The sequence below is a fragment of the Triturus cristatus genome, chromosome 4_2 (assembly GCF_964204655.1).
Source record: "Triturus cristatus chromosome 4_2, aTriCri1.1, whole genome shotgun sequence".
Taxonomy (NCBI): Eukaryota; Metazoa; Chordata; class Amphibia; order Caudata; family Salamandridae; genus Triturus; species Triturus cristatus.
In genome coordinates this window covers 531370861-531659218 of record NC_140586.1, presented here as the reverse complement: position 1 = coordinate 531659218, position 288358 = coordinate 531370861, and the positions used below count along the sequence as shown (strand labels likewise).

General features: G+C 45.1%; 1 protein-coding gene across 1 annotated transcript; it reads right to left on the bottom strand.

Moving 5' to 3' along the window:
• Positions 1-51036: 51036 nt before the first annotated feature.
• LOC146834661 (volume-regulated anion channel subunit LRRC8C) lies at positions 51037-285372 on the bottom strand. Its single transcript, XM_085602147.1, has 3 exons — positions 285140-285372; positions 109283-109424; positions 51037-58862 (listed from the first exon to the last, which is right to left on the bottom strand). Exons 2-3 carry the CDS (start codon positions 109418-109420, stop codon positions 56592-56594), a joined length of 2409 nt encoding a protein of 802 aa, XP_085458273.1. The 5' UTR covers positions 109421-109424; positions 285140-285372; the 3' UTR covers positions 51037-56591.
• Between the last annotated feature and the right edge of the window lie 2986 nt (positions 285373-288358).

The window sequence follows — 288358 nt, the reverse complement described above, 5'->3', positions numbered from 1 at the left end:
GATTGAGAAAGGATTTGAAAGCCAGCCCTAGAGTCTGGGTCCAGGTCTAGGCAGCTGACTTGTCTTATAAATCCACCGTTAAATCTAGGAAGGAAATTCTACATAAGAGAGACTGGAAACCTTTGGGGCTTGCGGTGTAAGGGAGTAATAGTAAGGTCTTTTGAGACACCGTTCAGAAAATCAGACTAAGGAATGCACCAGAAAACCCTCTCCTGCACTATTACATCCTAGGGTCTGACTAGGTTGCGCATTTCAGTACCATATACCACATTGAGGAGAATGGAGATAGGGTCAATTCTCTGCAAAAATAATTATAGCATTCGCCGCCCCTTTTTGTGTCTTTGTCTGAAGTGGAGTCAGCAATACATCAGAGCTCTGGTGGGAAAGCCCAAGGACCAGACGGGGTACCAATCAACGTAATTGTGTCATTGATTTGTGGGGTCCTTTGATCACTAATGTCTTCAATCACTCCCCGAACACAAATATCCCCCACTCTTGGGTTAGATCCACCATCTTACCTATCTTTGAAAATGAAGGCCGCACGTTCCCAAAATGCTACAGACCAATTTCACTCATCGACAGTGCAGGTAAAATCATAGGCAGGGTGGTCTTTAATCCTCTCGCCACGTGGGTCTAAGAAAACAACATCCTCTCTCCCTTCCAGTTTGATTTTTGTCCTGGGCTACATACGGCGGAGCAATGCCTAAATCTGAACTTGATAGTTAACAAATATATCTTTGTTGGGCATTGCTCACTGTACTTTGCCTTCATGGACCAATCCACAGCCTTTTATTGAGTTAATAGGACCAAGCTTTCGCTAATGCAATTGGACCTTGGGGTGGACCCATTTTTAGTGAATTTCCTGCACTCTCTGCATGTTGACCTAGCAGCGAAAGTACGCTTGAGCATTAACAGCCAAGGTTGCATTTTGGCTCTGTTTCTTCCTATCATCTATATAAATGGCCTGAGTTCCCATTTGACTTTATCTCCTGTAGACACTCCTAGGATCACCCATACCTAGGTGTCCGTACTTTTATATGTCAACAACGTGGTCCTACTGGTGTACGCTCTTAATGCCCTATAGGCGCTCATGGACTTCTTTGTCTACTTTATGAGCAGTCTTGACTTGGTTACAAACTTTGGAAAGTCACATAGTATGTTGTGCATCTCCAGGCTTTCTATTAAGGGTCAGTCACTTAGGGGGTCATTAGCATGGCGGGCGGATCGTCACCACCCGACCGGCGGTGGCGATCCGCCTGCCAAAACACCCCGCCAGACTACCTGTTACCCCCGCCACATTAGCATGGCGGGGTTACCGCGGTGGACGGAAAGACTGTTCTCCGCTTTTCCGCCGGTAGGCAATCTTCACGATTGCCTACCGGGCGGAAAAGGCCCACAATATGGTGGCGGTGCCTTGCAGGCACCATCATCCATATTAGGATGTTGGCGGTTTCATGCCTTTCCAAGGCAGAGACTCCTCCATGGAAAGGCATGCAGGAATCGCGTTGGGGCCCGTTGTGGCCCTACATTGGCATCCACAAGGTGGCAGGCACCACGCGGTGCCTGTCACGTTGTGCATGCCAATGCACAACATGCATTTACAACATTGTGGCGGGTGCTGCTCACAGCACCGCCCGCCGCAATGTTGTATATGTGGGAAGCGATTGTCACGGTGGTGGTTGCATCCTAATTGGTGGTGCAGGACCGCCGCACCACTGGCGGCCGGTCCCAGCACCGCTAGGGTGGCGGGATCCCAATGGACCCCTTTGTAGTTTGTGCAATTTCAGGTATTTAGGAGCAATTTTACACTCCACAGGTTCTTGGTGATGACAATTAAAGAGCTCACAACTCAAGCTCAGTAGACTGACCAGAGCAGTCTTTAATTTACCAAGAGCCATGGGGAAAGGGAAATACTCCCCTCTTTTAAACGTTTACAATGCCCACTGCCTCCTTGCTGCTACATATGAGGCTGGGATCATAACATTTCCCTCCTCCAAGTTGTGTAAAACCATGTATGTCGGACGTTTATGTATCTTCCCCCATCTAGCTGCACCTTTATTATGCATTCTGAGCTAAATTTGCAATACATAAAAGATAAAGTCAACTCGGCCCCCTTGTTTGTGTATGACTTAACACAGAGGTGTCTCTATGTAGAGATATTATTACAGATTGCTTCAATTTGGACATGGGACATACAATCCCTTGGCTAGATTTTATCTCAAAAACGTTATGCGCACTGGGACTATCCACCCTGCTCACTACCCCTATGAACATAAAAAAAATTATAGGGGTCAAGCACCATTCCTTAGAGTTTCGCACAACAAGAAGACTGAACCTTGAATTGTCAAAATGCTTTGTACTGACTTTTTATAGGTCCTTTGCATCTGCTGAACGAGCCCTATATCTGTCTTTTGACTTCACAGACTTCTCACCCCTTTTTCTGAAAATGGACGGTTTGGAGGCTGCTCCATCCTGCCCTTGCGATGGGTTAGCAGAACAAACTGTGCTGCATTTTTGTAAATTTTACTCCTTGTTTCAACACTTTCTCAAACAATTATTAAATCATTTGGGTCACCATAAATGCAGAAAAGCATTATTCCACTTGCATCTGTTGAACAGCCATTACATATGCTTGAGGGTTAGCTCATTTCTCAAAGCGGCAGTGAGATAGAGATAATCAATAAAAGATTAGCTTTCCAGTGCTACTCACCCTTACCTGTTGTCATAAACAAGGAATCTACCTTAATTAGCGTTTTTTTGGTAGCACCCTGTTACCATCACGCTAAACATGAAATCCTTGCTGCTTTGTTAACCAAAATGCACTTTATATATTTTCTGTTGATCTTGTATTTTCTTACATCAACTGTATCTATCTTTTGATTGTTGTTTTAAATTTACAAAACTACTTTTATTGTGAAGCTCAGGGAAGGATCACTGATAGAATATCGACCACAAAAATATAGATGTAAAAAATATCGAGCTAAAAATATAGAATGCAAAAATATCAAAAAATATTGTTTACAATAATATAGTTGTATTAAATATTGATTTTAAAATATATATATATTTTAAAATATTAAAATAAACGAAAATTAAATACTAACTTAAATTTATAAAAGAATATATATAATTAACTGTATATTTTAACAAATTCAACAAAAATACTTATTTTTAAACATGTAAACACACACACATATATATAATTGTACATAAAATGAATACATATATACACAAATATAAACTAATATTTTAATTAATAATATATTTATATATTTAAATATACCAAAAAACATAGCATATTAAAAAGGGAATCAATGTAATTTAAAATACAAATTAAACAACACAGATATTTTACAATTTAATTAAAAACGAGTTACAAAGAAAAAATATTGCAAATTATAATATTATTATAATAAATCAAACACATAATTATATAAGTTACATCATAAAATAAATTATTACTAATTAAAATAAATACGTATACATTTCCCACCACATTAAAAAGAAAACACATTTTACTGAATAAACATAAAAATAATTACTTCCACCTAAAACAACAAAACAGTTACAACATATTTTTGAAACCGGTCCCAGGGAAGACATGACTTGGCAGTTCGGGCTGGACTGTTCCCACGAGGCACAGGGTCAAGACTGATTTGCATATAGCTGTGTCTGAACTGGGGTGGCAAGGTGAGCTAAAGAAAGATGATGGATTCAACCCAGATCTGTGACTGGGGGTGAGAGTTTGGAAACCGGTCCCAGGATGCTTGTTTCCGGTCCAGGGAAGACATGGCTTGGCAGTTCGGGCTGGACTGATGCCATGAGGCACAGGGTCAAGACTGATTTGCATATAGCTGTGTTTGAACTGGGGTGGCAAGGTGAGCTAAAGAAAGATGATGGATTCAACTCAGATCTGTGACTGGGGGTGAGTGTTTGAAAAGTTTCAGCACTCCATCATCTCCTTGTGTTTGATTTACAAAATATTTTAGACAACACAAAAATAAGATTTACTATTCTAACTGCAACAAATATAAAAGTACATAAAATGTAACATTACAAAATACTACAATTTACTATTCCCACTACACTTAACACAACAATAGAAATTATAATTAACAAAAAAAAGCAGTTTTCACTCCAGTCAGAGCAACAGTAGGGAAAGTGTTGGTTAGCGGAGGGGTAAAAATTAGTATTCCCACTCCAATTAGTGCAACAGTGGGGAAAGTGTTGGGCAGCGCAGGGGTAAAAATTACTATTCCCACTCCAGTGATTGCAACAGTATGAAAAATGTTGGATAGCGGAGGGAAAAAAATTACTATTCCCACTCCAAAGAGTGTAACAGTAGGGAAAATATGGACAATGGAGGGGTAAAAATTACTATTTCCACTCCAGTGAGTGCAACAGTATGAACATTTTGGATAGCGGAGGGGAAAAAAATACTATTCCCACTCCAATGAGTGTAACAGTAGGGAAAATATGGACTACGGAGGGGTAAAAATTACTATTTCCACTCCAGTGAGTGCAACAGTAGGAAAGTGTTGGATAGCGGAGGGATAACATGAATTATTCCCAATCCAGTCAGTGCAACTGTAGGGAAAGTGTTGGATAGCAGATGGGTAAAAATTACTATTCCCACTCCAATGGGTGCAACGGTAGGGAACGTGTTGGATAGCAGAGGGGTACAAATTACTATTCCCACTGTATTGAGTGCAACAGTAGGGAAAGTGTTGGATAGGGGAGGGATAACATTTACTATTCCCACTCCAGTGAGTGCAACAGTAGGGAAAGTGTTGGATTGCGGAGGGGTAAAATTAACTATTTCATTACAAGATGGAGGCTACATTATGCATTATTCTTTTAATGCAGTCTCTAAGCAGCCGCATACATCACAATATTAAAAGGTTCCAGAACAGAACTTTAGAAACACATAAAAGGCATGAGCCATCAACAATCTGCCTCTTTTTTAAATGCAGCTCTGAGCAGATTAGTTGACTTTTCTATTCCTATTTACCTTTATTATTTTTTCCATTTTTAGGTATTTAATGTGGCTTAACCCCACCCCTGCCTCTATACCGGTCTCCAATTTATGGTGATCCCTCCTTTTCAGAATTTCAATCCCTAGATATTCGTAAGGTATTCCCTTCTCCAATTTCTCACGTTGTTGTACCTTTCGTAATTCCCAATGTAGTGTTTTCTCAGGCACATACCTGGTAAGTATTTTATTTCCTATTTTATTGTCTATATCATATTTCATTTTATTCATAATGTCGCGCTTCTATTGTTCCCACTTTTCTACTCACTCTCGCTCCTGGCGATGTAATCAACTCCATCGCTAATATTTCACTCATCGCGAGCGATTTATGCATTTTTAACCCTCCCTTTACAATACCGAGAGGTTCACAGCTTGCCTTCCTTTCCGATGCGGGCCGCGAGCTCTGGCACGACCCTGCATTGTGTTACACCTTAGAGCAGTGGTTCCCAAACTTTTCACTCCTGAGGACCCCCATTGAGTCACTACTGGAAGCCGGGGACCCCAAGCAATTTGTGTGATTTAAATCACAAACATTAAAATTGTAATTCAAAGGAAAAAACACACATGTGTGCACATCAAACAAAGACGACTTGAATTACTAAAGATTTTATTATTTTTATATTACAAATATTTGCAAAAATTGAAAAATCCTAGTGGGAAGGTTGGTGCTGCATCTCGCGACTAACTTTTCATTTATTTCACAGCCCGAGGCTCCTGCTCCTGCCAAGGCTGGACTGGACACCTAAAGCTGCTCTGGCAAATGTTGTCAGACCAGTCCCCGTACAGTGCACACCAAGTGCAGCGAGTGAGCCTGACCACTGCAAAAGGGGCTTTGGAGGGCTCTCCACCTAAACAATTGGGGAGAAAGGGTGCATTTTACAACAAATTTGTCGTTATATATTAAATTTTATTAGCTTTCTAAGCATAGTAAACAATGACCTTACTATGTACCAGGATACAACCATCTTTTGTCAATCTTCACTGGTTGACAATCTTCAGTGATTCCCTCATTACTACCCTCCAACAGTGCCTCTCATCTCTCCATAGCCCCACTGTCACATGTATTTAATTTGTTTTATAGCACCTCTCATACCACTGTAGGCTGTCAGAGCACTTTACATCACAAACATACAGAGACAATTAATCATATGTGTCTAAATCAGTGAATAGAAAATGTTACATAAGGCAAAGGGGACTACAAGGTGTAGGATTCATGTCATTCATACTGGTAGGCATTTTTTAACATATTCGCTGCGGCGCAAATTCCGCCACAGCGCTCCCGCGGTGCTGACATTCCAATCGCGGGCGTGGTCATGACGTCTCCCGGCCGTCGTCCGCACACGCCCATCGTGACTCATGACGGCCGGGAGACGTCATGAGCACGGAAGAGGTTAAGAGTGCTTGGTCTGGAGAAGCAAAAACTCAGGATTCAGAACAAAACATGGGGGTTAGCGTTGACTTTAATAATAAGGATTTATTTCTACCCTAACAAACCTTTTTAGCAGCATCGGGATAATGAAAGACTGGAAAAAAGCTAGACCTACTAACTTGCACCTTGCAGTTTGAATGCAGCTCCTTGATGGCAGTTCATAGCTCACTGTGCTAGACTACGATTGGAACTTGTGAACTGCTCAGTAACACAAGAATCTCTGTGGCAAAAGCAGGAACCCACTGAGTTATGCACAAAACAAAATACTGTTTTAAAAGAAATGCGTGGTGGACATTCTTTGCAGCAGGCATATTAACCAGCAGCTCTTCCTAAGATGAGTTAAAGCTGCCACTGGACAAAACCCCCATCTCTCTACAGCAGGTACATTAATCACTGGATTTATCATGACACTTTTATTGATGCCCCAAAACTGCTGATCATACAAGAAGCGTTGCAGTGCTTTTCAACCTGCTGCATGTGGACCCCCTAGGAACGTGTCAAGGACCCCTGGGGATCCACGGACCCCAGTTTGGCAACTACTGCTTTAATGTGTTCTCACTTTGTATTTTAGGGAGAATTGTAGTGTTGCTCTAGTGATGCAGTTGGAGTGACCGGGATTTGCTCCACAATGCCCCGAGGTCAGGGTGTGTGTGTGTGCCCCTGCAGGCATAGCGTTGTTTGGTTTGTTCTGCACTATGTGGTGCACAAGAAATAAATACTACCCCGGCCGGCGTGGTCTAGGAGAGAACCCGGACTGAGGCAAAACACACATTACTCCGTGAATCTGTGTCATACATTATCAGGCTGCAGGGCCTTTGAGAATTTTGCATCTCCTTCATCTGATTGAGGCCCCGGGCCTGTACACCTGGGATGCAACACAACAGTCCCCTCGACCACCGTCTCCTCCCTTGGAGACTCACCACCAGTGTTCACAAAGCGGAAGCTGTCCCACCAGAACAGCTTCTACTTTGCGAATCGAATTAACTCTTCCAGTCGGTTGGCAGTATCCTTCCGGGTGTGTGTGTCGGCAATCAGGGTTAGACCGGCCAATCAGGCAATCTGGCAGTGCTTGAAGGGCTGGCCTCATAGGCAGCTGCGGCCCTTGCAGGTAAAAGTGGTGGGACCGGATAGGGGGGAGGGGGGATTTCGACGAACAATGACAAGAGAAAATTAATTATTTATTTCATTTTCCATCGTCCGTCGAAGTCCTCCCCCACTGGGCCCCACCGCTCTTACCTGCATGGGCCGGGCTGCTAATAGGCCAGTGTGTTGGCCGATTTTCTGGCTGCTTGAGGGGCTGTTCTGTGGTCTAGAGGAAGGGACCTTGGCAATGGGAGCGCTACTTCCTCCCGTTGCCAGGTACCTTTCTTCCTCCACATTCATTCCCGGCATTTTTCAAGAGCGCTTACAAGATCGTGCTCCTTACCATGGTTACGGGCAGCTGCTGATATGCTCGAGCAATCCTATGTCAGTTGTTCAGCTCCCGTTAGCGATCAGCTGGTGCCCTCAATGCGATTCAAAGTGCAAGTACGATTTTAACAACCAAATACTGCAACAACAAAAAAGGGGTGAAACCTTCATTTGATGTGAAGGCTTAATTTGATAAACTTGTACCATCTGAAGCCTTAATGTGTTAAACTTTTACCATCTAATGGTATTATTATAAAAAAAATACAAAAAAAAGAGATAGTGACAACAGATATCTCATTTAATTTATTTATAAATCATAAACCAGTTCACCCCCCCTTTTTTACTAAATATTCCTAATCCACCTATCTGCGCCATGTCTGACACTGATTCAGATGAAGCTTCCGCCCCTTCAATATTGATAATGAAGCACTTAAAAAAATGCTACATAAGGAGATGAGGTCCTGCATGATTAAGACCTTGACTCACATCCCACTGACCAAGACGAGTTCACAGAAATTTTGAACACTCAATATCCTGACGATACCACTGATTTAAGAGGCAAAAGATTGAAAAAAGTAAAAATGTTGATCAAGTGAACCCTAAGAGCACTACGTGAGGTCCTAGCACCTAAGCAAATCTGTGAGGTCTTAGCACTTCATCTTTTAATGGAGGCACCTCGAACTCCCTGGGTGTCCCTAACGGCACGACTTACTCGGGTGTCCTTGGCGGTACAAAACCTCTGGGTGTCCCTTGCGACACAAATTACCACAGTGCTCACTACAACCTGGGAGACAATGAGTTTAATGATGATGAGTCCTCAGACATACCTGACGAGTATGTCCTAGATCTTAATGAGGACGATCAAGAATTTTACAGTCCAGATGAGGAACTACCATCATCCTCAAGGGACAATATCCCTGACCCCTTCGGGGAAGAAATGTTTTCCCCTTTAAACATCAAACATCCCAAAAGTTCTGAGTAGTCCCCACAAGACCACGTTGCTAAGTTTATTAAAAAATGGGTAAGAAACCTCTTAGAGAGAGACACTCGAAAAATTCTTAGAGCCGGATGCTCTAGACCTTCTATCGAAGACAAGACCTGCCAAACCCCCAACTTGGACCCCGAGCTGATTAAATTCCTCTTCAAGCTCAGACGAGACCCAAGGAAAGGGATGGAAAGATCCCTGAAAGGTTGTCAAGAATGTCTTCTCGACGTACTGGGCCCTTTAGCCAGAATCATAGATTCCGCAGAAGAAAGCCATATTAATGGCACACCTGTTAACACCGATCTGATCAGAGGTTGGAGCCAGAGGGCACTGATACTCCTAAGTAATGCAAACGCAAGCCTCAACGCAGAAATACGAAGAGTCGTTCTAACCAAAATAAATCCCAAACTCAGTGATATGGCGGGCAAAGAACCCTCACAAAACCTAAAAGGATTACTCTTTGGGGAAGATCTCATTAAATCTTTGGGCAAGTACCTTTCTACTTTCACTGCCTTGGACAAGGCACAACAAAACATGTGTGTTTAATCCTAACCTTTTTGGCAGGGCCAGAAGAAGGGGCCTCTCTTCCAGCCGCTTTAATCAAAGGCCCTATTCAAGATCTCGTGGTTACGGAAGAGGCTACCAGCAGCACAACGTACCTCAATTCTTTCCCCAGAGAGGGAGAGGACAACGCGGCAGAGGAATTAGATCCCGCAGAACTTTCAACTCCAACGTCCCTTCAAGTGAGTACTCTCCCCCCTCTCCCTTTCCCTTCTTTTCCCCAAAAAGTGGGTGGCAGACTGAAATACTTTCTTCACAATTGGAGCTTGATCACTCAAGACAATTGGGTTTTAAACACCGTCAAGGAATTCATGATAGATTTTACTCATATACCTACACAAACCACCTTCCCGAGAGACATGCCTCTCTCTCTAGATCAACATAAAATAATAGAGGAGGGGATCTCCTCCATGCTTCAGAAAGGAGCGATAATAGAGGTTCCCTTAGAAGCGTTAAGATTTATAAGCACTCTCTTTCTTGTACAAAAAAGGAAAAGGGTTGGAGACCTGTCATAAACCTAAGAGAACTAAACAAATATCTGGTCTACAGGCATTTCAAGATGGAGGGCATCCACTTCCTGAGAGATCTACTTTTACAGGGAGACTGGCTAGTCAAACTGGACCTAAAGGATGCTTACTTCACCATCCCCATGGCCGAAACCCACCAGCCCTTTCTTCAATTTGTGTGGAAAAAACATCTATACCAATTTCAGGCACTCCCCATCGGACTCTCTTCTGCCCCTTGGTGTTTCACCAAGGTCATGAGAACTGTCGGCTCACCCCTAAGAGTAAGGGGCATTCGTCTAATCATATACTTAAACGACATTCTTATAATGTCGCAAGACCTTTCACAAATAGTCAAAGATCTGAAGACTGTGATGGATCTCCTAGAAAGCTTAGGATTCATCATAAACAAAGAAAAATCAATTCTGACCCCTTCCAGAACTCTGGAACTCTTAGGTTTCACAGTAGACACATTAAGATGTCTCCTTTTACTCCCTTCCAAAAAAAATTACCAAAATCAGGAAGGAAATAAGACACGCCCTGAAACAACAAGATTTATCTCTGAGGGAGCTAGCCAGCCTACTGGGTCTCCTCTCCTCTTTCATCCAAGCCATCTTTCCACGGTCCCCTCAACTATCGGGCCCTCCAAAGGGTTAAAGCGAGAGCCCTAAGATCTGGCCTCTGGTACGGAGACCGGATTCATCTGGATCAGGAAGCCCAATCGAAACTAGCCTGGTGGCTCGAGAAAATAGACGCATGGAACGGAAAAACGATCTTTGGATCAAAACCAGAGTTTGTTTTAGAATCAGATGTGAGCCTTCATGGCTGGGGAGCTTGCCTTCTCAGTGAAAACACTGGCGGTTTCTGGTCGCAAGAAGAATTCTCTCACCACATAAATTATTTAGAACTAACAGCTGGCCTTTACGCCTTGATGAGCTTCAAACACTCTCTCCAAGGGAGGTCAGTCATTCTAAAGATGGACAACATGTCCACGGTAGCCTATATAAATCGTCTGGGAGGCACCAAATCTGCGGACCTCTCGAATTTAGCCAAGAAACTATGGATTTTCTGTCTGGAACACAAGATCGCTCTCATAGCGGAATACCTCCAAATCGAACATCTCTGCAGACTGGAACTGAAGATTCCTGTTAGATCACAGTGATTGGAAAATCAATATTTCCATGTTCAGTACCCTGAACAAGATCTGGGGTCCACTAGAGATAGACTTATTTGCGAGCATACTAACTTTTCAATTGGAGAATTACTTCAGCTGGATGCCTGACACGGGTGCTCTGGCAGTCAACGCCTTCCTACAGTCTTGGAAAGGAGTCAAAGCGTACGCCTTTCCCCCCTTTGCCATGCTTCAGAGAGTTCTTCAGAAAGTGAGACGGGACCAGTGCATCCTTATCCTAATAACTCCCTTTTGGCCATCTCAGGCCTGGTTCCCCACCACTCTAGAACTAGCTTGCAATCACCCCTTCTTAATTCCTTCCCAGAGAATCTTCTAACATATGTAAATGGAGGAGATCACCCCTAATTCAGAGCAGAAATGTATCCCTTCTTGCCTGGAGAGTGTCAGGAGATCCAATGAAATCTCAGGGCTTCGACAACAGCTGCAACTCTCCTCAGAGAGTCTTGGGCCCCAGGCACTCACTACAGATATAACAACATATGGAGAATCTGGGTATGTTTGTGCCTGGAAAGGAACATGGATTCCTTGGAGGCACCTATTGTTGACATAATTAACTTCCTTGTTGAACAATTTGAAAGAGGTCTCAGTTATAGAACTATCAACTGCTATAGATCGGCTATCTTTGCTGGCCATGTCCTTGTTAACGGTAAAACGGTAGGTAAAAATGTCATTATTTGCAGACTGATGAAAAGCATTAGTTTAAGAAGGCCTCCTAAACCTAAATAAGAAAGTCTCTGGGACGTCAAATTAACCCTTGATCTTTCCAATAACTGGCCTGATAATACTCTCCTAAATAGGAAAGACCTTTCCATTAAGCATGCTACTCTCCTATGCCTAATTTCATGCAAAAGGGTCTCCAATGTCAAAGCACTGGCGATTACTAATAGATCATATAACATGTTTGGTGTCAATTTCGAGATTTATAGAAGAACTAAGACTATGTCTGATTCAATTTTCTACCCACGTTTTGATTTATACCCAAAACTTAGCGTTGTGAGCTGCATGAGAGAGTATGATAGCAGACATTTTGCTCTTCGGCCCCAGGGTGTGAACCAATTACTTATATCCTTTGTTAAACCCCATAAAGGTATAACTTCAACCTCTATTGCTAGATGGGTTAAAACCGTTATGAGTTTGGCTGGTATTGATTTAAAGAAATTTCAAGCTCACCCCTTTAGAGGTGCTATGGCCAGTAAATCTCTTTGGTCTGGAGGTAAGTTGGATGACATTCTCAAAGCGGCTGACTGGTCGAACGCTAGCACCTTTGCACGTCACTATTGCAAACCTATTGAACATATGTCTGATGTAGTTTTACAAAGCTACCAAATGCATAATGTAGCCTACGTTCTCGTAATTAAATTGCGATTCTCCTATTACTATGACTAGAGAATCTGGACTTCATTAAAGACACGGAGGCTCACATTATCCCACCCATCCCACCCCTTGGTGGTATTACAATGAATTAATGTTCTTTATTAACAGTACTTGTATTATCTCTTACCTCTTCTTTTAACTTGTTAAGTTATATACTATTTGTTACATTCAGGAGGTATTTACTTCTCTCTCTTTTCAGGTAGCCCTTCTTAACTGCGAGTCGTCTGGCCTTTGGATTCTCTCTCGTTCTTCCTTCTCTTTCATTTTGTTCATCATAGGATCGTTTTGAAGTTTAAAAGTTTCAAGTTTCATAGACTTATTATTCTCCACATTTAAAAGAGGCAGATTGTTGATGGCTCATGCCTTTTATGTGTTGCTAATGTTCTCTTCTGGAACCTTTTAATATTGTGATGAACGCGGCTGCTTGGAGACCACATTAAAAGAATAATGCATAATGTGAGCCTCCATGTCTTTAACCCCTTCAATTGGGCTGTGCTCATGATGGAACCGCTCCGTCATGAGCACAACCCCTGGGGGAAGCGCTGGAGCTTCCCCCCTGGGGTATCGATCTTGCCCCCACAGAGGGGGGTGGCAGCGGAAGAGTTTCCGATGCCACCCCGACCCCCCCACATTCCCCCATGATGTCAGCGCGCACAGCGCGCGCCGACGTCATCAGGAAGTGCTGGGACGCCTGGAAGCCATTTGCTTCCAGGCATCCCAGCAGGAGGAGGTAGGTTTTGGTCTCCTGTGGGGCCGCGGGGGATTTTTTTAAGTATTGAGGCATCGGGGGAGAGGAAAGAGTATTTCCTCTCCCCTGATGTCTCAATACAGGGCATTCCTGCAGCACGATCGTGCACAGCGTCGCAATCGTGCTGCAGGAATGCCCCCACTAGGCACCAGGGACGCTTTCTTCGTTAAAAGGAAGCGACCCCCTTGGGCAAGGGTCGCTTCCTTAAGGGGGCAAATATTTTAAAGACTTTTCTGCCCCCCCCCTGGGACCAGATCGCCTCGGTTTTTTGGCGTTTCTGGCCCGGGGGGGGGGAGGGGGGGCAGAAAAGCCCGATAGAGCCAGGGATGTTTATTTTTATAAAAACGGAAGCGACCCCTTGGGGAAGGGTCGCTTCCAGCCCTTTCATTTAAATGAAATGTGTACGTTGCCCCCCCTGGCAGATCAGCTCGTTTTTTGGGCCTGGGGGCAGAATACCCCACTAAACACCAGGGAGTCCTTTTTTTAGCTAAAGGAAGCGACCCCTTGGGCAAGGGTCGCTTCCTTATGGGGCAAATTTTTAAAAAGTCTTTTTTGCCCCCCCCCCCCTGGGGACTGTTTTTGGCGTTTCTGGCCCGGGAAGTGGCAGAAAAGCCCACTAAAGCCAGGGATTTTCTATTTATGAAAACAGAAGCGACCCCTTGGGGAAGGGTCACTTCCAGGACCCTCATTTCTTTTAAATGTGTACTCTGCCCCCCCCGGGGGCATATCAGCCCATGTATTTGGCTTTTCTGCCCCAAGTGGGGGCAGAATACCCCACTAGACACCAGGGAATCCTTTTATTATATAAAGGAAGTGACCCCTTGGGCAAGGGTCGCTTCCTTAAGGGGTACATTTTTTAAAAGTCTTTTCTGCCCCCTGGGGACTGTTTGCCTTGGACAGAAAAGCCCACTAGAGCCAGGCATCTTTTTTTTAAAAAATGGAAGCGACCCCTTGCGGAAGGGTCGCATCCAGGGGCCTCATTTTTCTTTTTATGTGTATTCTGCCCCCCCGGGTCTGATCGGCCCGTGTATTTGGCTTCTGCCCCCGGGGGAAGGGGGGGCAGAATACCCCACTAGACACCAGGGACGTATTTGAAATTAAAATGGAAGCGGCCCCTTGGGCAACGGTCGCTCCCAGGGGGCAGATTTTTTAAATAAATTTGGTTATTTTTATTTATGTCCCTCCTGTGGACAGATCTGCCCCTTTTTTTGTAGCCTTTTTGCCCTAGGCGGTAGGGGGGGGGGCAGAAACCCTACTAGGCACCAGGGATTTATTTCTTTTGCAAGGGGGGCATATTTCTGTCTGCTGTTTTCTGCCCCGCCCTCAGACAAGCTCACCCGATCCCTTGGGCAAGTTCACCCCCATTTTTGCACAGCCCTATTAGAAGGCCCATCTGGCAGATTGACCAATTGGGTAGTGACAGTGTGTTATAATGTTAATTCTTTTATTTTTTGTGAATTTCAATTGTAATGCTTTTTTTCTCCCTTTTTGTTCTAGTTGAAAGCTTTTGCTCTTTAAACTGTTCCAGGTTGCGGTTTTGTTACTTTTGGTTCTGCTGTTTGTGTAGTTACTTGTGTTTGGTAAGAGACTGTTTTTTTGTACAATGTAAATCTTTTTCATTTCTCTGCATGAATGTGTTTTTTGCTAATGATGTAAGAATTGCAGTATGTTTGGCTTCTGTGTCAAAAACGTTTTGCATTTGTGCTCGATGTGTATTTTGTGGTGTTGTGAGTAATTGTTTTTTTTTCTTCTTTCTAGTGGGATATCGTTTTTGCTGTCTCTCTGCAGAGTAGGTGCTGGTGAGTGTAGAGGTCTTTTGCAAGTGAATCGTATAGTTTTTGAGTATATTGACCTTTGTGATAAAGGCACACATTTTTTTACTTACTTATTTTGCAGTGTTGGTTGTTGTTGACTTGTTTGTGCAGTTTCCTTTCTTAGTAAGGATAATGGCTAGCCCCAGAATTACTGCTCAGCAGGTTGTTGGTATGCTTTTTGAGTCTGCCTCTGACCATGGTCCAGAGACTGACTCTGATTCTGAGGCAGAGGTGGGAGGGGAAGATTCAGGCAGTGAGTTTTCTCTCCACATGGCATCATCGGATGATGAAGCTACTCTCAGTGCGGATGAAGCTACTCTTAGTGCGGATGAAGTGCCTGCGTTAGAGGAGGACATTGATGTGCCAATAGTGCGGCAAGAGGCATCTGGGCTACAGCCTGGGGCTGTAAGACTTCCCGTTGGTGTAGTGCGGCAAGAGGCATGTGGGCTGCAGCCTGGGGCTGCAAGGATTCCTGTTGGTGTAGTGCGGCAAGAAGGATCTGGGGCTGCAAGGCTTCCTGTTGGTATAGTGGGGCAAGAGGCATCTGGACTGCAGCCTGGGGCTGCAAGGCTTCCAGTTGAAAGTGCTGACGTCTGGGTTGCCCCAGGGATGGCGCAGCCAGCATTGCCAGACTTTACTGGTGTTCCAGGGTGTAGAGTGAATACTGAAAACCTTTTGCCGATAAAGTTTTTTCAGTTGTTTATGGATGATGTATTTTTGGCAGAGATTGTTGAGCAGACTAATTTGTATGCCAAACAGTTTTTGAGGGCCAACAGTGCCAGCCTTAAGCCCCACTCTAGAGCTACCCAGTGGACTCCCACAAATCTGGATGAGATGAAGAAGTTCTTGGGTTTAACTTTTTTGATGGGCTTGCTAAGGAAGCCATCAATGTCTTCATATTGGTCTACTAGTCCCTTGATGGCAACTGCTATATTTCCGGCAGTCATTATTCGTGATCGGTATTTGCTTCTGCTTCGGATGATTTTGTCGATAATGGTTTAGCATTACCACGAGATCACTCTGATTGTGACCGTCTGTTTAAGATTCGGCCTGTCCTTGATCACTTTGTTGATCGATTTTCAGAGATCTATGCTCCAGGGAAAGAAATAGCAGTGGATGAGTCCTTGGTGTTGTTCAAGGGCCGCTTGTTTTTTAGGCAATACATTTCTAGTAAGAGGGCACGCTATGGAATTAAGCTGTATATGCTGTGTGACAGTAGGACTGGATATGTATCTAATTTCAGGGTGTACACCAGTAAGAAATCCAGGATTAACCCCCCTGGTTGTCCGTCCACTTTTGGAGTGACTGAGAAAATTGTGTGCAAACTTGGTAGAGGATTTTTTAATATAGGCCACCATTTATTTGTAGATAACTTCTACACTGGTGTGTGGTTGTTCAGGGAATTGGCCAAAGTGGACACTGTTGCTTGTGGCACAATCCGCTCTAACCGTAAAGGTTTCCCAAGAGAACTTGTTTGTCAAAAGCTTGTGCGGGGACAGTGCAGTGCGTTGCGTTGTGAGGAGCTTCTAGCTGTAAAGTTTTCAGACAGGAAAGATGTCTACATGCTGACTACCATCCATGATGAAAGCACTTCACCTGTGACTGTTTGGGGTCAGGTTGCTGAAGTGCACAAACCTGTGTACATTTTAGACTATAATAGGCACATGGGTGGTGTTGACAGAGTAGATCAGAGGTTGGAACCTTACGCTGCTCTTCGTAAGGCTTACATTTGGTACAAGAAGTTGGCTATCCATCTTTTCCACTTGGCAACCTTTAATGCTTTTGTTGTGTTCCAGGATTCTTGTCCTGAGTCAAAGATTACTTTTGCTAAGTTTCAGGAGTCTGTAATAGGCAGCCTTGTTTTGGTGGAACAGGCAAGTGTTCCTAGAGTTGGAGTGGTGGAGGATGTTGCTAGATTGAAAGATTGCCACTTTCCTGATCACATTTCTCCCACACCCTCAAAAGACTTTCCCAGTAGGAGATGTAGAGTCTGTTAGCGAAGAGGTATGCAGAAGGAGACTCGTATGTACTGCCTCGAGTGTCCTTCTAAGCCTTGGCTGTGTGTGCCTGCTTGTTTTAGAATGTACCACACGTAAAATAATTTTTGGGAGCATCCATGATTGGTAAAGTGACCTGCCTGGCCTCTATTGTTTAATATTTTTTGTTCAGTTTCAAGGTTGGCATTTGTGTAGGGTATTTAGTTTCAGTTTTTGTGTTAGTAGATTTGTATCTATTTGCAATTTGTTTGTGTTTTCTCATTTATATAAAACAAATTCCTAAATGTGATGGCGGTGTGCGTGGACTGGCGCTTGGCTGGCGGTGTGGTGTGCATGGACTGGCGCATCGCTGACGGTGTGGTGTGCGTGGACTGGCGCTTGGCTGGCGGTGTGCATGGACTGGTGCTTGGCTGGCGGTGTGTGTGGACTGGCGCTTGGCTGGCGGTGTGTTTGTACTGGCGCTTGGCTGACGGTGTGTTTGTACTGGTGCTTGGCTGGCGGTGTGCGTGGACTGGCGCTTGCCTGGCGCTGTGGTGTGCATGACCTGGCGCTTGGCTGGCGGTGTGCATGGACTGGCGCATGACTGACAGTGTGGAGTGCGTGGACTGGCGCTTGGCTTGAGGTATGCGTGGACTGACGTTTGGCTGGCGGTGTCCGTGGACTGGCGCTTGGCTGGCGGTGTGTTTTTGTACTGGCACTTGGCTGGCGGTGTGTTTGGACTGGTGCTTGGCTGGCGGTGTGCGTGGACTGGCGCTCGGCTGGCGGTGTGTGAGTAGTGACTAGCTGCGGGTCACTACACACACTGCTAGCCAAACGCCACTCAACGCAATCCGTGAGCTGGTGTGGTTGCTGTGTCAGGAATGTGGGCGTGTGAAAGTGATGGGCTCTTGAATGGCGCTGTCTGCTGGTGTGGGTGTTGTAATGTGCTGGGCCCGCGGCTGGCGTTGTGAATGGTTTTGTATGTATCCCACATATGAAAGGTGTATAAATGGCCTGTAAAGAGGCTGGTGCCTTGTCGTGGCTTTACAGTAACCCTGGGTGTAGTTCGCGAAGTAGCACTTCGCGAAGCTACGCAAAGTGCAGTTCGCACTACGCGAGCTACGCGTTGCACTTCGCAAACTGCGTAGTACCTTGTTCGCACTGTGCCAGATGTTGTTTTCAATGATTGCACAGTGCGGACAAGCAACCGGCACTGTGCAATCATTGACAATGGCATCTTGCACAGTGCGAGATATAGTTTTCTGCTGCTCGAGTAGATTTTTACTCGAGCGGCAGCTTTCTCAACGCGAACTGGTAGTTTCTCATCGCGAGCGGTCGCGAGCATACGCGACCACTCGCAATGAGAAACCTGACCTCCTCGCGTTGGGAATCTCACCGGGAGGTTTATTTTCCATTCTTGCGATCGCCAACTTGATGATGCTGATCGCAAACAAGGAAAAAGTCTCGCCGGGATGTCATTTTGCTTGCTCGCGGTCGCCAACTTGACGTTGAGGACCGCGAGCAAGCAAAAAATGACCGCAGCACTACGCAACACTACGCTACGCGTGTTCGCACTGTGCTACGTGCAGTTCGCGTAGTGCGAAGTAGCGCGAACTTCGCAAACTACGCGAGCGTAGCGTAGTGCTTTGCCCAGGCTTACTTTACAGCTCACGATCTGTGAGTCAATGGTTCAGTTTCTCGTCCTTTCAATTAACAGTGCATTTCATTTTTGTGAAATCTCTGGTTAATACAACTGTATATACTGACCCTTCACTCACCCTCGTGCCAAATCCAACCAGTATGTATGTGTGCTTGAGGAATTGGTGGTTGTGCATAAAAATTTGTCTTTTCTGTTTTCTTTTCTGTTTTTGTCAAGCAGGGTGTACCGCGACAGGCAAGGGCTCAAAACATTTTTTGATAGGCAATGTTGATGTTGCCTCACTACGATTTGGGCCCTTGCCGGTCTCGGGTACTTGGGCCTCCCACACAAGTGGGGCACCATTTTTATCAGGAGACCTGGGGGAACGCTGGGTGGTGGGAAATTTGTGTGAGCCCGGTGATGCCACAACTTTCCCACACAAAAATGTTTAAAAAAAGTGATTTTTTCAGCTAAAATGGAGGTTTGAGGGGATTCTGGGTAAGGAAACATTGGGGGATCCATGCAAGCCATACCTCCCTGGAAGCCCCCGGGTGTCTAGTTTTCAGAAATGTGTGGGTTTGGTAGGTTTCCCTAGGTGCCGGCAGAGCTAGGGTTCACAAACTACAGCTAGGCACTTTGCCAAAAAAGGGTCATTTTTCACTGCGAAATTGATGTGTGACCACGTTGCGTTTTGCACCGTTACCAGTCACGGGCACTAGGCCGACCCACACAAGTGAGGTACCATTTTTCTCGTAAGACTTTGGGGAACGCGTGGTGGGTGGGAAATTGTGCATCCATGCAGATTCCAGAACTTTCTACCACAGAAATAAGGGGAAATGTGTTCTTTTTGACAATGTTGTAGGTTTGCAAGGGATTCTGGGTAACAGAACCTGGTGGGAGGCAGTCAAATCTCCCCATCCTGGATTCCCCTGGGTGTCTAGTGTTAAAAAATGTATAGGTTTGCTAGGTTTCTGTAGGTGCCGGCAGAGCTAAGGTTAAAAAACTAAAGCTAGGCACTTTGACAAAAAAGGGTAATTTTCCCTGCGAAATTGAGGTATGACCACTTTGCGTTTTACACCGTTTCCTGTTGCGGGCACTAGGCCGAACCCCACAAGTGAGGTACCATTTTTCTCGGAAGACTTTGGGGAACGAGGTGTGGGTGGAAAATTGTGGATCCACGCAGATTCCAGAACTATCCACCACAGAAATGTGGGGAAAATTTGTTTTTTTTGACAATTCTTTAGGTTTGCAAGGGATTCTGGGTAACAGAACCTGGTGGGAGGCAGTCAAGTCACCACATCCTGGATTCCTCTGGGTGTCTAGTTTTCAAAAATGTATAGGTTTGCTAGGTTTCCCTAGGTGCCAGCAGAGCTAGGGTTCATAAACTACAGCTAAGCACTTTGCCAAAAAAGGGTAATTTTTCACTGCGAAATTAAGGTGTGTCCACGTCGCTTTTTGCGCCATTTCCTGTCGCGGGCACTAGGCCGACCCACACAAGTGAGGTACCATTTTTCTCGCTAGACTTTGGGGAACGCGAGGTGGGTGGAAATATGTGGATCCACGCAGATTCCAGAACTTTCCACCACAGAAATGAGGGGAAAATTTTTTTTTGGGGACAATTTTTTAGGTTTGCAAGGGATTCTGGGTAACAGAACCTGGTGGGAGGCAGTCAAGTCACCCCATCTTGGATTCCCCTGGGTGTCTAGTTTTCACAAATGTATAGGTTTGCTAGGTTTCCCTAGTTGGCGGCAGAGCTAGTGTTCAAAAACTACAGCTAGACACTTCACAAAAAAAGGGTACATTTTCCTTGTGAAAATGTGGTGTGTTCATGTTGGGTTTTGAGCCATTTCCATTTCCTATCGTGGGCACTATGCCTACCCACACAAGTGAGGTACCATTTTTATCGGGAGACTTAGGGTAATTCAGATTTGCAAAGCAATTGCTATTACCTATTGATTTTTGATGCATTTCTGCCTTCCAAATTAAAGACATTGTGTAAAAAAGAAGTCATTTTGAAAAATGACCGATAATTCTCATGCTTGTATGAGTATTCCCAATTTCGAAAATGTGCAAATATGTACTGTACTGTTTCTAAACTCTATAATTTGTTCCCATTTCATAAATTGATAGGTGTCTTTCATACCACTTTTTCCATGTATACATTTTCCCACAATAATTGCTATATACCCGGAAAATAATAAAAAACCATTGCAAATTGCTGCTCAGCTTTTTGACTCTGGGTTCGTCGGGTTCTTGGTGAACCTACAAGTCCTATATATCCCCACAACCAGGAAGGTCCAGCGGATGTAACGGTATATTGCTTTCAAAGAGCTGTCATAATTAGAAGAAGTTACAGGTGAAAACGTTGACACAAAAGGCTGTTTTTTTCAACTAATTTTCAATTTTTCCTATATTTACTGTTAGTTTCTATATAGAAACCTTGGTGGATCTACGCAAATGACCCCTTGCTGAATTCAGAACTTGGTCTACTTTTCTAAAATGTATAGCTTTCCAGGATCCATTATTACTTTCATACCCATTTCTACCATTAACTGGAAGGAGGTTGAAAGCACAAAAACTAGCAAAAATAGGCTATGTCCCAGAAAAATGCCAAAACTGTGTAAAAAATATTAGTTTCCTGACAAAAGTCTGTAATTCCCTAAAAGCTGGGAAAATGGTGATTTCAGCCCCACAAACCCTTTTTGGATAACATTTGCAGGGAAAAACCCAGACACTTTAATTTGCAGCCCGTTTTCCCATTTTTCAAAAAAAAATGTTGCCGTATTTTCGCTAATTTCTGGGACCCCTCCAGGGGAATCAACAAACCCTGGGTACCTTTAGAATCCCCATGATGTTGGAAGAAAAGGACGCAAATTTGGCATGGATACCTTATGTGGTCAAAATGTTACAGGGGCCTAAGCGAGCACTACCCCAAATAGCCAAAAAAAGGCTTAGCACAGGGGGGGGAAAGGCCTAGCAGCGAAGGGGTTAATAAAATCCAGATTCTCTAGTCATGGTAATAGGAGAATCGCAATTTTCACTCCAGTCAGTTCAAGTAAATCCCCAAAAATATAAATATGTTACAAATAAAAATATATTTAATAGAAAAATATATTCTAAAAATAGACTAACATATTAAATTAAATAAACAAATAATTTTCAAACTAATTAATACATATTTTTGTTTAGAAAACAATTAAACAATTACCCTAATTAATTATCAATTTATTAATTAATAATAATTCCCAACTAAGGGGTCGATTCCGATCCTGGAATTGTTTTTCCTGGACGACTCGTATCCGTATTTTTTTCCGTACGAATCGTACAAGTCACGTCCGACCCGTGAAGTACGATCCATACGGGAAAAAGTACATATGGATTGGGCCGATCCGTACAAATCGTAGTGGGAAAATTAGTACGAGATGGACCCGGACACTTCTCCGTACAAATCGTAAAAATTAAGTCCGACCGTACTAGTACGATCCGGACCGGCGTTACAATTTACGATTCGTACGGAAAACGTCCCGTACACGGGGAATGACTTTGCCCGCCATGAAGCGAAGTTTGTACGTACCGTACCACCAGCGCAAATGTATGGTGCGTACCCCCAGTGCGTAGGAACGCACCGTACCCCCCCAGTGCGAATGTACGGTGCGTACCCCCAGCACGTATGTATGCACCGTACCCCATTGCGAATGTACGGTGCGTACCTTTCCCAGTAACATTACCCCTCCTCAACTGAAAGCAGATTCAACCAGCTCCAATACGGATAAGGTCTTTTCCAAATTTGAGGCGATCTCCTTAGAACAGTCTCTGGCAGAATTACTCAAGTGCAAATCTGGCTCCCCCCTCGACCCGTGGCCAGCGAAGCAGTATAAATCCCTTGCTCCTCTGCTCAATCCTTTACTGAACGAAATCTGGAATGACTCTCTTCTGTCAGGTATCTTTCCAGACTCTTGGAAACATGCTAGACTGGTTCCAATCATCAAAAAGGCTACCGCAGACCCCTCTGAACCAGCGAACTATCGCCCCATCTCCTTGCTTCCTGCCCCAGCCAAAGTGCTGGAGAAACTTGTACATGGCCAATTGGCTGGTTTCTTTGAGAGGAGCGGCGCCTTCCACATCTCCCAGCATGGTTTCAGGTAGGGTCATAGCACCGAATCTGCCCTCCTGGAGATGGCGGACGCCATCAGGTGGAAAGTTGACGAGGGCTCTAGAGCGGTGTTGGTGCTGCTAGACTTGTCTGCAGCATTCGACACCGTCTCTCACCCTATCCTCCTCGACCGATTACAGGCAAAAGGTGTTCAGGGCAAGGCCTTGGAATGGCTTGCCTCCTTTTTGTCTAATCGGACTCAGGCTGTATTCACTCCCCCCTTTACTTCATGCAGTCGTCCCCTTAAGTGGGGCGTCCCTCAGGGCTCTTCATTAAGCCCTCTTTTGTTTAACGTATATTTTTCCCCGCTGGCCGAGATCATCTTCCAATCTGGAATACAGGCCACATCGTATGCGGATGATATACAGCTTCTTTTCTGGTATGATTCCCCGTCTGAGTCTACCTTTGACCCACTAAAAAACTGCCTTCGGAACATTGCCAACTGGATGGATAACAACTGCCTCCGGCTTAATGCTGGCAAAACCGAAGTAATATTTTTTCACCAGCCCTCTCCACTGGATTTTACTCTATGGTGGCCTCTAGACTTGAGTGCCCCTCCTTTGCCTAAGGACTCCGTCAAAAACTTAGGAGTCATTTGGGATAGTGATCTCTCTTTCAAGAAGCAGATTCAATCTGTATCTGTGGCCTGCTTTTCTAAAATGAGGATGATGAAAAAATTCATCAACTTCATCCCTAACCAAACCAGAAAAACATTTGTGCAGGCGCTAATCACCTCCCATCTTGACTATGCCAATGGCCTCTATCTGGGACTATCCAAAGGTCTCCAGAGGCGTCTGCAATCAGTTCAAAATGCCGCAGTCCGCCTGGTTTGTGGTCTCCCCCTTAGAGAACACATTACCCCCCACCGCCTTAGGCTGCATTGGCTCCCAGTACATAAAAGGTCGGAATTTAAGGCCCTCACCCTTGCCCACCGTGCTATCAACGGGAAGGGTTCTGCTCATCTGTCCTCATGTCTCCGCCCTTACAGTAACGCTCGCTCACTCCGATCGAGCTCTCAACATCTTCTTTTTACCCCGAGGGCTAAAAAGGCTCGATCTGGGGGGAAAACGTTCCAAGTTTGCACTGCCTCCCACTGGAACAACCTACCCTTGTACATTAGGAGCATTCGAGACGAACCTCCCTTTCGGAGAGCCCTGAAAACTTTTCTATTCTGCTAAATTTTCACTTTACAGCTAGCATTGTACACGTTCTCACACAAGCGCCGGGACACCCCGTTGGGGTATCTGTGCGCTATACAAGCTAAATAAATAAATAAATAAATGTCGCGTATGTACGGTGGATGTTGGGGGTACGCGATGTTGCAGGTACGCACCGCACATACGCGATGGCGGTCTACGCACCCGCACCGTACAGAAGCAATGGGGTGTACGCACCGTACATAGCAATGTCCGTGTACGCGCCGTACATACACTACGCATGGGGGTGTGTGGCTGTACGACTTGTACCCCTGTACCGTACTGAACCACGGACACTGTAAAACAGCACAAGGAGGGCCTATTCAACTCGCACAACACCACAAAACACGTCTACACTGCACAAAAAATGAAAAGGACTGACCTGGACACATCCAAACAGGCAAATAGAGGGGCAACCTCACAACCACCCCTTATAACACACCCACCAAAAATTCAAACTGAGGCCCACCCACAAATGGACCAATAAAGGGGACCACACACACAAACCATGAGCCTTTGCAACAGACTCGCCACTGCTACAGAGCACACACAAAACACTGCACCCATCCACCTAAACATATACACCTACACACACACCCCTTCACACATACCCCCTCTCCACATTCACACACACACCGTCACATTCAGACCCACACACCCACAACCATCCACACCCTCACCCCACACCATGCCCACCGACAAGAATCCAAAGTTCACAAGGGAGGAGCTGGACATCCTTGTCAACGAAGTCATCAGAATCGAGCCACAGCTGTTTGGAACATTGGTCAGACAGACCAGCATAGCTGAAAAATCACGCCTGTGGCAGAGGATCGTCGAGAGGGTGAATGCTGTCGCACCCATCAGAAGGACCAGGAATGAATGCCAAGCCAGGTGGTACGATCTGCGGAGGGCGGTCAAGAGAAAAATGAATGAAGAGCACGCCCAGACCAACATCACTGGAGGTGGCGCGCCCCACAGACCAGTACATTACCATCCCTGGGAGGAGAAGGTGATGGCCATGCTTCCGCCGGTGGGAGTACATGGACTCCAAGGACCTCCAGAGCCTGGTGAGTACACAAACCACTTACGTAACATGGGGGTAATGGCATCCACACCCCAACTACACCTAATGCACTCAACTACCCCCAAGCCCTCACCCGCCAGAACCACAGTCACAAACAACGTGAATGCCAATAACATGTGTATGCCCCATTGAGAAAGCAAGGCCATGCCATGTCCCATGCTACACAAAGCACCAACCCAAGAATGGATGTCCCGTATGCTGGGAGGGTGGGCGCACCAAAACACATGTTTGAATTCCAAATCAGACACAATTGCCCTCATCCCGTATGGCCCAGCTACATACCCATGCACCATGCGCAATGCCCAGGGATTGAGAAAGTACTGACAAGATAGCTCACACTTGGCCCTGGTGTAGGCAGCACAAGGCCCTCCTGTGACCAGTGCAAACACAAACACCAACACAACAAGGTCAGATATCTGGGATAGGAACTCACACTCACTGTCATGGCAGCATGCTCCATGGGGGGACAGCTATATCACCTGGGAGCCCCAGTGCCAAATGACACTACACCCACTACACCCACCAACAGGCCCTGTCACACACACCCCTTACACAAGCACACACCACCAGGACAGGCAATGGATTTACCCACTGCCACAATGGACATGTAAGACAACAACACCAATACATAGCCGTAGAAGCATCCAAGCCACAAATGGACATGTCAAAGACTCAGGCAAACATATCAATCTGTCCCCCGCAACATACCCATACACAAGTGAACATTGAGGAGAATGCTAGGCACATACAACTACCTAGAGGAACTGTGCCAACTTGAATGTGTATGAAACATGCATGTTACATTAAACAGCTTTAACATTGTCTCTCTTTCACACACAGGGCAACGTGATGAACATCCCCCCAACAATGGGGGGGGAAGAATCACAGTCACAGGCTCGGGAGGAACCGGATCCCACCAGCAGCGACGCCTCTCAACACTCCGCGGCTGGTTCAGGAACATCTGTGCCAACCACCACCCCCATTCCTGCCACATCACAGGAGACATCCAGGAGCCCTGCCCGCAGTGAACAGAGCCAGTCTGACCAGGAGGGACAAGGTGCAGCGGGCACCCAGGAGGAGGCAGACAACACCGCCACTGCCATCCCTTAGGGGTCCCATCGACCCGATGTGCCCACAACGGCAGGCCCAGCTCGTGTGGGCAGGGGTGGCGGGAGTGGAGGCAGGCGGAGGCGAGAACCTGACCAGCCAGCTGAAGGGAACGGTATGTCACACATCCACATCATGGCGTGACACCAGGGAGATCAGCCAGGTAGTAGGGACCCTCACAGAGATCAAAAACCAGCAGGCCGAGCAACACGCCAGTCAACAAAAACACCAAGGATGGATGGAGGCAAGACTGGCTGAGCTCCTGGCGGTGCAAAGGGACATAAGACATTCACTCCGTCGGATCGCCGACAACATGGGCAACCCTCCCTGTGACACCAGGCGCAGACCAGCACCAGCCACAGGGAGGTAGGAGGAGGAGGATTCGTCCGACGGAGCGTCCCAAACATCGTCAAGGCCTGCATCTGAGGGTCCCCGGAGGAAGGTTGGTCGTCCACGGAAAAGACCGTGAGAGGCAGCGGGCCATCCACATCTCCCAGGTCACCTGGCCAGGCACCTGGCCTTCATGTGCGACAGCATCACCCCATTGACTGACATCATCTGCCACATGGACTTGCTGGTCACAGTCTGACCAATGATGCCAAACACTGTGGGCTGGACTCTGATGACTTCCAATGCCAAGGATCCCATCTCCCCCTGTGAACTTTGGATTCTATGTTCCCTGCATTTCCCCATTTTCTGTGCACAAATCACGCCCCAGAGCTCGAAATTAAAAAATGTACAAAAGAAATTTCATGTTGCAGTCATTTAGCATGAGTCCACAACCTACGTGTGGGGATATGTTAAAGTATGCCTGAGTGTGGAACTAACTCCAGCCATCCATACACTTGGATCTGAGTCCGGTCGAGGACAGACATGGCTCACAATGTATCACAAAATACAGACATGGAGCCTAACACTCACCCGTGATGGCCTCAAGCTGCTGAGGGGGGGCTTTCTATATTGCTCTGACAGACCAATTTGGTAGAGTTACAAGAAGGTGTAGAGGTCATGGGTCATGTTGATGTGCCCGGGGAGGGAGTACCAGATCTGTTTTGCGAGGTGGGAGAACTATCTCCTGCATGCAGAGGTTATGTGGATGTGATGAATGTTGGCCAGGGCAAGGTGGGCTGCATGGAGTAGGGCCAACACGTCCAAGGTCTGTTTGGGTCTGGGGTTTTGGACTGCCTCCTGAGTGTGGTTGAGGAGTCTGAAGGTGATCCTGCAGCACACAGTGAGCCTCTGTACCTCTCTCAGGTGGACGGTGATGTGGCTGGGGCGGGGGATGTTGCAGATGAGGTGTGCGGATGCACCCTGGATGTGGATAAGTTCTCCTGCATGTGTGCTGTTGTCCTCTGTAGAGGTGCTGTATTTGAGCCGGCTGGTGTCCTGGACCAGGGGGACGGTCTGTCTTGCCTTGGAGTGGATCTATCTGGGGGTCATCAGCAGCATGTGGAGGGTGTTGCAGCATGAGGTTCAGATGTTGGTGAGTTGCATGTTAATTGTGAGCGATGGGTCCATGATGAAGACCAGCTTGCCTGCGTGGCCACTGGTTGCTGGTGCAGTGCACAGACCAGTGGGACGCAAGGAGTTGACCCAGCCATAAGGGGACAATCCTCAGATGATGACCTCTGTCCCGTCCAAGTCCTGCCTCAGATGTCTGATGTTAAGCCATCCATCAACGGATCTCATGCCTTGAAATTTGGATCTGGCAATGGCTGGCTCTTTGGTGAGTTTGAGGAGCAGCTGGGTGTCAATGGCATACCAGATGAAGATGAGGTTGTGTGCGCATGTGATGGTGGAGAGGGGGGTCATGGAGACATTGAAGATCGTCACGCTGAGTGAAGAGCCCTGTGACATGGGCCAGATGACCCCAGTGTACTACATGTTGCAGGGTGGAGGCAGACTCCCTGGGCCTTGCCGGTGAGCTACTTCCTGATTGAATCCTGGGCCCTCCTCTGGATACCAGTGTTGGAGATGTGTGAGCTGAGAGTGTGGTAGCACATGGTGTAGAATGGCGTTGAGAGGTCAAGGGTGGTGGACTCACCATTGTTAAGCAGGGCAAAGTAGTCATTGGTGTTGGCAATGATGAAGGTTGCAGTGGTGTGATTACTGTGTAAAACGGTCTGGTGCCAGTTGGCTGGAGCTGGTTGTATGTAGGAAATTGGTCAGTTGCTAGTTGAGTGTCTTCCTGGTGACATTTGCTGGGTAGGGAAGTAGGCTGATGTACCAGGAGATCCTGCGGTACTGCCGTCCGTTTAAGAAGGGCCTGGGCTCTGCATGCCTCCTGCAGCCATGGAATGTGGCTAACTCAAAGGAGACATTCATGACGCGCAGGACGTGGGCTTCAAGGATGGCGAATGATGTGGTTGAGATGTTGTGTGGGAAGGGGCCTGATGGAGAGCCAGAGTGGATGGTGCACATGATCCCGGTTGTGTACTTGCTGCTGACGGGAGTCCATGACCTGAGGGGGGTTTGTCCAGCGGATAATAGTGCTGTCTGCCTCTGTGTGCCAAGGCTGTTGTGTATGGCCATGAGCTTGCAGTGGTACAAAGTAGCATGGGATGGGATCTGCCTTGCATGGGTGGGGTGTCTTGGATGGAGATCTGCTGTCAGTTCACTCACAATGCTGATGAGCTACTTGATGTCGTGTGTTTGGGTGTCTCGGCACTATCTGAAGGATCTCCACTTGGCCTTCCTGATGATATGGTGATGGCTGTGTATGGTGTTTTCCAGGGCTGTAAGGAAAATGATGTCTCTTTGTGTTGCAAGGTTTGCACAAGTGTCCGGCTAGGTCTGTAGGAGTCCAGTAGGTCTGCCTTGTGCCAGGTGCCTTAACTGTTGTTGTGCTTCACAGGAAAGTCCGTCAATGTGGCAAGATTGATGGATCAGTTGCTGATCCAGTGTGTGAGTTTGCAGGGTGTGGCGGTGGTGTTGTTTTGAGTGTCCCACACAGCTTGTCTGTGGCGACTTACATCAGGCATCTTTGAGGGATCGGTAGCGGGGTGAGTGGCACTGTGTTGCTTGTTGGAGACGTGGATTCAAATGTTGCTGGACCAATGATGGATGGTGGTGTGTGTCCCCTCCAGCAAGAAGTTACTGGCCCCCAGCCACATGTAGCCTGTGGAGGTGAGGGCCTGCGTGCAGATGTACGTGTTGATGGCTTAGCGGAATTGTGGATGTAGGCCTGCAGATCTGTAGATGAGTGTTACTCCGACGGTTGCTAGGGAGTTGCTGCGAACCCGGACTTGTGACTCTGAGAGTGTACTTGTGAATAATTACCAATTCAGCCCCCGGGAGTGGTGTTGGCGTCCCTGCGGGTGATCTTGGATCCGTCTGAGATGGCAATGAAGACGTCATGTGCTGAGGATGCTTTTGTCCAGGTTACTGTCATGAAGGTGATGTGTGGGGCTGTAGTGTTGAGGAGGTAACAGAGTCCAATGGCGTGCTGGTGGATGGAGCGGGTGTGGAGTAGGAGGCATATAACCTGGTTGGAATTACAGGGTCTGGTAGGCTGGGCAGCACTGTGTTGGCAGTTGGAGTAGCACACTCAGCATGCGAAGGTGTCGTGTGTGTGCTTAGGTACATGTACGTGTACAACTAGTGCGTACACGTACGTGTACAAGTATGTGTATGCCCTGGTAGTACACGTATGTGTAGGCACTGGTAGTACATGTACGTGTACAACTAGTGCCTACACGTGTGTGTACAGGTACGTGTAGGCACATGATGCTCTAAATTTGAACGATGCAAATGCTGTCACTGGTGTATGTTTAAAGGGATTGGAGTAAACGTAAGATTTGAATGATTCAGACCAATCACTATGTACTCCTCAAAATGAATGGCCCTCAGCAAGACAGATATAAGGCAGCCAGAAGCCATGAGAGGGCACTTGCCTGCACAACTTTCCTGTCGACAACATTGCTGCTGTCTCTGCTTCCCTGCACCATGTCTCGTGCTGTGGAGAGGGCCCAGCCATTCACCCTGGCGGAAAATCAGACCCTGCTGGACGTCCTCCTCCCACAGTACACCAGCCTGTATGGGAGACCAGGGGAGCAGGTGAGTGCTGAGTCCACTACCTTTGCCTATGCACCTGTTGTGTGACTGTCAATATTGTGTCCAGGTGGGACTGACATGCAATGTTGTTCAGAGTGTGTCCCGTGGGGGGGCATGCTTATGTCACTCATGCAGTGCATCATGTAGTTCCTGTGTGCACTCCTCACTTGCATGGTGCTTACAGTGACTTTCACTGCATAGTGCATGAGACATTCAGCCTGGCTAATCCTTGGGGGCTTTTATTCATGTTGTCCTGAGGTGATTCAGTGGTCCCCCCGGTGTGACAGGTGACTGTACCCACAGATGTGTATGAATTGGGTGGACCTGTGGTGAGAGTGTCCAAATGACGTGTATGACCTCATGGACATTGATGTGTGTGAATGTTCCTTGTCATGTGGGTGAGTGTCTATGTGAAGTGTTGCACCACAGCTGCATGTTGAAGGCTACTGATCTAACCATCTGATGTGACAGTGAGCCGTGCTTTGTGTCTGACTTGCAGAGCTGGCCCGACACCTGTGACTCCCCCCTGGCAAATGGCACATGTGCAGAGTGAGGGTTGTATCCGCTGTAGTCAATGACAGGCCAGTGATCAGTGGCTGGGTGTGTCTGTCTAGTCTGCTGAGGGTGCGTCAGTGGAGTGGGACATGTGACTGCATGGCACGTGCTGCCCATCAGCCTGCTGTTGCATGTGCTGCACAGTGTGTGGCATGTTTATTGAGTGTTTTGCACCCCTCATGCCACCTGTAGACTTTCAATGCCATGTACTGCATTGGCGCTTGCACACAGGCCACTTGCATGTTGTGAATGAGGCTATTCCTGTCAGCATCCTATGCCCTGTTCAACATTTCAAAGATGTTCTGATGTGTGTCTCTGGGACATGGAGCAGGTGTATTGATGTTGTGTCACTTTGTCATCCTGACAGGTAACTGCCTACGAGAAGGGGGTCATCTGGACCAACGTCGTCAGGGCCGTGAGGACTGCGGGGGGGTGATCGGCAGCTGGCCCAGGTCTGCAAGAGGTGGCAGGACACCCGGTGCTGGACCCGGCGCATCGCCCGTGTCCAGCTCAAGCTCTCTCCACCTCGCCGCCACGGCGGGCGCCGACACCTGACCCACCACATGAAATGTGTCCTGGCGGTGGTCTTCCCTGACCTCGATAGGCAGTTAGAAGAGAGACTGCAGCAAGGATGGGGTAGGTACATGGCTTTTTTGTTGTGTTATGTGTTGCCAGCTTTAGGAAGTGCTATTTTGCATGAATACACTCCCAGAGTTCATATGTGCAGTGCATTTTCTGTTTCCAAATGTCACCTGGGGATATTTTGCATCCCTTCCTCTCCATGACATGTGTCCCCTGGTGTGTGTGTAATCCCATTTGCACATGGTCATCTAGGGTAACAGTACATATAAGTGCACATTGCTTTCTGCATCATGTGGGAGGGTGGTCTGTGACTTGTGTTGGTACCTTGCCTGTGCCATGACCTGTTCACTATGTAGGGGGTCTATAGTTGTTGTCACTGATGCTGATTCTCAACATAGGAGTGTGAGCTTTCAACTGGACACCCTTGCAGCATGCATGTGCAATGTTGTGGCCTCAGACATGATGTGCATGAGTGTGAGCTATGCATAGTGCCATGACGGTTGTACTTGGTAGAGTCAGCTCAATGTGCCCATTACAGTCCCCTGAGACACCCTGGCCTCCTAATCATGTGTGTCATCCACCACTGTGCACATTCTCTGTGTGTGCTGCATAGGTCTGCCTCTGTGGCATTGTTCCCTGGCATAGTTTTATTTGGTTAATGTGTGCTACATGTATCCATTGGACAGGGATACAACATTTTGCTTGTGCATACTCACACTGGGCAGTGCCTGTGTGGCTATTCACAACAATCTGTTGATGGTTGTTTGTCACAAATATGGGTTGTCAGCCCCACGAGGTGATGTGGTGTCAATGAAGCAATTTTGCAAGCACAGTTGTTGTAACCCTGAATAAGAGGTGTCACTTCTTGATCTATATAAATCACATAGACTCAGGTATTGGGGGAGGGGGGTGCGGGAGAGGCATACATGTGCAACTCTGATTTTTCAGTGCCAGGTCTGACTTGTGTGTGAGAATTGCCTGGACTAAAATACACTGGGCAGTGCCCCTGTGATGCTGGCCAGTGCTTAATGTACGTGCTTTGCAGCCTGTGTCATTTTTTTACCAACAATAATCCTACTCATACATTTTTGGCATGTGTGTGGTTCAGATGCAACGTAGTTTGCACTGTGTGTGCTGACATCTGTGTGTACATTCAGGCTTGCCATGAGGGTGTCCCCACAGTACAGCTGGTCTTTTTTACCACCCAATTGCAGGCCCATTAGCTTATGCATTGTCCTGGGTGTGGACATGTGTGCCACTCCAGATGACAGGCAGTAGGTCATATGTGTAGCCAACTGTGTAATCAGGTGACGGATGGCCTGGTGACAACTGACATGATTCAAGTTGTTACTCTTCATGATTTGTACCTTGGCACTCACAGCACTTGTCAACAGTTGTTCATGTTTCACATGTGGAAATTTGTTGATTCGTGTTAAGAACACTAATGTGCCTACATGCAATAAGTCGCACAAGGCAGTGCACACAAAAGTACATTGACGCTGTCATGGAATGAGCTGGCACCTTTTCAATGAAGCCACTGTTATAAATAAATGTTGTCGCAGATTCTCCATATACATGTTCCCACGGTGGTCTTGATTTTGTGAGACTCATTAGTTGTCGGTGATACAAACTAACGAGTGTCAAGACGTCCAGACCTCCGTGGGCCCATGTATATGTACTTTCTGAAACACCATCTATTTCTAACAGTGGCTCCTCCGAAAAGGTGCCAGCTTCTTCAATGACAGTGTCAATGTACTTTTGTGTGCACTGCCTTGTGCAAAATCTTGCATGCAGGCACATCAGTGTTCTTTTTGCAAAATGGCCAATTGGCACATCCCAAACATGTAGATTGGTTAAAGTTGTGTAAGTCCCAAGGTACCAACATTTGTTCGTTTTGTGTTCCAGGGGACTTACAGGTCTCTGAGTGTGGTGACACCTTGAGTATTGAGGTGTGTTAGTTAACCTTGAGTGCACCACTCCTGTTTCTTTCAGGGTAAACAAGAGGTGTCATGACTTCATTGTATTGCTGTGCTCACCGGTTCACAGACATTAGCTTCTCAGTGTATTGCTCATTCAAGTTGTGGCCTTTTGTGTATTGAGTTTCCTGGTGTCAAAGTGGAATTGTGGGTCTACCAACTGGGCAGTACAGGGCTTACATATGTGCAGAGTAATCCAGCTGTTACTCATGATGCATTGCCTGATATGCACTGTGACCAATTGTTCTTGTGTTCATGTGTCAGATGTATACAGGTGACTGATGCTTTCTGGTTTCTTCTCCTTGCCCACAGCATCATCATCCACACGCGAGGGAGACACCGGCATGGACCTTGAGGAGGGACCCAGCAACAGTGCCACCAGTGCTGTGGAGTCAGCAGGAGACAGTGGCACGGAGGGCGAGGGGAGTCAGTCGGAGCAGAGAGCATGTACGACACCGACGAGTCCCAGGCTGACATCCTTGAGGAGGCGGAGGATGCAACAACATCTGGCAGCATCCCACCATCTGTACCCGCCTCCTCCATTGCCATCTCCGCCCTCCCAGTTGCTCCCGTCCCTTCTGTCCGTGCATGGACCCACCGTGTCTCCTTCAGACCAGGCACCGCAGCCCCTGCCCCTGTCACCCCTGCTGCCCTCAGTGAAGAGTCTGTGGACACACTACACCAGTTTCAGGTGGGTCAGGCATCGATGCTGCATGTCCTCCATGAACACACTAGACTGCTCACACAGTTGGTGTCGTTCGTGGAGGGCATGTCATCAACGATGAATGAGCAATGCAGGTTTCTACGGTCCATGGACTCTTCACTGACGTTAGCAGTGTCTCTCCTGCGGCGCTCCATACCCCCCTACCCCGGACCCATCCACACTGCCCTCTCCCATGCCTGTCCAAAGCACACACAGGCAGTCACAGGCACACACCACAACAGACACATCCATCACACCCCCAACTAAGGCACAGCGCACACCTCCTGGCACGCACACTCAGGGGGATGTAGTCATACCCACAGGGTCTGGGGGCAAATGGCAGACACGCAGCCACAGTCAGAGTCTGCAGTCCTCATGACCCACTTCCTCCAAATCCACTCCCCATAGCTCCCCTGCCAAGACATCACCCAAAGTGACCTACATGGCTAGTCTGTCCCTCAGCCCCACTGTCACACCACCCCGCAAGCGGTTGAGGAAGTCTCCGGCCAGGGGAGTTGAGTCCCCCCCCCATGTCCACCACCTCCCCCGAGAGCACTGCACCCCATCCCTCGGACCCCCCCCTCCGTTGGCCCTGGTGTTCGTTCCGGTGCAGGGGTTCCTCTGGACGCCCTGGCAGCAGTGTGCAGCGAGCTGCTCACCACCACCTTTGGTACTGCACCACCCCCTGTAGTGGATACGTCCAGCCCTGCACCCACCACACCTACCCAACCCACTCCTGTCCCTGCGGTGCCTGGTACTCCCACTGATGACGCCCCCCCGGTCGACAGACCTTGAGGTGACTTTGTGCAGGCAAAGTAGGGGTGGACACAGTCGCATACGTCCACCCTTGGACTCAAACTATGGACTGGCCATTGGCCTTTGTAAATAGTGTATTATAACAGTTTTGTTTTTTGTGTGCTGAATAAAGCCTATTCTTTTAGTTTCTACACTATTGCATTTCAGGTACTTGATGTTGGTGATGAGGCCCATGAAGTTGGTGTTCTGGTAATGTGTTAGGGTTCTGAGAAATGTTTTAGTATGATGGTCATGAGGTGGACCATGGTATCTGTGTGCCATCACAATGTCTGTGAAAATATTAATTGGTAGTGTGTGTTCCTTTGGATTGTGAGACATTGTCCCAGGAAGTGTTCCTTCCTCTGTGGCACCTGACATGTTCCCTGCAAACAGTTGCACAATTGTTGTGCTGACCTGTGTCAACATATCCTTTGTTGGTGACGGATCCCTTCAACAATGGCCATGCATGCTCACCGATGTCTCCTGCTGAATCGTCTGTGCCATCCTTGCCAGTCACTGTACTTGTGTTTTGTGTATGTAGGAATGGCATCAGGGACCAATTGCCCCTTTTCAGCACCATGCATGTGTGTAATCACGGCCTAACACACAAATGGCACGTGTAATGCAGGGTATTTGGGCACCTGAATCACAATTGTGGGCATTGTATCTAGTCGCAGTGAACCCTATTCCTTACATGAGAGACAACATCTGGGTGGCTGGACCAGCACTTGGACATTCCTATCACTCCTGTGATGTGTGTGACAGTGTGTGTTCCCCTTGGCTAACTTATTCTAGTATGCATTTCCATGACTATACAGTTTGTTGGCATTAAATCCGGGTGTGTATTGTGGGGCATCCGTCATGGGTGGGTATGCATGTGTTGTATGTCCTCACACCCACATGTGGTGTGTCATGCAGTGTGTGAATCGTTACAACAAACAAATGATGGACGGAATGCTGACAATGCAGACATTCTTCCCCAGTCAAGAGATCTGGGTTAAATCCATCGTTCTTTTGCCCACTACGCCACCCCAGTTCAGACATGGCCATATGCAAATCAGTCTTGACCCTGTGCCTCATTGGAACAGTCCAGTCCGAACTGCCAAGCCATGTCTTCCCTGGACTGGAATCAAGCATCCTAGGACCGGTTTCTGGCTATCAGCCGTCATCAGCCAAGATAGCTTGACTCCAGTGGCGTAGTGAGCACGGGTCCCACGTCTGGGGTTACCCATCCCACTTAGGGCGAAACGCGTTACAACAAACAAATGATGGATGGAATGCTGACAATGCAGACATTCTCCCCCAGTCAAGAGATCTGGATTAAATCCATCGTTCTTTTGCCCACTACGCCACCCCAGTTCAGACATGGCCATATGCAAATCAGTCTTGACCCTGTGCCTCATGGGAACAGTCCAGCCCGAACTGCCAAGCCATGTCTTCCCTGGACCGGAATCAAGCATCCTAGGACCGGTTTCTGGCTATCAGCCGTCTTCAGCCAGGATAGCTTGACTCCAGTGGCGTAGTGAGCACGGGTCCCACGTCTGGGAATACCCATCCCACTTAGGGCGAAAAGCGTTACAACAAACAAATGATGGATGGAATGCTGACAATGCAGACATTCTCCCCCAGTCAAGAGATCTGGGTTAAATCCATCGTTCTTTTGCCCACTACGCCACCCCAGTTCAGACATGGCCATATACAAATCAGTCTTGACCCTGTGCCTCATGGGAACAGTCCAGCCCGAACTGCCAAGCCATGTCTTTCCTGGACCGGAATCAAGCATCCTAGGACCGGTTTCTGGCTATGAGCCGTCATCAGCCAGGATAGCTTGACTCCAGTGGCGTAGTGAGCACGGGTCCCATGTCTGGGAATACCCATCCCACTTAGGGCGAAAAGCGTTACAACAAACAAATGATGGACGGAATGCTGACAATGCAGACATTCTCCCCCAGTCAAGAGATCTGGGTTAAATCCATCGCTCTTTTGGCCACTACGCCACCCCAGTTCAGACATGGCCATATGCAAATCAGTCTTGACCCTGTGCCTCATGGGAAGAGTCCAGCCCGAACTGCCAAGCCATGTCTTCCCTGGACCGGAATCAAGCATCCTAGGACCGGTTTCTGGCTATCAGCCGTCATCAGCCAGGATAGATTGACTCCAGTGGCGTAGTGAGCACGGGTCCCACGTCTGGGAATACCCATCCCACTTAGGGCGAAAAGCGTTACAACAAACAAATGATGGACGGAATGCTGGCAATGCAGACATTCTCCCCCAGTCAAGAGATCTGCGTTAAATCCATCGTTCTTTTGCCCACTACGCCACCCCAGTTCAGACATGGCCATATGCAAATCAGTCTTGTTCGCTTTTCGCCCTAAGTGGGATGGGTATTCCCAGACGTGGGACCCGTGCTCACTACGCCACTGGAGTCAAGCTATCCTGGCTGATGACGGCTGATAGCCAGAAACCGGTCCTAGGATGCTTGATTCCGGTCCAGGGAAGACATGGCTTGGCAGTTCGGGCTGGACTGTTCCCATGAGGCACAGGGTCAAGACTGATTTGCATATGGCCATGTCTGAACTGGGGTGGCGTAGTGGGCAAAAGAACGATGGATTTAACCCAGATCTCTTGACTGGGGGAGAATGTCTGCATTGTCAGCATTCCATCCATCATTTGTTTGTTGTAACGCTTTTCGCCCTAAGTGGGATGGGTATCCCCAGACGTGGGAGTCCTCTGCACCCACCCCTCATATGTCTGTCCACTGCTGGGAGTCCTCTGCACCCACCCCTCATATGTCTGGGCACTGCTGGGAGTCCTTTGCACCCACCCCATATGTCTGTCCACTGCTGGTAGTGATATGCACCCACCCCTCATATGTCTGTCCACTGCTGGGAGTCCTCTGCACCCACCCCTCATATGTCTGGGCACTGCTGGGAGTCCTCTGTACCCACCCCCATATGTCTGTCCACTGCTGGGAGTCCTCTGCACGCACCCCTCATATCTCTGTCCACTGCTGGGAGTCCTCTGCACCCACCCCTCATATGTCTGGGCACTGCTGGGAGTCCTCTGCACCCACCCCCATATCTCTGTCCACTGCTGGTAGTGATATGCACCCACCCCTCATATGTCTGGACACTGCTGGGAGTCCTCTGCACCCACCCCTCATATGTCTGTCCACTGCTGGGAGTCCTCTGCACCCACCCCTCATATGTCTGGGCACTGCTGGGAGTCCTCTGCACCCACCCCTCATATGTCTGTCCACTGCTGGGAGTCCTCCGCACCCACCCCATATGTCTGTCCACTGCTGGTAGTGATATACACCCACCCCTGATATGTCTGGGCACTGCTGGGAGTCCTCTGCACCCACCCCTCATATGTCGGTCCACTGCTGGTAGTGATATACACCCACCCCTCATATGTCTGTCAACTGCTGGGAGTCCTCTGCACCCACCCCTCATATGTCTGGACACTGCTGGGAGTCCTCTGCACCCACCCCTCATATGTCTGGGCACTGCTGGGAGTCCTCTGCACCCACCCCTCATATGTATAGGCACTGCTGGTAGTGATATGCACCCACCCCTCATATGTCTGTCCACTGCTGGGAGTCCTCTGCACCCACCCCTCATATGTCTGTCCACTGCTGGGAGTCCTCTGCACCCACCCCTCATATGTCTGGGCACTGCTGGGAGTCCTCTGCACCCACCCCCATATGTCTGTCCACTGCTGGTAGTGATATACACCCACCCCTCATATGTCTGTGCACTGCTGGGAGTCCTCTGCACCCACCCCCTCATATGTCAGTCCACTGCTGGGAGTCCTCTGCACCCACCCCTCATATGTCTGGGCACTGCTGGGAGTCCTCTGCTGCCACCCCCATATGTCTGTCCACTGCTGGTAGTGATATACACCCACCCCTCATATGTCTGGGCACTGCTGGGAGTGCTATGAAGCCACCCCTCATATGTCTGGACACTGCTGGTAGTGATATGCACCCACCCCTCATATGTCTGGGCACTGCTGGGAGTCCTCTGCATCCACCCCTCATATGTCTGTCCACTGCTGGGAGGCCTATGCACCCACCCACGCACCCACTTGGAGCTGTACACTGCTGGCCAGGACCTACACACACAACAATTTGGAGGTAACATGCTGGGCTAGTCCTCTATGCCCACATTCCTGGCGTGTGTACGCCTCGTATCCACATTTTTCTGCTGCCGTAACGGGGTACGTGTGGTATGGACCGTACCCACGCATGTAAGCGTGGGTACAGTCCGTACCTGATTAATCATGGGGCCGTAGGGGTACGCACCGTACCCACGCATGTATGCGTGGGTTCGGTCCGTACCTGAGTACTCATGGAGCCGTAGGGGTACGCACCGTACCCACGTATTCATGCGTGGGTACGGTCCGTACCACTGTTGTCATGTCAACCGTAGGGGTACGTGTGGTACGCACCGTACCCACGCATGTTGTTCTCACCTTCTGCGGCGTGTGCGTCGGGTGCGGTGCACCAGGTCGTAGGCCAAGAGGACCAGGATGACACGTACAATGGGGTTCATGGCTGTACGTCGTGTACCGGGGCTCCGTGGCGTTGCGGTTCAAGTCGGACTCTGCTTTTCTGGCTGTGTTTGGCTCCCGTAAACAAAGAGCCGTACGGAGTGACGTCGGTACGCTCCGTACGACTATTCGTAGGGCCTTTTTACAGGATCGGAATCGACCCCTAAATATTAATTACAAATAAATTACTTCCCAGCCTTTACCCCCAAAAACCCCACAATCCGCAACTAAAATTAATTACACAATTTCAATATTTAATTGTCAATTAATTAATTAATATTAATTACCAACTAATTATTAACTAATTAAAAATAAATTAATTTCCACCCTTTGCCCCTATAAACTCCACAACCTACACCAAAAATGTACCCCCAAAAATTAAAAACAATTAACATTATAAAATCTCAATTAAATAAATATTAATAAATAACAAATGTTAATTAATTTATTATAATTAAATTACTTCCCATCCTATTCCCTATAAACCCAAAACCCACAACGGGACTAAAAAATGCAAAATTTAATTAAAATAATATTAATAACTACTAAAACGTTATCACATATATTAAAGAACATAAACAATTCTTATACAAAAAAAATTAATCACATCCATTTCAAATACATACTAAAATACATAACACTAATTAAAAAATCGATATTTCTTACCTTAAAGTCGATATTCTTCACCACGATATTCTTGCTGTCGGTATTTCTGTGTCACGATATATTTGATAGTCAATATGAGTGTAGATCAACAGTTCCAACTTGATATTTTGACTGAATACCCTCAGGGTTCAATCAGTTAGCTGTTCATTACTTCATGTGCTTACCTGATTAATAATGCTGCTACACTAACTGACTACACCTCGTGGCTCTTACATGATTTATAGTATTTATTTGCACTACTTGCATGTTTTTGCCATGCCATGTATTCTCTTTCATGGCCATATATGGCAGAGTAAAGATCTTTTTACTTGCATATTATTCAGTAAGTGTAATAAAAATAACTGAAAATAAATTGAGTGGAGCCCCAATCAATATCCTAAGAACAGGCTTTCTCTGTATTCCTGGCATTGATTTTGCCACCTGTGAGGCCAAGGGTCACACTCGCAGTGCCTGGGACTAGAAGGGGTAAGATAGGGGACTTAGCCACCCCTAAATAATGCCCTTGCAACACACACCGAGATTTGACTAGAAAGTTCAAAACTGCGTGAAGAATCTTAGTTAGTTCAGGGGAATAAAGGAACTATCTTTGACTTTAACACCAGATAGATTTCTATCCCTTTATTTTCCTACAGTTTTAAACTGTACTGTTTTATGCATTGATTCCCCACTTTTCAATGTGAGCAACTATTAAGGAACTTGGTAGTTCTCACATAGCTACGTATGTAAACCTGATTTTCGGCATTTTTTAAGGAGATGTACAGTATATTAGAACATTGGAATGTTGGGAGCGCCGTTGAAAACAATGGAGTGCTCCGGGCTTATAATGGCTGGTATAAGCCTGGAGCACCAATATTCCAATGTGTCTTTGTTCACAGCTCTGGCTGTGAACAAAGACTTCAGGGAGCCTGAGGGGATTTCAATCCCCCCGCGCTCCCTGAAGGCTTTGTTTTGTTAGAACATTCTGCCCTCTAGTGGCAGAATGTTCTAATATCCTTATAGCCCTTCGTAGCAGGACTATACCGGCTTTTAAAGTCCCTCTGCTTTGTTAAAGTCCCTTGTCTTCGGCTCGGGCCTTTAACGCTGCAGCGAGCCTTTAACAGCCAGTATAGCCCGCTACGGCGGGCTATAAAGCTATATTGTAAAAAAAAATTAATGCTGTTTTTTTCCTACAGGTAACTGATAGATGACCCCGCTCTCATTTTCACTGCCTTTAACCTGACTGCTGCATCCCTGTTTAAATATTTCCTTCACCTACCCAACACTAACTTTTCAATGCACTCCTGCCCCCTATCATTCCAATTTCCACTGCATACACATTGGCCTATTTAGAAATTGTCTCATTATTAACCATGATGGTATATTACCCCTACTACTGTTCATCTACAAATAAATAATCTTAAGTACCTTCACTTCATTTAAAAGACAATCTTTTGTGCACCCTAAAATTCCAAATATCCTTCTAATTTACCCAACAAGAAGTCCCTTACTTTGACCATAATAAACGTTTCGGTGGTGCATTAATTAGTTTGTTAAAAAAAAGCTCCTATAAATGTTAAACATCTTGAAAGCTAAACATGCCCCACTTGGTCCAAAAAAACTTCTTAATGTGGCAGATTAAATCAGTAATAATTTTCTGTCTATTGCCCTTTCTCTCAGTGCCTCCACATACAATTCCACCCTCTTTCCTTTTCCCTCCTCACTCTAGATGGTACGACATTGTAAACTGGGATACCAACAGAGCCTGCTACTGACTGCATTGTTTCAGTGAAAGGCTCTATAATAAAATGTTGCTGTGCCGGGTCCACAGCCCTGCCATGGATATTTCCTGCGTTCAGCTTAGAAGCAGATACCTATTCTAGTTTATCCCAAATTAAACTTAAACACTTGGACAACAAGCTGGCCTGTCGTCTCCTCAACACAAGGTCACTCACGAAGAGCAAACACAAATTCACAGACCTCATGGAGCTAGAAAATCCTGATGTCTTGGATACATGGACAGATTTGGCATCTCACCCTCATTTTAACACAGCCATTCCTGAAGGTTATGACCTAATCAGGGTTGATTGAGTGTATAAGTGAGGAGGCGAAATAGTGATCATTGATTGCAACCACCTCAAAGTCACTTTCAAGCCCCTCTTGCATCTTAACTATGAAGCCCTTATGTTCAATAAAAAAAAACCACAATACCTATTCCTTTAACGGTCTCCCAATTTATTGCCCCCCAAGTCCTAGGGAAACTTTTACCCAATCACTGCTACGATTCAATTTTACAATTCTTGGGTGATTTAACTATCATTTAGAATATGTACATGGCGAGGATACAGAGCATTTGATGGATAGCCTACAGAGCTTTGAACTCTTACAAATGGTGAAACTTCCAACCCATGAAGCCAATCATACACTTGAAGGCATTTTCACAAATAATCCCGATCAAGTGGTTAGGAAAATTGTGTAGCGGGCTTGAACAAACCTTAGGGCCATTGTCTTCCAATTAGTTATTCACACGATAAAGGCCTCTACTTGCAAGGTTTAGGCAGTGATACAATAAAACCCCTGGAAGAAAATTAACAGTCTGAATCTTAATAATCTGCTGTGTAAATCTAAGCCCATCATTAAGGCAGACACTGACATTGAGCAAGCAGTTACCTCCTCTAAAAACAAGGCCAACCGATAGGTCAACGCCTTCAGTGCCGTGGTATTCTCAGGAGCTTAAAAAACTGAAACAAACATGTAGGCGACAGGAGCCACTCTGGATGGTGTAACCAAAACAATTTTTGTATGGAGAAAATAAAAACAACCAGCAATTCCACTAAGGAGATCTGTAATGCAGTAAAGTCACTATCCAGCTTCTGTAATAAACACACAATCACTCCAGATCAACAACATAGTGACAAAATAGCAGATTTCTTCAGGACTAAAGTAGATAATATGTTCTTTTTACGTCAATTTCGGAAAACTCAGAGGGGCAGATTTATGTTAGACTGGCACCACTTTTACGCCGCCGTTGTGTCACTTTTGTGACGCAGCGGTGGCGTAAACCATGCCCCATGTTTCGCCTTATTTACAACGTGACGCATCTAGGGAGATGCGTCACATTGTAAAGCCCTGCGCTACATTAAACCTGCGTCAGGTTTAATGTATGCAGGGTGGGCGTTCCATCGGAAAAAGCCTCGGAAAAGTGACGCAGTGAAATCTACAAGATTTCACTCAGTCACTTTTCCGACGCTGCTGCGTCAAAACCTTGCGCCTGCTTGAAGCAGGCGTAAGGCATGACGCAGCATGTTAGATATGGGCAGCCCCTAAACATTGCTGGAGTTGCGTCGTGCTTGCGATGCGACTCCAGCAATGTGCCGCCCTTACGCCATCAGATGCGTCACGCATCTGTTCATCCTTGCGCCACGATGCGCTGCATTGTAAATGCGGCGCATCTGTGGTGGCGCAAGGGTAAACTTGCGTGACGCATCTTTCCTGGCGCATCCCTTCTGATTTGCAGGGATGCGCCAGGAAACATAAATCTGCCCCTACGTCTCCACTAATGACAGAGATGGTTGAGGGAACCAACACCGGTGAGTCAAGTCTATGTTCCTCCACTTTGATAACCTTTAAACCAGTTACTTAAAAAAAGTAGCTATCCTCATTGAAGCCTCTAAATCAGGTGCCCCCTCGGACCCCTGCCCTCCTCACGTTCTCCACCAGGTATCCAGGACCAGTTTACTTCATCTTACTGTGCTCCATAATAGGAAATTTACTTCTGGCTGCTTTCCAGCCATGCGGAAAGAGGCATCCATCCTACCCCTTTTAAGGAAACCCTCTCTTGGCCCACTTGATGTGAAGAATTACATGCCAATTTCACGCCTCCCCCTAAAGTACTCCTGTTTTCTCACCGTAAAAATATTTTAAAACTTTATTCTCGTCCTCCCAACAGAGTTAAGAAAATCAGTTATAATAGTTCTAGTAGTCTCTAAACTAGACTATTGCAATGCCTTGTATGTAGGCTCTCAATCTCTCACACAAAATAAATTGCAGACTCTTCAGAACACATCAGCTCGAGTTCTGATGAACCCGCGAAAGTTTTGCTCAGGCACCCAATCCATTAAGGAAATGCATTGACTACCAATCAGGGCCCAAATCAAGTGCAAAGCCTTATGTTGGTCATATAAGGCCCTGCAGTAGGTTGGCCCACTATTTTTCCAAAAAGTCTTTAAATGGTATCTACCTACATGGACCCTGTGGTCCTGCGCAGTGAGACAGGTAATCACTCCCAGAATTTAAAAAAGCGCACTGGGGAGAAAGAAGTTTCTCCTACTCTACTTGCAAATAGTGGAACTCTATGCCAGACCATCTCAGAGCACAACCTCATCATCTGAAATTTAGGAAACAACTAAAAACTTAGCTCTTCTGCTCATCCTTTTGAATTTCCTTTCCCGCCAGTTCAATGACAATCCGATCAGACACTTGCGCCAAGACACCTATTTGGTATTTGCTCACTATAGAAAATTATTAACATAACAATTATTAACATGACAGGGTGAGGCGTTTTATAAAAACTCCCCAGGAGGCACTATGCATTTCTGACCTGTGTTTGCCTAGAAGGACAATAGGATAAAGACTCTCGTTTCCCTGAAGCACCCGGAAAAGAGCAACTCCGGTAACATTCTAAACACACACAGCTAACTAAGTAGAGGCATCTCTGAGATAGTTTCAGATTTTGAACTGGTCTTTAGGTACCCAAGTGGAGAAACTATATAGTTGCAGAGATTGAGAGAGGTGGAAATGATGCAAAAAAAAGTGCAATTGGTGAGAGGTGCATGGTCTGGATCCCTAGGAACTAGCTAATGAAAAGAGAGGAGGAACCAACAGAGAATGCGTGTCATACATAAACATTTTAAAGGAAAATACATAAAGGGTTTATCATCTGTTGTACCTTTAGTTATTATAAGGGGTCTGCTCTTATGTACTTGAAAAAGTAATAGGATCAACAGCCTTTTTACAGTCTGGTCAGGACAGGAGATATTATGGATTATACATAGGCTATACATAAGTGACCATAAAACAAAAATAGAGTTGAATATCACATTTTAGTGGTTCTATGGCATAATGCATTCTAAAACTCGCTTGAGGAGCTTAGCATAAAACTCTTGATTTAATTCATTTTTTAAAGTGTTTGTTTCTATTTAATCTAATTACTTGTGGTTCACCACCTAAGAAGGCACCCCTAGATTTAATCACATAATTTGTACTTTCCTTATACTACCAAATCACAGTGCAGTCGTTCTGCATCTCCCTTTCTTGATCTCTTAGTGCCTAATGGTGTTTGTATCTTTGGAGTAGCACTGCAAAATAAGAGTGATGTAGGCTTGATTCTAACACATAAACCTAGCTGGAAGCGTGCTGATTCTGTCTCTCTAACTTTCCTGAGTCCCAATTAGCCAGCAATTGCTTCAATTTCATCCTTCCTATTAATTTCCTTCTATCTTGTTAATTATAGGTTAGCATATTTTTTATTTATTCGCTTGTAGTTGTCAGCACTCCTCCTTACAGAATACCAGACAATTTGAGACATTTCTCTCTTCCTACTCAGGAAGCGTCTCGCACAGCAGTTGCCAACAGTCAAGCACAATCAACTTTGCTACATGGTCTACTAAACCACCAGCCACAATAATGCCAGTGTAAGGAAAAACAGAGTGCTGTGGATTCATTCAATGCTAATGCTAGGTCCAAGCATGAGGTAGTTGGCAGCAGGTTAGGGTGAACAAGTAAGCATTCCCAAGTTGGGCAACGTTAATGGAGTCAATGGGAGTGCAAACATGTTGGGCGTTCAGGGATGGGCACATACCCGTAATCTAGATAGCCTGAGGTAAGGGCAACTGTTTGCGCAAGCCACAATGTCACCACACACAGGGATATGTGATAGGAGCTGCCACTTCTCAGGAGGAAAAAGACATAGGCATGAAAAACCTAGTCAGGAATGAAGTCTTCACAGGATTGGATGAAATCAGGAGTCGGGGACCAGGTGAGGAAGTCCCAAGAGGGAAGAGTTAGAATCAGCAAGTTAAGGGAGTGAGGAAACAAGCAAAGAAACATGGCTTTGTTGCGACGCAGCCTTAAATAAGATGGAGGCCTATAGTAAAATGAATAGGAAAAGGAAATTACAGCTAACACCACATGACAAGAAGCATACTGGATTGGGAAAGTCAGGATGAAACCAAGGTAGGAACAGCTATGATGGAAAGGGAAAAGAAAAGAGTCTGAAATTCTGAAGAGGATTAGCTGCAGAGTCATCTTAAAAGGCAGCTGCAAACTCTCAGACAGGTGATTGCCATTTTGGAGTTGAAGAGAGAAGGAGCAGCAGCCAGGATCCCAGGAGCACAAGTAGTAACTGGCCCAGGTGAGAGACTCTACCAGCCTGCAGCTTCACACTTCATGCAGCATCTTCTGGGCCCTGGTAAACTTTTTTAAAAACCCAGTTCCCGGGACATCAGGTACCTGAGAAGCTGCAAATGCTATAAGGGGTGAGGGGAGGGCATCATATTTAAACCACAGACCCATATGTGGTCCATCCAACATGGTCAAAAGAGTCAGCAATGCAGGCAGGTGTGGAAGGAGTCTGAAGCACTGAAGGAATATTAGTACATAATAGGAAAGAAAAGTGACATGATACACAGCAGTGAAGGACTATAAGAAAATAATGCACACAATTATAACAGTGTAAGGTAAACCTTTAAGAGAGGTAAAATAAAGGAATATTGTATAAAAGGGCTGGGAATTAGTATAGGGTTGACTGCTTGTCATGTCCCCTGATTCTACAAGTAGTGTCCAAAACCCCAGACTTGGCAAAATTGTTCACAACTGCCCCACACTCCAGAAGACTCCAAGAATGGGGCTAATGGTAGTGTGCTTTGGTTATGACACTCCTTCCAGCTCATAAAGAAATCCCTGCCCGAAGCCTACCAGGAAAATGAAAGAGTAACAGAATGCTCAGTCGGCCCTACTCCCAAGACTCTTGCAGTGGGCTTCTCTAACAATTTGCCTCTACAGTGTGCTGATGGCATTGGCAAGTATCATCACCCCCACAGCTGCTGTCACTGTGTCTGATCTTGTTAGTGTGAGCAGTATTGTGTCCCATGGCCATACCACTGGCCTCCCTGCCTTCCTATGCAGTCTGACATGAGTGTCAGGGTTTGAGTGAGGTGATTATAGAGTCTATTGATCACAATTCTGAAGTTTTTGTGCTTGGCCAGGGGAGGCTTCATAGGGAGTCCAATATTGTTGACTCAAGTGATACTGAAATATGGATCACAATTTTTTTCCTTAAATAAACTGTCCTTAAACTCACATGAGGAAGATCAGGAAGGTCAGCTACACTGAAAGAATTATGTTGGTGCCCAGAACAGGGAGCAATATAAGTTAGAAAAAATTATAAAATGGGATAAAGAATATAGAGAAAGTAAGACATACACAGGAGATATTGATAAGAAGAAGAAATAGAAGAACAGAGTTCCCTCTGTAAAAACAAGGTTGCCTAAATTTCAAAGGAGAATAGGCAATATTAAAGACTGGGGTACATGAAATAACATGGCATGTGAAAGGATAGTAGTAGCTTAAAAGATAAAGAAAGTAAAATAATACCGTACTGTAGAAATGTGTGAAAACCATAATACTGAAGATCTAGTCACATTAAGTATGTTAAAGATATGACATCTCTAATTGTACTCACAGAAGACATAAAGGGGTTACAGAAACCTAAGGAGGCAGTGGAGACTATTGTCTATCAGCATGGTACAAAACCATTCTCCTATGTGTCATAAAAACTGAGATAAAATAATAGAATAATGAAAAAGGGAAAAGGCAGCATAGCAGATCATTTTATTAAATATTTTATGGCAGAGATGGTCTTCCAAACTTTACTTTACTTCATCTTCTTTTAACTCTAGTCTAAGGGGTTCATTTGGATGTCGGTCGAAAAGACTCCGACCTGCGGTCGGAGGCTTTCCGACCGACATCCAAGATTTAAACTCTGACTGCCCTATTACAATGAGGGTGGTCAGAGTTTAAACTGCCCAGTCAAACCGACTGGTTTATGATGGGCTCAAGGAGCCCGTCTGCCAGTTGTAAGGCACACATAATCCCTTACAGACGGCGTTTCTGCCATCAGGATGATAATGTTGGTTTTCGACAGGTTTTCCATTTCGGGTATTCAGACATGGAAAGTCTGTCGGATAGCGACTTAGAGGCCCCCTAGCAGGGCCCTCTTCAGCCTCCGGTTGTTGGCCTGGGGCGTAAATCCCTGCAGCGTGCCTGCCACACTTTCTCTATGGGAGCTTGTGCTGCGGCTGGTTTCTGACTGGCACACAAGCTCACATAGGGAAATGGGAGTTTGCGAGCGCACCATGTTGGGTCACAGCATAATTGCAGGTTCAGACTGCCGACGCGAGGTCGATCAGTTCTGAAACTGCAGAGATGTTGGTTGGCGGCAACTCCGACCGACATCATAATCAGGCTCTAAGTTGCGTGCCACTCCTAGGCCATAACTTTGCACCTGTCCCAGCCTCACTGCACATTATGGGCAATAGGGTGTTGCAAGTAGTGGCTGCACCATGAACACTAGGCTCTAGTGGGTATATTACAGCATGTGATAAAAGTAAGACCCAATACATTAAAGTGGAGTGAGGGTAGGAGAGTTGAATCCCAGTATTCAATATCGCAGTTGAGACTGTTGCATGCTTCGCGTGCATGGCGCATGCCCCTGACAAATAAGTAATATGCCTGTCCTTGGCTAGTACTGCCAATTTGCCCTACTGGACCATGCTATTATTGGCAGCAGTAAAACCATCTATAGCTTAAGTAGTATTACCTACTGCGTTCAATCTGTTGATCTATACGCTAGTATGCAGTCTATGAGACTTAACTAGATGAAACGGTAACCTTAACTAGGTGAAACGGTACGATTGGGCCCTCATCACAAAATAGCAAAAGCATATGCTCGCCTCTGAGGGCAGCTTGTAGCTGCATGAACCCAACAAGAGTAAAGGTGGCTAATCCTGGTGGACTTTGGAGAGTGAGCTATAGCCACTTGGAAAGTAGAACAAACACTGGCAAAACCAACATGTCTACACTGTGTGCAGAGCTCTGTTCAGAATTATCCAGATGCAACTGTCTTCAGTGAGAAGAGTATGGGTGAGTGCAACTTGGAGGCTGTGAGCCTTCATTGTGAACCCACTGCCAGGACCAGAGAAGCTGATTTTCCTGCTGACAGATCTTTTCTGCCTTTGTGTGCAGTAAGATCCATCTTACCACATCACCAAAGACATATTGTGAAGTTAGTGATGCAGTGTAGCCATCAGCAACATTCTGTGGCCCAGTGCTGATCACAAGAACCCTCTCTAAAGACAGGTAAAGGTGCCCATAAACAGATGCTAAAAATCAGTCACATGGTCCCCCTTTCCCACTGAAAGAACAAGACTATTTCCTATTACCTGCTTCATCAACACTTATCCCTGCTGTGGTAGAATATATTGTTGTCTCAGCAGAGTAGTTGTCATGCATTGCTTTGCTTACCTCCACCTCCATTTATCTTCAGTAGGCATTATTTAGTACAAAGTGTATCTGCAATAAAGATCCTTGCACGTCGAAACCAGTGCTTAATTTGTGCCAGTGGTTTCTGGTGCTCGGTACCAACACTTAATTGTCAGCACCGGCTCTATTTACAGTCCACCACATGGTGGTGCTGTCTTTTTTAATTTTGAGATGAGCAGAACAACCGTGTTTATTAAGTCAATATATATTGGACATTAATAATACTAGCCTCTCATGCCATTATTATAGCTGTGTGGGGCCTGACATAGTCTGAATTGTCACACTTGTAGGAGTGCGATGGTTAGGTATTATGTTGGTACTGCCATTGGCCGCGCTGGCAGGGTATGGGTGGCCCATGCTGCAGTGGCCTTCCAAGAAGGGCCCTGGCACTTCATTTTTTACCAATTAAGCACTGGTAGAAACACTGATGTGAATTGCATTAGATGTAAGGCCCCTTGGAAGAACCACCACAAAACCAATTATCATGATACTGCTGTTGCTGGAAGGTTCGCCAAACTTTTCCTCAAGCTGTCCATGGTACAGGCTAAAAATATTTGCAGAGTCACTTACGGTGCCCCTGGCATACCAACATGAGCCTCATACAAGACTAATGAAAGCTGCTAAATCCCAACTGTGAATACTGAATGCAAAGCATTCCCATAAGAGACTTATAATCACGCACTGGGTTATCACCTTCTATAACGTGAAATTAAAATAGTTACATTTTTCGGGAATGAATAACAAAACTTTATTTTTTTAAATGCGAACATACAGCAGGATTTTAATACAAAAAGCATATTTAATTTATTGTTTCCCAAAGAAATAAAACTAAAAGGACCGTATGTATATGCTTGTTTTCATACAAAACAGACAGACGAACACAGGTATTAGACAAATAAATAAATAAATATAGGAAAGTATTTTTCCATATTAATAACTGCAGGTAAGCGATTTTCTACCTCTCTAAACTGCTCCCACTGGTTGGAGGTGCAACGCTGTGGGACAATACAGCAACACTGGTGAAATGCACTCTGGAAGGCTACTTTTGGTCTTGTACAGATATGGGTACTTTTTTTTACAGTGGTAATACTGTATGTGTATGGCATCTGCTAAATAACAAAGACATGTACAAAAAAAAGAGGAATATTTTTAACGCTGGACTTTGACTTACAGTTGTAGTAAACGACATCTGGTATTTTCCATCAGACATCATCACACGTCACAGTAAATATGACTTCCGAATGGATGCAAACCATTTCATGCAAAAGCAACTTGGTGAAAATTGGGATATTTCCAGAAAAAGATGCAGATTCCACCAGCTGCAACAATAAACACTTCGATAAAATCATAAACATGGCGCGAGAGGAAAACAATTTGCTTGGATGTGTTTAATGTTGATTAGATATTTATGTTCCAGCGAATACAATGTTCTGTGACTTTAAGGCAATATCAATTAGTTGGTGCATATGCATATTATTTAATGCTATTATAGTGTAATACTCTATTACCTTGAACTATTTTGTAAACCAGTCAGTAGCATATTCCAGTACACAATCAATTGATCCCAAATTCTACTGAACAGGTCACTGAAAGTTCTCATACTGCGGATTGCAAGCAGATATGATGAGATACACGTGGACATTTATATACGTAGGTATCAATCTATGGTAAATACATAAGGAATAAATACAAGGCTTTAAATGCCATATATGCAACCTTTCCAAAATAAATACTGATGTGCGAAATGAACCTGTCTAATAACATCTTCTTATAAATAATCTTCAATACTCTGATACGCTACATCTAAACACTTTTTATAAGCACTGTCATTTGCATTTATCAATGCTTCAAACAGAAAGATTACTTCCATACCAATATTATAACATTCATATGAGTAGCATTTGTTTCAACAGCTCGTTTGTTGTCGAATCGTTTCATTCTCTTTATGATCAGTATTGGATCAATTTTATATGTTATCTTTGGTTGAAGCTTGCCTTGAAAATCAAAATGATGACCTTTCTAATCATTATTTTTAAAAGTGTAGGTAGGTGTGCGTCTTCCCTTCCAATCAATCTTTGTTTCATAATGTTTGTTCGAAATTGCTCCCAATATTTTTTTTTTAAATGATAGGCTGTACAATGGAAACATGAGAGGCATGCAAGGTTTGCATTACACACAGTACAATGAATGATGCATCCAACCAGGCATGGGTGAAGCACAGGTTTGTGGCCTTATAGGACAGCTGTGTACCTGAGACCAACAGATAAAATCATCACACTGATTAACTGTTTACAGTTGTGTTCATAAGAATCCTCATATAGAAGCTGGTCTTCACAGTAGGTTTATGAAGGAAAATGAATCGCCCTACTACTGAATGCCACACATCTTGTTTTCATTTATTTTTTAAACTACAGGCGGATTTTATACAAAGGACATTAAAGCTACAGGAAGGATTTCTCAATAGAAAGTAGCACTTTGTAAAGTATTTTCATATGTTTCCATTTTCTGAAAAATAGTAATATAAAGAGATACTGAGCTGAAAACGATTTTCAACAGGAGAGACAATATTAACACAAGAACTAAACTCTGCATCTTGACAGCTTCATCCACTGTTCTTTTAAATTAGTCTGTTCAATAGGGTTCCCTTACTCCTCATGTCTGTATTTTCACACCAGCAAAGTTATACATTGATCGTCTATTCTGCTAAAGTTTGTTCTATTTAGTGGTCTAATACATTTTGCAGTGATTTGATTACTTAAGGACTACTCTTCCTCCTCACAATCTTTACTAATTGCAGTGAGGCTTCACTGTAGCACCACCAATTGTTCCAAAATATATTTTTCATTTTTAAGTAAACGTCTTCTTGGCATTGACCGCATCCTTTCCTGAGTGAATATTTGCAGTGTCTGACAGAGATCAATTATGCCAACTTTATGCAGTTCTGGTCAAAGTCGAAAACTGCCAATGGAACCCAAGAGAAGGGGCCACATGGGTCGAGAAAGGAAGAGTTAGATTGCTAATACTACAAATCTCTGCTAAGTAACCAGAAAATTACCACCAGATAATTCAATGTCTTAACAATGCCTACTGCACGAATATATTTCAAGAAATGACTGAGCAAACAGTCAGTGTGCTGCTCTACCTGTGTGTTGCTCTACTTGCAAGAGCAGTCATTCAGCCACTGGATACAAAACAGATGGCACAATGTTGCAGATTTTTGTACCTCCACACTAATAACATATAGTGTTGGAACAAGTTGTAAGGCATTACATATGGCACCATTGCAAATTTCCTTTAAGGGTGTCCCTTAGATTTTAGCCATATGGTCACCAATCCACCAGTACACCTACCCTGCACGGTTATTGAATGGACAGCCCTGCCAAGTCATAAGAACTAGAGATGACAAAATGTGTGCACTGATTAAGGGTAGCTTCTATTTGTTTCCTGCATCTGAGTGAAAGATTAATGTAGAGACTAAAAATGATCATTAAAAAACAATGTCCAGCTCTTGGGGAAAAATAGTAGCAACCTTAGTAAAGATATGGGCTTTGGTCACATAACCCCACTACTGCAAGAAACTTTAAGAAGTACCATCCTGGTTAAAAAAAAGAGACCAAAAATAAACTGCAGAAGACAATACATTACAAACTTCTCTAGAATATTAAAAGGGAATTTCAATAAGGCATACCAGATTAAAGGCAATTCCCAAGAAGAAATTATAGACAATGCCACTGGTCTGCATTCTGATATTTTCGCAAAAGGCTTAAAGAACCTAAAAGTCAGTTAACCACTGGATCTTGGAAAGCCCAGACAAGAATCCACTGTCTTAAAAAAAACTGGCATCCAGGGCCAAAAAAAAGATTTTGGTTAAGAAATATAAATCTGTAAAACCTCTGAACTCCATGGGATGCAGAGCCGTGAAAATACACGAAGCAGAGAAGCTAAGCTAGTGTTTATTAAGGGTGGCAGTCTGTTGCAAGTACTAAATGAGCATTGTGATCGCTATAAAACCCTTGCTTTGGTTGCTAAACACAGAAAAGTTGAAATACACAGAATGAACTAAGCAGGAGGAGGGATACTCATTTCAAGTGGAATGAAGGTAATGCTACTTTGCTACCTTATGTGGATGTATAGGAATGCATCCACCACAATGTAACAGAGTAACACACGCCTCTCTTCCACTTGAAATATACATGAATAGCAAGAAGGGAGAAAGTGTCTACCAAGCATCAACTTTCAGGTGTTAATGCTGGATAACCAAAGTTACAGTGGAAAAAATAAAATGAGACTGAATTTTTAATTGTGGGCCATTCAATATTCACACAAAATGCTGGTGGCATTTCCACTTCAAGGTTTGAAAAGAAATGGCAATATACATCACATACTACATAAAGACTTCTAATTTCTTCACCCAGATTTGAAGACAAACCACCAAGGGTAAAGTTGGCGGTATACCTCTAAGACTCAGACGTACGTGAACCTGAACACCCAGAAATATCACTTTGTACGCTTACTTTACTCAAAAGAGCATCATTTAAAAAAGGATAAAGTTATGCTGGTGATTTTAAGTTACTATTGGACATCTCATTAAAGAAGTGCTCAGAAAAGAGCAGAACAAACTTCCTGCTTTCTATTGAGAGCCGGTGGCATTTTACAAAAAAGCACATAGGGAGCATAAAAATAACAGTTTAAGAACTAGCAATTTTGGAGGCTCAAGTGGATTTGAAATCCCAAGGTCTCGGGAGATTTGATGACCAATAAGTGTGACATACAAGAAAGAGCTATTAGATCAAATGAAGGATTTTATTTGACCAAAGGCTCTAAGCAGATACATGGGGGACAATCTATAGTACCTTCAAGTCACTGCTGAGAGCAAAAGCAGCAGGACACTCAATCAACAGGTACGCCTGACACAAATCTATAAGGACACTGCAAAATGGAAATATTGCGATTGATTAGAAACATAATGAGACGTCTAATAAGGCAAATACAATATTGGCTTGTCCAATTGTATAATACATTAGAAAGTTAAACAATAAGAATGCCAAGCTGGTAAGGCAAGAGGGAGATTAGAAAAGGAAATTACCAAGGTTCTAACAAATACTGTAATGTGTGAGGATGTGTAAATTACCTGACCAAAATGAGTACTTGAAAACAAGAAATCCTAAGACTGACGTAGACTGGCTATAACTCCAGTTCAATCAAGATGAGGCAAAGATGCCATCAAAACACTGAAAGGGCCCAGGTGGTTTTAGTAGGATAGGTTAGGATCCTCAGTATATATTGCTGGTCTCATGGAATCTGAGGATACGGAACAGATCTAAAAAGGACATGATTTTAATGACCTACATCCTAATGGCAGCAACAATATATAATATGGGCTGGAGAAGATCTGCAATGGTGCCTTCATACAATGCCATTGGTAACCAATACTACATATTTAATAAATTCACAGCAACATGAAGATCCTTATAATAGAAGGAGATAAAAGCTTGAGTTTCCCTGAAAACTTTGAGAACGCCGATTAGGCCAGACTAGAGGGTGTGACACAATATGAGAGTTAGGCAGCATGTTTTCACTGAAAAGGGCACTACCAATAGAATTTGGCACGGTGAAACTAATAATATCTACTTTACCAAGCACCTAATGGAATATCCACTCAACATTGAAACTTGTATTACAACTTATGCAGTCTTGGAGGGAGAGTGATTGTATCATAATGTTTATTTCAAATAAATACCAATAAAAAAAATAACGTTCTTAATTTATTCTATGCTTATTTTACCACAAATGCTGACATTGCAACTTTGACTAATCAATCTTCTTCTACTTGGAACCTTCATATTTATCACAGCATCCTATGTCTATCTTGCACAACCTTCACATCTTCACATATGACTACAGAAAACATTTGCTGTAATGGAAGACCCTGCACCTTTTACACAAATAATGCCCATAGAATATAAAAGATACCATGGCATTAAAATTTCCCAGAGAAACATAAACAAAATAGGGATGAAGTATATAATATGTTCTAATTTTATCAGTGGTAAGCAACCTACGTTTAGATCAGTGTCAGAATAAGAAATAGATAAATGTCTATTGTAAAAAAATAGAAGTAAAAATGTCTTATAAATAAATGTAATCCTTTGTCTATTTTGTTATTACCGACACAGTGTTGTGTCAAAACAAAAAAATATAAACCGTGATGCGTTTTAGAAAATATGTCTGGTACCCCAGTGTTTCAATTAAATGAAAGTAGTAATGCCTTATATTAGCAATCATAACTTATACTCTTTATAAAAAATCTAGACATAAAGTCTCAGATAAAATTGTGTTTCCAACGGATTTGTGAACAGCTGGTTCACGGAAGTAATAACGGAATGACCAAGGTATAGAATTTTCCCAGCCATAGATTGAAATCAGGGGATAGTAACAGTGTATGTATCTCACTGCTTTTGCAACAATCTTCACAATTTTTAGTCCACATCTCGTCTAACTACTCTCTGAAGCAAACTGTTTCATATGTCCCCCGATGAGTTTGAAGACATCTAAAGTGTAATCTCTTTTGACTCACATAGTCTTTCACTCTCAACATCCTCTTTAGTCCCACCTCATCTTTCCCACCAATCACAGCTCAACACTTTACCTTTTGCTACTAGTCCAGACAATGTCACTTTCCTGTACTCCTCAAATGGTAATCAGGAGATGTTTGTTGGTTCAGTGCCTTTGGCCCCAAAGTGTTACACCTATTTTAAAACATTTGAGATAGTGACTTGCCAGCAAGCAATTAACCTTTGTAAATATAAACACCCTGTGGGGCATTCCTATTGGATTTTCAGTTTACTTTTTTTCAAATTCTTATTACAGTACATTATTTTTATTTAGCAAACACAAAGTTAGTAATCTGCACTTGAAGAGTCCATCACTACTCTGATTTCATGTACTCGCGGACTTCACAAGGCAAGGTTTCAAACAAAGTGTCCTCCACTATCAGTCCATTTCGCTTTAGAGCCTTACATACTCCAAGTTCAGGTGGAAGACTTTCAAAATGATTACCTTTAATGTCCAAGTAGGAAAGGAACACCAAGTTACTGATTTTGGGTGACAGTGAGCACAAGTTATTTTTTCCTAGTTTCAAAGTTTTTAGTTTCTTACAAAAATAGAGTTCATCTGGCACGCTTTCCACTTTGTTACACGCTATGGAAAAATACTGCAAACTTTGGAGTACACCTATTTCTGGTGGAATGAATCGAATGTCATTATAAGACAAATCCAGGTATCTTAGTTTGTTGCATAGGAAGAGGTGAGAGGGAAGAACTTCTATTTTATTGTGACTAAAATATAATCGTTCCAAGCAGCTCAGTTTTTTAATATGCTCAGGGATGTAGGTTATGCTATTGTACCACAACTTCAGAATGGTTAGTTTTCGCAAATGTTGAAAACTTAGTATTTCTTCAATTGATTTGAGATTATTTTCTTTCAAATCCAGTTCCTGGAGAGTAAGAAGGCTGAAGACAGCATGAGGTATGCGCTCCAAATCACAGTGAACCAGATCTAGCTCAGTTAAGTTTATCATTTTCTTCAAGTTGTTCAGCATCACTAATTTGGTGCCATCATTATGTATAGAAAGCTTTTGTAGGTGACTGGAAACATCCACAATGGGTTGAGGGACTTTTGATAAGTTGCTTTTGATATACAAAATCTTTAGGCTTTTCAGCTCACGAAAAGACTCAAGTGTAATGTTTTTTGAAATATCGTGACTTAATGAGCCAATAAGGTACAACTCTTCCAGATTTCTTAGCCCATACATCCACAGGGGAAGTTCTCTGATGTCATCAAACTTGACTCTTAAGATCTTCAGGTTTTCTTTCAGGAATGCCAAAGCTGCAGTGTGGATTTTTACAGAGCACTGGTACAAAGAGAGCTCCTGCAGATTGTCAAGTTGAGCGATTGTGGCTGGTATCATTACATTATTAATGATTTCAAGCTTTAAAGATTGAAGTTCTGTAATTTCAAACACAGTGTCTGGAAGTCCAGACAGCATGAACAGCTGCATCTCCAGGCGGTTGTTGGAATTTGTCTGTAGTCTCTGTCTCAACTTTTCAGGGGTCCATTCATTGTTTAGATTCAATTGCTTCAACTTGTTTTCACTTACTTCTGACAGGAATACTGCAAACCGTTTGGAATATAAGGGATCATACTGATCAATCATATGAAACATGAATGCAAAGTCATTTTTGACATCTGGAATATCATCAATTCCTGACTCTTGGCGAACATATTCAAAAGAATATTCTTTGAGAGATCGATAGAAGAGCCAGTATAAGGTATAAAGGCATGTTAAGCCATAGACACTAACAAAGCATAAATAGCAGAAGGAAAGTTTTGAAAACAAATGCGCCATGGTATGATTGCAGGAAAAATTCTTATATCCGGTCATATCTTGTATATCAACATTACAGTCCACAGTAAACTGCACCTCTGACACCAGTGCACTGTTGTATCCAATAATTATGAGAAATTTTATAACCTTAAGTATAGTTTGGCGAACATACATGGCATATAGTAGATCCCCTTCTTCAACATGCAGTCTGAATTTTTTCACCTTCTCAAACAAAGCCTTTGCTTGCTCACCCTCCTTCTTATCAAGAGCACCAGCTGTTGCCTTATCAACCACAAACTTTTCAGGTATTGACTTTAATGACTGGGTTTTCACCAATGTGCCTTCGACCATAGATAAGTTTGCATTGGCTTTGCTCAAATTATTTTTCCTGTTGTCTTTTTCTTCTGGGTCCTCACCAGATACCTCAGATAAAGCTCTTGTTGTCCATGGAGAGTCAAAACATTTCCCCAGTATTGAAATGAAGTGCTCAATTTTTGAGCTCGATCCTGGGAATTTGAACCAGAAATTACTGCAAAGCATGAAAACCAATGTATGGATAAGGACAAGATAGGGGAAATATTTTGCATACCAATGCAGGGCACGCTCATAGCACATTTGATTTATAAAGCTGTATTGCTGCAGGTCCAGATCGGTCTTCAGCCCCCTCATTTCCACAGTGGCAGGTGTGGTGGATGGCTTGATTTGTGGAAGCTGTGCAGCACTGGAAATGGCACTTGATGAATTGACAACAGACGTATGGTTCTGTGCTGGGTGTACTCTTTTTGGAAGACAAATTATCTTGTCCTGCATAACCTGAAACAAAAGCAAAATACAGATAAATGTTCAGATTTTTAATTGTGCCAGATTTAATTATTACTAGTGAAACAGAATCAATAAAAGTAGGACATGAGAAGTATAATAAACATTAGCTTTATTTACAGTATTAAAAAATGAACACATTTCCTGTGGATCTTTATTTTTAGTAAGCTAAAACTCATAAAACTTTAAAAAAACTAATTATACATGGGATAAGAGACGAATTGTAGACATTGTGTGTCCTCTCCTTTACAAGGCATTGCAAATGCATTTTAAGTAATCGCTAGGTTTGTTACCTCTAAAGTTTATCTTTGGGATAGTTGTTAAAATAAATCCAGGAAATATTGCTGATAGGAATATACTTATGGCATTCCCTGGTCCTTTACTGTTAGATAAGCCATGTACTGCCTTCAAAGTAAAACAATGCATGTATTTGCTGATTTTGGCAATGATTACATAAGGAATACCTCCTGATGACAGGTCCATTATCCTATGCTATGAATTGAGCTACGCCCGAAGGAACTGTAATCAGTGGTGGACCAAAGGCCCCTGCGGTGCGGGGGCTCCCTCAACTTTCATTTCACCACTGACTGTAACAGCCTTGTGAGGTTAATTTGTACCAGTTCCTGGAGCTACAGGTGGAGACCAAACCTGACTCTTTTGAACTTAGTGAGCCTCTGGTGCTTGGCGTTCAGTGATGAAACAAGAATGATATCATAGCAATCAATGAACGAGTGCAGCTGTTCTGGAGAAGGGAGATGTCTTCATGAGTGGAGCACAGCATGCACGGTGGAGCTGCAATTCAGAATATCAGTGGTGGGGTGTTTTCAGCACCACAACCATGCTCGCCCTTACAGCTCTCCATCTGCTCATGCAACTGCTGTGCCCTAGTGGTGTGACATGCCCTCACTGTTGTCCAATTCTACAGACTTGTGGCAGAGAGTTACACAGTAGTAAAACCATTTGTGTGTGCCAGTTATCATTATCTGGAAAGCAGTCAGGAGGCAGACATTGAGTTATTTAGGGCCATAAACATAGGTTTACAACCATAAATGGGTTTATGAATCTGGCCCTCAATGAGGTTCCGGTGGCACTGAGAGTTTACAGGGCGAGGGTAAAGAAGAAGTGTTCTACAGTCCTAGTGAACTTCTATTGCTATAACAATGGTCGGGCCCTAGTGTGCTGAACTGGAGAGGCAGTGTTTGTTTGGTTGAAATGCAGGTTGACATGATGGGCCTCTGATGGAGTGTAAGGGTTGGTTGTCAGGCTCATAATGGCATAGATTTCTAAGATTCTAATGGCAGGGGGATGTGGCTGAATGCATAATATTTACTTGGACCATCCAGGACAACAATAGGGTGGTCACAAAGCAAATAATGTGACTGTATATTTGAGATGTGGTAAGTAAGCAATGTTACTAAGGAGGAACATGTTAAGTTGCTCAGGAAATTAAGCTATGTATCCTTCTCTTCTTAGACGAGAGGGATACAATTGTAGCAGTGTTTGACTTCCAAATGCAAACTGTTAAATGTTTTACATGTACCAATTGCAGATACACTGCAGTGGCTGGTACAATACTATGTAGGTCCATTGTTTACAAAGCTTTGTACCTAAAATAGATACAGTTACATACCTCAGGATTTGTAATACAGATCACTTTAACTTTATCCAACATAACACCATAGATGGTTCGAGGACTATTAGAAGGAGTGTTGGGGGTTATCTCCAAAAAATTATAGTATTTTGTGCACCAGCTGTATTTGATGGTATCATGCTGGACAACCACAGGTCGGAAAGAGGATACTTATGTGATTCCACTCAACATGACTCCTTTGGTAGGACAGATTTTGTAATTAGGAGGATGGACTGTTTTTGTGCAATTACAAATTAAAAATTTCTTGTTAAGTCCTTGTCTGATCATTTCCATTTGCTGGTAGTGAAGAAGTGGAGAGATGATACAACTCTAATACTGGCATGACAACTTGAGAATGAATCTGGCACTTGAAGAGTGCGCATTTGAAAATGCAATCTGGAAGGCGCTCATCTACATTTTAATACAAAATGAAGGGTCAGTGACTAGCAAACCCATAATGGATTAAGCAGTGCAGCTCGTCATAAGAGGAAGTGTTTATAAACATCATGTTGAACGAGAAAGATGAGGATCTAGAGCAGGATTCCTCCATTACAACGCAGTCATTACAACTACCTACCTTTACAAATCAATTTTTACAACGCAACTGCCTTTACGTCGCATGCCATTACAATGCATGCCATTACAATACATGTCACTACAACACATCTGCCATTACAACGCATACCATTACAACACATGCCATTACAACACATTATAAGGTAAGTAAATTGAGATTTTTTTAGTATTAGGGTGAGTACATATAGGTTTTGGGGTACATAGGAATAGTAATCTTTTCCCCTACACAATCCAACACTTTCCCTACTGTTGCACTCACTGGAGTGGAAATAGTCCTTTTTACCCCTACACTATCCAACACTTAGCAATGTTTACACCTACACTATCCAGCACTTACCCTACTGTTGCACTCACTGGAGTGGGAATAGTAATTTTTACCCCTACACTATCCAACACTTACCCTAACAGTATTATGCGTTGTAATGGTATGTGGTGTAATGGAATGAGTTGTAATGGTAGTTTTTAAAAATGCGTTGTAACGGCATGCGTTGTAAAATCATGCAATGTAATTTTAGTTGCAATGTAAAGACTTCGTTGTAAAAGCATGTGTTGTAATTGCATGCGTTGTAATGTCATATATTCTCTAGAGCCGGAGATGGGTAAACTAGGTAAGACCATAGTGTCACATACAAATCTGAATAATACAGTGGTGGACATCAAGGTTATTTGGCATTAATCATGCAGTTAGGAAATATAATTTTAGCACACATGGCATGAAGTAACACAGTGAAGGTGTTAAGGCCAGTTGCAATCTAGTCTGATATGTGAATAGAGAGTAGCAGCCCAAATTTACCCCAACCGTAAAAAAGCAGCACCTAAGTGTTGCACACACACCAGGATATCAATTATGTTTTATAAGGGTTTTACAGAAAATCTTTAGTCAGCACCCCGGTATCACCCCAGAACAGATGCAGGATTTCATGATGAGTCTGGGACTCAATGCATCATGGAAACATATGTAGAATTTCTTGGGGCGCCCACTGCATTATCTAAGACATGTGGAGGACACTCATTCTGCTACTTCGCTTCAAAATCCTGGAACAGCCTACCCGCCATCTATGGACCTCACCCTCTCTTCAGGAGGTCAAAAGGGGACTCAAGACCTGGCTGTTCAACTGAGGACATCCGAGCACCTTGAATCCCAGTGCCTGCATACCCTAACGAGTGATAAGTTGCGCTTTACAAATCCCACTTAATTGATTGATGTGGGATTTTGCTATTATCAGCATGGTTAATACACCAGATGGATATGGATTAACACCCGAAAGCTATAGAGCTTTTACAGTTTTATTAGCTACTAGACTGTTGGCAATGTATGTGAGCAACTGTCTTAATGAGACGTACCTTGATGATTCAGAGAAAATATTATTGCTGATACTTAAGACAGGAACGGATCAGAAGATCTCTCTTTATTAATCTGCTCCTCTTCACGGGATGCCAATGAATGTGCTGCTCTGCTGTAGAGAATGACAGTTTTTTCACCTTCCTTATGTTTTTAAATACAGCTCTGATGAACGGTTTTATACTGTTGCCGATACAGGCAGTGGCATGGAAGTGACGTGCACACTGGGGAAAGATCGGGTGCGTGCGGGTGCATGAGTGCACCCTATAGCGAACACTGGTGGTGGGTGTTGGATCTAGTTCTATAAACCACCAGGTGGAGTTCCATGGTGATGTGCTGTTCCCAAAGATCATGATTTCAGTCTTGTTGGGGTTCAGCTTTATACAGTTGGTTTTCACCAAGTAGACAATTTCAGTGAATCATGCATTAAACTTGATCCGGGTACTGGGCGTCTTGTCCGAGCGAAAGAGAAGGACTTGCATATTGACAGCGTTAGGGAGGACATTTATGTCATGAGAGCGGATGATGCTGGCTAGAGGGATCATGTATGCGATGAAGAGGGTCAGGTTCAGGAAGGATCCCTACAGAACTTGACTGCTTCTCCCCAGTGGGCATCGCACCACATCTAGTACCATCAGAAAAGTCTTTTGGTTTTATCATGTATTTCAACCGTATCCCAACCGAACACATCAATAAGGTAACCAAATCAGTAGCATACCAACTATACCTCTGATAGAAAATTAAATCCTGTAGTCCTGCAGCATATTTCTGAAATGTCTTTCAATCTCTTGTCCTTTCACACATTGATGGAGGCAACACTCTTGTTCTGGATTACTGAACTCATCAACTGCACTTCTCAAAGCATCCCCACATGTAGCAGCCTGTCTAAACTCTAATGTGAAAAAGACACACTATATTACCCTATTCTCAAAAACGTACAGTAGCTGCCTCAAGAAACCTGAATGAACTTGAAAATTGCTTACATTAGCCACATGCTCATCTACGCCATTCTTCCATCTTATCTCACAGACAAACATCACATAACTGGCAACAAAAAATGCACAAGAGGATAAATCAGCTTACTTCTCAAAACCCCTAAATTAAGGAAAAGTAAAATCACTAACCATGCCTCCTCCTACCTGGCCCCTAGGCTTTGGAACTCCAGCCCTGATGCCTTCAGACTGAACACAAAGTCTTCAAAAAGCATTTTCTTGTCTAACCTTCCACCTCTTCAGATCCACTGCCCACCCCATCCTCGATCTGTTTTATTCCAATGTTCCTCTTTCATTCCCTAATCTATTGTTCACTTCATGTTATTTGTGTCTCTAACACAATCTCTGCTAAGTGCTCCAGTGCTCTTTCGACGAGGATTGTACAATAAAAATACCCAGAATAAAATGTACAATGAAAAAATAAGTTCAACATAAAGAGCGAACAAACAGGAAATAGAGTTTATGAACTGCTTGCCTCATCACCTTACGTTAACATTTATTATTCCAGAGCTTTTTACGTCTCGCGCCTAGCGTTGCAGTGCGCAGCATTGCTCGCGCAGCGAGAGACTTCTTGTAGGGGGTTTCAAAACTAACCTAGGAATCACACACGCTCATGCATGTGCTTTTCGTTTTGCCCCACGCTATTGGCCTTTGCGTGCGTCTTTTTAACAAAGACAGCACGCAATTGGCCAAAGGCGGGCGCATTGCTCTGCCCATGGCCTATTTGTGTCGGTTACCCGCACCGCCGCCATGTGGTTTCAATTATCGTGCCCAGACACGGGCGTGATAATTGAAACCACATGTCTCGCTGTGGGGCGCGCACCACTCGCAGGCTTTTCAAGTTACCAACTGCCAGTGGATGTTTGAGGGTTAAGTATCATGCAAGCTGTTCATGTGAAGAAGTAGGTAACAAGCGTGTCCCCTGTTAATGTGAATATTCGGATATTTACCCTTTTAAAACAGCATAATCCTATGTTCTTAAAGGAGCCTGGGGTCTTGAACACAGCCATTATTTGTCGTTTTTCGGGATAGCAACTATTGGTGTTTACTGGTTTGAAAAGGCAGAATGCTAAATGTTAGTGGCATCTGTGTTCATTATAGTTCCGGAAAGATAGGTTTTACTGGTCGGTGGGTCCACGAGCTCAGTCGCAACTTAAAGGGATGGCTCAAAGTTACGGTGGTACACGATCACTGTATGCATGCAGTGCACGGCTTCACTTCAGGTTACCTGACTTTTTTCCTTACCTCTTCTACCTCTTTGCTGAAAAAGAGTGAAAATAGCACCTGTTTATCTCATTACGGGTGCTATAAATTAAACGCGCTGAATGATAAGCACAATGCATATATGTTAAAAACAGTGGCATTTCGAGGAAGCCCAAAGAATACGGCATTTAATGCAAAAAAAAAAAAGGACGAACAAAATGAAATCTGAGAAAGCTCCATTTTTTACTGTAATAATGATTGAACAGTCAAAGATAAGTGTGTGTTTAATTTTGTCAAGCGTTGTACTTCCAGAGCACAGGGGGTCTGCGACTGATGAGCACAGTGCACGTGCATGTGGTGCCTGTAGAATCTGGCCACAGACTGCATTCCGACAATGGGGGGGCACAGACTGCCTGCTAATGAAAGTTACTTGAGGGCCTTCGGTTCCAGGGTGCTGGGCCCTGGAAGTCTCTCTCCCAGGCGAGAGCACTGCCGAGTTAATAACTCAAATAACATTTATTGGCTAGGAACCGTTCACCACCCTAAACCTGAACACTATATTGGTTTATCACCTCACTAATGGTCGGCGCCCAGCTGTGCACCGTTTCTGTGTGAGCTTGATGCACATTTGACCCTCATCCTTTCTATCAAGGAGGCATTCCTCTTAAGGGTTCAGTTTTCTAATGTCCAACTGAGCCATGGCAGACTGCTGGAGACAGCCAGATACCTTCTCCTCCACAAATCACGTACTATGATGCATAAACCACCACATTTGTGTTTCATAGCACCCAGAAGTGTACCCAAGGCGAAACAGTTATGTGATGTACAGTACATGATTAACTGAACAGCATATTTGAGAGATGGGTCTTTCTGGCTGCTGTGACCATTGTGCTATGCACTATATGATCCTTTTCTTGGAATCGATATATGTAAAGGCCAGATGTTCCCTTTCCAGAAATTCACACATAATAGGGGCGTTGGAGGTTCAGTCTGATATGTACTACATTCTATTTGTAGCCATAACTTCCAAACTGTCACATTTATTTACTTGCTTCTTTAGACACAGAACATTGAAAAATATTGCTCAGATAACTAGGAATATACAGGCCACAAAACATACAGTTCTAGCAAGGAGCACTGCAGTAGCTCAAAACAGCTCCAATATTTGACACAGCGAGCGTTATAAGGGGCTTGTTTTCTGTATTCGGTTTATCTGTGATACTAAATAAGTGGGGATAGGGGACAGCCCTGACGGGTGCCTCTAGTGATGGTGATAGTTTGTGAGTACTGGCCATTAAACAAAATCCTAGCTCATGGTGCACTGCACAACAACCGGATGTACTGCAAAAAACAACAAGCATTTACAATGCAATAGGTCTCGCAGTTGTTAGAGTTTGAGCCATTGGCATTGTAAATAGCAATGCCTTTTATTTATGTGTCGGTTTTTAAAACGTAAATAAAAGGCATTGTCATTTACAATGCCAATAGATTAAACTCTCGCAAATGAGAGACCTATTGCATTGCAAATGCTTGTTTATTATTGGTATTGATTTGTTTACATCTCACTTGACGGCATGTCTATTGGAAGGTATGTAACATATTGACAAACAAATAATATGATAACACAAATAATTATAATGCATGTTTTAAGTCGTTTTTTATTTTTTTTTATACACAATACACATATAATATGCAAGGTATATTGCACAACAATATGGGTTTTAAGCGAGTCCTCTTTATTCACTGGTATCTTCCAGTGTCATTCACATTTTGCTTTCGTCCACAAGCGCGTACCGCATGGTGCAATAGGTCAGCCCACTTCAACCACTGACTCTATACAATTCAAAGTGAGCAACAGCATTTTCCTTGTGCACATATGCACAATCATCTTAAATGTAGTCCACATTAGTGCCCGGGCAGGTATGTCAACCTCAACTTTAATTGTATTAAATGTATTGTTGTGAAGGTTTATATTCTATCTATACTTTTGTAAACATGTGTATGCCATTTTTGGACAGCAGCATTTTAACTTTTTGTTCATTTTACACTTTTCAGACCCGACTCCCAAAGCCATTTCTGAGTATGTAAAAGAGTGCTTCCCTACTACTCTTTGACTTATTCTTACATACTTAAGAGAATTAGCCCCAAACCATCTAAAACAGGTATAAAATGTGACTATTCAGGGAATAATCGTGTACAATTTGTACAAATAGAATGAACTGTACCCTATTTGCACTTTACACTAACTGGGATTTGGATGTTTGGGTCCTCTCCCCAAAGTAAAGGAGTTTTTAAAAATAATTTCTAGTTGAATCTGAAGGGTCTAAGCACGTGTATCACATATTGAATAATTCACAATTAATGTGATATTTAATTAAACAATCTTACGTCTTGCCTGGTATAACATATATCAGTGTAACTTAGCAATGGAAGTCAGAGAGAGAGCTAGGGCATGCACTAATTCCACACTAGCACATCTATGTAACACCATTGTTTCAGTCACAGGAGTGTGTTAAAGCAGGAAACAGACAACACAAAAGGTCCCACATGCACACACCGGAAAGAGGTGCCCCTATTATGCTCATAGTATGTTTATTTTATATGCGCATTTGTGGCCTCTGTGTGTGTTCTCCATGCATGCATATCTGCCTGCACTGCTGTTGGTCTCTAAAGGAAAACTAGATCTACCGGGTTTGCCAATTATTGTTTCTCATGTAATTAAACTGATACACATCCCCATGATTTCCCTGGCACAAGACTGTTTGAGTGACATGAATTTGACTCCCTTTGCAAAGTGATGCAGGATGTTCCGCTCCTGAACAGGATGGCCTGACACTGATCTTTAAAGGGTAGCCTGAGGGCTATGCCCACCTCCTTTCTGACTTCTAAGGCTGTCTGACCTGCCACTGACAAATGCAGTTCACACCTAGGCCTGCCTATCTTTGTCACCTTAGGCAGTTTGATGCCAAGCTCAGATGAAGGACCAGAACTGACCAGGACCAGTTTAGGGACAGACAAAGAGAAGGAACCCCACACACAGGCTGGCACCTGGTATAAAGATGGCACCTTCATAACCTTTCATCAGAATACTCCTGGACCCATGGAAGTTTCAGAAGAAGGACTGCCCTGCTGTCTAAAGAAGGATGACCTGGCCTGCTTGCCTTGAACTCAGGATCCCCAGAAGTGGCTTCAAGGGTCAGTTGACTGATCTCCTGTTTGAGCTACAAAGACACAACAAACCCCCAGATGCCTCCCTGCAACTGCTCAACTAACCAGAACCGCCTCTGTCTGCGTAAGCTGTGCTGATGGCCTCTGCTGGAGAAAGTCATGATCACAAGAGGTGCCCCCAGGTCCTGGACCCTTCGCTGGTATTAGAGTGTACTCCCCCTCCATTAAATCTGAGCTACAAGTGAAAATCCAGAGCTTTTGGTGCTCCCCATAACTGCGAGCATGCTCCTTGCGTCAGCAGTCATTGGTGCATCTCCCACCAAAGCGAAGTTCAAATGAAAACTGTTCTTCTTGGTACACAGCGACCGCCCGTGTCTCTCTGCTTCTTACGCCTACAATGATCTCCTCGCAGACCCCGCCAACACAAAGCTCTAGCTCAGATTCCGCACGTAGACTTGGACTTTGAGAAAGTAAACTCTTCACCAGGAAAAACCTGGTTTTCGTATCGGACCTGCGCTCCATCACAGTTGGCCAGAACTTCTGACATTGACCTGGATTAGTACAACTAGATAATCGCAAGTGGCGATTTGTGCTTTTTGGCACTATTTTCATCTGAAACTTAAAAAATGTATAACTCTGGTTCTACTTATTGGATTATTAGCTGTTTTGATGTCAGCTTTAAAAATACAATTTCAATCTATTTTTCTAACTTGGTTTTGGATTGGCCTTGTTTTGTGTTTTCAATTTATAACTGTTTGAAGGCTGCACAAATACTTTTCACATTGCCCCGAAGTTAAGCCTGACTGCTTTTGTGCCAAGCTACCACAGGGTTAAGCGCAGGTTTATTTAGTAGCTTTTGTGGTTCACACTGAGAAGTACAGTGTTTAATACTAGAGTGGGACTCTCACCCCTTTCAACTAACAACTCAATTTCTTACACAATCACATTAAGCTAACCTCCAGAGTTATCCTGCCTTAATTATACACTGAAGATTGCAATCTCTACAGGCTGCTCCTGTCTCGCCTAACCTGTCTGCTGTATTTCAGTTCCGTCAGAGCCGAAATGGCAACAGGCCACCATGTAACTCTACCCCCAGCTCCCACAAGGCTGCACCCAGGCTTGGCACCCATTGTGGGGGCACCATGCGCTGCACTAAAGTAGACACTGCAATTAGGTGTCCTCAAGAGAAGATAATGGCTGGTAGACCTCTGCTCCTCCCAAGGCATCTCTTCCCCTTAGTCCTCCAGTGTTTGTTCTTTTACAGTCCTTTATAATACCTCACTAGTTCCTAATTCTCAAAAGTTGAACCCATCTCTTGCTGTTTATGTGTTTCACTGGTTCACTGAGAGCACGTTTCTTCGGATCACAAGTGGAAATGGAGCGCCATATTTAAATGTCTATTACTTTTATTTAGGCATTTGTTGACATTTTGAGGTTGATTTTAATTGCCTAGAGTTTACTGGTTTATTTAAATGCCTTATATGTGTTATCAAATCAGCATTTTAATAATCTTTTTAGCAAGATTATTTAGCCAGCGACGACACAAAACATCAAACTGTTCATATTTGCCTTATTTGTAATAAAACTAATCAGTACATTGATTGCAATACATGGCAATAGAAACGGATACAGCTCGGACACTATTACAGCATGTAAAAATAAAATCTTTCAACCGTGGGGAAAAGCAGGACGAGCCATGGGAAAGGGTTGACCTTGTAATGCGATTTCAAGAGGATCTTGAGTCATGAGATCTTGGGTCATGGAGTTGTGCCAACCCATGAGATTTGTGCTTGTGATCCGGACTGAAAAGACCAATGCGGCAAATGCAATGCTAGCTAAAGATATTTGACTGTGGTAGCAATTATAAATACAAATGTTAGCCTTATTAATATTGCAAAACCGTTTACAGAATCCAATTTGGCCCTCGTGTTCTCTATCGTGTTACAACAATCTAAATGTGTTTTTGGATGCATACTTGAATCTGTTGTACAGTCCTGTAGGATTGTGCTTGCACCTATTGATTCACAAAAATGTAAAACATATATGCATTACACATTTCCACGAAAATGTGCATGCATTTCCTCTTTTATTAGGATTCACGCAATCCCATGCAGTTCGTCTTGTACTCCTAAGTGTAGTCATATGACTTACATAAATGAGTACAGCAGAAATATGCATTTACATATTCTACTCTATTGAATAATATGATAAATATTTTCACGTGCTGAAAAGTCCCCCCCCCCAGTTCCTTATGAAACTTAGGGTATTTGGGGCTCAATTTAAACATGCTCCATGAGAATGTAGGTACAACATTTAATAGCACAATTCGAGTGTGGAAAATAATTGGAATTGTTCATGAATTTTACACCTTTTCTTCCCCTTGGAATAATCTTGTGCTCATCCTTAACCCTTGAAGTACAGCATAAACTGAATTTAGGGTCTAAAAATTCCACACATTTTCAATCTGGTTATCTGGTTTGATAATTATTGACCCTAAATACACTTTTTGTGGTTTCAAACTACACAACAAAATGGTTTGTGAATTGAGAACCGTATGAAACTACACTTCCTATCGTTTGGAAATAAACCAAATTAATCAAATATACAACTGCCCTCTCTTCAGCTATTAAAATAATAAATGGATGTCACGAGATTGAATTACTTACTTGTGCTGCATCTGTGCTTCTACTGCTATTTCACTGTTTCAACTTCTTCGTCCACAAAAACACCTATTGTCCTCCCGGTTAGAATTATTCATGGTCCGACAGAAAGTACTTACCATTAATTAACATGCTTTATGTATTTGAAATAATAAAATGTACTTGATGTATATATTTTAACATTCATTTACATATATTCATAACTGTAATTATTTTAAATAATCTCATTTCATTTAAAAAAAGAAAAACATTCCTAGGGTTTTATTTTAAGTTCCTACCTACATTATTTTCTATGGAAGGGTGTTGCAGTGTCAGTGGTTGCCCATGTGTAGTCCTGGATTTACTACTAAAGTGTAAATTACTACAAAAGTATAACGTTAGGAAAAAAGTGCAGTTTGTGACTACCACAAAGTAGTAAACTTACTCAAAAGTATAAACTTACTCAAAAGTGTAAGTTACCTTTGTGAACCAGGCCTACATTGCTTTCTGTCTAGATTAACTTGACCCCAACTCTGCTGACATTTTGCATGAACTGGCCTATTGGGAAAATCTCACTATCCCCTTGCAACTATTTTCGATCTTTGTTGCTGGCAAGATATCGAATCAATGCCATTGCTGAAGGAGATCCCTGCAAAATGTGCTTATCACAGGTTCAAACCCAATAAAATAATTGATTGAATTAATGTGCTGTTGAAGTTTGAGAACAGGAAATTCATCCAAGAGTCTGGAACCACTCAGGAAGGAGCTACGTTTGTTTATTTCATGTTAGGTTACAGTACCAGAAGAGGATAGATCCTTTCACAGCTGTATCCTCCCTCCAATTGTCCCTATCTCCTAACTTCCACCCCACATCTAGCTTCCACTCCACACCATACACCAACATTATATTGCATCTTTCATTCTCAGCATTCCAGATAGCAGAAATACAGAGAAGCTGGACACACAGGATATTACATGGGTCTATAAGGGAAGTCTGTGTTTAATCTTAAGGTTACATGTTTGAATACTATTGATATATTTCAGTGACCCTAAAACACCTGCAGCAGCGATCTGTGTGCTACTTATGGATGAAGAGTTTGGATGATGATAACACCAGCTCATCCTTTCCCTCTTCTGAGAGTCATAATAAAAAGCACAATTGGCTTTGGATATAAAAGCACCGGTAGGTAATTAATTTTATTCCATACACTATGTAAATGTCAACAATACAAATACATGTATATTGAGGAGTTTTTTGCTGGAAAACAAAATTAGTTGCCGACTGAATAGAACAGACATGCAGTCACTCAACAAAGTTCATGGTCTTCTCTTCAACAGCTGTACCCGCGGTTCCAATGAAGGATTTAGAGATGCTTGCCACACAGACAGCCCTGACTCTTGGGGTTAAAACCCTTCGTAGAAAGCCAAAGGCCATTGTTCACAGGACTGTATAAGGGATGGCTGGAGATCAACTATAATAAGATGTGTTGTAGCAGTGAGGGACTTGTATCTGTATGTGTATCTTCTTGATGATAGTTGGGGACTAATACAAAAGGTCACAACCATTTGTGTGTATTAAATATTATCAGATACAAATCCAATCATATTTTCATAAAACTGAAATAAGTGTGTTGTATGTCTCCCTTCCCACCTGCCGACTTACCTATCAGAGTTGATTGAATTCAAACTTGACCAATGCCATAGGTGTGCAGCAGCAATTGTACAAAAGATGCACATAAATACTTTAAAGCAACAAGGATACGCCTGAACCTTGGAGTTCACTTCAGCTGACAGTGACTAGTGGTTTACCTTCTAAAATGACCTTGGAATTTACAATCTGAGAGGCAGGACCAATTTGTAGTGCTTAGTTAATTTTTCAAGTATTATCAGAGTCTTTAGATGCTAAGATACTAGTGTGTCTAAAAAAGGCCTTGAAACAAGTATTACTCATCTAAGTTTCTAATAAGATCTTTATAGACCTCTAGAGAGCTTGCTCTATTTCTCAGTGTAGGCGGGAGCTAGACTGCCAGACACTGAAAATCACATTTATCTGTAATTGATCTTTTAGGTATGGAAAGGTTAAAAAACTTGGCCAACAGTGGCTTTTTGATCACGTAGTGGTCGTTTGCATTATTTAGCATTCCATGTTGATTTTTTTTCAGTGCAGAGATCCACTATTACTTCCACTCATATGGTGATACTGATTTGTTTAGATTTGTTAATGTAACATAAGACAGTCCTGAACATGAACATGGCAATCATTTGTCTCTAAACCCGGACACCTTTCAGCACAGGCTGAGCGCTATATGTTTCCTTTTACTTTGCATGAAAAATGCAACAGCTCACAGCATGCCAGCACCTGCTCCTGCCAAACCCAACCTCCAGTCACCTGCCAGATTACGAGTTTCCTCATAGTCTAGTGGGCGGTCCGTTGGCATTCCCATGGCGGTGCCTTTCAAAAAGGCACCATACTGGGATCATCAAAGCCCGTTCTTGCCCTGCATGGTCTGTGAACTCCATGCCGTGCAGGAAAGGGGGGTGCATGCACACAAGGGGGCTCCCCACATGCATCCCATGGTCTTGAGGCAAATATTTCCTCACCACCACCCTTTCCGATGAGGTCTCACCGCCGAGGTTAGGTTCACAGTGAGGAAATTTCTAATATGATTGGTGGTGCCACAGCAGCACTGCTAAGCATATTGCGGCCTCAAGACTGCCGTGCCAGGGATCAGGGATCCGTGCCGGCTGCATAGGTCTGCTCACGGTCCGACTGCGGTACTTGTAATATGGCGGTTGGAACACTGGTACAGCGGTCCCCATCTGCTACCGCACCTCTACTGTGAGTTTGTCAAGTATGGACAGCCACACTCGTAATTAGGCCTTTAGTATACTGGAATCTGAGTTATTGTTGGAGACACCTGCACCATTAGTGAGGAACTGTAGTTAAAATGTGTGCATTGAGGAAAAAGGTAATGTCAGATGGCTTGTAGGGCCTTGCAGTGTACTGACATGCATAAAATGGTGTATGCCATGATACCAGGGGAAATGAAGTGCCAAAACAATGCTTAAAAGATTCCTTTATATGTACCACAAATCAGCACAATATTCCCCGAATGGGAAGTTTGGGGATTAAGCAGGACCTCAATTGGATATGTTTTGACTGATGAGTCTCTCTTTTGGAGCCTTACTCCACTGTATTTTTGTGCCATGTGATGCTGGACTTCATCTTAGCATGGACAGTATACTGAACATGCGCACAGAAGAGACGCTGATCTTGATAATGCTCTTTGTGGCTATAGACTATTTTGTCTTCAGAATTGTATGCGTCTAATTTTCTCCTTTTGTTAGCTTCTTGCTAAAGTCCCTCTGAAGAATTGTGCTGTGCTCTGTGTTAAAGACTCTGTTGAGAAAAATCACAGATTTCTGAAGCATAAAGAAATCTTTTGTTTAGTTAGGGGGAGCTCAAGTTTTTAGCTGACTACCTTCTATTTAAAATAATTCATGCAAACTAGAAGACAATTCTCTCCAGTTTTTAGCATGCAATTTGTATCGTATTTAATGTGGACTGGGTACAGTTAGCAATAGATTTTTTCTGTATCAGAACCATATGTAAGTATATGTGTGAACCTGAACACCTTACCAGACATCTTTCAATGGTACAGGCTGGTGAAGAACACTCCTTAGAGTTGTTGGTTTAGTCGAAAAACTGTTGGTATTTTCCACCTCCAACACTGCTGCCATACAAAAGAAAATCAGAAGATCGATGATGCCAGGAAAACATGGTATAAGACTATCATGGTCTAAATACCATCTAACAGAGATATGGGATCCTTAACATCGTTTAAATAACTTTCAACCCATTGGAGTTAAAGGAATGAGAATTTTGGAGATGATATTTAGAAGCTAGACAATACTGGCAAATGCAGCCGAGGGTAGACTGCACAGTGCAAGAGTGGGCATTCCTGTTGCATACACATGATGGGAACTAAGAGAGGCTAAAATACATACATATAATTTAAAATCCTCCACAATTGTACTAGAGCACCTCTAGACTATGCAAGAGGAAACTGTGCATAGATTATTTCTGCTGCAGATGCAAGATGGATGACAGTGCTCTCTTACACGTCCACTTGTCCAGCTTCAACTTGGCTTGTTGCGAGCAGGGGATTTGGAGTACATTGGCGTCCAGTAGTGATGGAGCGAATTGTTTCATAGTGCAAACAAAAACGCATTTAAATAAAAAGTGCAAAAGTCTATGATAAACAATACTTGTATTATGTATAAAATTTTGCAGCAAGTAATCATACTTAGGCATCACTAGCATACAAAAGAAATAATGATGTTCTGATTTAAGTTAGCCTAACTGTCGATGCCATATAAACAGAGATTTATATGCTAACGTTGAGAGGTCTGTTCTTTGTTGTTTTGCATGAGATATTCTTCTTCTCACTGCAGATACTGTAACTTTTCAGAAGCCTTCTGTTAGTTAGTGAATAGGCTTTTATTATGTATTAGAAAACTGATAATGAGGTTCTCACAGGGAGGATGAATTAATTATATTTTCAAGGACTTGTATATGTGGCCTATTGTGAAGGCAAGAGAAAATTAAGAGTGTACCTACTCCCAGGAGTTTACTGAAAACCTATTAGAGGCTGTGAACGGAGAATGTGATATTAGTTTCGATTCATAATTCACTATGTTTATATCAGCCAGTGTTCCTAAAGTAGGTTGTGCATATTGGAGGGCTTTCCCTTTGTTTCCTGAGGCCATATTTCTCTTCATGAAAGAATTACTTTTTGAGCCTATTCCCTTTTACTAGATTTCTGCTGATTTATAGCTGAAAATACATTCCAGCTTAAACACTTTTCTTTTATTTGAAGTTCAAAGGCTTCATGCTTATGCATTATTCTCACATCAGATCTCTTTATTGGGTTCACAAAGCCTTTCAGTTACGACAACTATCAAATTGGATCACTAATCAATCTGAAGATAAACCTCTCTGGGTGGATCTTGAGACCTCGTTTTTAGCTCCCTTTTCATTTCAGGAATATCTCTCCTTTACTCGCAAACCACAAAAGCTCTCTACTCCCATAATTAAGCAATCCTGTAAACTACTATCCACTGCACCCCACTTAGTAGTACATAATTTAGACACTTTTCTCAATTCCACAATTTGGCACAATAAACAAATCCTTCTCAATAGGAAACCTATATTTTGGAAGGCTTGGAGAAATAAAGGTCTACTCTGGGTTCATCAATTTTTAGATCAGGGCACACCCATTCAATTTACGCAATTACAAACTCTTTATCATTTGCCTTCTTCCTTTAAACCTACATTTTTGACCTTGCAGAAAGCAATACTTGATGCTTATGCTAAACTCAAATCTTCACCTTCCTCACCCTCCCACCCCCTTTTCCCATGGCATAACCTTTGCACATAAAGCCCAAAGCGTCCACCATTTATTTCTGTTTAATGGTACCTCCTGAGATCCGAGACAAAACCAAAGTGGAACTCTCGTGGGAATCCGATCTGGGAACAAATTGGCCTATCTCTTTTGGAACAGAATTTGGACAAAACTTAGGAAATCATCCAGAGCGGCCAGCACAACACAAACACTCTTCTTTATTTACAACAGATTGTTTCTTACTCCCACATACCTACATAAAATACACAACACAAATCTCAACACTTGCTGGACATGTTCCCAGGTTCACGCTGATCTCCATCATATGCTTTTCACATGTCCACATGTTTTTATATTTTGGAAACAGGTCTGGCACCAAATCAACACTATATTTCACACCACAATTCCACTCTCCCCTACAAACATTTTCCTAGGTAGTTTAACACCGGACCGGAAAACAAGTCAATCTCAGTTACCACTTATTGATTTGTTAATAGCTTTAGCTTTTCAGCAAATATAAAAAAACTGGAAAGATTCCTCTAAATTGTCCTATTTAGCTTGGTGGCATGCTGTATGTCACAATCATCGCCTTGACACAGCACTCGTTCATCCTATCTCTCTTGCTACTAAACGTTCTCACCTTTGGGGCCCACTCACACAATTTCTAGACGATATCGTGAAGAAAACTCCTTTACCTGCTCCCTCACAACAAGAAGTGACCAAGCCTCCGTGACCTCCTATTGTTTATTTATAATTATGTTTAATTTCTCATTTTCTATTATATATATCTATATATATATTTTTTTTTTAATTTTAATTGTGTATTTTTGACATGTACTGTTATTTACGATTTCTGTGAACCTTTGCTTGTATTCATATCATCTTCTATATTATCCTTTTACTATTTTAATGGATATTATATATCGTTATTCTTTATTACACCTTCATGTATTTATGTATTAACAAATAACTGCATATATGAAGTATTGTTTTTATGATCATAATAATCTTTCCAATAAACCTTTTCTGGAACTTAAAAAAAGATCTCTTTATTGGGTTTCTGATCTGACACCTTATACCATTCTGAATCCAATTTATATTAGGAAAATTCCTTTCTGAATCTCAAGTTTTGACCATAATTTTTACTAATATTGTGTTTTGTCTTGCATTGAAATATCGATTAGTTGATAATTTAAATTTGTAAAAACAATGACTGGAGGCCATTAACTTCTAAATAAACTAATTTGAACTTACTAGAATTATTAATAAAACCCTTTAACTCACACAAATTCTCTTTATTAACTTTACAAATGTGAAAAGAATTGCTGACACTATAAGGGCTGATGTAAATGATTGCTCCTTTTAAACTCTCTTCGTTAACGAACAAAGGTCCATACAACCAGTGGTGGTGGTTATTTAATGACCTCACATGAATATGAGATATAAACCTTCCCACACCCTTACTATTAACTGTAAGTTTCACCCATTGGCCAAACTAGCAATACTACATGATACCTTACATCCAGATAGCTTCCCTACACACCGGCACAGGTAGAAGCCAAAACATTATCTGTGGCTAGTTGCTGTATCCTGAGACAATGAAACAGTCCACAGTGCCTACACATGAAGAATAGTCCACATAGCTTCTTAAGGTAGTGTCACATCAACGTATCTCAGACTATATGACCAGACATCAATGTCTGAGTGCACCTGGGGACTGTGTTTAGTTATTGGTATTAGCTATTGATGTGGCTAAAAATGTTTAAGCGTTGTTCAAGCATTACCCCCTTTCTGACTTCTTGTGTGCTATGATGTGAGCCCTAGCCCCTTATGCAGTGCATCAAGTCTTAGGGACATCTAGCTCTCTATGTCTTGACACATTTTCACAGGACGTGCTTTAGCGTGGGAGAAATGCACTTGAGGCAAACACCCACCCCACTCCCGGTTTCATCCCGTTGTCCCCAAACCTCTGTCTCCTGCTCTGCATCCATAATCTTTTTGCTGACTATCTCTTCCCTCTCTGTGACCTCTTACCTTGATGGACTCTATATATTACCCACCTTTATTAGAAATGTTGTTCTTTTGATCAGAATTTATGTTGATTTCTATATATTTGTGACTGTATTGTCAATAGACGTCCTTATTTTCACTGGCACAATATTTATGGCACATGATATTTTTTGTTAATGATATTCTGGCATACAAAAAGCAGGTATAAATGAAGGAGACTGAGGCTATGCTTTCCCGTTGTAACTGGTCTGGTCAGTTACCTCCATTTGGACACTCGTGAAAACCATTGCTTGTGAGATGGCCTATCTGAAGGAGGAAGGTCGGCCAAAATGGGGAAAAGCGAGGGGATTCTCAGGCACACCAACATCTGGTGGATTCTGGAATTAAGCAAATACGGATGCTATTACTAAATTAATTTAAGGGTAGCACATTATTGGACAGATAGATCAAGAACATGTGTGTGTTGTGAAAGACTGTATCATAATTGGATTTTAATACATTCTTCTGTAACAGGCTTAAACAGTGACTTGTTGCAATTTTCTTTGAAGAATTACATTTGAGTGTGCGGTTGGTGGCCAGCATAAAAAGTTCTTTTAAGACAAAACTGAACAGTTAATGAAAACATAATGAGACTTCTTGAATCCATAGTGCCTGTTTGCATAAATCAATTATTAGGTTGGGCACACATGGGAATCATACTGTGATTCGGTGAGTGAGCTAGAGAAAAAAGTAAACTGAATAATGGATAGAGATCCCAGGAGATGAAGTATGCTATTAGCAGTAATGTTTGTTGCTGTCAGCCCATATTAGTATTCAATTGATGAATATAACATGTGCTAAACTTTCAGAAAGCAGTTAAAACAGCTGTTTACAGATGTGCCTTTTCACACGCTCTCACGATCTTTGCTGCTCTTTGGTTCTACAACCAGACTAGAGTGTCAGAGAAGCTCTTGAACATACTCAGTCATGCCCATAAAATCACCATTCACAACCACAAAAGCACGTTACACAATAAATCCAGACTCAACAGAATAGAATGCAACCAAAGTAGCACACTCAGACACACTAAAACACTCATCACCTCATTCAGCATGCCATACCAAACTGCACCTAGCTAATGAGATACCCAAACATGTTGCATCTTATTGGGCACACTGAGACACACGCAACCATGCTTCATGTCACTCAGTATAAGAAAACAAACCCACGCTCATGTAACACTCAGACATACTGCACCCCAATGAGCACACTGACAATCCCGTACTGCAACATTCTCTTCACACATACATGCTGCATCCCACAAAGCAAACTGGCATACCCAAACATACTGCTCTTTTCTGATCTCCATGCACTCAACCAGAATCTACCATTCTCTGCAACCTCAGACATAATCAAACACATTATACCCCATTCAGTACAGACAACCAGTCACACACACTTCACCACACACTGCGCTCTCAAATACAATCAAACACACAAGTCCCTCGAAGTGTGCTCTGGCACACCAGGACCAAATCAACACCCTCACATACAACCTCAAGTGTGTCAATGTACTCTTTTGTCTTATACAAATACACATACGGGTGATCTTGCAGAGAGCTTGGCGACTTTTACTAATTGGCTTGACAAGTCTATGTCTTCGCTCGCCACTCCCACCTCCTCCCGGGCTTCGAGAGTTTCGCCATCTAAACCTTGGTTTTCGCATGATTTACGCCTGCTCAAACAAGAGTGCAAGAAGCTGGAGCGGATTTGGCGTCGTCAAAAGTATTGTCCTTTGGCCAAGGCTGCTTTGAGGGCCAGGCAAAAGATCTATTACTCGGCCATCCTCCTGGCTAAAAAACAATACTTTACTGACCGCATTGAGCAGGCTGGTAATAATTCAAAGGAGATATTCCTTATAGTCCAGAGCTTCACAGCCCCTGCCGCTCTTAAGTGTTCGGGCCCGGTCTCTGTTGATTGGTGTAATACCCTTTCCTGTTTCTTCTCGGATAAAATCCGGTTGATACAGCAGTCCTTAACGGTATGTGCTGCTCCATGGCTGGATGACGGACAGACGGTGCCTCTTCAGGGTGCCTCAAATCACGTTCTGTCGGCCTTCTCGCCGGTTGATCCCGCTAGCACTCTCAAACTACTTAAGGGCCTCAAGTCCGGCTCCCCCACTGACTGCTGTCCAGCTAGATTGTTGGCAGCGGTTGCAGAGACCATTAATTCGGAGGTTAATGTCATTATCAACCTCTCTCTTGAGGGGGCTTGGGTTCCACCGGAATGGAAGCAGGCCAAAATTCTTCCTTTATTGAAGAAACCGGCCCTTGACCCCTCACTGCCCTGTAATTACCGTCCTATCTCCCTCCTCCCCAGCCTTGCTAAGGTATGTGAGAAGGTAGTGACTAGACAAGTCTCCGATTTTGTGGAAAGATCTGAGGCCCTGCACCCAGCCCAGTCGGGGTTTCGGGCTTCTTACAACACGGTGTCGGCGCAGGTTGAGATCTCGGAGGCAATTCGGGACTGTTTAGATGCGGGTGGCAGAGCAGCTCTGGTGATGCTTGATCTGTCAGCCGCATTTGATACGGTGCCACATGCCAGACTGCTTTCCCGCCTCTCCGAGATTGGTGTCTCTGGCCTGGCTTTGGCCTGGCTGAGGTCCTTCCTGGAGGGCCGTACCCAACAGGTTTGGCTGCCTCCCGCTGCCTCACTTCTACAGGATGTCTCTACCGGCGTCCCCCAGGGCTCGTCACTTAGCCCCCTCCTTTTTAACATCTATGTTACACCGCTGGTCTTCTTGGCCGAGAAGCTGGGGGCTAAGGTGATAGCCTATGCTGACGACACCCAGCTTCTTTTCACCTGGAGCAAGGGGGATGATTCTGTGCTGCCTGTACAGAAGTGTTTGTCCTCGGTATTTGGTTGGCTTGCCAGGGCTCAACTCAAGTGCAATGAAGACAAATCGGAGATTCTTCTCTATGGTAACTTCCCCTCGGACTTCAGATGTAAGATTTGGCCCCCGGACCTTTCCCCCCCCCTCTTCCAAGGGGAGCTCCGTAAAAAATCTTGGAGTGTGGTTCGAGGACAATCTGTCTTTCGCGGTCCAGGTGAAGAAGATCTCGGGTGGTTGTTTTGGCCTTCTTAAGGTTCTCAGGAGTTTTCTCCCACTTCTTCCTAGAACGGCGAAGGAAACGGTTGTTCGGGCTTTGGTTCTGTCCCGCCTGGACTATGCCAATGCCCTCTATGTTGGCCTGCCTGGCTACTCCATGAACAAACTTCAAGTGATCCAGAATGCGGCCCCTAGGCTCATTCTCGGTATCACTAGAAGGTGCAGTGTCCGCTCTCATCTTCAGGCCTTGCACTGACTGCCCCTGATTGAGAGGGTTAAGTTCAAGGCTTTGGTCATTGCCCATAAGGGCCATCATAACTTGGGTCCTATTTATCTGCAGAGGCGGTTCGCCTTTTATGTGCCGACCAGAACCCTTCGCTCATCAGCTCTTTTACTTGCAAGGGTTCCACGCTTCTCCCGGTCTAGGATTGGGGGCAGCTCACTTGCTGTCAAAGCTGCCGCTGAATGGAATTCTCTCCCATTTTTCCTGCGAAATACCCAGGACCCAGGCTGTTTTAAGCGTCTCCTTAAAACTCATCTGTGTCCATAAGTGTTTTCTTGCTCCTTCCTTGGCTCTCCCCCCCCTTGGGTTCGCGCTGGGACACTCTTCGGAGTAACTTTTGCGCGTTATAAAAATATTTTAACATAACATAACATAACATACAAACACCGACACTCTCACCCATGAAGTGTACTGGCCACAGTTCATACTCAGCCAAAAGCAGTGTAGCACACTCTAACAAGAAATACATCACACTAAGGCCCAGATACAAACCCATTCCTACTACTCCATGCCCAGAAGGTAGGTTCCGCCCTGTGCCGGGCTGGCTACCACAGGTTTCGTGGGCTGGCAGGGTGGGGGCCGGTTTTACTGCCGTGAGGGTCGGTTTTGTTGCTTGGGACCTGCTGGCAACGTTCCTACTTGCAGCACTCCTAAATAAACAATGCAAAAACAAATGATTTTAAAGCATGCTTACAGCGTACTTTAGCACCATTCGTTTTTGCATTGTTTATTTATGAGCGTTGGAAATATAAACGTGGCCTGCAGGTCCCCAGCAACAAACCCGGCAGTGAAACCAACCCCCACCGTGCCAGTCAACCTAACTGCCTAATGTTCGATGGGCCAATCAGGTCCTGGTTCCACCAGTCGAGTTTCTCCACTTATATTGCCTACAATGTCATCTTCTGGCACTACTAACATTTAGGTGGGACAGAGAGAACAATGCCACTCACAGATGTGCACTCACTCACATTTTCCTGCATATTGGGGCTGGTTGCTCAAAACACTAATCTATGGAATGCAGGGATCTGTGTCAGTTAGCAGGGCTGGAGGCTGGAGACATGGGTTATCAATGAGAACTTGGCGAGCTCCAAATCTGCTCGTCATGAGCCCATCTCAGGAGAGGAAAGGCTGGCAGTCCTTACAGAACATTGGCATTGTTCGGAGAGAGGCTTTGCATGCTCGGGCAGCACACTATGCAGCAGCTTCCTAATGGTGAACTACATATCCCTGTAGGCCATGAACCTCCATGTTCTTTGGAGATGCAGAAGCCATCTTGGATCCCTGAGTATAAATTACCTGGTGAGCTGCAATCGAGATGAAATGTTGTTGCATCTGGGGCCTTGGTATGGGGATCAGAGATTTCCTTTGCAAGAACTGTAGTGTTCCTTTGTAGTTGGTTTGAAGTGCATTGAGAATCCAGAGAAGTATTTTGAAAGCCAAATCAGGTTGTTGGGTCTTGAGTACAAGAGAAATGCACTCAGGCAAGTTGTATTTGACAATCGGGTCAGATCTATATCTGAGGGTAATCAGTCTGCACACTGATGCCTTCACAAAACAGCCACAGAGGATCTATTTAGCTTAGATAATAAAAACTGCGATTAGGGAAGTGCACATTTTGACATGGTCAACCCTAACTTTTTGCCTTGTACATGATGTGATTTCGACAGAAAGTGAACTGGGTTCCTGCTAACCAGGTCCCCAGGGCCAGAGCTTTTTCCCATAACTGTACAATTGCTCCCCCAATTTGGCAAACGCTTTAGCACCCTCTGTAAGTCCATAGTAAATGGTACCTTGGTACCTAGGGCCTGAGGTGCTAAAGAGGGTCCCTAAGGACTGCAGCATGAATTGTGTCACCCTAAGGGACCCCTCACCAAGCACATGCACAACTGCCATTGCAGGCTGCGTGTCTTGGTGCAGACAAAAGTGAAAACTCAATCTGTTACACATCCCTGTGTGCCATGTCCCCTACCACTGCATATGATATTTGTAAGCCACCCCTACAGCAAGGTCTGACAGCCCTAAGGCAGGGGGCTTAATATTATATGTGAGGGTATACCTGCATGAGCAGATATGCCCCTGTGCTGGTCAGTTCGATTACTGCCAGTGCAAGTGAACAGGGAAGCCATTTTAAAACATGTGCTGGGCACTGGTGAAAACGAGTTCCCCATCTACATGATGGCTTCACTGAAAATAGGGATGTTTGATATCAAACATCTCATATTGATGAACCCACAATGATTACATTATTGAATTTGTCAATACACGCACCCAGAGGGCACCTCAGAGGTGCCCCTGAAACCGTACCAACAGCTGATGGGCTCACTGACTGCTTTTACCCAGCCTGCTGGTTCAGCCCGACTGGCTTCCTAGTCAGAACCTGCAGCCTCTTTTCACAGAGAGCGATCCCCATTGAAAAGCACTGGGCTTCTGACGCTCATTTGTACCCTGCACCCTGCCGCTGGTGGTGTACTGTTGGTGCTACCATGGAGCTTGCCCACCACTCACCTTAACTACTGGAGATTGGTCCAGTAAGTTGATGTACTGTACCCGTTGACAGAACTTCTTCTTCCTTCTTCTTTCCAAAGGATAATAACATTGAAGAACTCAGAAATTGCACTGTGTCAACTTTTTAAAGTGAAAAGAATTTATATTTGAAAACATACTTACCTGAACGATTTTTCTCTGATGCCGAAACATATATAAAGATACTTGCTATTTTTATAAATTGATGTGTATCCCCTTCTTGATTCATGTTGTCATTATTAATTATAGTGTGTATTTTGCAAATGTCCTGCACTTTTCTGTTTTAATCCTAAGGATGTTCGACCGCACTACCCCTAATACAGCACTTTGGGATTGCATAGCAAGCTCCTGTCCACTATTAAGGGAACCCCAGGACTCTTTACATGGTATATCAGCTTAATGATATATCACATAAAGAGACAGCTTCCTACACTGCCTAACAGGCAAAGGATGTTGTAAAAGACATTTACATTAAAAACAATGAACAAATTATACATGAAGCAAACAAAGCGGGAAACATAGTACTTATAAAAAGGTTTGACTATGATAATAAGGTCTTGAGGCAATTGAGAGATCAATAGTGCTATATGAATATGAAATTTTCAAATAACCCATTAAACAGATAACTTTGCTTAGCAATACAAGGCTCTTCCATTGGAAGGAGACAGAACTCATCAGTGATATCGAGCTTACCTACCTAAGGGTGGAGTGTTTACAATTTCCTTGCATGTGCATTGTGCCTAAGAGCCAAAAGCAAACAGCATTCCCTCTGTGGATTATACCTGGTATAGGCTTACCCTCTAAACATTTGTCCTACTTTGTGAACAGTTATTTGTGTTGAACTTACCCTCGTATATCCGAGACACAAATGATATTCTGAGTAAATTTGAAGCTATTTCCAGGGACATGGACAACAAGATATTTGTCCCTCTTGCTGTTGAAAGCTTGTACAAATGCATCAAGAAGGAGTTCGGACTGTTGGCCATGGACTATTAACTTTTGAAAACAGGAGCAAACTACTATGAGCATACTATTTTGCTAATTGCCGAGTCAGATATGATTCTGTCTCACAACTATTAAATGTTTTTGCAGGAATGGTATAATAATTTACAAGGTGCTGTCATGGGATCCAGGTTTGCCCATGTTTTTGGGTTGATATGAGAGGGAGTGCGCCTGGTCCCATGGTGCAAAAGAGGGACCACAATCTATGCACTTCTGGTGCAAATATATAACCACATGTAAGGTGTGCTATTGAGTTGAAGGATAGGATACAAATCTATTCATAATAAAATACTCTCACAACATTGTAGACCTATATCTATTGTCTGCTAATTATGTTGATTAAAAACTCAATTTCAATTTACTGGACATGGACTTGAGTTGCCCTGACTTATGTTAATTACCCAATTCAACGCTATCGTTATGCAATGTTGTAAGTTTAGTGAGATCTTATTTGTGCATCTGTACAGTGCTCATGTTCAGCAGAAAACTATAATGTGACATTGTTATGATTCATTAGCTAACGCTTTGGACCTAATGCATGTAATTCTACGTGCTTGCACAGTAACCTTGACATACGTGAATTACTCCTTTTAATATTGTCTGTGAGCATATGTACAATATTCTAATGATGTGTCTGTTGCATGCTCAAGTTTCGCATTGAATTATAAAGTGACACCAATATGACACACTACGGCATAAATTTAGACCCAAATGCATGCAATTTTCACAAGCTTCCTGCCCAATTAGGCCAAGGGCGCATGAAACCCTTAGCGAGTGTCTACATTCTTGACACTTCTTGGAGTTAGTGGTCATTAATCTTTTTATACAAATAACTACCATCCTATGAACATGGATTTGCCCTATTATCAAGTTTAGATGATGCTAACTTTGATCAAACATATTTAACATTGAAGTTGATGCCCACAACTATACTTGATATCACATGAACATTTGCATATTGCTAGGCCTTGAACATGGAGTTTGAGGACACACTACTAGGAACCTTGATGACTGAACTAAGTCAATGCTCTTTGCATGGTTGACTCACTAAGATCTCATCATACTGAATACAGTGCCCACTCGATGTACAGTTGGTTTACTACAGGGATACCCATCGTTGATAACTACTCATGTATGATATGGTTTCTTCAATCCAATGCTATTTCAAATTTAAGCAAATTATATGAGATACAAATGACATTTAATTATATTTGGGATCTGTGAATAATATTTTACACGTAACACTCAATACACAAGGTTCTTTCATTTTCACAAAGTTATCTTCTGCCAAACCATTGAGATCTTGATAGTTAAAAAATAGGATTATAGAATACTGTTCTCTAAATAATTAAGTGCACATTCATATGTGGGGATTAACCCACGTGGTGTTATTTTTGACTACTTGGTTAGTAGTCTACCAAGGATTTGACATGATTTAGGAGTTGTAAATAAACATTTTTATGGAAATAAAAATAAATGTCAAAATATGGTATCATACTAACTTTGCCAATTTTGGATGGCATCAACAAATTGTGTAAAATTGCAGCATTGAATATGTTCCAAAATATGAATGAAACACGCTGACTGATCCATTGTATATTTTGTTTTTATCCAAATGTTCAAACAGTCTGTTTTTTTAAGCAAGTGCTGAGAGTGGACATTACAGTGACTGAAAATTTCATTTGACACTTTATTTGTCTAATATTTGAATGATACACCAATAACTGAGAGCTCTAATATTATGGAATCGGTCATTCAGGTTTTCATGTCAATGACTACCTGTTGAGATGACTCCGAGAGAAGAGCACCATTATACTTGACAGTAGAATACCAAGGGGATGTGATGTTATAACCATGCTTCTCATTTGTTAATTGTTTTACTCTTTATTTGTACCTTTGGTACTGTTAAAGACAAAGCAGTGGATATCAGGCTAAAAAGCAGAAGCTGGAAAATGCAGACCTTCGCAGTGGAGGAATTCTTGAAGGTATCCTCCAGGACTGACTGGTGCAATTAATAAATTTAGGAAACCTGAGTTCACCTACATTGATTAGGTTATGTTGTATTCAAAATACACGCAGACAACACCCAACTCATCCTATGGTATTAAAGTGCCCCAGGTGCTCAGATAAAAAAAAACCTGGTTCACTTGTACAGTTGGATGAAGGAAGTCTACCTTTGCCATAGTCAGGCTAAAATGAAGTTTAGGTGATGGGAAATGTGCAGAAGTGCTCCCCACCCTTTAGCTAATTTTGTACCGAGAGCAGCCCATACCATCATCAAAAAGGCTGACATGTACACAAATTATTAAAATTGGACTTTCTCCTTTATTCCCCAGGTTCACAGTGTAGCCAAGAAGAAGAGTCTCCTAAAACCTGCTGTAGACAAAAGAAAGAGCCTCCTACAATTCATTCTGAGGAAAGCCTTTCCCTCTTGCAAATCAACACCAAATGGATTAGTCGTCTGGACGTCTGAGACATCTTTTACGTAAAACTCCCTAAATTATTTACAGATAACCTATGAAGGTTGCAAAACCAGGTTGCAAGACTGTGTCTCAATATTATGACAAAGGAGCACATGAAACTTGCCCTAAAAGAATTACACTGGTTAACGCTAGAGAACAAAATACAATTCTAAACACTGTGGCAAAAGTGCAAAGCAGTACAGCAACCCAAGTCCTTGTGCTGCATTGCACTAGAGAAGAGCAATGCAGGCAATAGTTACTAAACACGCCCTGCTGATGCTCTCTTCCTCTGTGCTCACAGCTTTAAAGACTGCACACAGCTGTGCACTATAACGCAAAGGGGCGTGTGCTGTCCAGCATAGGTTTTGTACTGAAAGGATACCTTTACTTTACAAAATCAGATGCCTAGACATTTTCAAAAACATTTCACATACCATTGAATGCCTCCTTGACACAAAGCAGTGCAAAGTGCTACTATTTACACTACAAAAAGAACACTTCTCCTGAGGTCCCCAGACGGCACTATGTGTTCTTCCCCCGAGGTGGTGGTCCAGGCGTTTGCCAGTTTCTACGCAATGTATGAGGAGCGTGAGGTAATAGCCGAGTCCCTCATTGACGACTTTTTCTCCGATATCCCTCCCTGCCGTTTGCCCGATGATGTACGAGATGAACTGGATAAGCCGATCACCCTGGACAAATTGCAGGCGGCATTGTCCAATACACACCCGGGCCGTGCACCAGGCCCGAACAGGTTTACCTGTGAGTTTTTGCGCCTACATATGGCGACCTGGGACCTCACATGCTTGGGGCTTTACACGAGCTTTGGAGCAGCGTATTCTGCCTCCGGATTGGCAGCATGCCAAAATTGTGGTCTTTCTTAAACCCGGTCGCCCTCCGGAAGATACGGGCTCGTACCGCCCCATCTCTCGTCTGAATTTTGAGCCTAAACTGTTGGGGAAGGTCCTAGCCAACCGCCTCCACATCTGCATTCAAGACCTGGTGCATCCGTATCAGTCAGGCTTTATGCCACAGCGCTCCACGAGGCACAATATCAGGCGGGTTCACAACGCCGTCAGGTTTTATACCACAGCACTCCACAAGGCACAATATCAGGCGGGTTCACAACGCTGTCGCGGAGGCCCCTCGCTTGGGCCACCCCGCGGTGATCTTGTTGGCAGACATCGACAAGGCGTTTGACTACTATATACGTATCTCACCGCCTCCGTTTGTGCAGCCGGATGCTGCTCGGCCCCCTTCCCGATTCACAGGGGCACGCGGCAGGGTGCCCCCTATCCCCTCTATTATTTGCCTTAATGATCGAGCCCTTAGCTGTGTGGGTGCGCCTGGACTCTGTCCTTAGGGGACTAGACTGGATGCCGAAGTACTCTGACAGGATCGCGCTTTACGCCGACGCCGTCCTGTTCTTCATGTCGGACCCTTGGGCCTCCAGGCCTCATGTCCTCCAAATCCTTCAAGTCTTCGAGGAGACCTCTGGCCTCTGTGCCAATCCGTCCAAATCTACACTGTTTCCTATTTATGGCGAACAGCGAAGTCAGGCCTGGGCGTCGCCACTGATTATTGCGGGCAAGAGCATGAAGTACCTAGGGGTCTACATAATGCGGTGTCCTGGCGACGCCGGGGCGCACAACATAGCACCGCTGCTCCCCGCCCTCCGGGATGAGACGACGATCTGGTCTCAACTGCCTCTATCGTTATACGGCAGGTCCGCAATTTTTAAAATAGTGACTTTGCCGCACCTATTATACAGGCTCCAGGACTACCCGTTCTCTATCCCCCGTCGTGGTTCTGCCAACTTAACGCACTCCTCAATAGATTCCTCTGGCAAGGCAGGCGTGATTCATGTCACACTCACGATGTGCAATCAGTCCACATACTGTGGTGGAATTGCGGCGGCAGATGTCCGCGCATACTATTGGGCTTCGCATCTCCTGGTGATCAATGAGTGGTGGTATGGCTCTCAGACGGACGCGGCCTACGCCGTGGAGCGGTCGGCCATGGCAGGTACCCCATTGCTCCTTCTCCTATACAGTAACTCCCCCCTGGAGGCGCTTCCCCTGGCTTGCCGGGTAGTTATTCAGGCATGGAGACAGGTGGTTGGGTCCACGGGTTGGTGGGGTAAGTTGACACGCGCCACTCACCTCTGGTAGGGAATGTATCTTCGGCCCGTCTCGTCACTGGTGGGCTTTAGTAGATGGGATGATATTGGTATATCCACCCTCGGAGATATTATGCAGGGGATCATCCTCGAATCCTTTCAAAGGCTGCAGGCGGATTTTGACCTTCATAAATCACAGTTCCATCTCTATCTGCAGCTTTGTCACGCACTGACCCCCCTGATTCGGCGACTAGAGTCGCTACCGGAGTTCCACCCGCTAGAAGGTCGCTTACTGCTGGAAGACTTGGGGGCCCAAAAGATCCGACAAATTTACCAAACCCTGACTACACACTCCAAGACAACTATTCACTGTACCCGGATGGCTTGGAAGGCTGACCTACCAGCTCTGACGGATGATGATTGGGTCGAGGCGCTGGCTAGCCCTTGGTACGCAGCCATCTCCACCAAATACAGCCAAATTCACTTTAAATACCTCCACAGGGTATATTATATGCCTCTCCGCCTTTGAAAAATGGGGGCAATTCAGTCCCCTATTTTTCTCCTATGTGGCGCAGACGAGGGGTCGTTCCTGCACACGGTGTGGAGCTGCGGGGCATTGCAGCAGTTTTGGTCTGGTGTGCTTTCTTGCATGGGGCAGGTACTAGCGTGGGATGTCCCGACAGACCCTAGATTAGCGCTCCTACACTGTACAGAAAACATCGGGGGAACGGGTATAAACGACACCTATTGTTTTTGAGGCTCACTCTGGCTAAGGCAGGACATAGCACAGCACTGGAAGGATACATCCCCACTCTGTATAACGAATTGGAAAAAGGCCGTGGGTAGGTGCATGTCAGCAGAGGTTGCTGTGTTCCAGGCGAGGGGTTGTCCCCAGAAGCATGGGAAGATCTGGTCTAGGTGGGCCAAGTAGAGGGGTATTGATTTGTCCTTATTGTCTCAGACAGTTACCAGGGACCCTATTGAACGACTCGTGGTGAATGATTTACCTGTGTAAAGTTTTGGTGCTAAGAAGACGTGGACAGGAATTCCTTTGGTTTGTGTATAAAATGCTATCAAAGTATTATGGTGCGCTCACGGGGTTGAGGGGATGGGTGTTTCTCGTGGTCTGATGTTCTGCAGACTTTTGGGGTGGGGGTTATACAGTACCCGAGGACTCTCTATTCTGCATTCCGATTGTATTTTGCTCGCTGGGCTCTGCCCTTGTGGTACGTTGAAAAATCAATAAAATCTGTTGTCAAAAAAAAAAAAGAACACTTCTCCGGTGAAAAAAAAGGTTTTGTGCTGAAACGTACAAACAATATCTAGACATTGCAGTGCTTTGTGCAAATTTGCATGACTTTGTTGTGGCACAAAACTCATGATAAATCTGTCTCACTATGTACTCTCTAAGTACTGTCCCCATGGAACTTTTGGGGCTACTAGTAAGACTACCTTCAGAAATCATCCTCACCACACCTCTGCCAGAAATTTTAAGTCTTGGCACATTCAACCAAAACAACAATCAAAAATGCAGTAAGTCAAACATGGAGGCAGGATGCTCAGGGTGCATTCATTTATTTTTCAAAAGCATACCTAATATAACACCAACAATTGTTCTCTACCTGATAACAATAAGGATAGTTGAACCTATATATAAGTATTTGTGACATACTGAAGTTTGGTGATATGTGTGGCGTGTTGAGGAGGAGGAAGAAGAAGCTCATACATCCAATCCCAACTCCATGAAGCACTTCTTAAAGATGTCCAAGGAGGCAGATATGTAGAATGAATAAACTAAGCGGGTAGTATTCCCTTATAAGGACATACAGTCAAATCAATGACATTTGCATCCATCTATTAAATTACAATTATTCTTCAGACAAATTATTTTTGAAAAATAATAGTCATCAATAACTTTCCAAATGAATAATAATCTCCTAGTTCAAGGCTGTTATACTTACTTTCACCAATACAAATAGTAATCAGCAATAACAATTATCATATGGTTCAGGTTGATTCTGAGTGGCCTTTCTCAATCACTCATGCTGCCCATCTTTTCGATCTGCTCAGTATCTGATTTCCAAGGGGCTCAGCACTTGTGCTGATACATTTCAATCTTTTTGTCCAGGTGCTGGGGTAGTTAATCAGGTCATGTAGATTCAAAATTATTTCATAAGCTAATGACAACATTGTGTGTCAGAATGAATATGTTTCAGCTATTAATGACAGGATGTCCAAAACATTCCTCAATCTAATCTGGGGAAAAATAATCAATAAACACTTGGTAGTGACTCCTCAGTCTGGACACAAGACTTTGGTCTGAAAGCATCGGTCCTTTTCTGGCCCAGTCCTATCAGCAAAAGATGTAGGCGTGACTTTTGAATATGAACTTAACTTCTTTATGCAAATCCAGAAAATACCTAACACTGAGCGTCCTCAGGAGATCCTCCAGCTCATTAAGAGGAAAGACAAGCAGACATAATGGGGGCATTGCTCTTGCATTGTCTGACTACAGAAATACTGTTTATCTCAGCCTATCCCAAGCTTTGACTTGGAAGCACCTTTATAGTTAAGAACTTGGCTGTGCGGTTAGCATCTCAGCTTTAGAAATTGAAACGTGTCACCACAGATATTGTTCATTATGCTGACTGACAGTGAAACAGGATATCCTCTTTAATATTTCTGTTTTACTCACTGTGCATTTTACCGTTCTGGTCTGCTCTTTCCCACAGACCTGGTTGTGCCTCATGTGCCAGCCAAGATGTTCCAAACAGGTTCTTCTAAAGATTCTTTTGGAGAGCAGAGCCAGATTCTGTGGAGGATCTTTTTGGTTCTTGGCCCCAAGTTTTCGAATGAACTGTCCTTACAGCTACACCTTTTCAGCAGCAGTTGATTAAACAAGAGGAAGTATCAGAAGAAACCTTTTGGAAAGTCTTAAAATAAAAAGATTGTTGAAGGGGGCAAAGAGAATATAGCCACCGCGGTAACCAGAGCCCTATATGGACCCTGAATATTGTATTGTCACAATTAATGTTACAATCATTCAAACTGATGCACAATGCAAGCCTAAAATATCTCACACTGAGTACTGCAGTTTCAATTGACGTCACCTCCTTGCGCCGAATTCAAGAAGTGGAAGATTTGACTGCACAAGAATCATATCTACAGATAAACAGGGGTAAAGAGGTTATGAAAACAAATCCACAATTCTTTCCAAAGGATGTTACACATTTCCCTCTCAACCTATCAATACAATTACCTAAATTCTGTCAGGCACCAAAAACGAAGGCAGAAAGGGCACTGAACACACTATATATATGAGGGGCAGGTGTGTACTAAATACAGAAGACAAAGCCAATAAGAAAAGCATATCAGTCATAAATGAAACACGAACCACAAGGTAAAGGTCTAACCTTGTTTAATGGGACAACAGCCAGATGGACTGTACAAATCCCAGATATGTTATTCACAAACAGAAAAGATACTGGAGACAAGAGTTCATTGCTAAATATCTTATTTTTGGCAGTCACATTGTTATCTGTGCACAACTTCACTAAACACTACTTTGCAGATGCACATTCCAGGAGAGAGAAACATGTGAATCAGATCAGGAGGTCTTGTTTGAAACCACCCACCCACACTTCACCAGCTCATCGACAGAATACCAACACCACTTTTATGCATAGAATGGGAATCTAGACTAGGGTGACACTAATTACAAAACTGCAACAGTAGATTGCAGGAAACTTTTCTAGATTCACGTGACACTAGTATCTCACTAATAGTTAGGTTAAATTTCCATAGGAAGAACGTATTTTGTTTTGCTAATAACTTTGGCGCCATTTCACGAATTTTCACAAAACTTTCCCAAAAAAGTTCATCCACCTCAGCTCCTTCCTGGAAAGCTCCAGCATGATCTGTCATGTGAAGGCCAAGAAAAAGGAGGAGGGGCGCAAAAATGCCTTTTCCCTGTGCAATTTCCCATAGGAATCTTAGGAACCGTTTTAGAAAAACTACTCAACAGATTTACACCAGATCGGGCAGAAAGCTACATCTTTGCTCCGAGCGCATGCTTTCTGCGATTTGGTGTAAATCTGTTCAGTGTTTTTTGAGAAATTAAGGTACAAAAGTTAGTCATTTATGGGCAGTTCATCCAGTAGAAGCCTGTGGAAGTATTGCAGTACTCCAGCAGTACCACAAATACAATGGTCATGATACCACGTGACCAAGCCTACTGATTGGCTGGCTGCAACATCACAACCATGTGTCCTGAAATTAGGAAAATAATTAGGTATAAGGGGTAGTATAGGAGTACCCTGAGCCCACTGCACTTGTGTCCCTATGGTGCAAAATTGAAAACACAAAAACATGTCAGAGTTGCTGGATTCTTGCGGGCCCCAGCCCAGATTCCGCTGTACTGTACCACAAATAAAAAAGGTAAAACAATATGAGGTGAAAATGTCATTAGGGCATTGAGCGAATATGTAGGGATTAGCCAGGAAAGGAGAGTTTGCCACCTGTGGGGTGATGGGTGGCCAAGCCCCATATCCAACCCCACAACATGCACCGCTAAAGACTGTGCATGGCAGGGAGATGTCCGCTCGCATAGGTTTGCCCATCCGTGAGAGGTTGGGCACAGGTCAGTCAGACCCTGAGGTCTACCCCTAGACTAAATGCAGGATGTGTGTTTTGTGTTCAGGGCCGGACCACAGGCCATGCTATACATTCACTCCTCTACTACTGACGGCCAAAAGGTATACTCACTGAGGGAGTTGGGTGAATATGATCAACAACCCCACAGAAAATCACCAAAAAACGCAAAGGTAAAGACATTATTGTTAGGTATGGTAATAATAATCTAAGTGTACGATAAAAAAAACCTTAGCTATTCACAAAAAAAATCAAAGGTTAAAGTGACGTTAGAATTATGCCTTGCAATAACATAAAAACTATCATACACAAAAAATGGAAATTCACCAGTGAGCTTACTATAACTTGCGCCCAAGCCATGTAAGGCTTATGATGTCACAAATTACATCACTCATGACATGATAAATGACATTATTGACAACATCACTCATGACATCTGAAATAAAATCATTGACAAGTGCCAGGGGTTGCTTTAATTTATTCCAGGTTGGCTTGGACAGTATTTTACCACTCTAAAAACTGTAATATGGTACCTGGAATGGTAAAAGGCTTTTGCCATTTTTCAGTTCAGCGTGAATGGCACTTGCTAATCCTATGCCTTAAGACTGTGCTGCAAAAATTGCAAAAGGCTTTGTCACTTTCTAGCTCAGTATGGATTACACTGTGCTAATTCTATGCTTAAATCCTCTGCTAGAGGAATAGCCATTTGAAGTAAGCAGATTTCGAATGTTGGTGATGTTGTATAATGTTCCATACAAAAGTACTGTTCTCCACCTAAAACTTGAGAACTACCCGGTTTCCCAGCTTCCATTTTTGCAAAAACTATACAGCACTCTAAGCCTGAAAGGGCATTCTTTTGACTTATACTGGTCGCTCCCTTGTGTCTGGACAAAGTTATACCTCTCTGATGAGCTCTAAAAAGAGTGAAACACATTTGTTAGGAGTTGCTTTTATTTATTCCAGGTTGGCTTGGATGTTTCTTTTACCAATCCAAAGCTGTAATGCTGTGCCTGGAACAGTAAAAATGGGTTTGTTATTGCTAATCCTTTGCTTAAAGACTTTGCTGCAAAAATGGGGAAAAGCTTTGTCACTTTCTAGCTCGGCATGGACTGCCCTGGGCTAATCTTATGCTTGAAAAACAGAACTACCCAGTGTTCCCTGCTTCCGTTATGCATAATTTATGCAGCACTCTAAGCCTAAATGAGCATTGTTTTGCCTTATCCTGGTTGCTGCCTTGGGTGTGGACAAAGCTATACCTCACTGTCGAACTCTAATAAGAGCAAAACATGATTCAGAGGTTGCTTTTATTCCTTCCGGGTTGACTTAGATGGTATTTTATCACTCCAAAGCTTTAATATTGTGGCTGGTATAGTAAACGGCATTTGTACTTTTTTAGCTTGGCATGGATGGCACTTGCTAATCCTATGCTTGAAGACTTTTCTATAAAAATGGTGAAATACTTTGACAACTTCCAGCTTGGTATAGATTGCACTACGCTTACTTTAGAGTGTTCAATAAAAAAGAACTACTCTCCACTTAAAAACGTGGAAACTACCAAGGTTCGCCGTTTTTCTTTTTCCTTAATTTATGCTGCAGGACTCCAAGCCTGAAAGGGCTTTGTTTTGATTTATACTGGTTGTTTCTTTGTGCCTAGACAATGCTGTACCTCTCTGATGAGCACTAAAAAGAGTGCAACAGGTGTGTGTGTAGCAATCACATACAGGGGGACCGCTATACAGGCACACACACGTTTCCTTTGCATGCGAGTGCCTGGGCGAAAGTGGAGCAAGAGCCCGTGGCACTACATCTCCCAGGGGGTAGCGGGGCGTTTCAGAGTGCAAAACGAGGGTTAGGGCCGCCCCTATTTAAGCACCTCCTCCTCCTGAGGAAAGTGCTTGACAATCCATTATCGAGTGTTTCAAGATGGCGGATGGTGTTTCCCCGCCGGATTCCAGCGAGAAAAACTGCCAGCGCTTCCCGTAAATCCGAGAACAGCTCTTCCGTGAACTCCGAGGTTCCCTGGATGTATTCGTCTGTTGGAAGGCTGACCCAGTTCCCGTCTACAGGCCTGGTTTGTCCGAAGAGCAAAATCAAGCAGGTATTCGTGAGGGACCGCTGAAGCGCTTCCTTTATTTCCGCAACTTTGTTTTGTTTTTACGCGTTGCGGATGCACTTGCAATAAGCGCCGGAGCGCTTCCCTGTGTACCATAAAACCTATTGTTTGTAAAGCGGACACACTGAAGTACCGGAGCACTTCCTTCATTTCCGCGTCCTTGTTGTACCTTGGGCTGAGACTTGATCAGCTGTTCCTGTCCCACAGATCTGGTATGGCGGTCAGGGCACCGCCATTGTGATACCGGAGTGGTTCTTTCTTTGGCCTCCTTTTTTGACCTTTCATTTTGGATACGTCCAGCACGGTCTGGTGGCATTAGTTCTGTATTTACGTGCTGGGCTACTTTCTGCTCCTTATTACTACTCCGCAATTCCGTAGCATCGGAATGCAAGGGTAGACACCTTCAGTGCTCTCTGGCTGTGTTTTATGTTTATCATACCCGAACTGAGCGACTGGGAGAGTCCTTACTGTGATGTTTTAACAGTAGGGATGGCTTCGCTGCACAACTAACTTTTGCTTGTCAAACCACCCTGTGGTGTTGTGCTGGCTCAAGTTATTTGAGCGTTGCTGTAGGGCTCCTGGTGAGTGTATGTATGAGGTACTATTCTAGCACGTGCAAGTATATTGAAGTGTGGTGCTCCTCATATCTGTTATTTTCTTTCACACTGCAGTGCCAAGGCATAGAAGGGCGCCATTCGGACTCCTAGACCAGACCAGGGAGGCACGAGGGCTGCTGCAGTGCCGTTTGTTATTTTATCCCTTTCCCTTTTTCCCGGGGCCCGACCTCCCGCAGCAGTGTTACCTTCCTCTGCTGGGGGTTGCGCTCGGGTGAATTGGGGGATTTTCGACCACCATCGTCTCTGCTGGCTGCTGAGAAAGGTTAGTGGCGTTGTTCGTCTCGTGTGCTGCTGACAACCTGACAGATTGTCAAGCCCAAGTATAACGCCAGCCTAGACGATGGACGTGGTGTTGCCCTTGCTGTTGGAGAGCCTGACGGCTCTACAACAGGAGGTACAAACCTCTTGCTTAGAAAATCAGTACCTAAAGAAGGAAATGGGCACGTTACGCAGAGAGGTAGCAGGCTTAACCCGCAGGGGTCACGGGGCGGCTTCCTAAATAACAGATGCTACCCTTCTCCCTCCAGTACACTCCCCCTCCTCTGTCACACAAGGGGGTGAGTTTTTCTCTGCCACTCCTGCTCCCCCACCTTCGACGGATGCCGTTCCCACTGTCCATGAGATACAGAACACCGGCATACCCTTGGCACCACCAGAACGATTTTACGGTGATTCGAAGAAGTTTGAGACTTTCCTGAATCAGTGTAGACTTCATTTCCTGTGCAATCCGGCTGTATTCCAGGATGAAGCGGATAAGACGGCCTTCATGATGTCCTACATGGGTGGTAACGCAGCCAGCTGGACCATACCACTTATGGAAAGAAACGATCCTGTCCTGCACAACTTCCCGGAATTTTGTTTGGAGATGAGGAAACTCTTCAATAGGAAATCGCACATGATGACCTCATGATGACCTTGGACCGGGAGCGTCTCACCCTGCGGCAAGGGTCTCAAGACTTGTTAACCTACATAACGTCGTCTAACCGACTAGTAGCCGAAACAGACTGGCCCCCTGAGAAGCGAACCACTCTGTTTTACCAGGGGTTACGTGGAGAACTAAAGGACGTCCTTTCCCAGGTGGTCCAGTTACCGCAGACATGTGAGGAGTTGATAGATCTTACAGTTCAATTAGATCACAGACTATTAGAAAGGAAAGGGGACAGGAATAGAGGGGACAACCGATTCCAGTATACCAGACCTAAGGCCTCGTTTGAGGAATGCCCCAAGTCCGCCGAAGGACCCGAGCCCATGCAAATCAGGGGAATCCGGGGTCCCCTTACTACCGAAGAGAAGGAAAAAAGAAGAAAGATGAAGTTATGCCTGTATTGTGGAAAAGGTGGACATTTCATCAGGGAATGTCGTGCGCGGGCACAACTCCCTGGCAGGACCTCCGTCTCACGGGTACAAGCCACACTAGGACAAGGAGAACCGGCATAAAACTGAAGAGCCCGGGCCAGGATGAGATCCCTGGTTTGGGCAAACAATGTATAACGATCTCGTCTGTGATAGCCAATACACTACAACCCGCCGTAGCACACTTGAAAATCGGTGTCTCTCTGTGGGTCACCTCGAAGGACATGTTAGAGGTGGATGCCTTACTGGATTCTGGGGCAACCGGAAACTACATCGACCAGGAGTTCGCTCTAAAGATAGGTGTAGCCTGGGAAAATAAAAAAAAACTGAATATGTGAAGGCCATGGATGGAACTGCCCTGACTTCTGGACCTGTTAAGTACCGCACTCTTCCATTCCTGATGAGGTTTGGCTCTGACCACTATGAATATATTCACTTCGATCTTATCGATGCCCCGCAGTTTCGTCTCATCCTAGGCATGCCTTGGTTGACCTTGCATGATCCTGTTGTCCGTTGGGCGGCCCGCACGGTTACCATGGATTCTGTCTACTGTAGGATGCACTGCACCGAGTTTGCAATCCATCCAGAAAGCAACGAGTGTACGCAATCCACTCACCTGGCAACAGCCTGTGTACAAGACCTGTACAGAGAATATAAACTCCTCTATGATAAACAAAAAGCAACCCAGTTGCCACCCCATCGAGTGTATGACTGTCGCATTGAGTTGATACCAGGGGCCGACATACCATGCAGCAGACTGTATGCCTTGACCGAACCAGAGACGCAATACCTGAAAACCTACCTCGAAGAAAACCTCGCCTCCGGGTTCATCAAACACTTTTCTTCACCTCTTTTCTTTATTCCGAAGAAAGATTGCGACGAATTACGAACGTGCATTGATTATAGAGCCATAAACCGGGTGACAATCAAAAACCGCTACCCGTTACCGTTGATTCCAGTGCTCCTAGACCAGCTCAAAGGGGCTCGGTATTTCACTAAACTCGACCTCAGAGGCACATATCATTTGGTACGAGTGAAAGACGGCGATGAGTGGAAGACTGCCTTCCCGACGAAGTTCGGACTTTTTGAGTATAGAGTGATGCTTTTTGGGCTATGCAACACCCCAGCAGCCTTTCAATGTTTCATGGACGAGGTATGGCACGGATACTTGGAAACCTTCTGTGTAGTCTATATCGATGATATTTTGATTTATTCAACTACCCTCCCGGAACATGAGACCCACGTGAAGGCAGTCCTGGATAGACTCCAACAACACTCGTTGTACGCTAAGCTTGAGAAGTGCATTTTCCATGTTCAGGAAGTTGCCTTTTTGGGTTACATTATCAACGCTCAGGGTTTTCAAATGGCCACAGGCAAAGTCTAAGCAATCACTCAGTGGAAAACCCCACAGAACGTCACATCGGTACAGAGTTTTCTTGGGTTTGCCAACGAGTACCGGCAGTTTATCAAAGACTTATCGAAACTTATACATCCTATCTCCAGTCTTCTACGAAAAAACCTCCCTTTCATTTGGGGTGAAGAGGCCGCCCAGTCCTTCCAAACGCTAAAGGAAAGATTCACTCAGGGTCCCATCCTGCGCCATTCTGATCTGCAGATCCCTTTTATCCTAGAAACAGAGGCCTCTCAATATGCCTTGGGAGCCGTACTTTCTCAACGATACCTCGAAACAGGACAACTACACCCTGTGGCCTATTACTCAAAAAGACTCACCCCCAGTGAAGTCAACTACACCATATCCGATAAGGAGTTACTGGCGATAAAGAGGGCTTGTGAAGAATGGCGACATTATCTTCTAGGAGCACTACATACCGTAGAGATCTATACACACCACAGAAACCTCCTGTTCCTAAAAACAGCTAAGGCCCTGACACCACATCAGTTGCGCTGGACTCTTTTCTTTTCCAATTACGACTTTGTCATCAAATGCCAACCAGGGCCACAAAACAGGAAAGCAGACGCTCTTTCCCGTATGGACGAAACGGAAAATGAGGTACGATAGAAAAACCAGAACCACACTTAATATTGTCTGAAGCAGCCTTCCAGAACCAAGCCATTGCGCTCCTCACCTCACAAGATTTCCTGGGGGACATGCAAAAGTCTTTGGCTGATATAGACATCCAGACCTGGATTCGGGAAGATCCAGATCACCACGCAGAGATAGAGGACTTGGCCTGCCATTATCACGCGCTATATGTACCAAACAGGACCTTGCAACAACAGGTATTACAATGGGCTCATGACTCATTGCTGGGAGGATACATGGGAATATACAAGACTATTGCCTGTGTGTAACTCTCCTTTTGGTGGCCTTCCTTGAGAAAAGACACCAAGGACTACTTTAGGAACTGTGCGGTGTGCGTACAGGGGAAGGCCTGTCACACTAAACCCACGGGTCTAATCCGGACGCTGCCTACTCCTCCTCGACCCTGGCATACCGTGTCAATGGACTTTATAGTGGAAATGCCTCCATGTGACGGAAAAACCGTAATTTTGGTGGTTGTTGACCACCTAATGAAGATGGGTCACTTCATTCCTTTGGTACGTTTACCCACGTCCTCAGAGCTGGCTTTGGTGTTCCTTCAACACTTGCTCAGAGCCCACGGAATCCCCAGCGTTTTAATTACAGACCGAGGATCACAATTCACTTCTCGTTTTTGGAAACCCTATGCAAAACCATGGACATCGATGCCAGGCTCCCTTCCAGCTACCATCCGCAAACGGATGGAAAAACGGAACGTCTACACCAAACGGTAGAACAATATCTATGCTGCTTTACCCTACAAAACACCCTGAACTGGTTTACTCTATTATGGATGGTAGAGCTGCAGAGTTGTACACTTTTGCATAGATTGCCATCTGGTGTTGGGCTCGGATGTTTGCATGTTGTTTTTGTCTCCGAAGAAGTCTTTGTAGTCACGAGGCTGGTGACTCCTCCTTCGAAGGACAGTGCGCATGTGCATCGGCTCCATCCTTAGATTCTTTTTGCCACGTAGGGTCAGATGGAGTAGTAAGAAATAGAAAGATGTCCATGTGTAATGTATCTAAGTAAGATAACACTGGAACAGATAGAGGTATTCGGGGTGGTGGGTGGGCATGTACAAGTTTGCAGCTCTAAATGCCAAGAACAGATGCATACTGGTAAGTAGCATTTTCTATTTGAGGCATATGAGCTGCAGATTGTACACTTTTGCATAGACTATACAGCAATTACCCCCTGGCTACCTGTATCTGTTGCAGTAGTTTGAAATAGTGTTTTTAATACAGCCTGGCCCACACTAGCTTGTTGTTTTGCCTGCACATCTACACAATAGTGTTTTTTGAAGGTGTGTGGTGTAACCCAAGTTGCTGCTTTGCATATGTCATCTAGGGGAATGTTCCCTAAGAATGCCATAAAAGCCCCTAGTTTGCATGTAGAATGAGCTCTAGGCGGCATGGTTAAAGTACGTTTGGCTTTGATGTAGCATATTTGTATGCATTTTACTATCCACCTTGCAATTCCTATTTCGGATATAGGATTACCTTTATGAGGTGGGGAGAAAGCCACAAAAAGTTGTTTAGTTTTCCTAAAAGATTTTGTTCTTTCAATGTAGTAGAGTATTGCTCTTTTAACATCTAGGGTATGTAGAGCTCGTTCTGCCAGCGAGTCTGGTTGAGGAACAAATACTGAGAGTTCAACAGACTGGTTTTGATGGAAGGCAGATACTACTTTGGGTAAAAATTGTGGGTTAGTTCTAAGAACCACTTTGTTATGATGGATTTGTAAAAATGGTTCTTGTATGGTTATAGCCTGGAGTTCACTTACTCTTCTGAGAGATGTGATAGCAGCCAAAAAGGCTACTTTCCAAGTAAGGAACTGCAGTTCACATTTGTGGAGAGGTTCAAAGGGAGGACCCATTAGCCTGGTAAGGACTATATTAAGGTTTCACACCCGAGAGGGTGGAGCTATTGGTGGAATTATTCTTTGAAGTCCTTTCATGAAAGCTTTGATAGCAGGAACTCTAAACAACGACAAATGTTGTCTGTTTTGTAGGTAGTCTGCTACGGCAGCTAGATGTAACCTATTAGATATGTACGCTAGGTTACATTGTTGTAGATGCAGTAGATAACAGATGATGTTCTGAATGGAAGCATCTAGTGGATTGATCTTGTTGTGTGTGCAGTAAATGACGAATCTCTTCCATTTTGCCGCATAGCATGCCCTTGTTGTAGGGCGTATGGCTTCCTTGATAATAGTCATACAGTCTGGTGGGAGATTGAGGTAGCCGAACTCTAAGACCTCAGGAGCCAGATCGCAAGGTTGAATTGATTGGGATCTGGGTACCTTATCTCTCCATGGTTCTGAGGGAGAAATTTGGGTGAGAGGTGCAGCTTTTGATGCGGTACTACTGATAGTTCCAGTAGAGGTGTGAACCATGGTTGCCTTGCCCATGTTGGAGCAACTAGGATCATTGTGACAGAATGTTGTTTGAGTTTCTGCACCACTAACGGAATGAGTGGGAGAGGCAGAAAAGCGTAAGCAAATATGTTTGACCAATTCATCCATAGTGCATTGCCTTTGGACAAAGGGTGTGGATACCTGGATGCGAAGTTTGGGCATTTTGCGTTTGGTGTGTGGCAAACAGATCTATTTCTGAGTATCCCCACAGTCGAAAGAATGGGAGAAGAACTTGAGGATGAAGTTCCCATTTGTGGACCTGTTGTGCTTGATGGCTGAACAGATCCGCAATCTGATTGTGTACCCCTGGCTAATGTTCTGCCAGAGGTATATTTTTTGCAGAATGGCCAATCTCCATATGCTTTGCGCTAAGTGTGATAGCTGTAGGGAGTGTGTCCCCCCTTGCTTCTGTATGTAATACATTGCTGTCATGTTTTCTGTGCGAATCAGGACGGCTTTGCATAGAAGGTGCAGTTGAAAAGATTTCAATGCTAGGAATATTTCTAACAATTTCAGGCAGTGGATGTGAAATTGTTTCTGTTGGGGGTGTCCAGATATCTTGAATGGTATGGTTTTGGAGATGAGCTCCCCAGCCGGTGAGCGATGCGTCTGTTGTTAGCACTATCTGTGGAACTGGCTCGAGAAACGACCGCCCTTTGGAAAGGTTCTGTGTGGTCCACCATTGCAGAGAATGGTGGGTGCGGTAGTCCACCAACACCAGATCTGTTAGCTGACCTTGAGCCTGGTTCCACTGAAGTGCTAGGCACTGTTGTAATGGACGCATTTGTAGTCTTGAATGAGGACCAAGAAAAATGCAAGAGGCCATCATCCCTATTATTTGCATGAACACTCGTGCTGATAGTGAGTGTTGTGGCTGAAATTTTTGAATTAACGTCTGTATAGCACTTATCGTGACTGGGTTGGGATATGCTAGGGCTGTGGAAGTATTTATTGTAGCCCCTAAATATTGTTGTATTGTGGACGGTTGGAGATGGGATTTGCCCTGATTTTTTGTGAATCCCAGACTGTGAAGCAGTTGTATGGTACAGAGTGTGCGTTGAACCGTCTGCTGTGGGATTTTGCTTTTATGAGCCAGTTGTCCAGATAAGGGAAGACATGAATGTGTTCTCTCCTCAAATGGGCTACTACCACTGCGAGGCACTTGGTGAAAACTCTGGGTGCCGTGGTGACTCCAAAGGGTAGAACCTTGAACTGGTAGTGTTGGCCATCTACCACAAACCTGAGATATTTCCTGTGAGCGGGATGGATGGGAATGTGGAAGTAGGGGTCCTTTGATCTAGGGTGGAAAGTCGCCTTGCTGGAGTAGTGGAAGCACTTGTTATAAGGTGATCATGTGGAAGTGGTCTGATTGAATGTAAAGGTTTAGCAGTCTGAGTTCCAGTATTGACCTGAGAGAGACGTCCTTTTTTGGAATGAGAAAATAAAGGGAGTAGAGCCCTGTGCCCTGAGGGGGCAAGGGAACCGGTTCTATTGCATGTTTTTGTAACAGTGCAAGAACTTTCTGTTTGAGAAGCGTCAAGTGTTCTGATGACATTGGACGCTGTTTGGGAGGAATGTTGGGAGGGGTAGAAGTGAGTTCCAGGCAATAACCATACTGGATAATTTGTCTTACCCACCTGTCTGTTGTGATGGAATCCCAGACAGGTAGGAACTGTGAGAGGCTACCCCAGACAGGAATGGGATGGTCGGGTGGAAGCGCAGGGAAGTCACTGTATGGTGCTAGGGGAGCTGCGGTGTTTTTACACCTGCCTCTGCCCTTGTTGTTGTTTCCTCTGTAACCCCCCCTGGAGTATCCTCTAGAAAAGGAGCCCTGTTTGGGACTTTTGTAGGATGAGGACGGGTGCTCTGGTGTATTTGTTTTGGAGCCTGCTCTATAAAAGGAATGCCGAAAGGAGCCTCTGGTAGAGGGTGAATGCAACGCTCCCATAGACTTGGTAGTCTCCGTGTCCTTCTTTATCTTTTCTAAATATGTGTCCACTGCAGGGCCAAAGAGGTGCTCCTGGTCAAAAGGCTGATTTAGGAAGGTATTTTGTACCTCTTGTTTAAAGCCAGACGCCCTGAGCCAGGCATGTCTGCGTAGCAAAAAACTAGTATTTACTGCGCGGGACACGGTGTCTGCTGTGTCTAGCGCGCATTTTATGGAAATATTAGTAATTCATTTGCTTTCTTGTATAGGGTCATTGGCTTTGTCCTTATATTGTTGAGGGAGGTGTTGAATGAGCTTTGCCAGCTCATCATAGTGGGCCCTATTGTACTTTGCTAGAAGGGCTTGTGTGTTTGCAATTTTCCAGCAGTTTGCTCGTTTGCGTGCATTGGCTACAACTAGGAAATCTAGGGGGAGTTGACCCTTGAAGTAGATGGGGTCGGTAGGAGCAGCCTTGTACTTCTTATCTATTCTGGGGTTAAGAACCCTAGCTCTAGCTTTGAACACCTCAGGAGCATGTCTAAGAAGACCTTTAACCATTGGCAATGCATGGGTAGATTTTTGTGGCTGATCTAAGGTCTCTAAAAGAAAATCCTCTTCTACAGGGTCTGAATGTAGTTTGACTCCATGGTATATTGCGGTTCTATTAATTAACTGGGCAAAACCCACATTGTCATCTTGTGGAGATGGTTTTGAGGGGTAGAAGTCTGGATCATTATTAAGATCCGGATCAGTATTTTAATCATGCCATGGGTCTGGATCCTGTGGCGGATCATTAGGATCTTCAGTGTCAAGAGGCACTACGTCTTTTTCTTCTTGCCCATCCCCATGTTCCTCATCACTATCCTCTGGTTGTGGAGAATGTGGTGGAGAAATAAGTAAATTAGGGTTAATTGGTGGGGGGGTGAAGGTGGTGGTGAAGTATTAGTAGCTATGTGTATTTTCTTGAGAGGAACTGGTGCATGTGATAAATGTTCCGGTTTCCTCTTTGTAGGTAGCTTGGTAACTATATGACCAGTCTTTGGGTGAATTAAAATGGTGGTTTGCTTTGGATCGGGAGAAAAAGTTCTTCGGGATCAAAGGTTTTCTTCATTGTGGAAGATTTCTCCTTAGAAACTGGTCTTGACTGTTTAGTGGCAATGTCCGGTATAGAAGCCATTCCTGGTTCCGAGACCTTCGGTGCGGGTTGTTTCGGCTCCAGAGGTGCTTGTTTGGGAGGCTTCTCTTTTGATGTTTTCAGCTCCGACATCTTCGGTGTTGAAGGCTTATCAGTATGCTTCGGCGCTGAGATCTTATACGGTTGCTTCGGTGCCGATTTCTTATCCAGCTGCTTTGGTGCCGAGCTATTGTCGGGTTGCTTCGGTGCCGAGGGGTCTCTTGCCGGTTTCGGCGTCGAATGTTTCTCCGGTGCCGACAGAGGAGGGCGCGGCATCTCGGGTGACTTAACCTTCAGTGACGAAGATGGTTTTTGGGAACCGGGTGGCTGGCTCGAGCTGGAAGGCTTTTCTCTATCCTTCGGAGCCGGGCCCGGAGGCGGGATGCTTGAAGTTTTCATTCGGTGTGGACCTGAGCCCGGAGGAGAAGGTGTCACCGGAGCCTTTGGTATGGGCTTGGGTGGGGCGGAGGCCTCAGTACTCACGTCCCTTTGTGCCGATGTCATCTTTGGCATCGGAGTCGTCTGCTTCAGAGACCGAGACCTGTTTTTCTTGTGGTTCCGGGAGCTGTCGGGACCTGGATGGAAGATGTCTGGAATGGAACCTGTGCCTCGTGACATCTCGTGGCGTCGAGCTCGTTGATCCCGGATAGTCTTCTTGGATTTGAATGAAAGACAAGCCTCACAGTCGTCCTCTCTATGTTCTGGAGAGAGGCCCAGATTACAAACGGAATGGAGGTCCGAGTGTGGGAATTTAGCACCACACTGGGGACATTTTTTAAAAGGAGTCCGTTCCAGCGACGTCCATTGCTACCAGCATGGATAGGCCCAACGGCCGCAGCGAAGTTCGTTGATGTCGAAGATTTTCGAAGCTTTCGTCAGGAGTGAGTCGAAGGGTACGGGATCGAGACAATACCGTCGGTTAGCTGTGATTGCACATTGAAAGGGGGTTCGATAACGACATCGACCCGGAGCACAGTAAGTCACATCCGAACCCAATGGCGGAAAAAACAATCTAAGGATGGAGCCAATATCCATGCGCACTGTCCACCAAAGGAGGAGTCACCAGCCTCGTGACTACAAAGACTTCTTCGAAGACAAAAACAACATGCAGACATCCAAGCCCAACACCAGATGGCGATCTATGCAAAAGTGTACAATCTGCAGCTCATATGCCTCGAACACACATTTTGCTTTTGTGCCATATTGTACACGGAACCTCCATATGTTTTGGGGTTCTGTTTTTTTGCTGAGATTTAGTCTGTACACCATAGACAAAGTCAAACAACAATGTCCCTTGTTATTCTTACTGGCCAGGAACTAGTACCTAGACATAACACAAGAATGCAGCTGTTGTTTATGTGCACACACGTCCTATCATATAGATGAGCACATGAGCAGAAAACATACCCATGGAACAAAAATTCTGAGACAAGAGCACTGCATCTGCTGAGATGTAGCACGTCTGATGTAGCTGAGGTACGGAGTCTGCCAGTAATCCCTGAGATCTTTGATATATAACCATTTAGCTTCATTAGCAAGGGAGAGGGGTTTTAGGTTACTCTGTTCTATAAAATGACAGGGCTTTTCATTATATATGGATAATCAACCATGCTAACGGTATTTTTAGTATGCATTTGTTTTCTAATTGTGGTACATATACTGCATTTCAGAGCACAATAGTTTAAATAAATATTCTAAACAGCCTTTGTTTCGTCTGTGTATCTTACTGTGGACAAGTACGAGTGAGAGAGCAAAAGAGAGTGCCCTGTTACCGTGATGCCTGAGAGGGTTGAGAGTGTTCTGTTCTGGGGTGCCAATTCACTTCTTTCTCTGGTAAGGTTAGGAGGGTAAGTGAGGCACTATAGCTAGTCGGACTCGGACTCATAGGTACTAAGGAGGTATGGTGGCTCAGTCCCTACATACCGATGTTCTATTTCCAAGCATAGTTCTGTTCTAAGAGCAGAATCCCTGCAACAGTACACAGCTCAACAAATATAAGTGGCAGGCCAACGGTTGCCTGGCAGAAAACAGCAGAGGGAGGCATCCGATATAGCACCACCACTGAGAGGAAGTTCAGAAGGCAAAAGACGGAATACTTGCTTTACTGGAGAAGGCGAACATCAGGTAAGCGAACGCTGGCACCCTCACTCCAATCCCAACCGTCACCCACTGCTTTCCTGGAAACCCATGCGTCACACATTCCATGCAATGTGTGAAGCAGCTGGAGTCAGCTCCAGGCCCAGCAAGTGGTCAATGAAGTCATATTTAAAGCCACAGTTTAAGATTATGACATCATTTTGAGCTTTTGCTTGAATAAATGAAGCGAAAGAATTGGCTCTCCTCAGTGCTTTTGCTTTCATTTTTTACTGCTAATGTCGTCATAATATTGAGGCTGTTTAGTATAGAGATATGTTGTGATAGTGTTTCTAGATGTGTGTCATGACATGCAAGTACAGCAAGCCTCTGTTGCTGCATAAGCTTTGAGGTATGAGTAAAAATTATGATAGGTTATTTGGCAATCTTAATCCCCCCTCCCTCCACAATATCCTCAGTACATTAGTGGCTTCTATTAGAACTGTCATTTCAACATGTATACCCTGGTATGTTAGTTTGTTAGGACATCTTTCAACCAGCTAAAGCCTCTGGCTTTTATGCTCAAGGAAAAACAAATGGTTGCAGTATAGCATTTGGACATTTTCCCCTTGGTTATGCGGATGCCTTCGATGCTGTAATTAGTTCTGCCCAACCCACTTACTGACGGGCAGTTCAACGTGCCACCAGATGACTAATCTTTGAATGACTTAAAAACTAACCTGTTCCTCCCTGACTGGGTTCCTTAAGAGCTAATCTTTAAAGATCTTCTTGGGCTAGCACCAATATATGTGGAAAGTAAAATCTAGTGTTAAAATAGCACAACCTTTGGTGAGTCACAAAACTTGGCTGACCAGCATTTTCATAGACTTCTCTAGAAAATGTGGTTTACACTTTAAATCTGCTATGCTTCTTCCTTGCAAGCGTATAGTAAATCTTTGAAAATGTGCCTGCTTTCACATCCTGGCTTATGAACAGAATTTGTTGCATCTGCTGAGCAATGGCTAGAGGCTAAGAGATATTGTATGGTGTGACAGAAAAAAACATAAACAGACTAAGTGAAGGAATAGTGGCTGAACAGCTAGAGACTACTGATCCACAAACATAAAGGAGTAACATCATACCTGCCAACTTAAAGGGCAATCTTACTGTGTGAGGAGGGGTGGGGCCTTGGAGGGGGTGGGGCTTCGTTCTGAGAAGTACCTATGAGGGACTTTTGAACCCCACCCTGCCCCCAAGCCCCCTTGTCCCAAAAACTAAAAAGCTTGGTGAAGCTGGTGCCATGTACTGGGATGTTTTCACACCCCTTAATGGATGTCGCCCGTTCAAAGCCTCAGAAAACAAGCTTGAAAACCACTATTTACAGTGATTTTCAGCTCGTTTTCTCTGCCACTGTGTGATATCGGCTCCTCGCCGGGAGACCGTGTGATGGGAGTCGATATCGTGTGTCACACGGTGGCACTGTGTGAGTTGGCAGGTATGTAACATATTTGGGCAAATACGGTTCAAATGAGTAAGGAGCAGAACTGTATAGTAAGTTTTCAAAAGAGACAGCCCACACTGTGAAAGTGTTTGAGCCACAATAAACACATACCTGTAATGTGCATCCAAAGACACCAATCATCAACATAGCTACAGACAGGTAATCTGTAAACACGTCCCACCATGGTTTCAGCACACGGAAAGCAGGCTGCTGTTCTGAAAACTGACGAAATTCAGTAACTGGTATCATGGTTCTGAAAAAGAATGAAAAAAAAAATGAGATAAAGGGTGCAGATTCTTGAGGAGTTCACAGTTCCAAAGTCAAACGCATATCACAGCTGGATTTTGTATTTCACTGCGCTATGGAGAACGACAATCATTACCCATGAGAAATCACTCTTGATTCAATTGAATATTATTTTAAAGTCTTGACAATTTGAAGCCACCAACATTAGGTACAATGTAAATATTAAATACCCACTACTCCGCAGGCAGATTACATTCAGGTCCTCCGTCTAGATCCATTCTACATGATACTTTGTCAATTTCCTCACCAGCTCTAATAGACATTTCCACATTGCAAGCACATAGAGTAGAAGGGCGTGATGTACATACTTTTGGGTTGCAATTGTGACCTGAAAGTTTCCTGCGAACCAAACTATGAACAAATAGGTTGGTTAGGCCAACAAAAAGAATTCGGAGTCGGTAGCATTCTGACCTACCTCATTAATATTCATGAAGTAATATTCATCCCCCGGTTCCTGTCCTTCTAGGCTCATTTTCTTAAAGTTGCATTTTAAACACTTTTTCGTTTTTTGAAAGTTTTCTTCTAAACAAACTTTTTCTAAGATTCACAAAAGGAAGCAGCACCCAAGGGCATACTGTCCTTTTTGCGAATGCATTACCACCCCAACTCTAGAGTCAGTATTTTTTCCATGTTTTGCTATTGAGTAACGGTTGCAAAATATTGCTACATCTCATACTGAATTGCAATTTGAAGGGACAGCTACAACACTCCCTTTACAAATTGCGAATGAGTAAACATTTGCAATTCCATTTTAGGAGTCAGTAAACGTTTACTGACTCCTCACATGAGATTAGTAGATAGGTATGTACATCAGGCCCGCCCCTAGCAGAATACTAAATGAGATATAAAAAGATAAAGGAAGCATTAATCATCACAAAATAGTGCAACTTTGCATGGCAGACCAGGAGTTGATTTTCCTCTTTTACCTGATTTTCGATATATGAGCCAGAGGGACTAGGAAAAGTTATGTAATTTTGTACTGCAGATAATTTCAAGTTGACATCCATAATGCCAAATGGTGGGTCGCTGCCTACGCTGGACCACATGTTGAGGCAAAATGCAAACGGATTGCCATCCAGGTGAATCCCAAAAATAATTACAAAGTTATAGTCTCAGAAAGTAATTGTGGCATTTTCACAACTGCAGTGATAAAATGGGATGCATCACAAGCCTATCTAGTTTATGATTGGTTACCTTAGAACACAAATTCATGTGTAATACCTGGGATCCAATTTTAATAAATGGAAGAATATGTCAAATTCCTGAAAGTGTTTGATGTCAATCTGTTTGCACTCAAGCAGGTGTAAAGAAAGCTAGTAGTGTAATAACTTATTGTGACAAGAGTATGGAAAATTATATATACTACAGAGAGAATACAATTAATACTACATAGAAAATAAAGCTGGAACGCCATTAAGATCTAGGGGTCATATTATCAAGAACGGCGTTAAAATTATCGCCACTTTAGCGGCAGGAAACTGCTGCTAAAGCTGAGGTAATGGGCTTGATAATATGCCGCAGAGAATTCCAATAGAAGCCCATGTTCTGGTGTGAACATGGGCTTCTATTGGAATTCTCTGCGGCATATTATCAAGCCCATTTTCGCCGTTTTAGTGGCAGTTTCCTGCCGCTAAAGCGGCGATAATATTAACGCCGTCCTTGATAATATGCCCCTAAGTAAGTATGCACATTTTATTTTTAATGTGCTATATGCTTTTTTAAAAGAATAATGACCCTCCTCTTAAATTAAGTGTTTAATATTCAAATAATAGGTAATTGTTTGTGACGGTTATAGGATTTCAGGGCAATACATCATTGGTAAATATAAAGTATTTTCGTTAGCTCAAATCAATGAACTAATCAAAGCTGTTCTTCATTCAGCGACTCGAATGTCAGTCAGTAGCTCCTTCCTAAGCTTCTATTGGGTACAGGCTTCTCACGCACATAACTCTTTAAAAATAAATAAAAATATATATATAAATGGTATTGTTCAAATACTTTTCAGCATGTTGGCAACTCAACTGCACTGAATATGCTTAGTTGCACAATCTTCCAGGTGGCAGGTAGCAAAGAGGGAGGAAGGAAAGAAGAGCAGGGAAACACCAAATGATGAATTAACAGCTGTGGGAAGCCCTGCAATGAAAGACGTTACGAGGCAACTTCTAGTTTGCAGATTTTACTGAAGTTAACCCAGAGTTACTGACTTAGCTTATCCTGTGCTCCCACTGGTCTTCCACCTGTCTCCAAACAGACAGACCTTCCTCCTGTTCTACCTCCCGAGTAGCCACAGGCGTGGTCACCACCATTCACTCAATACTTGTCTTCGTCGTACCTTCGCTTTCTGATAGCCTTCCCTCTTCTTGACTCCCTTTCTTCTCACAAGCCTTCATGTCAAGTTCCTGGCAACAATTGAATTCAGACTATAAAATCCTGATGAAAGTGTGGGCAGAGCGTTTTTTACCTGCCGCCCAAGGGATAATCCACAAAGATCAGACTGGCTTTATAGCAGGTAGATTGATGACAACTAATACCCAGTTTTTAATACATGCCTTGGATTATTTTAACACAAATCTTATTCCGGCAAGTATTGTAATGGTTGATGCTGAGAAAGCCTTCGACCTTGTGAACTGGAGAACTCTATTTGCTACCCTTGGTCGGTTTTTGTTTTCCTGCCCAGGTTATTAATAGGCTACGTAATATCTACCAGGGAGCCACGGCTCTGGTAGTAATAAACTCAAGTCATGCAGGATCCATAAAAATAAACCGTGGAACCAGGCAGGGCTGCCCGCTTTCGCCATTGCTTTTTACTTTTTTTATAGAGCCTATGGTAATTAAGATACAGAATAATGCTGCTATTCAACCACCGATCCCCGGCATGGCAAACCTGAAACTCTTTGCAGATGACATTATTTTATACCTGACTCCCAATAAAGATAATCTCGAAATGGTTTTAAGGGAATTTTTTAACTTTGAACAAATAGGCGGGTATAAAATAAAAGCCAATAAAACCGAAGTCCTGGCCCTTAATGCAGATCTTAATTCTTTCCCATCCTGCTTAAAGACACAAGCAACTATGTCTGATCCTATAAGATATCTTGGGATATTTGTATCCAGTCAGTACCAACAGTTGTTTGAATTGAACTATTTAAGAACGAAAGATAAGATTAAAAATCTCTTGGAACAATGGATATTACTCCCCCTTTCGATAGTGGGTGGAGTTTCGTTAATCAAAAGGTCCATACTGCCGTTACTTACCTTTTTATTTACTAATGTCCCAATCAAGATAAATCAGTCTTATTTTAGGGAAATTGAAACTCTATTTAGGGAATTTGTTTGGGGCAAGAGAGTTACAAGAGTGAAAATTACTGTGGTGCAATTACCTATTGTACAAGGGGGTTTAGCTGTGCCGCATGTGAGAACATACTATGAGGCCGCTTTTTTAGATTTAGTGTCAGGTTTGTTGGTATTTGAAAGTACCAGAGACAGCTTTTTTTTTAGATAAGATGACGCAAGAAATTGGTTCACAAACTCGAGTGTTTCTAAAAACTTCCAAACTTCCTAAAAAGACACGATACAAGACTTTAAAAGATCACTGTTTTAGACTTCAGTCCTTTTTTAAAAAAACAGGTTCTTCGGGCCTCCAACATCTAAAACTGAGAGAATGCACTAGTCTTGGTCTCCAGCTCCAATTAATACATATTAATATCTGGGAAGTCTGTGGATTATCTGAGCTAAGACATTTTATAATTCAAAATAGGCTGATTTCTTGGCAAAAAGTAGTGGCAAGGGCGGAGGGCCACCAGAAACCAGCTTTCTTTGAATATTTACGGATTGTTCATTTGTTAAAGAACACCAGTGGTATATTAGATGCCCCTAATCAATTGGTGTTGGCTCTCTATGGGGCCAATATTAATGGTGTAGGAAACTGGCATAGGCTGCTACAACTATAGGGCCTAGCTCCCATGATAGAGAATCATTTGGATAGAATAGCTCGGGAGACAGAATGCAGGTTGGATGTGAAGGAGAGGTTATTTAGGAAGTAAATCATTACGTGCCGCGAAATTTAAAAGGATGGCCTTCTCATCACGATGGCTTTCTTATTTAACTCCGGCCGCCTTAAAAAAAAGATTCCCGAGAGTTGAAAACAAGTGCTTTCGTTGCCAGATGGATGGGGAAGGCGAATGGCACCATACTTTTCATGCATGTCCACGGCTTAGGCCTTTTTGGGAGGCAGTTTTCTCTGAAATTGAACAAGCAATCGGGAAGAGGGTTTTGCTTGAGGCCGAAGCCGCTCTGTTCGGACTTTGCAGGGATGGAACGATGCTATCCGAGGCCGAAAAAGCCTTTATATTTATTTCCTGTACGGTAGCTCGTTCTCTAGTCCTGCAGAATTGGAAATCTACTGAAGCTCCCTCTCATTTGAAATGGTTCAATAAAATGAAAAGGACTCGAAAATTCGAAGAAGCCTATGCTAGACGAGTGGGGGCTACTAGGAAATTCGAAAAAAATTGGAAGTTTTTTAGTGATTTAGAAAAGTCCAAAGAGGGATTTTAACACTCGTGTTCTTTAAATTTGACGTAGCAGCTCTCCCTATAAGGCACTAGCACTTTATCTATTATATGGCACTTTAGAAGCACTAGCACTTTTCTAATTGTTGCACTTTATAGAATGATGTATCTTGTATTATCGGCTAGAGATGTTATTAGCTGCTGCAGCCATAAGATTTTTTTTTAGGATGTTGTAGTTGTGATGATTTTAGGTGATAATAGGGCACTAGCACTTTATTGGTACTGCATTCTAGATGCACTACTAACTTTTTCAGTGCTGCTTTTTCTCAAAATAAATTCGTATATTGTTGGTCTGTGAACTAGTATATGATTAGCTGCTACAGTCATAGCTTTTCTTGTCATGTATTAAGAAGTTGTCGTTTTTGTTTTTTGCACAAACTGGTTTTCAATAATGATTTTTAAGTATACTATGTATTTCATGTACCTAATACTCTGCTCAAATAAAAAAAAAATTATAAAAAGTTCCTGGTGTCATATCTGTTGCATAAACTGGGAGTATGATCTATCTTACCTAACATCTTTGGTCAATCAGCTTATCCGGCACAGCCCCATGTCGTCGAGACTCTATGTGTTTATACGGTGGCCGTTTCTCTGCTTTTATCTGCCTTAGCACAAAGACTATTGGGTCCTCCGAGATTGAAAACAGCCGCGAGTTGCCATGACGTCATCCCCAGTGCGACGGCGCTAATAATGTTTGTCAAAAGGAGTCTATCCCAGCGCCATCTTCGAACAGTATTATGGTGATAGAATGCGATCTCAAATTATCAACATATCATGTGCTGCGACGGCGCTTGCAGTATATATCGGAAATTGATAACACATAGGCATCATCCTATAGCTATATTTATATTGATGCGACCTCTAATTATCATCACGTCGTATACAATATACTGACGCTTATGATATATCGAGATGTAAAGTTTCGATGCCATCTTGCAACTATGTTTACTCTGACTGATCATAATACAATAAGTTATTAATTACCTATTTTATAGTAAATATCAATACCTTTGAGATACGGCCGCTCTGTCCATCAATGATTACTGCAATATACTATTGACAAATGTGCCGAATGTATACATGAGGATACCCAATGGTAGAGTAAAATTCCCATTATTGAGTCATACATAGGTTATCCCCACTGCTACTTAAAGGTATTCAAGATGGGCAAAACGGGAGAGTTCGAATATTAGTAATTCGGCAAAAAGGAGAAGGGAAAGGAAGATGGTGCCCTCTCTATTAGACTACATCGCGTGGGGCAAAATTCGTACACGATATTTGTGATATGTAATAATTAATGTCTCTTAGTCACGGTATTCAGAAATCCTAATCTCCACTGAGTCTCATGCCTCATCTTGTATGCCAAATTATTTCCTCGTTTAAGCCATTCTTCACCGTGTCTAGAGTGTAAATCCAAAAGGTTTCACGGCATTTGCGAACATCATTTATGTTTTTCCCTGGTATATCTCTTACCTTCTCCAGGATCAGCCATCTGAGTTCCTTTTCTTTATGCTTGAAATCAATGCAATGTTGAACCATTGGGCATGATGTTTTTCGTGTCTTGATTGCTGATCTGTTTTCGCTATACCGAGTTCTAAACTCACGGCCTGTTTCTCCTACATATCCTTGAGAACAAGGACAGAGAATGAGATAAACAAGATTATGGCTTCTACAATTTGTGAAATCTCGTAGTTTCCCTTTCTTGCTGTGATATTCCCAGTTCTGGGTGACAATTGCACTGTCACATGCTATACATGTTCCACATCTGTGATTCCCCAAAATGGAGGGTCCTGTAATGGTTGTTTGTTTAGCAGGTGTGTTCTGTCTAGCCCTAGTGTGAACTAGGTTATCTTTAAGATTTCTATTTCTGCGGTACGCAAGAATGGGTTTCTGAATGGTCTTCTGCTCCTCATTAGTATTTAAGATATGCCAATTTTTGTCTAAGATCTTTTTGACTTTAAAATTCAATGTTGAATGGTTTATAACACAAACCATTCTGTCATTTTTGGGACGTGTACTACCTGCTAACGGGGCATGACGGTTGTAATACCATGCCCTTTTGTAAGCTGTCCTGGTCAGACATTTCGGATATCCACGTTGTAATAGTCTTTGTTTCAGTTCTTCACCATTTGCATCATAGTCCCTAAGGCTTGAACAATTACGTCTGATCCTCAGGACCTCTCCGAAGGGGATGGAGTCTTTTTGGCAATTAGGGTGATAACTGTCGTGCGACAAAATGGTATTCTTAGATGTGGGCTTTCTGAAAAAATTCACAGAAATTTCTCCCATTTCTCCTTTGATGATTATGTCCAAGAACTCCACTGATGTAGTACTTTTGTGACATGTAAACTTTAAATTCTCATCGCTGGCATTAAGCCAGTCAAAGAACGTTAGAAGTGTGTTCTCATCTCCTCGCCAGATAAAGAAAATGTCGTCAATAAATCTGTGCCATCTCAGGACATTCTCGTAGAAAGGAGCCATTTAATTGAAAATGTGTTTCAATTCGTACTCCCCCATGTATATGTTGGCTATGCTGGGGGCACAAGATGCCCCCATACTGGTCCCTTTGACTTAGTGATAAAGGTTCCCTTTGAAATCGAAGTAGTTATTTGTCAATAAAATTTCCAAGCATTCCACTATAAATGCATCAGGCCTCTCTCCAGGTGTTCTATCTAGAAGAGTCGTTACTGCTTCTATTGCCTGTTGTTGTGGTATATTAGTATATAATGCTTCGATGTCCAATGTTACCAAGATTTCGCAATTAGGGACATATGGTACATGTTCCAATTTATTGATAATGTCTCCTGTGTCTCTAATGTATGATTTATACTTAGTAGTTAGAGGACACAGGAACATATCAATATATTTGGACAAAGGTTCTGTGGAGGAATTAATGGAGGATACTATTGGTCGTAAGGGTGGATCATGGATGTTTTTGTGCGTTTTTAGCACACCATATAGTGCTGGAATTACTGTATTCGCTTTATTCAGGAACTGATATTCCTTTTCGCAAATGGTATGCTCTTCGTATGCCTTTCTCGTAACGCTATCAATTTGCTCTTGTAGTTTAGTGATCACCACTGCCAACATTTGATTCCCTTTATCATCATATTTCTCAGTGTCCATCAGAACTATGCCCCCTCCTTTGTCACAGGGTTTTATAGTCAGATTAGGGGTATTATGGAGTTTATGGAGTGCTAATCTTTCTGCGGTAGACAGATTGGATCTGCTGGATCTTCTTTTGGCAAATCTGTCCGGACCTGTCTCTCTTGGGTATATCTACCTTTCTTCAGACATTCTGTCGCCAAACATGCCTCTCTGGTAAAATAATAACTCTGACTGCCATTTTTGAAAATGCGATTTTAGCATGGCATGAGGAAGATGTATTTTAACTAAATTTACAATAGGGTGAGCATATGTATCACCTCTGACCTTGTTTCTTCACCTATTTTTACACATTTATCATTGGGCCTATTTTTCTTATTAGAACGTCTCAGAGTGGCACATTTGTATAATATATGTATTGACATAGGAGAAATGTAAGATATCTCCTGTGGGGCTCATTATAAGCAGTAAAATAACGCTCTGCATTATCATTACAGAATATCTGCTCTCCCCCTTCATCTTACCCGTTACAAATCTCTAAAGGAACAGGTCCTGAAGAAGATGGCAAGAAAAGTAAAATAAGCCATCGAAGCGTGCATTGACCAGTTTGAGTGAAACGCCCCAGCTCCCAGCACAGCATTTGAGGGTTGAGTTCCTCACCCCAATGGTTTCATCTGTGTATGTAGTCTGGTTCTGGGGTGGAGAGTATGTATGTATAGAGTGTAAGTGATGTGTATGTGGAGTGAGAAGAGGTATGAATGAGTAAGGGGGATTGTAAGTTTGGATATTTCAAATAGTTGTTAATATCCATACGTTGGTTTCAATTGATACAGATTCTCTGTATTATGTTTTGCACAAATTTTGTGTCTAAAAAAGATTGTTATATTGTTGTAAAGTTGGTCAATTTTTAACATTATATGGCTTTGTATGTAACAATATAAAAGATGAATGATCAAAAAATGATGAAAAAGAAATAAAATGTGAAAAAAAGAAAATATGAGTTCTGTGTGCAAAAGAGTGTTCTTTGTGCCCCAAGTATGCGTTTATAAAAGCCTTATGTAAAGAATATAGGTCTAGAGGGATATTATTTATTCCAAGAGGAGACCCATGTCACCGACAACAGGACTTTGCCCACTGCACAAAGCAAAAGAGGAATACTGCATGCTTGAGGCAACAGACTGGGAAATGAGTGAATGACCTTCATGCTTGGTTAAAACTCAGCTCTCTCTGGCAAAAGTACCCCTGTAGAGGCCAGAAGCACCCTCAGACTCTCTTTGAGTAGTGGGACTAGTCCCCTGCAAACTGCAAGTAAAGCAATGCTCAGAAACAAAAGATTCGCTGGCCATCAGGCCCTCCGAGGGATCACCCAAATCCAGATGGTGTTGCGCATTGTGGGGGTCGTAGTCTGGCCTTCTCTGAGGTGTCAAGCTGCTATTGCACCCCACTGGACCACCGGAGGTTGAAGTAACTTTTTGCTACTTTTACAGCTACCAAGGCTGGTTCGTCACCAGTGCTGTAATCGACCCCTTAACTCAATGCTACATTAAGAGAGCATCACACAACCCCTGTGACCAGATCAGCAACGACACCGCTCTTTTGTTTTTGCATCTTCTTTTCAGCAGCACCGTCTAGGTGGAAAAGCAGCTTTACTGTGGGTCCAGCACCACGGACAGCCAGGACAACTCTGCACCTGGACTCCATGGGCTAGGTAAAATTGAACTGGTTGTGGGGTCCGGTCCTGGGACCTGCATCACTTTTACCCTGCAAGTTTTTTGCCATTGATCGCAATGACTAAGTCTCACTGTATTTTACAGCTTGACTTAATATTGCTTAAAAAATCTATAACTCCAGTTATATATATGCTATTCCGTTCATTTTGATAGCTAAATTATGATACAAATACACCCTATTTTGATAAATAGGTGTAATATTTCTTTCGGGTCATGTCAATTACTTACCGTCCATGTAGGTACTCTGAAACGTGCATCTAGTAAAGCCTGACTGCTCTTTGCTGCTAAACCAGGACTGAGCTAAGGATTTATTAGTGTGAATTCAAGGATCTTCTTTGGGGTATTGTGATAATATTACTTGGTAAAGCAACCAAGCCATACCACATAATATTCCACTTTCCTACATCAACAAATTATTACATTTTGTTAGACAGAGAAATAAGATAGAACCAAGCCTACAGAACAAGCAGGAGATGATGTGCCTAAAACAAGCATCAAGGAAGATGAATCTCTTTGCTTGTTTTTCAGTTGAAGAGACAACTGAAAATACATTTGTGTCTTATGTTCTGTATTATGATTAGTGTAGTGCAGGAGAGATTATGTGAAAAACAGTATTTCTGGAACAGCCTACATTAAATAATTTCAATAAATCATAATGGAGAGTAAGGGTAACCTGTGAACTGGAGGTATGGCATTAATACCACTATAAGATAGTCTCTCCGAAACTTGGAATGATTGTCACCTGGTTCCAGAGAAAATTACATTGAAGTCGACGTTCATTTAAAACTATGGAAAAGAAGATCCCATTCAGAATCAAGAGCAAGTAGCAGGAAGTCGATAAGAGTCCTAGGCCAACATCAGAAGCGGCTGCTCTGGAGCCCTTCTGCATCAAACATGAGACCATCACAGCAGTGGTAGCATACAGCTAGAGATGGAGCCAGATGTGTTGCCACCAGAGACATCTATTAAACCATCTTCATCTGGAAACGGTAAACCATGGGATAACAAGTTGGAATTCTAAGTTGTCAGTACTTGTAAAAGGCAAATAAGTCAACATTGCCAGACAGATACAACAACTATTGGCAATGACAATAGGTCCTTCTTTAACGGAATGTTGTATGGTAATGTGAAGCATTACAATTTAGTAGCATTAGAATGGACATTTATTTGTGTGGAAGCAAAGAAATGTAGAATAACATTGGTGTAGTTAGGTCAGGTGGCAGAAGCACTTTCATGCAGGCCTAAAAATCGGTGCAGGTTATTGTCTGCTCTCCCCTCATCTGTGCTTCTGCCACGGAAAACACCATAAATTATCGAGTTATCTAAGACACTTGAATAGCTTTGCAATGTCATGTGTGTGACAGTCAAAGTTCAACCTCAGGCAGCTGGATAGATAAACAAAAAGATCACAGCTGGCTGGAGGGCAGGCATTTTTGTCTAATCAAAGCATGTTCTCCTGGATCCCAACATGTGGGTGAAGCCAAAGCCCCTCTGCTGGTGATACTCACATAATTGTGCTGTCAAGCCAGATCATAAAAAGTACAAGTGTTCTCACCCAAAGAGTGTCAGAACTAACAATAGCATGATTGCCAATGCTATAGATGACTATAGAAGGCAACAACTCAGTTGCTGACAGCTTGTTGATTGTCAAAGAACAAAATTCATCACAGTGGTGTGGTTTCCACCAGACGGCTCCATACCAATCCTGCTAAATATGTTGTTTCATACACCTCCGAAAATTGTTTTGGACATCACTTATCAGGTTGTGTTAGCTTGCCTTATGATTAAAATGTTTACAAAAGTTGCAAGGAAATTCAAATCAGACGCTGGTACACATGTGCACCTGGTCTTGCACATTTTGGTATAATATGAGCAAGGCACAGAAGTACAACGATTTCCTCGAATACAGCTGTAAGAGCAGCTCCCACGTGTATCCATGTGCAGTGATAAGCAATTAGGGATAAAGGTGCCTTGCAGCACACAAACAATTAGCTGAAGCAATGGTGCCTCTGAAATGGAACGCTTCCCGGGTGCTATTCTGGATGCAGGCGCACGTGGTGATTGACACGGTCAAGTCACTAAATAATTCACAAAGTCTGTAGTCAGGAGAGATATCAATGAAGTGAGCAAAGGCGCACCAACAGTGCTGGAGAACATTTACAGACAAAAAGGAAGCACCGAGATGAGACCTACAAGGGAAAGACTGAGATATCACTGGGAGAGTGCATGACAAACGTCATGTCTACAACAGATGATTGCATTTGCCCACCAAGAACACACAGGTTGGGCAGCTGTTTACCCGTTAATAGATGCTTGTTTCCAAGAACTACCCGAGCGTTACATTCTGAAATACAAGCCAACAACGACTTTTGTTGCACAGAAAACTCATGCATTTTATGCCCAAAAGATGAAATATTAAATTCTTAAGATTAGTACCAACATAAAGCCGCCCATGAAATCCATCTGTATCTGCTAAATGTGAACACACATTTGTATTGAAAAACATAATTTGGTCTTAGTTGAATGTTTGCAAAAGCAAACAAAAATCATCCTGTCACTCAAAGCTCTATCGATTAATTGAGCACTTGACAGTACAGACTAAAAACACATCCACTTTAACAAGTTGTATCATGGGACCTTGCTCCAGCATTTTACAAGTTAATCAACAAAATATATGGATAACTTAATTCAACCTAATATATGGATAACTTAATTCAACATAATATATGGATAACTTAAATCTTGCCAGCGTTTGCAGTGGGAGTGCACCAGCATTTATTTCTAGCGACTGGGACATGCTTTTTTATCATCAGACTTTGATCCACAGCAAGTGAGAGAAAAGCAGAAAAGTGATGAAGAAAAATTAAGTAAGGGATAGGAAACTGACAATGTAGGAATGAAAGCAAACCTGCAAAGTGAGGTAAAGAGACGGGAGAATAAGGGCTGCGGAGTAAGGGCCCCATTGAATATATTGAATATACTTATATGTCTCCTGAGCCTGTTTTTTGTTTACTGTTTGATATAATTGATGTGCACACAGATGTGGCACATCACGAGGCATTAAGTCGTCACTGATGCTCTTATCTGTCTTTTAATTTTTTTCTGTTTCCTAGGTATTCTTCAGGAGCGTTTTTTCATCATGCAGCTGTAACCATATCATAGGTACATAGGTTACTGCCCCGCCCTGTTTGGTTAAGAGGGTTTAGTAATTTTTTTACCACGTGCACTTTATATATTATTGCTCTGATCTTGATGAAGCGCCAACGACCCTTATGGCGACGCAGGCGCGAAACATGTTGACCTATGACCTTTAGACACCCAGGCATGGTGTGCCTCAGGGGCAATTATTTTATTTAGCAGTTTATCTGCCAAGGGTTTACAACCCATACATTCGCTGCATATTTACCCTTTATTAACTTTTTGTTCTCTCTTGCACGCACCCTTATCACCCTCATTTGACCCACACACCCACATGCACCATCCGGCAGTCCTTAAAAAGATCTCCGATAAAGAGACCCTTCGGGGGACCCGTAGGGAATTGCAGCCCCGGCACTACGAGGAGCAACTGCCCGATGAGGAAGCATGACACCTCTTGGGGTGTGTGAGGGCAACGGAGGACAACAAGCGTGTGTTCCACTCCATTAGTGGGTCACACTTACCTAGGATGTCTTTTTTCTTTCTTCCTTTTTCTTTTTTTCTTTTTGCACGGGTGACTATTTGCACCCTCATGCACCCCGTTATAGGAACAGTGTCCCAATGTGATAACAAATATAGAAGCACTTTGTGAAATCCTGACAGTAAACCTTCATTTTTATTGTTTTTAACAAATTAGACACTGCATTGCCCAATTCCTGTTTCCAGCACAAATACAGATGGCTTCTTGTAAAAAATCTGTTAAACCGCAACTCAAAAAATCTCTCTAGAATCAGTGTGATCAGTGCTCAATTTGAGCTGGTGGTTGTTGGTGGGGGCCACCGGCACTCAATTTTTAGTGACCGGCACTTATTTTTCCTCATCGGATGTTTACCGAGAGCAAAAGAGGGAAAAACACAAAATTGGGGGAAAAGGAGGAAAAGAAAGATGGAAAACCGGGCACAAAGGAAGAGTGAGATGAAGGATTAGGGAGTATCTTGGAGCGGATTAAAGTGCATGAGATGGATTCAAGACTAGCAGCCTTTTCATTCAGCGGGGCAACATTTAATATCGCCAACCCAGGCTTTTGAGCATTGCTTTTGGCCCTAGCACTTATTCTTTACAAATTAAGCAAATACAAATTAAGCACTCAGTGTGATATGATTTCTGCTTTCATCACAAATGCAGATGGTTCAATATATAAATTTGTAAAATCAATGCTTCTTCTTATTAATAATAATAATAATAATAATACATCTTTTTTGCTTGATTAATTAAAATCATTGCAATCAAAACATCTTTACATTACCCAACATTGTGCACATAAAGAAAGGATATAAAATCCATCAGACCTGGGCTTAATCATGCATAGCTAAATACATTGGAAGCACATATAAAAATACATCAATTGTTACTATAACAGAATATTGCACATATTGCAGTTTAAAGTGCCAACGTGCAATAATTACTAATTACAACATATAAAGACAAGGTTAAAATGCAATAAAAGTACATCAATAGTTACTATAACAAAATATTGCACATATTGCATTTTCTTAAACCTTCAGAGAATCCATGTGATGTCAGTAACTGCGGAACCTCTAGTACTGCCACTGATCACAGAGCGAGGGAGAGTGATATCAAGAACTGTTGATAGCATGCCCTCAATTCACAGAGGGAGAGGGCAGAAGTCTTGGTGGTCTGGCAACAGATTAGATTGAAGACAAAAGACTACAATACTTTTGTTGACTCTGCGTAAATCTGAAGACTGTAATCACATCCACATGATCATCAAGTTGAACTAAACATATGGATTTCAAAAGAAATGGCTACAATTTGTCAATTAATCATAGCAATGAAAAAGCAAGAAGGTGAGCTGAAGGTGTTCTTTCTATATAAATGAGAATCCCTGATCCATACACTGTGCTGCCTGTTAGGAAGAACCTTTTCATATCCTCGAACCACAGTAAGTGTCAGGCCACGAAATTCTTGTGTAAACCTTACATGCGTTGTAAGGGACGTCTATTCCAGTCTTTCTGAAGTGTCGTTTTACGTGGTGGATTTACAGATTACATTTGCTGTGGTTCTTTGCTAACACACACCATCTCATAGGTATCTGGGCCTGATTGTTATTATGAAGAAGCACTCATATTTAAAAATTCAACATCATGCAATTACCGTACACGACATTTCCAGTGCCATTATCTGGTCACCAGACACTGACGTCATAAATTTGGGTTTGCATTATTTCTCCTCTTTTCACCAGATACCTACGCATGGTTTGTGGTTTTGTACAGTTTCTGGGAAGCATGGGCAATATCAACTGCTTTGTAGTGTAGAAAACCAATATGGAAGAAGTATGTTTCATATTCTAAAAGAAGCTGACAGGGTGTGATGGACCCACAAATGGGCAAAAAGAAATTCTCTTAATTTGGCCAAATCTGAGTATGATGTTTTGCAGTGTATTGAAAGTGTGGATAATCATGCCACAGCATAGATGATCAAAACTGAATGGCTCACTGTCTACGTCACCAGACCTAGCAATAAAACGTCTGCTTGAAGGAGACGTGGTATACTACCATCACAAAGTGTACAGCCAAAACCTCTCCGAAAACACATCAGTTCCACGCATCATCTACAGCATAAAAACGTCATGTACATATTTGTAAGGGTGCTATTTAATCTCTTGGGCACCAATATCCACCTGAACCACTGTTGCCATCTTACAACGGTAATAAGCTATGTTTGATGTTTATGACTGTCTATTTATGTCAACATGACCTGTATGATAGCTATAAGCAGAAAGAAATGTAATAAATGTCCTTGTGTGATAGTCAAATCTTTCCTTTTTTATCCTGTGTCTGGTTACTAATTTTTCATAATTAAATATTGTCAGTCACAACAAAATCAAATAGCCTTCTCTTTGTGTGTGTGTGTGTGTGTGTGTGTATATATATATGCATATGGATTAATATACATATGGATGGCACTGTGCTAATCCTATGCTTAAAAACTTTGATAGAAAAGCAGACATTTGAGGTGAGCTAATTTAGAGTGTTGCTGGTGTTCTAGGATGCTCTATACAGGATCTGCTCTCACCTAAACTTGGGAACTACGCAGAGTTCTCTGCTTCTTTTTTGCATAATGTGCGGCACTCTACGCCTGAAAGGGTATTGTTTTGATAGTTATATATAATATAACATTTGTAACATTGAATTTAGTGCAATATTAATGTTCGTACAATAATTAAATCCTCATGTGAGTCAACTGTGAATACGTTACAGTTAAGTCAAACATGCATATTTCATAGTCTGTATTCTGACGATCTGCCATATCTTCCCACATAAACCACCACTTTGGATTCTGGGAGCTATCTTGAAATAAGTCTTAATGACAGTAAAAGCTGACGATAGTAATTTTTTATTTCCCTGGGGATATTTTCTTCAAAATATTGTCTTCACAAGTGCAAGCATCGGAAGTGGACGATGAGCCACGGTTTGGAATTATGGCCATCAACTTTAAGTCACACTGCATGACAACATCACTTTTCCAAGAGACTAAAACAAATATAACTAAAACCAGAAAATGTCTGATACTATCATTGACGTCCACTGTATTAATAAAATATTTCTTGCCACTGCCAGACAGCTGTTAAGGAGTTCTTTAAACCATTTTAGAAACCTTGAAATGGCTATGTCTGTATCTCACAATGACTACATACATGAATATTTGTATTCAAAGTTAATCATCTTGAATATTTTTGATCACAATACCTGCACGTTTTTTTGAACCAGCCCTACATATCATAAAAGGGGCATGCACTTTTGTAAATGTATGTTTAAGCACTGCAATTTAGTATGAAGAGCCACTCTCCATAATATATTTCCTTTCCAGGAATTTACACTTATTTTAATCTGTTTCATTATAAATTCGATCACAACATTTACAACTTCCTTGTTTTGTTTCCCAGAATAGTTGTATATTATTTTTTGAAAATGAAGGAGGAATTATAAAGACACTAGAATTTAGATTGCAATTCATTTAAGAGTATGAGTATTCCATGGGTCCAATATTGTCTTGTTAATAGTCCATTATAGAAATTGAAGAGAACATGTAGATCCCTTAATCTTATTCTGCATCTAAAATAAACAAGGACAGAAGCAGTTTATTTTGAGAAGCTAACATAATGAATCAGCATCTGGTAATTTTCTCAGAACATATATGCTGGTTATTTAATTGTAAAAGGTTCACTTTATTATTAACTCTGTGCAGAATTGTATCATTCACTTTTGGAACAATTCTATTTCTATAACACGTTTAATATACATGCACTGAAATGCACACATTTAGCATAATCAATGGCTGTCACAGATCCTTGAAGAAGATGTTTTCAATAAAGAAAATGGTATTACACATAATAGTGGATACAATGAGAACCATTGTCGGTATTCTAGAGCAGTCAATTGTAGAGAAAAAAAACTGGACAAAACAGTGGAACCCAAAACAGAGGATCACATCTATCCTGTAGTCTCCTAAAATTCTTCACCTATAGCAAGAAGAGCACCATATGTCTGGTCATATGCACACACTCCAAGCACCCAGTGCCAAGATGCGGTCCAAAATGCACTAAAAATTCTAACATAATAGGGAGGTGCACCAAATAATCTTTAGATATGAGCTGTTACAAAGTCAAAATGACCAATCAATTCACTATGATTTTCGCTTATGTGTTCAAATCTTCTTTTATTGTTCGATCAAATTCGTATTAAAATCGTCAATGCAGTCAACAGCCAAAGCATTTCATCCAAAACATTGGGCTTCTTCTGGGCAATGATCCAATTAGAGCGGAACCAATGAAATCCCCTTCCATCTGTAAGTTTCTTCGATATGTTACGCACAATTCAAATGCCGTATCCCTATCCGATAAGAACATACTCGTGTCTGTCAATAAAAAAGATATTGAAGGGTGGTTCCTATAGGTCCAATCCCAAGGTATCCAAGACGTGTCGACAACAGGTCAATTAAACCCTTATAAATCAAGCACCAGAATCAGTGCTGGTAGACAGAAAATGCCACAACACAATCAATTGGAGAGAATCCTGAACTACTTTCATTATTGCTCTGGGACTTAGGTTATTTTAAGCAATCTGACAGTTGAAGGTCTGAGTCAGATATATTGACAGATAAATGCAGTGAATCAATATGTCATTTCACTAATCAAAATTAAATATTTTCACATTCACAGCCAGTGGCACAGTTGATCCACTGACATGTACTGAGGATCTAAGGAAATAATGATTTTTGAACAATGAATACCTACTTTGGTTGCCTGCTCTTGAAGAATCTAGTGAGGAGTTTTGCAAGAGACTTCAATACAACACTACACAGCACAGGAGTGCAAGAGCTAATGTTTACATGATCATATTTTAGTAAAATTAAATGCACAGAATACATTTCATTGTAATAAAAATTGGAAAGAAAATAGTACACAATAATAAAAACTGTCTCATCAACTTCGTCTGTGCAAGCTCATCAGGTAGATTTTGTATGGCCACTTTCCTCAGAATCCTAGTGCATCTAACTGTGTGTGGGTGCAATTTCACATTAACAGTGAATAGAGCTGTAATTTTATAGCCAGCATAAAACATGCATAGCACAACTCCAGAAAATGTGGCAAACCTCTTTAATGAACATGCCACACAATTTTATTTGGTTTGTTTTGCAATGTGTCGACATGCCAACACAAATGCTTATGTATCAATAAATGAACAATAGGAGGAGCCTAGCACGCATCCAAGATGGTCGCGTGAGCACAGGGCTCCCCGGACCCTCGCTGCTCCTCGGAATTTATCCTGACTTTATCCTGACTTGGTTGACGGATTCTGGAAGATGAACGTTGGCTGAACCCTAAACTCTTTTCAGAAACCAAATTGGACCTGGGAGACCTGATCTACGGTGGTTTGAACTTTTGAGGCCCAACTGATGGCTGTGCCCGGTGCGAAGGTGAACTGTGGAGCCGGGGCATAGTTGAACAACAACGGCATCGGGACTGTGCCAGCGGCCGCCCCATCACTTTCGGTTTCACTTTTGGATCTCTGAGTGGCTGGACCGTGGAGTTGCTTTGTGCGGCTGGGGTTTTCACTCGGCCTTCGCTTGGTGCCTTTGCCTCCGCCTGATACCAGTGTGCCCATTGACTTTGATCCTCTCGCACCGCCATATTGCGGTCTCTGGTACGGCTCTTGTCTGCTTCGCCTGTGTCCCCTCGCCGCTTGCTCGGTGGTCCCCTTCGGTGAGCGTGGTTCAACATGGGTGGCAGGGGGGATTCCGAGAGGCGTAAGACCAAGACATCCCTACGTGGGGGACCGGTCCAGACTAACAACATGGACCGCTACACTCAAGGTAAAGGGTCCCCTGGGACGGCCAGTGTTCTCCCGGATGACGCTGGTGGTGTTCCGTCCGTCCCTCCGGATTTGTCATTGCAGGACATCATGGGCGCCATTAATGGCATCAAGGAGACCATCGCTAAGCAGTACGAGGCCTTGGCCCGTAAAATCGACACGGTGGCCATTGATGTTACGCTAATCCGGGCGGATCTCTCTAAGACCAATGAGAGGGTTCAATCGCTGGATTTGCGGACGTCCACCCTTGGTACGGACGTGTCGGACCTGCAGACTGCTCTTGGCGACCTCAAGTCGGCCAACGACCTGATGGCCCAGCGGCTGGAGGACTTCGAGGGACGGGCTCGACGCAATAACATCCGCGTCATAGGTGTTCCAGAGACCTCCGACAATCGCCCGGTTGATCTTATGGTTGAGGATCTCATCCTCAACCAGCTTTCCCCCACTGGCCTGAGTAAGTTCTTTGCTGTGGAGCGGGCCCATCGAGTCCCGGGCGGTCGGCCGCGACCGGGGGCTCCCCCGAGGCCTATTGTTGCAAAACTTTTTTACTACAGAGACCGAGATGCGATCCTGCAGGCCTCACGGGTACATGGCCCGGTCCGATATGAGAACTCATCCGTTAACTTTTTCCCGGACTTCACCCAACTTGTCCAGAAGCAGCGGATGGGCTTCCAGGGGGTGAAGCGCCGTCTCCGGGACCTGGGTCTTAAGTACTCTATGCTTTTTCCTGCTAGGCTCCGAGTGGAATACGAAGACTGGACTACCTTTTTTGACTGTCCTGCGACTGTGAGTGACTGGCTGGATTCTCTACCGGACCGGGGTGACCGGCCTGGGCCTTCTGGTGGTGCCGAGGGTGGCGGGCCTCTTTTGGAGTGACTTTTGGTCCTTGACTTTGACATTTTGTTTGGTTCAGCTGGGTTCTACTTCTTTTGTACATTTTGTTTAATTATGATCTGTGTTGGGGGCGGGCAGGGACGGGTCCCTTTCCTCCTCCGGGGTCTTTTCGTAGAATGGGGTTGCTAGGGCGACAGGCACACTGCAAGTTGGGGTGGTTTTTTGGACCGCAGGGGTGCAGGGTGGGGGGAGTTGATTTCGGGGGGGGGTTGGTGGGTGGGAGGGGTTGTTTGGATTTGTGTTTTTTGTTTTCAAGGCGAGGTATTGGCTCTGTTTCAGTCTCAGGTGTCGCGCTATTTGTTGGGGGACCCTTGATCTACTGGAGGGGATGGGGGGGACGGGTTGAGATTGATGTCTTGGAACGTCAATGGATTGGGGGATCGTATCAAACGGGGTGTTGTGCTGCAATATTTGCGTCGTTTGACTCCTGATGTGGTATTCTTACAGGAGACGCATTTGGTTGGTAATGTTTGTCATGCCATGAACAGTGGGGGCTACCGACTCGTGGCCCATTCCGGTTTCACCACCGGCTCTAGAGGGGTGGGCATTCTCCTACGATCTTCACTTCCGCTAGAGATCACCAGGGTTGTCCTAGACGATAGAGGGCGCTATGCGGCCCTGACTGGGAGGTGGGAGGGACAGTCCCTTTCCTTGGTTTCGGTTTATGTTCCCCCGGGCCTCCAGAACTCCACTTTCTCAGACTTGGGTCGTATGCTGCTTGAGCTTCCTGACAGTCTTTTGCTTTTGGGTGGGGATTTTAATTCGGTCGTTTCGAGAGATCTGGATCGCCACCCGCCCAGGGCCCTCCCAGCTGCCCAGGCGTGGCTCGGCGGGCTCTTGGATACCCTCGGTCTGGTGGATTGTTGGAGGTTAATGCATCCGACACAGTGTCAGTACACATTTCACTCTGGGGCCCATGGGAGTCTTTCCAGATTGGATTATTTTCTTATGCCCGCGGCCCAGACTGCCCGGATTCGAGAGGTTTAGCACCTGGCCCGGGGTATCTCTGATCATTCCCCACTGTGGTTGCTTTTTGACACCGGGACGCGGTCCGCTGGGCGGATCGCCCCTATTAACCCTTGGTACTTGCGAGACCCCAAAATTCGTGATAGCCTTGTTAAGTCGATTGATCTGTATTTTCTCGAGAATGAGGGGTCGGTGTTGTCCTCAGTGTCCCTGTGGGAAGCCTTCAAAGCAGTGCTCCGCGGGCATGCCCTATCCCAGATAGTGGAGGCTAAGAGGGTTAAGAATGAGGCGGTGGTGAAGCTGGAGACTGAAGTATCGGGGCTGGAGGCAGCTTTGGAGACGGGTGTCACTCAGGACGGGCTTCACGCCCTCAGCTTGAAGCAGTTTGAATATAAGTCTCTTGTTACTGACGCTGCCAAGACCATGTATAGGGAGCAGCAGGGTAGGTTGTATGATGCCGGGGACAAGGCGGGTAAACTGATTGCTTGGTTGGACAAGAAGGAGAGAGTGAATCGTGTGGTCCCGGAGCTTCGGGTTTCGGATGGAGTGTGTGTGACTGACTGTCAGGAAGGACGTACCGAATCTCCGCCATGGCCCGTGTGCAGCGATCCTCACCATCCACATATCGGCATTAGGACCCCGGGGCCGGAGAACAGGCGAACTGTATCGAAGCCGATAACCAATCCCATACGTCTACCACCCTTACAGGAAGCACTCTCTCAGCTACCGAGAGAAGGCGGGAGTGACCCCGGAAGTACTGAGGAGACCGTGAAGAAAAAGAACCAATCACTGGAGAGAAGGGGCGAAGAAGCCGGAGAGAGGAAGTACACAGAGGACGAGGCGTTGAGGAGAAGAGGTGCAGAACACGACGAAGACGGAGGAACCGGAGAACTCCGAGGCGAGGAGGAGGAAGACGGCGAGACGTGGTGTGAGGAGTGGTGGATACCTCAGGAGGAGGCTGGAGAGCGGCCGCAACTCGGGAGAAGAGTTCCGGCGGAGCCGGTGAGTGGCACGGGACCGGGTCAGGGGGACGGGAGTGGGTGATTACAAATCAGGGAGGTGTCGGGAGAACCGGGGGAAACCAGGGAGGTGTCGGGAGAACCGGGGAAACTGCGGGCACTTTCTAATCTCTCATTTCCTGTGCACAGAACCCCTTTCTTTGCCCTAACGTGATAGCGGTAGCCGAGAACTAGGCAGGATCACGATAAAACCCCAGCCTCGTACAATCCCTTGCCTTTATCGATGAATGCATGAGTACATATATATATTGGTTTTTGCACGTCCCGAATTGGAAAACGTAGTGGCACTCTTGGGTGATGGTGAAGGACCTATCCTGACCTTATGATATAAAACTGGAACACTGACGAGCTCCTTTTTCTTTACATGCTCATGAGCCTCCGGGGGAACCCCACAACCCAAGAAGAAGTACCCTCCCGAAGGGAAACCACCGACAGGGACTCCGTGGAAGGAAAAGAAGAACTACCCGAGGACACTGAACATTATTTCGTATCTCCAACCCCTTTGAACAAAGCTTTGAATAAAACTCGACCATTATCCTCCTACATACAGCCTCCGCGTCTGTTTATACGACCTGCCCTCCCACAAGTGGTGTCAGAAGTGGGATCATCCAAAGACATGGAAGCTGTACTCGCTAAGATGGCCGATAACCAAGAGAGCCTGGGTAAGGCTATGGAGAAGTTTTTGTCGGTGGTGGAACAAGATAGAGGGAAGCTCCAACAAGTTCTGGCCGACCAAGGACAAGCACACGATACCGCCATAGGTAAACTTACGGATGTTATTGGGCAACAGAGGTCTCCCAGCACCATGCCTTCCGTTATTTTGCAGAAATACGTGGCCGGGGAGGACCCGGATTATTTTTTCAATAACTTTGAGAGAATGGCTCGGGCCGCAGCATGGCCAGTAGACAAATGGGGTCAATATCTAGGACCGTTACTATCTGGAGAACTACAAGCATCCTATCAAGCAGCTAATATTCAAGGAACTACCCCTTACGCCGATATTAAACAGTGCATCCTAGAAAGATTGGGGATAGATGACGATACTTATAGGATACGTTTAAGACAGTTGAAAGAGGGTCCCCAAGAAACCCCCAGAGCATTATCCTTCCGGGTAAAAGACATGGCTGATCGGTGGCTAAAGCCGGCCACTGCCACCAAGGATGAAATCATGGCAAAGGTTTATCTAGAACAATATCTTACCTCACTCCATCCGCCCATTCAGAAATGGGTCAGACAACACGCAAATCTAACCCTGGACACGGCAGTAGAAATTGCAAGTGCCTACAGCAGAGCCCAAGACGTGCAGAGAGGGAGAGAAGACATATCATGGAGAACAGGGGCCGGTGGTCTACCTCGTCCACCTCGACCAATCTTGCAGAGAAAGCCGGAATCGGCTGTTCTAGTTCCTGGAACACCGGTGTTCAGGGTTCCTGGGGTACCCATCACAAGACCCTCACAACCGGGTCCCCAATGTTTTCATTGCGGAGCCATGGGACATATAGCTCGATTTTGTCCCCAAAAAGAAGAACCCATGGAAATCGGGGTGGCCAGAAATTATTGTTGTGTATCGCAAACCAGTGCCGCCCCCTCCTATCATTGTGATATGATGGTGAATGGACGACCCATGACAGCTTTAGCCGACACAGGATGCCGACAGAGTGTAATACGACCTCAGGAATTGGGACCTGATTTCAAGCTATCCGATGAGATAGTGAATATACGATGTGTACATGGAGACACCAAGCCGTATCCTACCACCTATGTGCATATACAACACCCCAACGATCCTGGTTCACAATTAAAAGTCGGACTCATTCCCCAACTTCCTGAACAAATCATAGTAGGAAGTGACTATCCACAACTGTCCCAACTATTGGAGAAGGCCAAACTGGAAGACAAAGACTGGTGGGCCGATGCTCCCTTTTCCCGAGATGAAAATCCCGAGTGGCCTCCGTCAAAAAGCAGGAAATCCAAAACGCAAAGACGTAGAGAACGGAAGAGACCCACCATAGTCCTCCCAGTACAGACAGAGACCCATCCATGGGAGGAGGATCGGAACTTCCATGCAGCACAGAGAGAAGACCCGGTTCTGCAAGAAGCATGGAATCAGGCTATACCCAATGAGGACCCCTCACATGTATGTCCTTATTTCTTTATTAACAGGGGGTTGTTATATAGGAAGGCTGAACCGGACTCAACACCCCAATTGTTGGTTCCAGGCCCTTTCCGGGGAAAAGTCCTATATATGGCCCACAGTCATCTGTTAGGGGGGCACTTCAGCAACGAGAAAACGGAACGCTCCATAACAGAGCGATTCTATTGGCCCGGAATATACAGTCAGGTGAAACAATACTGCAGAGAATGTCCCGTTTGCCAAAAGAATAGCAGGTATCGACCCCCTAAGGCTCCACTACAGCCCCTACCCATCATAGATGAACCCTTCCATAGAATAGGAATGGACATCATAGGCCCTCTTCTACCTTCTCGTAGTGGGTGCCGCTACGTTCTAGTTCTGGTAGACTATGCGACTAGATTTCCGGAAGCCATCGCATTGCGACACCCAAATGCATCTAGTATAGCTAAAGCCATGATCACAGTCTTTTCTAGGGTGGGTTTCCCTAACGAAATTATAACTGACCAGGGAACCCCGTTCGTATCCAAATTGATGAAGCAGGTGTGATCTCAGCTAGGCATTAAACAGATACGGACTGCGGCTTACCATCCCCAGACGGACGGTTTGGTGGAGCGTTATAACGCCACCCTTAAACTCACGTTAAAAAAACTGCTAGCCCTAGAGTCAAGGCGATGGGAAGATCTCTTACCCTTAGCCCTATATGCGATTCGGTGTAAACAACAAAAGAGCACAGGATATTCCCCTTTTGAGCTGCTTTATGGCCACCAACCCCGCTCTCTGTTAGATATGACACGGGAAAGCTGGGAATCTGAACCAAACAACTCCACACCCCTCATTGAATATGTGAGTCAATTGAAAACGCATCTGCATCAGATACGTACCATTGTTAGGGACAATATGGAGAGAGCCCAAGAGGCCCAAAAAGCGCAATATGATAAGACTGCAAAGACTCGTAGTTTCGCCATAGGAGACGCAGTTTTGTTAATGATGGCATCATCTGATCACAAACTATTAGGTCAATGGCAGGGTCCCTATGTCATTCTTGAACAAATAACCCCCGTTACGTATCGAATAGAACTGGATAAAAATAGAGGGACATCTCAGATATACCATGTTAACCTTCTCAAGAAATGGGAAGGACCCCTTCCAGCTCACGTGGGCGTCACAGAACCAAACCCTCCCCTATTTGCCCAATGCATTGATTCGGAATTACCACCCTCCCTAAAGAAAACATTGGTCGAGGTCTTACTGCCCTTACAGGACATTTTCTCTCAGACACCAGGGAGAACCACCTTATTAGAACATTCCATCAAAACTCGTCCCGGTAAGAAAGTACGTCTACGACCATATAGGATTCCGGAGGCGCGTAGACAGATCATACGAGACGAAGTACAGAAAATGATCAAGATGGACATAATAGAGCCCTCTATCAGTGAGTGGAACTCTCCCATAGTACTAGTACCTAAACCAGACGGTTCCGTCCGCTTCTGCATCGATTTTAGAGAGGTCAACAAAATCTCTGAGTTCGATACCTACCCTCTACCGAGAGTTGACGAGATGATTGAACGAATAGGTAAAGCAAAGTACATCAGCACCCTTGATTTATGTAAAGGGTACTGGCAGATACCCCTGAGACCCGAAGATCGGGAAAAGACGGCCTTCTCCACACCGGACGGCCTTTTCCAATTCCGCGTCTTACCCTTTGGATTACATGGAGCACCCGCTACTTTTCAAAGGGCCATGAACATAATCCTGCGGCCTCATGAACAATATGCAGGGGCTTACATAGATGATATCATTATATTTAGCGACTCTTGGTCGGAACATCTTGATCACCTCTCTCGGGTAGTACGGGCCCTGGGAAATCATGGCCTAAACATCAACCCTGCCAAGAGTCACTTGGCGGCTCAAACCGTAAGATATTTAGGTTACCTATTAGGAGAAGGTGTCATACGACCACAAAATCAAAAACTAACAGCGATATCCCAAATACCGTTTCCCCAAACAGCGAAGGACCTCCGTGCCTTCTTAGGGTTACTGGGGTATTATCGGAGATTTATTCCCCAGTTCTCCCAAATAGCTGCCCCTCTCACAGACCTTTTACAGAAAACGGTGAACACCGAGCATAAACTCCGACATCCTTCCCCAGAAACGGTACGTGCATTTGAGAAGTTAAAATCATCCCTCACATCGGACACGGTGCTGGCAAGTCCTGACTACACCTTACCCTTTGTCCTACAAACCGACGCTTCCGATCAAGGGCTAGGAGCCGTCTTATCCCAGAGGGACACACAGGGAGAGGAAAGACCGCTGTTGTACATTAGTAGGAAGCTGTTTCCGAGAGAACGAAATTACGCTGTCATTGAAAAAGAGGCTCTAGCCATCAAATGGGCCATCGACTCCTTGAAATACTATTTAGAAGGACGCGAATTCACCTTATATACAGACCATGCACCCTTGGAATGGATGGCTCGTAATAAAGGGAACAACGAAAGGGTATTACGGTGGTTCTTAGCCTTACAGCCCTACAAATTCCAAACCAAACATCGGAAAGGTACAGAGCAAATAAATGCGGATTTCTTTTCTCGATATCCTCAAGGGAACCCCCCCACTAGAAAGACAGCAAGGGAAAGGGGATGTCAGGAAGGACGTACCGAATCTCCGCCATGGCCCGTGTGCAGCGATCCTCACCATCCACATATCGGCATTAGGACCCCGGGGCCGGAGAACAGGCGAACTGTATCGAAGCCGATAACCAATCCCATACGTCTACCACCCTTACAGGAAGCACTCTCTCAGCTACCGAGAGAAGGCGGGAGTGACCCCGGAAGTACTGAGGAGACCGTGAAGAAAAAGAACCAATCACTGGAGAGAAGGGGCGAAGAAGCCGGAGAGAGGAAGTACACAGAGGACGAGGCGTTGAGGAGAAGAGGTGCAGAACACGACGAAGACGGAGGAACCGGAGAACTCCGAGGCGAGGAGGAGGAAGACGGCGAGACGTGGTGTGAGGAGTGGTGGATACCTCAGGAGGAGGCTGGAGAGCGGCCGCAACTCGGGAGAAGAGTTGCGGCGGAGCCGGTGAGTGGCACGGGACCGGGTCAGGGGGACGGGAGTGGGTGATTACAAATCAGGGAGGTGTCGGGAGAACCGGGGGAAACCAGGGAGGTGTCGGGAGAACCGGGGAAACTGCGGGCACTTTCTAATCTCTCATTTCCTGTGCACAGAACCCCTTTCTTTGCCCTAACGTGATAGCGGTAGCCGAGAACTAGGCAGGATCACGATAAAACCCCAGCCTCGTACAATCCCTTGCCTTTATCGATGAATGCATGAGTACATATATATATTGGTTTTTGCACGTCCCGAATTGGAAAACGTAGTGGCACTCTTGGGTGATGGTGAAGGACCTATCCTGACCTTATGATATAAAACTGGAACACTGACGAGCTCCTTTTTCTTTACATGCTCATGAGCCTCCGGGGGAACCCCACAACCCAAGAAGAAGTACCCTCCCGAAGGGAAACCACCGACAGGGACTCCGTGGAAGGAAAAGAAGAACTACCCGAGGACACTGAACATTATTTCGTATCTCCAACCCCTTTGAACAAAGCTTTGAATAAAACTCGACCATTATCCTCCTACATACAGCCTCCGCGTCTGTTTATACGACCTGCCCTCCCACACTGACCCTGGTGAGATTGTGGAGTGTTTTGCTGACCACCTCCGGGCGGTGTACTCCCCGGTATCTGATAGAGATGAGGATGACTCTTGTCTCTTGCTGCGGGATATTGCCTTGCCCGGCTTATCCGTCGAGGATCGTGAGCAGATGGAGGCCTCCCTGTCTGTCGACGAGATCGCTACCGCGATTCGTTCCCTTCGCTCGGGCAAGGCTATGGGCCCCAACGGACTGCCGATTGAACTGTATAAACTACGCCCGGATAAAATCGCGCCCTTCCTCCGTCGTATGTTTCTGGAGTCGCTCGAGCGGGGTTCCCTTCCCGACGACCAGCATCTGGCTACCATAGTTGTGATTCCCGAGGACGGTAAGCCACGAGACCGCTGTGCCTCGTATAGGCCTATTTCCCTACTAAATGCCGAACCGAAAATCCTTGCCAAGGTCCTCGCTAATCGCTTGCTGAGAGTTATATGTGATCTGATACATCCGGATCAATGCGGCTTTATCCCGCATCGTAATACCGCTCTCAACTTGCGGCGTCTCCATGGTGTCCTCGCTAGGGCGGAGTCCTTCTCTGAACCGGCCATATTGGTTTCCTTAGACGCCACGATGGCCTTTGATACCATCGAGTGGCCATTCCTTTGGGCCGTCTTGGCGAAGTTTGGCTTTGGGGAGGGATTTATTAGTTGGGTTAAGCTCCTCTATGCTGGACCAATGGCCCAGGTTGTAGTCAATGGGCGGGTTTCTCGGCCCTTCGCTCTCGGGAGGGGTACTAGGCAGGGGTGCCCGTTGTCCCCTCTGCTCTTTGCTCTCGCCTTGGAGCCGCTCGCTGCCTGGCTCCGCTGGGAGCCCTCAATCAGAGGGATCCGGTGGGCCCCGGGCTTCGAGGATCGGGTCTCGTTGTACGCGGATGACATTCTTTTGTACCTCACCTCGCCGCGGAAGTCGCTCAATGTGCTTTTTGATGTTCTTACTTCCTTCGGGAGAAATTCGGGTTTGATAATTAACTGGTCCAAATCTTGCGTGTATCCTATCTCCGGTGGCCTTCCTCTCTTGCCGCCTCGGCTTCCGATCCAAACATCTCAATCCGGCTTTAAATACTTGGGGGTGTATGTTTCGTTGGACCCGGCGGCCTGCTACGAGCAGAATCTCCTGTCTCCCCTCCGGCGTTTGAGGGTGGATACGGCTCGGTGGTGTAAGTTGCCCTTGTCTCCACTTGGTCGCGCAGCACTATTTAAAATGATGTCCCTTCCCAGATTTCTTTACGCACTCCAGAACTCCTTCGATATCATTCCGGCGGCCTACTTTAGGGAAGTGGAGAGTTTGCAGAGGAGACTGGTTTGGGACGGTCGTGCGCGCATCGCTTTGGCAAAGCTGACTCTTCCCTGGTATGACGGGGGCATCGCGCTTCCTGACATTAGAAGGTACTATTGGGCCTCCCAGCTGGCTGCCATTAACCATGCTACGTACGCTCCTGGTTCGAACCCGGCATATGAGATGGATAAATTCCTGCTTCCCGGCGGTAACTATAACAGAGCGCTTTACTCTCGATCTGTCGGAAGGACCCTCACGGGCCCTACTAGGATTGCGGTACGGGTGTGGAAGGCGGCGAATGTAGCTGTGGGCTGGAGTGAGCGTTTAACGTGTGCTACTCCTTTATTCGCCTCAGAGCGCTTGGGAAGCCTCTGGACAACGAAAGGCTTTGAGCACTGGGATACGATCGGCATTAGCAGAGTGGGGGACCTATGGGTTAAAGGCGCGGTTAAATCCTTTGCGGCGCTTCAGAGCGAGTACGAGCTTAGTGAAAGGGAGTTCTTCCGCTATGCCCAGGTTCGGCACGCCCTGCTCTCGGTCTTTGGGGAGGGGACCACGGTCCCTGTTTCTTCGCCTCTCGAGGACCGTATACTCGACGGACACGTCCCCGACAGTACTATCTCCCTGATTTATAAAAAATTAATAAATAATCGGGCTGATCTCTTGGTGCGACTTCGGGAGGCGTGGACGGGTGATGGGGTTGAGTTGGACGACGAGGACTGGCAGTCGGCGCTGTCATCCCCTAAGGAGGTTGCCATCCCGGCCCGTCTCCGTCTGGTCCAGCTTAAGATTCTCCATCGTGTCTATGTGACGGGTCCCCGTTTGGTCTCGGTGGGGTTTTCTGACGACGGGCACTGTAAGCGTGGCTGCGGGCTCAGTGCCACCTTTCTCCACATCCTCTGGGAGTGCCGCGAGGTGGCGGAATATTGGCGCCAGGTGCATGATGTTATGAAACGAGTCACTGGGGTCGCTCTGTTGCCGGAGGTGCGCCGATGTGTTCTGAATGTGTGGGAGCCCAATGACTATAATGCGGCCCAGGCTCGGTGGGCGGCCCTTGGGAACATGATCGCGAAGAGAGATTTTGCGCAGCTTTGGGGTTCCCAACGGCCTCCCACCGTGTCCGTATGGAAGGAGAACATGGACTGGTGCATGTTCAGGGAGAAGACGGTGTATGTGGCTCGTGGTAAACCGGGGGCGTGGGGTAGAATCTGGGGTCAGTGGAATGTGTATCGAGGGACTATCTGTTCTCCCCCCCTGGTGGATACGTCTGAGGTTGCCTTGTCCCCCTGATCCTTGAGGGTTCCTTGCTTAATTTGTTCATCTGTGTATAGATTTGGTTTTCCCGTGGCCCCCCTCCCTCTCATACTCTCCTCCTTTTTATTGACCACCCTAGGGTGGAGTTCCTCTACTGTGGTTAGACGCCCTTTCAATGTTTTTCGCCTTGCTTTTTATTTTTCTTTATTTTTGTTGATATTTATGTAAAAAGGGTATATCCTGACGTCCCTTTTGTGCAGGCTGATCTTCTGTAATTTAGCGGAGCCCCTGTGGGCCAGTCAATGTTTTTTGACCTGCTCGATCATTTTGAATACTAGCGGCCGGCCCAGGAGGTTGTAGGCCCGTGCTTGTACCCTTTTTCTCTGCACAATAAAAACTTTAAAAAAATAAATAAATAAATAAATGAACAATAATGAGCTAAAACACTTCTTTAACCCCTTAGCTGCTGCCCGGCCCCCGTGATGAGCCTATTTCTTGTCTATTTGGGGTAGTTCGCACATATGGCTCCATAATTTTTTTTAACAAAAGGTATCCATGCAAAATTTGCATCCTGTGTTCCACCATCCTGGGGATTTTAAAGGTACCCAGGTTTTGTCGATACCCCTGGAGGTGGACTGAGAAATTAGCCAATATATGACTACATTTTGCTATTTTGGGGGGGGAAAGTGCTGCAGAAGAAGCGTTTTCCTGCAAATGGCATCAACAAAAGGTTTGTGGTGTTAAAAATCACCTTCTTCCCAGATTTCAGGAACAGCAGACTTGATTCAGAAACCCAAAGTTTATATCAAAGTTGGGGCATTTTACTGGGAGATACCCAATTTTAGGTTTCGCTTCCACAGCATTTGTGAAATCTCTTGTATTTAATATATCTTGAAACGGGGCTCTTATCAGTTCTCAAGGCCAAATTACTGTGTTCATTCACCTTGGAACCGTTTTTTGTTAACTTCTCCTGGCTGCACGCATTTACGATACTTCTACTAAAGCTGTTCACACTGTTTAAGCCCCATTCACTGTCAAGATAAAATCTCTTCCCATGGAAAAGGTAGACAGCTTCTAACAGTATGATGGAATACATGCGTTTTATTACTTAGTTGTGCCTCTTTACCTTTTTTTGCACTTTGTAGGCATTATCGGATTGATTTTTTCAATGTAATCTATTTGGTCATTATGATAAAATTCGAAATGTTGTAATGAACATTGCACGTTAAAAATAAAGTTAGAATACCAGAGCTATGCTATATTTTACTGCTAAACAGGCAGCCACAAGTGCAGTTACCTTGCAGACAACAGGGTCATGATTTGAATGCAGCAGGTGTAGTAGCACTGGGCCCAGAAGTTGTCAGAACTCCTCTAAACACATAATATTGCTATACTTAACTACTAAACAGGCACAATGCAGATACTTTGCAGTTAAAAGGAACTTGATTTGAATCGTGCAGCAGGTGCAGTGGCACCAGGGCCAAACGATCTTGGGACCCCACTATACGCAGATTATTGCTCAAATTATTAAAACTAAACAGGCAGTCACAACTGCAGTTACCTTGCAGAAAACAGGTTCATAATTTCAATGGTTCAGCATGTGCAGTGACACCAGGACCAAAAGCTCTAGGCACCTCATTAAACACTTAAAATTGCTATATTTTACTACTAAACAGACAGACACAAGTGCAGTTACCTTGCAGACAACAGGGTCATGATTTGAATAGTTCAGCTGGCACAGGGGCATCAGGCCAAAAAGTTGTCAGAACTCCTCTAAACACCTAATATTGCTATATTTTACTACTGAACAGGCAGTCAAAATTGTCGTTACCTTGCAGTTGAAAGAAGCTTGATTTAAATGGGGTAGCAGGTGCAGTGGCACTAGGGCCACAAGTTGTCATAACTCTACTAAACACCAAATATTGCTATATTTTACTACTAAACAGGCAGTCACAAGTGCAGTTATCTTGTAGGCAACAGGATCATTATTTGAATGGTGCAGCAGGTGCAGTAGCACCGGGCCCAAACGTTATCATAACTCCTCTAAACACTTAATATTGCTATATTTTACAACTAAACAGGCAGTCATAAGTGCAGTTATCTAGCAAGCACACAAGACAGTCACAAGTGCGTTTAACTAGCAGGCAACAGGGTTATGATTAGAATGGTGCAGCGGAGCAATGGCACCAGGCCCAAAATGTGTGATGACCTCCTCGAAACACCCAATGTAGCTACATTGTACTACTATACAGGCAGACACAATTGCAGTTATCTTCCAGCAGAAAGAGGCTTGGCGCGGGGGCCATAAGATCTAGGGACCCCACTTCACACAGAATATTGCTAAAAGTTACTATTAAACCCGCAGTCACAAGTGCAGTTATCTAGCAGGCACTAGGGCCATGATTTCAATGGTGCTGCAGGTGCAGTGGCCCTGTGGCCAAAAGTTGTCATAACTCCTCTAAACACCAAAAATGGCTATATTTAACTAATAAAAAGCAGTCACAAGTGTAGTTACCTTGCAGACCCTAGATTCATGATTTCAATGGTGGAGCAGGTGCACAGACACAGGGCCCAAAGGTTGTCAGAACTCCTCTAGTCCAAGCACATAATATTGCTATTACATCAATTAATTCTATTATTTCCCTCTTTTATTTCATTTTCGAAAATGTCGCTATAACTTACCCGCACTATACCACTAGTAACAGCACAATATGTTGCCTTTTTGTACATAAACAAGTCATAACTTTCACAGACTTTCTGTAACTTATATTGTACAAATAGTCAGCAATCTACAACAAAAAACAGCTTATAAGAAATCACATAGGCGAAACCTGATGCATTTACCAATGCTTGTTGCCATTTTTTTTTTTTTATATATATATAAAGAAACCTTTATTTGACTTCAAAGAGTTACAAACATGGGCCTACAACCACTTGGGCCGGCCGCTAAGTAGTACGAGAAGAGTTAGTTCATCGTTATACAGACATGTCAATCAAACGATCCCATTAGTCCGTCCGCACTCTAAGTGAAGGCTGCAGTTGTATTCGAATACCAATATCAAAACAGTTTCAATTTTTGATTTAAAACTAATAAACATTTCACACGAACAAGGCAATAAGAATCATAAGTATCAGGACGTGCTCCCCGGGGTAGGAAAGTCCCCCTCATATAGTAATCGTGAATGGTATGCGACAGAGGAGGGGGGGGCCCCGGGAGTGGAGAAAAAGTCAAACTGTAACATACTCATGCCATAGCAAAGTAGGAATGTTCAGCTAGGGGGACAAAGGAGCATCTAATACTATCGCAAGAGGAGGGGCGCAGATGTCTCCGCGATAAGAATTCCACGGACCCCACACCTTAGACCATTTCCTGGGCTTGCCTCTCGCCACATACACCGTCTTTTCTCTAAACATGCACCAGTCCATATTCTCCTTCCATACCGAGAGCGTGGGTGACCTCTGAGAACCCCATAACTGTGCGATGTCGCGTTTAGCCACCATATTCCCCAGAGTGGCCCACTGCGTCTGCGCCACATCATAATCATTTGGCTCCCACACGTTCAGCAGACACCTTCTAGCTTCTGGTAACAGAGCGACGTGGGTGACCTCTTCCATTACCGTATGCACCCGACTCCAAAAGCGATCCACCTCAAGACATTCCCATATGACGTGAAGAAAAGTACCCAGCAAACCACAGCCACGCTTACACAGACCATCCATGGAGAGACCCATGCGCATCAGGCGGGGTCCAGTGATATACACTCTATGGAGTATCTTCAATTGTACGAGCCGAAGGCGAGCCGGAATTGCCACCTCCCTCGGGGAGGCCACCGCCGATACCCAGTCCTCATCGTCTAATACCAAACCGTCAGCTACCCAGACCTCCCTCAGGTGGGTCAACAGGTCCGCCCGGTCGTTGATAAGCTTTTTATAAATCAAGGAGATTGTGTTGTCAGGCACGTAGCCATCTAGCACCCTGTCCTCCAATGGGGAATATTCCGGGATAGCAGTAGCATCAGGAAAAACCGAACACAACGCATGGCGGACCTGAGCATACCGGAAGTACTCACTATCGTTCAGCTTATATTCCGCTTTCAGCATGTCAAACGTTTTAAACTTCCCTTTCACCCAAAAGTCACTCACCTTACATATGCCAATCATATCCCATTTCTCAAATCCTTTTGTTTTCCACAAACAACCCAGCCTTTCTGAAGCATAGAGCGGGGTCGCTCGGGTCAGGCGGTCCTTCCATCCCATCGCAGCATTCGCAGCATGCCACACACGTACTGCTATCTTTGTTGGGCCTGTCAACTGCACACCAGGAGACTTCGAGTAAAGTGCCCTATTGTAATCCCCACCAGGCAATAACATTTTATCCATCGCAAACGCCGGGTTCAGGGCCGGTCCGTACATCCCGTGATTCACCGCCGCCAGTTGGGACGCCCAATAATATCGCTTGATATCGGGGAGTGCAATACCCCCATCATACCAAGGGAGTGTCAATTTTGTGAGAGTGATTCGCGATCGCCCGTCCCAGAACAATTGCCTCTGCAAACTCTCCACCTCACGAAAATAGCAGGCCGGTATAACGTCAAGCGTGTTTTGTAGGGCATACAGGAATTGTGGTAGTGACATCATTTTAAACAACGCCGCACGTCCGAGCGGTGAAAGCGGAAGCCGTCGCCAACCCAAAACGTCGGCCTTTAGTCGCTGAAGTGGGGGGAGCAAGTTCCGCTCATAACGGGCCACAGGGTCTAATGTTATGAAGACTCCCAAATATTTAAACCCCGATTGCGAAATCTGGATAGGGCAGCCACGCGGGAGGAGAGGAGCATCACCCGAGAGTACGTAGACGCATGACTTAGTCCAGTTAATGACCAAGCCGGAGTTACGACCAAACGAGTTTAGAACATCGACTAATACAAGTAAAGACTGCCGGGGAGATGTGAGGTACAGGAGAATGTCATCCGCGTAAAGAGAGATGTGGTCCTCAAATTCAGGCGTCCACCGAATGCCCCGCAATGAGGGCTCCCATCGGAGCCAGGCAGCCAAAGGCTCCAAGGCGAGCGCGAAGAGAAGAGGCGACAACGGACAACCCTGCCGCGTGCCTCTTCCCAACACAAAGGGTGTCGATACTCTGCCATTCACTACCACCTGTGCCAATGGTTCATCATACAACAACTTCACCCAACCGATAAACCCAGGGCCAAAACCAAATTTCGCGAGTGCCGCCCAAAGATACGGCCATTCTAGTGTGTCAAACGCCATTGTCGCATCCAGAGACGCCAAAATGGCCGGCTCACGTATATGCGCCGCTCTGGCGACCACTCCATGGAGACGCCTCAGGTTCAGAGCCGTGTTACGGTGAGGTATGAAACCAGACTGATCCGGATGGATCAAATCGCCAACGACCCTGATCAGACGATTAGCTAAAACCTTAGCTAGAATTTTGGGCTCCGCATTCAACAGTGAGATTGGTCGATAAGAGATACATCGATCCCGCGACTTCCCCTCCTTGTGAATCACGACTATTGTGGCAAGACGCTGATCATAGGGGAGGGAGCCCACTTCTCGTGCTTCAAGGAACATTGCACGTAGATGAGGCGCCATCTTGTCCGGACGCAGTTTATACAGTTCGATGGGAAGGCCATTAGGACCCATGGCCTTGCCGGAAGCGACCGAGCGAATGGCCAAAGCAATCTTATCAGGCGACAACGTCGCGTCCAGCAGTATCCTATCCTCCTCTGACAAAGACGGCAACGCAATATCTCTCAGCAGTAGTTGAGAGTCATCCTCAGAGCGATCCGAGACTGGAGAATATACTTCGCGGAAATAATCCGCGAAACATTCAACAATTTCCACAGGGTCAGTCACACGCGTGCCATCCGCTCTCTCAATGACCGGTACCACTCGACTCGCTCTCTCTTTCTTGTCCAACCATGCAATCAACTTTCCAGCCTTATCCCCCACATCATATAAGCTCCCTTGTTGCTCTCTGCTCATCACCTTGGCAGCATGAGTGACCAACGCTCTATAGTCCAGCTGCTTGAGACTGAGAACGTGCAACTTATCATTCGTAACACCCCGCTCCAGGTCCCCTTCCAACTCAGCTATTTCATTCTCAAGGCGAACCACCTCCTCACTCTTGCTTTTCTTGGTGTGGGAAATTAGGGAAAGGGCTTGCCCACGGATCACCGTTTTGAAGGCTTCCCACAACGAGACAGAGATGATATTGACCCCACATTTTCATTAAAATAGTGTTTGAGAGACTTAACCAGTTCCGCCCGGATTTTAGGATTACGCAGGTACCAAGGGTTAATCGGCGCTACCCTCCCCTCAACCCCGGGGGCGACCTCCATATGCAACAGTAGCGGGGAGTGGTCAGAAATACCCCGGGCCAGATGTCGTACTTCCCGAACCATCACAGCTTGGGCCGCCGGCATAAGGACATAATCAAGTCTCGATAGACTTCCATGAGCCCCTGAGTGGAAAGTGTATTGCGCCTGTCCCGGGTGCAGTAATCTCCAGCAGTCTATAAGTCCGAGGGTATCTATAAACCCACTCAGCCAGGTCTGCGCCCCAGGGAGATCCCTGGGAGGGTGACGATCCGCTCTACCGGATACGACAGTATTAAAATCGCCCCCCATCACCAGAACCCCCCCCCGGGAGTCCCAGGACCATGCGCCCTAAATCAGCAAATGTTACAGTCTGCAGTCCTGGTGGGACATACACAGAAACCAGCGAGACAGTTCTGCTCTCCCACCTTCTCACCAGTGCAGCATACCGCCCTCTGTCATCATGGATTATATCGTCCACCTCCAGCGGGAGAGAGGCTCTAACCAAGATGCCCACCCCCCTCGAGCCAGAATTGAAACCAGAGTGAACAGCGAGACGATATCCCCGCCTATTCATAGCATGGCAAGAGTTCCCAATTAGATGCGTTTCCTGCAAAAAGACAATGTCCGGCGAGAGCCGTTTCAAAAACTGCAGCACTACCCCACGTTTAATCCTGTCCCCCAATCCATTCACATTCCATGAGAGTACTCTCAATCCCCTACCCCCATCCCAGCCTTGCGCACAACCCCCTCCCCCCAGGAGAACACGACCCCAACCACCAATCATATAGCGTTACGTTGCCTTGTAAAACATTCAAACATTCCCCAACCCCCCCTCCCCACCAACATTCCCGTTACAACTCCCCCCTCCCTGCACCCCTGCGTGAGCCCATGTAGCCCCCCAACTTGCAGTGTGCCTGTCGCCCTACCATTGACTAATCTACAAAAAGAACCCCCAGAGGAGGAAGGAGTCTCACTAAGCACCCCACAACCCCCGGGCATGTAAGAATAAGGCACTGAATAGAAACAGCGAACCAAAGTATTGAAGTGTCATCGCAATGTTCAGTCACCGGGAACCTTCTGCCCCGTCAAGCCCCCTCCGTTCTCCTCAGTCTGTTCCTCTCGACTGCGTCGCTGGGGCAAAGTATCAAGCCAATCTCCAACCACCTCCGGCCTATCGAAGAAATGTGACTGATCCTCAAACTCAACACGCAACCTGGCCGGAAAGAGCATCGCATATTTCAGCTCCATGTCTCTCAGGTGCCGCTTAACACCCATGAATCCCTGTCTCTGCTTTTGGACCGATTGTGTGAAGTCCGGGTAAAAACTTATATTAGTGTTCTCAAACTTCGCCGGCCCACTCACCCTCGAGGCCTGCAGGATAGCGTCCCTGTCCCTGAAATTGAAAATTCTGGCAATAATAGGCCGTGGGGGAGCGCCCGCTTTCGGTTTACCACCTGGAACTCTATGGGCCCGCTCGACCGCAAAAAATTCACTCAGCCCTTTGGGTACAAGATGGTTGATCACGAGGTCTTCCACGAAGAGGTCGGCCGCAGGAGCCTCCGATTTCTCCGGCACACCTATTATGCGCACATTATTCCGCCGAGCCCTACTTTCAAAGTCCTCCAGCCGACGGACAAATAAATCATTGGATGTCCGCTGATTACGGACCTCGGTTTGCAGATCGGACACGTCTGTTGTCAGGCTCGACGATTTCAGATCCAAGGATTTGACTTTTTCATTCGTTTTGGAAAGGTCCGCTCTGATTAGATTAACGTCGATCAAAACCGTGTCCAATTTATGGGCCAAGGTGTCGAATTGCTGACTAACCGCAGCTTTCATCTCGTCGATGGCACCCATGACATCCTGCAACGTTAATTCTGTGGATGATCCCGGGTCCTCCTTGGATCTCTCAGGTGACTTATGCAATCCACTAGGGGATCCTTTTGACTGAGCATAGCAGTCCATGTTATTTGCTTGGGTATAGCCTCCCCGCCTAGTCGTCTTGGATTTATGTTTATCTCCGTCCGATCTAGTTGCCATTGTCTGAAGGCCACCAAGGTTGTCGTCCACCAACACGATTAGTAATCTCTGGACAGCCGATCTGATAAGCCTCGGCGATCACGAAGTGTAGGCCAGGCTAGTGTCCAAGATCCAGTCTGGATTCCCGATCTTCCCACTATCGACGTGTCGTTGACAAGCCAGGGTCGCTCAGCCAGTTTCAGCGAAGAGACCCGAAACCGAAAGTGAAAGTGCGGGGGACCCACCAGCCCAGGTCCTGCATGCCGTTGTTGTTCACTTTCTGCCCGGGCACCACGCCAATTCGAATCCGGGGGCAAGGCCATGAGTAGGCCGCCAACTTGAGGCCAATGCTATCCCGGTTCCTGAAGTCCGATTTAAATTTGGACAACGGGGATCACCTCCGCTTATGTTCGCCTGTAGAAGCCCGTCGATAGAATCAGGATTTATTCAGGATAGACGTGAGAGGTTGCGGAGGCCCTCTGGAGCCCTGTGCCTACGCGGCCATCTTGGTTGCGCGCTAGGCTCCTCCTCTTGTTCCCATTTTTTATGCTTTTACCCTCCTTCCAGTTTGTGGTGGAAACAGGTATGAAACCCATGGCGGAGCCCAAAAAGACAATGAGTTGAAAAAAACTGCGATTTGTGTCTACATTTTCATCTAGAACTCCTTACTATAGCAGACTTTCGAAAGCAATATACGGTTACATCCACTGGCTCCGTCTGGTTGCAGGCTGTAAATGGGCTTGTAGGTTTTCTAAGAACCCAAGGTACTCAGAGCCAACAGCTGAGCTGCAACGTACAATGTTTTTTCATTGTGTACCGACTATACAGCAATTCATTTATTTTTTTTCAGCCAGTAGTCATTTACAGAGAGCATATACATAAAACAAAAAGAATAAAGCAGGATACCGACATAGCAACATAGCAAATAGCGAGAGGATAGCAAAAATAAATAAATAACAATTTGCGAGGAGCATATACACAATCACAGCAAGAGATTTATACAGAATAGCACAATTTGATCCTTTGGAGGTGGGGGGGTTTGATTATTATTCTCCTTATGTTGCAGGTGTGACTATACAGCAATTCATGTGGTAAATTATAACAAATGTATAAAGGATATGAAGGAAATCTCTATATTTGTGAAATGGACACCATATACTGAGTTTAGGAGCAGCGGTTGTATGTACATATCTGAATTTATGGTTACCCATACTGGCATGTGTTTTAAGAGGGCATTTTGTAAAAAGTCTTCTGTGTTACACACTTGCTTACATTTAAAAAACACAAACGTAGAGACATTCAATTGGTAATAACAAATGTTCACTATTCTGTATTCCCACATGTCTCCCGATAAAAATGGTACCCAACTTGTGTGGCTGGGCCTTGTGCCTGCGACCCAAAACATCATATTGCCCCAAGCAGAATGCATGTATTTTTTACAAGGTGTCTAGCTGTGGATTTTGAGACTCACCTCAGCCGGCACCAAGGGAAACCTTCCAAACCAACATTTCCTTGAAAATTAGACACCCGGAGGAGTCCAGGATGGGGTAACTTGTGTGGCTCTCACCAGGTGTTTTACCCAGAATCCCCTGCAAAGCTCAAACTTTGCCTAAAAAACAAATTTTTCTTGTATTTCTGTGAGGAAAAGTCCTGAAATATGCAGACAGCAACAAATTTCCTACAACCCAGTGCTCCCCCAAGCCTCCCGAGAAAATCAGGTGCCTCACTTGTGAGGTATGCCAAGTGCCTGCACACAAAAGGACGCCAAAGGCAACGAAGACAAATCAAATTTTTCTACTGAAAAACTATGTGTTTTTTGGATTGTGGGTAGCAGTAGATTTTAGGCCCCAGCTCAGCCGGCAGCTAGGGATACCTACCAAACCAACACATTTTTGAAAACTAGACACCTGCGGGAGTCATGGGTGGGGTGCATTTTCCTTGCATTTCTGTGAGGAAAAGTCCTGAAATCTTCAGGTAACCACAAATGTGCTACCACCCAGAATACCCCCAAGTCTCCAGAAAAAAGAGGCTGCCTCACTTGTGTGGGTAGGCAAGTGCCCGCGACACGAAATGTGTACCCGCAACAAGAAAGATCGCCAAATGCAACGTAAACACTTCACATTTTCCACTCAAAAACAATGTGTTTATTGCAATGTGGGTAGCTCTGTATTTTGGGCCCCAACTCAGCCAGCACCTAGAGACTCCAACCAAACCCGCAAATCTTTTGAAAAGTTGACTCCCCTTTTTGCTCTGGCCCTGGAACCCCTGGCGTCCTGGGTGCGTAGAGACCCGGTGATTTGTGGTTTCAAGTGGGCTGAAACACGAGAGGACTGCATCTCCCTGTATGCAGATGACATCTTATTGTTTTTAACATCCCCAAAGGCCTCTCTCACTGCAGTGCTTGATATCGTCACCATATTTGGACAATAGTCAGGCTATTCTATCAACTGGGTCAAATCAGTGCTGTACGTCCTCAAGGGACCCCTTACGGGCCTTCCCAGGAACTGCCCCATACAGATCTCCACACAGGGTTTCAAATACCTTGGTATATACATTACCCTAGATCCCGCAGACAGATTTGATAAGAACTTGCTCCCTCCTCTACGGAGACTCAAGAAGGACTCGGAGCGGTGGATGACGCTCCCACTCTCGATGCTGGGTAGAGCATCGTTATTCAAAATGATGTCCTTACCCCAGTTCCTCTATGCCCTACAAAATTCACTAGACTTGGTACCTGCAAGCTATTTTAAAGAAATAGAAAGTTTGCAAAGCCGCCTACTCTGGAACGGGAAGCCACGGATAGCGCTCCCTAAATTAAACCTCACCTGGTACGATGGGGGCATCGCCCTCCCTGATCTTAGAAAATGTTATTGGGCAGCCCATCTGGCAGCCATCAACCATGGCACCTACAGACAGGTGGATGATCCGGGCTACGGGATGGATCATTGGGTACTGCCGGGAGGGAACTACCAACGTGCGCTATACTCAAGCGCAGGAAAGGACCGCCTCACCGGACCAACTAAACACTCACTGCTGGTGTGGTAGGCAGCCAAGAAAAGTCTGGGATGGGATCGTAAGTTGACTCTGGCCACCCCTCTATGGGACTCGGGCTAGCTGGGGAACCTATGGACATCTAAAGGTTTTGACAAATGGGACCTAATAAGTATATTAAAATAGGTGATCTATGGACAAAGGGTGAAGTCAACTCATTCCCAGCCCTGCAGCAGGAATACGATCTTGCTCCCACAGAATATTTTAGATACTTACAGATCCGTCATGTGTTGCAATCCTGTTTGCATAATGGAGACGTCCTCCCGGACTCTTCGCCCCTTGAGGACAGACTTCTTGACAGATACTTACCAACGAAAGTCATATCACTCACCTACAAAAAGTTAGTAAACCACACTGGAGATCCTCTCTTGAAACTGCAGGAAAAGTGGGAAAGAGACGGCATAATCCTAGATGACGAGGACGGGACAAGCGCCCTGGCATCCCCACGTGAGGTTGCCATCGCAGCAAGGTTAAGGCTGGTACAACTTAAAATCTTCCACCGAATCTACATCACGGGACCTGGCCTGGTACTAATGGGAAGAGCAGCGGATGGCCGGTGCAGGAGGGGGTGCAGGAGTGAGGGCACATTCCTCCACATACTATGGGAATGCACTTATATACAGAGGTATTGGAAAAAGATTCACGAGGTGATGGGCGAGGTATTACCGAATGCACTTCCACTGGAGGCCAAGAGATGTCTCCTCAATGTGTGGGAACCCACAGATCTTAACAATACACGTATCACATGGGCCACGGTGGGGTTCATGATAGCAAAACGGAATATTGCACAGAAATGGGGGGCAGCACGGGCACCTGCGGTGTCCGCATGGAAAAAGGATATGGATTGGTGCATGCACCGTGAAAAGTATGTATACTTAGCTAGGGGTTGCCCCAAAAAATGGTCCCACATCTGGGGACACTACTACAAAATGCCTTTTGTGGATACCAAAAGTTGTAAAGTTGGGAATTTGTCTCAGTTTAGTAGTAGTAAAGTTAGGAGTCCTAACTTTACTACTACTACATGACTTCTGTGAATACCAAAAGTAGTAAGTTTAGGATTTTATCTCAGATTAGTTCTGTGAATCAGCCCATCATAATTTCTCACTGAAAAACAATGTGTTTTTTGCAATGCAGGTAGCTGTGGATTTTGGGCCCCAGCTCAGCTGGCACCTTGGGAAATCAATCAAACCAGCAGACACCTGGGGAAGTCCAGGGAGGAGTGGCTTGCGTGGAGTCCCCAAACGGTTTTTACCCAGAATCCCCTGCAAACCTCAGATGTGGCAAAAAAGTCACATTTCTGTGTGGGAACGTTGTGGGATCACTGGGCCGGCACAAATTTCCTAAAACTCAGCATTTCCCCAGGTCTCCCGATAAAAATGCTACCTCACTTATGTGGGTGAGCAACACTACAGGGAAGGGCCTCAAAATGTGTGTGTATGTGTGTGTTTATATAGTTACACACACACACAAGCAAATATAGTTATAATTAGGTCTGCTTTTTAATAGAATGGATATATATATTGTTAGACGGACCGGGAGGGTCGGCCGAGGACAAGGGGAGAGGTCTCCGGGGAGAGCCGTCTCCAGCGATCGTACAGACCAATAACTTCCCCCCCACAGACAGATACCACACCAGGAGATGAGTTAGCGTTCTTTATAAGCACTTCTTAAGGTACGATGAAAAGGTACAAGGAGGTCTGGACTCAGGGGTCCCCTCGATTCAAGTCTCTCAAGATGGGAAAAGGGGGTAGCGGGATAGTCTGGTTACCAGTCTGGTAGTTGAGGTGGTATGGTGGGTAGCTCACAATCCTCGAGCTTGGTGGTCTAGCTGGTACGGGCCGCGGCAGCGCCAGCAGGTCCCAGTGAAGATGGTCGATACACGGTCCGCGGCAGCGCCAGCAGGTCCCAGTGAAGATGGTCGATGTACGGTCCGCGGCAGCGCCAGCAGGTCCCGGTGAAGATGGTCGTTACAACGGGCCGCGGCAGCGCCAGCAGGTCCCGACGAGGATGGATGTTGCAGAAGGCCGCGGCAGCGCCAGCAGGCAGGTCGATAGTTCACAAGATAGGGCTACGGCAGCGCCAGTAGTCCGTCAAGGCTGAGTTCTCTCGGTGTCTCTCGACTCCAGGATACAACTGCCTTCCTGCTCCGGAGCTGCTCCAGTTATAGGGCAGGTGCCCTTTGATGTCCGGACCCTCACACTTGGAGGTCGGGGGGTCCGGGATGAAGGTGTCCAGACACCCAGAGGGGGGTGGAGCCGGTGCCTGGGGGAGCTGGAGGCGATCGTCACCTGGCGGGGGAGAGTCCTTGGCGCTTCGTTCTCCCATTGACCTGCCAAGTGGTCCGCTCACCTCCTGGGTGGATGGTGGTGCCGGGATGTCGGGCCGGCCAGGCCCAGGGTGAGGGTCGGGGGGAGGCCACGCGGCCTCGTGGCGCAGGGCCCAAGATGGCGGCTTGGCCCGGCCGAGGGAGCCGGTGGTGGCTTGGGCCCGTGATACATGGAGGTCCGAGGGCAGGAGTTCCGTCGGGAGACGGGGTGCGGGTGATTCTCGTGGATCGCGCCTGGGGGGCCGGGGCTTGGGCCCTGTCATGCGGGGAGGGAGCAAGCCCTTCGTGTGGCCTGTCCAACATGCGTCCCCCCCAGCTGAAGGCGGGGAGAGTCACCCATCTCCTTGGGGACTCTCCTCGTCGAGGCGGAAGAAGCGGGACAGGCCATCTGCGTTGGCGTGGTCTTGGCCCGGTCGGTGCTCCACGGTGAAGTCCATTCCCTGCAGGGAGATGGACCAGCGCAATAGTTTTGGGTTTTCCCCCCGCATCTGCATCAGCCACTGCAGGGGTCTATGGTCGGTTTGTACCCGGAAGTGGGTACCGAAGAGATAGGGCCGGAGCTTTTTGAGGGCCCACACCACTGCGAAGGCCTCCCTCTCGATGGTGCTCCAGCGCTGTTCTCGGGCCAGGAGACGTCGGCTGATGAAGGCCACCGGCTGGTCATGACCCTCGGGGTTCACTTGGGAAAGAACCGCTCCGATGCCGTGGTCGGAGGCGTCTGTCTGTACTACGAATTCCCGACTGTAATCGGGGGCCTGGAGCACAGGGGCGGTGCACAGGGCGGCCTTTAGCTTTTCGAAGGCCGCTTGACAATCGGGGGTCCAGTTAATCTGCTTCGGTTGGTTCTTGGACGTGAGACCCATGAGGGGCCCCACAATGCTGCCGTAGTCCCTCACGAACTGCCGGTAGTAGCCGGTGAGCCCCAAGAAGGCTCGGACTTCGGTCTGGGTGACGGGGGGCTGCCAGGACTGGATGGCAGCAATCTTAAGTTGCAGCGGGGCCACCAGCCCGCTCCCCACCTGGTGCCCCAGGTAGGTCACGGACCCTTGACCAATTTGGCATTTGCCGGCCTTAATCGTGAGGCCGGCCCGCTGGAGGGCCTGTAGGACCTCCTGGAGGTGGAGGAGGTGGTCGGACCAGTGGCGGCTGTATACAGCGATATCGTCCAGGTAGGCAGCGCTGAACTCTTCGAGCCCCGCCAAGACCTGGTTCACAAGACGTTGAAATGTAGCGGGGGCGTTCTTCATGCCAAAGGGCATGACCTTGAAGTGGTAGTGGCCATCGGGGGTAGAGAAGGCGGATCGTTCTTGAGCCCGGGGTGTGAGACCGATCTGCCAGTATCCCGCTGTTAGGTCGAAGATACTGAGGTAGCGGGCGGCCCCCAGCCGGTCGATCAATTCATCCGCTCTGGGGATAGGATGAGCGTCGGTTCGGGTGACAGCGTTCAAGCCCCGGTAGTCGACGCAGAATCTCAGTTCAGGTGTGGTGCCGGGGGCAGCGGCTTTGGGGACCAATACAACCGGGCTGGCCCAGGGACTGTCCGAGGGCTCGATGACCCCGATCGTGAGCATTTTGGCCACTTCCTCTTGTATGCAGGCCCGTACCCGATCTGGTACGCGGTAGGCCCGGTGTCGGATAGGGGGACTGTCCCCGGTGTCCACGTCGTGCAAGCACCAAGGGTTGACCCCGGGAGTGAGGGAGAACAGTGAAGCGAACCGCAGCAGGAGGTCCCGGCAGCCCTGGCGTTGCTCTGGGGTGAGGGCATCGGAGAGCCGGACCCCGTCCACGGAACCGTCGTTCTCCTGAGTCTTCAGGAGATCCGGGAGGGGTTCGGAGTCCTCCTCTGCTCCACTGTCTGTAGCCATCAGGAGGCTGAGTTCTGAGCGCACAAAGTGTGGTTTGAGTCTGTTGGCGTGGAGGACCCGAAGGGGGTTCCGGGGGGTCCCCATGTCGATGAGGTAAGTGACGGGGCTTTTGCGCTCGACCACCTTGAAGGGCCCCGTCCACTTATCTTGCAAGGCACATGGTTCGGTGGGGGACATCACCCACACTTGTTGTCCAGGTTCGAACTCGACGGAGGAGGCATTGTGATCATACCATCTCTTCATGTCTTCCTGGCTGGCCTCGAGGTTCGCCTTGGCCATCTCCCTGAAGCGCCGGGTCTGATTACGTAGGGCCAGGAGGTACTTGAAGACGTCTGTAGGGGTCTTTAGGGGGGCCATCTCCCAACCTTCTTTGACTAGGCTGAGGGACCCTCGCACAGGGTGCCCGTACAGGAGTTCGAAAGGGCTAAAACCGAGGGACTTCTGGGGAACTTCTCGGTAGGCGAAGAGGAGGCACGGGAGTAGTACATCCCACTGGCGACGGAGGGGCTCTTCCAATCCCCCAATCATCCCCTTGAGAGTGCGGTTGAATCGCTCCACTAGTCCGTTCCCTTGGGGGTGATAGGGGGTCGTGAATCGGTAGGTGACCCCGCACTGTTGCCAGAGGGACTTCATGTATTTGGAGATGAAGTTCGTGCCTCGGTCGCTGACGACTTCTCGGGGGAAGCCCACCCGGGAGAAGATCCCCATTAGGGCCCGGCCAACCACCGGAGCTGTTACAGTTCGTAGAGGCACCGCCTCGGGGTAGCGGGTGGCGTGATCCACCAGTACCAGGATGAACCTATGTCCTTGTGCTGTGCGGGGGTCCAGGGGCCCCACAATGTCTATTCCTACCCTCTCGAACGGGGTGGTGACCACCGGGAAGGGTTGTAGAGGGGCCTTCAGCTTACGGCCACTCTTCCCGCTGGCCTGGCACGTGGGGCAGGACCGGCAGTGGTTCAGGACGTCGTTCCGCATTTTCGGCCAGAAAAAGTGGGTCACTAGGCGACTGTAAGTTTTGTCTTGGCCCAGGTGTCCAGCCAGGGGGACATCGTGGGCCAGGTTGAGCAGGAAGTCTCTGAAGCGGAGAGGTACCACCAGCACTCGACCGGCCCCTAGCTCTGCGATTCTCTGTTCGCTGTATAGCAGGTCGTTCTCCCAGTAGACCCAGTGAGTTCCGGTGGAGTCCCCTGCGCTCTGGGCGCTGGCTTGTTGGCGGAGTCCCTCGAGGGAGGGGCAGGTCTTTTGCTCCTGGCGGAACTGTTCTTGGGTGGGCCCCCCTTCTTGACGCCACTGAGCCAGGCCGGGGACGTCCTGGGGTTGCGCGTCCCCTTCGGTCGTTGGCTCCGGGCGGTTGGCCTCGTCGTTGTCTTCTACTGGGGCGACCGGGGGCGGAGGTGCTGGCCATTCCGGTTCTTCTGGTTGGGGAACGGCACGGGCGGCCATGGACCGGGTGGTTACGCAGGCCCAGTCCGGGAGGCCCAGCATCCCCAGGTGCTCTCTTCTCTCGACGGTGGCCCACGGGGAACTCTCAAGGTCATTCCCCAGGAGGCAGTCCACGGGGGCATCATCCCGGACCGTCACTTTCAACAGGCCGGAGACCCCTCCCCATTCGAAGGGGACGCAGGCCATTTGACACAGACTTTCGGAATTGTCGGCTGAGCGGACGGGGCAGAGAATGTTCGGCAGGATCTGCTCGGGTTTCACCAGGTGACAGCGGACGGCCGTCACACTGGCGCCTGTGTCACGTAAGGCCTCGGCCCGATGCCCATTAATGGTCACCCACTGACCGTATTTCCTGGTGTTGGCGGGTAGGGGAGCCCGCGGGACTATGTCTTTTCCCCCTAGGCACGCTAGAACCATGGTGGCCGGTTCCCACTCTTGCTGGGCCGGCTCATACTCTTCCTGTTCCTCTGATAGTCGTTCTTCCCCCAGGGCGGCGGCAGCTACCTGGCGGGGCTTGGGTGTTTGGTTCTGCGGGCAGCTCGGGTCATTGGCGTAATGGCCGACTCGCTGGCATCGGTGGCACGTGACATTGGCTCGGAACCCTGGACGCATCGGGGGGTTTCCCCGGCCGGCCGGGGGCGGGGTGCTGGCCACGGGGGTTGCCGGGAGGGTGTCTCTCCCTCGCCCCTGGCCTCCTCCTCCTCCCCGAGGACGGTGCTGGCCTTGGTTGCTTCGGTCCTGCTCGTGCGGTCCTCTCCGGCCCACTCGGGTGCTCTCCCATCGGTCAGCTTCAGCGGCGAGCTGCCGGGGGTCGGTCAATTTACTGTCGAGGAGGTGCTGCCTGAGCTCGACGAAGCAGTTGTTCGACAGGTGTTCCCATACCATAAGGTTAAAGAGTTGTTCGTAGGTCGTTACATGGCTCCCCTTGATCCAACCCTCGAAGGCTCGGCTGAAATAGTTTACGTACTCCACCCAAGTTGTACCCGGGATCCGGGTGCAATCTCTGAACCTCTTGCGGTACATCTCGGGTGTGAGGCCGTAGCGGGTGAGGAGGGCAGCCTTCATGTGGTCGTAGGACGACATTTGGTGATCTGGGAGCTGCAACAGGGCATCGCGACCTTCGTTGACGAACCTCCCCCATAGTCCAGCTCCCCAATCACTCCGGTCGATCCGGTGGGAGGTCATGGCGATCTCGTAGGCTTTGAACCACTGCTGTATGTCGTCTTCTCGGACATACTCTCGGACCACATCCTTGGGGATGTGGACTTTTTTCTCGGTTGCCCCTGGGGTGTGCGGTCGCTCAGGCACCCCCGGTTCTTTATTCTGTTTCCGAAGTTCTATTTACGCCAGTTTGCGCTCGTGTTCGAGTGTTATTCTTTTTTCCTCAAGCTCTCTCTGTCTCTGTTTTTCTTCTCGCTCCTCTCGGAGCCGCAGATGCTCTAGATTTAGTTTCTGCTCGGCTAACTTTAGTTCGCCGTCCATCTTGAGTCGTGCCATTTCCAACTCGTGTAATCTGGTCCTTTCTCTTTCCTGGATCTCCTCCTGCGAGAGGCCCGTTCCCCGCTCCTCGGGAGCCGTGGCGTTCCCCTCTGGTGCGACACTGTTTTGGTCGGAGGATCCGGTGATCCCAGTTTCTGCCCACGACTCAAGGGCGCGCTTCAAATCATCTTTGGTACTCAGGCCGGTGGTAGCAATGCCTAGTTCCATGCAAAATTGTTTAAGTTCGCGGTGGCTATATTCTTCCAACTTCTCCATTTGGAACTTTTCATTGGAACCGCTATCTTTGGCTGACATCGTGGTTTTGTCGTGGGGTGAGCTACTCTCTGTACGATTACGCGTTGATTCGGATCGCGCCGCTGGCCACCAATGTTAGACGGACCGGGAGGGTCGGCCGAGGACAAGGGGAGAGGTCTCCGGGGAGAGCCGTCTCCAGCGATCGTACAGACCAATAACTTCCCCCCCACAGACAGATACCACACCAGGAGATGAGTTAGCGTTCTTTATAAGCACTTCTTAAGGTACGATGAAAAGGTACAAGGAGGTCTGGACTCAGGGGTCCCCTCGATTCAAGTCTCTCAAGATGGGAAAAGGGGGTAGCGGGATAGTCTGGTTACCAGTCTGGTAGTTGAGGTGGTATGGTGGGTAGCTCACAATCCTCGAGCTTGGTGGTCTAGCTGGTACGGGCCGCGGCAGCGCCAGCAGGTCCCAGTGAAGATGGTCGTTACACGGTCCGCGGCAGCGCCAGCAGGTCCCAGTGAAGATGGTCGATGTACGGTCCGCAGCAGCGCCAGCAGGTCCCGCTGAAGATGGTCGTTACAACGGGCCGCGGCAGCGCCAGCAGGTCCCGACGAGGATGGATGTTGCAGAAGGCCGCGGCAGCGCTAGCAGGCAGGTCGATAGTTCACAAGATAGGGCTACGGCAGCGCCAGTAGTCCGTCAAGGCTGAGTTCTCTCGGTGTCTCTCGACTCCAGGATACAACTGCCTTCCTGCTCCGGAGCTGCTCCAGTTATAGGGCAGGTGCCCTTTGATGTCCGGACCCTCGCACTTGGAGGTCGGGGGGTCCGGGATGAAGGTGTCCAGACACCCAGCGGGGGGTGGAGCCGGTGCCTGGGGGAGCTGGAGGCGATCGTCACCTGGCGGGGGAGAGTCCTTGGCGCTTCGTTCTCCCATTGACCTGCCAAGTGGTCCGCTCACCTCCTGGGTGGATGGTGGTGCCGGGATGTCGGGGCCGGCCAGGCCCAGGGTGAGGGTCGGGGGGAGGCCACGCGGCCTCGTGGCGCAGGGCCCAAGATGGCGGCTTGGCCCGGCCGAGGGAGCCGGTGGTGGCTTGGGCCCGTGATACATGGAGGTCCGAGGGCAGGAGTTCCGTCGGGAGACGGGGTGCGGGTGATTCTCGTGGATCGCGCCTGGGGGGCCGGGGCTTGGGCCCTGTCATGCGGGGAGGGAGCAAGCCCTTCGTGTGGCCTGTCCAACATATATATATATATATATATATAGATCTATGTATATATCTATATAACCACAACCTCAGGGTCACCCAAAGGAAAAAACACATCACTCAAAGACAATAAGGGCCCAACAGGGAGTCAGCCCATTTGTCAGGAGTGCCAACTCCCTGACAATTTCTTGCTCCTTTTTAAAAAAAAAAATGTTTTCCTCTTCTGGGGGCATGTTTAAGCTAAACCACGAGGGCCAACCTGCAAACATTGATCCCTGGTGGCCTGGAGGTATTCCTGTTCATGGATGCCACCAAATGTGCGATCCACAAGCAGAAATAGGTTTCTGAGAGGCATCACTGGAAAGTAGAGACTATCCCCTTTCCAACTATGCCTCCCACAAACATGGGAAGGCATCATAAGGGGTGAAAACCCCACCGGATACAGCAGCAGCACACTTACCTGCCTGCTTCCATGCTCCAATGGGAGTTTGTGAAGTCAGCGCGTGGGGGAGGGTATCCCGAAACTGGTCCTAGGATGCTTGTTTTCCATCCAGGGAAGAGCTGGCTTTACAGTTCAGGCTGGACTGTTCCCATAAGGAACAGGGTCATGACTAATTTGCATATGGCTGTGTCTGAACTGGGGTGGCGAAGTGAGCTAAACAACGATGATGGATTCAACCCAGATCTCTGACTGCTGGAGAGTGTCTGAAAAGTTTCAGCGCTCCGTCCATTATCTCCTTGTGTTTGCTTTGTACGCCCTAAGTTGGCAGGGTATGCCCAGACATGGGTCCCTTGCTCACTTTCCCACTGGAATCAAGTTAGCCTGGCTGATGAAGGGTGTTACCCTGAAACTGGTCCCAGGATGCTTATTTCTGGTCCAGGGAAGACCTGGCTTGGCAGTTCGGGCTGGACTGTTCACATAAGGAACAGGGTCAAGACTGATTTGCATATGACTGGGTCTGAACTGGGGAGGCGAAGAGAGCTAAAGAATGATGATGGATTCAACCCAGATCTGTGACTCCAGGTGAGTGTCTGAAACATTTCAGTGTTCCATCCATTATCTCCTTGTGTTTGCTTTGTTTGCCCTACGTTGGCAGGGTATGCCCTGACATGGGTCCCTTGCTCACTTTGCCACTGGAATTAAGCTAGACTGGCTGATGAGGGGCGTTACCCCGAAATTGGTGCCAGGATGCTTGTTTCTGGTCCAGGGAAGACCTGGCTTGGCAGCTCGGGTTGGACTGTTCCCAGAAGGAACAAGGTCAAGACTGATTTGCATATGGCTTGGTCTGAACTGGGATGGTGAAGTGAGCGGTCGCCAGTAGGTAGTTATAGTTAGGACCAAGTTTCCATAGGAAGAGCATTTTCTGTTTTGCTTATAACTTTGGCGTCGTATGAGAAATCTTCATGAAATTCTTTGTTCATATCAGCTGTGGGAAGTTTGGGGGTGATTCCTCAAGGGGGGCTGAGAAAAAAGGGGGTTCCCAAAACATGTTTTCTCCATGTTCATTTCCATAGGAAACTTTAGACAAGGCTACAGGTCGAACGGGTGAACGGATTTATCCCAAATTTGGCGGGGAGAAGGGTCTTGGTCTAGAAAGCATGCTTGTGTTAATTTGGTGTAAATCCGTTCAGTAGTTTTTGAGAAATATCAAAATTTACAGATATCAATATTTGGGAATTCTGCCATCTGATTGGCTGAGGCGTTACGAGCACGAGCTTGCTGCTTATTGGTTGTGAGCGCTGCAGGCGGTTGCAACTAGGAAGTGTTGGCCGCCATTTTGTGATTCCGTTGAAATGAGTAAGGGGAAAAAAGGGCGAAAAGAGGAGTGTGGGGTGGTTAGGGTGTGCTACACAGGGAGTGTGATGTATTCACCCCTACCGGTGTGAAAGTGCTGTTTTGCCCAGAGTGAGATGGTGCTGAGGTGAGGTGCCGGTACACTCGGGGATGAAACCGTGAGCTGATTGCTGTAAACTGATGTGCTCTGGGCGCTGTAGGATACTGGACGCTGTAGCATAGCTGTGCAAGTGGTGTTAGTATGGGTTTAGAGTATAGCGGGAGTGGGAAGCAAACTACTCACCCCTACCGGACTGAAGACTCGAATGGAGTGTTTTAGCAAGCAGGAATAAAGAAATAATCGTGAAGAATATAATGCAGAATCCTGTAATGCCACATAAGACAAATGGTGAAATCAGGTGTGTTTAAGAAAGTGGCTGTGTGGGATAAAGCGATGGAGTCTGCAAGTTATATAAAAAGTGTCTTTATGTAAGTGCCATAAATGGAACCACTGGTGCAAGAGCTAAGGCATCCAGCTGAGGCAAACTCCAACCGCTTCTGCTGTATTCAAAGCTGAGCTTCTGCATCAGTCAATTCCACATTACATGTTACAGTTCCATGTGACATAAACAATACCTATTAGACATGAATGACTGTAAATTGTAGAATGAAAATAAAGGTAGGATACGATTACCACACTGTGCCAACCAGTTCCTAAATAATGCCGTGTTTTTTTATCTTGATCGCCAGTTCGTGAGCAAAGGCTGAGGATGAGCTAATTTGTGTGAAAGGGCTTCGTGGATAAGAGGCAGGCAGAGGGACGTGTGTACAAAGAATAGATTTGGTTTCAAAATGGATGTCGGGTTTAGGCTAATTTAGCAAGTAAATAGCGTATTTGCATAGGCCATACATCATGCATCCCTGGTTAGTGTGGAGAGGTAAGGGCCAATAATGAAAACAGAGTTCAAATGCCTAAGCATACTTAGAAAGTTATTATATGAAAATAGTTCAATTGAAGTGCATTAAAAAATGTAATAGGAATAAGTCAATAAAGTTGGAAAAAATCAATTCAAGAATAAAGTGAATTTCTTACAAGTCTTGTAGATTGCAGTCCGGAAGTTCTTCAGTGGCTTGAGATGCGTAATGTTCCAAGAGGCGATTGTTGCCATCGTGTGAGAAAAGCGAAGCGATCCAATTCCTATCCTCGAAGGAAAAGTAATGTTCCTCGAACGGTGGAGTGGCAATTTGAGTTGGCAGGCAATCTGCGATGTTGTCAAAGGTAGCACGTTGCAGGAGATCTTTCGCGGCTGCACAGAAATCCCATTTGGCCAAGATACCTTTTTGCGTTGCATCCGCCATTGCTCCACTGCCCGAACAATCAAGTTCATGGTTTTCAAGATACTCCATTACCTGCTGGATATCGGGAGCGTTTGCTGTGATGTTGGCAAGGCATAGATCTATTCACCAGTCGAATGGGCAAGTTTTGCAATAAAAAGATGGTTGCACGCAGATTGCATATGTGTAAATAAATGTCATGTTGTAGCTGGCTCCAATAATAGATAGAGGCACGCAGCAGAAAAGTTGTTCCATTTTTTTCACGGTATTGATGTAGCATCGCGTAGAGGCGTATTCTGTCGGACATGCTTGTTACCACAGGGAGCGTAGCCATTTTTAACAAGCTAAAATAGTAGTAGGATGGCCGCAAACAGAGCGAGAATTATGGGCACTGTTGCTGTTATTCCAGAGATGATCGAATGAATGAAGTCTGGTATTAGACTAAAAACAGTTTGAAAGCCTGTGAGAAGGCCGGAGGAGACAATGTTAAAAAAGTGTGCCAGACCTTAAATGTCAGATGTATTGAAAATTGTGTAACAATTCACAAAGTGTAATGGGAAGTTCATATTTAAAAGGGAGTGTATTTTACTAGAAGTTCGTGCTATCTGCAGTCAATAAATTAGTTTTGGAGAAGTGAGGGACACTTCTGTTTGAAACAAAAGCGCTTCAGTTTGCTCCGTTTAATAAAATCTGTTTTCAAAGTAGGTATTGAAGGCCAAGTTGAACTTTGGGAGTTACTTTGTGTGGGTGGGAATAGAGATTGCCAGAGGAAGTTATTCGGTTTGAAACAGTAAGGACATACGGTATGCCAGCTCACATTGCGTAGCAGTCCATGTTATTAAGAAGCAGATAACTGCTGTTAGAAAGCTGTGTGAATGTTGGTCTGATTGTGGGAGTTGGCGTGCTTTTAAGAAAGCACGCATGATTGGGGGCTGTATGCTTAGAAGCGTTGTGCAGTTGGACATTCTTGCATAGTAATGAGTGATTGCCATTGTGGTCCCACTTTTCACCTGTGAGAAAAACTTTGGTATCCTCTTTAAGACAGCGATATGTAAATGGGAGAAACCACTGCTCGTGAATAAACGCGCTACCTTATATAATCACATACAACATGACAAACATCATGTACACCTAGCAGGCACAATAACACTACGTACTGTGGGAACCGTGGCTAGCCATGTACAGAAACCAAACACAGCACCTCTGCCACACAATGCAGAATGCCGGGAGAGATGGGAGCAAAGTATGTGCGAAGGTGGCAAGTGATTCTCGATTATAAAAGTATACAATGCAAAGTGTTGAGGGGATGTGCCGGACAGACTTGAGTATGCAGAGCACAGGCATTTACATGTCAACATACACTGATGGTCTATTGAGGGAAGTCGACAGTGGATGCAACCATAATAGTACAGTTAGTAGAGAAGATTATGAAAACATAGCGCTATGTGCCCCCTTCCCCCCCGCAAATCTTTAGCATAGTGGGCTGGCTTGGCATACGCAAAGCTAGCGTAGGGGTATGAATAAAAGGCATGTTTCTCTGGGTGTGGTTCTCTTCCGGAATGGCGAACATGTCCGTTAGGTCTGCGCAGCTTACACCGCCACGAGGCTGACGCCGTGAGCGAAGGTGGCTGCGGGAATAATGCTCTCAGCCTGCTGCTACCCAGAAACCGTCATGGCCGCTGCGACGCACATATGCCCCACAGTTCACCTTTCGACACCGTCGTATGTGAAAGAGGGCCCACCACTTGCCGGCGTAAGCTTTTGGGCCGAGGTCTGCGAGCTGGGAAGGCTCCTGAGATCAACGCTGGCTACTGCGACACAGGCAGACAGCGCCCAGCCTGAGGCCCAGCACCGTGAAGTGCTCTGTATACTACTAACACAGTAGTCGAAGAGGTACCAACAGTGGAACGGTGTCTTGATCCCACAATGGACTATGTTAGAACTGCATCTGAGAGTGCAGATGAAGGTACTCCTTTTGACCAGGTGCAAGCAACTCTAGGTCCCAACAGTGGAACGGTGTCTTGATCCCACAATGGACGATGTCCGATATTACCTGCTGCTTGTGAATTTTAACAGAAGTCCCTGCGTTGACGTGCATCAGACTCTGTGCTTCCGTAGCTAAGTGCTGCACATGATTATTGTGCTTGGTTGACACCAGTCAGTGGAGTACACCGTGGTACAGCAGGTCCAAACAGTGGAACGGGGTCGTGATCCCAAAATGGACGATGTACGATATTACGTACTGCTTGGTTTTCACAGAACTCCCTCCATTGAGGTGCATCAGACTCTGTGCTTCCGTAGCTAATTGCTGCACATGATTATTGGGGTTGGGTGACTGCAGTCGGTGGAGTACACCGCGGTACAGCCGGTCCGAACAGTGGAACGGGGTCTTGATCCCACAATGGACGATGTTAGAACTGTATCTGAGAGTGGAGATGAAGGTACTCCCTGCGACCAGGTGCAAGCAACTCTAGGTCCCAACAGTGGAACAGTGTCTTGATCCCACAATGGACGATGTTAGAACTGTATCTGAGAGTAGAGATGAAGGTAGTCACTTCGACCAGGTGCAACCAACTCTAGGTCCCAACAGTGGAACGGTGTCTTGATCCCAAAATGGACGATGTCCGATATTACTTGCTGCTTGGTTTTGACAGAACGCCCTCCGGTGAGGTGCATCAGACTCTGTGCTTCCGTAGCTAACTGCTGCACATGATTATTGGGCTTGGTTGACTGCAGTCGGTGGCGTACACTGTGGTACAGCAGGTCGGAACAGTGAAATGGGGTCTTGATTCTGTGATTGAGGATGTCAGAAGTTAAAGTTTGTGATGATTTCTGTGTATCCACTCCTATCAGGTGCAACCAACTGCGTGCTTCCGAATCCAACGGCACGTGGCTGTAAGGCGTTAATGACAACTGCCTCTGGCCTACAGTGCGGTCAGCAGGGCTCACTATTGGTGATTGCTTAATTACAGAATCCAGTAGGCAACTAACTACAACGTCTATTGAAATATATACAATAGCCTTTTAGTATACTTGCTTGAAGAAGTTTTTTAAGATGACATATATGTCTAGTACAATGACCAAATTACTCTTGGTAGTGGTAAAGAACACTGAATAACAGTGTAGACAGTGGACAGCAGAGATCGCAATTCAAATTGTTTTGATTTATTTATTTTTTTTGTAATTGATGTTGTATTTTGTGAAGAGGACGTGAGAAAAAGTATTCATGGAAGACTATGCTCACTACTGCCTTCAATTTACACTGCAGACAGCAGTGTTCACAATTCAGATCGAGTCGCTATTCTAGATGACACAGTCCTGTAGGCAAAAGACATTGCTCCAGTGCGCTCTGTCCGCACCACACATACGCATCATCACAGGGTCAGCACACGGTTTTTGTTGCTTCGCGTACGGTAAACTGGGCAGCTCAAGTCAACGCCACGTGGCCATGGGCCCTTGCTGACTGCTCTCTGGCCTACACTGCAGACAGCAGTGTTTACAATTCTGATCGAGTCGGTATTGCAGATGATGTAGTCTTGTAGGCAACAGACATTGCTCCAGTGCGCTCTGTCCGCACCACGCATACGAATCATCACAGGGTCCGCACACGCTTTTGTTGCTTCGGTAACAGCAAACTGGGCAGCTCAAGTCAACGCCACGTGGCTGTGGGCCCTTGCTGACCGCTCTCTGGCCTACACTGCAGACAGCAGTGTTTACCATTCTGATTGAGTCGCTATTGCAGATGATATAGTGTTTTAGGCAACAGACATTGCTCCAGTGCGCTCTGTCTGCCCCACGCATATGCATCATCACAGGGTCCGCACACGGTTTTTGTTGCTTCAGTAACGGCAAACAGGACATCTCAAGTCAACGCCACATGGCTGTGGGCCCTTGCTGACCGCTCTCTGGCCTACACTGCAGACAGCAATGTTTACAATTCAGATCGAGTCGCTATTGCAGATGATGTAGTGTTGTAGGCAACAGACATTGCTCCTAGTATGGCCCGCCCGCAGCACGCATCATTGCTGGCTGTGCACATGCTGAATGCTTTTGATGTGGCTATCTAAGTGCACTAGACCTGATGGACCCTTTATGATACAATCGTTTTGTGTATTATTTCAGATCTACTGCCCGTATCTTAGTATACCACAAGTTATGGTTGTTTTACGATAGAATCTTTTCTGTATTATTTCACATCTAGTGTCCCGACCTTACTGCAGCACAAACTATTAATCCTTTTATTATTAAATCTCTGTGTGTGATCCAATGATTACTGTTGTAGTTGATGCTAGCAGCAACCATTCCCTGAGGGCTGGTGTCCACTCACCGCACACGCATCCAGCACAGACGTCACTGGATATGTGACCCTGGTACTAAAAATGAGTTGAGCGCAGGTGCCTGTACCCACTTCCACTATCTATCTGTGTCTGTGTGTTCATTATCTATGCATGATACTGCCCCTGGGCCGTACCACATTAGATTGTGCTGTGAACAGAGTATGCAACCATGTTACCTCTGGCAGTGGGGAAAAGTTCTGTTATGTAGCTTTTAGATGCATGGCTATCACAGGTGGAAGGCTGCTTTACAGAGCATGAATATTGATGAAGATGATGGTTGCATGTTGTGTGTACTGTCAGATATGTGTACATAGCAAAAAGTTTTTAAAAAAGCTCTGTAAGCAGAAGAGGAGTCTCTCATCAAACGCTGTAGAGAGAATGGCGAAAATGGGTGGGGTCCTCCAAGTGTTACAATGGGAAATGTTATGAACCAATCAAATGCTTTTCTTTAAGTTCACATGGGAATCACGCAGGGAGGCCACACCCGACCCGATTTTGAGAAAATATTACCATAATATAAGTTTATTAGAGTTAGAAATATATAAATGTTTAAAATAATTTAGATTATCGCTTGTTCTCATATACACTTTAAACTTATTTAGATATAGTTTTGAAACGAAAAGAAAAATGAGGGAATTGCGTTCCCGTCGCGACACCATACATCTATGATGCAACACAGGGCCTGGCAGCGTGCACTCATCGCAACGCACAGCGGGCGTGACCCCATATGTACATGACATAAGGCGCGGCTTGGTACTGCGTACCCGTCGCATACCAAAGTAGCAGCTGGTGCGACCACATACGTATATGATGTTACACGGGACGCGGTGCCACGAACCCGTCGGATATGACATGCACATCTTTTACGAGTTTATCAAAATGGCGGATAGGATTTGCATGCTGATGGAGCTTGGTACACTACCGGTACGGGACTTCAGTTTTCTCAAACAAAAAAAAGAAACGATATACATACTTTTTTTGGAAGATATAAAACATTACATATTTTTCAAATTAAAAACAAAAAAGGATAATAGAGTTCGAAAATATTACAAAAAAAATAGAAAAAATATAGGTTTTTATAAATATTAAAATCTGAAATTAACATTTAAAAAACCTTTGAAATTCACAGAAAAAACCATAGGTTTTACAGACGTTATAGTTAGGAATTAGCATTTAAAAAACCTTAGAAATTCACTGAAAAAACCAAAGGTTTCAGGGACGTTATAGTTAGGAATTAGCATTTAAAAAACCTTAGAAATTCACTGAAAAAACCATAGGTTTCAGGGACGTTATAGTTAGTTGGACATTTGACTCATATAAGACCAGAGAAATTCGCCCGTTATAGTTAGTTGGGCTATCTATATCTCGCGTGACCGCAATGCACTGGTGATGACGTCACATATTACACCACTCATGACATGGTCAGTGACATCACTGATGACATCCCTGATGACATCTCAAATGACATCAATGATGACATCATCCACCAGATAATCTGATGCACATACTGATGGCCTAATATAAACTTTGATACACGCACTCTAAAATACAGACTACTATTTTTGAAACCATACACACAACAATGCCAGATACTACATACCACCCACTATTTCCTAGGTCTACGCTCACATCTACTCACTTATACATGCAGTCATCAATACAGTACTATAATATGCACTCATACACCTATACATGCAGTCACAGTCCGCCACTCATCCATAGAGTTACTCACACACCTAGTCAGTCATGCAAAGAATCAATCACATACCCATTTACTCATTTATACAGTTATACACACCAACTGTGTTATTTATACACACACCACATCACTTATTTATGCAGATACTAACACATACTTACTGTCTTATACAATCACTGATACAAGCAGACACTTTTATACACCCACTCCTTCAAATAACTTACTCTCACGTATATTCATTTATATACTCCAACACTCAAATATACTGCCTTAAAACATATGTAGTTACTCCCACATATACCAGTGAGACATTCATTCACTCACCAACACACCCATACACACACTAACTCACCCATACAGCCCTTCCCAGATGTACTTTTGAATCCATACAACCAGTAAATCACCCACTCAGACATGTATGCACAAAGTCACACACCCCCCCACCCACCCACACAGACACTCAGGCACTCATACAGATACTCAGACAACAAATCAATAACCCATATACACACTCATGTAGCTACTCACCAACTACTCAGGTGTAAAAAGGGGCATGTCCTCAGAACACCTCTCTGCAATGCAGCTCTGTGGCGCATACTGGAGGTACCTGGTGGGCTAGTTAGCCCCCAGGGACCCTCAGGATTCAAGGGGACTTAATCCCCCAATTTACAAAGCACCAGTGGGCACATTTGCACACTTGTTTTGTTAGGCCCCGCCCCCTCCCTGCACCACTGTGCAAACACGCCCTGTGGCGCGTTGTAAATTTGGGATTAATTTCCCTTGAGTCTGGAGGGTCCCTGGGGGCCAACTAGCCCACCAGGTACCTCCAGTAAGCGCCAAAGATCTGTGTTGCAGAGAGGTGTAAAAAGGGGCGTGGCCTCGGAACACCTCTCTGTAACGCAGCTCTGTGGCGCATACTGGAGGTACCTGGTGGGCTAGTTGGCCCTAGGGACTCTAAGTATTCAAGAGGAATTAATTCCCCAACTTACAATGCGCAAGGGGGCGTGTTTGCTGAGTGCTGCAGGGAGGGGGCAGGGCCTCCGGCGTGATCCTGGCTTTTTTTAATAAAAACTTTTTTAGAAGGGGGGCTGTTGGGCGCCCCTTCTTTTACAATATTTGAGGCCTTGGGACCCCATCCCCCAGGGCTTGACCTGTTTTATACAGTTACAAAAAAAACGGGAAGGGGGCCGCGCGGCCCCCCTCCCGAAGCCAAATTCAGCCCCGGGGACCCCACCCCCCGGGGCATGGCCACATATTTATTTTTAATAATATTTTATGGAGGGGAAGCCCCCCTCCTTAGGCCTTAAATATTTTAATGACAGATGGGGGCCGCATGGCCCCCCTCCTAGGCCACTTCTGGCCCCGGGGACCCCATTCCCCGGGGCCGGACCTTTCTGTTGGGGACCGTGGGGGGAGCCCCAATGCCCTCACGGTCCCGCCGGCTCCCCGCCTCCTGAGGGAGCCGGCATTGCTTTTAAGCAAGGGGAGCTGCTAACATGCTGCTCCCCTTGCTCAAAAGCAATTCTGCTTTGCTTCCTTGAAGCGAGAGCAGGTTGCTCTGCTCTTGCTTCAAGGAAGCAAAGCAGCGTTTGCTATAGCAGGGCGGGAGCCATGCTCCCGCCCTGCCATAGCAAACAGCAGTGTCCCGGGGTGGGCACCCCGGGACACTGCAGGAGCCGGCCCTGGGAAGTGGCGGTCCCCAGGGCCATTGAGGGCAACCTATGCAAAGCCCTGGGGAGGTGGAGGTACCCGGGGGTCCATAACGGACCCCCATATTTAAATATTAAGTGCCCCGGGGAGGTGGTGGTCCCCGGGCAGTGTGGGGGGGCTTGAGCCCCCCACACTAATTATTATTTAGAGCTCCGGGGAGGTGCCGGTCCCCGGGGCTTGGGGGACCCCCCTGAGCAAGCCAAGGTGGTCAGGGTGTTTCTACCCTGCCCCCCTTTCTTGTTTTTTATCTTTGTTTGACTGTTTTCTTATGACTCGGTTCTATGGCTGCCAACAGTTCATGGTTTGGAGTGTTGGCAGCCAATGAGAATGAAGCTCGGGAGGTTTCGCGAACCCACCACGCCCGCAGATATATAAATATTTTCTTTTTCTAATTTCTCAGAAACTACTGAACGGATTTACACAATTTAGAGAAAAGGGCTCTTTCTGAACCAAGACCAACCTTTCTGCCAAATTTGGTGTAATTCCGTTAAGCACTTCTGTCTGTAGCTTTGTCGAAAGTTTCCTATAGAAATTAACATGGGGAAAACGCGTTTTGGGACCTCCTTTTTTTCTCGGCCCCCGCTTCTCGAATCACCCCGAAACTTTCAAGACAGGTGCTGACTGGAGTAGGCCACTAGTTCCGAAATTTCGCAAAGATTCCTCAACTGGGGCCAAAGTTATTGGGAAAAGAAAAAACGCTTTTTGAATAGAAACAAGGTCCTAAGTAGAACTACCTTTGGCCACCAAGAGAGAGGGATCACATTTTTATTTATCTGTGTGGTTTACCTGGGGATCACGGCCCCCAGATAAACCACACATTTTTTTTAATTAGGCCCCCACAGAGAGTCGGCCTTTGACCAAGAGGGCTGGCCCCCAGACAATTTCCTCATGTCTTTCAGCGCACTGACGTCACAGAGGGGCGAGAGGGGGACTGGAGGAGACACGGAAGCGATTTCGCCTCTCACTCCCTTTTTTTTTTTTAAAGAATCCTCTGGTGCTAGCACCTGAGGATCCTTTCAAACCCTCTCCTGGGTCAGCCAATGACCGACTGACACACTGGGGAGGGTGTGCGACACAAGCACTTAAGGGTTTAAGGTAAAAGAATGAAATACATGGTACTGTTTGTATACAAGTGTTGAAATATATTTATGTTTTTTTGCAAGTCATTTCCAAATCAGGCGTTTTGTGGTTCACCATAGCTTGTGAGCTCTTTGACGTTCATGTAAACACTTTCTGCTAATCATAGTCATGTTCAGCTAGCAAAAGACATATTTCTGCATTTAAGACTAAAAGAGAGAGTAGGAAAGGTTGTGCTACTTCCAGAGAGCTCCTCACAGTCAACTTCCTAAAATGTCATATTCATGGCTCTGTTAAAGACTTCCTTAATCTCAGATAGTTCCCTCACTGAGGCTCAGCATGTCATAATTTAACCAAAATGTAATAGCTATCTGAGCAAGTGCAGATGATAAAAAGCTTCCGCTCAATCTCTGTCCCACTAGGGAGTTTGAAAACCTATTACAATTCCTTCAGTTATCAATTTAGGAAGATTACATCAAACTTTGCCCCAGCTTTCAAGGAACACACCATTTAAAGAAGATAATCATGGATTTATCACACACCTCATATTTTCTGCCATCTCAAATATCGAATTATTTCCAAGTTATTGGCGCATAGTTTTACATAGTCCACAAGATTATATACAATAAAACAATGGACCAAATTCACAATGTACAGTAGTACACGCTAAGCAATTCCATTGTAAGGAAATGAGACCATGGGGAATTTGTCATAAGACTTTCCAGGTGTACTACTTGGAATATTTGTAAACTCTCAAACGTTAGACACATTTACCTGTGTGAAGGAATATGATTAAAGGTGTGAATGTTTTGACTTTTTTGCATGAAACAGGCCCAATATCTTCAACTCTTTTCAATCTTTACAAGAACTTGTCATTTTGGTTGGTCCAAATTGTGAATTATCCTAGCATAATGATCATTGGTGACCATATCAATGCCTTATTTCTTTTGGATCCACTAATAAGATTCAACAATGCAAAATATCAGATACAGTAGGGTTGCTTGAATACCATCAACCTTACGTCACAGATTTGGAAGTGTCTCTATTCACTTCTATGTTATGTTGGCAGTGCCCATCTCCAGAGTATAACATATCAAAATTTCCTCACTTTGTATCTGTAATTCTGACGGAGAGTACAAAAATCATACACTGTTAGAAACAGGTAAATTCAGAATTTTTTTTTCACGTATTCCGCATATACATTCTCAGACTTGAAGGGCCGATCTTCCTTGTAGAAAGCCCCACTCTAGAGGTCACCCCCAGATCCATCTCATCATAAGCCTCAGAAAACATTTCACATGCTCTGGCTTATTGAGACTACCCACATATCCTTTTCAATAACAGGCATACCTAAGTACCTCTGCATGGTGCACATATCTTTAATCTTTTTCCGGGACATCCCCTACCTTCATAAATTATTTTCTCCATTGTCATACACCATGCCACACACAGTACCATGTGTCAATATTTGGAAGCAATGATTACCCCAATTCCTAGTGATATCAATTCCTAGTGATATTGAACCTGAAAACCATAAACTTTTTAATGTCTGGGCAGGCCTTCCTTCCCCCCTTCCCTAAAATGGCCTGACGTGGATTTAGGCTTATGTGGATTTCAAAGGTGTTCCATAAACTTGAGTGCACCACTTCACCAGATGCCTGGACAACTGAACACTATCATATAGAATAAAAGGTGCCCTCACCTTGCAGACATCTAATGCACGTAAGATTGAAAGCCAGGCTCATTTTGAACAGTTTAGCCCTATAATCGAAGACCCTATGTATGATTTTTAATCTCAGTTTCAATACTATGAACATCGTATCCTGGTAAGTGGGCATCTTGTCTAAATCTTTCATCAATCTCTCTCATGGCAACCATATGTCCATTCATTACATTGATAACTGTGCTAGAAATGTTTGCTCATTCACAAGGACCCTTGCTTCCAGCATGAAGCTGGATATCAGTACACTCCAATCCCAAAATATATTATATATTATATTAAAAATATTCAGAGCAGAAAAGGAAAATGCTACTTACCAGTATGCATCTGTTCTTGGCATGTAGAGCTGCAGATCCACACACTTTGCATTAGAACGCCATCTGGTGTTGGGCTCGGATGCTTGCACCTTGTTGTTGTCTTGGAAGAAGTCTTTGTAGTCACAAGATAGGTGATTTCATCCTCAGATTGTTTTTCGCCATGATGGGAAATGAGGGAGTTAGTAGTAAAGAAAAAGGATGTCCATGTATGTATATCTAAATAAGACAGTACTGGAACAGATACAGGTCCCGGGGAGGTGGGTGGGCGTGTGTGGATCTGCAGCTCTACATGCCAAGAACAGATGCATACTGGTAAGTAGCATTTTCCGTTCGAGGCATATGAGCTGCAGATCACAAACTTTGCATAGACTGTACAGCAGTGTCTCCCCTAGCGGTGGTCACCTGTATCGGTTGCAGTAGTTTGAAAGAGTGTTTTAAGAACAGTTTGGCCTACAGAAGCTTGTTGTTTGGCCTGCACGTCAACACAATAGTGTTTAGTGAAGGTGTGTGTTGTAGACCATGTCGCTGCCTTACAAATGTCTTCTAGGTGGAATGTTCCCTAAGAATGCCATGGAAGCCCCTAGTTTGCGTGTTGAATGAGCTCTAGGGGGAATTGTCAATGTGTGTTTAGCCTTTTGGTAGCATATTTGGATACATTTAACAATCCACCTTGCAATCCCAGCTTTGGAGATGGGATTACCTTTATGAGGTGGGGAGAAAGCTACAAACAATTGTTTTGTCTTTCGAAAGGATTTAGTCCTGTCAATGTAATAAACTATAGCTCTTTTGAAGTCTAGCGTGTGAAGAGCTCTCTCTGCTACGGAGTCTGGATTTTGAAAAAATACGGGTAACTCCACTGATTGGTTAAGATGGAATGCAGAGATGACTTTAGGAAGGAATTTTGGATTTGTTCTGAAAACCACCTTGTTACAATGTATTTGTAAGAAGGGTTCTTGTATGGTTAAAGCCTGGATCTCACTCTTCTGAGAGAGGTGATTGCAATATGGAAAGCTACTTTCCATGTGAGGAACTGAAGTTCACATTTATGTAGAGGTTCAAATGGGGGTCCCATGAGCCTAGTAAGTACAATGTTGAGATTCCACACCGGATAGGGTGGTAATCTGGGAGTAATGATTATTTTAAGGCCCTCCATGAAGGGTTTAATTGCCGGGACCCTAAAAAGTGACAAGTGCTGTCTGTTTTGTAAGTGCTGCTAGATGTAGACGTATGGATGAGTATGCTAAATTACATCTTTGCAAATGTAGTAAGTAGCAAATGATGTTCTGGATGGACGCATCCAGTGGATCAATATTATTGTTAGTGCAGTAAATGGCAAATCTCTTCTATTTTGCCGCATAGCAAACTCTAGTGGTAGGGCGCCTGGCTTCTTTAATGATGTTCATACAGTCCGGTGGAAGGTTTAGGTAACCGAACTCTAGGACTTCAGGAGCCAGATTGCCAGATTCAGCTGAGTTGGATCGGGGTGCCTTATCTCTCCATGGTTCTGCGTTAGTAGGGATGGGGAGAGGTGTAGTTTTTGGTGTGGGACTAGTGAGAGTTCCAACAGTGTTGAGAACCACAGTTGGCGTGCCCATGTGGGAGCTACTAGGATCATTTTGAGAGACTGTTGTCGGAGCTTGCATACCACTAGTGGTATCAGTGGGAGTGGCGGAAAAGCGTACGCAAATCTGCCTTACCAGTTCATCCATATCGCATTGCCCTTGGACAGCGGGTGTGGAAACCTGGCGGCGAAGGTTGAGCATTTTGCGTTTTCGTGTGTGGCAAACAGATCTATATCTGGTTGGCCCCACATTTGGAAGAATGGTAGAAGAACTTGTGGATGTAGCTCCCAATCGTGAATCTGTTGTGTCTGTTGACTCAACAGATCCGCAATCTGATTGTGAACTCCTGGAAGGTGTTCTGCAAGCAGGGATATGTTTTGTGGGATGGCCCATCTCCAAATGTTCTGTGCGAGCTGGGACAGCTGCAGAGAATGTGTACCTCCTTGTTTTTGTATATAATACATGGTTGTCATGTTGTTCGTTCGGATCAGGACAGCTTTGTTCTGTACATGGAGTTGGAATGATTTGAGTGCTAGGAATATTGCTAGTAGTTCTAGATGATTGATATGGAGCACCTTCTGTTGAGTGGTCCATTTGCCTTGAGTCGTGTGATTGAGGAGATGGGCTCTCCATCCTGTGAGGGATGCGTCTGTTGTTAGAACTATCTGTGGAACAGGCTCGAGGAACGGCCGCCCCCTGGATAAGTATGTTGTGTTCCACCACTGCAGAGAGCGAAGTGCGCAGCTGTTCACCAACACCAGATCTGTAAGTTGTCCTTGAGCCTGATTCCACTGAAGTGCTAGACATTCCTGTAAGGGACGCATTTGAAGTCTTGCATAAGGTACAATAAATATGCAAGATGCCATCATGCCTATGAGTTGCATGAACACTCTGGCTGGGAGAGAGTGTTGGGTTTGAAATTTGGTAATGGAAGCTTGTATACTGGCTATCCTGGCTGGACTGGGATACGCTAGAGCTGTGGAAGTGTATATTGGGGCCCCTAGATATTGGTGTACCTGAGAGGGCTGTAGATGCGACTTGTTGTAGTTGATTTTGAATCCCAAGTTGTGCAGTGTTTGGATGGTTTTATGAGTGTGTTGAACACACTGGTTGAATGATTTGGCTTTTATTAGCCAGTCGTCCAGATATGGGAAGACATGGATGTGTTGTCTTCTTAGGTGTGCTGCTACCACTGCAAGGCACTTGGTGAATACTCTGGGTGTGTTGGTGAGCCCGAATGGAAGGACTTTGTACTAATAGTGTTGTCCGTCCACTACGAACCTTAGATACTTCCTGTGAGCAGGATGTGTGGGAATGTGGAAGTAGGCGTTCTTGAGATCTAGTGTGGCAAGGAAGTCTCCTTGTTGGAGCAGTGGAAGTACCCGTTGGAGAGTGATCATGTGAAAATTATGCAAGTGTATATATAGATTGAGGGGTCTGAGGTCGAGTATTGGCCTTAGGGTCCCGTTTTTTGGGGGATTAGGAAATACAGGGAGTAAACCCCTGTTCCCTGATGTAGTAAGGGGACTGGCTCTATGGCTTGCTTTTGAAGCAGTGAGAGAACTTCTTGTTTCAAAAGTGTAAGATGTTCTGTGGACATTGGACACTGCTTGGGTGGTATGTTTGGGGGTGGTAGCTGTAAGTTCCAGGCAGTAACCATATTGGATAATTTGTTTTACCCACTTGTCTGTTGTGATGGAGTTCCAGACAGGCAGGAACTGTGATAATCCTCCCCTGACCAGAGTGGAATGGTCTGAGGGGAGCAGAGGGAAGTCACTGTTTAGCAGCAGGGGAGGTGCGAGTGTTATTGTTACCTCGGCCTCTCCCTTTGTTTTTGTTCCCTCTGTATCCTCCTCTAACATATCCTCTGTTGGGGGATGTTTGGGTGGTGTTTTTAAATGAACATGAGGAATCTGTACTCACGTTTTTGGAGGCTCCGCTATATAAGGAGCGACGAAAGGAGCCATGTGTGTGTGGAGACTGCAGTGCTCCAATAGTCTTTGCAGTCTCTGTGTCTTTTTTCATCTTCTCAAGGGCAGTGTCCACAGCCGGTCCAAAAAGTTGTTCTTGATTGAACGGCTGATTTAGAATGGTTGTCTGGACCTCTTGCTTAAAGCCTGAAATGCGTAGTCAGACATGCCGTCTGAGCAGAACACTAGTATTAATAGACCTAGAAGCAGTGTCTGCTGCGTCAAGGGCGCATTTAATTGAGGCATTGGTTATTAATTTGCCCTTTTGAATTAGGTCATTTGCTTGAGTCTTGTATTGGGTCAGGCAAATGCTGTAATAGGGTCTCCAGCTGGTCATAGTGGGCCCTATCATATCTAGTCAGCAGTGCTTGAGTGTTGGCTATGCGCCAGTGATTTGCCGTCTGCGCAGCTACCCTTTTGCCAGATGCATCTAGTAACTTGGATTCTTTATCCGGGGGTGGTGCATCCCCGGATGTTTGTGAATTGGCACGCTTCCTAGCGGTGGAAACCACTAGTGAATCCAAAGGCAGCTGTCCTATAATGTACGCAGGGTCGTCAGGGGCAGGTCTATATTTTTTATACATTCTAGGATTAAGAATCCTAGCTCGTACAGGATCTTTGCATATTTCAGGGGCTTGTTTAATTACCCCTTTAATCATTGGTAGTATTTGTACAGTTTTTTGGGACTGTTCAAATGTATCTAAAAGGAAATCCTCCTATGTTGTGTCTCAGTGCATGTGCACACCGTGAAAAACAGTAGCCCTATTAATGAGTTGTCCAAAACCAATATTATCGTCTGGGGGAGATGGTTTTGTTGGGTATGGTTGGGGGCATTGGCTGTCTAGTGGATCTATTGGGTCGTTGTAATCCCAATCGTTTTGTGGTACGTCGTCTTGATCCGTGAACGGGTCATTAGGGTCTCCCCTCCCCCTAAGTCATCATTATCATCATCTTGTGGTGGTGTATGTGGTGGAGAAGTTCCAGGTAGAGGTGGTGTAACAGGTTTAGGGAGAGGAAGGGGATTAGAAGGAAGGACAGGAGAAGAAGGAGGCATAGGTGAAGTGGCACAGTCCTTCTTCTTGACAGGCACTGGAGGGGTATGTGGTGTGTCTGACATCCTCTTCTTGCATGGCACAGCTGTGACATGTCCTGTTTTGGGATTAATGTAGATCTTTTTCTGTTTGGGATCGACAGGATCCGGATGAAAAAGTTCCTCTTCCTCGATAACCGCTTTCGGCGCCGGTTTTTTCGGTTCCGAGCAGGGCAGGGTTTTGTGCTCTTTAGCCCTAGGATGGGTGGTAGAATCCTTTGGCTTGTTTTTCGGTTCCGAAGGCTTGGGTTTCAGAGCCGAAGTATGATCTTTAGGTTTGGACGTATTCAAAGCCGGTTTATCTATCGGCCTCGAGGTGTTTGGGGCCGATTTGTCTTTCGACGTCGATTTTGGAGCCGAATGTTCTTTTGGTTTCCGGTGGGACTATTACATGCGGTATACTCGGTCACGAGCTACCGGGACCGAGCAAACCTCTTCAGAGCAGGGCCCGAAGGCGGCGCTTCTGAAGTGTGCTTTTGGTCACAACTGGGGCCAACAGGCGAAGTCTTGACCAGTGCCTTCTGTTTGGGTGGGATTGGGATAGGGGCAGTAGTACTCACTCGTTGACCTGGAGTGATGGGGTCGTCTGAGTCTTCTGCCTTTGACACAATTTATAGATCTTCAGAATCTTCTTCTGGGACATCTGGGCCTTCGTCGAAGATGTGCACTGGTTCTGGAGCTGATCTCTGCGCTATGATGTGACATCGAGCCCGATGATCTCGAATGGTCTTTTTCGATCGAAAAGAGGCGCAGGCTTGGCAGCTGGACTCATCGTGTTCTGGCGAGAGGCACAGGTTACAGACCTTATGATGGTCACTGTGTGGGAACTTCGCTCCACTCTAGGGGCATTTTTTAAACGGCATCCTTTCCATGAGTCGTAGGCCTTAACGGTGTTGAAAGGCCCAGCGGCCCGCATCGACGACTGGAATCGGACCGATGAAAGGCATGTCGAAGATTTCAATATTCGAAGTCAATTAGAAGAATAGAGAAAGTTTTGCGCAAAAGTTGCATCAGAACCCAATGGCGGGAAAAAACAATCTGAGGATGGAGTCGATGCCCATGCGCACTATCGTCCAAGGGAGGAGTCACCTATCATGTGACTACTAAGACTTCTTCCAAGACAACAACAAGGTGCAAGCATCCGAGCCCAACACCAGATGGCGATCTAATGCAAAGTGTGTGATCTGCAGCTCATATGTCTCGAACATCTAAGTTCCTTCTGTAATTCATTAAAAGACAACATCCTCCTGCACTCCACAAAGTCATCTAACTTAGATATTTTTATGATGTCCCATAGTTTATAATCTCTCAAATTTGATATTACACAAAGTCGATTTTTCACTACTATTTTTTATATTTTACTTTCTTGCACTCAACAATATGTTAGTTTGTTTTTGTGTTTATGTATATATTTCTGACGCTTTGATTAGATGGGCTTTGAAGTAATTGTTCCCTATCTTCAAGCTACACATGGAAGCCAATAATATGAGGATGCGCTGCAATAGGAATAATATGAACCACAATAAAATATAGACAGTGATAAGTGACAGGAACAGTACAATTTATTCATCTGCTTTCAAGGAAAAACAGGTCAGGCCTATTACCTTATTCTCCATTAAGTAACTATAGCCAATGCACTGATTTCCATCACAATAAATTTAAGGTAACTAGTTAGATCTAGCTCACCACCTTCATCACGTAAAGGGAAAGCTGTCAGCATTAATGACTGGCTGCCTGACTTCAATTGAATTAAGGCGTCACCATGCAAATGATAATATACCCTCTGTCAATGCTGTCCACTAATGCAGAATCTGTTCGCCATCCCTCTGTGCTATCCCTTTAGTTTTGCCATGTCGAATTGTTGCCCCTTACACCTGTAATTTTTTGTGCTGGGACCATTTTGAGTTTTGTGCACAGGAGGCTGGATTAGGCGGGTATGCAGCTTCTCCAGGTGTGGTTTCCTCTTCAAGCCAACACTGGTGACAACATAACATCCCAAAAGATTTGGAATCCCAACCATAATATGCTACTATACGCTTAACTCACACACCAGCCATCATGTGTGATAGGTGGAAATTAGATGTTAATGAATGATTGAAACAGTCTGTTGAAGGGGTGTAAATGATTACCTTACTAAATCGGTGGAGAGAGATCTGCATTTAAAATGTAATTGTGTTCCTCTTACTATGTCTCAGCATACATTGGTACTTTGTTAAAGAGTCTGACACTGACAACATTATTTGTAGGTTTGTTGTAACGTTCCTCACATGTAATCCTAGATTACTGTGTACTCCTTCTATGCTAGTGTATGATTGAACTTTGGGTTTTGTATGGTGGCTTTCCACATTTTAGCCATTTAAAAGTTGACTTTTATTCATGTGCAATCATTGTGGAATTAATGAGGGATGTTATAAATTATGCAAATTCAAAATTGTAGATGAGAATTAATGTGTGACCTTGCGAACAGCATGTGGCGGAGTTGGAATTAAGGCTATGGTGGTAATGTGACTTTTGAAGTTCCAAGCTTTTAAGGATTGTGTTGTAGGCAGTATTTAAACCCCTGTCAACTTCTTCTTGATATAGTACTTTCCATATTCAAGAAATACCAACCAATTTATAAAGGTGATTATTTAAATGTCATGATTCCACGAATAGATCCTGATTTCTTTTTCAATAGATCTTTATTCGATTCACAGAATCATAAAAGCATTACACATAAAAAACAAAAGAAATATAAAATATATAAGATCTATTTACATAATAGGGGGGATCCTTCGTGGGAAAACGCCTATTGACAATTTAAAAGCCCATGCTAATACAAGGTACAGTGAACTTGGACCCTAACATGACTTATAAGATACTTATTACCTGCTTCTAGGCTTAGCATTAATATATAAACAGGATTAACTTTCGTAGAATGCAGAGTGCAAAGTGCAAAGTGCTTTATCATAAAGTGCAAAGTTTTTTGTTTTTTTAAAAGAGTGTAAACATGACTTCCCTAAAAATAATTACATTCAGTCGGAAACTTTAAATACACACTAGTTACAAAATTTAAAAAAAATCCCATAGATCACAATAAAATAATTTTAAAATCTAAGTCCCCTTTTAGTCCTAATGAAGTAGGCTGACAATAAAAATCTGCTAGTACCAAACACAATGAGTCTCGAAGAGTCAGTTTTTAGAATTCGCAACATTTCGAGGTATCTTCCAACACATAATTTTCTGGCCAGGGGTTTTATCCATTTGGATCTAGGTGTTCTGTAAAGAGGGCAAAAAAATAAAACATGTGCATCATCCTCTTTAGTCCCTGCATTGCATTGAGAACACCTATCTTCCGCAACTCCTCTCTCTCTCTGGGCAGGCCCCCATTTAGATGTGAACGACTTAATTTGAAGAGTTCCATACCTAAATTTAAGGTATAGCACTTTAGCGAGCTGTGGCTCGATCTCGTCCAAAAATTGCTCAAAACGGGGGATTGTTTTAAACATCATGAATTGGGAGGTGAGGGGACCAGCATCACAGTTCAGGCTGACATTGTGCGTGATAAAGTTCCAATAGATACTTTTTATTTCTTGTTTTGAGTCAGAATTGAGCAGGCTTGGGTTAGCCCAGAACCTGCTCAGACCCAAATCCAGCAGCCATTTGCGAATATGTCCCAACCACGGGAAACTGAGGTTAGTATCTAGGGCCAGAAGTTCAGTTAAAGATTGTTTATACATGTAGAGTTCCTCCGTCGTCCAAATTCTTATCCAGTAAGACAGAGACATCCACACAGCTCTGTGGCCCAGGCGTTTAATACCTAAATCCATCATAAGGGGGGTTAATGGTGTGTTTTGTGGGAGGGTAACAAATCTCCTCAGTATCTTATTTTCCCCCTTAGTTAAGGCATTGAGCGGGGCCCCCCCCCCAAAGCTCTGATCCATACAGCGCAGCAGATTGGGCCCTTGCCTTGTAGACTTCCAGTGCTGGCGTAATTGCCCTGGACGTGGTTGCGTGCAATTTTTTTAAGATTGGGGCTGAATTTTGCATTAAAATTGTACTTGATTTAGTGATCTGTGGCTTCCAAGAAAGTTTGGAGTCAATGTTCACACCCAGATAAATAAAATTGTGGACACACTCTAAACTCATTCCATTTAATTTAAGATTACGCTTAAAACATTTGTGGGGTCTAATTGACATGTATTTTGTCTTTGCGGGATTAATTTCCAGACCCTTTAATGTACAGTAATCGTTGAGTGAGTTCAAGAGATTTTGCAGGCCCTTTGGAGTTTGCGATAGTAATATTGTATCATCTGCAAATGTTAAAGCGCAAACATGATTCCCCCCTAGCTTCGGGGCATCGTGACTAGATTTTAGGAGGAACTCAACCATGTCATTGACGTAAAGAAGAAAGAGTGTTGGCGCCAGGACGCATCCCTGGCGCACTCCTCTGTTCACTACTATTTCTTCGGTGAGTTCACCCGCCTGACCCCAGCGTACTCTGGCATAATTGTTCTCATGGAGCCTGATCAACTGGATTAGAATATTTTTAGGGACTCCCTGTTGCAACAAGTTTGACCACAAGAGCTCTCTGGGGATTGAGTCAAAAGCGGCCTTTAGATCTATAAAGGCCACGTATAGATGGCCATCTCTTAGCCTGGTGTATTTCCAGTCTATTACTATCAGACGAAACACCTGGTCTATAGTGCTTGTCCGTTCCCTGAATCCTGCTTGATAAGGAGAGATAATATTATTTGCAGCTATCCAATCTTTTAAACTTTCCAAAATTTGTTTTGCGTACAGTTTTTGTAGTATGTCCAACAAGCTAATTGGCCTATAATTAGCCGGGTCATCCCTACCGCCCTTTTTATATATTGGCACAATCTCTGCCCCCTTCCAGGAATCAGGGATTGGCTGACCTCCTGCGATTGCATTGCTTAGCAGATTGATGTATGGGACCCATACCTCTGGTGCGTGTTTAAAAAGGTCACCTGGGATTTTGTCAGGTCCCGGAGCTTTTGAGGGCTTAATTGAGTTCAGGGCCAGTCTAGTGTCTTCGATGCTAAAACACAATGGGGCAATCGTGGTTGATGATATAAGACTACCAGTAACACTACTCTGGCCAGCCATCACAGGGACTTGTGAGGCGTATAGATGGGTGAAGTGTCTGTGCCAGGTGCCTGGATCCAAGTTAAGATCAGGAGCCGGGGCACCTGGATTCTTACTCTTTGCAATAATCTGCCAAAATGTAAATTGGTCGCCCAATTTTGCTGCCTCTACCAATTCTCCCCAGCTTGAGTCTTCCCAACTTCTACGGGCTACCTTCAAAGTTTTGTTGTAAGATATCCTTGCTTCTCTAATGAGCAAGGGATCCTTTGCGTGGAGAGCCTTCATTAGGAGTTGTTTTTTTTCCACACAATCATTATCAAACCAGGGATTTGGTTTCACAGCCTTTGCACGGTTTTTTAACTTGGCATGCCCAGATTTTGTCAGGTCTGATTCAATTCTTTTTACCAGTTTTGAATGGATCTGTGTTATCAGGATTGACCCTGAAGGTTCATTTAAATATAACGACATAAGATCACTAAAACTGTTGTAAATGTGGGTAAGTGATTGGACGTTACCCATTATGGACGGCCATTTTACTGCCCTTCTGTTATTGCTTACTATGGGCTGGATCAATTCGTGGCCAGATCGCAAATGTATAGTTGGATGTTTTTGAAATGATTCTTCTGCGAGTTCTAAACAGAGTGGGAAGTGGTCACTTTCTCTTCTGGTATCTATTTTAAAATCTTTAACGTAAGCCCAGTAGGTCGAGCTTAACATAATATAGTCGATCCTGGATGTCGCGGATCCCCTTGAGAAAGTATTTGCTCCATGGGGGTCCGAGGGTGTTCGACCATTGCAAGATCTCAACCCATTTGTTATGGTAAAATTCAGTAACTGTAATGCAGATTGGGAACTTCTACAGGAATTAACTATTCCCAGAAGAGGTATGCCCATGGCAGTATCTTCATCTTCAAAGATGTCTTTCAGGCCTGACAGGGGTTCATAGCAGCAATTGAAATCACCGGCAATTATAATGGGGCCAACAGGGAGTAAGGGGGCTAGGACTTCTTCCAATAACTGTACTATCATTGATTCTTTGGTATTGTCTCTGGGCCTGATATAAACATTAAATAATGATAGCCTCGAGTCATTTTTAAATTTTAAGCTTAAGCCCAGGATGTCCTCTGAGTCTGATTGTATTATTCCTATGGACGCATTGATGCTATTTGCAACCCAAATGAGGAGACCACCTGATGGTCTACCCCTAGCTGATTGTCGCGCCTCTACACTGTAAGTTCTATAGCCCACCTTATACAAAGGTTCCCTGGCCCACGTCTCTTGAAACAGACAAAGATCGAAAGTGTCTATATATTCATGCCAGTCTGGTTCCTGCAACTTCCTTGTGAGGCCGGCTATGTTCCAGCTTACTATCTTCACAGCATTTGAGGTGGTATGAGTAATGGTGGGGGGGCTACAGACTACTACTGGTTGGGTTGTCTGAGTATGGCACAATAGTGTCTCAATAGTGTTGTCCAAATTGCCCCCTTCCTCTACTTCTGAGCCTAGTCCTCCCACCGAATGGGATTTTTCACAGTGTTTATCGTTCTCGGGTACGGGAGGGGGTGCAGTGGGAATTTTTTGTGCCAGATGTAATAAATTGCCAGTCCATTCTTGAGTCAGTCAGTCCGGATCTGATAAATTCGAGAGGCCCCCCGAGGTGTGGTGTACTGTGTCCCTACCAACTAGACAGGTTCTTTTCTGTCTAATGCCAATGCTGGAGTTGAAAAAAGAGTGAGATCTCAGGTTCATAGTTATTAAATTTTCTGCGATGTTTTTATAGTAGAAGGTTAGCTTGATATCGTCCAGGTCACCCCTGTCTTGTTGGATCCTTTCAGCGTTTTTTAAGTCAGATCTTATTATGGATAAACACTGCCTATCCTTTTTGATCCAATGGATTGCTTTATTTAGTAGGGAATCCTTGTCTTCCCTTTTGCCCTCCTTCAGTCTTGGAACATTTGTAAGGAATACACAGTGTAGCTCTGGGTCTTCCCTTGTTACAGTATAATTGGCCTGATCTAGGTGTCGGTTGTGCACTGGCTCATTATCCATGGTCCCTCTCCAGGAGGGAGTGTGGGGAGGTCTGTCTTTATAGTAGATACTCAGATTTGCCTGGGTTTATATAGATATAGCATAAGGGCACCCGTCAGAAATAATTTTGAATATCTAAAGTCAGATTAGTAGCAGAATTTTCAGGAACACCCACGATGAGTGTTTACTGAATTTTACAACTGGTAAAGACAACAGTTTGGAGTGGAATCCATGAGCATGTTTTCTTGCGGCCGGGATAAGCCTGGGAAAGGATAAACAAGCATTGCACCATACAGAAGACTTTAAAAAGTGAAGCCAGTTGAATAATACAGGTTGTAATACACCCATGAAAGGCCGCCGCTGACTTTAAAGAGAAATTAGTGCAGTCCAGCAGAAAAAAACAGAGTTATACATTGCTAATCCTCCCAAAGAAAAATATTAGTTTCAGAGACATTTCTACCATCAAATCTCTTTCCAATTTTAAAATTATTTATATTTATTTCCAGCAAATGTGTAGCCCATGCATTATGTTCCCTTACGGCTTTGTTGGGTTCCTGGTAGCTGTGACAGTAATCTTCATTATTAGGTTTAGCCTGCACAGCGCTTTGGCTGTGGTTGTACAATTTCTTGTAAAGAAGAAAACAAATCTTAAAAGAGGCTTAGCTCACATTTCTTGTAAAGAAGAAAACAAATCTTAAAAGAGGCTTAGCCCACCCATTACTTATTTGGTTGACCTCTAGCTTCCAAGCTTCCTGTGGCCAGTGTCCTTCCATTGGCCACAAACTCCTGCAGGTACTCTTTTGTTACTTTTGAACATGCACTTGTATTAAGTACATGTCTCTGCAGATGCTCTCCTTCCCCCCTTCTGTTCCCCCCACTACCTCCTGCCCCTGCCTTCCATTGTTTTTCACCCATCCGCCACTCTTCTCCCGCTCTCTGATGTGTTTAGGGATACCCGCCCTACTTCTGCTCTCTGATGTGTTTAATCGGCTTGCTTGACCTCCATCTCATTTACCCCAATCCAGCGCTGTTTTTTAGATGTTGCACAGCAGCGTGGGTTGTTCTGCAATATGGCTTACAGGAAAATAAATCACTATGATGCTGTCAATAATGGCCACGTCATAGCGCTTGTTTTCTTTTTTTACTTTAACCCCTTCTGTGCCCATGACGAGATAGTCTCGTCATGGAGCGCGGTTGCGCTGTGCCCATGACGAGACTATCTCGTCATGGACCCCGCCCGCTAATGAAAGGACAGGAGGGGGAAAGGGCGGGGCACTCAAGGGGTTAAGCCATGTGTGATACAACAGTTTATGCCAATGCTTTTTTTGTGTGAATCCAGGCAAGCGAGAGAGGATTACATCACAGAGCTAAGATTTTAAATACATTTTCATTCAGTGTGCTGTGTTAACAGGTAGTTTATTTTGTTAGAAATAAGTGAACTCTGGCGCTGCTCTGGAAATAGAACAAGCAAATGGTACAGGCACTACATCCGGGTCTTTCACTTCAAGACTTTGGGCTTTATTATGACTTTGGTGGTCTTCCAATGGGACTGCCACCGCAGCGGTCCCGGAAAGACAGCCAAAGCCGTGGCGAGCCCGTCTACCGAATTATGAGTGTAATTCAGGGGGGCGGGCGGTGGTGCGGCGGTCTCACTGCAGCGGCTGTGTTAGGCTCATAGGAGATCCTGACCAGCATGCCACCGCTGTGAGAGTGCCTGCAACACATTCCTGTACAGTGCAGCATGCACCATGTTATTCATGCCACAGGGTGAAGGAACAAGGGTGCAATTCCAAGGGGGCACAACCCCTGCATGCACCCCCAGGCCCATTATCGGCCGGGGAGCCTTGTTAGACCCTCTTACCTGCATGTCCGCTACCCTTTATGGCAGGGTTCCTGCCATGAAAAGAATGGTGGACATGCAGGTCGAAATTTGCTCGGCGGTGCCGGCACCACCTGCATATTCAGGCCATTGTCATACTGCTGCCGCAGCGGGATCCTTGATACCGGCAGCAGCTGTGGTCTGGTGATGGTCCCACCGTCACACTCGTACTAGGGCAGACGGGTGGTGGCGGTGGGACTGCCACCACAAGTACAAGAGCCCCAGGACCATTGTACTCATAATAAGGCTGTTTGCCTTCATCAAGGTAATGCAAACAGATTAATCTTAATTGTGCTTGGCATCTCGCTTCTACTCCCCAAAAGTTGTATTTTATTATGATGATGTCTATCTGGTTTATTCTTTGAAGCCAAATGCCTCATATCAGGTATGACACCTCTGGGACAGTTTTTTTTTATAGCAAAATCACTTGTATTCGTGGATTTACAAGCCCTTGCTCTCATTGATAAATCCAAACTAATATGCTCAGAATGCAGCGTACTTTGGATTAAAAACCAGGACTTGCTAAATGTGTAACATATTACGCAGGGCCAAGGGACAGCTATACAGAGTAACATTTCCTTTGTTGGAGTCTCATCTAGATAGTAGTCTTAAATGAAGCATACACTGAACAATGTTAGCTGCACTTGTAAAAAAAATTGATGTTTCTTTAGTGTTTCTTACTGTCGCCATGTTTGATTGAACCATTTTATCAACTTCTAAAGGATAAAATGCTGGGTTGGATTCAGACTTGCGGCTTTGAGATGACACCAGGTGTCAGTTGGAAGAGCTTAATTCACAGAGTTGTCTAGCCCTCTGTGACTTCTATGAATGACTTACATGTGCCGTGAGGTCCACCTCCTTCAGCTTCCCAACTTGTATTTGGTGACAGGGTCAAGTGTGGGAAGCTTTGATGTCTTCTTTGGGACCCATCAAGCTTCAGTTGCCCATGAGTTCTAAGTTCCAGATGCAATAATTTTGACAACACACTCTCATAACATACTATCCATATATCGGTAGTCTTTGAGTTCTAGCTTTGGCAGAGCAGAACTCTGAATCTTTTATAAAAAGTAACAGTAAATATATAAAATAAGAGACCCTATGTGCCTTGAACTTCCCCCCAAATCCTACCTGCTTCTGGGTGTTTCTTCTCCTCTGCTCCACCTCTTCGACTCATTTACAGCAAGGAGAGAATGATGGGTTGCCTAATTCAGTGTTGCCATTTTGGCACTTTTACATTTCTAAATATACCCTCCAGTTTTTCAGACTTTTGAATGTGTGTTGCCTTAGTGTCAATGATTGCAGAAGATGTTTTATTTTAGATTTGGTGCCACCCATACAACATTCCACGCACCTGTTGGTGTCCATCGAAGGTGAATGAGTTACCTTGTCCACGCACATCCAGAAGGTGACTTGTCCAGTTGTATTCTGAAGGTGACTTGTTTAACCACACCTGGAAGGGGCCTTGGCCAACCATATTTAGGAAGTGCATTGGCCAAACAATTCCAGAGGTATCTTGGTCAAACACATTTGGGCAATGTCTTTGACAAGCCAATTGGAAGGTGACTTAACTAAGCCATTCATTCAAGAGATGCTTTTTCATTAAGGTACTCTTTTGTAACTTTTGGACATGCACTCTTATTGAGAACATGTCCCTGCAGTCCCATCCTTCAACCCCACCCTGCCCTTCGTTGTTTTCAACTACCTCCAACCCACTGTTGTTTGTAAAACCTCCCCACCCTTCTACCCGCCATACCACCACCCTTCTCCTACTCTCCAATGTGTTCAGGCACTCCCCTCCTCCCACTCTCCGATGTATTTACCCCCTTGCCCTCCTCCCTCTCTGTGATCACCCTCCTCCTACTTTCTGATTTGTTTACCCACCCCATATACCCTCGTGTTTATTCAACCTCCCCTCAAACACTTTCACGCTGTTGAGTCATTGAGTGAACTTGCAATCAAGGCCACAAAGTAGATTAGCTTTTTCTTTTCATCTTCGACAATGTATTTCACACTTTAGCCCTCATAATGAGTTAAGAGCTAAATTCTGATCAGCTGGAATTGCTAGATGAGCGATAATTAACAGACCCTGACAAACCTTGAAGACACAGGTCAAAACTTCTGAAATTTATCAGGAAAAGCCCTGAAAGATACAAAACAAATGGAATTCTAAGGCTAAAAACCGATTATAAAAAAATGGGTTATTAGTGGAGGAATGTGAAAGCCCCACTCAAGTTATTTACACAATCATTGTCAGTGTGTACCACAAAAGTCACTAAATAAACCTGTCCCTAACACTCTGGTAGCTTGGCACAAAAGAAGTCAGGCTTGACCTAGAAGCAATGTGTGAAGCATTTACACAGCACTCAAACCTCAATAAAGTGAAAACGGAACCCTATAGAACTCCTAAACCTATTGAGAAATATAGGGACTATTTTGATCTTTAAAACAACAAAACTCCAATTAGTAGACAAATGTAAAAAAATGTAAAGTGTCAAGTAAAAATAGCGTCAAGAAGCACAAAGCCCCACTCACGGTTATTTGGACGCACTAGACCGGGTCAAAGTCACAAGTTCAGACCGACCGTTATAGAGGGCTAGCAAGACACAGGGCCAGATTCACCCGGGTAAAGAGTTTAACTTCTCCAAGCCCAAGTACAAGTGAGGAGCCTCAGGTGGAGCATTGCATTAGCAGGGACTGTGAGGAGATTGTTGTTGGCGTGAGGAACAGTTTAGTGCTGCATCTTTGCGTTGGCTGGAGACAATGACGGTCACTGTTTGATGCGAAGCGCAGGTGGCCATCAGAGCTTCGTGTTCGTAGGAGATGCATGAATCATTGCTGACTTGAAGATCCCGCTCACGGTTGCTCAGAGCCCCAGACTTCTGGAGTTTACACTTGTTGCTCGGTTTTGAATCAGGATGAGAACACTCTGATTCCAGCCAAGGGTCCATGACCTGGGGGGGGCACCTCTTGGGGATCAGGACTCCCCTCTCTATTCTGACAAGCTTGTGATGCAGGCTATAGTGTTCATCGTTCTTTATTCCATTATGGATGTGTGTTGTTATCAAGTCAGTAAAGCTGATGTTTTTTAGCTTTTAGAAGCCGCTACTACTTAACTCATAATCGATCATTATTCCATACATTGATTATCTATTATTTCAATCATTTACAAACATTATGAATCATTAAATGCTTATGTACCTCCTCCCAGCTAATGTAGTTTGTCTCTGATAATAAATCACGGGGGACTCCTCAATCAGGCTTTCCCTCAAGTAAGAGCATAGGAACTGAGCATCCGTAGTCGATGCTCTGCATGCAACAGACAATGGTGATAAATGGTATCTAGTGCTATTCACCCTTTCATATTATGCAATCGATAATAGGGTGTCCATTAGTGTTTATGTTTATTGCATTCATAAAGAGCACCACAAAATCATTAACTACTTTGTGCTGGAGGCCCATGTTTCCAGACCATAAATATCATCAATAGAATTTTAAACAATAGATAGTAAAGCAGCAAACACATTACATCAGGACTTAAAACCTATCTGTTTGCTTTGTAATGCTGTTATGGTTAATTCTGGTTATGTTTTCTGTTATGGCTGTTTGTTTGCTGCTGGTATTTGGTGTGATGATCTTTAGCGCCGGGACGCTCTTTGGAGCAGCTGAGCGCTCTACAAAACAAATAGTAACATAACATAACATAACATCAAACATCCACAGAGCCAACCAATACGAATGTGAGCCTGATCTGCTATAATCAACCACTGTGAGAAAGTAACCCGTATAATAAAATCACTAAAGATGAGTTAAGTGCTGGTCCAGACAAACGCCCAGACGTAAGCACTGGTCTGAAGCTAAAATTGTGGAAGAATATCTATATTGTAAGATAAAAAAGTCTGTTCACATTCTGGCATGCTGGTAGGGGTATACAATAAAGCCTTAAAAACAACGACTGACAAAACCCATTGTCCTGGCTTACAACTTTAAGTGCCTCGCCATTGATTGGTCAGATTGTGGTCGTAATAATGTGCACAGACGCTTTGTGAATGCAAGAAAATTAATACAACACACAAACACCTTAAAGTATCGATATCATGTTATCAGACACCTGAAAAATACGTAACAAACACGGAGGTACTGATTTTACAACACAACCTGAAGATCACCCACACAAAACAAAGTTTCTGCTTCCAAGGACCTGCCCCCAACAATTCCCCATCCAGACTTGGTGGACTGAACTAGAAGGAAAGATTGTCACTTCATCTTGTAGGCGGGTAACAATAAACATCTGTAATTCAGTGCAAAGATACCATGAGGGGTGAATATGCATTTTACAAATACACATTATGTTATGACTAATATACAAGAAAAGGCAGCCGGGTAAGAGAGGATTGCACAGCCAAGACTAGTCACAAACGTAACCAAATATTGCCCACCTCAGATGGTCAGCTGCCACATGACCACAAAGTTCAACATAAATTCAAAAGGGTATGAGAGGCAACATAAATAAAGTACATAGTTAGTATATGCAAAGAGAAAGAAGGAATTCCATGTTGTAGAGTTTAGATCTTAAGGTGTCTTTTATTAGAGATGCACTTGATTTTCATCTTAGGTATTCGTCTACGTTTAGACTGAATCCGTTGTGCAATGTAAATGAAATTTGTTCGTAGAGCTCCGTACGCGAGCTATGTCCAACGCCGTCTCGTCCCGGCGTGGAAATGTAGAACTACATTTCATTTACATCGTACAACAGATTCAGTCTAAACGTAGCCGAAAACCTAAGACCTCTAAAACCCTTGGACTACCTTGCTTCTTACTACAAAGGTCAATCCCTTTCACATCTTCCGTCCTGATGAGGACCTGAGCGGATTCTGAACCTGGCCTCATTTACCTGGCGATTTGATTAGTTCATACCTTCGCCCTGAAGAAGCCCATGTTTGGGCCAAACGCGTTGGCTGTCGTCATATGAAAATCAAGTGCATCTCTAATAAAAGACACCTTACGATCTAAACTCTACAACGTGAAATTCCTTCTTTCTCTTTGCATATACTAACTGTGTACTTTATTTATGTTGCCTCTCATACCCTTTTGGAATTTACATTATGTTATGAAAAGCATCATAAAGCGAGCACACTATCAGTGAAGACCGTAAACAAATCTGGAGAAGGATTCAGAAAGATTTAATAGTTGGAGCAAAAGACTTGATAATAGGTGACACTATTTGGAAAATCATCGTGTTTATGCAGAAGCAAATACTAAAAGGACACCAGTACTATCTAACTTACTTCTCATGAGTCTGAAAAAAACCTTCCAGCTCCTGCAATTGAGCCTTTGGGTTGAGCTCTCAAGATCATCATGGAGTGCTGCACGGAGTATTGCAACAATGTATATGTAAGTGTTCCTAAAATCAGAGACAACTGCAAATGATCCAGAAACAAGATATGGGAATGTCCTGGACCACATCACCTTTTTCTAAAGTCACTGTAATGGGTCCCAGTGGAAAAGACATTTAAGTTTAAAGACCTCTGCACAAAGCTCTAATTGCAGTAACCCGCCCCACCATAAACGACCTGACCCTGCCACCTGATATCAAACGCCTCTGGACTATTTTGGCACCTTGGGTTTATGAGGTCCACTTTCAGTATGACCTTATTAAAGTACAGAGGGCACTGCCCAGATTTCCAGTCATTATGAAATGTGTTATGTTATGTTATGATATGTTACAGAAATTTATAAAGCGCACGTATACCCGGAGGTGTCTTGGCGCTAGACCCAACAGTGACCCGCTACAACCTTGCCCCTAATGCTGAAAGAGCCAGGTCTTTAGTTGTTTTCTAAAAATGGTGAAGGAACTGGCATTCCTGAGAAAAAAGGGAAGGGAGTTCCACAGTTTAGATGCTCCGTGATAAAAACTGCGTCCACCCCAGTAGGCTTTATGAATTCTTGGAACAGCCAGTATTCGTGCTCCCGTGGACCGAAGCTGTCTGGTGGGTTGATACCATGTGAAATGATCCTGCAAAAAAGAAGGACCAATGCGATGCAAGGCTTTAAAAACGATGCACAAGGCTTTAAAATCAATACGCTGGGAAACGGGAAGCCAGTGAAGATTGCGGATTTCATTAGAGACTGAGCAGTGTTTAGGGATATCCAATATGAGACGAGCTGCTGAGTTCTGAATCATCTGGAGTTTACGCAAGTGCTGCTTCTGAGCGTTAAGGAATAAACCATTGCAGTAGTCCAGCCTAGATGAAATAAGGCAAGAGACTACTGTTTTCTTGGTGTTATCAGGGATGTAAGGGAAAATGTTCCTAATTATTTTAATGAGGAAATGCGAAGCCGACACTACCGCATTTGTGTGGTGATGGAAAGTAAGTTTATCATCCATGAGCACACCCAAGTTCTTTGCCTTAGCCACCGGAGTGGGCGGGGAGCCCAACTCAACAGGCCACCACAGATCATTCCAGGGAGGCTGCACACTGCCGAAGATCAAGACTTCCGTTTTACTGGAGTTGAGCTTCAGGCAGTGTGCTGTCATCCATTTATTAATTGCACTCATGCAACATCTGAACTGCGAGGCCGGAGATTGTTGGAATTTAGAAGCTGCCACCACAATCTGGGTGTCGTCAGCATAGGTGGTCAGGCTGAAACCAAATTCCCGAATAAGGGGCGCTAGTTCAGAGACGTATATATTGAATAGTGTGGGGCTCAAAGAGCTACCCTGAGGAACACCACATGGAGGAGTGTAAGGATTTGAATTAAAGCCTTCCCTTGTCACTGAGGGATTTCCTGAATCCTTGAGGGAAACAAAAGATTATGCCCCAGTGGGACTGGGCCAATTCACACCAAGACTGTTTCATCTAGCTCGACAATCCATCATGACGTTTGAGACATTTATATCGAACAAAAGGATAAAATTCTACATGACCATGTTCACTCCCAGTACCTGGCTATCATTTTCACTGACTAAGAACTGCAAAAAAGGCTACAAGGTGAGATGCAGGCTCTCTACAAAGCACCTAATTAATTAATAGAAAAGGAACAATTACCAATAAACATGTGAAGTATTACTATTTTTTATTTTATTTTCAGAAAGGGTAGAATTTAACTTAGAGAATATGTTACTGAGCACAGCACAGTAGTCCGTGCAATAATGCTGTGTAAAACTGGCTACACTCTAACTCTGCTCATTGGGGTCCCAGATTCATGCTCATACTGCTAAAAGCAACGCTGCATGCTGAACTCCCACTGTCATAGGTCTCAATGCCATACCACGTCAAACTCAAGTGTCTTTCCAATCCTTTATAAATAAACACGGCTTAATGCACAAGTCCATACACCGCTTTCCCCTCTCTCAACCAGAGCAGAAACAGATGTCTCTCTATTGCTCAAAACTCAGTTTTTGCACATTAGGAGCATGCGAGAGCTGGAAATTGAAAGATTAAACACCCTGGCACAGCAGTAATCCTTCTTTCAAACGGCCACCTTAATGTGGGACTTCTCATCAGTAGAATTATGGTTAACACTTCACATTCTTCACTTTAGGAAATAATACAAGACCCACCTGTTTCAGAAATATATAACCAAATAAGACACTGTGGGTCAGATGTACTAAGGATTGATTTCAAAAAAGCTGTTGTAAATTGTGCACCTAATTTTTGCGAATCAATTTATATTTAATAGACAGACCTTTGTACTAATAGGTCGGTTTGCAAAATTCCCACTCAGAGTGGGTCACAATATGATGAACCTTGTGAATATTAAAGAGATAGGTCGCAAATTGAGACTCACGTTGATTAGAGGCCATCACAGCATTGGACTTGGCCTTTAAATAAAGTAAACCTTTTTCAAAAATATGGCCCGTTATTCTTATTTCGTTATTTCAGCAAATGAGGCTGCATTTTAAAAAAAAACTTTACTTTTTTGAAAAAAAGTTTATTTTAGAGTTGACAGTGCTTTAACATTCACAAGGGGGATTGTTTTGCAAATGAGTTACCATCTCTTTTGAGTTAGCTGTAGCTTTTAAATGGTCCGTTCTTCCGTGATAACTCTGGAACCACTATTTCATTAGGTGATATGAATTATTGTTACCTAATTAAATACCTTAAATTAACTTTGCTTATAAAAATGACAATACTTAAATGTGTGAAATCTAGTTCCTGCTTTTGAAAAGGTGGCTCACATAAGGTAATCCATAACTTCTAAATATGTGGAACCTGTAGAAAACTATTAGGCACATTGTAGAACCAAACATGAGCTGATGCAAGTCACTCTGCTTAAATATTAATGACAGAATGCATTGCTAAATGGATACCTTAAAAAGCGTAACAGTAAGCAAAGGCCGACCAACATTATTAACACTACTGAAATAACACATATTATCAAAATATTTGAGACATATAGTTCCTTATTAAATCTGCTGCCTAAACACCTAAACATTCATGTGCCTGCCTAATTGTCTAGAAGATGCATATTACATGTTTAAATATGGCCATTTTCAAAATGTTGTACCATTGTCCTCGATGTGAGGTAATCGATGGGTGGGCAGAGGTAGGAAAAAGAGTAAAGGTTGAATGTGCTATGCTGAAGCTCCCAGCCCCCCGCCCGATACACAAACAGACCAAAGTCTCTTTAAGGTGATTATGGCTCACCAGGAATATGTCATTTTACTGCTCAAAACCACAGTCAAAAATAAGGGCCCCTAATTGTCCATTATTGACTCTGAATAAACCTTGGACAACCATGGTTTGTTTATGAATCCACAAATGAGGTAGTAACTGCTAAGGATTGGTTAATCAGGAGTTCCACTAAAACCTTTGACAGCATAAAGAAATTGTGAAAAATTGTGAAAAATTACTATTCATAGATACAAGTACTCAAAAACAGGTATTACTTGATTTCCCCGAGAATTTGCAGACAAATGTCTGCAGGTTTTCCCAGAGGCTTAGAGTAACTCAAGGCATAGGACATTATTTTGGCGTGTAATTTGAGTAATAGCCACAGAAGTTTAAGGTGGATAGAAAAGACCCAATAGTTAGTATTATTTGGAAAAAGGTTGCACAAAATCTGTTGTTATATAAAAGAAAAGGAGGTTTTTTGACATACATATTAGTGATCAATATTGATTTGAAAAGTACACTGAGCAGACATTGCTAGAGAGGGGTTGTATTTTACATAAAATGAGAGAGAGACTAAAGAGTGCACTAAAATGATGTGCTGAAAATAGACAAAAAAGGCTCGGGTGAATTTACACAGTCCCCTATTTATGGGTACAACTAATGTCATTAAGAAAAATACCTTAAATGACAGCTGCCTTATTGAAATGCAAAAGGACCTGAATAGGCTGAGCAAGTCAGATAATACCTGCAATTAATATAGGTTATGTGAAAAGGTTAATTTGACCAACTGTGTTAAGAAGTTGAATGGTGAATACATAGTTACATAAGAATAAAAGAAATCGTGCTATAGAAGTCACAATAAATGTATCTGAGAACATGTTAATATTACATTACAACATTGCAACATAAAATTAGGCATAATTATGCACCATTGAAAGAACAAATGATCAGTTGGGTGATAAAATAGATCATTACATGTATGACCCCAGGACTGTGCAGAACAAGATGAATACAGAACACTTCAATTGATGTGGTATTAGGGATTTAAATCGTCTTTACAGAAGCATTCATTTGGATAATCGTTTAACCATTCACACTCTACTCAACTTATATCTTACTTACATTTTATTGATTCTTGCGATACAGTGCAAATACTAAACATTTCCTAGGTCTGTATTTTCATTTCTTAAATTGATATTTCCAAAGTTTTAAACCTTTTCTGAAGTGATTTAATGGGGCGTTTTTACTCATCTGTTAAGTGCTTTATTGTTTAATATTTTGAACTGCTATCCAAATTCTAATAATTACACTAAGAGAGATTCGAACATTATTATAATGAACTTTCGAAATGTAGGGAAGAGCAATCAATTATTGTGTATGATAATGCAAGCAACATTGTTTAATATTTGTGGAAGAAGGAAAATTGTCTCCTGCTCCTCACTGTTAATGTAACTCTCCGCAAAATGTTTAAGTATTGATGTATATTCCATTGCTGCATAAAGAAAAGACACAGCAGATAGGAAGATATTTCAGGATGAGTACAACTTTACAAAGGGCTATATGCCTTTTAGGGTAATATAGATCCGTAATTGAGATCTCTGCAGCCTGAGTCATTTGTAAATCGAGTGTGGCAGAGCATACACATAGTTGTTGTTGATAGTAGTCTGTGACTGCTGGCTAAACCTTTAGGCATGATTATTAATGTTAAAGCTGTTACATCTGTATACAAAATCAACAAAAATTACCAATATTTAACACCAACCACTATGTGTATATGAAAACATAATTTCCCCCAAGTCTTCAAAGAGATGACTTCTTTTACTTGTGTGGCTACACCACACACTGCATATTTCTTCTCGTTTTGTACTTTAACAGGACTGTCCACCACCTCCTCACTGTTCTTCCAATGTTGCCACTATCCAGTTAATCTCTACAAGTTTCCAGACTTTGTTTTGTACCCCTTCTTCTTTCAGCCATCAATCTTGTTCCCTGAACTTTCATAATCTAAATTAAGTACAAGTAAAACTGTGCCTGGTGTATGAATCAAGCAAAGGTCATGCAAGCAATAGGAATATTCATTACTTAATTCTAGGTAGAACATGAAGATTTTGATCTTGAAACTAATCAATCAAGTACCTAAAATCATTCTTTGTTACACTCCAGCTGAAGAGAAATTCACTTTATTATTCATGTTCAATTTGGGAAAGCACTGATCTACTTTTCTACTTCTGTACCGTTGGGCAGTGGGTTCCTCTAGCATCTAACGTTTTGGTGTTTTCACAGCCCCATGTGCTAACACAAAAAAACACAAACATCCTTTCCCTGCGCTCCACACCAGACTTCTTGTTGTTCTAAAACCTAGCAGTAATTATTTACCATTTACACTGTGGACTTGTGCCCATCTACAACCCTGATCACTTCATGTAAGAAAATAATTGTATCTTTCCTTTTGCACCTCTAGTCATCACTCACCCAAAGTTGTCAAAGTGAGGTACGCTTATCTCTTTCTTTATCGTCTCTCTACAAATATAACATTGGAATGTTGAGTGGTCCATTGTAGACAATGGAGTGCTCCGGGCTTCTATTGGCTGGTAGAAGCCCAGAAAGCAACATTCCAATGTAGTTTTCCATTCACAGCAGTTGCTGTGAACAGTGGCGTCTCGGAGCCCGAAGGGATTTAAACCCCCTTGGGCTCCGAGAGGCTTTTGTTTTCAGTAATTCAGGGGCAGAATGTTGTAATAGCCTTAGTGCCCTCCTAGCAGGCTCTACTAGCCATTAAAAGCCTGCTACCTTGTTAAAGGCCCTCGCACGCTGGAGTGGGCCTTTATTGGCTGGTAGAGCTGGCTAGGTCAGGCTCTAAGGCGATATTAACCCCTTCAGTGCCCATGACGAGATAGTCTCGTCATGGAGCGCGGTTGCGCTGTGCCCATGACGAGACTATCTCGTCATGAACCCCGCCCGCTAATGAAACACCCGGCACAGGGCGTGGAAAGGGCGGGGCACAGAAGGGGTTAATATCAGAAGAACACGTCTGAATGCAGATCACAAGAGAATATCTGGTTAAAGGTATAGCAGTCAGTGCCAAAGGTCCCCCTTCGGTGGTTTGATTGCTAAACAAGTATTAACCTAATTAATCTCACAGGGCCTGCTTTCTGTTCAATGGGTAGCACACTTTTGTTTATCTGTGTACAGCACACAACAACAAAATCTCTCTATTACCCACTGCCATCTAAAAGCTAAGAACGAACTATAGATCCAGTAAATATTTCCAAAAGCACAATAAGTATTAATAGCACACAACAAAACTTGCTTATTTCTGAAAAGAGGTTCCATTTGCGAATATTTTTCTTTGCTACGTTGTCGCGCGTTAATTAACTGAATCATACTTTTCTGAGCATTAGGGAAAAGTTTGCCTTAAAAAGCAAACAATTAATGTTGCAACTAAGAATGATGGATGATATTAAAGGCGTGTGAATATTTGTTATACTAGCGTTTAACAATTGGGTGATTTTTATTTTTATTTTTATTTTGGTAGCTTCACCAAATCATTAAGTTGTTTACTTAAAAAATAGCAGGTAAACAATCCTGTAAAATAATTACATGTTTTAAGAAAACAACAAGCAAAATCTAAATTTCCATTCAAAGAATGCTTTTGCAATAAACTCTCGAACAATATTGTTTATGCGAGGAAACTTCACCAGCAGGAGATTCTTTGCAAAAGCAATAAGCTTTGTAATTAAGTGAAGTTGTAAATATTCTCACCTGAGCAAACCACTGTGGCCAAAATGATAGTTTATGCAGCTAATGACAAGGAGCTTTAAAATGTCCATCACACTTTCCAGCAAATAATTAATGATAGTGACTAGGCTTCTAGTGGCGTTGCAAGTTAAAGCACTGTTATTTCTACACTGCCCTGGAATGTAAGTAATCAGTGGCACCTTTACAAATCTCAAAAATGAATAAATACATTAATAAACATGATGATGTTGTTTGCTGCTCCCCGAATGGCTCTGACCATTGCGCGAGTGGTTCTATAATCACATGGGTAGCAGTAATTCGTTCCATATCAAAAACTGCCAATACCACATAAATTGACAAAACAGTTGGGCCCTCAATATGAGTGGTCCATAAATGATGTAGATTGTCCTCAATCCTGGATTTACTGATATCAGGATTACCATCAACACGGGGTGTGGCGAAAATCTGGCGATTATTTGAGTTGGACCCAGAAGGTCCACTAAGAACTGAGGAATTACTTTGAGAATCTGCAATTCTGGGTCCGATTCCTGCGATAATTCCTCATTTCCGGACAGATTTTCACCCAGAGATTTTGTTTTTTTTCTTCAGACATCCGCGGTGTTCCTGCGGATCTCATAATTTCGATTCTGTTGCTGTTACGAGTGTCCTTTTCATTCCGAAAAGGCCGATAACATCATTTACCGGCCCCTTCGGAATACACCACAAACACTCAATACATCTCGAAAAAGTTTACGCTCTTCTTCAGAAGACAACTCAAACTGTCTTCCACAAGGCAAGTGAAAGCAAAGGTGAAAGAAGGTAATCCTCGATATGCTATCTAGATATGTTTGTAACTTTTACACAAAGTATGTAAGTGCGTGGTTAAGGTTTCCATGTGAAAATGAAATATTTTAACGTAGGCACAGGTTTATTCTATGCTGTTCCTGCTCATACACATGCTTAGCTAAAATATGTGAGAGTAATAGCATTTGTCAGTTTACATTTAATTAACCCTGTTTCTACTTAACGTGTTGACCTTAACAACTATGCTGTGTTTTAATTTTGAAAATAAATATCTTGCTTTGGAGACTTCCTCCTTCAACATGTTTGGGGGGTTGTGGATACAGAGCAAGAAAGGAACAAACGGGGCCTTATTCACTATTTACATATGTAAACGTCAGACTTCCGAAGCACACACACCCTGCACGCCGAAGAGGGGACAGTCTGTCCTTAGAAATGTCTGAAGCATTTAATCAATGAACTTTTGTAGGAATAGGGCAGCTTAGAAAACAAAAATAGGCTTTGCTTTCGAAGTAAGCCTCCACGGTATTATCACAAAATATAACAGCACTACTGGCAGTTAAATCACTAATCCTTTAATCTAGTGACATCACAGGAAGTGACATCGCAAGGAGTTTTAACCAAGTGATGGTCAAAGGCATGTAAAGTATCAACATAAGATAGCAACTGCTACAGACCGGTTCCAGAAGCTGCTGCAAAAATACTATCCTGATGCTAGACCTAGAGGAAAGGTCAGTGTGGAATGCCATGGGCTCGCCTTTGCACCTTTCATCCCCTTGTTTGTTTACTATTAAAATGAAGCCCCTTCTTCATGTGCTTAGGATTTGTATAACTTATAAAGGACACTAGAGTGGCATGGAAACGCTTAAACTGTTTGGAGGAATGGCAGGCAGAGCCGTATTGTTGGGAGGATGTCTGCTGTGATATGTTTTATCCGACAAGAGTTGGATCTGATGCTGGAATCCCTTACACATGGTCTAGATGTGTCACGGCAAACATGTCTCTTCCAGTATACATGCCAGTGTTATAGAGGTATGAGTCATTCTGGAGGCTCCTTTATGCAGAGTTTCTCCTATGTACCTTGTTAATAGCGTGGTGGGCACTAATTCAGTTCTCAGTAACACTAGCAACAATCACAATACCAGAGGCGTAGCTAGAGCTTGTGGCGCCCGGGGCTATCCCTCAGACAGTAATATGCTGCCTAAAAAAAAAAAGGCAAGGCAAACACTCATAGGGAATGCAAGATTAAGTAAAGCATGTGAAATGTAAGCAGAAACAACATGGTTACCTTAACGATCTCTCACTCACTATTCAGAAATCAGAGAGTGGTTTTACCTGAAAAGTTAAGGACATGACTACAGGGCCCTGAAGGGAACCGTTTCAATGTCCATTGCTTATATCCTTAATAAACGTAAGCAGTATGGTTTAAAAAAAACACATCCATAAACAGAGCCATGGTACGCATTTTGTTTTCCAATCCACCCATCAACCAGGTATTGCAGTACCTCAAGGAATGGTGCACTTCCCCACCTGGGGACAACAATGCTGTTCAAAGAAAGACGAGAAAACAAAAGTAGCGCTTCACTGCAAAGTCTGTAAAGTGAGGCTGATGTGTTTGGATGTGAATAAAAACAAGCTGGCCACTTTGCAACCACTCTTTCTTGCTTTATTTAGTTATGTATTTATTTTTAATATTTAAAACCTTCTATTTCTCTCCATCCCGCTGCACTTTGGAATAGAAAAATTTCAGAAAAAGGGCATTTCCCGCAAGAGTGTTTTTCTCTTTTGGATTCATTTCACAGGGAAGCAACTAAATGAAAGAAGGAAAGAGGTTGTGAACCATTTCTACAAGTTACGGTTTTCAGTAAGTGAGGAGCAAGACAGAAAGAGAGGGAAAAATAGGAAGAGAGGGGGGGGGACAGCTGCCAGCACAAAAAAGAAGAGGACATTGCCCGAGTCCTATTCCTTCTCTGCCCGTCCTCGAACGTCCACGAAAGCAAGCCGAGCCTTATCTGAATGCCTTTGTCCGCCCCCAAAATAGTGCCGCCTGGGGCGGACCGCCCCCACCGCCCCCCCCTAGCTACTTAATTCTAAATGGATCTTCCTGCTATGATAATTTACTGTCGCGTCTCAATGAAATCATTAGCTGAATGCACCGAAGCTGGTTGCAATCCAGTGCCGAAGAGGATGAGGTCATTCTCGTGGTAACTATACTAAGGTGTTGTAACCCTGCTTCGGCTTTGCTGTCTGTTTTTAATTCAATCAAATGATCATGGTCATGCCCTTAGCAAGAAAACAAAATCTAAGTTGCTTCTTGGATAAATCCCATCCATAGGTGCACAGGTGGATTGTGTCAGGTAAAATGTTTCTTTTTACTTGACGAGAGCAACAACGAGCATTGGCATAGCCAATAGGTCTCGCCTTTGGGACCTTATAAGTCTTTAGCCATGCAACAGTTGCATAACTAAATACTTATAAGGTCCCAAAAGCGAGACCTATTGGCTATGCCAAGCGGCTGGGCGGCCGCGAAAGGGATCAAACATCAAAGTGAAAGTAATCGCGGTCAAGCGCGGTGCACGCGCCCGCGCACATGCACTGTAGCTCTAGGCTGCCTGGTAGCACTTTTTGGAGCCCTCTCAATAAGTCTCGCCAGACCAGCGCATGCGCTGGGTCAGGCGAGACCTAAAAAGCATCTATGGGATTCTTAAAGCTCTATGTCGTTTTAATTTGGGCTGTGGTGAGCTCAGGACTGGCCAAAGGCAATGCATCATATGTAGGCAAATCAAACAAATGTATTTTTAAATAAGTAACGCAAAAAGTGAGACTCCACCTACGTGTGGGATTAAGACGTTTTTTTCAGACTCTGGTGCTATCACTAATCTTCACTGGTTTCAAACTGAAGCATGGTGATATCGCTGCAACAATCTTCGCTTCGCACCTAGTTCCTTACGAACCCCAAGGAGGCCTGGGAGTGGGCCCTGGAGTACCACCAAGTCCACCAGCGTGATTCACTGCCCTTTTGCCAGGAAAGCCAGGAACTTCCGCTGCTCCACCAAATCCAGACTATCTGCAGCCAGGAGGGCCCTGAAGTCTTGGGGGGAGGGTGGTTTTACGATGACGCAGAAACTCACCTGGCTCATCTGGAACAGAAGGTTGGTCTTGAGCCGGAACACGAAGGCCCCTCATCCCAGAACGGTGCCCCTCGGATGTCTTACAATAGACTGCCCTCATTGGGGACTTAGCAGTAGTTTCTCCCCCCGTTTTTTAATGCCTCTGTTGCTGGAGGGCAGCTGGGTTTCTTGTGAGAGTTAATCTGAGGCTCTGTAGGGGGAAGTCCATCTCTAATGTCTGTTTCTATGATGGGCGTTATGCTTGTGGGGCTATTTTGAGGGGACAGATGCTTCTGGGGTGGGGAGGGGTGAGGTTGGGAGCAATGGGGCATTTTGTGCTTTTTCGTGTGGGGTTTTGCTTTGTAGATTTTTTGTACACACTGCATGCTACACACACTCACTGCTGCCCTGCCCCCAAGCGTGCTTCACTCGGAAGTTGATGGTGGTTCCCCCACCATGACCCTGGGTATGGGCCACTTTACCACCGACATGGCTAATTTTCAAGTTCTGACGTGGAGCATCAATGGTCTGCTGGGGCAGAACAAGCACGCTGCTGTCCTTGGCTCTGCTAAGAAGTCCGGCGGTCTTGATGCTGTAAGAGACTCATCTTCTGGGCACAAACTGTTCCTTCTTGTGTAGGTTTGGCTATGACCAGGCCAATCACACGGGAAACATCAGGGGGTCTACGGGGTAGCTATATTCCTACACAAATCATTCCCTTTGGTGGTGTCCTGGACAGCCTTGAATCCAAAGAGGCCAATACTTAGTGGTGGAGGCCACACTATACGGCCAACCTGTCAACCTCCTGAGTGTATATTTACAGCCTCTGCTGACACGGACCCTCAGGACACTCCCAGGGTTTGTTTCGGGGTTTCCCCAGGGGAGTAGTATTCTGGGAGGGGACTTCAACGTAATGCCTTGTCCTGAACTAGATGCCTCGAGCCTTCCAGTGGGCCATAGACAATGGTGAGCATGACAGCTGGATTCCCAGATGGAATGCCTGAGTCTCTGCGATGCTTGGCGGACTTGTCTTGCTACTAACTGGAGTACACACACACATACGGTGGCTTCGACTAAGACCTCCTCGAGGATTGATCTCCTTCTTCTCCTGGCTACCGATATTCTCCATACAACAGTGGCACGTATACTCCTTAGGGGCATCTCTGACCACTCCCTGGTGCTTGTTTGTCTCGGAGCTCCAACCCAATCTAGAAACCCTTTGTGGTGACTTAATGCCTGGTGTCTCACGGATGAGTGGTCCCCAGAGCACCTCTGGATGGAACTCGACTTCTACTTGAGACCAGTGCAGGCTCAGTGGCCTCTTCCGGCACCCTATGGATGGCTTGTAAAGCCATAAATCATGGGGTAGCTAAATCTTACCGCCGCAGCATGGAGGGGCTCAAGATGGAGAAGCTTGCCCATCTGTCATTCCTCATCCTCACTCTTTAAAAGCACTCCTCTGCCGGGGCCCTGATGGGCTTCATTGGCAACTTGAGGTCGACCAGGTTTTCCTGTGCCAATTGGTACTTGACGAGGTGCAACAGTGCTGGTGGGTGTTCCCTCAAGTTGTACGAACACGGAGATAAGAATGGAAAACTCGGGGGAGGAGCCTAGCGCGAAACCAAGATGGCCGCGTAGGCTTACGGCTCCCGAGGGCCTCCGCAACCTCCCACGTCTATCCTGACTTAATCCTGGTTTATTTGACGGGCTTTTGCAGATGAACTTGCGCTGAGGTGTCACCCGTTTTCCGAATTCAGATCGGACGCCGGGACCCGGAATGGTTGCACTCCGAAGTTTGCGGCCTGCTCTTGCCTTGGTCCCGATCTCGAGCTGGTGAAGTGCCCGGGTACGAAGTGAACAACAGCGGCTGGCTGGGCTTGCCCTGCCACGGACCCTGCACTTTCACTTTCTCTGATATCGGCCGAGAGACTCTGGTGTTTCAGAAGGGCGCGGACGGCGAAGTGTCTGGCCTGACTCTCAGATTCTACATGGGCTGACTGTCGGCGACGGCTGTGCTCAATTGAATTAGCTACCTGGTCCCCCCTTTTTTCCTGGTGCGGGCGGGTGCCGGCCTTGGTGGCCTCCGGACGATGGCGGCGAGACTAGACGGAGACAAGTCGAAACCCAAGTCAACCCGGAGGGGTGCCTATACCCAGGTCAATAACATGGATCGATATGCGCAGGCAAAGGGATCCCCTGGTGGCTCGCATAAATCGCCTGAGAGGTCTAAGGAGGTCTCCGGCCCATCGTCGGAATTGACCCTGCTTGACGTCATGGGCGCCATTGAGGAGATGAAGACCGCTGTGGGTCAGCAGTTTGATACCCTGGCTCATAAACTGGACGCGGTCCTGATCGATGTGAATTTGGTCAGGGCAGACCTGTCCAAAACTAACGAGCGGGTCGACTCCTTGAGTCAAGCGGCGTCGAGTCTAACTGTGGACGTGGCCGCCCTGCAGACGGAGGTCCGTAGGTTGCGGCTAGCCAGTGATCTGACGGACCGTCGACTTGAGGACTCTGAAAGCAGGGCTAGACGGAACAATGTTCGTATTATTGGAGTGCCGGAAAGATCGGAGGAATCTGCTGCGGATCTCTTTGTTGAGGACCTGGTGACCAATCGTCTCGCGCCTAAGGGACTGAGCAAGTTCTTTGCGGTGGAGCGGGCCCACAGGATTCCGGGTGGTGCGCCCAAGGTGGGTGCTCCCCCGCGGCCTATAATCGCCCGACTCTTTAACTTTCGGGATAGGGATGCTATCCTTCAGGCGTCGAGGGTTGCCGGGCCGCTGAAGTTTGAGAACTCCAATTACAGCTTTTACCCGGACTTCACGCAAGCGGTCCAGAAACAACGGCTGGGTTTTTTGGGTGTCAAACGGCGCTTGAGGGACATGGAGCTGAAATATGCGATGTTATTCCCGGCAAAGCTGCGGGTTGAGTTCAAGGGTCGTTCCCACTTTTTCGACCGGCCGGAGGCGGTTGGAGACTGGTTGGATGCCCTGCCTCGGGGACAGGATCGAGACAGTCGGATGGCGGAGAGCGGACGGGATTTGGTGGAGCAGGATTAGAACTTGGTTCCTGGTGATGGACTGAACTGGTGACGTTTTGTACCTTGGCTCAACTGGACCCTAGATTGGCACAATATGCCCTCCAAATGCCCGGGGGTTGTGGGGAGCTTATTGGGGTCCTTTCCTCCTTCTGGGGTTCTTTTCGTGGTATGTGTTAGGGCGACAGGCACACTGCAAGTTGGGGGGGCTGTTTGGGCTCAAGCAGGGGTGCAGGGAGGGGGGAGTTGTGGTTTGGGGATCGTGGGGGAGGGGGGTTGTTGGGGATTGTTTGTTTGTTTCGCAAGGCAATGTGAAGTTCTCTGCTGACTTATCCGGGTTGTGCTTTCCGGGATGTGGGTATCATGCACGGGAGTGGGATGGGGGGTAGGGGATTGAGAATCCTTTCGTGGAATGTGAATAGACTTGGGGACAGGATCAAGCGCGGGGTGGTGTTGCAGTTCTTGAAGCGGATTTCGCCCGACATTGTTTTCCTGCAGGAGACACATTTGATTGGGAACTCCTTCCATGCCCTAAATAGGAGGGGCTACCGCCTTGCCGCTCACTCTGGTTTCACTTCTGGCTCTAGGGGAGTGGGCATTTTGGTTAGGGCCTCTCTCCCATTGGAAGTTGATGAGGTGCTTCACGATGATAGGGGGCGCTATGTGGCACTGGTGGGGAGATGGGAGGGTAGGACTATCTCGCTCGTCGCTGTGAATGTGCCTCCGGGGTTGCAGACGGCTACATTTGCTGATTTGGGGCGTTTGGTCCTGGGACTCCCTGGGGGGGTTTTGGTGTTGGGGGGTGACTTTAATGCCGTTGTCTCCGGGTTGGAGGACCGTCACCCCCCCAGGGATCTCCCTAGGGCTCAGGCCTGGTTGGGTGGCTTTTTGGACACTTTGGGACTTGTAGATTGCTGGTGATTGATGCACCCGGGTCAGGCGCAGTATACCTTTCACTCGGGGGCCCATAGGAGTCTCTCGAGACTTGATCACATGCTTATGCCAGCGATCCAGGCTGGGATGATTGGGGAGGTGCGTCATTTAGCCCGAGGTATTTCTGATCATTCCCCTATATGGTTGCAACTGAAGGTTGTCCCTGGGGCAGAGGGGAGAGTGGCACCCATTAGCCCCTGGTATCTACGTAACCCTAAGATCCGCGCGGAGCTGGTCAAGTCCACTGATCACTACTTCAATGATAATGTGGGGTCGGTGCCGTCGGCCGTCTCCCTATGGGAGGCTTATAAAGTGGTGATCAGGGGGCAGGCCCTGTCCCTTATCTCCCATGCTAAGAGGTGTGAGAGAGCGGAGGTGGTTCGCCTGGAAACTGAAATAGCTGAAATGGAGGAGGACTTGGAGCGGGGAGTTACTGATGAGAAAGTGCATGTTCTCAGCCTCAAACAATCAGATTATAGAGCGCTAGTCACGGAAGCCGCTAAAGGGATGAGTAGAGAGCAGCAAGGACGACTGTATGATGTGGGGGACAAGGCCGGAAAGTTGATTGCTTGGTTGGATAAGAAGGAGAGAGCGAGCAGGGTGGTGCCCGTTGTGGAGAGAATGGATGGAGTGCATGTGACTGACCCGGTGGAGATCGTTGACTGCTTCGCGGCTCATTTCCGCGGGGTATACTCTCCGGTATCTGTGCGTTCGGAGGAGGATTCTCCTCTGTTGCTTAGAGACATTGCATTGCCAACCCTATCGGAGGCTGATGCAGTATTGATGGAGGCGAAGTTGTCGTCAGATGAGATCGCTCTGGCCACTCGCTCGATCGCATCGGGTAAAGCGGTGAGTCCTAATGGTCTTCCCATCGAACTATATAAGTTGCGTCCCGATAAGATAGCGCCGCATCTTCGGGACATGTTTTTCGCGGCACGTGCGGCGGGCTTCCTCCCCCCTGACCAACGCCTCGCCAACATAGTTGTGATACACAAAGAGGGGAAGCCGCGAGATCGCTGCGCCTCCTATAGGCCCATTTCGCTACTTAACGCAGAACCCAAAATTCTGGCTAAGGTATTGGCTAATCGACTGGCTCGGGTCGTGGGCGACTTGATTCATCAGGATCAGTCCGGTTTCATACCTCATCGGAACACCGCTCTAAATTTGAGGCGGTTGCACGGCGTGCTGGCTAGAGCGGAATTTATACGTGAGCCGGCCATCTTGGCATCTTTAGATGCTACTATGGCGTTCGACACTTTGGAGTGGCCATATATTTGGGCCGTGTTGGCGAAATTTGGGTTCGGCCCTGAATTTATTGGTTGGGAAAAATTACTATATGCTGACCCTCTGGCTCAGGTGGTGGTGAATGGTAGGGTGTCGGCTCCCTTCGCACTGGGGAGAGGTACGCGGCAGGGATGTCCATTATCACCCCTTCTCTTTGCACTTTATTTGGAGCCTCTCGCCGCCTGGTTGCGTTGGGAGCCGTCGTTGCGAGGCATTAGATGGACGCCGGAGTTTGAAGACCGTGTCTCCCTTTACGCGGATGACATCCTTCTGTATCTCACCTCTCCCCGACAGTCGCTGATTGTATTGGTGGACGTACTGAATTCCTTTGGTCGCAACTCCGGCCTGGTCATCAACTGGGCCAAGTCGTGTGTTTACGTCCTCTCGGGTGAGGCCCCCCTCCTGCCACGGGATTGCCCTATCCAGATTGCTACCCTGGGGTTCAAATATTTGGGAATCTTTATCTCACTGGATCCCGCGGTCCGCTATGAGCGAAACCTTCTCCCTCCCCTCCAGCGATTGAAGGCCGACGTCGCGAGGTGGCGACGGCTTCCGCTCTCGCCACTTGGACGGGCGGCATTGTTTAAAATGATGTCACTACCTCGTTTCTTGTACGCTTTGCAAAATACTCTAGATGTCGTGCCAGCCCGTTATTTCCGGGAGGTGGAGGGTCTTCAGCGCCAACTGTTTTGACGGGCGGCCGCGGATTGCTCTCGCCAAGTTGACGCTCCCTTGGTACGATGGGGGGGTCGCCCTCCCCGATATTAAACGATACTATTGGGCGTCTCAGTTGGCGGCGGTGAACCACGGGATATACGGTCCTGCCTTGAATCCGGCCTTCGAGATGGATACATTTCTGCTCCCGGGTGGGGACTATAATAGAGTGCTGTACTCGGTGACTCCGGGCACGCGGTTGACAGGACCCACGCAGGTTGCGGTACGTGTGTGGCACGCGGCGAATGCTGCGATGGGGTGGAGGGATCGATTGACTCGGGCGACGCCGTTGTATACCTCTGAGCGGTTGGGCTGTTTGTGGAGATCGAAAGGCTTTGAGAAATGGGATATGATTGGTATATGTAAGGTGGGTGATCTTTGGGCGAAGGGGTCTTTCAAAACGTTTGAAATGCTTAAAACTGAATATAAATTAAACGATAGAGAGTACTTCCGGTATGCTCAAGTCTACCATGCGCTGTGTTTGGTTTTTCCAGACGTTGCTGCTATCCCCGAGTACTCCCCACTGGAGGATAGAGTGTTGGATGGCTACGTGCCCGACAGCACTATTTCTCTGATTTATAAGAAACTCATTAATGATCGCGTGGACTTGCTGCTCCGTCTGCGGGACGCTTGGACAGGCAATGGCTTGGAATTGGACGACGAGGACTGGGTATCGGCGGTGGCCTCCCCGAAAGAGGTGGCGATCCCGGCCCGCTTACGATTCGTACAGCTGAAGATCCTTCATAGAGTGTATGTCACGGGGCCCGGTTTGCTGCGTATGGGTTACTCGATGGATGGACAGTGTAAGCGTGGATGTGGCCTGTCGGGTACCTTTCTCCATATCTTATGGGAATGTTCGGAGGTTGTGCGATTTTGGAACGGTATCCACACCGTAATGGAGGAGGTCACGCACGTTGCTCTGTTGCCAGAGGCTAGGAGGTGCTTGTTGAATGTCTGGAAACCGAATGATTGTAATGCGGCACAGATGCAGTGGGTGACCTTGGGGTACATGGTGGCTAAGCGTAACATTACACAGCTGTGGGGCTCCCCGAGGCCGCCCACGATCGAGGTATGGAAGGAGAATATGGACTGGTGTATGTTTAGGGAAAAGACGGTGTATGTGGCGAGAGGCAAGCCAGGGAAGTGGGCTAAGGTATGGGGTCCATGGAATTTATATCGAGGACGTATCTGCACCCCGCCTCTGCCATTAGAGATCGATATTGCTTTGTCCCCCTTGCCACGCATTCCGCTGGATGGTGTGAGATGTGTTCCATGCTTTGTTCTCCCGTTGCCCCCCTCTACCGCTTCCAGACAAGACCTGCTTTGGACACTGTACGTTATTCCCCCTCCTGGGAAGAGCACGCTGCTATTTCAGACTCTCATTGCCTTGAGTGTGTTTTATATTTAATAAAAAATGAAACTGTTTATTCCGAATGCTCCTGGCCTATGGCCACGGCCTGTTACATGTGCTCACGAACTGCCGGGAGCTTTGCCTCTGGATCATTTGAATGTGTGGCGTTGCACTGCGGGCCCTCGGGCTCTATAGCGGCCGGCCCTGGTGGTTGTAGGCCCTTGTCTGTATTTTATTGTGTATCAACGGTTTCTAATAAAAAATTTAACAAAAAAAAAAAAGAATGGAAAACTCCTCTATTGGCTGGCTACGGGTGGGGTGAAAGCGCATATAATCCCTGGCATGAGGGATGCAGCAGGTCAGAGCCTCACCTGTGCTGAGGTGCTGGCAGAGGCGTTTGCTTCCTACTACCAGACTCTGTATGCCTATCACCCTCGACCCATGCAGGAGTGGGCTAGGCCGCTTCTCCACGATGTGACACTGACCAGGCTCACAACGCTTCACATTGCAGACCTTGAGTCTGCCATATCAATGGACATGGTGGAGGCGGCTATATGGGACCTGAACACTGACCGGACCCCAGGGACGGATGGGTTTCCTGAAGAGTACTGTTGGTGCTTTGGTTCAGTGCTTACGCCTCATTTAGTGAATCTATACTCTGAATCTGAGCAGTGGGGCTCCTTTCCTCCGAAGCTGGACATGGCTACCATAATGATGCTCCCCAAAAAGTGGCAAGCAGCCAATACCTGTGCCTCCTACTGGCCCATTTCACTGATTAATGCAAAGCTTAATATTTTTGCTAACGTTTTGGTGAATAGATTGCTGTGGGTGCTTACTCACCTCATTCATGCCAATCAGTGTGGCTTTATGCCCAACCTCAGTAATCATCATTGCATTTGTTGAGTCAACATCGCCCTTGTCCGCCATCATGAGCTTACTGACCCCACTATGCTGTTGCTGGCTGACTTCGAGAAGGCATTTGACACAGTGGACTGTGGCTACCTAGACCAGGTTTTTCATTGCATGGGCTTATGCCCAAAGTACCGTGGACATGTCCGTCTTCTCTATAAGGAACCCTCCAACCAGGTCCTTGCCAGTGGAGCACTCTCTGCATCCTTTCCTGTTGCGAAGGTACTCGAAAGGGGTGCCCTCTACCCCCCTTCTGTTTGCCCTGGCTATTGAACCCTTGGCCGCTATCATTCGGCATGATGCTCAGGTGTGGGGGTGGTGATGGGGGAGGGCAGGGAGGATAAGATAGCCCTATACGCTGGCAATATGCTCCTTTTCTTGACCTAACAATGGCTGTCCTGTCCTGGAGTCCTCCACATTTTAGGTACATTGTAGGAGGCCTCTGGCCTCCATGTGAATTGGTAAAAGTCACGGTTTGTCCCGCTGAAAGGTGATGCGGCGATAGTGAGTTGGTGAAGTACCATAATGGTCCAGCATCTAGGTTTCTTACCTTAGGGGTTCATATATCACTCTTACCCGACCTGGCTCATTCCTTTAACCTGGCTCCCCTGCTCGCCGATACAAAGCGAGCGATGTTGTCCTGGTTTGGTCTCTCAATAAACATGCTGGGCAGGGTGGCCATGCTCAAAATGTTGTTGCTCCCCAAATACATCTACCCCCTACAGAATTTCCCATTACCCAGCCCCACCTCCTAGTTTAAACAGCGTAATGCTCTCATTCGATCCTTCATATGGCAGGGGCGACCTCTGAGTATCGCAGGGGCTAAATGCTTTCGCTCAACATTTGATGGGAGCTTGGGGCTGGCTGATATTCAGCTCCATTCAGCTCTACCTTTTCGCCATTAGCAACTGGATGATGAGGGTCTGGAGTGATCCCGCCTATAAAGCAGAACTGGCTGGACAGGATCCTAACATACTTGTATGGCTTCTGCCCCATTCCCACTACCATGCTGGAACCCACCAGGGTGGTAATATTATGCTGTTGTGTGGCGCTCCACTTCCTGGATTGGGATCGTACACTCATGCAGCAGACTCCTCTGTTGAGTAGATGCTGGCTACATCATACAGCCCAACTTGAGGTGTTTAGTCAAAGGAATAGGATTGGCATTACATCCCTAGGCAATATGTGGAGTGGTGCCCACATGAGGCCCGTTGCTGTGGTGCAAATCCACTTACAGCTTCGCCCTACAAAATTTCACAAATTCCTGCAGATCCGCCACACACTGGCCTCTCACTCCTCTGACCTTACAGACCTTCCCGAATACAGCCCTCTCGAGGCTCGTCTGCTGATGGAAAGCAGCAGCGGCGTTTCTAAGATATATCGATCATTAATGCATAACAACACTGATATGATTGGACCCCTCAAGTTGAAATGGGAGGGCTGGTTCAGAGGGCTAGAGAAGGCAGACCGGTGCACTGCACTTATGGTCCCTAGGAAAACTATCATTCCGGTCAGGCTGCGTCTTATCCAAATGAACTTCTTACATATGACCTATCTGACCCCTCGCTGCCTCTGGCAGCAGGAGGACTCTCTAGGCCCAGTACTTCCATTGCACCCAACTTGATGTGGATTTTTTTCATGTGGTCAAGCAGTGCCCAGAAATTGTGGCATTCTGGGAGTGCATAGCCAGAATACTTACACAGGTTTTGGGGAGACACACTGACCTCACACCCAGGGTGAGACTCCTGCGGATCCTGGCAGATGTAGCCATATATGTGGAAGTAGGGGTGAACGGACGTTGGTTGGTGTTGCCTTAGCCCTGGTCAAGCGCGACATAGCGTGGAAATGGAGTTCTTAATTGGAGGAGACTGTGCACCGAGCACGGGGATGTCCACAGAAACATGCCCAGGTATGGGGAATATGGTGGGACTATTATGACTAGAGGTGTTCCAGCACTGGATAACGATAGGGATCTTTCCACGGATTCTGTTGCACTGGGGAAGGGTGGCGAGCAGGGAGGAGAGGACAGGGTGTGCACTGTTTTGTTGTTAAAAATCATTAACAATAATGGGGTTGCCATGTGTCCCTCAGAACCTTGGTATTCAATATTATAATGGTACAGTGAGTTCTGTTGGGATAGCGCAATTTCTTTGTGAAACTATGATATTAATGGCAAATAACTTTGATCAAATCAATAAATTATTGTGAATCACTCATTGATTTGTTCAGCGTAATTTGATATTGCTGTCATACTTTCAGAAAGGAATTGCGCTTCCCAACAGAACTCATTGTAGCTTTATAGTGTTGTTAAAAACCGCAATAAAATTTGGTTAATAAATATAACAATAAAAACAGTATTTATAGGAAGAAAGCACTTTAAATTGTGTTCTAGAGCTGCCTTATTGACCCCCGACTGATATTTAGAGTAACCTATGCCAAAAATAAAACAAGACGGTTTTATGTAAAGTTCTATTTAAGTACCATGTTTGGGCCTTTAAAAAAAGCTTAAAAAGTGATCAAATGGCCGGTATGTTTCTATTGGAAATGTGGCAAACTTACTCAACGACAACAAAACAATGGAAAGGAAATCCTGTTTATCTTTCGGTACGATGCCTGAAATGAGTGGTCAGCCCTGGGGATTACTGCATCAGAGCTGTGAGATAAATTACCTTTAACCATATTTCCTGAATAAAGAGACCATCTGGACTATGTGCATCGAGTAAATCAGTTTTATAGGTTGTGCATGGCACACTGAGGATCTTCAGTTAGGCAGAGGGCAGTATAACTAATGTATTTTTGAGTAGGGCAGACATAAGCCATATTTCTTCATTAGATTGACACTACTGAAGGTTTATGCTCTGGATTGCAATATTGTTCATTAGAAAAAAAAATGGTTTGTTCTTTATCATCATGTCTTAACAAAAACATTTAAGACACAAAGTGTAACAAGCATTGGCAAATCCAATAGGTTTCACATAAGCGATAACTATTGGCTTTGTCAATATACATGTTGTTGCACAGTTGAGCTGCTGTGCAATATGACTAAAAAAAAAAATGCTATGATGCGGTCAATGCTGGCCACATCGTGGCATTTCCTTTCTCACTTTAAGCCATGTTGCAACATGTATTAAAACTTTGGCAAAGCCAATAGATTTTCTATAGGTGCAACCTAATGCCTTTGCCAATGCTTCACTTAATCTCCTTTTTCTTCCAGGATGGCACAGACAGAATATAATGTTCTACAAAGCATGTTACATTTGTTCTGGTGCTCAGCTGTTACATAACGTAAAACTGCATGTCACGCAGGGTGGTGAGATGTCGGACCATATTTACTGTATGTTTTGAACACAGTTTTAAATTATGGTTGGTTCGAGCATTAAGCTTTCCAATGCAACAGTTGCCCTGTAGCTTGACACAAACGCGCAGGAGGGGTTCTCTGCAGACTTGTGTCTGATACTGTGTACTCCACAGACAAAGACACTTGAGAGCGCAAATATTATTGTTGGTGTTCTGAGTAGGAGAAAGTAAGGGGGGATGAAATCAACCCTGTACGAAGTTGTCTGCTTGGAAAAACTCCTGCTGTCTGTAATTATTTTTTAAAGTACCTCCAGAAGGATGTAGCCAGTGGAAGAACATTGACCCCTGGAATCAGTACTTGGTCCAGGCTCCAAAGCACAAAGATGGAGGAGAGGAGGAGGCGCAAGTCAGCACGGAACGAGATTGACCTGGGAGCCATGTGGGAGCCAGCCTATGGTAAGTATAGTGAAGAGGGAGCCAGCGAATAGTAAGTAAAGGGACGTGGGAGCCACGGTGAAGCGAGCTAATGGTAAGTAAAGGTAAATAATGGTCGGTCTAAGCCCCTGCTAAGACAATTTTTTTTTAAATACAAGAGATTTTGCAAGAGCTGTGCAGGCATAACCTAAAAAGATGTGCTATGAAAATAGAAAGCAGCAGAAATGATTGTACAAAATAACATTTTAAACATGAGCAACAGGAATTGCTTTCAACGAGTGATTTAATTTCAATTAAAAAAATGTGAAACCCACGATGCCACAAACTCCTAACGGATCCTTCATGTTAAATATGGAAATAAAGCACAAAAATAGATTTCGCCTAAACTTTGACAACATACCAATGGCGAAGTAACCTCTTTGTTACACCAATTGACCGTGTATAGAGAGGGGATGGAACAGGATGCTCCCCTATCTGATTTCTACCAGTCCTTGCTTTATATCTCGTTTTGTCTACCATCTTCTCATGTCTAAATTTTGCACTGCAGTTAGGAATGACTGACACCCAAAATCATATTTTATTTACATTCATCAATCATTTATTTATTCTCATTTATTTATTTCACTTCTTTAAGTTAAGTTGGGTCACTCATGAAGGAAATGTATGCTCACATCTCAGCACATTAAATCTTCAAATAACATTTGTTGCAAAGTAGTGCCCTGTTTGTACCTACGTAAAAGCATATGATTCTATGAATTAATGGTACCAAAACGTTTGTTTATATTTCAAAATACCATTCTCCTTCTCAGTGCTACCTCTACACTTACTACAACCACCAACCCTCAACTCTCACCACCATTGCATCATTGATAGGACATCTCTGATTTACATCACCCAGCCTCACTAAGATAGGCCAACATTAAAGTAAAAGTGCTTATGGTGTGCTTTCACCCAAAGCTAGGAAAAAAAAAGATATTTAAAAGCTTCTGTAGCGGCCGCTAAAGTGAAAGCGGGCCACTGTTAATTAAATAAATAAATAAGCATGGCTACTAAAGTGAAAGTGGCCCGCTCTGTATATTAAATAATTAAATAAGCACGGCCGCTAAACTGAAAGCGGCCCACGCTATAATTAAATAAATAAACACAGCCGCTACAGTTAAAGCGGACCGCGCTATAATTTAATACAAATAATATAAAAGCAGGCAGCCTTTTCCGATGTGGTGGGTGGAATAGGGGAAGATTATTACAGAAAATAACACTCACCGACTTATAAAGCAGACCTTGTAACAACACAAGTAAAAAGTCCAGTTGTTATGGGAGGTTACTATTGCAGACAAGGGGGTACCAAGGAAGGACTACAAAGCCTATTCACAAATGAAAAGCAAAGTTTTGGCAAGGACAGTAACAGGAGCCAATTGAAAAGATGGGCAGGAAATGGGCGGAGCTTCTATGCCATACCTAAATACAACGTGCCTCGCAGAACAGCACAGGCGCTGCCCAGGCTCGACCTAAAAACAGTGGACCCATTGCATCCATTGGCATATGTATTTGCATGCAGCTCCTAATGAAACTACATTATGCTAGAAAACAGAGCAAAAGCTCTTTTCCTTCATATCTAGAACCGGAAAAAAGAAAAATCCTAGATGACATGAGTGAAAACAAAACTCACGTTCAGTTTAAAAGGAAAGAAAAAGTTCTAGTCCCAACCAGCAGGCAATAAAAAAATAAACAGAAGGGGAGGAACACAGAGACACACAAAGTGGGAAGGACCTGCATGGTTAGTTTTCAGAGATATGTTAAGTACTGCAGTTTAAAGGAAAGACTGAAGATAATAGCCACCTCAGGTACCCCAAGAGTTTCTCAGAAATACCTATCTTGGAATTTGGACCATGGTAGTCGTCGTTGGTTAACTCTATGCCGCATGAATCTTTTACCATTAAATGATCTAACAGCAAATTGGTCCCCCTCTTTGAAAATCGGAAAACACCATAACATATGGAACCTGGGTATTCAGAATCTTGATCACATTCTATTTGTTTGCCCAGTTTAGTTATCGTTTCCTCATCGATGGCTTCGATCAATGTTTACACAAAACTACATTAAAAGTACGAATTTCTCCTCTATCCAAAGAATGAAATAGTGTGTACAAAATTATTACATGTTTTAAAGAAGTTTATGAATATATTTTAGTTTTCGTTATACTATACATAAGTAGGTACTTCCTTAGCAGTACATACTTTATTTAGTTTTATGAATACAGAGGAGGATTAGTGGCATGAGTTATGAGAACTTGGCTAGATTCCCGTCATCTCTTGGGCTTTATATAATTAGGCATCTGATCTCTAGGGATACATAACACCCTTCATGACTATTATGTTCCGAGCCTTTTGTATTTCTTTAGATTAACAGAGTTCTTAATTCTTTGGTCTAAATCTTGCACTTGTTATTGCTGCTACTTAGACTCATTTTGCACAAAATTGGGATATATTTTTGCTTTCTAATCCATTACTGTTATGGGAATATGAAATGTTGATATATATGCATTCGATCTTTCCTTAAAATTTCTTTTGGTCTATAATCCTCTGCTGCTACATGAAGCTTTTTATCCAAAATTGGATGAATTAAAAAGTCATTATAGCATGGCAATATAACATTAACAAATTTCATATGTATCCAACTTGATTTACTTGTTGCTGTAAAGGATTTAACCAAAGCATTGAAATTTGTTTTTTCCCCTGATAATGGCGATTATTCTCACCTATTTCCGTTCATGCTGTGTCTTTGCCTGCCTTCCATTTGCCTTTACACGTACGCTTTCGCTGCTTTAGGGAGAACCTAGAACAAACTTTGAAGGAATCTCGATATTGCCTCTGATGGATTAACTATTATATAAACTGCTCCAGCTATATAGTTATAATTTTTGTCTTATAATGAATGTTTAAATGGCTTGAAGTGGTTGTATTGAAATGTTAGTATATTAACTGCTTACATATTTTTATTCCATTTATTGTGGCAAAGAACGGAACTACTATATTAATATTCTTACTTTGTAATAATTGTGCGTATTTTTTATGTGGACCTCATTGGCGATCCAAATCTTAATAAACATATTGAATTGACCTGCATGCAAGGAACCCCCATTGCTTTTTTTAGACCAACTTAAGTACCCCTTTCCAAATTTCCATGACATATGACATGGTTTCTACCTGCTGGGAACAGGAGAGGCAGACATTCAAATATTTAATGCAGCTATTTAAATAGCAGACATGCCTTTACTTTGAACTGCCAGTAGGTGTTTACTCACTAGGTCTACACTGCCAAAGCATCTGCTTCACATTTAGCAAATGGATTATGCAATTAAATCCTCCCGTCCCATAAAAAGAGTCCACACTTACTTTTATTACAGAAAAGGAACGAGGTCAAACACTCATTAAGTAAAAGTGGAAGTTTTGAAAGCACGTGATGGAAAACGTATCAGAAATGTCCTTAGATCAAATACAAAACTTCAAAGAGGTCAGAAAATATGTATCCTTTGACATACTATGGTCCTTTGCTTCCAACGATCCTCAAGCATTCTTCTTAAGAAAAAGTCATGTTATTTCTACTACTAAAATGAAATTGAATACCTTACTAAAGATAATATTCTAAAGTTGTCTAGTAGCAATACATAATCAACTATAAATGCCACCAGGCATAAACAGCTTATATTTGTATTGTAGAAATTGTACTTAAAAGTGACTTTATGCCCCAGAGAGCAACACTAGGATCCTCGCTGAGCCAGATGTAATCAGGAAAAGCTGATTATGAGAGCCCACATTTTCCTTAAATAAATTGGATGCTGGGGGGCATGGCCAAGCAAGATCGCCAAACGGACGCAAATCTAGTGCCCTAGAACAAATCCTGCAGTTCTGAAACAATTGCACAATACTGCCCACCATAACCAGTTGAGAGGCAGGAGAGGTGAAGATGTAGCATAAATATCCTGAATTGGTGAGGAAGAGAGCACTGGGAGAGGAGGCTTGCAGACATGCCTGCTGAAAGGAACGGTGGCTGGACTGCATTCACCTGCTGGAGCCTTCCCACAGAGAATAGGGAACGGAGAACGGGGAAGAAGTGCTGGGAGGTGCGGACATTAAAACAGTCTGCACCCCCCACCCACGGTGCCAGGATGACAGAGGAGGTAACCGATTGGGGCCGAACCCACACGCGTCACTCAGGGGCCTGGTGGACGGTAGACGGTGGTGCGTTCCGTGCTCACCGCATATGAAGAGGGAAGGCCGCGGTCTCCTCTGCCTGTGGAAAGCTGACGGTGGGAGCTCAGGGAGACAGCACAACCCGGGGCAAAATTAAAGGGAGATCGGCAATGACCATTTTGGATCTGGCCCACTCGCGGGAGATGGCTTCCTGGAACAGCATACATGGATTGCCCGGTGCCTCTACAGGTGAGCACCAGATTTCACAAACATTGCCTTCTTCTTCATTCATAACAGCGGGACATCCTGAACTTGATTCACCTGCTGCAGGATGGCCTTACACTGTGGGTGTATTCCTGAATCCACTAATTGACTCGCTCAGTGGATGGGCCTCGGCCTCTGGCCACAACATTGAGGCTTGACCTTGGAGAGACTCAGTCAGTGGCACTGTTAGACTCACCTGCGCGACAAAGTTTTTGGTATATGCTTACCCGCATAGGAAGGGCACAGTAGGTTACCTATTTAACCACCCCCCAATGAGGGTTGACTTTGTATGGGGTGACAAACAGATGGCTATCAACAACTGGAGACTGCCACCGGGGGTCCTGCAGGACACGGAATGCTAGGTGGACCTTGGCTTACAGATAGCAACCTGCATAGATACGAATAAGGGGACCACTGCCACCTGGGCACATGAATGGGAGGCCTTAAAGGCAGTGGCCTGAGGCACATCTCTGTGGAAGGTATTCAAGGTTAAAAAGGCACCTGCAGAAGGACCTCACAATGCAGGAAATGTGACCAACAGACTTAAAGTGCAAGCAGGCCACTGGGGAGGACTTTGGGACAAAACTAATAAAGATGATCCCTGGGAGAAACTGCCGAAAGATTAGATGATCTGATATGTAGGAAATATAGGCAGTGCCGCCACAGAGAGGGTGGTAAGTTTTTAGCCCGGACACTGATAAGGAGAAAGCACCCACCTGGGTGAAGATCCTGCAGCATCCGGACGGGAGCAGAGCCTTCACACAGATATTATTAATCTGGTGTGTAAAAAGCATTTAATTGAGGTAGATTGAAGTGTTGTGAGTGCGACCCCAGAGGACACAGCTTCCTTCCTAACTGAAATAGAGCTTATCAGCCTCCTGAACATTTGAGGAGGAGCTGCAGGCAGACATTTCTTTAGATACATTAAGGGTAGCACTGTGGGCACTGTCCAATAATAAAGCTCCATGAAGCAATAGCTTCTCAGTAGAATTCTATCAATCCTTCCCACCCCTATTGTCTGAGAAATTACTGGAGGTGTTGGTGGAGATGCAGGTTCCCTGGGAGCAACCCAACCGATGAGTGAGGGGCTCATATGTATGATACTAAGACCAGGCGGAGTGCAGTCCCACAGAGGTAGCATCCTGTAGGCCGCTAACTATGATTCATTCAGATGCCAAGGTCCTGTATAAATTCCTGGAAACACGCCTGCAGCGGGTGATCAGCATTTTGGTCCATGAGGACCAGTGGGGCTTTATACCTGGCCACAGTACGGCCCTCAACTCTAGCCTCCTGATGCACATATGGCACTCGGCACAATACAGTAATGATGAGCTAATCTTGGCATCAGTGGACATTGCAAAGGCCTTTGATACCCGGGAAGGGCCCTACTTGATGGACGTGTTACACTTGAGTTGATTTGGAAGGACTTTCTGTGCCTGGGTTGGATTACTCTATAAGAATCCTTGGGCATGGGTTAGAACCAGCAGGGTAATATCCAGGGCATTAGATATAGAACGTGCCACCAAGAAGGACTCCTGTTGTCGCCACTTTTGTTTTGCATTGGACCTGTAGCCGCTGGCTATCAGTTTGGGGATGGAATTGGGGGTTAGAGGAGCCGATTGGGTAATGCCACACATATAACTCACTTTACAATTTCAATGCACTCTTGTACTTGAGGGAGACCTGGGGAATCAGTCCCGGTATTAATGGCACAGCTCAAGAGGTTTTGGTGCAGTGGCAGGACTGAGGTCTAATAGGCACAGGAGTATTTTGTTGCCCCTGGGTGCTTTGGCATAGACATACATGGATTGCCTTTCTGGCTTGGAAATACACTGGGAAGAGGACAAATTCAGAAACCTTGGAATCATGGTAGAGGCGACACCAATGACGCAGTACGCCTATAATGTTGAAAGTATGTTGAAGGGCTTGCATTTGTCGGTCCAGTTCCGGGTAGGCTTGCCACTGTTCACCATTGGGAGAGCCCCGTTGCAAAAATTCTGTTTCTTTCCGGGTGTCTCTGTGTCATCCAAAACTCGTTGATTTTAGGCGCTTGAACAGCCTCTTGATAACACTGGTTTAGTCGGGCAGACGAAGCAAAGTGGCACGAGACACATTGAAACTGGATCAGATAGATTGGGGGCTCGGGCTCCCAGACATAGACTTATACTATTAAACAGTCCATGATCAATATGGGGCTAAATAGGGATCACTAAATGATAACAGTGGAAAACGGCTACTTCGGGGGACACATAGGAATATTCCCCTGATAGAATCATTGATAATGGGAAAAAGGTGGCGGAGAAATTTCCTTTCCTGGTGCATCACAATGTTTGAATATGAGAGTGTATAATCTCCAGGGTCCAGGTGGCCGCCCTTTTCCAGAGACCTGGACATCTGGGTACTGAATCCGTTCAGACATATCAGCTCCTCCATGTCCTTTACTGAATCGCAAGAGCGGGGCGGCAGAGTGCTAGGAGATTTATATCCGGGGAAGCGATTTGTCTCATACCAGGAGGCCCAGGAGGCTTTCACCTTGGCCCGTGGTCTGTATCTAAAACATGCTAAATTTGCGAATACAGCAAGGGAGATTTGGAGGGAGTTCCCTGAGACGTCGCCATAGTCAAAACATTACTCTTGACCATGGGAGAATGGGGACATCTGATATCATGGTTAAATAAAGCCCTTAAAAAAGATAGGCTCAAATGACAGTTGGTTGCGAGGATAGCCTGTGGGGATGACCTGGAGAGCCGGCTTACAGACAATAAATGGACATTGATGTGTTCACTGGTCAAGGGAATCTCTGGGAATGCTAGATTCAAGTTTATTCATTTTAATTATGTTCATCACACATATCTCACATCCATTAAACTGAGCAGAATAAATAGAGACTGATCAGCAGCATGACCTAGATGTGGTCAGGGAGGTGCTACGTTTCATGTCGACCATTTGTTGCTGCAGCACTTTTTGTCCTAAGTGGGATGGATATGCCCAGACGTGGGTCCCTTGCTCACTGTGCCACTGGATCCAAGCTATCCTGGTTGATGAGAGGTGTTATCCCGAAACTAGTCCCAGGACGCTTCTTTCCGGGCAGTTCGGACTGGACTGTTCCCATGAGGAGCAGGGTCAACACTGATTTGCATAAAGCTGGGTCCAAACTGGGGTGGCGTAGTGAGCAAAACAACAATCGATTTAACCCAGATCTCTTGACTGGGGTGAATGTTTGATTCATTCAGCATTCTGTCCATAATTTGTTGCCGCAGCACTTTTTTCCCAAGTGGGATGGGTACCCAGACGTGGGCCCATTGCTCACTGTGCCACTGGATTCAAGCTAGCCTGGTTGATGAGGGATGTTACCCCGAAAGCGGTCCCAGGATGCTTGTTTCCGGTCTAGGGAGGACCCGGTGTGAGAAAGTGCCCTCTGTCTGCATGGTTGCCCCCACTTTTTGCTGAATTGCTGATGTGCTTTGGCTGAGTGTGCCCTGGGCTCCTGCTAATCAGGTACCCAGGGCCTATGTTCTTTCCCTAAAACTGCATTGAAGCCTAAACCCAATTGGCATCTCGGGCCACTGGTCAGCCCCTGGTAAATGGTACCACAGGTACCCAGGGCACTGTGACCAGAGAAGGCCTATAAGGGCTCCAGCACTAATTGTTCCACCCTTAGAGGTCCTGTACTATTACACTCACACACTGCCTTTGCAGGCTGCGTGTTTTGGTGCAGAACAAAGTGAAGAGTCGACATGGCACACATCCCTGTGTGCCATGCCTGAAACCCACTGCCATGGCATAGATCAGCCACCCTCTAGCGGGGTGCACTATACCAGTGGTGAGGGTACAGGTGCATGAGCCCTGTACCACTAGAGTGTCTAAGTCCATTCTTAGACATTGTAAGTGCAGTGCTGCCATTAAGAGTATATGGTGCTGGGTGTTTGTCATTACAAACTCCACAGCACCTTAATGGATACACTGAAAACTGAGAAGTCTGGTATCAAACTTCTCAGCACATTAAACCCACACTGATGCCAGTGTGGGATTTAATGAAAAATGCACACAGAGAGCATCTTAAAGATGCCCCCTGAAAACTAACCTACCACTAGTGTCCAGGCTGAGTGGCTGCTTTCAGCTGCCACGTCCAGACATGTTTCTGGACCCCTGGATCGAGAGCCTGCTGATCTCTGGTGCCTGAAACAATGCACATCCTCGGACGAGGTGCCAAGCCTCCTCCCCCAGGATGGGCAGGGTTCTCTAAGGGGAAGCTTCAAAGGCTTGCCACCTTTGTGAGCTTCCCCAGGCCACTTGCTGCTTTTAGCAACTGGTCCCTACTGGTTCTGACCCCCACTTTGGGTGGGAGTACCGGTGGGGAAAACAAGTGAGGAAGAGAGGTGTGCCCACCTCTGCCAACTCCACCCCTCAGGTGGGGGAGGCGAGGTGAAGCACAACTCTCAGTTCCTGCATCTTGCAGATGGGGGACTCAGCCAACCAGGGACAGGCTCATGCCCCCTCCTATTGGAGGGGGGCATAATAGGAGGTGTACCCACCCCAGGGAAGGAACCCATTGGGCCCTACCTTTTACCTACCTGTAACGCCCCTAAATATAATATTTAGGGGCACCCCTGAACCTTGCTTCCTCAGTCAAGAACCTGCAACAAGAAAAGAAGAAGAAGGACTGAACAGCCGTGCCGAAGCTAACAAGAGGAAGACGCCCACTGACTTGGCCCCAGCCCTACCGGCCTGTCTCCACCTTGAACCTGCTCCTGCGAAATCCTGGTGTGTCCTTCAGCAAGCATCCTCAAAAACCCCGGAGGACCTGCCTGCCTTCAACCACAAAGACTTTGTCTCCCGTGAACACCGTATTTGTTCATCTGCAACCTCTGGCTCCGACCGGACACCACAAATCCGCCCCACTCTGCACCCGCTGTCCACGGCCCAAGCTCGAGTGGGCAAACACCATGAGGAGGGCCCCCCGGCGATCCAGACCCGAGATCCAGTGACCCCTGACCTGTCTCAAGCCTCCAGACGATGCCTGTAGCCTAAATCCGGAAGGTCCCCCCAACCGCTACCAGGAGCTGGTAAGAAGATCCAACCCCAAAAGGCACCCCTGCACCCGACGCCTCAAGGCCTTGGATGGCCAAACCGACGGTGCCTAACCAACTCCTACCTTCCCAACTTACTTCTCAAAGTGGTGGTCGCACCCAGAAGACCTTCGTCCCCAAGCCTGCAGTGCTTTTGCAAACCGGAAGTTCCCCATTGCAAACAACAGGGCGCCCGACGTCGAAATAGCACCCTACACCCGGCCGACCCAGTGCCGCTGAGGGTGCACCTTTGGTGCAACTTTGTTTCCCAATTTGCCCTAAGCTAAAGTCTAGGAGCTTTGCTCCCACAACCAAGTGGCCTGCTCGTCAGCAGCCACCAACCGGAGGCTCCCTATCCCCCATTGGATAACTTTAGGCATCAGCACTCTGCACCCGGCTGCGCTAGTGCCGCTGAGGGTGTAACTAGAGTGCATCCTTGACCCTGGGGGACCCCTGAGTCTACCCCAGAACCTCAACTTCCACTACCAAATACTTACCTCAAAACCGATAACACTATTTTCCTCCGTAGGATAACATTGATTGTTTTTCTCGCAAACGTTTCAAGTTCAAGTGTGGAGTTTGAAAACCTAAAGAAATTCTTTGAAATTGTACCATTTAACCAAAACGATTTTACTTACCTGTTTACAGGAAATGTCCCAGAGTAGTATCCAGGTATACCACTCTGAGTAAGAGAAGTAATCTAAAAATGAACTTACCTGGAATCTTACTGAAAAGCCCATTCAAGTCTATGTACTGTATTTACAAAGTATTTTATTTCTCTGCAACCATCCTGTAAGTCAAAACAAAGTGCATATACAATTACAATTGAAACTGTTTACAAACTGCATTACCACTGTAAAGTATTTATTGCTTACCTGTGCTGGGCTTGCTTGGATCTAGAAAATAAAATAACTAAAAGAATCTTTATATACAAAAACAATTGGTCTGAAGTTCAGCCTTTGAGTGTGTGAATTCATTTGCTGACTGAGTGTGCACAACAAATGCTTAACATTGTCCTCTGATACTGCCTTACTGCTCGACCACACTACCACAAATAGAGAGTGAGGTGCTACCTAACTTTACCTCTGCCTACCTCTGGTGTTCCACTGGACTCTGTGCACACTATACCTCACTTTGGTATAGTATATACAGAGCCAGCTTCCTACATCCGGCTTGGCAGTTCAGGCTGGAATGTTCCCATGAGGAGCAAGGTCAAAACTGATTTGCATATGGCTGTGTCCAAACTGGGGTGGGCTAGAGAGCAAAAGAACAATAGATTTAACCCAGATCTCTTGACTGGGGTGAATGTTTGATTCATTCAGCATTCTGTCTATCATTTCTTGCTGCAGCACGTTTCTACATATGGCATGGCAGAGTGTTATCACGTTGGTGTATTTGCAGGTGGTGTTGGACAGGATCCGTAAAGCAACAGGACTACAGCTAAACCCCTCCCTAAGCAGTGCCCATTGGGCATAGTGGCTCGCCCCAAAAGAGGAATGATGCACTATGAGTTCCCCCAGTTAGCGCTTTTTCTGGCGATGCGACAAATCGTAATGGGATTAAGGGGCCAGCATTGTATACAGCAGAATGGGCGTTGGCCAAGGAGGCCCATATTAGGCTCTCACGTAAAAATGACGAAGGTGACTGAAGACTTAGAGGCCTGGGGTGCAATATTACCAACATTTGAGGGGAGAGGGACACAAGAGGTGGTTCAGGCACCTCCTCCAGGAGCACCAGGCAGCACCTCCGTGGGGACTCGAATTGGAAAGCAGGGGCTGTAGGGGGAAATGGGGGACAAATAGTAGATCCACCGACCAAGGGGCATGTGACTTGAACTGAACTATGGCTATGATGTGGTGGGGTGGGGTGAGCAATGGCAGGGATTAGATGGAATGGAGGCACGTGCTGGGAGGACTAACCACGATAAAGCAAGCAAGCCGGAGGGATTGGAAAATAAATGTTGCAGATGCTTTATTGCTGGTGTACATGCATATATGTTACTATGCAAAATCAAAAATAATCTTTTTTTTTTTTTTATGGATGTTATCACAGCCGACTGACATAAGTGCTGGTTGCATACAAATTATACACTCTAGTGGGCCTGCTTCAGGCCCCGTAACCACTGAATGTTACCACAGATGACTCTAATCAGTGCAGCCCACATAACCAGTGTACAGTCCATTGGGCCTGATAGAGTGCCTAGACCAGAACTTCTGTGCTATAGTCTTAGTAAATCTATCATCAGTCCACCTCAGCCAGCCTTTCAATACTGGCAGAGCAGGCGATCTAACTGCCACCGTCAGCAGAGGAAGTGGACTATAAAGTGTAAAGAAACTATAAACATAATAATACGGAATTTACAGAGTAATTATGTCTGCCAGATAACTACAATCATAACTTGTGGTCCATCTCTCATACTTCCTCCCCCTCCAACACCCCGCTAAACGCTGAGTAGTCACTTCCCACATAGGATCACCAAAACACCTCCCACATAGGATCACAACACTCTTCAAACCAAAGAGTCGCCGCAGAGCAGCTTGACACCCATCCGAGAGGGCTTACAAAGCCCAACATGACTAAGCTTAACAGTGGCAGACACATTGTTTTCTTTCCAGAGGAATACCAATGTTGTCACTCAAAAAAGGCATCCTATATTTACAACGTGTGATTCTGTTAGATCAGTAAATACTTTTAGAAAGAAATGCATGCCAAAACAAAGCAACCCTGTGGTCTCTGTTCACAGAATATTGCAGCCTACTAGCAAGTGTAGAAAGATGCAAAAAAAAGGAGCAAAAAGCTTCATTTGGCTTATACCTGCCCGCCCGTTCGCCATGACAGCCTATAAAAATAAGACCAGCATGACAGCCTATAAAAATAAGACCAGAATGACAGCCTATAGAAATAAGACCAGAAGCCTTGCTTCCATTGGTGCCGCAGGTTCCGTGGCCGGGGGCCAGAGGCATGGGGGGCCCACTGAACCCTGGTTATTGCTGTATTTCAGGGGGGCATGTCCCTCCTTGCGCGACGGTCCAGGACACACTGGCTACACCACTGTGTAAAGCACCCGACTACGGACAGGAAGGGGTCTTAAGCACTGAAATTGGAGAGTTCTTTTGCTGTAAACCTCGCATGGTAATTGCACCATATCCGATGCTTTGCATGTAAGATTGTCTTATATTGAGCCGTCTCTGTTTGCCAGCAGGTTCAGAGGGGTGCGCAGGACTCCTACTCGGCAAGAGAACGTCAGAGGAAAGCTAGGTCGAGACATTCCTACTACTTTGCAGACATCCTCGCAGCAGCCTCGGGTTACGCACTGAGCTATAAGAGGAAACAAAACGTAAACTGAGATTCCGCTGTACTGGCCCACGGCAATGGCGCAACCAGCATGACGCACTTTTCCAAAGCGGGAAGGGACCCGGCAGGATGTTTGTGGAAGGTACTTGCCAAACTTAACAGTGTTTGAGACTTTTCTTGCTGCACTGAAAGCAAGCCTGAAAACCTGTATTAGAACCAGCACTGTAATCCAACCCTTGAAGTAGTATTGTGTAATAAAGGATAACCGGTTTCCTGTGGAGAGGAGCCATACACAAGATGAGATTGAGATATGATGGAAAGAGTGCGGAATCATTTGTGATATCTGTTCCTCGTAGTCAATGAACTAGAGCTCAGCTTGCCCCCTAGGTTGAATGATAGGGGGAACCCCCAGTGGCCGGGAGCAGAGACATACTGATTGCTCTTGATGTCCAAGTGGAAAACCGGTTAATGATTGGATCCCGTCAGCAGGGGGCGATACGGGCAACATTCTTCCCTGGATCAGGAGGCCGAAGCAAAAACCCCTGAGCTGCAAAGAACTCATGTGCTGGAAAGAAAGGAAGTAATCTGTAGTGTACACAAGTACACCTTTGGTTTCGCTCCCTAGAACACTACTTTCTCTGTGATGACATCTCTGAAGCAATGGAGGGAGAGGAAGATAGACACAGTGGTGGGTTGCTTTTTATTGTCTCCAGAATTGAGAGCCACAAAATTGTGGGAAAGGTGCTCCTCCACGTACGCTCATAACTAATGAAACAAGAGACTAGATAAATTAGCCAGCGTAAAAAACTGACGTTTTTCTGTAAACGGACAAACATATATCATTGCTGTGGAGTAATGGAATGGAAATTAACATTTTACTAATAAAACAAGAAAAAGAAAATCACTCAAAAAGAGAATTACAAAAATGTTTATAAAACCCAGGATATTCATTAGAAAGCATAATAAATTAATATGTTTCTACATAGCGTGTTATACTACAGTCTTGCCATTTCACAGCTATTTACCTAATTAAATGGTACTCAATTTATCCACCTCTAAAGAATGGAAATGTGAACCCGAGTCATAACCTACTGATCAACACATGTCTCAGCAGCAACATGTAACTCGCTGAACCCTCCTGAGGGAAAGTTAACAAGTCTACCAAGAATCTTGACATACAAATAGTATAATGTAAAGGCAATAGGAAAGTGTGCAGAAAGCAAGAATGAAGAATTACACAGCAAAAAAGTATATGAGAAAAAGAAAGCAAGAATAGGGTTCTCTACATTCACGAGGATCACAAGTTTTAATAAAATATAACACAGCTGTAAATTGGGGGCAGGGCAAGGTGACTTAGCAGTTGCAGAAACACAGCTCTTCGCTGTCGACAAAAAACTAAGCCGAGTCTAAGTTTCTGGGCATTTACAATACACAGCTGGACAGATGTATCCTGATATGATCTCAGACAAATACAGACATCTACGCCTGATGACCTGCGTCAGCTTGGCACAGACCCAAGCACCTGGTTATTTGCGTCTGAGGCGTCTAAAATTCAAATATATAACTTGGAATTATCCTGAGTTAATGCGTAAACTTTAGAAAGAACAGAGTGAGGCAACCTCTGCCCACCGTTTCCGACTTTTTTTTCTATCTAAATTTCATACATAACCTCGGGGAAATTCAAACGTTTGAGACGTCCAAAGTTAATAAAAAAATAGGTGCTCAGATCTGCTGAGTTGGTGAACCTCATCACTGTACAGCCCCTGAGCTAAAAAGGAGATGTTGTGGTCCAACAGATGTGCACTGATTTACAGAAAAGTGCACGTGTAAAGCGCATCCACACCCATAATATAGTACACCAACTGTAGTGAGTGCAAGCATATTCTTCAGTTAGAGACATATGTTAAAATATTATAGAAGACCCCTTCAAAAGCAATGATAAATAGAAATATTTACATATGGCCTGGAATCTGTAGGAGGGTCGCTTTAGAGCGAGTTCTCTGACTTTTTGCCTCTGTGGGGTAAGGATAGAGAAACCTGTTGCCTCAACCAGGTCACACTTCCTAACTTACATACTTCTTGGCAAAGACAAGAAACATGCAAATTCAACTGGAATTCAGGAAGACCTGGCTCTTCCTCAAGGGATGATGAAGGGCCCAACCAACAAGCAGAACGAACCAAGGAGGGCACAAGTGCCACAGAACTGAGGAACAAACCCACCCTAATCATGGAACCATATTGCTCTCAAGTATAGTTGATACAAGTAATGTTCAGCTATCTCACAGCTCCATTTCATTCCATGGTGTTGGACTTGGCCCTTTTTGGCTAAAGTTCCTTAAACATTTTGCTTTGCCCTTAGACCTTTTTTCTGACATGATTGTTCCCAACTTAGATGCTTTGGGCACTTTGCCACTGCTGATCAGTGTCAAAGTGCAAGTGCTCCCTGTATAAAGGGTAATGATAATTGGTTGTCCATGATTGGTATATTTGCCTTACTAGTAAAGTCCCTAGTAAAGTGCACTATGTGTGCCACGGCTGGTAATGCAAATGCTACTAGTGGGCCTGCAGCACTAATTGTGCTACCCACACAGGTAGCCTTATAGAGAGAACTCAGGCCTGCCACTGCAGTGCCTGCATGCCGTTTGGTAAACTGAAATGTTGCACTGACAAGTGCACCCACTTGCCAGGCCTTACTGTTTCTATGGACATCAGACACCCCTATGGTAGGTCTAGGGTACCCCCCCCCCATGGCAGGGTGCAGTGTATGTGAAAGGTATGACATGTACTGAGGTGTGTACCATGTCCTGACAGTGAAATACTCTCCGTTTCGTTTATCACTGTTGAAAGGCCATCTTGCCCATAGGACAGAATGGGGAAGGCTGTGTAATATGTTTCCAACCTATCTTCTCAAAGGTTTAAGATGGAGAGGTGAAGTTTAGTGTGCCTGAACTCACAATTTAATAACACATCTTTTTGTGAAGGTGGTTTCGAATTGCGTGTTTAAAAACCACTCTTTTAGAAGTGGCTGGGTTTTTGTGTTTTAACATTTCTGTGTGTCTCTGCCAGGTTGTGGATTGACTGTCTGGATTTGAGTGGGATAGGCTCTGGGGAATGTCTTGACCCACGTGAGGAGGTGAGACAGCAACAGGCTGACCTGCATCTGGAGTGTAGGGGGAAGGAGTAGCCCTGGAGGTGAAGAGGCCTGGGTTGCTGTCATAAAACAATGACTCCATCTCCTGCTGAGTGATTAAATACCCAGACCCCCACTATCAAAGGCAGAAGGTGTCACTGGCAGGGAGACACCCAGAACTGGTTTGGACAGGGGTCAGTGCCCCCCTGAACACAAAGACTTCTAAGACATTTAGGGGTATAACTATGAGAGCTGAAACCCCTGAACTTTGGAATGGAACTGTTCAAGACTGTAAAGGATTGAACTTACTTTGTGGTCAAGAGGAACATCTGCCAAGGAAGAACCAGCTGAATAGACTGAAGGAAAGGACTGACCCTTGCTGTGTGTTCTGGGGCTGGCCTGTAGTTTGCTGATTTAACCAAGGAGAGGCTAAAGGGACTTTGCTGTGTGCTCTGTCCCACTGCTTAAAAGGACTTTGCTGTGCTGTGTCCTGAAGTAACTTAACCCCAAGGGCCCGAGGTGAGCTGGCTCTCAGTTGTGGAAACTCAGGAACACAAATGTTTCCAGAAGTGTCTCAGCGACGCTGTGTGCGTGTGCTTTTTGTAGCCTGAGCCCTTTGTGAGGATTGTCCTGTGATCGTGTGCACCTGAAGTCCAAGTGAGTCTCAGCGACACTGTGTGCGTGTGCTTTGTGCAGCCTGAGACCTTTGTGAGGATTGCTCTGTGATCGCGTGCACCTGGAACTCAAGTGAGTCTCCGCGACGCTGTGTGCGTGTACTTCGTGCAGCCTGAGACCTTCGTGAGGATTGCCCTGTGACCGTGCACACCCAAAGCTCAAGGAAGTCTCAGCGGCGCTGTGTGCGTGTGCCCTGTTGCAGTCTGAGATCTTAGTTATCGCCATCGGCTCGGACCGGCATCTCCAGGGGAGCTGTGCCACCGGTCCGAGCTAGCCATTGCCAGAAGCAGGACCTCGAACCAACCCCGTCGGGGGAGGGCCCGAGACCAACTGCCCAGAATCAACCAAGTCGCATCGGAGACCCAAGTCACGAGAGGAGGAGAGGAGAGCAAGGTTGCACCCCCAAGGTAACATGTGTCGCCGCCTGGGGCGGGGTGCGGGCTCAGAGACAGACGTTCTTGGCCTCTCCCATTCTTGCAGCACGAGCCTCTGCTTAAGCTCCTATCTTGGCCCGTACTTGCCAAGGAGTGGCAGTACCGGGGCCAGAGTGTGGAACTTCACTTTGGTTTTCACCATACCCGTGTTGGGGGCATATGTTGGCGGAAGTTGACCGCGAGTCAGTACAAGAGGCAGAGAGACTGTCTAAAGCACCGTGATCGGTACCAAAGTGCCTTGCGCATTGCATTGTTTCTGCATTACGAACTGCCTGATTGTAGCCTTGCACATTGCATTGTGTTTGCATAATGAACTGTCATTCAGTTGCATTACGCCCAGTATTAGTTTGCATAACGAACTGCCTGATTGTTGCATTACGCATTGCATTAGTTTGCATAACGAACTACCTGATTTTTGCATTACGCATTGCATTATTTTGGCATTACGAACTGCTGGATTGTTGCATAAGGAACTGCATTATTTTTACTTGCAAAGTGCCTGATTCTTGCATTACAAACTGCATAGCATTGCATTAGGACTGCATTGGATCATCTGGAATTGCTCATTAATACCGCTAGAACCTACCAGGGCTGGCTGGCCTAATAACCTCCGGCAGCAGGCTCTCCTGGTCTAACGGTACCGACGGATAGAGCGGTGCTGCCTTCCTGAGCGGTTGCCAGGCAGAGGTGAGATCCTGTACCCAGCCTTTGCGGGTACCTGCAGGTCCGGATAGAGGCTTATGATATTGCATTGGCCCTATATCCTGTTTGGTTTAGTTTTTTCACTTTATTTACTTGCAGTAGCGTTTCTTTGTAAGGTCCTGACGAAAGCCCGATCCACCTTAGGTCTTCGTGGGCTGAAACATGTTGACCACCTAAAACCCACACCATAGCGGTTTTAAATCCATACCGCAGGTGTACTGCTTTTTAATCCTGACAGTAGGCACCTTTTGATTAAAGTTGGCTTTGGTGCTTCCTAGCCAGTTTTAGTTTATTACTCTTTTTCACATACTCACCAATTTCATTTCTTGCGCTGCACCCTTGCTCACACATCCTTGCTCATCATATGTGGACTTAGTGAGTCCGTAATATTAGAAATAAAACATCCCTGAGCTCCTCCCTCTCAGAGAGGGGGTTGTAGCCCCCAAAGGAACTAGGTTTTTCCTTTGGGAGGAGAGTCCCTATGATGAAGCATGTCACCATTGGTGAGTGAGGGATTACGTCCTTAAAGGGATCTGCCCTTATGCACATTTTGTCCATTAGTTTCTTTCCAGTTAGGTTCACTATCACATAGGTTTAAGGAGTAAACTTAGAGGTAGTTTGTAGGCCCTAGGATTCTTTGGTTTGGTAATAGTTATTTGGGGATACAATCCTTCAGTGGTCTTTAACATTTTTCCCTTGGACTCTCTTGTTAAAACTGTTTGTTTACTGGCCTAATAACCAGCCAGGAGGAATATTACAAGTACGCATATGTTGGATTCCTATCGTGTGGTCACATCGTATATCTTTTTACATAAACATATGCTTGTTTTTCTATGAAGCTCGTGTGGAGTCCTTTTGTGGTGTCATCATTGGGTCACTGTGAACGTGGTTGCAAATACTTTACACATTTGCCTTGAAGATAAGCCTGGCTGCTCGTGCCAAGCTACTAAGGGGGTGAGCAGGGGCTATCTGAGAAGGTGTCCTTCCTTTCCCTGATGTGGAGGCAGGGGTCCCTACTTGGCCTATGGTACCTACCTCAGCCAACTAGGGCATCCCGGTTCTAACACATGGCATCTACAACATAATGTGAGCAGCCTCTGCCCGAGTTATACAACACTGAAACAACCCCTTACACAGGTCATATTGCATTTCCTTACTCTACCAGCTGAAGTGTCCTAACGCTCCCTCGTTTTCACTACACAATCCAATGTTATGTCGTTCCTGATCTGTTGCATGTGTATTGCTATCCTTTTCCTCATAGTCAAGCTATTGTGTACAACTCTCAAAAGGCATCTTTCCATCTCTGTCCTCTTACACCCTTTGATGACTGTGACCTTGCCTTTGACTCTAGTTTTTTCTCCTCATCCTCCTGCACTTCTTCAGCAAAGGCTTGATAGGGTATCTGCCCATAAGACTACTAAATCTGGTGTGTGGGCTTCACGGAGTGTAACAAGACACACCTATTCCACAATATGAGCTGTATGTAGAGCAAGCCGTTCTTGCTGTCTGCAACATGACTCTCTCTCCAGCTCCTACACCTTGATTTCTCCTTCCCTTCTTCCCCCACCTGTTCCTCTAGGTAACTCCAAACATAATTTTGTGGTGTTACCTGTGTGGGGTTTGGGTGGTTCTACCCAAAACTTACAGGTGCACTCGTTGGTGTTTACCTGGTAACTACTAGGCAAAGGCAGGAGCCTGGAGCATGTCATGTGACCTCCTACACCATCCTTCATGCTATTCGTTACAGAGCATCTCAGCCTGGCCATCAAGTCAAAGTTAGGCCTTGTTTGGGCCTGTTGGGGCCTGGAAGGCTATTGGACCAGACCTCTGCCCTAAATCCACTTACAAAAGTTGAGCCTCTGTATTTCCCATACAAGAGATGATGCATAATTCGTCTTGATTTAGTCCTTTCCCTTTCCCAGGCAGTGATCTTGGGTTTAATCTTCCATTCTTACCAGATTCATCCTTCAGAGATCACCTCCCCCAACAGTCTATGGCAACCATTCCTCTGACTTACTCTCATTCTCAATTGCAGCAAATATGCACCCACACTCACAAGACTCACCCCCTCTCTTTCTTCTACACACTACACAAGCCACCCCAGCACATCAATACTCATCAATCCTACCCCACTACTATGAATCTTCCTTTTCTTAAAGCTGCACATCATGTGTTCTCACCATGCTTTAGCCTCTCTATCACAATGCCATCACCATGGACCGAACTGCACAAACCCCTTTCACAATTTGACTGGATGCTACAATAGTGCAATACTAACCTCCTTGACTCTCTTTCTTCCCACTGCATCCTTCCTACCTTATACTCATCTCTGCATCCTCCACCCAAGCCTTATCGTGCTCTTCCCTAACACGCCACAACACCTGTACACCTAATGGCGGATCCTATCCCAATCCCCACAAAGTACCACACTCTCCACAACCATCCAGGTGTCCTCCTCTCACTCTATTATTTGATTACTTATGCTAACCTTTCTCCTTCTTCAGCCACCCCACTAGGCACATTTCCTATAACAATATAAAACTACACGCTTGATGTCGCAAGCCCCCATGCTCCTCCAAACCACATACAAATCCTCAAGAACATCAATTTAATAGAACAACACTAGAATCTACACTTACCAGTTGTCTCTCACTGTGAAACACTCAATAGCCACAACACAGGACTCACAATATCAGACTCTCTCTCCCACAACACCCATACAAATCACATTCTGCTACAACACAACACAACACAAATTAATTTCAACATTTCACTAATAAACATCCAATAAAGCACCCAAACCACACTACAACAAACGAGGTTAGCTACACATATACCCAGATACAATTCAAATAAGCCTGTTCAACAGGTCTGTGACAGCCAGAAAAACGAGGATGCCTATATCGCTTGCTCCCTTACATTTAAAGGTGCTTTACTGTCTATTAAACTAGAGAAAACGTCCATCAAACAATGACAAATCAACAATTAACTCTAAGGGTAATAGTTACACCAATTGAGACAGAAACCACCCCTTCACCCACTTGAATGAATGAAAAAGCTTTATTCGGTAAGGAAATTACATACCATAAAAGCACATACAAGTATACATATAAAAAATTCATCACAATTCCATACAAATTTTAAAACATAAAAAATTTAAGAATATACAGACGGTACCCGAAAAACAAAACCCCCCAATTGCAGGTTTAGGGTGCAAGGGGGCTAGTCCCAGTTCATCGTAGGGTATGTTTGAGTGACTCAAGGGGCCGTCTGGGTGAGATTTCGTTTAAAGATTTGCTCTATGTCGCACGCATAATTTTAGGAACTTCGCCATGTTAGTTGCCAACATTTCTGTTTCTAACATTTGAAGAGTCATGAGAGCTGGTCTACATTGAGTTAGGCCCAGATACTTCAAAACAGGAATCAGGTGAAGCTTTCTTTCCTCGGTGTAAAATCTACAGAACATGATTGTGTGCAGGGTCGACTGGACAGAGGAGTCATCACAAGGGCATAGGGCCAATTGGGCTGACCAATCATTTATCACAGGGAAGGTGATTAAACGGTGGAATATATTCAAGCGCAATCTGGTCAATAAGAATTTCTCGTAGTTAGTTAGGGCGGAGTTCAGATAGGGCTCTATTTGATCTATTGTCTGGATATGGAGAAACAGTTGCACGGAAATTTTGTTTGATTCAAGTGCCAAACGTAGGTCTGTTAGATGGGTTGTGCATATGTCGCGTATTTTCTTTCTGGAGATTTGATTAATATTTAGGGGATTGGTAAAAAAGCGTTCAAGTCCTAAATCAGTAAGAAAGTTTTTGACATAAGTGAGCCAAGTAATGCGTGATCCGTACTCCAGTTTCATACAGTCTAGAATGAGTGTCTGTGTAAATTTTAGTTCTGGTGTGGACCAGATGCGGTGCCATAAAAGAATTGGCTGCATTCGTATTACATCTGTGATGAATGGGAGGCCCAGTTCGCTGTGAATGTTAAAAGTTGAGGTGGATGACGGGGCTGCCAACAAAAATTTCAGAAAGGAATTGTCTGTTTTTTGGATTGAGGTGACTCGTGCGCTACCCCATATCCCTGCCCCATAGATCGCCATGCTAAGACATTTTGAGTTGTAAACAAATACTACATCTTTGATTGGTTGATGGATACAGAACCAGCCATCTTATCCATCACAGATACACAGTTCAAATAGGACATGGTACTAACACTTCATGGAGATATCCCAGCTGAATAATGTACAAACATTCACAACTGACAAGGAACAAGAGGAGGTAGACTAGTGACTGTATGTAAGGAATTCATATTACTTTCCAAGTTGGAAAAGTTTGTAATACAAGGCTGTGGAGCTCTTCTTATTAGATGCAAACCAAGCTCTATTTTCAATTGCAATTTCATCCTCACCTACAGACATCACTGAACAACAGTTGTAACTGATGCCTTCCTAGGTACGCAGTAGACTTGTCAACCAAATGTTCTAATGTATGAGTTCTTGGTTATCTAAATATCTGGTTTGACAAACCTAATACCAAGGCAAACACCATTTTGGTAGGTATGTGCTTGCACAACTTACAACAAATTGTTCACAGACTCACCCATACAGGAGGTCATACATTACATTTCATCTTTTGCAATCCAGAACTAATAACTATCCTAACAATCACCCCAGTCACATGGTCTGATTACCACATTGTCGCCTTCCTACAGAGGATTCCAGAAAAAGTGACTGCTAAACCTAACATGCCCTGCGTGCACGTTCCTACAGACTATCGAACAAACTAAACATGGAGAATCTGGAATCTCAACTAACTTCTAACATTCAACTTGACACAATAAACTCAATAGAGATCCTTGATATCAGCTTTTAGCTTACTAATCCCTAAGCAGGTCACTACGCATGGCAAACAATGAAAACCCCTTTGATGAATGATGAACTAAAAAAGATAAAAGGAAAAATTGCTTCACTCGAGCAAACCTGATATAAATCCAAAAAACCCTGACAAATTGCATCTACATAGACTCAACCAAATGCATAAATCCTTACTAAAAATAGAAAACAAAAACAGTACTTAAGCAAGATCCACAACACCTGATGCTCAATAAAATAACTTTGCAAAATTCTACAAAAATTTCACAATACAGAAAATTTCTAAAACAAATTCTCAGCTCGCTATATCTCCAAAGCAGATATGTTGGAATCATACCTAGCCGCCGAGAAAGTCAACTGCCGCAGCAGCACAAAACCAAATACTATCACCAGAGCAAATATATTCCCATCATTGTCTTCCTTTACAGAAATGAAAATAGCAGATGTTGAGAATGCTGTGAAAGCAAGTTACTCCAGCTGGCCGTCTATCCATTTTCCTCCACAAATCTTCAAAAAGATTCTTCTGTCAACATTTGCAGCAATTCCAGTTAGAGACCTGATCAACAACTCCTTAGTGACTAGAATCTTCCCAAAAGACCTAAAGAAAGCATGCATTCACCCATTTCGCTAGAAAAATGATTAGCACTCTCTGGATCGTAACAATTGCAAGCGTATAGTTAATGGACCGTTCCATGGCAAACTAATGGAACAAACAACTTTCCCCCATTTCTCACAATTACTGAAGAAAACTGCTTACGATCAGACTAACAAACAGGTTTCCATCCTGGAAATGGTAGTAAGTCCCCCTAATCATGAATTGAATGACCTAAAAATAGCTGTCGACAAAAATGGTGCAATTGCATTGCTACTCCTGGACCCTACTGCTGTCAGATCTGTCAGGACTTGCAGGTTGAGGACTTCTGACCTAAGGCTTGGGGCATCGTGAAGATCTTTGAGCCCAAGTCTTGCCAAAGATAAGGATGATGTCTACCAGTAGCCATGATGCCACCGACGTTTATAGCGCCTATGTAGATAGTGCCTTCCAGAAGTAGCCCCTAGAAGGAAAAAACCCCAAAGGGAAAAAACCTCAGATGACAATGGTGGGCTCCCAGATGGCGAGAACAAGGACCAAAGGACCCAGCAGATGACAACTGCACACAGGAACAACCAGAGGCACTAGCAGGAAAAGGACCTTTAACAGGAGAGATGGCCCCAAAGAGAAAGGGTGAACTCAGCAGGAAAACAGGGGCAGCCAAACTGAAAACATCAACAGGAATGAGGACTATACAGAGCGTGGAAACACATTTACAGGAGGAAAGAAGTGTTGCAACGCAGTGAAGAGAGAAACCCTAATCCTTACATGCACCAGGACATGAAATTACATCAGAAAATGAGGCTGCCATATTGGATTTGGAAAGTAATTCAATGATGAATGAGAAAGCCGCCTTGATGGATTGGTTACAAGAAAACTCCTTCCAGTGGAATTCTGGGAAGGAGAACTATGATGGCTTCCAACATGGCCTCGAGGGAGAGCAACAGCAAAGACTGCACCGGCGGGCCAACGAAGATGCAACCCCTATGTGAGCAGTTTTAAACTGCTATTTTAATCTGGCAAAATAAACCTTTTTGCCAGGCCCAAATCCTCCTTTTTAATGCATATAAGTCACCCGTAGGGTAGGCCCTGGACAGCCCAAGGGCAGGGTTCACTGTATTAAAAAAGTTGGAACCTGTACTTTTACGTTTTACATGGCCTGGTAGTGAAAACCTCTTAAATATGTTTTTGACTACTGCAATGCCTATCTCTCCCATAGGAAAACATTGGAGTTGCCTTATTACATTTTATAAGTATAATTTCCAAATGGAAGGAGATAATTGGTGTCTCTGATATCCTAATTTAAAATCGTGAATTATGGTGAAGTCGGATCTTAAATTACGATTCTGAAAATGCCACTTTTAGGAAGTTTACCATTATAAACAATGGGGTAACCCGATTAAGTCCTTGGACCTGGGTATTGATTGATACAGAGAAAAATGGTCCTTGACCAATAATTCAAGAGGAACTTATTTTGTTTAACACAATAATCAGTTTAAACATTTCAGAGCTAGCAAATGTCAGCTCACAGTTTATATTCAACCATTTGGATTTGCAAAAATATAGAAGATGTGCAACAACCAATTTACAAAACAATTAATATTTATTCAATTGGAACAACCTTTCTTCCTTTTACGACCCTCTCCATTTTTCTGAACCATTTTGTGTCTTTTATCAATTGAATAAATATTAATTGTTTTAATGATATAATATAATAATAACTTTATTGATTGGTTAAAAAAAAACATTACAATTTAAAACACAACTAATTCGTACAATAAAAATGACAATGATAAGTATTAGAAACAGGGGGATATAAATTACTAAAAATTAGAGAGATCAGTAAGAGCTAATAATGTTCTGCATAAAGGCCTCAATTTCTGATATTATAGTCTTTAATTCGATTGTTAAGCCTTTTAACTCGGCCGCCATGCTAAGATGAGGAGGGTTTGGTTGTAGTTGTGGCTTACAGTAGTTTTGACGCTTTGTGAACAAATTTTGTGAGCCCAATGTTCAACTTAGTGTTGTCAGGATTGAGAGCAGCCATTATTGCCTGGCGGCAGGATCGAACTCCCAACCTGATCCATTGATCCCACAGTAATGACCGTCTGGCCATGAGCAATGCAGGGCATACACAGATGATGTGTTCCATTACTTCAGAGTGATAGCCACACAACCTGCATTCAATACTGCTACCTGGATGGCGCCATTTGGGAAGGTTCTTTAAAAAGGGCCAGTCACCCATCCTCAGGTCTAAAAACTTTTGTTTCCAATAAAGTGCAAATGTGCTTGATAGGTAGGGCAGCTGAACACCTAGTTTAAAATTGGAGATAACAGCCCAGGCGCGTTTCCTTTTTGACAGTATTGCCCTGTCTGAGTGAAAGGACCACAGTCTAACAGTCTTTTTAATGGCGATCTTTAACACCGGGTAGGTGGGATTTGTTTCCCAGAGATCTTTTACTCCTAATAGTTGTAAACTGCGATCCAGGAGTTGCCGATACATTTGCCTGGTCTGGTTTTTCTGTATTTCCTGCCATAGTCGGGCCTCCAGGGAACCCTCCTGAGCACGGCGCAGTCTATGACGCAGTTTTATAAACGTGCCGGCCTCTACTCCATGGTGATCTTGTAGTCCCAGTTCGAGTCTAACTTGGGCTGGCGAGGCAGATCTTGACAACCGGAAAGCTCGTTTAAAGATTTTAGTTTGTTTATTAATGTGCTGGTTGTGCCCTTGGTGATCTTGTGCCCATACGTCAAAGAATTGATTGCCTTAGCCTTCATCACTTTCAGCATGGGAGTTAGGCTTGGGCCAAGTAGCTGTTTTGACAGTTTTGCGGCAGCAGCTTCTAACGACAGGGCTTTGGTTTTTAACACTTCTTTATGTTTGATGAATGTACATCTGGTATCGAGAAAAATGCCCAAATATTTATAACTGGAAGTTGGTTCTAGCTTTGTATCATACCACCTTTCTGTTGACCTCTTTTGCTTTCCAAAAAATATTGTTTTGGCTTTTGACAAGTTCAGTTCTAAGCAATTTCTTGTCGTGTAGGGAAGCAGTTCGTCCAATAACCTCTGGAGACCCACTTTTGTGTAGCTTAACAACACCAAGTCATCAGTGTACAGCAAATTGCTGATGCGGGTTCCATCTAATTGAGGAGGATGGCAATTCACACTGTCGAGTACTGGAGATAGGTCGGATATAAACAAATTAAAAAGAAGTGGGGCCAACACGCAACCTTGTTTGACAGCAATTTCAGTTTGTATCTTCCCGGAGACATGGGAGCCTTCACCCAGCTTGATTCTGATCCATATTTCCGTGTGAAATTGTACTATAGCATGTAGAAGAGGCAGGGGTATACCTGACAATTTTAATTTCTGCCATAACAGACCCCTGGGCACGCGGGCGAAGGCCGCTATAAAGCCTACAAAGCAACAGTGCAGTTGGGTTTGTTGGACTATTGCTTTCTCCATCAGGACTGTTAATGTTAACAAGTTGATTATGGTACCAGAGTTAGCCACGAAGCCCGTCTGGTTAAAAGGAAGGCGCCTGGTTGTTTCGGCCCAGGCCTGTAGCTCTTCCAATAGAATGCTTGCATAATACTTAGTCTCCACGTCGAGAAGTGCAATCATTCGATCATTTTTAGGCTTGTTTCTCTTCCCACTTTTGCAGCTTGGGTGAATGATTGCACCTCTCCAGGACTCTGGAACGGTGTTATTTAGACTACAGTAGAGAAACAGGGGGGTCAGGTATTCTGACCATAGGTTGACATCAGCTTTAAACATGGCCTGGGGGAGACCGTTTGGGCCTGGGGCTCCTTCAGCTCTGGCTTTCGTTATAAAGCGCGAGATCTTATTTTTTAGGTCGTCTGGTGTCACCATGGTCTTTAACCTTATGTCGTTCTTTTTCGCTGATTCCTTATGTGTTGGTTCTTCTGTCAGTTTTTTTGCGGGATGAGCTCGTCTCGGGCTCTCCTGTCCCGGAGGTGAGATCATAAAGTTAACTGGACTGAGGGATTTGGTGTAAGCATCTTTTGTGTTGAAGTCCCCAAAGTGAAGTGATAAAAACTCACTCCATACGGCTCCGCTGATATTTGCACTACCGTAACCACTTGTACTTTGTGTGCTCCTATTTACGAGGAACTAAAATTGCTTCGAGTTAGGGTTTTTACTTTCATAAATGAGCTTCAGCCAGAATTGATCCGAGGTCGCTTGTTTTTCCCTTCGTGTTAAGATCCTAAAAGCTGCTTGGGCTTGCTTATAGTTGTTAAAGTTGTTTTTATTACTGGGGTTCTTCCTTGACAATCGAAGCGCTCGGTTTCTGTCAGTTTTTAATTTCCTTGTGGCTTTTGAAATGCGGAATTGAAAGATTTGTTTTCTCTGGCTCCTCTTAAGTGGCATTTCTTTGAGTAGTTGGTTTATAAGGGAAGTCCAGCCACTGACCGCGTGGGTATGTGACTCTAGGGATTGTTGTAATAAGGCTTTACTTTTTTCAATCAAAAAAGGAGCCGTGGTGTCCGACCACTTTATCCGCTTCAAGTCCTCTTTATAGCTGCCTGAGTGAATATGGGCAAGTTCTTGATAGCGTGGCGTGGAGGTAAATAATGTTAATATTTGTGCCCGGTGATCACTCTCACCTTGTAGTGTGATGTGATAACTCTCAATCAGAGGCAATGTTTCTCTACTCCCTAGAGTAAAGTCCAAAAACGAGTGGGTTTGGCCATCTGACCGGGTCCATGTAGGCAGAATATCAGTGGGGAGGCGCCCATTCAATAAGTAAATCCTAAGCTACTAAACTGCATTAACACGTATTTGCCCAATGTCGAAGGTTTATTTCCTGTGGGAGTCGACTGTGGAGCAAAGTGTGTAGGAACTCTTGGGGGATCGAGCCCTATGTCTTCAGCAAAATTACAGTAGAGGTTGGTGTTAAAATCTCCTGAAATTATGCTGGGTGTGCTGCCGTACTTGCTAAGTAAGTTACAAATGATATTAATCACGCTGTCCGTTTTAGATTTTTTTCTTAATGGTGCAGGGATTAATATAGACATTGAGGAGGAGCAACTGAGTATCCATAAGTGAACTTCCCAGCATGATTCCAGAGAGCCAATGCTCCTCAAATTTAATCTGTTTGATGTTTTGGGAAAATTTTGTTGATGCATATATCGTAAGGCTGCCTCTCGGTCTACCAAACTTGGACTGTCTTGTAGCGGGTGTCATAAACTCCAGGTACCCTACTATCAGGATGCTTTCTACTGCCCATGTTTCCTGTAAAAGAAGAATGTCATATTCTTTTAAAAAGTCCAGACTGGCGGCAGATTGATTTTCCTGCCCAAATCCGTTGATGTTCCAGGAGCGTATTGTTAGACCGTGATTAACTGTGGTTCAATCGGTCCAGTTTCTGGATAGGGCCCCTGGCAACCATAACCAATCTACACCGTTAAAGTTTCGCTGATTAGTTATAGACTCTGGAATTACTGTTGGTGAGCTGCTTCTCACGGACCTCAGTACGGAAAAGGGGGCCGGAGAGGAGCTAGAGATACAGGCCTGATTGTTTTCCAGTATTGAAGGGTAGCGGGGAGCGCTTGGTGTTGTGGTTGTTATACCCCAGGATTTAAATTGATCTGTTTTTGTCAGAACCAGGTCCCGGGTTGCCAGGGATGCCAGTGTTACTTGCGTTGCTTCACCCGTTTTGGATCAGGGTAGTTGAAATAAATTCAATAGCGATTATGTCTCCCGATTGTAGGTGACTTAGGTCTGGAAGTGATTTGAAGAGTCTTTGTATATTCCCTCGATTGAGGATGTCATGAGAGCCTCTGGAGGTGTATTATGGAATGAGCAGCAGTTTGGTACTTTGGCTGTTACTTAAGTGCTTGCAGAACTTATTAGTCGTTACCGGCTTTGTTTGCTTTAGTTTTTTTTTTTTTGCTGGGCGGCTTTGATGTAAGTGTGGTGAGCGATGAAAGAGACGATTCACTATGATGAGTGATATGGGGTGGGGCAAAAGGACTTTTGCTTGTGACCACCAACTGATGACAGCTTGATAATTCTTGTAGTTCTTACGACCAGATTCTGTGACTATAAATTGTGTGCGCAATTTGTAGTCCTCAGCAATGGGGAGGCGGGAGGATCTAGCTTCTAAAACTGACACCTGGGAAGTTACGGGTCCCTGTTGCCCTACTTCGAGTGCTGGCCGCATTGCTGGTGATTGATTAAGGCTGGGTTTTGCTTGAATTGTTGGCTGCAGGGAGTGTCCCAGGTCATGAGGTGAACCTGGGAGTTGACTGGTCTGATGTAGAGATTCTGTCTGTGAGACCAGTTGATACGGTGTTAATTGCGGGCTCGACTGTTCTCCTTTCGTCTGTAATGTCGAAGGTACTTTTCGTGGAAGCTCTGGGGAGTTACCCACAATTGAGGTTTTAATTTCTATTGTTTGTTTGTTCCGGCTTTTTCGCTGTCTTTTCTTTTCCCGTTTCGACAGCCGATGCATGTTATGATTGTTAGATGGTTTGATTGTAATTGATTTGCCGTCCGTTGGCTCCGTGGAGTGTGGGGAAAGAGGTCGGGTTTGGACTTTCAGGTGAGTTGAACCCTGTACCAGGCTCGGAGCCTGAGGTGAGGGGTCTGGTGACTCCGACACTGGGGGCTTCTTTATTTCGGTTAGAACTGCTGAGAGAAATTGAGGCAGGGATGATAAGGAATCGATTATGGGAGAGCAGCAGCACACTGATTGGACCAGTTCGGTTTTGGAATGGGCTTTTATGATAAGAGCATTAAGTGCCTCCAGTTTTTGGTCGATCCCAGCGGTATACACAGCGAGTGTATTTAATAGGTGTACCTGCAGGTCCATCTTGTCCGAATGGTATGTTAGTGCTGCTGCTGTGGTTTGGAAAGTTTGCAATAATTGGGAGCATAGGTTGTTAGGGTTAGTCGATGGAGATCTGTCCTGTACTACAGACTTATTGGGTTCAGTGGTAAAGAACGATAAATCTATAGAGGTGTGGATTACGTTATCATTCGGCCCTTCTAGGTTAACCATTGGATCACCTTAGTCCCCTTGATCGACCTTTGCTGAAAACTTTCCGACTGATCTGAGTTGCTAAAGAGGGCTTGCGAGTAGGTCATGACCTGTAGTAGCAAAACTTTGGGGATATTTATTTGATAGTCAGGTTTAAATGCAATTGAAGAATTAAATGTGGATGGATAAAACATATTTGGTTTTGAAACTGGTTGAGAAGTTGTCAGGTGAACATATTTGGGGGTGATTACATAGGGAGAGGCTTGTTCCATTTGAACTGTATGTTGAACTAGCGGTTGAAAAAAGCCTGATGTGATTGACTATCGTCTAGGGCTTCTAAGGCTTCTTTGCAAAGAGATTCTGTTATTAGTGAAGAACTTGTTTGTGTCAAGTTGTCAGGCCCTCCCAACAGCTCCATGGATCAGGGGCAGAACCATAATTTGGTGTGGCAATAACTCTGTGGCTGCAAGGGGGAGTACCTGCGGCTTGTCCAAAGGGCTGATTACTTTCTTCTGTGCTGTCGCCGGTACTGAAGTCCTGAAGTAGTTCCTTAATGACGCCTTGATTGTTGTAGGTTTTGATGGTTCTGTAGAGCCAGGTTTTAGCTCTTCAGCGGTCCTTTGGGCGTGTACAGGCCCCGGGTCAGAAACTGTTCTTGAATTTGCAAGTATTTGAAGCAGCGTAGACGCCGCTGGGGATTTTACCAGATGTTCGCAAAGATCCATCTTCTTTGCACCTTTTTTTTTTTTTTATAAATATTTTTATTGAATATTTCAAACACAAAGCAACGTACATTAGCATTGAGTCCAGCAGTATAACAACCAATCAGGTGTGCAGCAAGGATCTAGAAGCAACTTCAGAAGGCATTGCTACATTTGTGGCATCGGATAGCAATAGAGCCCTCAGTCTTCAAACAATCCATAACGCTAAGCCATCTAGTCTTGGTCACTTAATTCGGAGTCTGAGGTTTCCCGCGGGGGTTCACATATGTTTCCTCTATACACATTCCACCCTCCCCATATCTGGGTCCATATTTTGGGGCAGCCTCTGTGAATGTATACTGTTTTCTCAACAATCATTACGGAGTCCATATCACGGGACCATTGGGCGAGGGTAGGCGTCTGTCTAGAACCCCATCCCTGGGCTATATTACGCTTCGCCAACATGAGACCCAATGTTACCCAGAGTCGCGCCACTCTGCTAAGGTCTGTAGGCTCCCAGACGTTGAGGAGACATCTCCTCGGTTCCGGCAGCGTCGAAACTTTGGACACCTGGGAGAGTGTGCGTAGTATTGCCTTCCAGTATAGGGCTATTGCAGGGCATTCCCAGAGGATGTGTAAAAATGTACCTTCCATACCACATTGTCTGAGACATAGCGGGGATTCAGCCCGTTTAAGTTTGAGTAAGAGTGTGCGGGTGTAGTACGTGCGGTGTAAAATTTTTAGTTGAACCAGCCGCAGTCTGGACGATATTCCCACCTCCTTAGGGGAGGAAAGCGCCGCCTGCCAGTCCGTCTCGTCAAATTCCCCCAGTTCTGTCTCCCATCTAGCCTTAAGGGCCGAAAATGGGTCTGGTTGGTTGTTTATCATCTTCCGGTATGTCAGGGATGTCGCTCTTTTAGTCAGATGTTCCGTGAGGAGTCGGTCTTCCAATGGGGACGACTCCGCAAGCCGGGCCCCAGGTGGGACCGCCGCCCGGAGCGCGTGTCGGATTTGTAGGTATCTGAACCGTTCAGTGTCGGCCAGGTCGAAGTCCGCTTGTAATTGGGCAAATGTGACCAGTTCCCCTTTTTTCCAGAGGTCACCGACCCTAGAAATGCCGATCAGATCCCATTGTTGGAACCCCTTAGTGGTGCGCAGCACCCCCAACTGTTTCGCTTCCCACAAAGGCGTGGCCTGCGTTATCTTCCCGGCCCAGCCAAGAGCCCTCTGCGCTGCAAACCATATCTGGAGAGTATGTGCCGTGGGTCCCGTGGGGCAGCGGCCTCTCGTGTGGTTGTAGAGCGCTCCCAGGACCCCCCCGGCCCCTAGCAGCTGTCGATCCATACGGTACGCCGGATCATCCCCAGGCACATGAAGCCACTGGTTTATTACCATAAGTTGCGATGCCCAATAGTACAACTTTATGTCAGGGAGGGCGATACCGCCGTCGTACCATCCTCTGGTCAGCTTATGAAGCGCTATACGCGGCGCCTTATCTTCCCATAGTAGGCTGGTCACCTCCGCGTTTATGGCGGTGAAGTATGTAGGCGCAACCGGGAAGGGCGCGTTTTGAAGTAAGTAGAGAAATCTAGGGAGAGCCATCATTTTAAAGAGGGCGGCCCGTCCCGGTAGTGTCAGGGGTAGAGAGCGCCAGTGCTTGACGTCGCTGCGAAACCTATTCAGGGGCTTCGCCAGATTTGCGGCAACAAATTTCTCCCTGTCCGCAGTCACATAGATTCCTAAGTATTTGAACCCGTCCTCCACCACCCGAACCTCACACCCCCTCGGGAGCCGAGGCGGGGAGCCTCGAAGCATGTACACATTAGACTTCTCCCAGTTTATCTCATAGCCGGACACCCTCCCGTACGACGCACAGATGTCCAGGAGGCAGGTAATCGAGCGTGTCGGCGAGGCTAGGTACAGCAGGACGTCATCAGCATACAAGGAGATACGGTCCTCCCATCCCATAGTCCACTTCAGGCCCCGGATCACTGGGTCCTGCCGCACCCAGGCCGCGAGCGCCTCCAGAGCCAGAGCAAATAGGAGCGGGGAAAGGGGGCAGCCCTGTCGCGTCCCCCGTCCCAACGGAAAGGGGTCCGAGATATGCCCATTTACTACCACCTGTGCCAGCGGCTCAGTATACAGAAGCTGGATCCAGGCGCACATCTTGGGACCAAAGCCCACGTGACGAAGAACGGCAAAGAGGAAGGGCCACTCCACCCGGTCGAATGCCATCCGAACGTCCAGCGAGAGGAAGGCCGTGTCCTCCTCTATCGATGAGCGGCGGGCGAGGACCCCGTGCAGCCGCCGTATATTCAGGGCAGTATTGCGGTTAGGCATAAACCCAGACTGGTCCGGGTGTATGAAGGCCGCAAGGTGGGGCTGCAGCCTCGTCGCCAACACCTTTGCCAGAATCTTAGCCTCGGCGTTAAGCAAAGAGATTGGGCGATAGGAGGCGCAGTCGTGCGCTGGTTTGTTAGGCTTGGGGATGGCCACTATGGTAGCCAGTCTCTGGTCCTGGGGTAGAATCCCTATCGACAGGCTGTCTGTCTACATGGCCAAAAGGTGCGGGACGATGTCAGTGGCATTTTTCTTATAGAATTCCACCGGAATTCCATTGGGTCCCAGCGCCTTCCCGGCGCGGAGGGCTGCTATGGCGAGCGTGAGGTCGTCCATAGTCAGGTCTGCCTCTAGGGCCGCCACCCCTGACTGGGCCAACGTCGGCATTGCGATGTCCTTAAGGAAGGCCAGATTGTCCACAACAGTGGCCGAGGCCTCCGGTGTGTAAATCTTTTTGTAGTGGGCCGCTAGGGCCTCCGCGATTTGTCGCGGCTCCGACGTGAAATCTCCCGAGTCCAGCCGGATCCGCGCCACCCACCGCGCCGTACGCTCCCCCTTCTCGAGCCAGGCCAGTAGTCTACCTGCCTTATCTCCTATTTCATAAATCATATGCTGCGTTGTAACCTGTCTAGCTCGTGCCGCCTCCCACAGATAGGACTTATATTCCTGCTGCGCCATGAGTACTCTGTGTGTGGTGTCGTCATCTGTATGCGTGGCATGGTCGGCCTCTGCCTCAGTCACCCCCTGTTCAAGCTGGAGTACCACTACTTTGCACCTTTTTTGATGGATCTTGTTGGAGCTTCCCTTACTCGCCCTGATATCATCCTGAGGATTTTTTATTGGTAAGGGGCTACGAGTCTTCCTGGTAGTTCCTGGTAGTTTCTGGTAATTGGTTAAACGGTTGGCCAAGTTGATTGATTGGTTGATTGATTGATTAAATAATAAAATAGTTGAGGTTGATTAGTAGGTTAGTTGGTTAGATTGATATGAGCCATTAATCTTTTAGCTTTTGCTGTAGTTATTGTTTGATTGCTTGTTTTGCGGTTTTTCGCTGGTTGTTTATTGATTTGTTTTTTGGTTTTTTGGTTGTAAGCCTGCCAAAACCTGACGACGCTTGAATGGCTGGGTTGCTAGAACCCTGAGCAATCAGAATAACTGTGAACTCCTTAAAAGACAGCCTGGCGTAGGGGACTCCTGCTGCGCCGTGTCTGCTTTTTCCTTGTCCTTATCCTTTCTGTATATCTGTCGCAGTACTAGAACTGATGGCTATTGGCTGCCAGCTAGTCAAACTGTACAAACTGCAAAAAGGGGCGGGGGGGGTGATTTGTCTGTGTAGGTTGACTGTGGCAGGTTGAAAAATTGTGGGACCGGCGTTGTGCTTCGTTGTGGCTACAGCCGGGTTAATGCGTAAGTAGTACGAGGATTGTTTTTTTTATTTTATTGTTTTGCAGGAGGTTTTGCAGGTGATTTATGGGGGTTAGTGGAAGTTGTGTGACCAACGGAGAGGTGCTGGGGTGAGCTGGGGTGGGGAAGCGGGGCACTCAGGGCTGAAATGCAGGCTGCACCTGTACTAGACAGACTGCCTCTGCAAGACACCAAGGGCACACACTCACTGCGGCCGCCTGCTAAAAGGCAGCCACGCTTGCCACGGACCATCAGCAACAAGCTTGGGCCCCTCGGTCCCCTCTGTCTCCCAGTTTCCCAGTCCCCTCGGTCTCCCTGCCTCCCTGTGGATGGTCGTATTTTGTCCAACGGCAATTTTTTCGGCAGGGAGACAACTGAGGTAAATAGGTGAGTAGTGAAGGAAGAACGGCGGCGGTTCTGGGCGGGTTGAGGTTTAATTGTTTTGTAAATTGGTTGTTGCACATCTTCTATAATTTTGCAAATCCAAATGGTTGAATATAAACTGTGAGCTGACATTTGCTAGTTCTGAAATGTTTAAACTGATTATTGTGTTAAACAAAATAAGTTCCTCTTGAATTATTGGTCAAGGACCATTGTTCTCTGTATCAGTTTTAGAAAGTTGACATTTTCTTGCCTAAGTCATTTGGTTCCTGCAGCCTGTCTATGGTCACATGACTGTGTGTAGTTGGCAGTTAGGCTTTGTGTATTTCTCCTAGACAGCCACACACAACGGCAGCTTAGGTGTGACTGGATGGGTCATCACAGGTAGGATGGGAGGGAGGAGTAGGGGCCAGTCTCACTTACACCTGATTGGGCTGTGTCCTGTTTCCACACAAAGGGCTTAACGACCCTGCATTGTCCCTTCAGCCAGCTTGGAGCCAGGGCAGGGGAGGTACGGAATTTCCTGCACTTCAAAGACACTGTCTTGAAGCTTTTCACACCTTCCAGAACCAGGGCACCAGTGCACAAAAAAGCACCTAAGACACCACTACCCCAGTACACTTGTGGGCCTGTGGATATTCTGCCAGGAAGAAGAATTGCTGTGCTGCTGAAAGGACTGTTACTCTGCAGGTCTGCCACTCTAAAGGAGCTGCAGCCTTTTTGTGTTGACCTGCTGCTTACTGCCCTCTTGCCAGGGGAAGAAGACCTGGACCTTCAACTCCATTTTGAACTCAGGACCCCAGAGTAACTCAATGGGCGAGTCGTTTGGCCTCCTGATCTGAGCCTCAGGGAGATAACAGGCTCCTGAACAGCTCCTGAACCCATATTCAGCGAGTTCCTGACCCCCAAGTGGTTCCCCTCAGGTCCTGGACCCTTGGTGTGGCTCAGTGGGCTCTTAATTCAAGCTTTTGGGCTCTTTGCAACTGTCAACGGGCTCAATCGCACCGGAACTGTGACACTTGCACAGAAAATCATTGTGAGCTGCTGCAAGTCCAGGTTTATTTTGGATTTGCTTGTGCCTTACCCTGACTCGGATTGTGGTTGCTGTTTGACCAGGGCTCACAGCCCAGTAAACCAGCAACCCAATTTCTAACACTGTGCAACTCTCGAAAAACCCTTTTACCCCTTTTCTCTCCCATTGTACAATTAGTCTAAAATAGAAGTACAGCTACTAAACAACCTAGGTGCTAAGAAATAACTGTAAAACCATTGGATAAAGGTGGGGGGATAGTCATTATTGACACCAAGAATGTGATGTGGAAATTGAAATGCAAAGCTAGGCAATTTTGCGATTTATTAGAAATTCTTTCAAAATGGTCCACCAATATAACAGGGTGTAGCATGTAGTCATATCTTGCCTCGTGTGGACATTGTATTTGTTACGTGCTTTCACATGAATGTATTCTTACCTTGTTATTGTTTAAGTGCTATCTCATGAGCAGTGGCGGCTCCTCGAGGGAGTGCTGCGGGCAGTGAGGAGGGGCAGGGGAGGGGCATAGTGGGGGTAGTAAACTCCGGCATACGGCCGCACAGAGCTAAGTAAATAAATAAATAAAACTAATTACATTGCGCGCGCTGCATCGCCATTTGGCGTTGCAGCGCGCGCAATGTAATTTGTTTTATTTATTTATTTACTTCGCTCCGTTCGGCCGTATGCCGGAGTTTACTACCCCCCACCCTGTCCCTCCCCCACCCCACAGCACTCCCTCGAGGAGCCGCCACTGCTCACGAGCGTGGCTGCATGGCTGTTGAGAATCTAGGGCTAATCTTTTCTTTAATAGAAGAATGGATTGCAGGGGTGTGGCTCAGCTCAAGAGACACCTATTTTTGGGGGTAAAAATGAAACATACCTCTTCCATTCAATGTATGCTCTCCCAAAAATCCACACAAAAAAACCTGAAGAAAATCCCATCTATAGCGAAAAATAACCACATTCTCAAACTATTATCATGATATGCTTACTGTTTCCTAAATCGTTTGGTTCCACTAGCAGCTGCACTGTTGCAAGACACTTTGTTGAAGCGTAATATTTGATTACACAAAGAAAATACTCATAACCTTTCATATGAAAGAATTTACACCAATATTCCAAATCCAGAAGTACTTCAAGCAATACAGAAACATGTAGACGCACAGCCCCAGTATAATGACAATGTATAGGACAGTGTGTGAGAATTGTTTCAATAAAGACATATTTAGCTTGCCAGAACAAATATTATGGTCCAAAAAAGAAACCTCAGTGGGAACCACATTTTCATCTAAATATAGCAATCTGTGTAAGGCTTCATTTGAGTATATTTGACCGGCAATCCATGTAGTATCAATTTTGCTAATTATTGTTGCTATTCAGTCATGTTTGGATGAAAAAAGAAAGTTAAGATATGGCACTTAAGCTTTTTATACCTTGTGAAACAAGAGTTAATCCCATGTGAGAAATTAATAACTCCGAAAATTAATACAATACAGGACACCTTTCATGGTCTCACTGTTAGTTGTAGTAATTAAAGAAACAATAAAATTGGGACAACGGATAAGGTGATTCTGTCTCTTCCAAAATAAAGGAGAAATTAGAAGAGGAGTAAGATACAGAAAGGGGCAGGCGAGAAGACAAGAGAAGTAAAAAAAAAAAAGCTAAATATGTTTAGGGGTCTCCTCTACCCTCCATCCCACCCCCAACCCCAATTCGCCTAAGATTACAGGAAACTCCATTGAGAGGACAGCAAAGCCATTAAAATCCCTAGGGCACTACAAGCTGCACTCTCAGCTGAACAGCATTATTGGAAATTGAAATCTCAACCTAGGCAAGGAGGGCGGGTATACGAGCAAAGTTTTAAAATATTAGCATAATGAAAGAACTGTGGATAGATGAACCAGCTTCCTAGCAGAGTGTCCTACAGGGTAAATAAATGCAACTGTGTTTAGGACAGACATAAGGGAGCAACAGCAATCAAAACAAGCATTTGCAATGCAATAGGTCTCACATTTACACTAGTTTAAGCTATTGGCATTGGAAATGACAATGGCTTTCATTTACGTTTTAAAAACCAAAACATAAAATAAAAGGCATTGTCATTTACAATGCCAATAGATCAAACTTATGTAAATGCGAGACCTATTGCATTGCAAATGCGTGTTGTTTTTCAGAATCTGGCCCGCAGCAAGAGTAAGAAGGAGGAAAAGTCAGCTACCAAATGGAAAAGAAGGGATGAAAAGAACCTGCAACACTGAGCTAAAGAGACTTATGCATACTATGGTGGAAGAAAGTAGCATGTGTTGGAATCAAAACTAAGTAGCCTTACTGCACCGCAACCGTGGCAGTCTGCAGCAATGGCGGCAAGCTCCTACGAAGCACCTTGGGGCCCTTCACTTATTATTTATACACATGAAGGACAGTGTGAGGCTACGGTGGCAGCAGGATTTGGAGTATCAGTAGGTCAAGGACTGCAATGCTTTGTGTCCACTGCTCGCAAGCTAGCTTGGTATATGAAGCAGTTAAATGGGCAGACTCTGGAAGATCTACAGGTCTAGGATTCAGACAGGCTTGGAGGTTCAGGAATGTAAAAGAGCACTGATAGGTCTAAGAGGTAGAGGAAGACCACATATCGAATAGGCTAAACAGTGACAGGTAGGTAGGAGTGGACGAAGTTAAACACCATGTCTGTGAGGTTATGCAGAGTTGGGGAACTTAATACTCTGCAAAGATGTGTAAAGACACCTAGTTTCACCCTGGACACCAACCTCACCCTCAAGGAGCACACCTTAAAAAAATGCTCTGGTACCAGCTCTCCCTCTTTTACAGAAAGTCATCCAATTTCATCCATAAAGGGACTTCAGAAGTGCTGTTCAAGCTCCCTTACTCTAACATCTGGATTGTGGTTCTGTCCTACTCCATGGCCTCACAGACTCCACACTGGTACCGCTTAGGTCTATCCTACATGGTGCTACACCTCTCATTCAAGACCTGAAGAAATATGATCACATCACCCTCACCCAATGGAACTCCATTGGCTCCTTTGCAGACCCACACCATCTTCAAAACAAGCTGCATCTGAAATGTAGCAGGGAAACACAATAGCTTTAGCTTGGTAACGTCATCGTCTCCCTATTCCCCCACTGTGGCAGCTTCCACACTGGGACTTCTGGCAAACGATAAACAAGATGTGTCCACAAATGCTGCAGAAACAGTAAATGGCTGCTAAGTGGCATGCTTCCAGCAATACATACAGTGCTTAATTTGAGCCGATGGTTTCCTGTGCTCGGCACTGGCACTTAGCTCATAGCATAGTATGCCAAAAGGTGGCACTGTCTGCCAAATTTGGATATGAGCACAACAACAACTGTTTATTAATTTAATATACATTTACAATCACTAATACATGCCACCCAAACCATTCTCATAGCATTGGTGGCCTTGAATACTATGAATTGTGACACTTGTAGGAGTGTGATTGTTAGTAGTTGTGTTGGTACTGCAATTGGCATCACTTGAGGGGCAAAGGGTGGTGCAAGCTGCCAAGTCCTCCTGACGAGGGCTCTGGAACTTATTATTTTACAAATTAAACGTTGAATACATAGCATCCGACACAATTCCCCATAAGAGCAGGTGCCCTTCCATGCTCCTGAATTGTGCCCGCTTTGCAAAGCTTGGGTTTTTTTTTTTTTTTTTGAACAGAACGAAGTTACAATGTGTAGAACATCACAAACTTGCACATGCCTAGCTGGTAGGTGTGATGAAGGAAAGGTGGACCATTAAGTATGGTAGCTTAAATGGGTACGTCAAAAGAGGCCTTATAAGAAGGCGGGCTAGGTGGTTATCTTTCAATTGGCAAAGGTATTAGTTTGCTGGTTATTGCAGTTTTGCTAAGGTGACACTCCAAATGTATTAATTTTTGTGAGCCCAATGTGCCACAATTAAAGTGTCTTTTGTACACTACCTCGGTGTCCATGTCCGATAGTGTCTTCCCTCCTGCGATTTGCTACAAAAGAGGAAATGCTACAAAAGAGGAAACGGAACAGGGCAGAGATCTGCATGCATATTCAACATCCAGCAGGGGTCAAAGTTCAGCTAATCTTAGACACAGAAGGTTGGAATTATAACATGCTCTGTTTACCAACCGGATACACGACACGAGTTTTCACAGCTGAATCTGGGAGTAAGGAAGGCTGTGGCTGGAAAAAAGGCAGAAACAATAAGACCTTGTTGGAGGAACTGGAGAGGGCCATAAAACAAGGACAGAGCTCATCTTCCCTGCTCTGTCCTAGACAGGCAGAAATATGCAGGCTTCCGCAGCACACACAGCTGGGAGTGAGTGTCCTGTGACTGGATAGGACAACTCTTATGAGCAGGGGCGTCCTACTCTTTACTAAACAACCCCTGGCAGTAGGGGCGGCTGTTTGGGCCCAGAAATGGGTGGGTCTCTCTCCAGTAATCCCCTCTCAGCACCTGCTATTCATCGCCTCCAACTCCCAGCTGAACGGCTGCCTGCAAGAACAGAGAGTGGACACGAGCATGCACATCTGTCAGAGGGGAGGGGGCAATCTGGAAACAGGCCCAAATAACTGGGAATAGCAGGACGAAACCAAGAATGTATCTGTGGGCTAATTGTATCAGCAGACGTAGCTTCCCGTACTATAGCTCAGCTGTTTAACTGGGCTGTTGTTTAGGTGGTTCCAATGCTTTGTATTCTGGCTTAAATTTTATCTGTTGGCTCCATTGCTGGCGGACCAAGTATTCCAATCCCAGCTCCAACATTTGGCCAAAACATTGTGTGGTTATGGACAAAGCACTGTATATACCGGTCCCTCAAGTTGTAAATAGTTGTAATGCAAATACAACATAAATTGCATTGTCTCCGGTACTGCCCCACTCAACTGTATGCACCCCACCAACCAATCCTGCTTTCTTTAGCCTGGCTCAACTAAACATCTTATTTGTATAGGTACAGCATACTCCCGCTGCACTAAAACACAAAAACAATTTTCTCTCCATTTAATATAGGTTTACGCTATATCATAAACCTAACAAATTCTAAAAATCGTAGCTGCTGCACACATTCACGTTCACATCATTTTGAGGGCGTCCTTATTCTGGTCATTCACTTACTAGAGCAATAGTGACATTTTAAGGTTTTCATTGTTATTAGGTCTTTATTTCACTCCAGTATGTGAAAGCATTCGCTACTACAGACAGACTGCTCAGAAACAAGGATGCAACTTGAAACAATAAATCCTTCTTGTGATGTTAAAACCAGCTGACAGGTCGCTCTCATTGGAAACTGACTTGTAATGAACTAGGACATACCATCATTCAACAACAAGCGCGCGCGCCTCGCACAAGTATGGGGTGGAGGGAGTGCGGCTGAGAGCAGGCAGCGTTTCACTTGCGGGAGCGAGCGCAATAATTGTTACCATATGGTGCCGCTCGCTCCCACAAGGGAATAGCCAGATGTGCACGCGTTGCCTTTGGAAGCAATGCAACGCGTGCACGTTTTTGACAACAAAGCTGTGCCGATGACTAAAGGTATCTCCTATCCAGCGCATGCGCGCTACGTAGGCGAGACCTAAAAAATAAAGGGCAAAGCTGGGTCCAATGCAGGGCGTGCTTCTTGAAGACCCTAATTCACCCACTGCAACTGTTCTTTGTAACATTATGTATCTTTGTTATCATCTAAAAACTTTATTTTGGCAAGGACTGCCATAAAAGCACGTAAAATAGTAAACACAATACAACATTTTAAAACTTCTCAACAATTAATACAATTATAATAAAGATCATATAAAAACAGCATAATTCAAGTCGAGCAGTCAAAAGACCCTGGTGACGTTCGTGAAAATTTGAGATATAGAGAAGTCGTCTGAATAAGCAAGCACAGGGTTCTAAAACTATCTTCATAGCTGGAAAATGAGTTTTGTCAATTGCTGTAGAGTCGCAAATACATAAATGGGTGCAGATGCCAGAATGTATCTTTGTCATGTTTCTGACACTGTGCTTCAACCACAACTTCGAAATCTTTACTCCATCTGTTCCAAAGCCCCTGAATTATTGTAATTAAAAAGTAAATAAACTCAAGCCATTTATAACGAAAAACGGAAAAACAGACGTGCTGTGTGGGCATCCTCTCAAATTAGCAACCCACTTCACAACAGAGCATTTCGGCTATGCCTCTCCTCGTCTTTTAACTCCACAGTCATGGCAGATTGCGTGAGCTCTCTACTATTCAAAGACCATAAAAGGGATTGATTGAGGCTCAAATAGAAGCAGTGAGAATTACCATGCATGCTTTTCTCAGGCTGGCACTAGGGTACAAGTTATATTTCATGTCCTCAGGGAAGGATCCCTTAGGTTTGATAGAAATTTCCATCACAAGTGGAAAGATTCTCTTGCATCGCTGGCTGGTGATCAAAAAGGAGTTTTGTGCTGAAAATGGCGGTGAGCTGTGCAGATCTGTTTTGAGGTTCATGATGCAATGGACTTGAGGCAAATTATTCTGATGGAGCCATTGTGGGAGACGTCAGCATGGAAAGGGAGGGAGATGTCAGTATGGAAAGGGAGGGAGGTGTGAATAAAGCCTGGAGCTGTGACGGAGGAGTGCTTTGGTGATGAGAGACTGAGGCCATGATAAGTCCTGGGGATGCATTACAGAGGACCACCAGAGAAGGTGTGAATGGAGCCAGGGTTTCACTCAAGAGCGCATCATCTGAAGGTTGCTGTGAGGAAGCAGGGAGGCAAGACTGCAATGAAGCTTGGATGGTGATGGGTTGAGGGGCTGACAGCTGTGTTCTGCTATCGTTTTTTCGGGTCGTTTCTAATCTTTCAAGGAACTGCTATACATCCATTTATGTTTCAAGGAGGTATGAGTTCTAAATCAGATCCTGGGATTATGAGAAAGCCTAAAGAGGCTACATACAGGTAAACGGACACCTGGCCTTTCTGCGAAACAGACGTTTATTTCCTTCCTACATGTTTTCGAATTTTAATTCTTGAAACCATTCATCATTGATGCAAATGTCAGTGACAACATACTTTCTCACTGATCTCTAGCTACGGTGAACAGTCGTTATGCTAATTTAATACACATGGTTCCTTTTCATGCATTTTTCTTCTTTTTTCTTCTTATAGTTAATTCTCCTCATTGCATTTCAGTTGATAATGCTCAATGCGATGAACGTTGACTTCGAAGGCAACATATTAGGTCTCTTTTCATGTCAAACCTAGGAATGTGGTGAGCCAGCCAATCGGGTTTTGTCAATCTGCAATATAGTGCCTCTTTTCCAACGCAGAGACACATGAATATGAAAAAAGATGTATGTGCTGGGATACAGAGAGAGGCTTGTGATAGAGGGTTAGGGAAATGGGGGAAGTGGGGAGCTCGGCAGCCATAAGACTAGGTTTCACACGCCATTTATCCTTCTCTGTGCGCCTACATTGTGGCAAGTCAGCCTCTGAACACCCTAAATGTGCAAAGCCCAAGGCAAGGCTGGCAGCTCTTCTATGCAGAACCAGGCTTACAAAGGCCAAAGACACTTCCAATATGAAGCACACTCATCTTGAAAATGCAATTGCACATATGAACTAAAGAAAACTGCAAAACGGCTGCTTGGTAAGCCGACAATTATAGAATTGCTTTACTCAAACGGAGGTTATTTACTGTCATGAAGTGTTCACAAAAACATAACCAAACTTGGAGACACCAACTCCAACTGCGGCTAGAGCAGCATAGTAACGCCACAAAAAAGGCGAATGAATAAAAATATAGCACAATACTTGCCTTAGTGAAAAGAAACAGTCGATACCATCTACATTTCCTTTGGCGCCTCAATACAATCCTTTAAGCCAAACATTCACTGTCAGTGCTTGATTTGTAAAATAAGTGCCGATGCAGAAAGTTTTTCTCAACAGCCTGCAGCCGGTGCTGACATATGTGGAGACGCTGAATACCAAGGCTGCGTAGTATTGATTCCACCTCATGTCTCCTTCTCCCACTTACATACAATCCCTGTCCATTTATTTCACTCTTCCAGGTCCATTTTCGCCCTTGCTTTCTCCCTTTGCCACAGTTTCCTCTTTCTTTTCCTCCTCTTTTCCTCCTTTTGTGTTTTTCTAGCTCTTGCTCTGGGTCAAAGTTTCATGAGGAAAAGTAAGTGTCAATCCCCAAAAAACATGTGTGCCGGTGGGCCCCACCTGCAACCACGGTCTCAAATTAAACCCTAATTCCTGTATGTTTGTTCAAGGTCAGACAGAAAACAAGAGTTATATCAGCATCTACCTGATAGGCTTAGATAGACTACTTCCTCCTGTGGATTTATGCAAACAAAGACTTCTAAGGATATGAGCCCAAAATCCATATGCAAAGGTTTGCGTGAATGACAAAGTCTAGCAGCCAAAAGCTTCACTCCACAGGCCATTCTGCGGCAACCTCGTACTCAAGCCTTACATTTTGAGAATAAAATACATTGTTGACAGCTGCATGGTAAAGCAGGTGATCCGCAGGCACTGTTGTACCAAATGTGTTTAGAATACCAGCCAATTTACTCTTAAATCGCAAGCATGTTCCAAACTTAAGATGAAGTCTAATGCACAAGAATCTGTGAGCGCAACTTCTGAGATCCTGACTCAAGAGAATCCTGACTTAAAGAATAAGGACCTGTTGGGGATGGAGCGTAGCACGGTGAATAACCTGCTGCTACAGTGAATCTGAGGAACATTAGTAGAACATGCATTTTTCAAGCGGATGGCTAAGGGGGAATTAGGAGGTAAATCATACCCACAAAATCGTAACTTTGTCACTATTCACACGTTGCTGATGATTTTCTAATACAATTTAAGAACCTAAAGTTTTTGCCAGCAAAGTCTGGCATATGTGCAAATTGGGTGTGAACAGCAAACAAATGCCTCCATGGGTTGTGAGGTATAGTAAAAAGAGGTCTCTACACAAGGACAAATACACTTTCAATGGAAACAAGCATTGGCATAGCCAATAGGTCTCGCTTTTGGGACCTTCTAAGTATTTAGTTATGCCGCAAAATATCCTGGTGCAACCACATCAACTGTTGCGTGGCTAAACACTTATAAGGTCCCAAAGGCAAGACCTATTGGCTATGCCAATGCTTGGTGTGGTTGTGTGTGTGGTTGTGCGTGTGGTTGTGTGTGGATGTGTGTGTGTGTGTAGTTGTATGTGTGTGTGTGCTTGTGTGTGTGTGCTTGTGTGTGTGTGCTTGTGTGTGCTTGTGTGTGTGCTTGTGTGTGTGGGTGTGGTTGTGGGTGTGGGTGTGGTTGTGGGTTCGGTGCAGTTGTGTGTGTGTGTGGATGTGTGGTTGTGTGTGGTTGTGTGTGTGGTTGTGTGTGTGTGGTTGTGTGTGTGGTTGTGTGTGTGGTTGTGTGTGTGTGGTTGTGTGGTTGTGTGTGTGGTTGTGTGTGTGGGTGGGTGTGTGGTTGTGTGTGTGGTTGTCTGTTTGTGTGTGGTTGTGTGTGTGTGGTTGTGTGTGTGGTTGTGTGTGTGTGGTTGTGTGTGTGTGTGGTTGTGTGTGTGTGGTTTTGTGTGTGGTTGTGTGTGTATGTGTGAGGTTGTGTGTGTGGTTTTATGTGTGGTTGTGTGTGTGGTTGTGTGTGTGTGTGTCTGTGGTTGTGTATGTGGTTGTGTGTGTATGTGGTTGTGTGTATGGTTGTTTGTATGGTTGTGTGTGTGGTTGTGTATGTGGTTGTGGTTGTGTGTGTATGTGGTTGTGTGTGTGGTTGTTTGTATGGTTGTGTGTGTGGTTGTGTGTGGTTGTGGTTGTGTGTGTGTGGTTGTGTGTGTGTGGTTGTGTGTGTGGTTGTGTGTGGTTGTGGTTGTGTGTGTGGTTGTGTGTGTGGTTGTGTGTGTGTGGTTGTGTGGGGTTGTGTGGTTGTGTGTGTGTGGTTGTGTGTGTGGTTGTGGTTGTGGTTGTGGTTGTGTGTGTGGTTGTGTGTGTGGTTGTGTGTGTGTGTGGTTGTGTGTGTGGTTTTCTGTGTGGTTGTGGTTGTGTGTGTGGTTGTGGGTGTGGTTGTGGTTGTGTGTGTGGTTGTGGGTGTGGGTGTGTGGTTGTGTGTGTGGTTGTGTGTGTGATTGTGTGTGTGTGGTTGTGTGTGTGGTTGTGTGTGTGCTTGTGTGTGTGGTTGTGTGTGTGGTTGTGGTTGTGTGTGTGGTTGTGGTTGTGGTTGTGTGTGGGTGTGGTTGTGGATGCGGGTGTGGTTGTGAGTGTGTGTGTGGATGTGTGGTTGGGTGTGTGGTTGTGTGTTTGGTTGTGGTTGTGTGTGTGTGGTTGTGGTTGTATGTGTGTGTGTGTGGGGTTGTGTGTGTGGGTTTGTGTGTGTGGTTGTGTGTGTGTGGTTGTATGTGTGTGTGTGTGTGGTTGTGTATGTGGTTGTGTGTGTGGTTGTGTGTGGTTGTGTGTGTGTGGTTGTGTGTGTGGTTGTGTGTGTGGTTGTGTGTGTGGTTGTATGTGTGGTTGTGTGTGGTTGTGTGTGTGTGGTTGTGTGTGTGTATGTGTGTGGTTGTGGTTGTGTGTGGTTGTAGTTGTGTGTGTGGTTGTGTGTGTGGTTGTGGCTGTGTGTGTGGTTGTGTGTGTGGTTGTGGTTGTGTGTGTGTGGTTGTGTGTGTGTGGTTGTGTGTGTGTGTGTGTGTGTGGTTGTGGATGTATATGTGTGGTTGTGGGTGTGGTTGTGTGGGTGTGTTTGTGTGTGTGGTTGTGTGTGTGGTTGGGTGTGGTCGTGTGTGTGTGGTTGGGTGTGTGTGGTTGTGTGTGTGGTTGTGTGTGGTTGTGTGTGTGGTGATGTGTGTGAGGTTGTGGTTGTGTGGGTGTGGTTGTGTGTGTGTGGTTGTGGTGTTGTGGTTGTGTGTGTGTGGTTCTGGGTGTGGTTGTGTGGGTGTGGTTGTGGGTGTGGCTGTGTGTGTGATTGTGTGTGTGGTTGGGTGTGTGTGATTGGGTGTGTGTGGTTGTGTGTGTGGTTGTGTGTGTGGTTGTGTGTGGTTGTGTGTGGTTGTGTGTGTGGTTGTGTGTTGTGTGTGTGGTTGTGTGTGTGGTTGTGTGTGTGGGGTTGTGTGTGTGGTTGTGTGTGTGGCTGTGTGTGGGGTTGTGTGTGTGTGGTTGTGTGTGTGTGGTTGTGTGTGTTGTGTGTGTGTTGTGTGTGTGGTTGTGGTTGTGTGTGTGGTTGTGTGTGGTGTGTGTGTGGTTGTGGTTGTGTGTGAGTGGTTGTATGTGTGTGGTTGTGGTTGTGTGTGTGTGTGCGTGTGTGGTTGTGTGTGGTTGTGGTTGTGTGTGTGTGTGGTTGCAGGTGTGGTTGTTGATGTGGTTGTGTGTGTGGTTGTGTGTGTGTGGTTGTGGTTGTGTGTGTGTGTGTGGTTGTGTGTGTGGTTGTGTGTGTTTGTGTGTGTGGTTGTGTGTGGCTGTGTGTGGTTGTGTGTGTGGATGTGTGTGTGGTTGTGTGGTTGTGTGTGGTTGTGTGTGTGTGTGTGTGTGTGGTTGTGTGTGTGTGGTTGTGGGTGGGTGTGGGTGTGGTTGTGTGGTTGTGTGTATGGTTGTGTGTGTGGTTGTGTGTGTGGTTGTGGTTGTGTGTGGTTGTGTGTGTGTGGTTGTGTGTGGTTGTGTGTGTGTGGTTGTGTGTGGTTGTGTGTGTGTGGTTGTGTGTGTGGTTGTGGTTGTGTGTGTGGTTGTGTGTGTGGTTTTCTGTGTGGTTTTGGTTGTGTGTGTGTGGTTGTGTGTGTGGTTGTGGTTGTGTGTGTGGTTGTGTGTGTGGTTTTCTGTGTGGTTGTGGTTGTGTGTGTGTGGTTGTGTGTGTGGTTGTGGTTGTGTGTGTGTGTGGTTGTGTGTGTGTGGTTGTGTGTGTGTGTGGTTGTGTGTGTGTGGTTGGGTGTGGTTGTGTGTGTGTGTGGTTGTGGGTGTGTGGTTGTGGGTGGTTGTGGGTGTGGTTGTGTGGTTGTGTGTGTGGTTGTGTGTGTGGTTCTGAGTGTGGTTGTGTGTGTGTGGTTGTGTGTGTGTGTGGTTGTGTGTGTGGTTGTGTGGTTGTTGTGTGTGTGGTTGTGGGTGTGGTTGTGTGTGTGTGTGGGTGGTTGTGTGTGTGTGTGGTTGTGTGTGTGGTTGTATGTGTGATTGTGTGTGTGGTTGTGGTTGTGTGTGTGTGTGTGTGTGTGTGTGTGTGTTTGTGTGGTTGTGTGTGTGGTTGTGCGTGTGGTTGTGGTTGTGTGTGTGGTTGTGTGTGTGACAGTAATACTAAAAGCATCTCAAAATAAAGGAAAACAAACATCGAGTTTGTGGAAAGAGAAAGCACGAAAGTCAAACGGTCGCAGCAAAGCATTAACACAACAACAAAACAAACAAGATCACCTAGCGAAGACTGAGTGCTGATAATGGATACACACAGCCCATCATCTTAAGAGTTCGATTGCAGCCAATGTGCACTCAAACCTGCCCCCTCCTTGTGAGTTGCACCCCATATTTCATGAGTTGTAACTGCTGCAATCACCATAGCTCTTTGAGATCTAAAGTGCTACATAGGTCTAATCGATTAACCAGTCGCCAACATGCTGTGCTTTTAAAGAGAATGTGCCACAAGTTTCCAGCTTCCTCATCATGTCCTCATGAAAGCGCCAACGAAAGGACTCGCTGTGCTTTTAAAGAGAATGTGCCAAAAGTTTCCAGCTTCCTCATCATGTCCTCATGAAAGCGCCAACGAAAGGACTCCCTGAATGGTGCACGGACATGAAGCAGCTGCTGCGATCGGAAATAAACACTGTGAACATTGTCCAGTTTCACAGTAACATTTCCTTAATGTTCTTTAAGTCACAAAACAGTAATACTAAAAGCATCTCAAAATAAAGGAACACAAACATCGAGTTTGTGGAAAGAGAAAGCACATTGTAAGTCAAACGGGCGCAGCAAAGCATTAACACAACAACATGTTCTTTGATGTTTGATGTTCTTTGAACAAGAACATCAAAGGGGTGCCGCGAAAGTGATCACGGGCGAAAGTGAAAGTGATCGCGGGCGCTTAATGAGCATGACGAGGTTTGCCAGTTTCTGCTCCTAAGCGTGCGCCCTCGCTCATGCATGGCGATGTAGAATTTTTTTGAGCCCTCACAAAAAGTCTTGCCAGACCAGCGCATGCGCTGGGTCAGGCGTGACCTAAAAAAGGAGGAAATGTTGAACTATATGCAAAGGTAAATCGGAAGATTATCCGCTGCTGGAAATAGACCAACTTTTTTTTTACTTCAGTAAAATCCGCTGACTGAGAAAAATGAATCAATGGAGTCTAGTAGTTTTAGGTTTCTGCATGTTTGTGTGATTCTTTGTGAAGCAGGTGCAATATGTACCGATGTGAGAAAAAGAGTCTGTTAAAAGGTGCTGAACTAGAATCCAGTTTCATTGATGAGTGTATTAGCGAGAGTATCAACAGCATTAGGTGAGGATAAGAAGGCAACGGGAAGATTGGAGATTTATCGAAAGGAGGAAAACCACTGTTGATATGACTTGATTTTAGGGATCATCAGCTATAATGCCTTGCAAAAGCACTGAGGGAACATGCATAATTTTCTTGAAGACAAGAATATACTTTCCCCTCCTGCAATCAACTTTTCAACATCTACATGGAACCCCTCACCAACCCACTCAAAAAAGCCAACATCCCCTTCCACCTCTATGCAGACGACTCCCAGATCTACCTAGAAACCTCCTCCATTGATGACATTCAGAGACTCAACAACACTGGAGAAGTCCAACACTGGCTAACAATAAATCATCTCAAACTCAACCAAGACAAAACGGAAATCTCCTCATTTCCAACAAAGAAGAAACCCCCCAAATCTTAGACTGGCTAAAAGCTATTGATGCTCTCAACGGCAATCTCATCCTGGCTGACTGTAAAGTCGCTGGGAATCACCCTTGACCCAAAACTCGACATGGCAAAACACATCAAGAACTCCGCAAAAAGCACCTTCCTCAACATGAAACTACTCAACAAAATAAAACCCTTCATTCCGCCCAATGACCTCAAACAAGCGACTCAATCCCTGATGCTGTCTAGACTCGATTACAGGAGTGCAATCCTCACAGGTATAGCAAAATCCCACTTGGCTCCCCTCAGAACAACTCTCAACGCAGCAGCTACAATGGTCACCGGAGTTAAGAAATACGATCACATCTCACCCGCACTCAGAGAACTAAAATGGCTCCCAGTCCAAATGCGAGCCAGCTTCAGAACTGCCTGCCTTACAAGCAAAGCCCTGCACACAGGGAAGCCAGAATACCTGGCCTCCAAATTCAAGAAAGCCAGCCAGGCAAGGAACCTCAGAAGCACCAACACTCTACTCCTCATCCCTATGAAAACACGCGAACAAAAAACCGCAGCCCGGTCCTTCGCTGGAAATGCGCCAAACATCTGGAACTCCATTCCAGTCCATGTCAGTACTATCGCCTCCTTTGTAAAATTCAAGAGACAGCTCAAAGACCTCTTCCTCAATCGTTCTCTCCCGAACCGATAGCTGCCGTCGAAGCTCACAAGCCAGCACACTGCTGCTCTCTGCTATTGGGACATTAAGTCTTCTTCGTCCTCCCCTCCACGAGGGAAGGTGCCTATATCACCCCTCCCCAAAGGAGGCTCGGTGCAAATCAACAGGCACACAACTTGAATACTACTTGACCTCCATGCATCAATGTGGTACATTGTGCTGAGACTTTCAAAGCGCCTTGAACTTATATGTATACTTTTTGCTAGATTGTATGACTCTCGCATGACGACTGTTGTAAAGCGCTCCGATACCTTCAGGTCTGGCCAGCACTATAGAAAACTCCTAAAATAGAAAATAAAATAAATCCTTTAGACAGTCCAACATGCTCCCTGCGCTCAATAGGTATACTACGGGCTGGCATGAACATTTTCCAAGGCTGCTTTCAGCTCCTACTTCATCACTGCACGGAACATCTCAAGTAACTGGGCCCTATCTAATGCAGTGTTCAAATATACTGCATGTTTTGCTTACCATGTATAAATATGTACACAAAAGCTCTAGCCTTGGGCATCAACTTCTATTGGGCTCCCACGGAGCAAGAGCCCCAGCAATGTTCTCAGGTTAGGGGGAATCATGTAAGTTGGGACAAGGTCTGAGCAATCCCATTGTTCTACTCACTGCTCCTGAAGAAAGGAAGCCCTGTAATCCAAACCCCTTTGTTAGGGAAGCAGGAAGTGAGATGATCAGTGTGTTAGTGCCTGCAGGGACGGGATGGTACTTCTTTATGAGAAGCTACTAGGACAGAGAGCTGAAGGGACAGGGTGGCAGGAAGCAGTAGGAGCATTATGTGACCACAGGGGTGGTGTGTGAGCAAAGGTCCACTGTGTGAGAGGGAGAGGAGGATAACAGAGATTAGTGTGTGAGCACAGGGGGCAGTGTGCGAGTACAGTGGGCAGTGTGCCAGTAAAAAGGGCCATGTACAAATAAAACAAGCAAAAGGTCAGGGGGAGAGGGACATTGTGTGGGCAGATGGGACAGGCAGCATATTGTGTAGGGTAAGAACTAAGAGGCTGTGCGAGTAGAAGGGGCAAGGTTCGGAGGGGTGATGAAAGCAGAAGGTGCAGAAGGAATTGTGTGTTAGCAGTGGGGTCAAGGAGCAAAGGGGTAGTGTGTGATGAGAAAGGGCAGTGTGAAGGCAGTGGGCAGGGAGCGGTGGTGCAATGAGTAAACAGAGGGGACAGTGCGTGAGTAAAGGGGGCAGTGTACATGCAGATGGTACAAGGAGCAGATTGGACAGAGTGTGAGCAAAAGGGCTGTGTGTGTGCAGAAAGGGCAGTGAGTGAGCAAAAAGGGTGGAGTATGAGCGGTAGGTCAAGGGAGTAGAAGGGTTGGTATGTGAGGAGAACAGACAATTGGGCAATTTGTGAGCAGAGGCTAGTGTATGAGAAGGGGCAGAGAGCAGAGGGAATATGGTGTGAGCACACAGTGGTGTAACGAAACTTGAGGGGGCCCCCCTAGAAGGTACATGGAGGGGCCTCCTCCAACTCAATCAGGAGCTCTGGATGCTGTGCTAAGGGGGACCTCTGGAGCTTGGGGACTTCCCCTCACTGCAGGAGCTGCGGGCCGTACGTTACGCCCATTCAATGAGGTGCAAAATCACATTTGGTACAACATAGACAGGAGTAGTGTGACACTAGGGTGACCAGGCATCCAGGATTTGCCCGGATGGTCCCGGTTTTTCAACAGTTGTCCAGGCAGATTGCGGTAAAAGTGCCTCATGTCCTGGTTTTTTGAGAGGGTAAACTTAAAACAGTGTGAGGCTCTTTTTAGGTGTTCCAAAGCATGGCTAGTAAGCAGCTGTTGTGAGTAAGCAATTTAATTAATAGGTATGATGCTGGATTTAAAAATTACATTTCATTTATTTTCTTAGTGCCTCTTCTGTGTGTGTCTATGGGGATGAGGGCTGTCATTCTTTGCCACTTTATTGTTGTAAATTTGTAGTCCTTCCTCTATTTTTGCGAAATGTCCCGGTTTTTGGGTCGCATGATCTGGTTACCATAGTAGTGTGGCAATAGTGTAATATGGAATGAAGTTGCAAAATCGCTCAAAAAAGACAGAAACTGCCGTAGAAAGTTGTCACATGAGAGTAATCAGTGTGCATGAACGTGATAGGATGGCAGCACATTCACGTGATAAAGCACCATTGGTGCAACAATAGCACAGGTTTGCAAAACGTTTATAAACACAAATGTGCAGCATCACATTTATGAGTATATTCACTCTCTGTGTAAATGATGCAGGGTGCACTATCACCTTTTGAATCTAAATCTTATGGGTGCAAAAATACACAGAGTGCAAATTTAGCAGGCGTGTAGAAACACATTTAGGAGTACAAATCCCTTTTAGGAGCAAAAACACATTTCAACAAAATTGAATTTAGTTGCAAAATCAGATTTGGATGAAAAAAGAGCTGGGTCGGATAAGACGCTTTCGGGTGGAAAAATAAAATTAAGACAAAAAATTATTTTCGGGCAATAAAACATTTAGGTGCAAAATCACTCTAGGCACAAAGTCAGCAGGAGGGATGGTACCATTTTGAGGTGCAAAGTCATCAAATACAGAGAGAAAATATTGTTATAAGAAGTTACATTAACTGTACATATGAGATGGTGGAGATAGACTATTTTCCAATCATCACTCCAAAATGTAAAGCAGCGCAATACACATATGGCTGTATACAAATTGGAAATACTCTTTAAGTAAGCAATGCTGAAGGGGACCTGACCCAAACAATTCAGTGGCTGGAGGCAGCTGACACAAAGCCAACTCTGTGGATTTTTGTTTATCGATGACGTGAACCTTAGCTATCACCAAGGACTCTCTGTAGCAAGGCCTACAATTAATGGAATGGAGTGTGCCGCAACTGAATGCACCCAGTGTGCTTCCTGCCCGAGCTAGTGACGACTCTGAATAGGTTAATGGTTGCCAGTGGGACTGGGAGAAGGAAGGGTGGGGTGAAGGTGAAGAGAGGCATCACAGAGGCTGGAAATTAAAGTGCAAAACATGTTTCCACAATTTGTGCTACAAACGCTTTGTAGGATCCTCCTCCCTTCTATGCAGCCCACCTCCACAAGGACTAAAACAATGTTCCATCTCATGGGCAGTGCTTATGTCTCAAAGTGTGACTGACCTCCCAGTTACAGCGGTATCAGATGAGTGTGCCCTACATCTAAATATTGCTGCAATCCATCTGCCTCAGTCACCATAGCCCCCAATGGCACCACCCCCACTCAACCGCAGCTCCACCCTGCACTTTTATCTTCCTAAAAATCCCTCTCCTGCATTGACCCCTACACACAATGAAAACATGCACCTGAGCCAGGTGTGCAACCCCTATTGGGCTAAAAGGGCTTCAAATCTCACCCCCCCCACCCCCACACCCCCCCTCTGTGTGTGTCAGCCCGGGTTAAGACGGCTTCCCGGGCACACACAGAGCCTCTCACGAGTACTTCACAAGTCTTTAAAAGACCATTTACTTGCTAATGAGGCTTTGTTGTTCTTTCACCCCTTCTTAGAGCCCCTGCATCTCCACTCTGGCTATCACTGGAAGAATTAGCCCTCCCCCCCCGAAATTGATGGTAGCCCCCCCCCCCCCCTCCCCGAAATGTGCTCTCTCTAGTTGTGCCTCTGCCTGAGCCTATTGTGGTAAATAAAATCTTCTTTACCGAACTGAATTTCATACGGAATCTTAAAATAAAGTAAAATAGCTCAAAATAACAAGAGGCAGAATCCGTGGTATAAGAGGTTTTCTAAATGGGCTTTATTCCACTCAAAATGGCCGACTCGAGTCGCGGCCTTCAGGTTCCGTCACCACGAGGGTTCAGGAAGTGAAGTACAATACTTTATTGACAAGAAGTAACTTTTATAGGTTATACATTTACAATGAAACGAATGCAAAAAAGGCGTAACAATTGATAAGATAAATTAACATAGTGACACGTAATCGAAACTAGGCGTAATAAGGAGCAAAAAGAAACATGATTGGCTCTGATTATCTTACATAGGTGGATCTATACGATAATACTTAACATAGATGCGCGCGCAGCAGCATGACGTGTGATTGACGTGCAACTAGGGGGTGAAGGGACTTGACATTTAGCTCTACATGTGGAGACGAGAAGTCTGGGGGGTCAAGTCAACCTAATCCCAAATCATATCTAACATCCTATGTTTAAAGAACTATGTTATCCACAAGGAAGGACTCTCGGACAGAATCTAGTCTATACTGACTGTGTGCGTGCACAAACGCCTAAGTGTCTATATGATATGCGAGAGGCAGAAAACTTTCCATGGCAGCAGGGCTATGAATCACTTGCAGGAGGACGGAAAGGCTGAGTCCTTTGCTTGTGAGCTAAAGGAAATGTTTACCTAAATCACTAGACAGGAATGCATCGGCTGGAGAGCAAAATAGATAATTCGAAGGTGAAATACAGCTTCTTGGCAGGCAGGCGAAAACTGGCCGAGGCAGGCACCGTTAGCTGCACAGGGAGTAGGACAAAGTTCATGGATACAGATGCGAGCTCAAGCTGAAGCTGTCAAAAGACAGAGAGCAAGGAAAGGCTTTGAGGACAGAATCGGGCCTACTTGCCTGAACTGTAAAAATGGAGTAACTTAGCCATATAAAGTCGGTGGCCTTTCATGCTTAGGAATCGAATATCCAGCCCATTGATGGCGGATCTGACAGAGAACATGTCGACGGTAGACACACATATGTTTGCGTCTTAGAAACTGGAACTGGAGGGAACATACATGTACTTGTAACATGCATATAGAACCGTTGGGGTCCAAGATAGGGGACATAACTGATCAGGAAAATCCACATTTCCACATTCCCTCCTTGTCCCCTACTTGCCCTTCAAGAGATATCAATCTTCATCATTCCATCGATTTGCTCATGGAGCATCATTTCTTCTTCCTTCTTCTTCCGGTATTTTGAACGAGAACTGTGATATGGAATGCATGATGTGGCACACAGACCACAAATCGCTGGTCCACATTGCAGGCATAAACAACAACTGAAGAGCATAAGAAGGCCAATACCTAGGAAGGATAGAACTCTCCATCCCCAGGCTGATATCACACTCCAAAACCACCCGGACCACGTCCAAGTGTCTGGATTCTCGTGTATCTGGCTCACAATCTTATGAAGGCGTGTTATAGCTTTATATACAGATGGCGAATTTTCTGGTATAAATATGCAGCAGCTGGATCCGATGACCCTGCAAGCTCCGCCCCTATCGGCCAGGATGACGTCAAGGACAAGACGATTCTGGAGAACAACAATTCTCATCACTGATTGTTCTTCTGTCAGATTGCCTAGGGCGGCTATAGTCTCGTTTACTACAGCTTCAAGAGTCTTGGTTAGTCTGCGTATCAGCTTACTATTTGATATTGTACCTATATAGGGAAAGATACCTTTATTGAAATCTACATACTTGTCCCATGCCGTCTCAGTATAATCGACAACTGGGAGATCTCTTCGCTCTCTATTGTGTACTAAATGAACATTTCGATAATAATCAGGGGGGGCTAGGAAAACAGGTGGCAGAAGGAATGCTATGTAACAGGTACCATCCCAATCTAGAGGCAGACGCATATATGCCGTCTGACCACATATAAAGTAAGAATGGCGAGAAGCTCTAAATGAAGATTTACCTTGATCACGATATTCTACTGTAGTAACGCATTGGCTATGGCCCATATGTATGGAACCAACTTTTCTCACACATAATTCACCCTTAACTGGAAATACAGACATAGTGGGCAGAATTAGTTCAACTTCGGTTTTGACATTCAAAATCATAAGATTAGGTGTAAAATTACCTAATTTATACACTTCATTTTCTAAATCAGTTCCTGTTCTACTGGGGTGACCCTCCTTATTAGGGTGACAGACTTTGAATAAAACTAGATTCAGATTTCCCCATATCCAATGTTGTTGATAAACTGCTGTGTCTGGGTCTATGGAATTTAATAAACTAAACCATGCTCCACAGGAGCCATTGTGTGTGAACGGATGTGGAAAGAAAGGCAGAACTCCTTTGTTATTCTGATAGGGAGGGAGTCGGCCACACACCCAACAATTGGTGGCATTACTAGTCTGATGGGAATGATGTAACATACTAATGAAGGTGTTATTGCGCAGCGCAAGTCTATAGGACAACTCATGTGGGGGTAGGTCACTAAAAGAATGTTCAGCAGTAATATTATAAACATGTCTAGAAATAGGATGATATATGTGCAAAATCACACTCGTAATGATTATTAAAACACTCAATAAAAACAGAATTAATAATGTCCTCACACAGTAGCTACGCAGTGATTTACAATACGCCTGTCGTTTCAACATTTCTCTGGTATTTTCTCTACTCAGGTCCAAGGGATACATGTCAGAGACAATTCAACCGCTTCACCTTGGAGAGGACTTAAACAATCAAATTGCTCGACTGTTTGGGCCTAAGTTTTAATTTATAGTTCTGAGAGTCATTCCTTTCAACAAAGGGAAGTTTTGAATCAGTCTGTGAGGGAGTGCAGGGCACAGTGTCTATATCCGAGGATAGTCCATGAAATTTCTTAACGTGACTGGAATGTATCCATCCTTTGCGGCCCTCCACTTTCACGGCTGTTCTTGTGGTCAGCAGGACTAGCTTCGGTGTTTTCCACCTGGGCTCCAATTGGGTTTTCCGATCGAAATTCCTCACAAACACCAGATCCCCCGGAGCAACGTCATGGGGTTTCACCTCAGTGTTGTCAGGAAAAGCTGCAGCTACCTGTGAACGACAAGATTGTAGTGCAGACATCAAGGAAGCCAGGTAATCTGTCAGCATATTACAATTAACATCAGTTATTTTACGTGGTACAGGCGTCCCCCACATATTTGGTGGTCTTCCGAAGATCACCTCATACGGGGATAGCCCTGTTCGAGAGTGTGCTACCATTCTTATGTAAAATAGTGCAACTGGTAAGGCTACTATCCAATCAACACCTTTCTCCTTACATATTTTAGACAATCTGATTTTCAAAATTTGATTATGTCGTTCCACGAGACCTGCTGCCTCGGGGTGTCGGACACAGTGGAACTTCCACTGATATCCCAACAAAAGTGAGACATGTTTCATTAATTCGGATGAGAAAGGCTGGCCGTTATCTGAATATACAACACGTGGTAAACCGTACCGTGGGAAGAATTCTCGAACTAGCTGCTTGGCAGTAGTCGGGGCAGTGTAATCTGATACTGGGTACGCCTCAGTCCATCGGGAGAGAGCGCAGACAACTACAAGAACATATTTGAATCCTCGACATCGTTCCATCTGGATATAATCCATTTGGAGCACTTCAAAAGGATGATCAGGGGTCTGGAATCCACCCTGTTCTACGGGAACACTTTTTCCCGGGTTGAACTGACAACATATCATACAGGTACGGACCTTTTGTTTAGCTGCTGCTCGTAGATGTTTATTGAACCAAATGTGTTGAATGCTATCTAGCATAGCTTTTTCTCCTAAATGCGCCGGGCTGTGAATTGTAGCTATAATGGCTTGGACCATAGAGTCAGGAAGAAACCATACAGATTTCTCCTTCGTCATCCATCCCTGATCTGTCTGGATCCCTCCTAGTTCAGTCCATTTCTTTATTTCTTCTGCTGTGGCATGTGTCTGTATGTCAACTACGTCAAGTGCGGGATCCTTAATTGTCATACACTGTGTTGGTGTCTGAACTATTGGCTTTGTCATGTCTAATGTGCGATTCTGAGCAGTCTGTTTAGCTGTTCTGTCAGCTAAATCATTGCCTTGAGAAATGATATCAGTAACCTTCGTGTGTGCTTTACATTTCATAATCGATATAGCAGTGGGTAAATGTATTGCGTCTAACAAAGCATGAATGAGGGGTCCGTGCTGAATGTGGGCACCATGGGAGGTTAAATAACCTCTCTCTCGCCACAGCACGCCGAAGTCGTGTACAACTCCGAATGCATAACGTGAGTCAGTGTATACATTAACTTTCTTATTTGTGGCTTGAATACAGGCTTGTGTTAGAGCAATAAGTTCTGCTGCTTGGGCTGACAAAGTATCTATACAATTTGTCTCAATAACTTCAGTGTCTGTTGTGACTGCATACGCGGCCACTAAATCTCCTGTACTTGTTCTCATGCACGATCCGTCTACATACAACGTCAGGTCTGGATCTAACAATGGAACGTCTGTCAAGTCTTGTCTAGGTTTCGTCTTTATTTCAATGATTTCAACACAATCATGAGCTAGTGGGTCTGTTCCAATTACAGGTAATAGTGTAGCAGGATTCAATGTATTACACCGTCGGATCTCTATGTGTGGTTGAAACAATGTCAGTTCATAACCGGTAAGTCTTGCTATGGTCAAGTGTTGTGTTTGTGTTCGGTTCACAAGAACCTCTACTGCATGTGGTACTTGTACTGTCAATGGATGTCCTAACACTATGGCATCGCTTTGTCTGATTGCTAAAGCTGTCGCTGCCACTGATTTCAGGCATGCAGGCAAAGCCTGAGCTACGGGATCTAATGTACTGGAAAAATAAGCACATGGCTTGCGTGATCCTGCTTGATCCTGAGTGAGTACTGACAAGGCAGTACCTTCGCGTTCTGTAACAAAGAGTGTAAAATGTTTGCTATAACATGGTGTTGCTAAAACAGGTGCTTGACATAAAGCTTCCTTTAGGCTTTCAAAAGCTTGTGTATGTTCCTGAGTCCAAGGGAGAACAGTCGATGTGGCTGCCTCCTGTGTGGTTAACTGAATGAGTGGTTTTGCTAGAAATGCGTACTGAGGGATCCACTGCCTACAATATGAAGTGAGGCCTATGAAAGCCCGCACCTCCTTTTGTGTCTGGGGTATTGACATGTTAGCAATTAACTGGATGCGATCTGGTGTAAGCTGCCTTCCCTCCTTGGACAGCGAATGACCAAGATAAATAACTCGCTGGACACAGAATTGCAGCTTAAAAGGAGACACCTTGTGCCCCTTGTCGGCTAGAAAATGTAAAACTGTCAGAGAAGCCTTTTCACATTCTGGCTCGCTTCTTGCGGTGATCAGCAGATCATCGACATATTGAAGCAGTGCAGTATTGACTGGCATGTGGATACTGTCAAGTTCTCGTTTCAGTGCTTGGCTGTAGATGCTGGGGCTTTCTGTGAATCCTTGGGGAGCGCGTGAGAATTTAAAGCTGCGCCCATTTAAACTGAATCCGAACAAATATTGGCTTTCCGGATCTATTGGGACGCTGAAAAAGGCATTCTTGAGATCGATTACAGTAAAGAATGTTGCTTCGGAATCAATTGCTGTCAACAATGATGATATATCAGGGACCACAGGGAATTGTGGTACAATACACTTGTTTAGTTCACGCAAATCAATAACCAATCGGTACACTGGTGGGGCAGTAGGATCAGTTCGTTTAAGAATCGGAATTATCGGTGAATTACATACATTGGAGTCTGTTTCTACAACTACTCCCTGGGCAATCAGCTCATCAATGATTTTCAGCAAAGCCACTACAGCATCATGCGGTAACTTGTATTGTCGCATTCGTGGTAGTACCACTCCTGCTTTCAATGTGACTCGATAGGGTGTAATGTTCATGCAGCCAACATCCGTAGGGCCTTGTGCCCATAGATGTACTGGTAAAGTCTGTAGTCGGGGATCCATGTCTCTACACGCATAGTGACCTTTAAAATCACGTAGAAACAACCTTACTCCTTCCGGAGAACAACATATTATGGCTCCTAGTGCTTTCAGAGTTTTAATTCCTAACAGATTTTCTGGGCATGATTTAGTAAGCAATAAATCTGTAGTTCGTGTCAAAGGTCCTATCGTAAGTGGTAGAGGCTGTGATACTTCATTAACAATAGGTTTTCCCGAAAAACCAAGGGAAACATTTTGAAAGCCTGAGAGGGGTGCCCCTGGAACTTCACTACGTTTTATGGTTGTTCGACTTGCCCCTGTATCGAGTAAGAATTTTCTATCTTGACCTAATAATTCACTATGTACATAAGGTCCTTCTTGATCTACAGGAATCTCGATAAGCGGTAAGTCAACTTCCCTCTCTAGGCTGGTTCATGCGTAACGCTGATACTCAGGGTATTCATACTGTGCAGTCTGATACATTTGTCGTGTTGTGGTTTGTGTGGCAGTAGCAGGCAACGGTGGTGCAGCTGGCACAAACTGTATGGGTTGCTGTGAGGCTGGCATGGACTGTTGTTGAACTGGCATGGACTGTCCATGCTGCATAGCTCCTTGTTCATTCTGATCTTGTCTAACTAATCGTGGTCTCTCCTTTGCAATACCTGTAGCTATATTACGTTTCAGGACTGGACAATCGTGTACATAATGGCCCAGTTGTTTACAGTAATTGCAGGTTCCCTTTACAGGAACTGCAGAATCACCAGAATGTGTCACACCCTTTTTGTGACCATCTGCTGGTACTGTCTGAGAAACTAGCATTTTCATTTTTGTATCCTTCATGCGTCTATGCTCGTGTTCTTGTTCATCCCTAATTCTATTGTGATGATACTGTAACATTTGTAGCATTTGCGACGGAGTGTTACTTTGCCAGGTACTCTCGAATTTCAATATTCTATTCTTTACTGGAGGCAATGCATTTTCCACTAATTTTGTCACAAATAAATGTGGATATGAGTCACTACTTGCTTTTATACCACTATTTATACCAAAACATTTTTCAAATCGAGCATAATAATCGCTTGTGTCTTCATCTTGCTTTTGTTTGCAGGCTGTGATTGCACCCCAATCTTCCTTTTTTGTAGTTAATAAACGTGGCAGTACCTGTACTAGTAAACCTGGTAACAGTTTAACTTTATCCCCGAGCCCTGAACCTGCAGTTCGGCCCCTTTCTTCCTCTGCTAATGCTGTCCAGTCTATCTTTTGGTCACCCACTTCCCACTCTTTTTCTTTCAGTTTTTCATAAATGCCAGCAGGCAAAAGCACCTTTAATATCGTCATAATATCAGGAAAGGTGTACTCTCCCATTAGTAACATGTCCTTAATTTCTCGGTGGAAACCCGCTGGGTCTTTGTCATGACTAGGTACTACTTTCTTCATTTTTAATAATTCCATTTTTGATATGGGTGTGTAAACAAATACACGGTGAAACTCATTGTCTTCGCCTTTTATTGGGTGCACTTCTCGTAGGGGATTTTGTCTATCCATATAGTACGGCGCTCTTTCTCTGCGGGGCAGCGAGAGAGAATCCGGACTTACAAAAAGGACATACTGCTTACGTGACACTAATATCTCTTTAATTAGCTTGTTACTAGAACCTCTCCATCTGTTCGTGAGTAGTTCCGTTAATATATCAGGTAAAGGACCAGGGTCAGCATGTTGGCTCTTATATAATATGAGGAGTTGCTGAATCATATAGATTCCAGCTAAACGTTGTTCATCTGTACTGAGATTAAAAAACGTGTGTGCTACGGTCTCATCACCGTATTTTTCAGGACTGTCAATCCAGTGAACGGCTGATCTAGCTAATTCTTGCTCATCCATGGAATCGAGGAGGTGGTAACCCCTTCGTTCTCGTAGTATTTTATCTGCGGCTTGAAACGAATGTTCAGGAGACTTCAGATTTATTATAGGCGTCGGATACGTTCTGCTATTATTTGGGCATACAGAGTGTATGGGATCAGAAAAACATCTAGCATTATCACAGGATCTTCCTCTGCCTACATAGGCTATGGTCTCTGACTGTCTTGCGGAATTCCCTGATTCGGACACTTCATCTTGCTCAAACTCGTCTGTTCCCAATCTTTCTTCATGAATACGCTCTATTTCTTTACGGATTTTTCGGCACATGGCTATTATACAATTTTGCTTATCGTGTCTCCCTTCTGATATATTCTGACTCCATCTTGTAAGAATAAGCATTGTATTCGGGTCTACCCCCGGGCGGTCTTGATTTCTGATCACACAGTTTATGAGGAAACGTAACAGTTCCCCCTGTATCTCTACTTTCTGGAATTCCATAGCTCTGTTAATACATCCTGGATCTCGTCCTGTTTGAACAAAATGATATATGTTATCTAGATGCGTAATCATTCCTGGTAACCTTGCTAAATACTCTGCGGCTCGCCTGATACGTAATGATGCCAGGACCATTTCGTCCTCTTTACCAACCACCGGGTCATATCTACAATTTACAAGGAGTTCCTTAAGCGTACGTCCACTTACGAATTTAGGTGTACGTGAATGCGCTGACTCTTGAAAAACAAGTTTATTTATTCTGGGTGGTGTAAAGGTAATGCTAGCACCTCCCGTGGCCCCATCTGGGGCGTCGGGTGTGAATGGGTTCGTTGAACGTGACACAGCAACTATGGGTGTCGATACCCCTGTAGGATCGACTGCGGAGACAGATGCGGAAACAGATGTGCTTGCCGAAGCTTGTGTCGGGACTTGCTGTTGCACGGGGACAGATACCTGATCCTGACGTTGAACCCCTACACCAGACGGTCTGTGTGGTGCGGCGTTAGCATACTCGGGAGCTGCGTCGTCTAGATATGAGGAAAGAAAAACATCTTCTGCGGTTCTGGGATGCCCTTTTGGATGTACCTTAATTGGAAATAATGGGGGTGGCAAGTCTTTTGGCATCTCTGGAGCAGCCTTAGGTAGTCCTTCGGCTAGAAGGGGATACATACCATTCATAAGAGCATTTCTTTGTCTATTTACTTGTTCTGATTTCACTCGGATACCTTCCTCAATTAATAGATTTTCTTGAACTTTATTTGAACTTTCTTTACTCCTCTCTTCTTGTCTACGTGCTTTTTCTGTACGTCTATGAGATTCTTTACGCCATAACTCAACAGCGTCTTTCTGTGACTGTCTGACCTTTCTTTTCCATAACTCTTCCTCTACTTTCATGATGCATTCTGCATCCCAGGTTCCCGCTACGGGCCACCTTTGACTTTCCGGCAATCCCTTGGTATAATCTACCCATAGATCAAGAAACAATATGGCATCTAAGCCATGCTTATGGTACATAAAATGCCCTGGAGTGTCCCTAGGAGGAATAGGAACTGCTTCTTCAAGCACCCCTTTTCTGGTAGTAATCTGTCTTAACTTCGAGAAGAGCGGCATATTGACAACTGATCTGATACTTACTCTTGAACTCACCTTATACGAAAAACACAATAATGAACAGTGAACAATGAACACTCATTCATACCACAATATTTGAACACTTTAAACATTAAACATTAAACATTTTAACAACGACCGACAATGATGACAGTCTGCCTAACTAATCACCACGCTGAATTCTTGACAATAACTGCATACTTCGGAATACTTGATATACTGCTAAACAGTACATATACACTGCTAAACAGTGCAGACCGGATTTGTGTACCCAAATCCGTCTTGACCGGCACAACCTATGTGCGCGTCAACACGCCTCCCCGGCGATGGTACTCACCGAGTAGCTCCTTGAAACGGAAGGCCTCAGAGAATGGACAGGACTCGATGACTGCGGACAGCGGACCCTCTGGACATCGGGATTTCGAGAAACCTGGTGGGCCTCTGTATACCTCGGATCTTGCTCTCTCAGCTAGGCTCTGGTCGGGATACTTCGCACTTCTCACCGCCTCGTCTGGGTTGATCGCAGCCTCAGTCGCCCCCGCTTGACCGGAGGGAGCTTACAGGAAATCCTGCTGGTACGCGTTTATGGTCCGTCCAGTTGTGGCAGGAGACCGGGCCTGCAACGCACCGCCGGCGCGTGAGATGAGAAAGTGTCCCTATTCGGGCGCCATTATGTGGTAAATAAAATCTTCTTTACCGAACTGAATTTCATACGGAATCTTAAAATAAAGTAAAATAGCTCAAAATAACAAGAGGCAGAATCCGTGGTATAAGAGGTTTTCTAAATGGGCTTTATTCCACTCAAAATGGCCGACTCGAGTCGCGGCCTTCAGGTTCCGTCACCACGAGGGTTCAGGAAGTGAAGTACAATACTTTATTGACAAGAAGTAACTTTTATAGGTTATACATTTACAATGAAACGAATGCAAAAAAGGCGTAACAATTGATAAGATAAATTAACATAGTGACACGTAATCGAAACTAGGCGTAATAAGGAGCAAAAAGAAACATGATTGGCTCTGATTATCTTACATAGGTGGATCTATACGATAATACTTAACATAGATGCGCGCGCAGCAGCATGACGTGTGATTGACGTGCAACTAGGGGGTGAAGGGACTTGACATTTAGCTCTACATGTGGAGACGAGAAGTCTGGGGGGTCAAGTCAACCTAATCCCAAATCATATCTAACATCCTATGTTTAAAGAACTATGTTATCCACAAGGAAGGACTCTCGGACAGAATCTAGTCTATACTGACTGTGTGCGTGCACAAACGCCTAAGTGTCTATATGATATGCGAGAGGCAGAAAACTTTCCATGGCAGCAGGGCTATGAATCACTTGCAGGAGGACGGAAAGGCTGAGTCCTTTGCTTGTGAGCTAAAGGAAATGTTTACCTAAATCACTAGACAGGAATGCATCGGCTGGAGAGCAAAATAGATAATTCGAAGGTGAAATACAGCTTCTTGGCAGGCAGGCGAAAACTGGCCGAGGCAGGCACCGTTAGCTGCACAGGGAGTAGGACAAAGTTCATGGATACAGATGCGAGCTCAAGCTGAAGCTGTCAAAAGACAGAGAGCAAGGAAAGGCTTTGAGGACAGAATCGGGCCTACTTGCCTGAACTGTAAAAATGGAGTAACTTAGCCATATAAAGTCGGTGGCCTTTCATGCTTAGGAATCGAATATCCAGCCCATTGATGGCGGATCTGACAGAGAACATGTCGACGGTAGACACACATATGTTTGCGTCTTAGAAACTGGAACTGGAGGGAACATACATGTACTTGTAACATGCATATAGAACCGTTGGGGTCCAAGATAGGGGACATAACTGATCAGGAAAATCCACATTTCCACACTATGAGGGGTTATCTTATCTGCGTGGCCCCTGCCGCCATGTTAATGAGTTTGTACCATTCCAGAAATGAACAGATCCCCGCGCACTCCATTTTACAAGAACGAGATAGCGGCCCCTCCCATAATAGGAAATACAATGGAAGCAGTGGTCGAAGTGGGGGGAAAAAGGTAGGGGAATTGTGGGCGGAGATTTAGAGGGCCGAAGTAACGCTTAGATTGGGTCAGTGGGCGGAGTCAGAGGTGTAGCAGAAAGAGCAAAATATCCCAATGTTTAGTATTTGTTTCCCAATTTACTAACCGGTTACAGCTTATTATGTTATTTAATTTAACCAATAGATACACATGTTTATTTAAGATTTAATATGAGTTATTAACATTAAAATACACTCACAAAGTGGGATATGCTTCCAATCACAGAATGTCCCAAATATCCTTAAAAGTGGAATCGCAAGCCATTTCTCTCCCAGCCATGGAGTTTTTGTCATCAGCACTCCTCCTCCCTTTTTCCACAAGAGCATTTCAAACATGAACGGCAAAATATCCTAGTTTGCAAATGTTTTCCACATAATTATGGCTCTGCCATATTTGACACATAATACAATATCTGCTGCATAATCTGACGATTTAACTAATAAATTGTTTATAGCGCAAACGGATCAATGGTTACTAAAAAACTTGACTTGTGCTGCTGTGAAGTGGAGGCCCTTTTGCAAAGGTTGACTGGTCACCTTTCTCACTGCTGCAGTTGCATGTTCCACTGGTACTAATAAGGAAAAATATTTGCAGAGATTGCTAGCATGTGTACAAATGTCAAAATAACAAAGTATCAGAAAATGTACAGCTCCACTAATACCAGTGTAGGGTGTCAGAGCACTTTCATCATACATATTACACAGAGACAATCATTCATACGTGTGTAAATCACTGTATAGGAAATGTTATAGAAGACAAAGGACTACAAGGTGTAGGAGTCACATGACAACCACACTAGTAGGCAGCATAGTTTAATAGTGATTGGTCTGGAGAAACACAAACTCAGAATTCAAAACATAATACCATGGTTGGGCATTCTCTTTAATAATCAGAATTGATTTCTACGCAAATTAACCCTTTTTTGCAACATTAGGATAATCAAAGAATGGGGGAAAAAACCATAACACTCTAATTTATACCTTGCAGTTTGCATGCAGCTCTTACATGACAGTTAATAGCTCACGGTTCTATGTTAGGATTTTAACTTATTAACTGCAAGTAACAATAGGGTCTCTCTGACAAAGCAGTAACCCACTCACCTATTTACATTATGTGCATTTTTTTGATCTGCATGGCACATGTTCTTAGAAGCAGGCACATTAACCCTCTGCGCTTCCTTTTTATGAGTCAAAACTTCCACTAGACAAAACACCATCTCTCTCTACTAAGAACATTAATCACTGGAGTTATCATGAAGTTTTTATTGTTGCCGAAAATTGTTGGAGGCCAGGAAGGAGGCAGCAAGTGCTTTAAAGACCATATTATACTTATAAACACGATGCTCCCACCCGAAGTCAGTGCCTGGTGCGGTCGCACTGCCCTAGAGCCATCCTGCTCCAGGGTCCTGTGACCTCAGTGACAGTCACTGTCACTCTAGGGTGTGCTGCTTCATAGGCCTGCCCCCAAGACTGGAGGTGAACTTCTTGGATCGTGGTGGACAGGCCTAGAAGGTTATCCCGCACTTGCCACCGCTAGGGTTCACCTGCTGGTGCTAAGACAACAGGGCTTCTAAGGTCTTGCAGGCCTTCTAAGGTCTAGCATGGGAATGTGCTCCCTCAGGAAAGTGGTCTGGGACACTGGTCATAAAGGCTGAACCTGGTTTCCCAGCTCCAAATTCAGTAGCTCTGACCATAGCGCCACATCCTCTCCCCCACTCAACACCATACTGCCCCACTGAGAGAAACTTGCACTGCACTGACCCGCTATAAGCACCTGGATGTGACTCAATTAAAATTAAGCAATAGACAAAAGCAATATGCTGCCTAAAAAAAATAACCTAGAAAAAGCTAACACTCATAGGGTATGCAAGATTAAGTCAAGCATGTGAAATGTAAGCAGGAACAACATGGTTACCTTTTTCATTTTACACCATTATTCGGAAATTAGTGAGTGATTTTGCCTAAAAAGTTAAGGCAATGACTAAAGGGCCCGGAAAGGACCCGTTTCAGTGTCAGAGGGGCGGGCAGCTGCCAGCGGCAGGAGAACTGGACACTCTTCTCGTCTTCTCACAGGGCACGGAGGAAAAGACAGAGTGCAAAGTGGTTGCTGTCTGACGGCTGCGAGGGGCCCCTGGAGCACAGGGGCCCCCGCACCGCACCGCGGGGGCTGTGGGGGGCCTGTGTTACGCCCCTGTGAGCACAGGTGCTTATCTTTGAGCAGAAAGGACAGGGGGCTGGTGAAGGCAGAGCGTGAGGAGACGGGGCATGGTGTGAGCAGTGCACCGTGTGTCAGCAGAGAGGGCCATGTCTGAGCAGGAGCAGCTTAGAGAAAACTGTGAACAAACTTCAAAGGAGGTGTGTGGACAGAACTTAGGGACAAGATGAGGCGGTGAGTGCGCAGAAGAGGTCGGGAACAGAGAGCACTGGCGCACTACCGATAATTCTACGAATGTGACCAGCTATTGCTTTGCTGTTTCTCCCCCATCCCCTTGGACAGGTCGTAACTCACAACACAGAACTGATCTACAGGGAAATGTGGCTGTGCCAGAAGGGCTGGTCTGACAGGTCACGGTTTTTGGCTGTGAGTGGGCCTGTTTTATGGGCTAGTGTGCCGGTTTTTACTGTTGAATTCGCTGAAATTACCACACCACCTACAAAACACGACTTTACAAGTTCAAAACTGCCCCGATTTGCAGATGTGGGTCACTTCTATAACAGTGGTTCACTAATGGGAGACACTTTTATGTTGGCGCCTGGGTCTATTTTCTGTCCCAGTCCGACCATGCTGGCTCCATACACGGGAGTGCAACAGGGCAACATGTTATGTGTGTGGAGCACACCCTGAATCCGTTTATTGGCTCGTCGTCTGAGGAGCTTGCAATGAACACTAGGCCTCTTTTAAAGTCGGGTCTCTGGTAAGCTGCCTAATATGCAAATGTAACCGCTGGTCATTAATTGGCCAACAAATCCCCTGAATCCATAAAGCCAGCCATGCACATACAGCCAGGTGTTTTGCTCTTTATCAGAGAGGGTCGGTTTGAGTGCCCTGCTGCAGGCTGCTCTCGCTATAGGACAGTTGTGCACGTGCTCCCAGCGTGCATGAACGTCCTGCACAGACCTGGCTGTAACCAGCTGGCATGTGGCACCCCTTCCCCAGCCTACAGCTGGTCCCATCTTTAGCATCGCGCCGGCGTCTCACCGTTACAGAACAGATCTCAGTGAGCACGCGCGGTCTCCAACCTCTGAAGCGTGCCTTGTTAATGTCCCCGGGTCTCTGCAGCTGCACTGCTTACGCTACGCGTTATTTTCCATCCCACTCTGGTTTGTGATGATCCGTGTTCTTCGTCTGAATCTGTCGCCATCCGCGGGGTGCCCGTTCTACTATGTTACACGTTTTCGAAAGTGCGCCTGGGAGAGCAGTGGAGCGATGAGGCCTTGGGACAAGTTATTTGAGATCGGTCCCAGAATGCATGGCACATAACGGTACATTACGGAGCGGGTGTACCGACAAGAGATGGAATGCATATCCCCCACTTCCATCAACACGGCGAAAGCAGCGCTAGGAGAAGCTAAAATGAAATGTGCAAAACAACTAAGGATGTGGGAGAGTGCTCAGTCCTATGCAGAGAAGCGATGCCAGGAAGGAAGACCTAGGGCTGTGGGGTTTCCACGGTGCACCACACTATTCACCAAGAATGGTCCATTTTATACACATAACAGTTTGGACTGTCCTTTTCTCTACATACCGTTTTGTGAGGGCTAATGGTGAAGAAGACACAGACTGCTAAACCCGTCCCCACAAAGCTGTCCACAGCGGGTGCCTCTCTGGACCCCAGAAACCCATGTGCGCCCAGCCCGTCCCCTCCTCACCTCAGTTGCTCGGGACCAAGCAGCCGCCGTCCAGTGTAGACCCCCCCGGGCGCCCCCTGCCGATCAGCGGTCGCTCCTCCTCCTCCGCCGCCGTTCCTTCCGTTCAGCAGCCCCGATGCCCCCTAAGCAGCCCGTCTCGGCGAGGCGCAGTCCAGCAGCCGCTGAGCTGTCGCGGGGCCAGCGGTGACGCGCGGGGCTCCTCCTCGACGCCCGGCTCGGGCTCCCCCGCCCTCGCCGCTCCCGGGCTCCGAGCCCCCGCCGTGCCTGGCCACTTCTCAGTCCAACAACAGGCGAGGGCGGGGATGCACATCCCGACCGGACGTGGGAAACCACTGGACGCGGCGCTGCTGGGATGAAGATATCCAGCCCGGGGGACCGACCGAGAACAAAAATAGCCAACAATATGAGGAAATCGGACGCCTCGACTGCTACCATCAGCTGGGGACCTTGAGACGGTCTAAATGAGGCTCTGGCCCCTATCACATTTATCCTGCCGAACTCACTCGCTTTTTTGTCTGTCTTATGTCTGAGTATCAGGATTTCACTCAATATTAAAAAAACAAAAAAGCCATTTTCCAGTTAATTTAGTTTCAGAGTAATGATAGCCTGTAAGTCGAACAGGCGCTTCAGATTGGATCACAACCAGCGTGTAGGGAATACCAGGGCTACTGGAATGATGCGATTCTACAACCTTACATTGGCGATTCCCGTATAATTATGGGTTTGTTACACTTGAGTTTCATCGAATAACACGAGACTTGAATCTAATACTGGGTTATGTAGATTTATTCTATTCTTAATAAAGCACGGGCAGCACACGGCGATTGTTTCAGATCCCATCTCAACTGCCGTGATCCGTAACAATCAATTGGAATCCACTTTGGAAGAAAACAACTTGACACACAAGCCATTTTCGTACCCGTAATTTGCAGATTTGAAGAAAAAGAAAGGTTTCTAATTCAAACGGATCAAAAGTTACTAAAACTGTTGCCACTCAAGTAGCCACGCAATCGCAGGACCTTTGCAAAGGGTAACTGATCACTTTTCATTTGCTGATTACTGTATTTAAGTATTCAACTTCAACTATTCAGAAGAAACCTTTGTCTAGACTGTGTGAACGTGTACAGCAAGCATTGGCAATGCTCATAAGTCTGGCTTATGACTGTAAAGTGCCCTTTTGTGTCATTGACGGGTCTAGGCACTGAAAAAAGTCATTATTCATGCATTTTGTCACCCATATTTGCGCTCATGCATCTAGTCATCCATTTATTGAATTGTTCTTGCATTCGTCCCAGACACAACTGCAATAAAACACATACAAACCCATAAACATACACAAGATACATAAAAAAAAAAATGAAAACCTGCTGACAGCTAAACACAGTGAAAGACATACAAATGATGGACAGATTGTGCCATATGCAAATCAGTCTTGATCCTGCTCCTCATGGGAACAGTCCAGCCCGATCTGCCAAGCTAGGTCTTCCCTGGATCAGCAACAAGCATCCTGGGACTGATTTTGGGGTATCACCCCTTATCAGCCTGGCATGCTTGAATCCAGTGGCACAGTGAGCCTGAAACACATGTCTGGGCATACCCGAAGCACTTAGGGCGAGAAAGCAAAATACACACAAATGATGGGCGGAATGTTGAACAAGTAAAAAATTCACCCCCAGTCAAGAATCTGGGTTAAATCCATTGTTCTTTAGCTCACCATGCCACTCCAATTTAGACCAAGCAATATGCAAATCAGTCTTGTCCCTGATCCTCATGGGAACAGTTCAACCTGAACTGCCAAGCCAGGTCCTCCTTGCACCAGAAACAAATATGCTGGGACCGGTTTCAGGGTATTACCCCTCATCAGCCAGGCTAGCTTGAATCCAGTGGCAGAGTGAACCTGAGACCTATGTCTGGGCATACCCAGTGCACTTAGGGCGAGAAAGCAAAAAACACACAAATGATGGATGGAATGTGATTTTGTTCAGCATTCTGTCCATCATCTGTTCTTTTTGTAGCTAAACACAGTGGCCATATGCTTGTGTAAGAAATCTGCCTTCTCTGTGTAGTCACTCCCGATTTTCACCTTTTGCTAGACCCTATTTATTGTTTGTTTTTAGACACTGCCCAGTGTATGTGTTGTGACCCATAAAACAATGAAAAATTTGATAATTCCTTATTATGTATTTCATTTTTCTATAAGGCTATAGTATATGGTGCAGAGATGTGCCCTTGGCATGAAAAGTTGTTTGTCACCTGTAGCACTTATTGTGTCATCAACTAGTGTGATAATTAAACAAATACATAGCTTCAGGCCTACCTTTGCAGCCTGGCGGTTGAATTTGATTTAATGGAAAAATGATTAATTAGAACACCATAAAAGAGAAACCATTTCACCTAAAATGTTTAATGGAAATTTGCAGGATGAATCACATTTACAATTTCACAGAAACAAATTCATAGAATGTCTTTTTTTTCTGAAATTGGCTTGCGCTTGCTTATGTTTTTAAAGTGTAAATGTAATGGCTGCGGGTCTGCCTTTCAGAATTTGTTTTTGTTGGAGGTATTTATTTCAGTGCTTTCCTTCTGGGGACATTATTTTGGATTGATAACTTTTCCATTGGCAAACAATTACTTCAGATGCTTTTAATTCAGTGACCCTGCCCACTCATAAACATCATCCATCCCTGCTTCCCTCACAACTCCTAAACACCATCTATCCCTACCCCCTCACAACTCCTAAACACCCTCTATCCTTGCCACCTAAAAACCCTTCAATAATTCTGAACTACACTCATCCCTCTCCCCTAAGCTCCACCCATGCCTGGAACCTTAAAAGCCTTCACCACCCTGAATTCCACCCATTCTTTAATACGAAAATGACTCACTATCATAAACTCCACCAAAGTTTAATGTAATTTTGGAATTTTTTCCTTCATTTTATCTTTCCTTTAACATGTTTCTTTTAAATATGATTTATTTGTAATTCCTTAAAATTGTCTTTTCTTAAAATTGATTTTTCATGAATTGGTTTCCTCCAATGTGGTTTCTCGGTTTTCAACTCTTTTTGACGAGTAAAACCCTCCTTTAAAAAAATGAGTAGCTCACTCCTATGTATGCCTCGTATCCCACAAGGTAGAGTGCACGGTATTTAAAAGTGAGACAAGTAGAACATTAATATTACCATGTTCCTGCAATGACAGGGCCCTAAAAGCTATTTTC

Excerpts from the sequence above, each read along its gene's own strand:
- LOC146834661 (XM_085602147.1), bottom strand. The coding sequence starts at position 109,420 with ATGATACCAGTTACTGAATTTCGTCAGTTTTCAGAACAGCAGCCTGCT. Across the intron at positions 58,863-109,282 it reads TCTTTGGATGCACATTACAG|GTTATGCAGGACAAGATAAT; the intron begins GTATGTGTTTAT and ends CTTTTGTTTCAG.